Here is a 270,311-nt window from a genome sequence, read left to right on the forward strand (position 1 = left end):
CTCACTGGAAGATACCCCGCCCCCCGATGGACCAACGAGAAGAACCCCATATTTGTGTCCATTCCAAAGAAAGGTGACAGCTAGAATAACAAACGCATCTCTCTTTGAGGAAGTGTAACCAGAATGCTCCTTAGAAGCTGAGGTGGGGAGACTGGTCGTGGTGTCCCTTGAACACCAGAAGACAGTGGGCTCCTGCATAGCAAGAGCCGCCGGAGGCCACAGTGGTTCATCTTGTCGGACACGGGGTCACTAGGAGTCAGAACCAATGGAGTGGCCGCTAACAACCATGTCCGGGCTGAGGGTCGGAAGTTATGAGAAGTTGTTACTGAAGAGGGGCCGAGTGAAAAAATGTTGGAAATGGACTATGCTGACGGTCACACAACATGCGTGATGTCATTACTATCACTGAACGGAACACTTAAAACTAGTTAAAGGGCACATTTTTGTTATGCGGCCACACTATGTTTCACATTCACATAGTAAAAATCAGAACAAAACTGAAGTTCTCAAAATCTAACAGAACAACAGAAAAATCTCCCACGTATTTGAGATTAGAGGAACCTATACAAATTTGAAGCTGATTGTAATAAATCATACTTATACCTCACAGAGTAAGACAGACATTTATATGTAGTCTAGAGCAGCATAAATACTTAATCAGAAACAATCTCTAAGATATTTCTACCTGGTTTTTGTTTAAGTTCAAAACAAAAGAAAACACCAAGGATTATGCTAGAAATACAGAAACTGGAAGGAAAAAAAAGCAACTACATTGTATACATAGTTCCAGCCAGTCTGTGTGGACTAGTCTGGACTTCCTTTATCGGGAGTAGAAACATGGTCATCTTTTTCTTCTTTTTTTTTAAAACAATTTATTAAGGGCTCATACAACTCTTATCACAGTCCATACATATACATACATCAATTGTATAAAGCACATCTGTACATTCTTTGCCGTAATCATTTTCTTTTTTTCCTCTCCTCTTTTTTTATATTTTATTAGGGGCTCATACAACTCTTATCACAATCCATACATATACATACATCAATTGTATAAAGCACATCCATACATTCCCTGCCCCAATCATTCTCAAAGCATTTGCTCTCCACTTAAGCCCTTTGCATCAGGTCCTCTTTTTTTTTTCCCTCCCTCCCCTCTCTCCCCTCCCTCATGTGCCCTTGGTAATTTATACATCGTTATTTTGTCATATCTTGCCCTATCCGGAGTCTCCCTTCCCCCCTTTTCTGCTGTCCCTCTCCCAGGGAAGAGGTCACATGTGGATCCTTGTAATCAGTTCCCCCTTTCCAACCCACTCACCCTCCACTCTCCCAGCATCGCCCCTCACACCCTTGGTCCTGAAGGTATCATCCACCCTGGAGTCCCTGTGTCTCCAGCCCTCGTATGTACCAGTGTACAACCTCTGCCCTATCCAGCCCTGCAAGGTAGAATTCGGATCATGGTAGTTAGGGGGAGGAAGCATCCAGGATCTAGGGGAAAGCTGTGTTCTTCATCGGTACTACCTCGCACCCTGACTGACCCATCTCCTCTCCTAAACCCCTCTATGAGGGGATCTCCAGTGGCCGACACTTGGGCCTTGGGTCTCCACTCTGCACTTCCCCCTTCATTTAATATGGTATATATATATATATATATATACATACATACATACATACATATATATACACACATATATATACACATACATACACACACATATATACATATACACACATATATCTTTTTTTCTTTTTGCATGATGCCTTACACCTGGTCCCTTTGGCACCTCGTGATCGCACTGGCCGGTGTGCTTCTTCCATGTGGGCTTTTTTGCTTCTGAGCTAGATGGCTGCTTGTTCACCTTCAAGCCTTTAAGACCCCAGACACTATCACTTTTGATAGCCGGGCACCATCAGCTTTCTTCACATGGTCATCTTTTTCATACTGGGATAATTCAGGACATTTCAGTGACCAATTGGTGTTTGATTACTAAACCTCTTCTCTTTACTCTTCCAAGGTAAACAAGCAAACACCACCACCACCCCACAAAAAAACACCTACAAAAACTATTTTAGGTAGGTAGGAAGAAAGAAAGGTAGATAGACAGATAAAGATGTAATCTTTCTCAACATAAACATATATCCTTACTTTTAGTAACAAAGGAAAATCATTAAGGAGATGGATTGAGAGCAAAGTCTCCTTCTGTTTCTCATGAAGTAGGTATGAGTCAGAATAGACTGGAGGGCTTCTAACAATGTCCACAAATAGGAGTCAATTAACTCCCTTTAGAGCAACATACCTCTGCATGTATTTCTGTACTCCCATAGGTTTTCTCCTTTGTCTTTTAAGAGAAAGCAGCTCCTCTTTTGTTTATTATTTCTTCGTAATGTTTTCAAAGATGCCAAACGCAGGCTCTTGCAGCACTGGGTCATGGGTGGGATCCAGGCAGGTGTGACACAGACAACAGGACTCTGGACACAGGTCCTTGTGGTTTGTCCAACAGGCAGGTTGGTGGAACAGAAAGCTCGCCCTGGGAGCTCTCTTCTTCTCCCTCCCCTCCTGCAGCTGCCTTCTCAGCTACCACCATCCTCACACCTCCTCAGCCAGCAACTGGCCTGAAGCAGATCCCCCAAAGGTTTTAATATGATGTTCATGCACTCCCCAAATGATACCATATTCTCATTTTAAAGAACATACCATACACGTTAAAGCATTACATAGTTACACATGCTTAAAATGCATCAACTATTGGCCTAAAAACCTCAACTCAAAAGTTGTCATCTTCATAAAATTTCCTCGGTTCCCATCCCTACTGCCACCTGGATGTTATTGTTCGATGCTCTTAAGTCAGTTCTGACTCACAGCATCCCGATGCAGAGCAGTGCCAGACACCACCCGCTCCTGCGCTAGTCTCAAAACTCTGCTTATGTTGAGCCCATTGCTGCAGCCGCTGTGCTAATCCATCTTGTTGAAGATCTTCCTCTTTTTCGCTGCCCCTTCACTTTATCAAATATGAATCCCTTCTCCAGGGACTGGTCTCTCCTGACAACATGTCCAAAGTAAATGAGATGAAGTCTTGCCATCCTTGCTTCGGAGGAGCACTCCGGCTGTACTTCTTCTAAGGAAGATTTGCTTGTTCTTTTGTCAGTCCATGGTATTTTCGGTATTTACCAACACCATAATTCAAACACATCCATTCTTCTTTAGTCCACCTTATTCAAAGTCCAATTTTCACGTGCACTTGAGGCAATTGAAAATGCCACAGCTTGAGTTAGATGCACCTTAATCCTCAAAGTAACATCCCTGTTCTTCAACATTTTAAAGAGTTTTCCTGCAGCAGATTGGCCCAATGTAATAAGTCATTTGATATCTTGACTGCTGCTTCAGTGAGTATTGATTGTGGAGCCAAGCAAGATGACAACTCCGTTTCTTCTTCTTTTATCATGTTACCTGTTAGTCCAGCTGTGAGGATTTGGATGTTCTTTACATTGAGTATAAGGAGCCCTGGCAGCGTTGGGATTGTGAGTGAAGCTGCTCACAGAAAAGGCACCATTTGAAACCACTGGCAGCTCTGAGGGTGGAAGACGGGGCTTTCTACTTCTGTAAAGAGTTGAAGTGTTGAGAATTCACAGGAGCAGTTTGATCCTGTCCTATAGGGTGGCTATGAGATGGCATTGACTCGATGGCAGTGACTTTGAGTATATATTAACCTGCAATTCATACTGAAGCCTGCAATTCTTGATCTCCATAAGCAAGTGCGTCCAGTCCTCCTCATTGACAGCAAGCAAGGTTGTGTCATCTGCATATTGCTGTTTGTTAACTAGCTTCCCTCTAATCCTAATGCTGCATTCTTCTTCATAGAATCCTGCTTCTCTTTTTTTTAAAAAAGTGTCTTTGTTTTCCCCCTGAATGCCACCACTGACTTCAGTTCTCCAGTTTGTGGGTCATTTATTCTATCTAGTATAGATTCTATTAACATATCTCTGCTCCCTCGGAATTTTAAGTCTTGACTGCTAAGCCTAATCTGAAAATAAATACCATAGTTCTTATCACAAATAAGAAGTAGAAAAAAGTGCTTGTTAGTTTAACCTTAGAAAACTTATATGTAATAGACATCCCCGCTAAAATTTTAGGCCAAAGTTTTGTAAAATTCTCAATTAATAAAATTAGGAAAGAAAGATGAAGCTTTTATATCTAAGCTGCAAGTAGGCTAACTACTTAATTAGGTGATTTAGTAACAAAACTGTAAAACAGTTGTCTCTCATGTTCTTATGGAAACTGTGAATTGACAAACAAAAAAAAACACCCTTAATTTGAATGTAGAGATCCGTACATGGTAAGAATTTAGCATTGAGATACTAAGTGTTTTGTTTCGGTTTCTGGTTATCTACCTTCTAGTCAGCTCTAAACTCATGCAAACCCCATCCACAATGTAACCATTAGGGTTTTCATTAGAGATGTTGGGAAAGAGATCGCCAGGTCTTTCATCCTAGTCTTAGTCTGAAAACTCTACTAAAACCCATCCAACATTATAGGAAGCCTCGACTGACATCCAGAGGGTGTTTGTGCTTGGGGTGCCCTGGCTAGAAAACAAACACAAATTTCCCATAAGAAAGGTCAGAATTCTACCACTTAGCCACTGTTCCTCCTAGGCACACAGTTCGCCCTAATACATATTAGTTACTGCTCTATTTCATTGTACATTTTTTTCCCCTTCACCTTTTAACCTCTGGAATAAAAGTGTATTTTACTATTTTCTGTCAGTCAGAGGCAGTCGTGAAGCTGTCTTTACAAATATCCCCATGACACCATTTAGTCAGATCAAAGAAAGCAACAATACTAAAGTGTCTGTGTTGCCCTGGAATATAGGTAATCTAATTTGTATGGCCAGGTGGTATAGTAGTTAGACATTGCTAACCACAAAGTGTCCCCTTAGCAGTCCAGAGTAGTTTCAGCATTCTTTGCCAGCACCATAATTCAGATACATTAATGCTTCCTTAGTCTTCCTTATTTAATATCCAACCTCCATCTGCTGTGGTAGTTACATAATCTGGTGTCAATTTGAGAGGATTACAGGTGAAGGGGTGGAGCCTGACCTGTCAATCAAGATATAACCAATGAGGCCTCTGTGTGGGCATGGCCCTCTCCTGAGAATTCTGGGAACTCCTGTATTTCCTCCTAGAAAGCAGGAGACACTTCTCTCTCTGCTCATTCCCTGAGAGACGCTCTACTGAAAAGACACATGGCACTATGCTGATAGACCCCATACTCTGAGAACTTGAGGAGCCCATGGAGACCCCTGCCAGTGCTGATAGTTTCCACCACCACTGGATCCATAAGATTTTACACCCACTGGCCTGTAATCTTCCTGCATTCGGTATCATTGCATATGCTTTGTGAGTCTGAAGAGAACTTTATCAATTGGTATCGGACATATGGGTTAATATCGGACTTATGGATCTGATCTGGACTGAGCTGGAATGTTTTTTCAATATTCAACTACTCTAATATATAAAGCTCTTTCTTATTATTTCTAGTCTCCATGAGTTTGTTTCTCTAGTCTACCCAGATTAACACACATGCATAAAAGGCAATTGAAAATATCATGGCTTCAGTCAGATATACCTTAGACATTACATAACAACCTGGCTCTTGAAAACTTTAAAGAACTATATATTTTTTCTGATGTCATTTTGTTTTTAATTGGGAGTTAATACATATCATCATATCATTTCACAGTTCAATCACATTAAGCTGCATTGTACAATTGCTACCATAACCAGCTTCTAAACATTCTTTCCTTCCTGAACTCCTTAACATTGTCTCCCTTTTACCACCCCTCATGCCCCCCCACACCACCACAACTATACACCCCCTCCCCAAACCCTTATTCTATTTTCTGCCCCTATAGGTTCATCAATCCTGAGTTTCATATACCGAAAAACAGAAAAACATATAACACAACTTTAAGAGGGTGTCCCACAATGATACAACCTATCTGAGATAAACCCTAAAATGGACAAACTAAAATATACAGAAAATGTTGAAAACCAGACCAGGTCCAGCAGGCATTAGAGGGGCATCTTATGGAACAGATTGGCCCAGTGCAATATGACACTTGATCTCTTGACTGCTGCTTCCATGAAAATTGATTATGGATCCAAGCAAGATGAAACCCTTGGCATTTCCTGCTTTTCTCTCCATTTATCGTGATGTTACCTGTTGGTTCAGTTGTAAGGATTTTGGTCTTCTTTGCATTGAGTATAAGGAGTCCTAGTCTTATGGTTACAAGTTTGGCTGTTAACCATAAGGTCAGCAGTTTGAAACCACCAACTACTCCAAGGGAGAAAGATGAGTTTTCTACTTCCGTAAAGAGCTAGAGTCTTGGAGCCCCACAAGGGGAGTTCTACCCGGTGCTATAGGGTTACTGAGACAGTTAAGGTTTATTGTGCCAACCTGGCCAGTAAACACACACATGGGATTAATTGAAGAGCAGAGAGGTAAATGGCTCGGTGAGTCTCGACTTTCTAGTTCTCGGGTCTCTTGCTCTCTGATGGTCAGACCAGGGTGCAGCTGCCTTAGCCAGTTCCCTGCTTCAGCCGGCAAGGCTCACTTCCTGCAAGACATCCCTGAGGAGATGCCACAGGGACCTACCCTGATGCAGCCCTGGGTGCTAGAGAAGCTGTGTTGAGACCCCTGCCAGTGCTGAGATGCTTACACTGCCACTGGATTCAAAGACTTTCTACCCATTGACCTGCGATCCTCCTGAAGTGTGTGCGTGTGTGGGGGGGGGGGGTGAGTTTGAGGAGGACTTTGTAGATTGGTGTCAAACATATGGGCTAAATAGGACTTATGGGCTTTGACCAGACTAGATTGGGATGCTTTTTGGATTTACACTTACTATATATATATATTCACCTCTTTCTTATACACATACGAGTTTCTGTGGATTTGTGTCTCTGGTTTACCCAGACTAACACAGTTACTATGAGCCAGAATTGAATGGATGGCATTGAGTCTGAAATACTCTGCCATAGTGTTCATCACATTAGAGTTGTGAAGACATGTTGAATAATAATCCCTATGATTGCATTAGCTTATCATTTAAATTTTAAAATGTGCCTATAGGACAAAGACCTCCCTTCAACAAGATGGACTGACACAGTGGCTGCAACAGTGGGCTCCAACATGTCAATGATGACGTTGGAGCAAGGTCAGGCAGTGTTTCCTTCTGTTGTAAGTGGTTGAGGTCTCTGAGGGAAGCAGGACCAACTCTATCACCAACACCCAAATAAATGTCAGTGGAATGTCATGCTTGTTCGGCCCATTTTCAGAGACCGGCACTACCAACTACTGTGGGAGAATGAAGAGCTATAAAAGCAGATGGAATTTTGCAAACATGTGCATTGAAGTGAAAATACTGGCAGGTGCTTGTTGTCGTTGCTGCTCAACAGAGTTGACCATCAGCCACTCCCTGCGTTTTTGGTGGAAACTGCCTGGGAAATGTGATTCATTACTGAAAATTGCCTAGGAGGTTGACTCATCTTGATATGTAATATAGATTTCTTGATTGACTTAATAAAATAAACGTAATGTGTCATACTCTGCACTCTCTAGAAGAGCAAAACTAGTGAAACGTGCATCGATATACGTAGAGACAAACTTACTTCAAGAGAGTGCTAGTAATTCCCACGTCTGTTGGTCAGATGACAAGGTGAAAACCTCTGCTGTTCCATGTGTTTGCAGAAGCTGCAATTCCAAACTTTTAATTCAGGTACCAGGCTGGAAACCTCTGCTGGCTTAGATCAGAAGAAGCAGAAGTCAGATGGCAATCAGTCAAGGAGACTGCCTTTTTCCAGAACATCTGTTAATGTACAGGAGACAGACTATACCCCCACGGACTCTCCTTTCTAACTTGGCTGCTCACATCAGATCACAAACTGGAGGATGATTACATAGTGTCTGCTAAACTACTAAGAGACATAGCCTAACCAAGTTGACAAATAATAATGATCTTACAACTCGGGTGAGATTTGAAAAGAATCACAGTGACATGGAGGGGAAAAAAGAATGAGGCATCTTCTTCCCTTAAGCCAAGTAGGGTATGTTTCCAAGCTCCTCTGCCTCCACCTCCTGCTTAGCCTTCAGACTTCATGCAAACCATACAAACAGAACCTTCTATTATATTCCAGAGTCAAAGGAATTGAGACTAAAACTGTATTCAGAGTGGGAAAATATCCTTCGCACCATTCCTCACTTCTTTTTTATGCATGTCACTAATTATCACCCTAGTGATACTTTGACCTTTCTTACCATACAAGTCAGGAGGTCTGGTGGCAAAATGGATATGTGTGGGTCTGCTAGCCAAAAGCTAAGCAGTCCAAAACCACCAGCTGCTCCATGGAAGAAAATGAGGCTTTCCATTCTCATAAAACATTACAGTCTTGGAAACCCAGAGAGACAGTTCTACCCTGTCCTATAGGGTAGACTGTACAAGTCTAACCAACCACTCGTTCCTGGACCTTCTGCCTTGGAACATTGCTGTGTTCTGCTCCCTATTTCCAATCTATAGCCAGTGTAAATTTGGGTTCTCCTTAGCTGGTTTAAATTCTAATATAGCCTTCTAAACCATTCTTTTTTCTACTTAGTCTCTCTAATTCTGAGGGACTGCATGCTGTTACAAACAGATTGCTTTTTTTCTACTTTAAAAAGTCTTCAGAAGTTTCTTCTTGACCCTTTGATGTGTAATACAACACCAGAATTCAGAAAATTCAGCATCTCAAAAATGGTGACACCTATCTTCTCTAAACCAAAATTTTTCATAATCTTTTCAACTCAGTGATGATAGAAATCTGAAACTCAACATGGCCAACTTTGAACTCTTGGTAGAATCTACTTCTCAATGCCTTCATTGTGAACATCTAAGTCAGAGCCACTATAAGTTCCATCACTAGTGATCACTACATTAGTCCATGTCTCTACCCTTAGCACCCTGGAGTCTACTGCCCTCATCACAGATAGAATGATCCTGAGAAAGTATAACTCCTATTTTGTATTCTTTTGCCAAATTGTGACAATGACATTCTGTTTCTTATAATGGTTGGCCAAGTACTTTCCAAGTACCTCATTGATTACCTCCCTGCTCACTCTACTGAAGTCACTCCCACCACAAAGAGCTATCGAGTTCTTTGAACAAGGCAGACATGCTCCCTCCTCAGCACCTTAAGGTACTAGATATCTCTGCATGGATTAGTCTTTCCCAAGATAATTACCTGACTAATTCCCTTACCTCTTAAGTATTTTTGTTCCAAAGTCCTCTTTTAAATGAGTAGATGCTTGCTATTGTTGTTGTTAGCTACTCTTGAATTGACCCCCAACCCCACCCCAGCCCATGATGCTCCTGTGGACAACAGAATGAAACATTGGTCCTGCAGCATCTTCATGGCTGCTTACAGAATGGACTGTTATGATGGACAGGGTTCTGATGGCTGGTTTTCATAAGTAGATCACTAAGTCTTTCTGACTAGTCCATGTTAGTCTGGGAGCACCACTGAAACTTGTTCATCACCAAAGTGGCACCAAGTCCCTAGTGAAAGACAGATGGTGCCTACGCACAACATACATTAGTGTTGGACCTGCGCTTCTGACATGGAAGGCAAGAACTTTACCACTAAGCCACCACCACTGTCCCCCTAATGAATAAGTACTCTACTTAAAATTATACCCCTCTACTCCTGCCCACCAGATGCCCATTACTATGCTCTCCTTTTATTTCTTTTATGATGGTAATTACTAACCTGTCACATAATACATCATTTTTTATTTGTCTTTCTCCCTCAGCTACACCAGAAATTCCATAAGGACCAAGATCGTTTGCCTTATTTAGTTCATGAACGCATTCTCTTGCTCTCTCTAACTGCCTTCAAGCTCCTTCCCATGCATAGAAACCTTCTAGCCAGGGCACAGCTACTCTCCAGGCTTCCTTACACTGTCAGTCTTTAAGGGAGTAGACAGTTTATCTTTTTCCCAGGAAGTAGCTGGTGGGTTTGAACCACCAACCTTGTGGCTAACATCCAAATGCTTAGTTCAGTGCACTACCAGGGCTTCACTTAATGCATATACAGCACTTACAGTTGTGCTTGAAACACTATGCTTTCCTCTGGCAGGCTCAGACACAACTCAGGGATGCATAACACAGCCAACTAAAACAAAGAGAAAAAGAGAGAGGGGAGTGGGGAGAGGATGTGGGTAGTGGGTGAACAGGGCACTAACCCACCCATGGGTAGGGTATCGTTTACGTCTCCACAGGAAAGGAACAGGGGAACCAGACCTCAACATGGAACAGCAAAACCATGAAGGCAGCATACAGGCATGAAGCAACAAACCAACGGAGAGGTCTATGGGGCTGGCCCCAATCCCAGCTATATAGACCCCCTTCCCCAGAAATTGCACTACAGAGGACAGCACTGAAGATACAACCCCAGGGAGAGTGGTGGGTCCTCCCAGAACTAAGAGGAAAGAGAGAGAGAGAGAGAGAGAGAGAGAGAGAGAGAGAGAGAGAGAGAGAGAGAGAGAGAGAGAAACTCTTCATGGCCCACCAAGCCCCCAGGACAACAATCCTTCTGCTTGGAGCACTCAAGTCACCAAGAGCACTGTAAGGCCAGCCCTACCATGAAGCACAACAGTTCCCTCGCTGACCACAGTGCTGTAAGAGATAGCACTGGATCCACAGAGCAGGAATTGTGCCTAGCTCGCCCCACCCCACCATGGTGAAACATAAAGGGAATGTCACAGAGCAGCAAGGGCAGCAAAGCCACAAAGTCTCCAAGGAATCCCAAAAATAGACTTCTGACTTGGGGGACAATGGTTGGCACCTCATCAGACTTGATAGAAAACATACATAAGGGTCAGCAGACAGATCTGAAACTATTTATAGGGAAACCCTCTCCCTACCTTTTTTTTCTTTCTTCTTCCTTTTTTTCATGTCTACCTATATAAGATAGGCAAGATACACAATCCAGAGGAGAAAACAATGGGACTGATGGTTCCAGGGGGACCGGGGAGACGGAGAAGTAGGGGAAAGGAAGGGGGAGCCAACAAACCCAGGGACAAAGGTAAAACAAGAGATCTAAAATCGATGGCGAGCAGGGTGAAAACACCTGGTGGGGTTTGGTCAAGTGCAATGTAGTCAAGAAGAGTTACTGAGAGCTGAATAATGGTTTAACATCATAGTGAGACTGGAGGAAAGTAAAAGGAAATAGAAGAAAGAACTAGGAGACAAATGACACTTATAGAGTTATAAATATCGACATTTATATGTAAATGTATTCATATATAACGATAGGTCTAAGTACACATATTTATATGCTAAGTATCAAGGTATCAGACAGACAATGGGCCTCTACTCAAGTCCTCCCTCAACTCAAGAACACTTTGATCTCATAACCTGGCATTCTATGATGCTCACCTCGCTGACATAATTGCTGAAGTCAAAATGGGTGCATAAGCAAATGTGGTGGAGAAAGCTGATGGTGCTCAGCTATCAGAAGCTATAGCATCTGGAGTCTTAAAGGCTTGAAGTTAAACAAGCAGCTGTCTAGCTGAGAAGCAGCAAAGTCCACGTGGAAGAAACACACCAGCCTGTGTGACCACGAGATGTCAACGGGATCAGATATCAGGCATCAGAAGACCCCAATAAACAACCAAATTGATGTGAATGAGGTGGGGCTGGAGTGGAGACCCAAATCCCATCTGTAGACTATTGGACATCCCCTCACAGAAGGGTCACAAGGTAGGAATGAGCCAGCCAGGGTGCAGTACAGCACCAACGAGATACACAACATTCCTCTGGTTTTTAATGCTTTCTCCCCCCTATGATCATGACCCCAGTTCTACCTTACAAATCCAGCTAGACAGGAGCATGTACCCTGGTACAGATAAGAGCTCTCAACACACAAAATCCAGGACAGATAAACCCTTCAGGAATAATAATAGGAATAGTGATACCATAAGGGTAGGCTCATGGAGAGAGCAGGGGAGGAAGGGGGAACCTATCGCAATTATCGACACATAATACCTCCCCCGCTCTGAGGGGGACGAACAACAGAAATGTGGGTGAAGGGAGACTGCAGACGGTGCACAATATGAAAATAATTAAAATTTATCAAGGGTTCATGAGAGTGGGAGGGGAGAAAGAAGAGCTGATACCAAGGGCTCAAGTACAAAGAATATGTTTCAAAACTGATGATGGCAACATATGTACAAATGTGCTTGACACAATGGATAGATGTATGGATTGTGATAAGAGCTGTAAGAGCCCCCGATAAAATTATTTTTTTAAAGACAAGAAAAGAAACATTGTACTTTCTTAAAGAACTGAGTTAAGTAAATGCCAGAATTGGCAGCCTAGTGAGAAAACACCTACAAAAGAAGTTGCAACCTATTTCCCACCTTTCCCTCTAACTTCACTACTGAATTTTTCTACACTTCAGTCAAACAGAAATACCATAATGTGTTAAATTAGGGGTCAGGGTTTGGTAAAAGAAAGCCATGCTTCCAGAAAATAATATTTAACTGTAGGTCACTGTCCAAGTTACAAATTTTTTTTTTTTCCCCCACAAGCATATCCAAAGTGGTTGCTTTCAGCATTCCTAAGAAGTGAAGATAGGGAAGCGGGGAGGGATGGGGGAAAGGAGGAGTTGATGCCAGGGGCTTAAGTGGAGAGCAAATGTTTTGAGAATGACGAGGGCAATGAATGTACAAATGTGTTTTACACAATTGCTATATGTATGGATTGTGATAAAAGTGGTATGAGCCCCGAATAAAATGATTTTTATAAAAGAAGAAGTGAAGTAGAATATCTCTGTGAGGTTTCTGATCTTTACAAAATGACTAATTTAGGCTTTTCTGTAAAGTGTTTTTCACATAGTTGGCAGTTCAAAACCACCAGCAACTCCAAGGGAGAAAGACTGAGCTTTCTACTCCTATAAAAAATTGTGGTCTCTTAAACCTATAGGGGATTGCTATGAGTCACATTGACTTGGTGGCTGCAACTCTGGAAGATTTGTTTTGGGGGGGATTTAAGGAGCCTTGGTGGTTCAATGGTTATGCCTTGGGCTGCTAACCACAAGGTTGTTGGTTCAAACCCACCATTCAATCCTTGAGAGAAAGACAAGGCTTCCTGTCCCCTTAAAGATTTATAGCATTGGAAACCCACAGGGCTGTTCTATTCTTTCCAATTAGTCTCTATGAGTCAGAATTTACTGAAGGCAGTGAATTTATATTGGTTTCATAAATTTATTCTCTACTACTGAAATACACTTTTTAACCTTTGTTATACCTCCGGCATTTACTGTGCAGGTGATTCTGACTTGCAGCATCCCCATGTAGGCACTTAGAGCTGCTCCACAGACTGTCCTAGTCTATGAATATGCCCTTTCAGAAGCAAATCACCAGGACTGTATTCAGAGGAGCCCCTGGGTAGGTTTGAACTGACAACCTCTGGATAGCAGTCAAGTGCTTAAATGTGTGCACTATCCAAGGATTCCAGAAATCTCCCATAGCCAAGGTAAAAAATGTAAGGGGTCCCTTGGAGGTATAAATGATTAACAATCCCCTCACAAAAAAAAATTGATTAACATCCTCAGCTGCTACTCAGAAAGCTGGTGTTTCATTTACAATTAGAGGAGCCTTATTTTAAAAAATCACTTGATTATCTAGCTCTGAAACTCAAGATACTGAAATACTATGGAGAACTAGTCTTCTTTGACCCAAATGGAGGTTTCCAGGAATTGGTTTACCTGGCAAAGAGAATCAGGCACTAGAAGCATGCCATCACTTGCATTGAATCTGAAGTCCAGTCCTCTACAAGTGTCCTCTATTAACAACCTCCTTCCCGCAGGGAGCTACAAAGAGTGGCAGCAGATCAATGAGCCATGTGATTATTGACATAATAATTTGAAAAAGTCAACAAATAATAAGTATTACTTCCCTTCATTAAATGTTTCCAATGTCAATCTCTGGACTGACAAGATCTCATTTAGTCCTCACAAAAACCTGATGGGTATTTTTATTGTTTTATCGTCATCAATTCCATTTTTTACATGAGGAAACCAAATCTTTTAGGGTGACTGATATTTTACTTTTCCAACATTTCACAAATATTAAGTGACAAAGCCAGGGCACATAAACGTGGTATGAAATGGTACCAAACTATTTGGTCTTAAAAAAAACACGAGTCCAGGAAGATGGCCGACGGGGACACCCGCATACTCTGAGAGCTCCTCTAAACAAAGTGGGTTTGGTGACCAGGTAGCTGAATAGTAGGAGTCTGGTGAGTGAAATATCCCCCAGGGACAGCACCCCAGTCCCACCCCACGCATTTGTCCTGAGCAGGGGTCTAGGTGAAAGAGGACTGGACTCCTGGGACATCTCTGGTCACTAAGCTGCCGCGAGCTCACTGGCGACTGGCCTAGGCTCCAACCCCAAACCGGACCCCAGCCCAGAGCCGCTTGCCTGCCCTGCCTAGACAGGCACAGCAGGTCACACGCTCCCCTACACCAGCAGCCCACTCGCAGATCCCCACTGGGAGAGAAGCTTTCCTCTCCCCGCGGTTCCCCTCTCCCCGCAGGGCAGCGATCTGCCCTCGGGCCCGCGTCCCTCCCTCCATTCATCCAAGCTCCAGGAAGCGGACCCGCGGGTTGTCTGGCGACCCCCACGGGGGACCATCCACCCGCACCGCTGCCACGGACCTCTCCACCTGCCCTCCGTGCGCCCGCCATCCACCCCCGCCCGCCCCTGGCAGCCTAGCGCCAGCTCCACTCCTGACCGGGACCCTGCGCTGAGCACTTCCCGCCGGCGGGAGCCATAGCCCAACCTGCGCCTGTCCCAGACCCTGCGCTTCCGCGGAGCGCCGCGGCCTGCGCTGCTGAGTCTGCCCGCCGAGGGCCCCTCCCGGCACCAGGCACAAGAGTAGGTGCCCTCCCCAGGGTGCTGCAGAGACCCCGGCGGCCGCGGCTCTGAGCCTGAGCGGAGGACGGGCACCATTTCCCCCTGCGGTTTCGCGCCAAGCCGCTACTGTCCTCGTGGTTCTGAGCTCAGAGCGGGGCTGAGGGCGAGCACCATTGTCCCCTGCAGTGTCGCGCCACTGTCTGCACAGCTGTACGAGGGGCCTCCCCGCGCCCGCTCACAGCCCAAGCAGATCAAACACTCCACCTGCAGCGGAGCCTGGGACTCGGCTTTGCAGTCCCTGAGGAGCCGTCGGTGAGCTCCAGCCAGCTCTCACCACCTGGGGGCCCTGTGGGGTCCCCAGTGCCAGCCCTAAGCCTGCTGCAGCCCGCCCAAGCCACCCCAGGAGAAAGCACGGTGGCCTGAGCCTCCACACAGTACCCTTAGCTGCCCTAGCACTTCCCAGCTAGAACACGAGGACCGCCAGTGGGGAGCGGCCGGACCTGGGAGGGCTTGGTGAGCTGAAGAGCATTCCCAACAACACATAGATCAGCACCACATCGTGGGACAATACAAACTCAGCCACCTCTGCGCTCTATTAGGCATCACCAGCGGTTAGAGGGAAAGGGGGAAATTTTCAGACATTCACATCTACACATCCTCCATCTAGCATAGGTTTTTTTCTGTTTTTTTGTGTGTTTTTTCTTTCTTTTTTTTTTGCTTTTTTGCTTTTTTTGTTTGTTTTGTTTTTTATTCCTTCTTCCCTTTCTTTTACTTTCTGTGCTGTATTCTCTCTCCCCTTCCTTCCTAATTTTCATTAATGCTTGTACTTCTCTTCTGCCCCTTTCCTATAGATTCTCCTTCTCTCTCTTTTCTTTCTTCTCCTTCCACCTCTACTAGTATCACAGCTTGTCCCTCTTCTATTATAGATTCTCTTCCCTCTCCCTCCAATTTTTTTCTTCCTCTGCCCAATATTATGTTAAAAACTATTTTTATATCATTAACTTTTAAATCCTTTTTATTACTAACACCCCTCCTCATAAAGGGGGCTGCTAAGGGTACCTTGTCACACCTGGTCAAAGCAGCCTGAGGGCACTCACTGAGGCCCCAGCCCCCACTCCAGCTGCTGAAACATCTCGGCACTGCGGGTCACCAACCCGACAGGGAACTCGGTCTACACAGCAGTCTGTCCCACCCTTACAGTAGGTCATAGGCAATCGCCTGAAAGAATCCTTAACAACAACATAGATTTTTACTCCTGTCTCCCAGAAGCATGGGTCCTATGAAAGGATCAAGGAAAAAATCAACAGACCACATCACTCACAACAAAAAAATCAGAGAAACGAGGCACTTTAGCAGACCTAACGTCACTCATAGAAGAAACAGATATAGATCAGCCACAAAAGGAAATCTTCAGAACTCTGCTTGCAGTAATACAGGAGCTAAGAGAAGCAAACCAAAATAAGGATGCAACGATAGAGGGGATGAAATGCACAACAGAGGGGATGAAATCCACAATAGAGGGGATGAATTCCACCCACCAAAAGGAACTGCAGAAACTAACAGAGAAGGTAGCAGAGGCCACACAAAAGGTCACAGAAGCTACATCTAGGCTTGAGGAGGCTGAGAACCGTATCAGTGAACTCGAGGACGCTCAAACCAAACGAAGCAAGCGAGAAAAACAATCAGATAGGTAAATTAAAGAAACAGAAGACAGCCTGAGATCAATGACAGATGCTATGAAGAGGAATAATATTCGAATAATCGGTCTACCGGAACACAACATAACACAAATCGACAGCCAAGATAGCAAAGGAATTTCTGGAAGAAAATTTTCCCAACCTAACAAAGGAGAATCCGACTCTCATACAGGAAGCAGAGAGGACGCCGGCTAAGCTAAACACCAAGAAGAACATGCCAAGACATATAATTGTAAAACTATCCAACTTAGAGGAAAAAGAGAAAATTTTACGAGCAGCAAGAGAAAGGAAGACAGTCACATACAAAGGAACGCAGGTAAGAATATGCTCAGACTTATCAGCAGAAACCATGAAGAGTAGGAAAGAATGGAGCAACATCTTCCAAAAACTGAATCCTATACCCTGCCAAGTTATCCATTAAGATAGAGGGTAAGATAAGGGTCTTCCAGGACAAGGAAGAACTCAAAAAATATACTGCAAGTCACCCGACCCTGCAGAACATACTGGCTGACTCACTATGGCCAGAAGATCAAGCTCCAACTACAACCATCAGGAGACCACCATATAGGCCATCTCCATCTAGAAGCCAACATGCCAGCAACAAGTACCAGGACAACAGGGTCTCAGATGGAAAAGAGGACAGGATAGAAACCCTCCACTCAAACACAGCACACTGACATGAAGGGGGATAGGTAAAGACCCAAAACACAAAACAGAATATGGCAACTATGAAGCCAGAGATAGTAATAATGACTCTGAATACAAATGGGCTCAATTCGTACATTAAAAGAAAGAGGCTGGAGGACTGGATTAGAAAACATAACCCATCAATCTGCTGCCTGCAAGAGACACACCTTAAGCGAGCAGACAAGCATATGCTGAGAATAAAGGGCTGACAGAAAGTGTACCAAGCAAATGGTAACTCCAAGAAGGCAGGAGTGGCTATCTTAATCTCCGACAAAATGGATTTCAAGATCCAAAACATAAAAAGAGACAAAGAGGGACACTACATAATGCTCAAAGGCTCAGTAAACCAGGAAGCACTTAGCATACTGAATATTTACGCACCTAATAATGGCGCGGCAAATTTCGTCAAACAAACTATTAAAAAAATGACAGAAGAAATCACAGAAACAACAATAATAGTGGGGGACTTCAACACTCCACTATCAGAGAAAGACAGGTCACAGGGAAAGAAGCTCAGCAAAGAGGCCAGAGAGCTAAACAATGTAATTAGGCAACAGGGCCTGATAGACATATATAGAGCCTTTCATCCAAAAGCAAAAGGTTTCACATTCTTCTCCAATCCACATGGATCTTTCTCAAGAATAGATCACATGCTGGGACACAAGGCCAGCCTGAGTAAATTCAAACACATAGATATTATCCAGACGTCTTTCTCAGACCACCATGCCATAAAGCTGGAGATTAATAGGAGGGCACCCAGAAAAGCAAGGGCCACCAATTGGAGAATAAACAACGACCTCCTGCGACATGAATGGGTTAAGGTCCAGATCAGGGAGGATATCAGGAAGTTTCTAGAAACTAATGAGAACAAGCATACAACATATCAAAACTTATGGGACACTGCAAAGGCAGTTATCAGAGGTAGCTTGATATCACTGAAGGCATATATGAAAAAAGAAGAAAGGCGTATGACAGATATGTTAACACAAAACCTCCAACAACTAGAACAGAGTCAACAAAACTACCCCTCCAATAGCAAGAGAAAAGAAATAATAAAAATCAGGGCGGAGTTAAACCAGTGGGAAGACAAAAGAACAATGCAAAGGATTAACGCAACCAGAAGCTGGTTTTATGAACGAATTAATAAAATTGACACTCCTCTGGCAAAGCTTACCAAAGATAGAAAGGAGCAAACATCAATAGCCAGGATGAGGGATGAATCGGGGGCAATAACAATAGACCACAATGAGATAAAAAGGATAATCACAAACTACTATGAAGGTTTGTATTCTAATGAATTCAGAAACCTGGAAGACATGGATAAATATTTAGAAAAACAATCTATCCCTAGATTATCTGAGAAAGAGATTAGAACCTCAACAAACCCATAGCGAAGGAAGAAATAGCGAGTGTCATCAAAAACCTACCAAGGAAAAAGGCCCCAGGGCCAGATGGCTACACAGCAGAATTTTACCAAACATTCAGGGAAGAGCTGACACGGATCTTCCACAAAGTATTCCATAACAGAAAAGAACGGCAAGCTCCCAAACTCATTTTATGAAGCCAGCATTACTTTGATACCCAAACAGGGAAAAGACCCCACAGGTGTAGAAAATTATAGACCAATATCTCTAATGAACATAGATGCAAAAATCCTTAACAAAATATTGGCCAATAGAATATAAAGGAACATCAAACATATCATTCACCACGACCAAGTAGGATTCATCCCAGCGATGCAGGGATGGTTTAACATCCAAAAATCCATCAATATCATACACCACATCGAGAAGAAAAAAAGGATAAAAACCATATGATAATATCCATAGATGCAGAAAAAGCATTTGACAACATCCAGCACCCATTCCTAATCAAAACACTCATGAAGATAGGATTGGAAGGTAAGTTCCTCAAGCTCATACAAGCTATCTATGAAAGACCAACAGCCAACATCATAGTCAATGGAGAAAAGACAAGAACAATACCACTGAAAAAGGGTACAAGACAAGGATGCCCCCTGTCCCCTCTTCTATTCAATATCGTTTTGGAGGTTCTGGCTAACAACATAAGACAGCGGAAGGACATCAAAGGGATCCAGTTGGGAGAGGAGGAGGTGAAACTATCGTTATTTGCAGATGACATGATCCTATACATTGAAGACCCCCAAAACCCCACAGTTGGAATACTTACAGCAATAGAGGAATACGGAAGAGTAGCAGGATACAAGATCAATAAACAGAAGTCGGTAGGATTTCTATACACATCGGACAGGGCCATGGAAGAGGCGATTAAGAGGGAAGTACCCTTCACAGTAGCCAAGAACAAACTGAAATACCTAGGAATATACTTAACAAAAAATACTAAAGACCTATATAAGCATAATTATAAAACCCTATTACAGGAAACCAAAAGTGACCTTCACAAATGGATGACCCTCCCCTGCTCATGGTTAGGTAGGCTGAACATAGTAAAGATGACAGTTCTTCCTAAAGCACTCTACAAGTTCAATGCTATACCAATCCAATTACCATCAACCTTCTTCAAAGAATTGGAAAAACTGACCACCAACTTCATATGGAGAGGGAAGAAACCCAGAATTAGCAGAGAGCTCCTCAAGAAGAGGGACACAATTGGAGGACTCGCCCTACCTGGTTTTAATACCTCACCCCATGCACAAGAATACACTCAAGGTGGATCACAGATCTAGAAGTCAAACCCCAAACCATCAGGACCATTAAGGAGGGAATCGGGACTAATCTCAGAGCACTGGCCCAGGGAGCACATAGGCTCACTGCAACAGGGAAGGGGACACACACAGGTCAACTGGAAATCGACAAATGGGATCTAATAAGAATAAAACACCTGTGCACCTCAAAAGACTTCGCCAAGAGGGTGACAAGGCAACCCACAGACTGGGAGAAGATTTTTAGTAATGACACATCAGACAAAGGGCTCATTACTAAAATCTACAACACCATCTTGACCTGCAAAAAGAGGAAAACAGTTAACCCCCTAAGGAAGTGGGCAAAAGAAATGAGAAGAACTTTCACTAGAGAGGAGATCAATATGGCCAATAAACATATGAGAAAGTGCTCGAAGTCCCTTGCCATAAGAGAAATGCAAATCAAAACAACCATGAGATACCACCTAACACCCCTGAGGCTAGCCCAGATCAGTAAATCAGAGAGCAACAAGTGTTGGAGGGGCTGTGGTGAAGTAGGAACCCTCCTCCACTGCTGGTGGTCGTGCAGATTTGTACAGCCACTGTGGAAAGCAATCTGGCGATACCTAAAGAAAATGGAAATTGATCTACCTTATGACCCAGCCATCCCTCTACTGGGCATATACCCGGTTGAAGCAGCAAATAAAATACGACCAGTCATATGCGCTCCAATGTTTATTGCGGCACAATTCACAATAGCAAAGACTTGGAAACAGCCTAAGTTTCCATCGATAGACGAGTGGATTAGCAAACTTTGGCACATACACACAATGGAGTATTATGCAGCACTGAAAAGCACCGATGAGCACATGAAACACGTTATTTCATGGGAAGAGCTGGAAGGAATTATGTTAAGCGAGGTAAGCCAGACCCAAAGGGACAAGTACAACATGAGTCCCCTGAGGTAAGTACAATCAGCATGACAGAAATAGAAGAATAAACATCCATCCCACAATAAACGGGAGGAAGCATAGATAGTTGGAGGGAGGGCAGGCCACACCTAGGGCGGTACATGAGAGCCCAGCATAAAGAAGGAGTAGTGGGGTAGGGAGAGGGAGAACCGGGAGGGGGAGAATCCGAATGGATGGTATGGGGGGGGCCGGGAACTAACCCACCCGGGGGAGAGTATCGGTTGTGTCCCCACAGATCTGGAACACGCATACGGACCCCAACACGACACACCAAACAAGGAGGGCAACGCAAAGTACAGAGGTCTACACAAAGAGGCTGGACGACAAGCCAGCCCAAACCAGAATTAGGCCGACCCCCACACTTGAAGGGAATACCACAGAAAACAAAAATAGATCGTCTGGAGTGGGAAAGGAACTGACCCACCACACCACATCCAGAAGGAAGCTGAAACAAAAGAAGGAGAAAGGACGTAGTGGAGTACACCTGGGTCCAACAAGCCCAAGGTCGATAGACCAGCTAGAAGGGCCCATCATACAGAGAGGACCATTCAGCTGACCACACTACGAGATGCGACATCCTGCACCAACACATGGCCCTAAACGGGACAATACCTGAGACACAATGGGGGATGGGCGACTGAGCTGACCCCGCCACACTGAGGCAAACACTGGGGGCGTGCAATGGAGCAGTGGAGGAAGCAGAGCAAAGGGATCCCGAGGGAGTATAAAGGATGGTCTTCCGGGCCAGGACGTGGCGCCTCACAAGCTACACCTAGAAAACACTCCTAAAGGCCAACAAACTTGAACTACTAGCAATTTTTCTTTTAATATTTGCTATCTTTTTGTTTAGTCTTTTTTTAATTTGTTTTGTTTTTTACCTTGTAAATTTTGTATGTTAGTGGCTTTTCTGCTTATCAGCGTGTTGATGTTGCTTCTGTCAAAGCCATGTTCTTATGGGCCACTTGGGTGCAGTCAAAGTCATATCCATTTGTATGCACATATTACTTTGTCAGCAGGTCCACCTAGACAAGATAGGCTGGACAAATAATGAGAGAAGAAAACAACAGGACCAACGGTCCTGGAGGGACATGAGAGCGTGAGAGGTAGGGGAAGGGAGGAGGTGTCGCCCAACACAGGGACAAGGGAACAGCGAGTGGTTCAAAACCAGAGGAGGGAAGGGAGGGGAGGACTGGAAGGGAGTGACCAAGAGCAAGGTAACTGAGAGGAATTACTGAATCCAGAATGAAGGCCAAACATGGTAATGGGTGGGGAGGAAAGCGAAAGGAAATAGAGGAAAGGAGTAGGAGGCAAAGTGCATACAGAGAAGCCCAAATACAGACATGTACATATGTAAATATATTTATGATTATGGGGGCAATAGATTTATATGCATATATTTATAGGTTCAGTTGTAGGGTAGCAGATGGACATTGGGCCTCCTCATGCATAATCCCCCAATACAATAGCACCTCGCCCTGCTAAACAGCCATTGCAGGATACCCATCTTCCCGACATGATCACTGAAGACAAACGTGTGTGTAAGCAAATGTGGTGAAGAAAGCTGATGGTGCCCGGCTATCAAAAAGATATAGCATCTGGGGTCTTAAAGGCTTGAAGGCAAATAAGCGGCCATCTAGCTCAGAAGCAACAAAGCCCACAGAGAAGAAGCACACGGCCTAAGCAAATACAAGGTGTTGAATGGACCATGTAGCAGATACAAAGGAACAAAAACAATCATTGTGTGATCACCTTCCTCACATAATTGCTGAAGACGAAAGTGTGCATAAGCAAGTGTGGTGAAGAAGGCTGATGGTGCCCCGCTACTGAGAGATAGAGCGTCTGCGGACTTAAAGGCTTGAAAGCAAACAAGCGGCCATCTAGCCCAGAACCAACCGAGCCCCACACGGAAGCAGCACACCAACATAGGTGACCATGAAGGACAGAGGAGACCAGGTCTCCAACAACAAAGGTGGGGTGGTGGTGAGAATCACATCACCGTGAAAGAGGGGGAGTGCATGATGGGGACCCAATGCCCACCTGTAGACAGCTGGACACCCCTTCCAGAGGGGTAGTGAGGAGGAGATGGGCCACTCAGGGTTCAGTGTAGCAACAATGAAACTCAAAACCTTCCTCTAGTTCCTGAACGCTTCCTCCCCTCCCAATCATCATGACCCCAATTCTACCTTGCCTTGCGGACCTGGTTATACCAGAGCATGTACAGCGGTGCAGTGGGGATCTGGAGGCACAGGGAATCTAGGACAGACGAACCCCTCAACACCAGCGGTGGGAGTGGTGACACCAGGAGGGAAGGGCGTGTAGAAAGGGAGAACCGATCTCAGAGATCTATGTGTAACCTCCTCTCTGGGAGATGGGCAATGGGGAGGCGGGTGAGGGGAGACGCCGGGGAGTGTAAGATAAGACAAAATAATTATTTATAAACTATCAAGGGACCAGGGGTGGGATCGGGGAGGGAGGGGGATGGTGGGGGGAAAAGGGAAACCGAGCTGATTCCAGGAACCCAAGTGGAAGGTGAATTATGAGAGTGACGAGTGCAACGAATGTATAAGGGTGCTTTGCTCAATTGATGTATGTACAGATTGTGATAAGAGCCTTATGAGCCCCAATAAAAAGATTAAAAAAAACAACAACACAACAGCTACTGATGAGTTAATCCCTATTTATGGCAACGGTGTTGGTATCAGAGTAGAACTGTGCTCCATGGAGTTTTCAATGGCTGATTTTTTTTTGTTTTAATTTTTTTTTTTTGGAAGTAGGTGCCCAGGCAGCTTTGTGAACAGCTATACCTTAATCCTATTAACAGTTTCCCCCTCTTACCAAAGCTTGCAAGCCATCCACTTAATGCCTTCCTCTGCCCCCATTTTTGGCACTCAATTTCTAAACTATACATTCCTAACAACACAGTGCTCTGAAGAGATAAGCATATTCTTTGATGTGAAGAATCTTTATTCGGGTTAAGCTTTATTCCATTGTCTGTGTAAGGTAGTCGAGAGGCACCAGAGATCAAATCAGTCGAATTTGAGCAACAAGCTTTATTGAGGAGAAAAATCCAGCCTGGACGAAGTCCCACAGTCCACAGTGTCTCTCCAGACTACAGGAGTAGTGTTTATATAGCTGGGGAACATGTGAGTGGGCTGCCTTGAGTCCATATAAGGTAAAGTAGTCAGGGATTGGGAGACACAGGTATGTCCGGGTTTCTGGAATGTAAGGTGTCTTCCTGGTTCCGGGTATATTCGTGCCGGGTGCAGAGTGGTGGGCCGAGAACAACGTGGGCACTAAGCCAAATGGGCCATGAACAAAACAGGCCATGAGCAAAAGAAAGAAAAAAAAAAACTTGCAAAGCTGCTTTACATAGCCAGCTCTGGTCAGCTCCGCCTGGGTGGGGGAGATTCAAGGTCACTTGCTGCTAGAAGCTGGCCTGGTATTGATCCGGCCATACAGTCTGTATTCATAAGCAACGTGAAATCAGGGTAGATCATCAGAGTCAACAAGCAAAGGCACCAGCTCACTGGGTCAAATATCTTTATCTAGTTGAGTTCTAGTCAACACAGCCCTAGCTATTCCAAGTTAGGTCAATGGGTGCATAGCAAGGTAAGGTGTTCCCCACACAACTCCCTCTGCTTTACACGACTGGCCCCCTCACACTTTCTCAACAACCCTTGCTCCTATCAGGGTAGGTCATGCCACAGGCTCAGGTTTTGCACAACTCTTCAAATTTTAGAACAACCAGCTAGTTCTTGTCTCTCCCCTAGTCCCTTTGACCCAGGTCCAAGGGTGTAAGTGGCAAATTCAACCCCTCTCTCCACTACTGTATGTCCCACATCTGCCCAACAAATGGATACAGATGGTCACCTAGCAAGCCTTTCAGACTGCCAGCAAAATCCCTTTAACATTCCATCCTAGAGGGAAGAGCTCCTTCATAGGCTTGGATTCTTCTGGCCAAGACTCAAACTGCTTACTCAAATTCAAAAGGTCCAAGCTGCCTTTTTTCAGTCTAGTGGCAAGTCTTTTCGAATGCATATGGCCTGGCACTCAAAGAAAAATGGGTAGGGCCAATCTTTACCAAACCTTCTGTCTTGACTTCAAATAAAAAGCCATTTCCTCTAGGAAACTCCTAATGTCCATTTAACAGATCCAATTGAAGGCAGTGGGCTTACAAGCTCTCTTTAAACATTAATCTACAAGATTCATTTCTAGCATTATTATGTCAATAACAGTAGACAGGAGAAATCAATATAATCCTAATACAGTCAGATCCTACACATAATTCTTAAAACATTCCAATTAAACCCTTTCTTATCTAGACTATCCCATTCATTTGCAATATGGTCTTAGGGCCCAGGAAGGACAAAACCAGGTCCCAGTCTCTTGTTAGCCATTTTGTCTAAGCATCATGCCTTTTGCCTGAGAAAATTTTGAGGCATGAACACCCTTGGAACTGCAATTTAATGTCTATTACATTCATTTTCTCCAAAGACAGTGAGATAGCTAAAGTTTATTGTGCCAAGCTGGCTGATAAACACATGTGGGGTTAAGTGAAGGGTGGAGAGGTAAATGGCTCAGTGAGCCTCACCTTTCGAGTTCTCAGGTCTCTTGCTTTCTGATGGTCAGATCAGGGTGCAGCTGCCTGAGCCAGTTCCCTGCTTCAGCTGGCAAGGCCCACTTCCTGCAAGACATTCCTGAGGAGAAGCCACATGGACCTACCCTGATGTAGTCCTCCAACCGTGTGGAGACCCCTGCCAGCACTGAGATGCTTGCTGATCGACTTTCCTCCTGAAGTTGGCATCATAGTGTGTGTTTTGTGAGATGGGGGAGAACTTTGTGGATTGGTGTCAGACATATATGTTAATGTTGGATTTGTGGGTTGGGGCAGCACTGGGTTAGGATGTTTTCTTGATGTGCACTTAACCTTTACATAAAACTCTCTCTTATACATGAGTTTCTGTGTATTTGTTTCTCTAAAGTACCCAGACTAACACAGACAGCTTCTAAGAAACAAAAGTTACACTTATAATGCCCTTTCCCAATAACAACCCAGGAAACCAGCTGGCCATTTCTGAATTCCAGCTATCCAAAGAAGAAAAATCCAATTCCACCCAACTTCCATAATGTGGAAGTCAAACAAGTCTCTCCTCTCCATCTTCATGATTTATTTAAGACCCCACTTCTGGCACCATAATGTGTTAGCCAAAGTGGTGTAAGGAAACACATCTTATGACAGTCATATGTACAAAAAATAGCTTTACATCAGGAAGTACTTATATATCAAGAAGGCATCCTGGTCCAGTGCAACTCAAGTTCATCAGTCCAAGTTTGTCCATAAATCTCCTCTCAAACTTGAGTAGCCACATTCCGTTAATGCAGAATCGTGAAGTGGGAAGCAGAAAATCACAGGCTTGTGTGCAGGGTCCTGTGGATCCAAAGTCAGAGGAAGCATGGCAGGTCACTGACAGCTCTCAGGGTCAGGATGCCCACATGGGGTTCTTCCTGGAGGCAGACATAGAGTCCCACTGAAGCCGCAGTGAGGAGGAAGGTGACGTGACGGAGAGAGAGAGAGATCATCCGTTCACTTTGCTGTGATAAAAAAGGCTATGGCATCCAGGAGCTGTCATCAGTCTGCCACACGATTGACAGGCTTATCCCCACACCTAGCCTGGAGAGTCTAGTTGACAAGGGGTGGTCTGTGTTAGTTGAATAGTTTTATGTCAAATAAAGGTTTAATCCATCTCAATACTTATGTTTTATGTGAAAAACTCTGCAGTGAACTTACTGCAAAGTCTCAATGATTTGGGAATAAGTCCACTTGAATTTTGTTCAAAATTTGATATTGGTCCTGACTTTATAATAATTCTTCCATGACATAAAATGTATCCTTTCTTTTAAAGGCACAACTGCAGGAGTCCTGGCAGTATGGTGGGTTATGCATTGGACTGCTAACAGCAAGGTCAGCTCTTTGAAACCACCAGCTGCTCCACTAGAAAAAGATGAGGCTTTCTCAGAAACCCACTGGGACAATTCTACTCATGCCTATAGGCCTGTCATGAGACAACAAGGACTTGATGGCAATGATTTTGGCTTTTTAAAAAACAACACAAGACTTAAACCAATGTTTTACTGAAAGAACTTGTCTATAGCAATCCACTGATTACAGAGGCATGTTTAATTATAAATACTTGCATGTGTAAACTGGAACTCTACTATCAATACTCTTGGATTTAAGACAATTGTATACGTAAAAAGGGACAGTTCCTCCTCTACAATCCCTCTCTCCTTTTTTCCTAAGTCCCTAGTCACCACCCAGGCATTTTATCTGTCTCTTCAAGAATCTGTAACCATTCGTTTGGAGGCATTCTTCCTGTGTAACATCACTATTGTCCATCTGGGGAACAATACCTGAATCAAAATTATAACACCCTACTGCCCAAGAAAATTGCAAGTACCATGGACTGCCAAAAGGACAAACAAATCTGTCTTGGAAGAAGTATGGACAGAGTGCTCCTTAGAAACAAACATGGAGAGGCATTGGCTTATATACTGTAGACCTGTCCAGCAAGACCAGTTCCTGGAGAAGGCCATCATGTTTGGTAAAGCGGAGGGGCAAAGAAAAAGAGAAAGACTCTCAATGAGATGGATTGACACAGTGGCTGCAACAATGGGCTCAGACACAGGAACAATTGTGAGGATGGCGCAGGACCAGGCACTGCTTTGTTCTGTTGTTCATGGGATCCCTATGGGCTGGAACCAACTCAATGGCACCAAACAACAACTGTCTAGCACTTCTGACCTCCCTTGCTATGCTCTACGTTTTTAATGATGGCATTGCAGTGCGGTGAATTATTTAACGCATGTAGTCTCTGTAACCATAGTCTAGAACTCCAAATAAATGACCATTTCATGATGGGTCTTCCTGATGGGAAGAAACTGATAGAATTCAGTCTTGAGTGCTTGTTGACATGGTTCATTGTGATTGTCATCTGTATTAGTCTGAAAGACTAGAGAAACAAATCCATAGACATGCATGTGTATAAGAAAAAAGTTTACATACAAGAGCAATTGAATATTGAGAAAGCATCCCAGTCCAGTCCATATCAAGTTCATAAATCTGATAATAGCCTATATATCCCATATCAATCTATAAAATCCTCTTCAGATTTACGAAACAAATACAGTGACGCCAAATGCAGGAAGATCACAGGTCAGTGGGTGCTAAGTCTTTTGGATCCAGTGACAGTAGAAGCATGTCAGCATTAGCAGGGCTCTCCATGTGGCTCCTCCAGGTCCCAGGGCACAGGGTCTATCAGCATAGTGCCATGTGTCTTGTCAGTAGAGCGTCTCTCAGGGAAAGAGTCTTGTCAATAGAGTCTCCAAAGGAGTGAGCAGGAAGAGAGACTGTTTCCCACCTCCAAGGAGAAAATTCTGGAGTTCCCAGAATTTTCAGGAGAAGGCCATGTCCACACACAGAGCTCATTGGCTATCACCCGATTGACAGACTAGACTCCACCCCTTCCCTCTTAATCCTCTCAAGTCCCAAATTGACACCAGATTATGTAACTACCACACTATCCTAGATGATATGAAATTAACCACCTCAACAGCAGGAGGTAGTGAGCTTAGTACTAGCAAGAAGCAGGATTGGCACACATCCTTAGTACCACCAGATCCCTGCACAGTGAAACTCCTTGATCCAAGAGACAGTGTTGACACCAGAGTGACAGAGGAGGGGCAGCATCAAGACCATCAGCCAGAGCATGATACAGAGTTGTGGACATCCCAGCCCCAGAACAAGTAAAACTGGTTGCTTTGGGGCAAGGGGGTAGCTGGTAGCCTCTGGGCACTTAATTTGGGGAGCTGAAACCCAGAACTGGAGCTGGGTACCTTCAAGTTGGAACTTTGAGTTACCTATGTTTTGAATATTTATTAGCAACCTGAGAGAATTTTATAACATATCCTGACTAAACAACTGTATCCTGAGTGTTTCTCAATTGAGTTGTAGTCTGTTAACAGCTAATCCCATGCTCTTCAGCATTGTCTGTGAGTTCTATGTGGTCACTGCAATGACCCATAAGCCTAGTTGAAGTAGACAGAGACGAGAAAGTAAAGAATGCTGTGTGAGACAGAGCGGGCACTGGCCACCTTCTAGCACACCATGCCATGGCCTTATTTAATGCTTTACTAAGTAGAAGTTCCCAAAGGACAGAAATCTTTTGTTTAATTTGGTTCATGGGTACATACTCAAAAACCAAACCAAGCTCACTGTCATCGAGTCAATGCTGCCTCACAGTGACACACTGTGTTTCTGAGAAGACTGTTCACAGGAGTAGAAAACCCAGACTTTCTCCCTTGGAGCTGCTGGTGGTTTTGAACCACTGACCATGCCAATATGTACTAAGCACCCATGATTGTGCTTGAAACATTGTGGGTGCTTCATATTTGTTAAAAAACTGAATTCCTTAGATATCAGACTTTGCAACCTGATGAGAAAACAAAAAACAGGTTCCAACCTACTTCTCAATCTCTCTCTTACTTCATTACTTACATATTTCTGTATTTCAGTCAATAAATAGGATACCCATGGTTGGTGAGCTGTTATCGAAGTCAACATGGTTCTGGGAAAGTATTTTAACTGTAGGCCTCCTGTCTAAATTCAAACTGTCCAAACTCACTACCATCAAGTCAATTCCGACTGATAGCAACCCAATGAACAGGGCAGAACTTCCCCTGCTAGTTTCTGAGACTGTAATTCTTTATGGGAGCCAGAAGCCTGTCTTTTATCTCTAGAATAGCTGGTGATTTCAAACGACTGGCATTGTGCTTAGCAGCACAACCCACAACCATGATGCCACCACAGCTAATTTTGTTTTTTCCCTGGCTTTTCAAATGTGGTTGCTTTCAAGTTTCCTGGGAAGTAAAGACAGACCAACACTATCTACTGTCGTGCTGATGATCTTGACAAAATGACTAATTCAGGCTTTTCTATAGGAAGTTTGTTCTCCAATCCAGAGGAGAAAACAATGGGACCTATGGTTCAGGGGAACACAGAAGAGGGGGAGGTGAGGGAAAGGAAGGGGGGGTGCTAACAAACCCAGGGACAGGAGAACAACAAGTGATCTAAAATCAATGGCAAGGAAGGCATAGGAAATCTGGTGGGGTTTGATCAAGTGCAAAGTAGCCCAGAGGAATTACCGAGAATTAATGAAGGTTGAACATGATAGTGGGTCAAGAAGAAATAAAAGGAAATAGGAGGCGAAGTACATTTACAGAGGTCTAAACACAGGCATGTACACATATAAATATATTTATATATAACAATAGGGAAATATATCTATGTACATATATTTATATGTTAAATATTAAGGTAGCAGACATTGGGCCTCTACTCAAGTACTCCCTTAACGCAAGAACACTTTGTTCCAATAACCCGGCATTCTGTGATGTTCAAGATTGCTGAAGATAAAATGGGTTCAAAAGCAAATGTGGTGAATAAAGCTGATGGTTCCTGGGTATCAAAATATATAGGACCTGAGGTCTTAAAGACTTGAAGATAAACAAGGGACCATCTAACTGAGAAATAACACCCATATGGAAGAAGCACACCAGACTGTGTGATCATGAGGTGTTGATGGGATCAGGTATCAGGCATCAAAGACCCAGAACAAAAAATTATATTGATGTGAATGGGGGGGTGGGTGGAGTGGAGACCCAAAATCCATCTGTAGAATTGGACATCCCCTCACGGAAGGGTCACAAGGAAGAGACAACTCCTCTAGTTCTCTCAATCAGAGAAGGCTTGCAAGAAAGGTTTAGTGTTCTGTATCCCAAATATCAGATGCTCAAAACCCTATGCAGGATGTTCTGTTCTACTCTGACACAAATGATTTTTCCATGAAGTGGAGTAGCCCTGGCATAACTGGTTTGACTAGCTTGGAGAGGAAAGCACTAGAAGCAGGTGGTTACTGGTGTTGGATCTAAGGTCAGGGTCTCCACAAGTATTCTCCTCTACTGATCACTTCTTACCCTCAGGGAATTTGAAAGATCCCCAGAGAGAGTGCCAGAGGATCAATATCTAAGGTGAATTTTTTTATATCATATAATAATAATAATGTCTATCAGAAGAAGATCCAAGAAAGGTGGATGAGGCAGATAAGCTAAAGATCTAAGAAGCCACTACCGGTAACAATCCTGGAACCCAGAATGGCGAAGGAAAATACAAAGACATAAGATCAAATACGAACGAGAGGAAGAGACCGAAAGACTAAAGAGGCCTGGAGAGAGCTAAGGAGCAGCGGGAAGGTGTTGGGCTGCAATCAGCAAGGTCAGTTGTTCAAAAACACCCTCCGTTCCTCAGGAGAAGGACGGGAATTTCAACTTCCATAAACATTAACTATCTCTGAAGCTCACAGGGCTCTTCTACCTGCCCTAACAAGTTGGCATCGACTTGACAGTAGTGAGAGGGAGAGGTAAGCTATCAATCACTTTGAGTTATTACAAGCACCATTGATTAGAGCAGGAACCAGTTAACTAGCTCTGCTCATCCCAGACAGCAAGGCACCCACATTACTGGTTGGTGATTAGAGAGCTGTGATCGACACCACCCCCACCTCCTTCTTTGCACAGCATGCTAACGAGCAGCCCCACCATCCACTGCCTCCTGTGCTGCCTCGCTGCCCCGCCCCTTTTCATCTTTATTTTCATCCTTCTTCTTGGCATTGTCCTCTTGCCCTCCCCTCTTTTTGTTTTTTTTTTAAATCATTTTATTGGGGGCTCATACAATTCTTATCACAATCCATACATACATCCCTTGTGTCAAGAACATATGTACATTTGTTGCCATCATCATTCTCAAGACATTTGCCTTCTACTTGAGCCCTTAATAGCTGCTGTTCATTTTCCCCTCCCTCCCCGCTCCCCCCTACCTCATGAACCCTTCATCATTCATATATTATTATTATTTTGTCATATATTACACTCTCTGATGTCTCCCCCTGCCTTCTTCTCTGCTGTCCCTCCCCCAGGGAAGAGGCTATACGTAGATTCCTGTAATCAGTTCCCCCTTTCTACCACTCACGACTGGTCCTGGAGGAGTCATCTGCCCTGGATTCCCTGTGTTTCCAGTTGCTATCTGGATCCAAGAAAGATGAAATCTTTAACAACTTAAATCTTTTCTGCTTTTAGTATGATTATTATCTATTGGTCCAGTGATGAGAATTTTTGTTTTGCTGACAGTTGTGCTTATTCCACACTGAAGGCTACAATCTTTAATCTTCGTCAACAAGTGCGTCAAGTCCTCATCTTCAACAAGGAAGATTACGTCAGCTGCATATTGACGGTTCTTCATAAGCTTTTCTTAATCCTCATACCACATTCTACTTTATATAATCCATATTCTCTGATGATTTGTTCAGCATACAAATTGAACAAGTAGGGTAATAGGTTATAAACATGATTTATATCTTTTCTGATTATGAGCCATGCAGTTTTACCTTGTTTTAGCCCCACAACAGGCCTCTTGATCCATGTGTAGGTTCTGCACAAGCACAGTGAAAATGTTCTAGAATTTCCATTCTTCTCAAGGCTATCCATAGTTTAGTATGATTCACACAGTCTAATGCCTTTGGACAGTCGACAAAGCAGGTATTCTCTACTTTCAACCATGACTCATCTTTGACATCAGTAATGACTTCTGCAACTTTTCTTGGATGATCTGCAGCACAATTTTGCTTGTATATGAAATCAATGATATTGTTCTATAGCTTGAGCCTTCTGTTTAGGTCATCTTTCTTGGGAATGGGTACAAATATGGATGTCTTCCAATCAGTTGGCCAGTTAGCTATCTTCCAAACTTCCTATTTTATACAAGTAAGTGCTTCCAGAGCTTCATCAGCTTGTTGAAACATTTCAATTAGTAGTTCATCAATCCCTGGAGCCTTGTTTTTGGCTAATGCCTTCAGTGAAGTTTGGACTTCTTTCTTTACTAAATTCATTTCTTAATCATATGCTACCTTTTGAAGGGCTTGGCCATCAATTAGGTCTTTTGGGTACAAGAACTCTGAATTTGACAAAGAATATATCTACCTATATATTTATATCCAGAACACAGTATAGCTTACAGAAATTAGCATTATAAAAATTTCTTAACCATAACCAAACACCATGAGGAAATAAGTCACTGGGTCTGGGACTCAGGACCATAGACTCAGGGGACACCAAAGTCAACTGATACAACATAATGAACAAAGATGACAGCATCATGATAAGCAAGGAAAATACGGGAGTTTCTACGGATTTCATTTTACTGGGCTACATGATCAACCCTTAAAGTAATGGCAGTATTACTGTATTAGAGTATTACTGTATTACATTGTGAAAATCTTTTGCACACAACCTATTCAGCTTGCTCAAGAGCAAAGATGTCATTTTGAGGATTAAGGTGCACCTGACTCTACGCATTTTTAACAGTTTTATATAAACGACTGCTGGACAAAAAATAAAGAAGTTCAAAGACAAAATTGATGCTCACTTTGGGTCACCCTTCTGGCATTTGAAATACTGTTGACATAGTTTCCAGCATCACGGCAATATATGAGGGTTATTCAAAAAAAGAACGGAAATTTTTTTTCAAAGTTATGTATTTAATTTTTTTTTTACAAAACAACCTTCAACATACTCTCCATTACACTTAATACATTTGTCAAATATATGATTCCAATCTTGGAAGCATTTTTCAAACTCATCTATTTGGATGGCTGACAGCACCTCTCCCTCGTTTTTTTTCTTCACCTTTTCTACATCAGACAGACATGAAACTATTTATAGGCTTCCCCTTTCCTTCTTCTTCTTTTTAATGTCTATCTATATAAGATAGGCAAGATAAACTAACCCGAGGAAAACAGGACCAACAGTGCCAGGGAACAGGGAGAGGGGGAGTGGGAGAAATGGAAGGGGAGAAAATAATTCAAGGGCAAGGGAACAACAAGAGATGTAAAATTGAGAGTAAGGAGGGTGTAGAACACCTGGTGGAGTTTGATCAAGCGCAATCTAGCCGAGAGGAATTACCAAGAGATGAATGAAGGTCAAACATGATAGTGGGACAGGAGTAAAGTAAAAGGAAATAGAGGAAAGAAGTAGGAGACAAAAGTCACTTATAGAAGCATAAATATAGGTACGTAATATATAAATCTATTTATATATAATGATAGAGATATAGGTCTATGTACATATATGTATACATTAAGTATCAAGGTAGCAGATGGATATTGGGTCTCTACTCAAGTCCTTTCTCAATGCAAGAACACTTTGTTCTAATAACCTGGTATTCTATGATACTCACCCCACCCCCAAAACGATCACTGAAGTCACAATGGGTGGAGAAGAAAACTGATGGTGCCCGGCTATCAGAAGATATAGTGTCTATGGTTTTAAAGGCTTGAAGTTAAACATGCAGCCATCCAGCTTGGAATAAACAAAACCCACATGGAAAAAGCAAAACAGTCTGTGTGATCATGAGGTGTCAATGGGATCAGGTATCTGGCATCAGAAGACACAAAATAATCATACCAACATGAACTAGGGGGACTGGAGTGGAGACTCAAAGTCCATCTGTAGACAATTAGACATAACCTCACAGAAGGGACCAAGGAAGGGGCAGGCCAAGCAGGTTGCAGTGCAGCACTGATGAAACATACAACATTCTTCTAGTTCTTTAATGCTTCCTTCACTCTGAACAGCCCCCTCCCCTACTACCATGACCCTAGTTCTAACTTACAAATCCGGCTAGACCAGAACATGTATACTGGTACAGATAAGAGCTCTCAGCACACACAATCCAGGACAGACAATGCCCTAAGGAACAGTAATGGGAGTAGCGATACCATGAAAGTAGCTGGAATGTGAGGAGCAAGCAGGGAGAAAGGGGGGAATTTATCACAATGATGTATAACCCCTATGCCCCCCGGGGGGGATGAACAGCAGAAATGTGGGTGAAGGAAAAATCAGATGGTGTAAGATGCTAAAATATAATAAAAACAAATAATTTATCAAGGGGTCATGAGGATGAGAGTTTGGGGGGGGGGGCGAGCTGATACCAAGGGCTCAAGTAGAAAGAAAATGTTTTGAAAATGATGATGGTAACATATGTACAAATGTGCTTGATACAATTGATGTATGGATTGTGATAAGAGCTGTAAGAACCCCTCGGAAATGATTTATATAAAAAAGTAGAAGTTCCACAAATACAAAAAATATTTGTTTAATTTTGCTCATGGGTATATACTAAACTCCTATAATTGTGCTTATTTCATCATATATAATTAATAATACTTAAAGAGTATTAAATTAAATACCAGAATTAAGTAAATTGAATTAATTAAATACCAGACTTTGTAACCTCTTGGAAAACACCTAGATATTAAATTCAATCTATTCCCCACCTTTCTATCCTTTTTCACTATGTACTTTTTCTGTATTCCATTAATAAGTAAAATATCCATGGTAAATTATGAGGGGAAATCTTTAAAAGCAGGATTCCAGAAAATTGATTTTTAACTCTAGGTCAATTGTCCAAATTCCAAAGCTGAAAAGGAGGTACATTTCATTAGTTTTCCCAAGTGTTTCTAAAATGATTGCTTGCAGTTTTCCTCAGAGTAAAGATGGAACAGCACCATCTGCTGTCGGGCTGCTGTTTGTGACAACATAATTAATTTAAGCCTTCCATAAGGAATTTGTTCTCTAATACATTTTACTAGTGACCTCTTCCCCTTTATGATATTTCCTATGACGTTGTTTGCTGTTGAATTGATTCTGACTCCTGACAGCCCCCTGTGGGTAACGTGGGACTGCTCCATAGGCTTTTCTGGTTGGTAACTTTGGGAAGCATATTGGAATCCCCTATGGAGCACTACTCTTCCCTGACACAGTTTCCAGAAGTGAAAATGAACTCCACACAACTGGGCTAGCTGGTTTACCAAAGAAAGCAGAAGTAGGTCTTCTATTACGTAAGCCAGGCTCTCCACAATTCTCTATAGACCATCTCCTAGGTTTCCTTTCATTTACATCAGTAAGATTTCATAATTGTCAGTGTGAAAGTATTTCACACTGCAAGAGTAACAGCTGACATATAGCTGCCCATTTCCAATTGTGAATATAGCTTTCCCATCCCATCAGTCTAACATGTGCCAGTCGTGTGGGGCTTCCTCTCTGATTTGAGCTAGCCAGAGTTGGACAGCCACACAAGTTGGGACCCTATCTTTAGAGCTCCTGCCCAGCAGGCAAGCACCAGCCTCTACAATGATTCTCAGTATTCCTAAGGAATCAATAATGAGATAGACAGCATGACTCAGAATGTATGGAAACCATTATCTCTACTTACAATTGACCATTTAGTATAAGCAAAAGGAACACAACCTCAGAAGTTCATCAGGCAAGGTCTGGGAGAATTCTCAGCATTAAAAAGCTTCTCTTGTCTCCAGGGACACACGCCACCCTCTCCCATGCATAGATGTTCTCAACAACTAATGAAGCCTCAAAAAGATAGTATTCCAAGGTCTCCATGCCCCTTATCAATGGGATCCCAGTGTATATACAGACCTAATACCCATGCAGAGTTATGTTCCATCCAATCAATGATTATGCACTATTGTATTACCTCCTTCGATTCTTGAAGATACTTCTCCAGGTGTGGGGCTTCGGTAACATCTACTTGCCTGACTATTTTTGAAAGGCAGAGTACCTAAACTTCTGAGGTTGTTTCCAAAACCAGAGTTGCAGGACCAAATTAAAGTCTTTTCCTACACACTTGTGGGGGTAGCCAGCCCCTCTCACTAATCACGGGTTCAGTAGGTACAATTGAATGGTTAAGCTATGTATATAGATTATAGTAGAGCCATAGAGAATAAGAGAGATAGGAGAGAGAATACAATGAAAGAGTCAGACATATTTCATAGTAGCATGCTCACTTCCTGGACAGCCATGATCTCAACAGCCAGGTCCCCATGCACAGCATGAGGAGAGAGGGCAGGAGAGACTCTCTTTTTTTTCTGGCCAAGGCCCATATATATCTAGGGGATGTGATTATAGGTAACCACACACGTCACAGGAAGGGGCTGTACAACAAGCATACACATCACAGGAAGGAGATGAGCTAGGGGTATCCACGCTATAGGAAGAGGAGGGACGGAGGGTATACATATGACAAGAAGGGCGGACCCTAGACTCAATATGGCAGCCTAACCTTGGTCATCCTTGAGTGGGCTTGACCTACCTGGGATCTCCTTCAGGGAAACAATCTACTACTATCCTTATTAGAAGGGAGTGGGCCCTACTTGTACAGTCTGATTGCTCTAGATAACCTATAACTCTTAGGGAGAATAACCTCTGACCTACTTTCATTGACCTTCAAGTGTATAGTCATTTACCATGTGTAGCAAGGAACTAGGCTTGGCATATATTTTGGGGGAGACAATTTGGGATAAATCTTTCTGTATCCCACACACACTTCTTTTTTTTTTTTAATTAGGGGCTCAGACAACTCTTGTCACAATCCATACATATACATACATCAATTGTATAAAGCACATTCGTACATTCTTTGCCCTAATCATTCTCAAAGCATTTGCTCTCCAGTTAAGCCCTTTGCATCAGGTCCTCTTTTTTTTCCCCTTCCTCCCGACACGCTTCTTTGAATAAATTCATTCCTAGGTATTTTATTCTTTTAGATGCTATAGTAAATGGAAATGTTTTCTTAATTGTCCTTCAGAATATTCATAAATAATGTATAGAAGCAGCACAGCTGGTTTTTGTAAGTTGTTCTGTAAGATTTGTAATAACAAATGTACAAATGCGCTTTATACAATTGATGTATGTATGGATTGTAATAATTTGTATGAGCCTCTAATAAAATGACTTAAAAAACAGAAAAAAAGATTTGTGAGTAAGACTGCAGATACTTTTATTTGAGTCAGTCATTCTTCAATAGAATCGATTTTATTATATGAGGGGGTGCCCAAAAAACCTGGAAAATTTTTTCCAAAGCTATGTATTTAAATTCTTTTACAAATCAGCCATATCACCTTCAAAGTACTCTCCATTACACTGAATATATTTGTCAATACTGCTATTCCATTCTTGGAAACATTATTCAAACTTATCTGTTTGCATGGCTGACAGTGTCTCCCTTGTTTTTTTCTTCACCTCTTCTCTGACATCAAGTCATTGTCTTTTCATGTCCCTCTTTATTCTCAGAAATAAAAAGATGTCTGACCTCACAGTGAGGTAGTGAGGTCAGACAAGTAAGGTACATGGGGCAAGAGAGGCATGCTGTTTTTGCCACCAAAAAAATGGGTGCACTGAGATGGCCATGTGAGCAAGTGCATTGTCATGGTGGCAAAACTAGTTCCCCATCTGCCATAAATCAGGCTTTTTTGGGTCACACACTGTTACACAATCTTTTCAGAACCTCTAAATAGAAAGCTTGATTAATAGCCTGACCTGGTGGAATGAACTCCAAATGCACTATCCCCTTCACATAAAAAAAAAAAAAAAACTTCGGGGGTTTTTTTGTTTGTTTGCAGGTACCCCCTCATATGTTTACTGTTGGATGCTCTGACAAATTCCAAGAATTTGAAATGTTAATTACTATTTGATCCCTGCTTAGAATAGACTTGACCCAATCCAGCTTTCTTGGTCATCATTTAAGATTGATAGGGAACAGTCAGTAGGTATCAAGAAAATTAATTATAGAATTTTTCTTTTATATGCTCATTATGTTTTATGCACATGCTGTGTTTCTTAGCTTTGTGCAACATGTATGTATCTAAAAAATTATATAACAAAAATATAGAATAAAAATAATTGCCCACCTGCAAGTAGTAAATAATTAATATTATTAGAATAAATTAAAATAAACATTACTTGGGAGTTTAGATAAGTTGAATACCCACTAAACAGGCTTTGTTGCTATTGATGCTCCTTTACCTAGTCCTCTAAGACAACAGTGTTTCTTTCTCTTATCCCCTTGGTGTGGTTACTCATTAGGTTCGTTGACCCAGAGGATGGAAACAATATTTTGAGAAACAAAGTTGGCATCCAACTCAGAGCCCCACTCTGGTTCCATTCCCCATATGACCTGTCCTGGAAGACCAGAGACACATCCTGAATATCTCCTGAGACTCAGGCCTTTCACTAGAGCGGCAATGGAGGAGGATTCCAATGTCCATCTTAAAGAAGAACAGAGAGTGAGATGTATAGTGGGTAAGTGCGTGAATCACCTCCCAGTGCTTAAGTCTCCTGAGAGGAAGTTTAGTTAAGAAGGGTAGGTTGGACTCGCTAGAAAGCCTGACTGGTGCCCATGAACCAGGCACCATCCTCTCTATGTGGGTATCTTGGGAGCCACTTTGGTGGAGGGGTCCTCACATCAGCTAGGGTCAGATTTTTGAGAGGGGGAGAGGGCAATGACCGCCCAGTAGCTGCCATGCACAAGTATGAGGAGATCCCCTCAGACTGGCAGACATTCCTACCACAGCGGTGAGGGATACTGATGGAAAAGTCAAGTGAGGTGGTAGGAAAGGGAGCAGACACAACTGGGAGAAGACAAGCGCATGACTGTTGGTAGAAAAGGGAGAGGACCATCGTCCTATTTGGGAAGCAAAATAGACTAACAATGCTTTAAGGATCCTAAGGCGGGAGTATGTTTGGTAAAACACTCCTAATAAGCCACCTGGGTCAGTGTTTCTCTTACACACACACACACACACACACACACACACACACACATTATTTTTTGCTCCTGATGTAAACTCTGGACTTCTGACAGTTTCTCTAAGAAACTTTGACAAAAAACTACATTGGAAAAAAATGATTTGTAATTTTTAATTGATTTGACAAAATCTTAAAAAGGGAAATGCAACACATGGCTAAAGAAGAAGTGAAACTTTCACTATTGGCAGACAATGTGATTTTATATATGGAGAACCCTAAGGTGTCTACAATAGGATTGCTGGAAACAATAGAGGAGTTAAGTAGAGGCGCAAGATATAAGATTAATAAGCAGAAATCAATTCGATTCTTAGGGATGAACTGTAGGGAGGAGTGGGACCCAGAGCGTGAAGACGCTTTTAAGATCCACTCTGATTGGGCAATGGTTTCCTTGATCTGGTGATCCTGTGATTTTCTCCCAATAATTTCCTTTATGAGGTTATAATAAGAGTATGCTGTAACAGGGACCTTATCAGGACCAAAGACCCTGTAATAATCTTCCAGACAGCTTCCTACCCTATTCCAGGTGCGAGTATCAACCGTGCCCTCCTGAGGAAACCAGGGGTACGTATATTTTATGAAATAAAAAAATTTGAACAAATCTTTGGCTTTAACCTTAACTCCCCGCGTCTTTAACGCATCACGTAGCTGTCCTACAAATAATTGATGCTGATTTAATTCCTGACCCATCGTCAGACAAAAACTCACCCGGTTATTCGTCGTTGCAGGTTACAACGACAGTGTAGTGGGCTTGATAAGTCGATCGGCCGATCCTTGATGACTTGTCTGCTTCCTCAGTGGGTTCCCTCATTTTCAGGGTTCTTTGAATGAGGAGCGTTTCAAAGCTTCCAAGCGACAAAGGCACGGCAGCTGGATGTTGCAGAGTATCACTGCAAATCGGCACTTTGGAGCCCCACTGTTGGAGCCAAGCGGGTGGCAGCGGGCACAGGCGCAGGCCCGGTGGGCGCGGCTGTGGGGGGGACCCTGCAGTGGCTGCGTGCTTTACGGCAGCGTAGGCACGCTTTACGGCAGCGTAAGGTGGCAGCAGGCAGTGGCCGGTGGCAGGCTCGGGCCTACTGCTCAGCGACCGCAAGCCTTGCGCTCTGCGACCATGCTAGCAGCTCTGCAGGTGTTAACAGCTCAGCGCGGCTTTAGCAGCTCAGCGATAGTGCAAGCTCAATGTCAGTGTCAGCTCAGTTGCGGCGCTGCGTTAGCAGTGGGGCGCCAGTGGCACCGTTTTGTTTCAGCGTTTCAGCTCAGTGATACAGCTCAGAAATACAGCCAGGTGCCAGCGTCGCAAGAGCTGAGGCTTCTCTCGTTCTCGCGGCACATTGGGGCGCCAAAATGTCCCATCCTGCGGGACATCAACAACGTGGGTACCTGAAAGAGGGACTGGGAATGAAGATGGGCAAGGGCGCAGAGAGATGGAGGCAAGACAGGAATCTGATCAAGCCTCGTTTATTCAGCTGAGAGCAGAGGTTTAAATAGCCAGCAAAGGGTGGGCACCACTATGTCACATGTAAAATAAGGTACAGCTGAGGTAGCCAATAGTCGTGCATCTCCAAATAAGGCAAACAGGTAAGTATGCTAATGAAGCATACCTGGCGCCTGGGGGTAGATGCCACCAGTCATGTATTGACCAATGAACATAGCAGCTGCTAGTGAAAGAGCACCAATCCTAGCCAGGGTCAAGGCAGCCACCCTTTGGCGGGAATGAAACAAAGGGCAGTAAAATCACAGGGCAGTTTGTATGGCAGGAAACTGAGAATAAATTCATAAAGGTCATACATGGCTTAAATCCAGGGTAGGGGGACACGCAGTTCCCTACAGGCATGTCTGTTGGTAGGCAAAGAGAAAGGACCAACCTCCGGATGGGGAAAAGAATGACTGAAAATGCTTTGGGGGCCATTAGGTGGTAGTATGCAACAATTCATCCACATTGAACTTGGGAGTCTAAGGGAATCTTGGGGAACCAGGCTGAGTCCCATGGAATACTGTGTCACTAAATCCTGCATCTTTGGGGTACACAGCATGCTCCAGAGGCTATGTCAGTGAGATCCCATCGGGAACTCCACTGGATGAACTGGACTCTCCCTCAGACACACTTGTAACCTGAGGACTTCAGGAAAATGCATGGTGTCTGAGGAATCAGAGGACAAGCATGCCACCAGCAGTGACTGTTGATAGGAGGACAATTAAGGCCCTGTTTATCAACACCCTATAGGCTTTCTTAAGATAGGTATCATTCCAGAAAATGGGTGATGGGCATTGTTTCATTTTGTTTATGCTTGTTTACAGCAGGGTGCATATCAGAGGTACTATGTCATTAGAGGTCACCCTTTGGAAATAGGATTAATTGTTTTGACTGTCTTTTGGCAAATGACTCCTAACTACAATTGAGGGTAGAGAGGAAAGTGGTTACTAAACAGAGTGCATTGGAGAGATGTGCATATAAGATCAAAGGCATAAATCTGAGTTGCACAGTTAAAACCTTGTCAGTTGATCTCCTCTCGCATGCATGCTGAACCTGATCTGGTTTCCAAATATGTCTGTGTTTTTTTAAATTTTGTATTGTTTTATTTGGTTTTTGTTTGTTCATATTGGGGTGTATCTCAGAGGTGTCATGTCACTGGAGGGCACCCTCTTGGAGTTGTCTTATATGTTTTTCCATTATTCGCTTTATGAAACCCAGGATTGAGGAATCAATAGAGGCAGCACATATGATCAGAGTTTGGGGGGAGAGGGGTGCAGTGGTGGAGGTGGGGTGAGGGAGTTCATATAGCAAAAGAATATCTTGAAACTGATGGTGGTAGCATTTGCACAAGTCTCCATGATGTGATTGAGCTATGGAATGAAATGATACATACATTAACTTTTTTTAAAAAGGAAAATTATTCTGATATAAATTAAATATAAGTAAGGGATCTGAGTTAAATGGTTTTCATATTATAAAGAGTGGAAGAAACGAATTTATTTAATGAGAGGTTTTTGTGTTTATAACAACCTTGAAAATAACATATTTTCAGGAAAATCAAGTTAGTTATTACAGAATGTGTTCCATCTAAGGAAAGAGGTGATTTTTAAAGTGTGAAACTAATAACTCAATAATAAAAAATAAAATGATTTTTAAAAAACAATGACAAAGTACAGAAAAATCTAAAGAGAAGGTTAAAATTTTAGAGGAAATTTGGATGACTAAAGGCTGAACTTATGACATTACAAAATAGAAGAATGTATACACATATTTTGGTCAAAGAGTGAATGTGTTCATTAAAAATAAATTGTATAAAAAATATATAAATAGATTTGAAATGCTTATACAATATTTTGTTTAATAGGATCTAATTTATAGCAACCTCATCAGGTTTCTGAAGTTATAAATCATTCTTTTTAAATTATAACAGTTTTATTGATATACAATTCATATATCATACAATTTAATGGTTTAAATATTTTTTAAAGTTGGTCAAAATAACAAGTGATCTAAAATCAATGGCAAGGAGGGTGTGGGAGGCCTGGTAGGGCTTGATCAAGGGCAATATAACAAAGAGGAATTACTGAAACTCAAATGAAGACTGAATATGTTAGTGCAAGAGGAAAGTAAAAGGAAACAGAGGAGAGAACTAGAAGGCATAGGACATTTATAGAGGTCTAAATACAGGCATACACATATGCAAATATATTTATATATGATGATGGGGACATAGATCTATGTACATATATTTATAGGTTTTGTATTGAGGTAAAGTATTTAGTAAAGGTTTAGTATTGAGGTTTATTTATTTATTTATTTTAAGTATTGAGGTTTAGTATTGGACGTTGGACCTCTACTCAAGTACTCCCTCAACACAAGAACCTGGCATTGCATGATGCTCAGCCTCCTGACACAAAGTGGGCGCATAAGCAAATGTGGTGAAGAAAAAGTGGGTGCATAAGCAAATATGGTGAAGAAAGTGGATGGTGCCCTACTACCAAAAGATATAGCATCTGGGGTCTTAAGACATGAAGATAAACAAGTGGCCATCTAACTGAGAAGCAACCAAGACCACATGGAAGAAGCACATCAACCTGTGTGATCACAAGGTGTTGATCGGATCAGGTATCAAAGACCCAGAACAAAAAAATATATATATTATTAATGAGAGGGAGTGCAGATTGGGTATCCAAAGCCCATCTGAAGACAACTAGACATCCCCTTACAGAAGGGTCCTGGGGAGAAGACAAGCCAGTCAGGGTGCAGTGTAGCAATGATCAAACATACAACTTTCCTCTAGTTCTTTAATGCTTTCACCCCTCACTATCATGACCCCAATTCTACCTTAAAAATCTGGCTAGACCAGAGTATGTATATGGGTACAGATAAGAGCTGGAAACACAAGGAATCCAGGACAGATGAATTCCTCAGGACCAATATTGACAGTAGTCATACCAGGAGGGGAAGAAGAAGGTGGGGAGAGATTGGGGGAACTCATCACAATGATCTACCTATAACCTCCTCCAAGGAGGACAGACAGCAGAAAAGTGGGTGAAGGGAGACATCAGTCAGTGTAAAACATGAAACAATAATAATTTATAAATTATCAAGGGTTCATGAGGGAGGAAGAGCTGGGGGAAGGGGGAAAATGAGGAGCTTATGCCAAGGGCTCAAGTAGAAAGCAAATGTTTTGAGAATGATGATGGCAACAAATGTGCTTGACACAATGGATGTGTGTATGGATTGTAATAAGAATTGTGTGAGCCCCCAGTAAAGTGATTTAAACAAAAAAAAGAATCACATGACAGCATCAATCAATGCACAAAAGCATTTGACAACATCTAACACCCATTCCTATTTAAGAGACTCAAGAAGATAAGAATGAGAGGAAAATTCTTCAAGTTAATGCAAGCTTTTTATGAGAAGCCAATAGCTAACATCATAGTCGATGGGGAAAAGAAGAAAACAATCCTACTGAAAAAGGGGACCAGATAAGTATGCCCCTTGTCCCCACTTCTTTTCAACATTGTGCTGTAGGTCTTAGCTAACAACACAAGGTAGCAGAAGGACATTAAAGATATTTATCTGGTCCAAAACAAAAAATCATATCAATGGGAATGAGAGGAGGGCAGAATGGAGACCCAAAGCCCATCTGTAGATAATTGGACATCCCCTTACAAAAGGGTCACAAGGAAGAGATGAGCCAGTCAGGGTGCAGTATAGCACCAATGAAACACATAATGTTTCTCTAATTCTTTAATGCTTCCTTGCCCCCTGCCCCCAGCACTGTCACAACCCCAATTCTACCTTACAAATCTGGCTAGTCCAGAACATGTATACTGGTATAGACAAGAGCTTGAAACACAGGGAATCCAGGACAGATAAACCCCTCAGGACCAATAATGAGAGTAGTGGTAACAGGAGGGTGAGGGGAAAGTTGAGGAGAGAAGGAGGAAACCTATCCCAGTTATCGACATATAACACAAGTCACGTGTTAAAAAGAAGCAGGTGAAACTATTTTTATCATATTTTAATTATATATATCCAAATTGTAATTTCAACATGTGATAAATGTTGAAATATTAACTAAATATGTATTAAAAATGAGGAAAAACAGATTTTCCCAAAGTTCTTCCAGGGAGATAAAATCAGTCACTGCAGCTGTTTGAAAGGCAGCTACTAGTCAGGAGGTTTGGTTGACACCAGAAGTGAGTCACAATGATCCCTAAGATGTTTTTGTACATAGTTTTCTATTCGCAGCCACAGACCTATCTGATGCTCCATTTGTTTCTGCACTCAAAGCTTTTTATAACTACAGTACTTTATTTTTAAGGTAATTAGAAATATGTATTCTATCCTAGTGTCTCAAGTTATGCATTCTTCCAGTTGTGTTTACTTTTCAGATTGCCAGAGTTCCTAACTTGATTTAAGGAGAAATAAAAATTTAGTATGCAAAACTACTCAAGTAGCAGTTTCTCCCCGCTGCCCATGTTCAGCATCCCTGAGGCTGATGTCCCTGAAACTCTTTAGGAGAGCCATGCTCAACTGCAAGATAGACAATGAATTTGCTCCATTCACAACACTTTACCAATTCAACACTCACTTATGCAGCCAGAGAATTAATTTATGATGCTGATGCTCATGATCTCCACTTATTAAGTGAAGTGGAATATATGACTCTATTTTTGTCCCATCAGAAGGAACAATTGGGGCCTATTGAAATTATTAAGCTGGTCTGCACCACCGTTAAGACCCTATATGCAACCTCGCAAGCAACAATCACTGCTAGTCAAGAACCGGGACAGTTCACAGAACTGTTTTAGAAATTTGACTGAAGATAGGCTTGACATTCTATTTAGACATAGTCACAGATGTTCAGAAGTTAAATGAACATATTGCTTCAATCTTACTGATGACTCTAAACTAATTTAACAACAAGTGAATCAAGTAAAAAAGGAAATATGAAAACTTAAAATTAGAGAGGGGTTTTATGGAATGGAAACCTCGTGGCTCACTTCTTAGTGTTCCAGTTGATCTTGGTTAAGAGTTTTCTGGGTTATTTTTCAATAAACTAATCATTTTTAAAGCATTTTTGGGTGTTGTATCCGTTATGTTCCTTTAATGTGATTGTGCTTTACTACTTCTAATTACCTAGGTCAGAAGGGTGTCCTTGCCAGCAATAGAGAATGCCAAGATTTTCTGGAAGGAGCATAGCAACCAGCAGTGAACTAGGTGAGTCTCAAGGTCTGATAGTAGAGGCCTACAGTTTCAAAACGTGGGGCAGTTTGTGAGTTATGAGCCATATTTGAGTCATCCGTGTTTATGTAGAATCAATTTTGTTATACATTTATTATTGTATGTTTGACTATTTCCAACAGTTCAAGGAGAATTTGAATGTAAATCACTATACAAACCCTGCTTAGAGTTTTATTGATCCCTCCAGCATGCTTGGTCAGTGTTAAAATTGATGAGGAGCTGAGGTGAGCAATAAATGTCAAGGTAATGAATTACAGAATTCTTCTTTTATGGACTCATTAAGTTTTATGGCTTTATGTAGCCTTTTATGTATTTTAAGAATTAAAACTTACATGTATGTAATACATAATCAATATCTCTAGATTAAATTAGTATAAATATCACTTGGAAATTGAGATAAATAGAGCACTTGCTGTGGTAGTTACATAATATGGTGTCAATTTGTGGAGGGGTGGAGTCTAGTCTGTCAGTCAGGTCTCAGCCTGATGACCTCATTTGGAGGCGCTAAGGAGATAAATAGCTCACTGGAGACAGAACACTTACACATTTCCTGAGAGACATTCCTGTTGACAAGCTACATGGCGATAGACTGATGGCAGCCAGAGCCTTGGAGCTGGAGGAGCCACGTGGATACCCATGCCAGCACTGAGATGCCTCTACCACCACTGGATCCACAAGACTTTCCACCCACTGGACTGTGATCTGCCTGCATTTGGCATCATTGCATGAGTTCCATGAGTCTAAAGAGGGATTTATGGACTAGTATCAACATATGGACTAATATCAGACTTATGGACTTGATCTGCAATGGGCTGGGATGTTTTCTGAATGCACAATTGCTCTTTGATATAAAACTCTCTCCTATAAGCATATGAATGTCTAAGAATTTGTTTCTCTAGTCTATCCAGACTAACACACTCGCTGAACAGGTTTTGTTTCTGCCAATGCTCCTTTGCTTATCCTCCATATAAGGTAGTTTTTCTCTTTTTCTGTTCCACTTTATAGTGATTATTAATTGTGTTCATCATTCCAGGGCATAGACCCAAAATTTCAGATGGATTTTGGGTTCCCACTGCCCTCCATAGCCTTCTACAAATTGGGAGTTCACAATTTAAACTCTGATACTTTTCCCTTCATCATGTTTGGATTTTATTATCATTGTCTTTGGATCATATAGGTTGGTGCGCTTCCTCCACGTGGACTTAATTGACAGCTCACTTAGATGACTGCTTTTTTGAATACAAGACTCTAAGACATCAGGCACTGTTGCAATTGATAACCAAACACCATCTGCTTTCTTCCCCACACTTCATTGTAGCACCCGCATCTTCAGTGATCTCTTCATGAAGGCGAGTTTTGAACAAGACTCTGCTATAAGAATTAACTGTTCTTGGATTTAGGGCTAGAATTAAGTGGGAGCCCAGAATCCATCTACTTGTCCACCGATTATGAAAAACTCTGGTTTACTTTAATGGTCATATCATGACAAAACCCAAAACCAACAAGAATAACAACGACAAAAACAAACAGAAAAAAACAAAATGCAGAAAGCAAAAAAGAAAAACACTGTCAATCATCCCCCTGGTGTATAAGGTATTTGTATTGATAACATCAATAATTTATCCAGTGACACAGAATTTGAGATACTACTGATATGAGGAGTTTGTGCGGGTACAGGGAAACGGTGAGCTGTAATCATGAGTTGTTGCTTTGTGCAGTGGCTTCGTAAGTGAGCTCTGTTTACACTGAGCATGGGGGTTGGTGCTAAGGGAAACTTTCCTGTATCTTGCAAGGGCATATCCTTGCCTATCTGATTCAAACCTGTCATATTAATGCAAGGGGAGCATTGAGGTACTAAATATATGGTGGTTCTGGGTCCCCTCTGATTGGACCCCCAGTGCCAATGACCGCCATTTCTACAGTTTTGGAGTGGCCCTCCTTTGCTTACTTTCCCATCAGAGTAGTTCAGTCCAAGGGTACAGGTAGTTTTGAGGTGGAGCCCAGTTTGTTCAGTCGGACTTCTATGTTGCATCCTTCTGGTGTAGCCCTTGAGGGAGGCTATGTTCCCTGTAAGGCCAGAGTCTAAGGTCATAACAGTGCTTAGTCCATGACGTGGTTCACTGTGGGTTGGGTAGAAACATATTCGTGGTGTCTGCCCAGAATCATAGAGCCAAGCTTATTCTTCCCTACAATGATTGTTTAGCATCCTTTCTGATGTGTAAAACTCTCACATGAGTGTTGCTCGATTTGTTTCTCTAGAAAACTCAGTCTAACACAGAAATCCAATGACTTCAGAGTCCTTGACTTTGGAATATAATTTTTATGCCTACAGTAAATGTTTCAGCTTTAAATTTTAAGAAGTATTTTAGTTCCTTTAATCTTCAAGGAGAGGGTTTAATGCTAAGCAGGAAAAGTTCTTTTGAACTTGTTTCCTGTAGGCAGATGGATTTTTTTTTCCCTGAAATTTATTAAAGAGACCTACAGATTTGCTAACCCCATCTCTAACTTTTGTAATTTATGTCTGATGCTTGGGGCAGAATTGATTTGTACAATTGTCTTTCAATACTCTCCTTCCCACAGAATTCCCAAGGTAGAGGTCAGTATGTCTAAATACTCTTTTTTTTAAAAATCATTTTATTAGGGGCTCATACAACTCTTATCACCATCCATGCATACATCAATTGTGTAAAGCGCATTTGTACATTCATTACCCTCATCATTCTCAAAACATCTGCTCTCCACCTAAACCCTTGGCATCAGTTCCTCATTTTCCCTTCCCTCCCCACTATCCCCTCCATCATGAACGCTTGATATTTTATAAATTATTATTTTGTCATATTTTACCCTGTCCGATGTCTCCCTTCACCCACTTTTCTGTTATCCATCCCTCAGGGCAGGGGGTCACATGTAGATCCTTGTAATTGGTTCCCCCTTTCCAACCCACCCTACCTCTACCCTCCCAGTATCACCACTCACACCACTGACCCTGAAGGGATCATCCGCCCTGGATTCCCTGTTTCCAGTTCCTATCTGTAACAGTGTCCATTCTCTGGTCTAGCCAGGCTTTCAAGGTAGAATTGGGATCATAATAGTGGGGTGGGGAGGAGGAAGCATTTGGGAACTAGAGGAAAGTTGTATTTTTCATCATTGTTACATCACACCCTGACTGGCTCATCTCCTCTCTGAAACCCTTCTGTAAGGGGATGTCCAGTGGCAGAGAAATGGGCTTTGGGTCTCCACTCCGCATTCCTCCCCTCATTCGCTATGATGTGATTTTTTTGTTCTGATGATGCCTGATACTTGATTCCTTTGGCCCCTTGTGATCACACAGGCTGGTGTGCTTCTTCCATGTGGGTTTTGTTGCTTCTGAGCTAGATTGCCGCTTGTTTACCTTCAAACCTTTAAGACCCCAGATGCTATCTCTTTTGAAAGCCGGGCACCATCAGCTTTCTTCACCACATTTGGTTGTTCACCCACTTTGTCTTCAGTGGTTGTGTCAGGAAGGTGAGCATCATAGAATGCCAATTTAATAGAAGAAAGTATTCTTGCCATGAGGGAGTCCTTGAGTCTCCACCCAACGTCCTTCTGCTACTTAATTCTAAACCTATAAATATATGCACATAGATCTGTTTCCCCATCCTCACATATAAATATATTTGCATATGTACAGGCCTTTATTTAACCCTCTATAAATGCCCTTTGCCTCCTAGCTCTTTCCTAATAGAGACTCATATAACCTTTCTAAAATGGCTATTAGATTCCCCTGAAGTCCTTGTGGTTGCTGATTGGTTGTAGCCTGCTCCTGTTCTGGGTCATTTTTTCTCAAGGACAGCAAGAAGGCAGGGTTGAATTTACAATGCTTGCACAATTTGGGAGCACCCTACAGTACAGTACCACCCATTTATAGGGAACCTCTGTCCACTTTCCATCTAGTTGTAAGATGATAAAACAATTTAGATGATCATTTTCTGAACAAATTTCCCAACTGCCTAACTTATTCTTTTGCCAGGGTGTATTACAGAATTGATCATGACAATTACCAATCCTTTTCTTTTTAAGGTCTGTGAATCAAATGTGTCCTGATATGAATCCCAAAGGTGTGTGTGGAGTTATTAAATTTTGGTTTCCTATCTGAAGGATTGTGAGGAGTATGCAGGACCAGGCAGTTATACAAAACTGTTCTGTTCTGCATCAGGTCACTAAGAGTTGAAACCAATTAAGCAGCATCTAACAATAACACTAACATCTGAAGTTGAGTAGAAGAGATCCTGGCAGAGGCCGGGCATCCACCGTCCCTCCCCTCAGGTTACAACCTATTCAGAGAAGATAGCCCTTCTCTAATGTGGGTTTCTAGAATCATTTACCCATAGTCCTCACTGAGGAACCCAGGCCTCCTCATTCCGCTTCTAGAGAAACTCTTTTCTGTGTTCCTCTAGGTCTTTGTATATCACTGGGGTGACTCCCTCCTCCTCCCACTCACAGGCAATAAAAGCAGTTAGTTCTGGATGTCTGCTAGAGTCCATGAAGGTAAAGGAGTAGGAAGGAGGCGATGACAAAGAGAAGGTTCTCCTTTCACTTCTAGAGTGACTTCTAGAATTTAGAGAAATTGCCAACCTGATAAAGATGATCATTTGAAGGTAAGAAGAGTCTCATGAAATCCACAAAGTAAATCGCTTTGGCCCCATCTGTGTTAGTCACATAATCTGGTTTCAATTTAAGGATTAAGAATGTAGGGGTGGAGTCTAGGCTGTCAATCTGGAAATAGCCAAGGAGACTTCTGTGTGTCCACGGCCTTCTTCTGGGAAATCTGGCACTTCCTCCTTGGAGGCAGAAGACAAGCCACATGGACCTACCCTCATGCAACCAGACCTCGGAAACCGGAGAAGCCATGTAGAGACCCCTGCCAATGCTGAGATGCTTACAACACCATCAGATCTAAAGACTTTCTACCCACTGACCTGTGATCGTCCTGCATTTGGCATCATTGCATGTGTTTCGTGAATCTGAAGATTACTTTATGGATTGCTGTCGGATATATGGGCTAATGTCAGACCTATGGACTTGATCTGGACCGGACTGTGATGTTCTCTCCATGTTCAACTGCCCTTGTATATAAACCTCTCCCTTATACACATATGTGTGCCCGTGGATTTGTTTCTCTAGTCGACCCAGACTAACACACCTGTCTGTCTCACAGCTGGTAGGGGAACGTAGTCTGAGATATGGTCCCAAATATTTTTCTTAATGGCTTCTGGCCAGTGTCTTACAATAATTGAAGAGACAGACATCCTGAAGGATAGATCTCTGAACTCTTGCTAGGTAGACTGAGTCAGCTAAAGGGAGAGAGGAGGAGAATGGAAGGGACCTGCATCACAAAAGAAAGGTGAAGGCACCCAAGTCTGCTCCACTTAAGCCTTCCAGCAAAAAGGAATGTGGAATGCAGAGAATCTACACTTCCATTTCAATAGTGTTTTGTTTTTTATGAAAAGGAGCCCATTGAAGGGTTCGGGTCAAGGAAAGCAGGATATTCAAACCACCCCCACAATATTTGAATCAACCCCTGGTCTTGGACCTGGCAACAAAGAAATAACCCCCATTCTGGGGTGCACACCCTCTATCCACAAAGGAGGGGCATGCCATGGAAAGTCAGCCAACAATAGAATATTTTACATTAGTGGCATAAAAATCTGAATGTTCATCCCACAGAGCCCTCAGATCAGCGAGGGAACCCCCAAACAGTGTTGTCAAAACATCCCTTTAGCAAACCCCTTCTCTGAACCTGATCCAAATGCTGTTCCCCATCTGAACCCTCCTGAGAGCAGGACAAAAGCCAAGAGAGGAGGGGCCTGAAAATTTGAGACCTTTCCTGGTAATAATATTCTGGGGATAATGGCTTTCATCAGACCTGACTATAAATAAAAGTATAACAAACACTTTCTAACTGAATTTATTATCAGCAAAATTACTTAGTTATGTCGTAAAGATAACTAAAGATAGCATGTGCATGTGTGTGTGAATGTGTGTGTGTGTGTGTGTATACATACATGGTGAGTCCTGAGGGCATAGAGGTTACACATTGAGCTGCAAGCCACAAAGTCAGCAGTTCAAAACCACTAGCCACTCTGTATGAGACAGCCTGGCCTTTCTGCTCCCCTAAACAGTTATAGTCTTGGAAACTCAAAGGGTGCATTTCTATGCTATCCTGTGAAGGCAATGAGTTTGGTTTTGGTAGATCTATATCTATATCTATCTATACATATCATTTGTTCCTTATAATACTAAAACAGTTTGATTCATTATCACATTCATGTTATACACCAAAGTTGAGCTCCTAAGGAAAATATATCCATATGCATTTCATCTAATTAATATCATCCAAAGTTGAAAATTATGCTTTTATCAATGTTCTTGTTTTAGAAGGCCTTGCTATACTAGTTATTGCACTCTCTAGAAGAGCTTTCCTACAAAAAATCATTAAAAACATGTTGACAGAGGAATGAAAAAGCAAAACCTGAAAAGAATGCTTCTAAAATCAGGAGAGATCTGAAAAATAGAGGTCCATTTACCTCATGGTGGACCGCAGGAGCTCTAGGTGGGTGCTATTTTGGTTGAAGAGCAAACCCCCAAGTTTCAGAAATTAAACAAACCACACTTGCTGCCTACCTTTCCCTATGTCTAAAGATACACTCAGCTATATTCTTTTGTAAAGCATCCAAGTTCAACTTCTCTTCTTCACTTCAAACTCACAATTTTCTCAGTACAGTACAAAAGAACAAGAAGACAAGTATAATTCAGAACAGGTTCAAAGAAACAAAATCTGGTTTTCAAGGGCAAGACATAAAGACACTGAAGAAACCCCGCCTCACAGACAAAAAATACCAAAAACAAAAAAAACCCACCACCAACAACCAATAATGATATTGGAACAGGACCTTGCAGAGGTCTGCGAGGGGAAGATCCCGGATCTCAGAAACACTGAAAGCTGACAGAATCCTCCCATCATCTTCTAGATGAGAGAAGTGCCCCTTGCCTCTCAGTAGGCCTTCTAGAGGCTTTAGTATCACATGAGACAATAGAGAGAAACCAGAACAAAAGGGAGAGAATGAAGTACAGTTCTCCAGGGAGGTTTCTCTCACCTCTGGGATCTGGCTAGGGGCTTGCACACCAGAGGCAGTTAGGGCACAGATTTAAAAGAATCTGATGGCCACTTTCCTTTGTGCCTGGGGAAGACTCCCATGTGATCTAATCATGGTGGAGAAAGACGCTTCTTTTTCCAGCATCTCCTTTTTCTCCTTGCTGGGCTAGTCAAATTTATGCTACTGGAATTAGGTTCTTATCTATTACCACAAGAAAGATTTACTCTGGTCAGACGTACAAGCAATGCTGGAGAATTTCATCCGAAGCAACTAGGCAAGAGCTTCATAACAATGCACTTGCTGCCACAGTCAGCTTCCAAACACTCTTTTCCTTCTTGAACGCCTTGATGTCAGATCCCTTTCTCACACTCACACACACACACACACACACACACACACACACTACAACCACCACCACCACCACCCCGACATCCTTATTCTACTTACTGTCTGTATAGGTTCATCAATCCTGAATTTCATATACAGAAGAACATAACGAAAATTCAAGAAGTCACCACCAATGACAGATGTATATCTGCACTAAACCCCCCATATGAACAAACAGAAAAATACAGAAAATGTTAAAAACCAGATCAGGCTTAACGTGCATCAGGAGGAGGATCAACTGACATGGTTTTAGCCACTCACGTCAGGTTGGTCATTTGGATCTTCTAGAGTCATCTCTCCAATGCACTCTGTTTGGTAACCGCTTTCCTCCCAGCCCTCTATTATGGGTAGAGGGATGTCGCTAGAGGCTTATTTTCTATGTAGATACCACCATTAATGTACTTTCTTGGGAAACATTACTCCATCCACCCTACAACCCTGACCTTGCTCTACTTAGACTTCTTTTTGTTCTGTAAACTCAGAGAACATTGAAGAGCTACAATCTGAGTTTCTCGAAGATGCCCAAACTGTCATTGTTATGTGGTCTGAGACAAAGTCTCAGCATCCTTACTTCCAACAAGCATTCTAGCTTTACTTTTTCCCAAAACAGAGTTGTTTGCTCTTCTGTCAATCTCTGGTACTTTGACTATTTCTTGCCAAAACCATAATTCAAATGCATCAATTAGCACATTCAGTAGATAATTATTGAAGATAATATGGGGTTCCCATGACTCAGAATTTACTTGACTGCAATTAAAACTATTTGTTCAGCACTGTTTTAATACAGTGCTAATGATATGCAGTGAACAAAACAAAGTTTATCTTTTCATCGAGCTTACAATTCCAGTGGTGGAGCATGGCAGTTACCTCATCTACTATCAACTTGAGGAAGGGGTGGAGTCTAGCCTGTCAATCAAGCCGCAGTGAATGAAGTCTCTGTGGGGCATGGCCTTCTCCTGAGGATTCTGGGAATTCTTGCCTTCCTCCCTAAAGGTGGGACACACACTCTCCCTATGAGACATTTCTGTTAACCAGCCACATGAAGCTATGCTGATGGAGCCAGAGCCCTGAAGATGGAGGAGCCACGTGGAGACCCACACCTGTGCTGAAATGCTTCCACTGCCACTAGGTCCATAAGATTTTCCACCCACTGACCTGTGATCTTCCTGAATTCGGTGCCATTGCATGTGTTGTGTGAGTCTGAAGTATAATTTATTGACTGGTATTGGACATTTGGGGTAATATCAGACATACAGATTTGATCTGGACTTGCCTGAGATGTTTTCTTAATACACAATTACTCTTTATATAAAGCTCTTTCTTATACACATATGAGTATCTATGAATTTGATTCTCTAGGCAACCCAGACTAACACAGGGAGATATACAATAGATAAATCCAAAAGGTAATGTCCAATGCTGAAAGGTGCTATGGAGAAAAATAAAGCAGGAGGGCGGAGGGAAATCAATGTAGGAAGTATTAAAAGTAGGGTAGTCGGGGAAGGTCTTGGGGGAGGTAGAGGTTAACAGATATAAGAAGGAGACAACGCAGGGAAACTTGTAGAAATCTGAGTCTAAAGTGTTCCGGCAGAAAAGAATTATGCAAACATTCTAAGATGGCATGTGATAGGCACGCACCAAAAACAGCAGAAAGGTCAGCTGGAATGGACTGTGCAAGAATATTGGAAAAAGATGAAATCAGAAAGTTAGTCTGCAGCCAGATTACATAGGCCCTTCTATCACTGCATAAATTAAAGAAAAGATGCTGGGGAGCTGCATGTGGAGAAGCGGCATGATCAGACTGCCATGTAAAAGGACCGCTCTAAGTGTTCTGACACAGGTGGGGACATTAGACTGAAAGCAAGGACACTCCATGGGAAATTATTTAAGCAGCCCGGGAGTAAATACGGGTGCTTGGAGCAAATTGGTAGAAATAGAGGGAGAAAGAAAATCAGATTTGTAATATACTCATATTTTGTCAACATCGATGACTGAGTTTGCTAATGAATTGAGTACTGACTTGCACTCAGTAGGAAGACCAGGCATTCAACAGGATTTCTTGGGAGTCACTGGACTGTTAGGCATGAATTGGAACTGTGCCTTGCCTAAGAGCCTATTGTCTAGTCTTTTCCTCTTTCCACTCATTACTTTCCATAATCATGTTCAAAGGCAAGTAAAAGTTTAACGATAACTTGGCTATTGTTGTTGTTAGTTGTCAATGTTGGTGCCAAACTAAGAAGACCTTATTTATAACAAGAAGTAAATGTTACCCGGTCCTATACCACCTTCACAAACACCAGTAGGTATGAGTCCACTGGTGTGGATATCATCAGTCTGCATATCTCATTGAGGGATTCTCTGGTTTGGCCCTTTAATGAGTATGACTTAAGTCATTTTGATTCTGAGTCAGCTATGTATAATCAGTTTTGCTCAGCTCTTCAAATACCTTGCCAATGGGTTTCAAATGAGTGCTTAACCATTTCCCTGAGCTTGAATCAGGTGTTTGGAACTCCAGTTTGCTGTTGACTTGACCTTTCGGTTTTTCTGATTACTGTATAAGGTTTACAAAATAGTCTTCTCAAACAAAAATAGCCCTCTCGAGAGTAAATGTCAAGATGATTCAGGTGAGGAAATCCAGTTGTAGTCCAAGGATGGGAGGCGAGTCCCATGCAAAAACTGGTATGAATCTTGTAAGGGAGCAGACATGGGTCTGTGGAACAACTTGGAGATTTGGTTGGTACCAAGGTAGAGGAAGTTTCTTTTCTTTTTTCTTCTTTTACATTTTATTAGGGGTTCATACAACTCTTATCACAATCCATACATATACATACATCAATTGTTTTTTTTTTTTTATTTAGAGAATACTTTATTAGTTTCTGTAATCAAACCCATGTAGATAAGACCTTACATATTTAATACAGTGCGTTTCCCCTGTACAAATGGAAAAAAAAATTAAGTTTAACGTTTCTAGACCAATATGGCTGTTAATTTCTGTACAATGCCAACTCAACACGGTACAACTGGGATACTTTTCCAAAGTTGACAGCACAGCTAAAGTTTCCAAAAGTTCAAATTATATATATATGTATATATATATATATATTTATATTTATATAAAAAGACCCATCGCAGTGTTATGCATCAATAGCAGCAACAGCTTTTCCAGGTTCTGCAGTCATTTGAACAAAATTATAGAGACATCCAGCACACTCCATTAAAAAAAAAAAATACAAAACAAAACCTCAGAAAACAGCAAAGTTCTTAACTGTTGTGGTACCTGGCACCATTTTTTTTAATTAGCCTCTCAATCATCATTGGAAAGAAAACAGTCTAGAATAACATCATTAAAAACCAGCTCTGATACATACATCAATTGTATAAAGCACATCCGCACATTCCCTGCCCCAATCATTCTCAAAGCATTTGCTCTCCACTGAAGCCCTTTGCATCAGGTCCTCTTTTTTTCCCCCTCCCTCCCTACTCCTCCCACCCTCATGTGCCCTTGGTAATTTTTACATCGTTATTTTGTCATATCTTGCCCTATCCGGAGTCTCTCCCCACCCCCCTTCTCTGCCGTCCATCTCCCAGGGAGGAGGTCACATGTGGATCCTTGTAATCAGTTCCCCATTTCCAACCCACTCACCCTCTACTCTCCCAGCATCACCCCTCACACCCTTGGTCCTGAAGGTATCATCCACCCTGGATTCCCTGTGCCTCCAGCCCCCATATGCACCAGTGTACAACCTCTGCCCTATCCAGTCCTGCAAGGTAGAATTCGGATCATGGTTTTTGGGGGGAGGAAGCATCAAGGATCTGGGGGAAAGCTGTGTTCTTCATCGGTACTACCTCGCACCCTGACTGACCCATCTCCTCTCCTAAACCCCTCTAGGAGGGGATCTCCAGTGGCCGACACTTGAGCCTTGGGTCTCCACTCTGCACTTCCCCCTTCATTCAATATGATATATATATATATATATATATATATATATATATATATATATATATATATATATATATATATATATATATATATATATATATATATATATATACACACACACACACATATATATATCTTTTTTTTTCATGATGCCTTATACCTGATCCCTTCGGGACCACTCGATCACACAGGCTGGTGTGTTCTTCCATGTGGACTTTGTTGCTTCTGAGCTAGATGGCCGCTTGTTTATCTTCAAGCCTTTAAGACCCCAGTCACTATCTCTTTTGATAGCCGGGCACCATCAGCTTTCTTCGCCACATTTACTTGTTCACCCGCTTTGGCTTCAGCAGTTGTGTTAGGAGAGTGAGCATCACAGAGTGCCAATTTAATAAAAGAAAGTATTCATGCATTGAGGGAGTGCTTGAGTAGAGGCCCAAGGTCCTTCCGCCACCTTAATACTAAACCTATAAATGTAGACACTTGGATCTATTTCCCCATCCTCATATATATGTTTGCATGTACATGTCTTTGTCTAGACCTCCATAAATGCCCCTTGACTCACAGCTCCTTTCTCCATCTCCCTTGACTTTCCTTCTGCCCCACTACCATGCTCCGTCCCCACCTGGGCTACAGCTATACCTCTTCTCTATGCAACCTTGCCCTTGATCATTCCCCACCAGGCCTGCCGCTCCCCCCTCACTACCATTTTGGGTCCCATTTGTTCCCTTGTCCCTGTGTTTGTTAACACCACTTCCTTACCCCTCTCCTACTCCCCACCCCAAGTCCCCCTGGAACTGTCTGTCCCATTGTTTTTCCTCCAGATAGTTCATCCAGCCTGTCCTTTTCAGACATTGATTCTGCAGCTCTGGGAGATAGACATAACTGATCAGAGCACACGGGAGCAGATGAAGGAGCAGGAGGAGAGAGTGGAACACAGCCTGGCCCACCAGGCCGTGAGGATGATGTTCCTGAATAGAGCAGCCAGTCCACAGAGAGAACAACATGGCTAGCCCTACTATGAGACATGATGCCCCTCAGTGACTAAGGGCGATACAGGGGACAGCACCAGAGACACAGTGTGGGAATTTCACCTGACCTGATCCCACCACACCGAGGCAAAGCACTGGGGGAGTGCAGTGGAACAGCAAGGGAAAGGTGTGGCAAGGTCACTTTCGGCAAGCATTGAACAGGCTTGTCTAAAGCAAGAGAAATGGTGAAAGAACAGAGCTGTGTGGGCCGAATCATTGATGGGTGTCCCCAGTGGAAGCAGTTCCCTAAGCCTAGCCCTACTGGCACTGCATAAGCACTAGCAGTAGAGATAGACTTCATAGCTACCACAGCTAGTTCTCTGCCTCAACCTGTGTGCTACATTACCTGTGGACCAGGCCAATCTATGGATCATGTCACTAGAGCTTAAGGCTCCTTTGAGACCTGCTTCCCCAAGCTGCTGATGCCTGTATCACGTGAGTTTGAGGCTGGTGGATCCTGTCACCTTGCATTGTTGGCACTTGGTGTCTTAGATGAGCCTGCTTCACTAAGCTCCTGTGCTACTGACTTTTGCTGACTCAACCTGATGTCTGCTTCTTGCAGGCAGATGTGGCCTGTTTTGCCTGAGGGAAGACTCCACTGTCTGCTTCCTTGACCTTGGACTTTCAGTATATCAACTGTCCCACATAAGTGAGTTGAACTGAAACTTCTGTACTGCTGTGTGGACTAATTAGCTGTTATAGTCCTTCTTGCTGTATAAGCCTCTCCATATATATATATATATATAATGTAATCATAAGTGTCCTGGATTTGTTTCTCTAGAGAACCCTGCCTAACACAAAAACCCTTTGGCTTTCTTGGAAAGACTTAATGACAGTGTACAGGAAATATACTGACACAGTTCCTGAGGGGACCCAAATGCTCCTCTAATAAAGATGAATTTCATTGGCTAGAGTGCTATAGCTATTAGAAGGAAGTTGCAAAAAATTGGAGGGACACGGCACCCAAGTAGCTTACAAGGTATTTACTAATACAGATTAGGTTAAGGAAGCAGCTAGCTGAAAGAAAAATACCAGGATACAGAAAATCAGAAAAATCTCAGAGCCATCACTTTGTCTAGGCAAGCAGGAGAAGATGAAGGTGCCTACCCTGAAGTAAGGGAAGCTAGACTGTGTGGTTCCTAATGCACCTACTGCAAGGAGAATGGGTACTGCATGAGTGAGTGTCCTAAGAAAAATAAGAATACAAAGCTGTGGAAGTAGAAAGAGAGAGGAAAATGATGTGTTCTAGGAAATAGCGAAAGGGAAGATTCAGATTGATGGGAGAGGGAAAAGGAAAGTCCTTTTATCCCTTCACAACCCACTGATGAAGGTGAAAGTGGAAACTCTCTGAGCTTTCCCTCCAGGTGCAGTGCACCCCGTCCTCACCATCTGGCTACAGAAAGCTTCAGGTAAGAAAATCCAAGTTGTGGGTCCAATGAGCAGAGACGTTACCCAGTTCTTAAATTGCCAAGTATGAGAAAGAAAGGTAACTCACCAGCTGCTGTATATAGCCTCTCCCCACACCCGAAAATAACGATGGGGAAACTGGAGGCATGACTTGTTTCTATAGACTCTAGATGCCAAATTTTGATGTTGTCCCGACTTCATACCACTCCATCCAGGCAGGGCTGAAACAGATCCCTTTGAAGGGATTACTGAATGCCCCGGAATGCAATTGCCCACCTAAAGTCTGGATTGATGGAAGTATCAGCTACCAGAATCTAGGCTCAGACTTTGGGATTGTAGCATAGACCACCAATAGTTCATTAATCAAAGAACCTTAATTCAATATCAAGAGGGTGGCCAGCCTGTCTACAGACAGTCATGTACTGTGGCGCTCATAGGAGAGAAATTGCCACACAGTCTAGGGAAACACTGCAGCCCATCTAGTGGCAAAGCGGTAATTGCCACCCTCCATTCCTGACCTCTTGCTCAAGGTAAACACTCCCATTGACATTCCTGAGGACTTGCAAAAGACTCATGACTGGGGCACCATTTCTGAAACTCATGACTGGATGTATACCCACAGGCCAGGCTTTTGTGCCAGCAGTCCAAGAACACCCAAACTTCAATCATCAGCATCATACTTCTTGCTTTAGAAAGGTGGCTGATTTTCTCATCAAAGAAAAGGTAAGCATCGCAATATACCAAGCAGTTGACACTTCTGTCTGTGCAAAATGCAATGCAAAGATGGAAGGGCCAAAAATAGTTGGCTGTCAATAGACCCCCTTCTGGAGAGAAATGGAATTTTACTGACATTACCAGGATGAAGCATGAATTGAATTTTTACTGATGTTAGTAAATACATTACAGATGGGGGAGCTTTTCCACGTCAAATGGAAATAGTAAAGGAGATTATCAAGATAGTATTAAAATAAATAATTCAAGAATTGTTTCCAATTTGGGGAATAAAGAAGAAGCCCTGGTGAATCAGTAAGGTTGAAAGAATGAACCAAAGCATCAAAAGGCATTTAAGTCATTTATGCCAGACCAATCTTCCATTGACAGGTGTGTCCCTGTTAGCCTTGGCTGAAGGTATATATTACTCTAAGGAATAAGTGTAAATTAAACTGTCTTGAAATTCCTTACGGAAGGCCATACTTCTAATAACTCTTTGCCCAATGGTCATACTATTAATAAGGATATTTCTGTAAAGACATTGTTGTTGTCTCATTATGTATATTCTCTAACCCAGATTCACTATAGTCTCCACAAGGTAGTCTGAGTCCAGCAAAAATTTCTTTGAGAGGGGATTTCCTGTCCTTTCCACATGGAGATCAGGTCATGTGTGAACTAAGTCATTCTACAGACATCACCTGTCCCACCTTCTGGCTCTCGGATTTATCCTGCTTAAAAGCTGTGCTTGTCATTATTTTATCATTCTCCTGAGCATTTTTACATGTTGTTGTATTCGATATCATTATTTTATTGGCTCATATTTTACTGCTTCCATTAAAATAACTCATGGGCTTGCTTTTGCTAGGTGACAGAAAAGCAAGAAAATACCAGAACAGTGTTTGGTTGAATGTGCAAAAGCTTTCAATTATATGGAACTTAACCAATTATAAGTAAAATTGGGAAGAAGGGGAATTATGTTTTTGTTCGGACACACACTGTTTCCCATTCTAAATCTGCACATACCCCCTTGTTCAATTTGAATGATTATCTCTTGGTCTATACACAGGATCTGCATGAACACAATGAAATGTTCTGGAATTCTTGTTCTTCCAAATGTTATTAATAATTTGTTACCACTTGAACAATTTCGTGTAGTCAATAAAACATAAGTAAACACCATTCTGGTATTCTCTGCTTCAACCAAGACCCATCTGATATTCACAATGAAATGCCTCCATCCTCTCCCATACCCAGCTAGAATTTCTGGCAGTTCCCTGTCAATGCACAGCTCCAGTCAGTTTCAGATTACCTTTTAACATTTTTCTCTCATATTCTAATACTGATATTGTTTAGTAATTTCTGCATTCTCTTGGATGACCTTTCTTTGAAATGGATATGAATATGGGCCTTTCCCAGTCAGTTGGTCGAGCAGTTCTCTTCCAAATTTCTAGGCATAGACTAGTGAACATACGCAATGCCGCATTTCCTTGTTGAAACATTTCCATAGGTATTCCACCATTTCCTGGAGACTCGTTTTTGTCACTGTCTTTAGTGCAGCTTCATTTCTTTCTTCAATGCCATTATTTCTTGACCACATGCTACATAAAATGATTGAACTTTGACCACTAAATCTTTTTTACACAATGATTCTGTATTCCTTGCATCTTTCCTTTTTGCTTCATTCAATATGTTGCCCGTAGAAACCTACACTCTTTCAACTAGAGGCTAGACGTTTTCTTCAGTTCATTCAGCATGAGGAATTCAGAGCATGTTCTTCCTTTTCTAGCTCCACGTCTTTGCACATGATTTTACTATAGTTCCCTTGGTCTTCTTGAGCTTTCATTTGAAATCTTCTGGTCAACTAGGCAGTACACTTTTCCCCAATCACTTTAGTTTCTCTACATTCAAGACTAAGTCTCAAAGATGCTCCTAACATCCATGTTGGTGTTTCTTTTATTTCTTGTCTTTTAAGTGGCCTTCTACTCATGTTTTAGATGTCATCCCACAATTACTCTATTCTTCATTCATTATTGTTCAGTTCCTCAAAACTATTTTCTGAGACGGTCTCTAATTTCCAGTGGACTATCTTGTTGGGTGCCATCGAGCCAATTCCCATAGCGACCGTACATACAACACAACAAAACACTGCACAGTCCTGTGTCATCCTCACTATTGGTCTACTATTTGTGTCCAACGATGCAGCCACTTGCCAAGGGCCTTCCATCTTGTCAATCCAAGTGTCCAAGTGTCAATCAATCCTGTCAAGGGCCTTCCTCTCTTTTACTAACCTGCTGTTTTACTAAGCGTCATGTCCTTCTCCAGGACCAGTGTCTCCTGAAAACATGTCCAAAGTAAATAAGACAGTCTCCCTACCTTTGCCTCTAAGGAGCATTCTTGCAGTACCTCTTCCAAGACAGATCTTTTTATTGTTAGTTCTTGTGGCAGTCCATGGACTTTCAATATTTTCCACCAGCACCATAATTCCAATGCACTGATTCTTCTTCAGTTTTTCTTATTCAATTTCCAACTTTTACATACATATGAAGTGATTGAAAAAACCATGGCTTAGGTCAGGCTCAGCAAAGTAACATCCTTGCTTTTTTAAATATGTTGAAGAGGTCTTGTGCAGCAGATTTACCCAACTTGGTATGCCTTTTGATCTCTTGACTGCTGTTTCCACGAGCATTGATTGTGGGTCCAAGCAAGTAAAAATCCTTGACAATTTTACTCTTTTCTCCATTTATCATGATGCTACCTGTTGATCCCCTTGTCAAGAATTTAGATCTTTTACATTGAGTTTTAACACGTACTGAAGGCTTGATCTTTTTCAGTAAGTGCTTCGAGTCTTCCTCACTTTCATCAAGCAAGGTTGTATCATCTGTAGATTCCAAGTTGTTCATGAGCCTTCCATCAATCCTGATGCCTTATTCTTCCTAACATAATCCAACTTCTCTAACTACAGATGGAATAAGTATGATGAGAGGATTCCTGATACACACATTTCTTGATTTTATATGATGCAGCAGTGCACCAACAGGAAACTGCCAGAAATTCACACCAGATTTCAGAAGAGGATTTGGAATTAGGGGCATCATTGCGAATATTAGATGAATCTTTGCTGAAAGATGAGAATGCATGACTATACAGAGGCTTTTGACTATGTGGATCATAATGAGAATTCTGGAAAATTCACTGTACCTATGGGCAATTGTACACAGAACAAGAGACAACCATTCAACTAGAACTAAGAGATACTGTATGGTTTAAAGTCGGGAAGGTGTATGTCAGGGTCATATCCTATCACCATATTTTCAATCTGTTCATGGAATAAATGAGCTGATAAATGGGATTTTATGAGGATGACCATCAAACAAAACATCAAAGTCATTTCTTTAGTATGAAAAGTTTTACTGTGATTTTTTCTTTTATAGCAGTGATCTCATATATTTGTCCCTCTGTGATCGACTAACTTCACATATGTCTTCCAAATCCATCCATGCATGAGGTGTTTCAGTTTCATTAACATTATTTAGCATAATATTCCAGCATGTGTACGTACCCAAGTTTATTTATCCATTCTTTCACTTTTGTGCATTTGAGTTGTTCCATCTTCCATCTAGCCATTGTAAATAGCGTGTAATGAACATTGGTGTGGATCTACTGGCTCATGCATTTTCCTTATTTCTTTTGGGTATATATCAATTAGAGGGGTTGATGAATACAGATTCCGAATTGTTTGCAGAGCTCAGTGACACTTTACACAGTGGTTGTGCCGATCAGATGTAAAGTCTGGAACTTTAAAGAACATCAGTGGAAAAATAGGGACAAACTTAAGGGCCCTAGGACATGGCATCACCACCTTATCAACTATAATGAAACATGCACACACAGAAGAAGACAAAATAGATGTTTGAGACTTCCTAAAACTAAGACACTGATGGACATCAAAATACTTCGCCAAAAGTGTTAAAAAAAAAAAAGCAAACCCACAGACTGGGAGAAAAATTGATAATGAAATATGGGGCAAGGGACTAATCTCTAAAATCTATAAAATGATCTGAGTGTGTAGACTTCCTGTTGTAATCAGAAATTAAAGCAGGATAATTACTAAAGTCTATAAATGATTGTCATGAAATTCATGGCCCAGATATATCTTCCACAAAAGCACTCAACAGTAGGTATAATATAATCTCCAATTTACAGAAGAGGAAACCAAGTTGGGAAAAGTGAAATTAAAATAACTATCAAAAGCTATCAAAAGATATAGTGTCTGGGATCTTATAGGCTTGAAGGTAAACAAGCGGCCATCTAGCTCAGAAGCAGCAAAAGCCACATGGAAGAAGCACAACAGCCTGTGTGATCAAGAGGTGTGGAAGGGATCAGGTATCAGGCATCATCAGAACAAAAAAATCATATCATTGAGAATGAGGGGGGAGTGCGGAGTGGAGACCCAAAGCCCATTTGTAGGCCACTGGACATCCCCTTATAGAAGGGTCTCAGGGAAGGGTTGAGCCAGTCAGGGTGTGATGTAGCAACAATGAAACATACAACTTTCCTCTCTCCCCCCAACCCCCCGCACTATCATGATCCCAATTCTACCTTACAAATCTGGCTGGACCAGAGGATGTACACTGGTACAGGAAACACAGGGAATCCAGGGCAGATGATCCTTTCAGGACCAGTGGTGTGAGTGGCGATACTGGGAGGGCATAGGGAGGGTGGGTTGTACAGGGGGAACCGATTACAAGGATCTACATATAACCTCCTCCCTGGGGGACGGACAACAGAAAAGTGGGCAAAGGGAGACGTCAGACAGTGCAAGATATGACAAAATAATAATTTTCTAGTTATCAAGGGTTCATGAGGGATGGGGGTGTGGGGAAGGGAGGGAAAAATGAGGAGCTGATGCCAGGGGCTTAGGTGGAGAACAAATACTTTGAGAATGATGAGGGCAATGAATGTACCAATGTGCTTTACACAATTAATGTATGTATAGATTGTGATAAGAGTTGTATGAGCCCCTAATAAAATGATTAAAAAGAAAGTGATGATGTCAACAGATGTACAAATGTGCTCAACACAATGGATGGATGGATTATGATAAGAGTTGTACGAGCCCCCAATAAAATGATTTTTAAAATAAGGAAAAAACTGGGCAAGTTCAGAAATGAACAAGGGCCTGTATTGTCTTTCCTTTTATTTTTAAAATGTACATGATACTTTTTGTTTGCTCCAATTTGAAACACTAGCAGCTAAATATATACTGCCTTTCCCTGGCTAAAAAGATCTGTTCAAGTTTCACTTGGATAATAAAAAATTTAAGTTAACTCTGAAAGGCTTAAATATGCAAGAGCACTCCAAAAAGTATATGAAAAAAGAACATAAAAAAATCATGGAATTTCTTCATAAAAATTTTTGAAGTCCCCTCCTGGGTAGTATAGCTTTTCTTGCCATAGAACTCAGTTTTATGACGTATCACAAATTCTACCTTCTACACCTGTCATTATAATCCCATTTTTGAATGAGTTATCACTCATGCTAACAAAGCAGGAGTAAAACAGAATTCCCACTTTAGTAGAGGGTGGGATGCAGGTTATCACCCTTAGTTTCCCTGAAGACATGGTCTGCAGATGAGCCATCATCTTTGAGATCTGTGTGAAAAACAAGAACAAACTTCCTGTTTTACGCTGTGTTTTACTGTTTGAAAAAAAAAAAGAGGCTGGGTTCAGACAATTGGCTGAGATAAGACTGGCCTGCCAAACATGTCTTGATGTTGTCAGCCTCCCTTCTAACTAAACTTTTGATGTCAGAAAGCACAAACCGCCTCCATCAATGTCCCAAAGGTAAGCAGGACAACAGCATTGTGACACCTCAACTCCAATCCCAACTGAGCATGCACAGAAGACTAATGTTAAGTCACCCTGTGACCAGTACAAATCAGACACCAGTGAAGAGCTAAAAAGCTGCTGGAAAAAGGATTCAAAGAGCTATATTGGTGACATAAGCCCTGGTGTGGACCTTTGCTTGGCTAACCAGGTAAAACTTTTTTTTTAACTTTCATGTGCTTTGCATCTCTATAGCTATGCTGAGCCACTCGGGCAAAATTCACTCTATTGCTCTGTATTCTGAGTCTGGCTTGCCTCCACTGGAGTTCTAGTTCCCGAGAGTTGAGCTGAGGATTTATTACTTTACTGATTCACCATCTTCCACAGCCTTGTGAATTCAACAGCACAATTTGGTGTGAATGTGTAGAATCCTCATTCTAAACTACGGTTTGGGACTCGCCAGCCTTAACAATCATATGAGCCATTTTCTTGATGGTTCATGGATTCTGTGAGCCATTGCAATGAATTGCGATGATGAGACAGTATTAAGGGGGGAGTAGTTGTCAACATCAAGAATAATGGAGTTGTACAGCATTTTGAAAATGTTAAACATTTGGGAAATCTAGGCTCTGCATTCTCGGGGTGAGCCTTATGATGACCTTTCTGAAATAAATTTGGATTTTGCACACATACGCCCCATATAATCTTACATAAACCAATGGGTCACGACAGAACACTGAACGAAACTGAAAGACTAGCCTCTCAGGTCAGCAGGAACTCAAAGCATGCCTCAACCATGGGCTCAAACATACCAACAATCATGAGTGTGACACCAGCAGTTAGAATCCATTCAATACAACTAACAAAAATAAAATTGTTCCATGTGTAAACTACCTTCCTTGTCTATCATCTCCATGGCTTTAGTCAAAGAGATTGATATATTGCACTAATTCTACTTTGCATAAATGGTTTCAAACATAACAATAACTGTAAGGACGAGGGAAGGCTGGGCAATATTTCATTCTGTTGCACACTAAGAGTCAGAATCAACTAAATTGCACCTAACAACAACAACAACATATTGTTTTTGTTTTTCACGTGTTCAATGAGTTTTTATTAGTAGGGAAGTCAGGAGTCAGGATCCCAAGAGAGAAGTGAGGCCAGTTCAGATCTTCCCAGGAAATGTGCCTTCTGCCCGGCGGTCATCCCAAGCGGTCACCCAGGAAATGGGGCAGAGGGACTTGTAAACGCGCTGATACCACTGACACACGGAGACGTCGCCCCCTTTGGCATTCATCGCCTTCTCACAGCGGTGGAAGTCCAAGTAGTTCTGCCAGCAGTTCCTGGTTTGGTTCTGGTTGGGGAAGCGGTAGTTCTTGATTTTGGTCTTGATGTCTTCTGCCATGGTGGTGACTCCTAAAGCGCGCCCTCAAATCGCAGGCAGCTCAATGTGACCCTCAGACGAGATGCCCGCCACGGACCCAACATATTGTTTTTGAATGAAGGTTTTTTTAAATTTTTATGAATCATTTTACTGAGGAAGGGGCCTCTTACACATGTTATAACAATCCATCATTCAAATGTGTTAAGCGCATTTGTACATATGTTGCTATCAACATTTTTTTGACAAATTAGTTTATTAACTTCCTTTCTACTTGAACATTTGGTATCAGCTTCTCTTTTTTCCCCTTGATCAATCCTTGATCAATTATGTATTATTGTTGTTATTTCGTGTCTTATATTGTCCGTTGTCTCCCTTCACCCATATTTCTGTTATTTGTCCCCCCTAAGGGGTGGCCTAAATATCTAATCTTGTGATGGGCTCCCCATTTCCCTCTCTTCCCATCACCACCCTGCCCCCACCATCACCCTATCCTCATGATATTGCTACTCTCACTACGTTTCCTGAGGGTTTTATCTGTCCCGAATTCCATGTTTTGAAAGCTTTTGTCTGTACCAATGTGTGTATTCCAGGCTAGCCCAATTTGTAAGGTAGAACTGGGTCATGTTAGTAGGGTGTGGGAGACGCGAGCATTCAGGAACTAGAGGAATGATGTGTGTTTCGTCAGTGCTATACTGCACCCTGGAATCGTCCCTTCCTTGTAACCCTTCTTTGGGGGGGATGTCCAGTTGTCTAGAGATGGGCTTTGGGTCTCCACTACAACCCCCTTCTTTCACATCGATATAATTGTTTGGTATCTTTTGATACCTGATCCCGTTGACACCTCTTGATCACACAGGCTGGTATGCTTCTTCCATGTGGGCTTATTTGCTTCCCTGCTAGGTGGCTGCTAGCTTAACTTCAAACCTTTAATAACCCAGATGTTATATCTTTTGATAACTGGGCACTATCTCTTTCTTCACCACATTTTCTTATGCACCCGCTTTGTCTTCAGCAATTGTGTCAGGAAGGTAAGTATCAAAGAGTGCCAGGTTCTTAGAACAAAGTGTTCTTGTATTTAGGGAGGCCTTGAGTAGAGGCCCAAATTCCTTCTGCTATCTTAATACTTAACATATAAATATATGTACATTGGCCTCTATCCCTTTCATTATAAATTCATATATTTACATATATACATGCCTACAGCTTTATCTCTAAAAATAGCTTTTGCTTCCTACTTATTTCCTTTATTTCCTTTCACTTTCTTCCTGGACCACTATTATGCTCACCCTCCATTTGGCTGTGAGTAATTCCTCTCAGATACATTGCACTTGGTCAAACTTCACCAGACATTCTACCCCTTCTCATCATCAATGTTAGATCTCTTGTTATTCCCTTCTCCCTGAGTTTGTTGGCTTCTTGCTCCCCCTCTCTGCCCCATCCTCTCCCATGTCCACCCCAGGACTACTGGTCTGATGAGAGTGTGTTAAATCTACCTTTTAAAATGTGGAAGAATGTGGATCTACCTTGCAAGACACGGAACTTCATTGCAAGATGTTGAATTGCATATCACCTATGAACACTTTGAGAGAGACTAAAAGCCTAGTAAGAAATGCTGAATCACTGTAGACTCACTGGAAATAAGTAAACCACCTAGCAGGGTAGCACCTAAAAGCTCCCCAGACCTTCTGGGGAGCATGATAAGACCTTGAGTGACGTCAAAGAGTCAGCAAGATCACCTATAAAAGGCCCAGGTAGAAACACTGAACTCAGACAGCTAGGAACCAAGGAGGAGACATCAGCTCCTGCTCTCTCCAACGTTGCCCAGGTGAGCACACCGATGAAAGAATTGTCTAATTTAAGGGCCAACAACTGATATGATGCTAAATTAATTTGTGGTACCTTTATAGGTAATGACTTGAGTTAATTTTAAGATTGTTAGAATATATGATGTGTATTTGAAGCAAATAAACTGAGCATTCCAAAATATTAAGCAATGTGAAGTAATTATTGATGGCACCAGTCCCATTGTTTTCTCCGCAGGCTTGTTTGTCCTGCCTATCTTACATAGTAGACATAGTGCATTAGATAGTTCCAGGTCTCTCTGTTGACCTTTCTGAGTGTTTTCCAATCGGGTCTGACGAGGTGCCAAGCCTTGTCACCCAAGTCAGAAGTCTATTTTCAGGATTCCTCAGGGACTTGGTTACTTTGCTCCCCTTGCTGCCCTGTTGCACTCCCTCCGTGTTTCACCCCACTGTGCATGGGGCAGATAGGGCACATTTTATGCACAGTGCATCCAGTGCTGTCCCCCAGAGTGCTATGGATCAGTGAGAGAATGTCGTTTCTCGTCGTGGGGCCAACCCTACGGCCCTCTCTGGGCATTGGCTGCTCTGAGCAGGGATGTGGTCCCTGGGGCTTGGAGGGCCCTGATGAGGTCCACTCTCTATCTTTTCCCCTCTATTTCACACCTGCGTGGTCTTGACAGACCTGCCACTCTCCCTGGGCTGTATCTTCAGTGCTATCCTCTGTATTACATTCTTCTGGGGAGGGGGTCCACATAACTCATCTGAACGAACCTTTTTAACAGAAAGATAGTTGAGTATGAATGTCAATTTGGACCATAAGAAAAATGAAGCCTTCCTATTATTTTCGTTAATATTACTGAATGTGAAGTAAATGAAGCTCTTAAAGAAAAATTACCAGGCTTCAAATGAACATTTTGTAGTTTCCCTAGAAAAATCACTATTTTTGTGTGCCTACCCCTTAAGTTACAAATGACCAATTTCTAGTCCCTGTATCCCTAATTATTTTTAGTCCTTGGACTAAACCTTCTCTTGAGGACTTATGCAGCCTTCTTTTGCAGCCTTCTCTTATTTTATATCCATGAGATTATTCTGTTTCTTCTTCTGCCTTTTAAATATCTTCTTATCGCCTATTTACCACATTTCCTTCTCCATAAGTTTAGGAATTACCTGAGCTCTAAATCTAAAAACTCTTCTTCACTATTTTAAATTTTCCCTATGACTTTAGGCATCAATTCCAGTCAAGATTTTTTATAAATGTAAAACTCAGGATCTGGAACCAATTTCTAGAATTTCAATTGCACATCTCCAAAACTGATGAGTAGACACGATGGCCTCAAACCCACCAGTATTCTTAAAAACATAATTAATGCTATAGTCAATATTTCCTGCCAAACTCAACTCCTGTTTTTAACATCCTGCTTTCTGTTAAAGCACCAATATTTTTCTAATCAGTCTTTTAGTCTTGATATTACAGAATGGATTAATTTACAGGTTCACATCAATTAAGGAAGGACTAAAAACATTAGAATGTATTTGTATTGATGCTGTAGCTATTGAAGTATTGTTCTAGATTTTATACATCTGCCTAATATAGCATCCTAATTTTAATGAATGATATTAAAATGTAATAAATACATACATATACACATATCTCTTTTTATTATTTGCTTCAGATAACACATTTTCAGCTTTGGGAACTAGTATACCATCATTTTAAATAAGAAAAATAATAATCCCCTCTAATTACATCCAAATGAGACCAAAAATATCTCTAATTATCACAAAAATACTCTGAGATATCTATTTAGCAATCCACCAAAGATTTTGGAATAAGTGAACACTGCCTAATTATTCAACTCTAAATGACTAACCTATGATTATATTTGTACTCAGTAGTAAAATATTTTATAGTAGCTGATATAAATTACTTTTCCATCTGCAGTATAACTATTATACAGTCATTATAAACAATTTAATTAATACTAAGGGTCTTCTAAGTTTTTTGGCAAATTTTTATTTTTCCTTTTTTAAAGTTTTTAAAATTGTGAATTAGGTGAAGGTTTACAAATTAGATCATTGTTGTATATTCAACAATTCATACAGATTTTTCTTCTCCTCATGGAGCACTTTCCCTTCAATGTATCCTCACTTATCCCACCTCTTCCTTATGTTTCCTATTTCTAGACCTCCTATTTTTCTAGTCGGCTGAGCTTTGCCCTTGGGTAAATGCTGCTCGCCTGATTTAAGTGGTTAATTATTGTAATGCAGACATGAGCTCAGTGACAGACCTGCTGAGCATAGTCTTCCTTTTTGGTTTCATAACTCCCGGTTTGTATATATTTCATTATTTTTTTGAAAATGTAATAAAATTTAATCATTCATAAAAGCTGTAATTTAATCTGACAGTAAAATACAAGAAGCAATATTAGAGTTGGCTTAGTATATTATATATTTTAGCTTTGAAAGCCATAGAAATCGGTATCCCAGTTTTTTCCCATAAAAGACCCATTTTTCCAAAGCATTATGCACCAACAATTTTAATTAGAATATAATGACAGAATGATATTTTATACTTCATTATTAAATTGTATCTTTTCTTCCTGTGCTAACCTTTTATATCGTGAATCCAGCTCATTTACTTCTTCATTTCTTCCATTCATTTTTTAAAAATCATTTTATTGAGAGCTCTTACAGGTATGACAGCAATCCATAAATCAATTATACCAAGCAAACTTGTACATATGTTGCCATTATCATTTTCAAAACATTATCTTTCTACTTGAGCTTTTATTATCAGCTCCTCATTTTCTCTCCCTTCCCCTCTCATGAACACTTGATAAATTATGTATTATTATTTGTTCATATTTTATGCCATCCGGTGTCTCCCTTCACCCATGTTTCGGTTATTATCCCCTCCCCCAATTGGGGGTGGTTATACATCATTCATCATTGCTTTGGGTTCCTCCTTTCTCCCCCTGACCCCATCTCCACTCCCACTCCCATCCCCTTCCTGACATCACTACTCCCATTACTGTTCCTGAGGGGTTTATCTGCCCTAGATTTCATGTGTTAAAACTCTTATCTGTACCGATGTACATGTGGGAGTCTAGCAGGATTTTTAAGGTAAAACTGGGGCCATGACAGTGGGAGCAGGATGCATGAAAGAACTAGAAGAATATTGTGTGTTTTATAGGTGCTGTACTGCACCCTAGCTGAATCATCTCTTCAGTGTGACCCTTCTGTGAGGGGATGTCCAATTGTCTACAGAGGGGCTTGGGGTCTCCACTATGACCCCTCTCCATCATATTTTTTAAACATTTTATTAGGGGGTCATACAACTCTTATCACAATCCATACATATACATACATCAATTGTATAAAGCACATCTGCACATTCCCTGTCCCAATCATTCTCAAAGCATTTGCTCTCCACTTAAGCCCTTTGCATCAGGTCCTCTTTTTTTCCCCCTCCCTCCCCGCTCCCCCTTCCCTCATGTGCCCTTGGTTATTTATACATCATTATTTTGTCATATCTTGCCCTATCCGGAGTCTCCCTTCCCCCCCTTCTCTGCCGTCCCTCTCCCAGGGAGGAGGTCACATGCGGATCCTTGTAATCAGTTACCCCTTTCCAACTCACTCACCCTCCACTCTCCCAGCATCGCCCCTCACACCCTTGGTCCTGAAGGTATCATCTACCCTGGATTCCCTGTGCCTCTAGCCCCCATATGTACGAGTGTACAACCTCTGCCCTATCCAGCCCTGCAAGGTAGAATTCGGATCATGGTAGTTGAGGGGAGGAAGCATCCAGGATCTGGGGGAAAGCTGTGTTCTTCATCGGTACTACCTCGCAACCTGACTGACCCATATCCTCTCCTAAACCCCTCTGTGAGGGAATCTCCAGTGGCTGACACTTGGGCCTTGGGTCTCCACTCTGCACTTCCCTCTTCATTCAATATGGTATGTATATATATACACACACACACATACATATACATACACACACATATATACATATACATACATATATCTTTTTTTTTTTGCATGATGCCTTATACCTGGTCCCTTTGGCACCTCGTGATCACACTGGCTGGTGTGCTTCTTCCGTGTGGACATTTTTGCTTCTGAGCTAGATGGCCGCTTGTTCACCTTCAAGCCTTTAAGACCCCAGACACTATCTCTTTTGAGAGTCGAGCACCATCAGCTTTCTTCACCACATTTGCTTATGCACCAATTTGTCTTCAGCGATCCTATCATGGAGGTGTGCAGCCAATGATATGAGTTTTTGTTCTTTGATGCCTGATAACTGATCCCTTCGGGACCACTCGATCACACAGTCTGGTGTGTTCTTCCATGTGGACTTTGTTGCTTCTGAGCTAGATGGCCGCTTGTTTATCTTCAAGCCTTTAAGACCCCAGTCACTATCTCTTTTGATAGCCAGGCAGCATCAGCTTTCTTCACCATATTTACTTGTTCACCCACTTTGGCTTCAGCAGTTGTGTCAGGAGAGTGAGCATCATAGAGTTCCAATTTAATAAAAGAAAGTATTCATGCATTGAGGGAGTGTTTGAGTAGAGGCCCAAGGTCCCTCCGCCACTTTAATACTTAACCTATAAATATAGACACATAGATCTATTTCCCCATCCTCCTATATATATTTGCATGTACATGTCTTTGTCTAGACCTCCATAAATGCCCTTTGACTCCTAGCTCTTTCCTCTATCTCCCTTGACTTTCCTCCTGCCCTACTACCATGCTCCGTCACCACCTGGGCTACAGCTACACCTCTTCTCTACGCCACTCCCCCCTCTCTACCATTTTGGGTCCCATGTTGTTCCCTTGTCCCTGTGTTTGTTAACACCACTTCCTTACCCTCCCTACCCCCTCCCCACCCCAAGTTCCCCCGGAACTGTCCGTCCCGTTGTTTTTCCTCCAGATAGTTCATCCAGCCTGTCCTATTCAGACAGACCTGTGGAGACACTAACATGCACGAAAACAAGACAGAGGAAAGCAAAGCAACAGTATACAGCCAGACAACAAAACAATAACAACAAACCACTGACAAAGAACAAAACAAAACACTTCACAAAAGAAAAGCTTGTAGTTAGTTCAGGGACCGTTTGCTGGCCCTTAGGAGCGTTTTCCAGTCCAGTCTGTTGGGGCACCACGCCCTGGCCCCAAAGTCCACTTTCAGCATTCCCTGGGGACCTTGCCACTCCATTCCCTTGCTGTTCCACTGCACTCCCCCAGTGCTTTGCCTCGGTGTGGTGGGATCAGGTCAGGTGCAATTCCCACACTGTGTCTCCGGTGCTGTCCCTTGTATCGCCCTTAGTCACTGAGGGGCATCATTTCTCATAGTGGGGCCAGCCATGTTGTTCTCTCTGTGGACTGGCTGCTCTATTCAGGAACATCATCCTCATGGCCTGGTGGGCCAGGCTGTGCTCCACTCTCTCCTCCTGCCCTTTATCTGCTCCCGTGTTCTCTGATCAGATATGTCCATCTCCCGGAGCTGCAGAGTCCATGTTGTCCTTTGGAACAAATTCTTTTTGGGGGAGAGGTAGGAATCCACTTAATTTATGGTGCTGGGGCCAGCCTCCCAGACCTCTCAACTGGTTCCCTACTCCATGCCGGGATATTGCATTCAAACCTTGCGGCACTGGGTTGAAGTCTGGTCCCACTTTCCCTGTGGAAGCCTCTCCATCATATTGATACAATTGTTTGGTTTGATCTTCTGATAGCTGATCCCGTTGACACCTGGTGATCACACAGGCTGATGTGGGCTTTGTTGCTTCCCTGCTAGGTGGCCACTTGTTTAACTTCAAGCCTTTAAGATCCCAAACACTATATCTTATAATAGTAGGGCACCATCAGTTTTCTTCACCATTAGCAAATAGGCTTATGCACCTGTTTTGCCTTCAGTGATTGTGTCAGGAAGGTATCGCTGAGTGCCAGGTTATAAGAAAAGAGTTTTCTTGTGTTGAGGGTTCTTCCATTCCCTTTAGCTAGTAGAAGGTCTGGCAGGGCTGGATCAAGGACAATGTAACCAAGAGGAATTCCTGAAACCCAAATGAAGGCTGAACATGATAGTGGGACAAGAGGAAAGTACAAAGAAACAGAGGAAATAACTAGGAGGCAAAGGACATTTATAGGGATCTAAGTATAGGCATATACAGATGTAAATATATTTATGTATGACAAGGGAGAAATAGATCTATGTACATATATTTATAGGTTTAGTATTAAGGAAACAAATGGACAGTGGGCCCCTACTCAAGTACTCCCTCAACACAAGAACACTTTGCTCTAGCAATTTGGCAGTCTGAGATGCTCACCTTCCTGGCAAGATCGCTATAGACAATGGTTGCACAACCAAATGTGGTGAAGAAAGCTGATGGTGCCTGGCTATCAAAAGATACAGCTTCTGAGATCTTAAAGGCTTGAAGATAAACAGGCAACCATCTAGCTGAAAAACTAAACCCACATGGAAGAAGCACACCAGCCTGTCCTGACTCGATCGCTGAAGACAAAGCAGGTGCATAAGCAAATGTGGAGAAGAAAGCTGATGGTGTCCACTTATCAAAAGGTATAGAGTCTGGGGTCCTATAAACTGGAAGACAAACAAGTGGTCATCTAACTGAGAAGCAACAAAGCCCACATGGAAGAAGCACACCACCCTGTGAGATCACAGGGTTTTGAAGGTATCAGGCATCAAAAACCAAAAATAAATAAATAAATAAATAAATGAAATCATAGCATCATGAGTGAGGGAGAGTACAGAGTGGGGACCCAGGGCCCATCTGTGGGAAATTAGACATCCCCTTTCAGAAGGGCTGTGGGGAGGAGACAAACCAGTCAGGGTGCAGTGTAGTGAAAAATACAATTTTCCTCTAGTTCTTGAATGCTTCCTCCCCCAACTATCATAATCCCAATTCTACCTTACAAATCCAGCTGAACCAGAGGATATACACTGGTACAAATAGGAACTGGAAACACAGGGAATTCAGGGCAGATGAACCCCTCAGGACCAGTGGTGAGAATGGTGATACCAGGAGGGTGGAGGGAAGGTGGGTAGAAAGGGGGAACAGATTACAAGAATCTACATATAACCTCCTCCGTGGGGGGAATGGACAGTGGAGAAGTGGGTGAGGGGCAATGTCAGACAGTGTAAGATAAGACAAAATAATAATAATTTATAAATTATCAAGGGTTCATAAGGGGGGGGGGAGTGGAGGGCAAAATGAGGAGCCGATATCAAAGGCTCAAGTAGAAAGCAAATGTTTTGAGAATGATGAGGGTAATGAATGTACAAATGTGCTTGACACAATGGATGGATGTATGGATTGTGATGAGTTGTATGAGCCCCCAATGAAATGATTAAAAAATTAATGAGTTAGTTTAGAGTTTCTCCTGACAGTCATTTTATTTTTCTCTTTCTTTCTTGTCCTTTTAATGACCTTTGACTTTCTTCATGTATGGTGGCCTTGATGTCATCCAAGAACTCATGTGTCATTTAGTGTTCAAGGCATCAAATCTACTCTTAAGGTGGTCTCTTAATTCAGGTAGAAAATATTCAAGGTTATACTTTGGCTTTTGTGAACAGGCTTTAATTTCCCAAGGTATAATGTTCCATAGTTGATTCCTGACCCTGTCTGACTTACGATGATAATAAATAAATCTATATGGGTGTCAGATTTCTACATTTTACACAAACCGGTATAGTAGTAACTGTAGATAGATTGTGTGGTGCAGTACATTATTTAAAATGGCCTCTCTAATCATGGTCTGTGTGCCCCCTATCAATGTAATCAATGCAACTGTGAAGTGCACTCTAGAAGAGTGGAAGAGAGAGAACTATCTATCACAGACACTATGTGAAGGCACGAATATATTTATACATCTATAAATTACACAATGCCAGAAAAACATGATGGAAATTATCCACCTTTGGGAAATAAACTATTTTAAGCAAATCTTTTCTATTGGGAAAAGTGGAAATGCAAATAGAGTTGTTACCTGGCAACTTTGAATATCAATGAAATGATTAAGCATAGAGTTTCCATTTATTCATGAGCTATGGCTACATATTATCAACTCTCCAGCTGCTTCATAATACAGGAAAGAAAAAGTATTTGACATATGCAGGACCCATTTGGTAGCAAAGAAACCTATTTCAGACCTTTCTCACTCCAAAAATATAAATAAACCAAGAATACATATCTCTGGCTTATAATTTTGCATAAAATTTGAAAACTACAAATACTAGGTAAAGTATTATAGTAGGCTGCATAATGGCTACTCAAAAATATCAGGTCCCAATCTCTGAAACCTATGAATGTAATCTTATATGGAAATAGCATTCTTTCACATGCAATTAAATTAAAATTCTTGAGATAATCCTGTATCATCTGGGTGAAACCTAAATATAATAATGCATTGTGATAAGCATTGGAAAATTAGAGACAAAAGCCTGCTAAATTTTTATAAAACAAAGATATCCAGAGTAAGATATGACAAAATAATAATTTATAAATTATCAAGGGTTTATGAGGGAGGGGGGAGGCAGGGGGGAAAATGAGGAGCTGATGCCAGGGACTTACATAAAGAGCAAATGTTTTGAGAATGATGAGGGTAACAAATGTACAAATGTGCTTTATACAATTGATGTATTTATGGATTGTGATGAGTTGTATGAGCTCCCAATAAAATGATTAAAAATATGTATAAAACAAAACAAAGAGATCACTTTGTTGACTAAACAGGACCTGACCTAAGTCATAGTAATTTCCATCATATCATATGTATGTATGCAACCATTGGACAATGAAACTGGAAGACCAATACTGAGTATGGATAACTTGGAAATAAGTCATCAAAGGGGATCACATGCTTGAGAAGACCATTTTGGTTGGCAAGGTAGAGAGTCAGGGGAAAAGATAGAGACATTTTTGAGATAGAATAACACAGGGTGTACAAGAGTGGACTAAGCACAAGACTGACTGGTCAATGCTTTATCATTCTGTCTTACATAGCATGGCAATGAGCCAGAGCCAACTCTACGGCACCTAGCAATCATAAGGGAGACAGAGGTGGATTTGACCTAGAGATTTGAACATAGTAACTTGGAAGTTTGAAAGGAGGGAAGCAAAAGTCAAGAAACACTGCAGCCAAGGGAAGTCGGAAGGGGTCATGGATTTTCTTCTAAAGCCTCCAGGGGCAGCAAGCCCTTGCCAACACTGGTAATGCTGATTTCGGCTCACTGCTAGTGATGGCTTGCAGAACTATGTGAGAACTCATTGAAGCCACCAGGCTGTGGTTGCCTGTTCTAGTGGTGACAAGACACTAATGCAGTATGGAAATACCAATGCTTACTAACTTAGTCACTTCAAGCAGGTTTTAAAAAAATCTTTGACAATGACATATTGGATAAAAGAATAATCTTTAAAATCTACAGAAAACTACACTGCCTCATAAGAAAAATATGAATTATCTCATTGAATCGGCAGAAGATATGAATAGAAAATTCACCCCAAATGACATTCAGGCCATCAACAGTCATATGAAGACGTGCAAATGATAACAACAATGTGATACCACCTCACACCAACACCGACAGCACAAATTTAAAGAACAAAAATAAAACAAACAAAGCAAAGAAATCAGAAAAGAACAAATGCCGGAGAGTGGGTGGAGCGATTGGAACCCTCATACCATGCCGACGGGTTGCCAGATTATGCAACCCCCGAGGAAAACAGTATGGAACTTCTTTAAATAAATTTGAACAGAAATACCATCTGGAAAGGGTGCTACAGCAAGGTGTGGTGAAGAAAACCGAGAGTTCCCGGCTAGCCATTGGACTAGTGTCTGGGATCTCAACGAATGTATCCAAGCAAGCAGCTATCTAAGTGAGACATCAACTAAGCCCACATGGAGGAAGCACACCAGCCTGCGTGATCCAAAGATGACAATAGCAAAACCCAAATATGATGGAAGGGAAAGTATCAGAGCTTAAATCGTGACACCCAATTTGTAGAATGCTGTGTAGGACAGTGGGAACCCAAAATCCATCTGCAGAATAGCGAGTCTGATTAAGGTTCTGGCAGATCCCCTTCCGGCCACAGTCAAGGGACGAAAACAGCTTTGCTACCAGACAGGGATTATTGTAAACTTGATCATGGTGGATGGAGCCACGGTATAATACCTCGTCAGATGACCTCTCTCTTGACCCAACCTGAAATTGCTCTGGGTTTAAATTGCCCCTGGTAATCACAGCTCTGTCCACAGTAGCAAAGATGGTAACAACCCTAATGCCCATCAGTGGAGGAATGGATAAATTTTGGTACATACATACAATGGAATATCATGTATCCATGAAGAACAATGCTAAAACTGTCAAATACCTCATTATGTGAACACATTTGGAAGACATTATCCTTTGCAAATTTATTCAATCTCGTAAAGACAAATAATTTATGAGACCGCTATATTTTTTTAATCAAGAAAAATGTTATACACACCAAAAACAAAAAAAAAACAGACTTTGAAAGTTAGGAGGAGTCCAGGGGGAGCAGAGGCAGGGGGGAAGAATTAAAATCTAAATTAATGACACATGGAGACATGTGGATAGAGTCACAAAGATAGACACATAAGTACACTTAAGGGGGGAAATACATAGTAACACATACAGATAGGGAAAAATATGTGTCTAGCAGAGGAAACCTGATGGGCAGTTCTACCCTATCACATAGCATCCCTTTGAGACAAAATCTACATGACAGCTCCCAATCACAGTGTGTTAGCTTGGATTCTCTAAAGAAGCAAAGCCAGTGTTTGTGTTTGTATAGAGAAAGCAGAGATGTTTTTGTTTTGTTTTTTAAAGAAAAAAAAATTCCGCCGGCAGCGGTACACCGTTCCTGGAAATACTGCAATACCAGGTGGATGCATGGAGTGAGCGGAGCAAGCTCTTGTTCCATCTCCCTGCTCCAAAAATCCATTTAATATACTGTCCTCAGATAAAGGACGCATCAGATATTAAACGATAAGAACAGATATTACACTTGATCTTAGCCAAGAAGCGATAAGAAAGATGTATATCAAGAAATGACTTGCACAGTTGTAGAAATAGGTAAGTTCGGCACAGTTCATGACAGACTTCTCATCAATTGTGTAGCTGTGGAAACTGATGAACAGGAAGGAGGAGGATGAAATGAGGTGGGCATGGGAATGGGGGGAGTGGGGGGTGGACAGGACCCAGGCATAGGCTGGTGGATGCAGAAGCAAATGAATCAGAGTGTAAGTAGTCCGCTGACAACTCCTGAGATAGGTAGGCAACACAACAGGAGATCAAGGAACCGGCTTCAGGATCCAGGTGACCCAAAAGGGCCAAAAAGAAGTCAGCTCTGCTTAGTCTCTCTCTTATGAAAAAGACCACACTTCCAAAGAGGTGTCATTAGGCTGTAATCTGATTGATAGGTTGGACTTTACCCCTAAGTTGTGTGTGGATCCAAGCAAGAAAAAAATCCTTGACAATTTCGATTGTTTCTCTCATGAGGTTGCTTATTGGTGCAGCTGTAAGGGTTTTGCTTTCTTTACATTGGGTTGCACTCCATACTGAAGGCTATAATCCCTGATCATCAGCAAATCCTCCTCACTATCAGCAAGCAAGGTGGTGTCACCTTCCTATCAAAGGTTGTTAATAAGCCTTCCTTATTGTAATGCTGCATTCTTCTTCATATCACCTAGCTTCTCTGATTATTTGCTCCGCATAAAGACTGAATAAGTATGGTGACTGAATACAGCCCTGATGCACACCTTTCCTGGGTACAGACCACGCAGTATCCCTTTGTCCTGCTCACATAACTGCCTCTTCATCCACATACAAGTTCCACTTGTGGACAATTAAATGCTTTACAAGTCCCATTCTTCACAAAACTATTCAGAGTTTGTTATGGCCCACACAGTTGAATGCCCTGGCATTGTCAATAAAACACAAGCAAACACCTTTCTGGTATTCTCTGCCTTCAGCCAAGAGCCATCTGACACCAGCAATGATTTCCCTTGTTCCATGTCTTCTTCTGAATCCGGCTTGAATTTCCAGCAGCTCCCTGTCAATGTACTGCTTCAACCATTGTGGGATGATCTTCAGCAAACTCATACTTACATGTGATATTAATGATATTGTTCTATAATTTAAGCGTTCTGTTGGGTCGCCTTTCTTTAGAATGGGCACAGTTATGGATCTCTTCCAGTCAGTTGGCCAAGTAGTCGTCTTCCACATGTCCTGGAATGACAAGTGAATGCTTTCAGTTCTTGCTTCATCAGCTTGCTGGAACATTCCAATTGGCATTCCATCAATTCCTGTTGTTTTTGGTGAATGCTTTCTCTGCAGCTTGAACTTCTTCCTTCAATACCATTGGTTCTTGCTCACATGCTACTTCTTAAAATAGTTCAATGTCAACTACTTCTTTTTGGTGCAGTGACTGTGTATTCTTTCTATCTTTTTTGGGTGCTTCCTGCATCAGTCAATATTTTGTTCTTACAATCTTTCAATATTGTAACTTGAGGCTTAAATTTCTTTCCTCAGTTTTACTTTCAGTTTCAGATGTGCTGTGCATATTCTTCCTTACTGATCTTCTTTGCACATTTCATTATATATATTTACTTTGTCTCCTCAAAATGCCCTTTGAAATTTTCTGTTCAGCTCTTGGACCTCATAATTTCTTCCATTTGCTTTAGCAACTCTATGATTAGAGAAAATTTCAGAGTCTCTTCTGATATTCACTTTGTTTTTAAATACTTTTATTGGGGGCTATTACTTCTCTTATCACAATCCATATATTCATTCAGTGTATCAAGCACCTTTACACATATGCCGCCATCACCATTTTCAAAGCATTCTCTTCCCACTTGAGCCCATGATATCAGCTCCCCATTTCTTCTCCCTCCCTCCCTCACCTGCCCTCCCTCATGAATACTTGATAAGCTATAGATTATTATTTCCAAATCTTACATCATCCACCGTCACCCCTCACCCACTTTTCCTTTATCCGTCCTCCTGGAATGGGATTCTAGGTTGATCCTTATGATTGATACTCCCTTTCTACCCCACCCTCCACTGATCCTCCAGGTATCTCTACTCTCTTTGTTGGTCCTGAAGGTCTATCTCTCAAATTCCCTGTGTTTCAGGTTCTTATCTGTAGCAGTGTGCATGCTCTGGTCTAATCCAATTTGTAAGGTAGAATTGAGGTCATGATAGTGGGGGGAAGAGGGAGCATTAAAGAACTAGAGGAAAGTTGTGTGTTTCATCGGTGCTATACTGCACCCTGACTGGCTCGTCTCCTCCCTGTGACCCTTCTGTGAGGGGATGTCCAATTGTCTACAGATGGGCATTGGGTCTCTACGCCATGCCTCCTCTACCTATTCACCATAAGTATGGTTTTATTATGGGTCTTAGATTCCTGATACCTGATCCCATCGACACTTCATGATCACATAGGCTGGTGTGCTTCCGTGTGGGCTTTGTTGCTTCTCAGCTAGATGGTTGCTTGTTTATCATCAAGCCTTTAAGACCCAAACGCTACTGATAATCACTTTGATCTTTTCTTCCTTTCATGTCTTTTTAATGGCATTTTGCTTTCTGCATGTATGATTTTTTAAATGTTCTCTCACAGCTGCTCAGATCACCTGTCATTAGTGTCCAGTGTGTCAAATCTGCCCTTGAGACATTCTTAAAATTCAAGTGGGATATACTCAAGACCATGTTTTGGCTCTTGTGGGATTTTTTTAATTTGCTTCGGTTTCAACCTGAAATTCCATCTGAACAATTGATGGTCTCTTCCACAGTCAGCCTCTGGCCTCATTTTAGCTACTGAGATTGAGCTTCTCTCTTGTCTATTTGATTTCCGTTTATTCCATCTGGAGAAGTATATATGTTTATATTGCTGAAAAGAGATATTTGCTATGAAGAAGTCATTGGTCTTACAAAATTCTACCACACGCACTTCATTTTTCTTGCGAAGGCCATGTTTTCCAACTTTTGCTTTCCAATCTCCAATAATTATCAATGCATCATGATTGCATATTTGATCAACTTCAGATGGAAAACAGAATTCTTTAATCCTTTCATTTCTGCATCATTAGGGTCACGAATTCAAATTTGAATAGTTGTCTTGAGCGGATAAAACAGTTGTCTTATATACGGACATATATAATTCTACCACCGACAGTATAGTACTTCAAGATAGATCTTAAAATGTCCTTTTTGACGGTGAAGGTGAAGCCATTCCTCTTAAACTGGTCATTCCCAGTGTATGATTTTTTTATTGGAAATGACCAACACCAGCCCATTACCGTTCACTAATGCCTAGAATATCAATTTTTATGCATTCCATTTCATTTTTGACAACTGCACCAGTAGGTGGAGAACAGGTTGATGTTGTCAAGGATTTCATCTTGCTTGAATCCACAATCAATGCTCATGGAAGCAGCAATCAAGAGATCAAAGAATGCATCGTACTAGGCAAATCTGCTGCACAGGACCTCTTTAAAGTGTTGAACAGCAAGGATGTTACTTTGAGAACTTAAGTGTGCCTGCCCCAAGTATTGTATTTTCCATTGCCTTATATGCATGTGAAAGTTGAACAATCAATAAAGAAGACTGAAGAAAAGCAGATGCATTTGAACAATGGCATTGGCAAAAAAAAAAACCCCAAAAAACCAATCTGTCTCGGAAGAAGTATGACCAGAGTGCTCCTTAGAGGTAAGGATGGTGAGACTTGGTCTCACACACTTTGGACATGTTGTCTGGAGAGACCAGTCCCTGGGGAAGTACAGCATTAACATTAACAAAAGAAGGACATCATTTGCAAAAGTTGAGGGGTGGCAAAAAAAGAGGAGGGCCCTCAATGAGATGGATTGACACAGTCATTGCCACAAGGGGCTGAAACATAAGAACAATTGTGAAATTGTGAGAATAGTATAGGATTGGGAAGTGCTTGATTTTGTTGTAGCTAGGGCTGCCATGAATTGGAAGACACTTGCCAGCATCTAACAACAACAACAATGTATCAGACAAGGAAATAATCTCTAAAATCTACAGAAAACTGCAATAATTCAATAAGACATCATCTAATTTTAAAGTAGACAAAGGGTATTATTAGACAAATCACCAAAGAAAATATCCAGGCAGCCAACAGACATATGAAGAGATGCTTGTGATCAAGAGACATGGGTCAAAACAATGAGATAACTTCTCACACCAGCGATGATAGCTGTGTTGGCCATATAATCTGGTGCCAATTTGACACTATTAAGATGGAAGGGGTGGAGTTTTGCCTGTCAATCAGGTTGCTGTTTGATTACCTCATCTGGAGACACAAAGAAAATAAATAGCTCACTGGAGGTGGGGCACACACACAACACACTCTCTCTCTCTCTCTCTCTCTCTCTCTCTCTCTCTCTCTCTCTCTCTCTCTCTCTCTGCTTGGTATTCCTGATGGCATGGAGATATACTAGGACCCTGGAGCTGCAGGAGTCACATGGAGACCCCTGCCAGCACTGAAATGCTTACACCTTCGCTGGATCCACAAGACTTTCCACCCACTGACTGGTGATCTTCCTATATTCAGCTGTCATTGCATGTGTGTCATGAGTCTAAAGAGAAATTTAAAGATTGTTATTGGGCATATGGGCTAATAGAGAACTTATGGACTTGATCTGGACTAGGCTAGGATGTTTCCTCAATATTCAATTGCTCTTGTATATAAAGTTCTTTCTTATACACATATGCGTGTTTATAAATTTGTTCCTCTAGTCAACCCTGACTAGCACAATAGAATTTTTTTAACCTTAAATTCACAAATGATTTATTAACAGAATATACAAAGCTCTGAGACTGTCCTTCCTTATCAATAGAATTTTTTTAATCAAAGAAAAGAAATGCTGGAGCAGGTGCAGAGAGGTTGGAACCCACACACGTGGTTGGTGGAAGGTAAAAGTGTGCAGCCACTGTGGAAGGCAGTATAGCACTTTCTCAAGCAACTGGAAATAGGAAGACCTTATGTCCCTGCAATCCCTTATATACCTTAAAGAAATAGGGAACAAAGAATGACCAAATATAAGCACATCTGTGTTCATCATAGAACTATTCACAACATCAAGAAGATAGAAATGACCTCAATGCCCAACAATGAAGAATGGATAAATAAACTTTGGTACATACACACGAGGAAATGTTGTGCATCCTAAGAATAATGATGAAGGTAGAATCTCAGGACCATTTAGCAAAGCGAGTCATAGACCTCTGTCTGAAGTGGCAGAGACCCTCAAGAGCAGATACACCACAGACTCTGGCACGTAGACTCCGTGGGGCAGCACCAAGATGATGAGGTACCTTCCCCTCATCTGACCCATGCCACTGAGAGACTGAGAAGCAGAGAGCCTAGGCTGCTGCCTGAAGAGTGGTGTTACTATGGAATAATGACTATATTTGAACTGCCTGCTGTTCCTGACTTGGGGTGATCTAGTAACTTCCCAAATAAGCCCCCTTAATTGGGAGTACTGTCTGTGTGTTCTGTGTGGCCACTGAAACAGATTACTGGACCCAGCATAGGAATAGAGTGACATGAGTGGAGCAGTTGATGTTGGAATAGCTAACGAAGGATGGCATGCAGAGGCATGTCTGGCTCCTGCCTTGTGGCATTAGGGAAGCCAGAAGATATTAGATATGTCCACCTCCATTGCTGTTTCTTGCAATTGGCCTAAGAAGTGGGATTCCTTGGATTGACTCCAGACCCACGGGAATTTGAAAGAGAAACGATAGAAGGGACATGGGGAATGAATTGTTTTTATTATTGCATGGGTTTCTTAGATTATCCTTATCTGAAATGGCTGAAAATAATGTAAAAGACTTTAAACTGCAGTTGGTTGCCCCTGGGCAAAATCTAGGTTCTTTAGACAAGATGGCTGAGATAAGGCCAGGACTTGTTAGAGACACTGTGTCATAGGCCTAAACCATATGAGTGCCTATGAAGGAGACAGTCTAGTGTGGAGAAGAGTATTAAACTTGGATGTTTTTAAAAGAGTGTGTTTAGAATTATAAGTTTAACTGGCTGTACTAGGATTATATTGATTTCTCATACATACTGTTTAAGAGTAATGTGTGGTATTTTTTGTTGTTGTTGTTTTTAGGTGCCATTGAGTTGGCTTTGACCCATATCTGACAATGACTCAAAGCCACGTGTAAGGTTTTCAGTGGCTTCTTCCATAGCAACACACAAGCCACCACAGTACGACAAACTGACAGACAAGTGGCGGTGAAGTATGATAGAAATGAATATTGGGAGTTATGATAGAGAGAGAGCTTGTAAGTTCACCTTCAATCTCTACAATTTGGTTTGTTAAAAGGGGAGTTGGAATTTGCCCCAAGGAACAGGCTTTGCTTTAATCCAAAGTAAAGTAAGAGGGCTTAAAAACAAAGAGACCCCCCAAGAATTACTCAAGGAAAAATCGACAGGAAAAAAAATGTCAGTTTGGAATTTTGCATTTTGAGAAAAAAATTTGCCTTTGGACATAGGTTGGAAAAGTTGTGCCATCAGAGAAGATCTCTTTCTAGGACTGAAGGTGAAAGGGAGCCAGCCAGTAGATTGGTATGATCCTTGTGCGACCACCTGGATCCATATGTGGAGTGAAAGTGGGTCCAAGGGAGCAATGAAGAAATGGGCTGAGCTTGGACATATCCCATCGATACCTGCTGACCTGGTCTACAGAGGCTAGGGGCGAAGAGCAAGGGCTGTCTGAGCCTAAGTTTAAAAGTTGTGCAGATACTGAGTCTGAGGACTTCACCAAGTCACAGGGGGCTAGTGCTAATGAGAATATGTGAAAGGGTCAGGTTGTCCAACTGATGTTCATTTGGCCTAGTGAAGGCGAGGGCTGAGATGACTAGAACCCAACCAGATAAAGGGGGAAAGTTGACCTTCTGAGCTGGTGTAAATTGTGGCATTCTGACAGATTCCATGGATTTTATTTTGTGTATGGTTTCAGATGCTCACAGTTTCGATGGGAATGACAATTGTTCTGATTAAAGAAAAGACATACCATCCCAGCGTACTGGGTTGTTGAATTGGAAATTTCAAAATTGGATATCCAAAATGAGGATAGATAAGGTCATGAAACTGCTGGCTTCCAAGCTTTCGTGGATGTGTTTTGTCTCAAGTGAGACAAGGGAGCATCCCACTGAAATGTTTCTCTTTTCTTGATGGATCTGGGGAAGAAAGGATGGAGGAAGATGTTCAAATTATATGATTCAAGTGTTGACCATAAACAGGGTAGATGGTGATGGTAAAAAGTATAATTACAAAATGTGTAATTCAAACACTGCAGAAGTTAATTCCTCATATATGAATGGGTTAATGGCCAGAAGAGCCTTGGGGGAGGAATGGAGCAGGAGGACTGAGATATAGTCAATTAATAAGATCCTTCTACCATAATTCTGTATGTGATGTATTGTAATTCTGGATTATATACCGGTGTTAGACATGGTTTTAACACAGGACACTTGTGAAAATATATATGATCATACAGTGAGAAGGATGCTGTGATCACACATACTGTGATCACACAGTAGTACAGAGGGTTCAGTTTAACTCACTTCTATGGAACAGTTAATATACTGAAGGTCCTTCAACTCACGTGGGCTGTCAGGTCCAAGGTCAAGGAAGCAGGCAGCAGGGTCCTCCCTCTGGCAAGGCAAGCAGCAATCAGCAGAGTGGGTCACCAACAGTCAGTAGCTCAAGAGCTTAGAGAAGTAGGCCCGAATGGGATATCGAACACAAGCAATGCAAGGTGACAGGATACACCACACTCAATGATACAGAGAAAGCATATGATAATATCCAACAACCATTCCTAATAAAACTCTCAAGAAGATGGGATTGGAAGGGAACATTCTCTATACAATATACAAAAAGTCAATAGCCAACATTACACTCAATGGAGAAATACTGAAAACATTTCCACTGAATAAGGAAACCCAACAAGGATGTTCCTTATTCCCAATTTTATTTAACATTGTACTGGAAGTTCAAGTCAGTACCATAAGACAATGGCATGGTATTCAGGTAGTACAATTGGGGAAAGAAGTGAAGTCTGCTGTTTGCAGATGACATGATTTTATTCGCTGAGAATCCGACGGTGTCCATGATAGGATTACTTGAAACAATAGGGGAGTCTGGTAGTGTAGCAGGATACAAGATTAATAAGCAGAAATCAATTGGTTTCCTATATACCAGTGATGGGAATACCAAAAAAGATACCAAGGAAACAATACCATTCACAATAGATACCCAGAAGTGGAAATACTTAGGAATAAATCTAACCAAAGAAACTAAAATCTTATATGACGAAAATTACAGAACATTATTATAAGAAACCAGAAGGGATCTACACAAATGGAGGAACATCCCATGTTCATGGATTGGGAGACTCAATATTGTGAACAAGTCAATATTACCTAAAGCAACATACAGATTCAAGGCAATCCCAATCCAAATTCCAGCATCATTCTTCAAAGAAATGGAAAAGATGATTACCAGCTTCATATGGAAAGGGAGATACGCAGGATAAGCAAAGAACTCTTCAAAAAGAAGAAAAAATAGGTGCTGCTGCACTACCTGACCTCAAAGCCTATACCCAGTTACAGGCGTCAAAACAGCCCAGTATTAGTATAAAGATAGATACTCAGACCAATGGATCAGGACAGAAAATCCAGAACTAAAAACATCCACATCCAGACAATTGATTTTTGACAAAGGCCCCCAAAAACTTTAAATGGGAACCAGGTGTCTTCTTCAATAAATGGTGCTGGTAAAGCTGGCTATCTACTTGCAGAAAAATGAAACAAGGCCCATGTCTCACTCCACACACAAAAACAAGTTCAAGTTCAATAAAAGACCTAAATATAACACCCAAAACTATCAGGATCATTGATGAGAAAATTGGGACAAAGCAAGAAGCCCTAGTGCAGGGAATACACAGGCTATCAGAATTAACCAATGAAACACACTCGGTGGAAGATAAAATAGATGAATAGGACCTATTAAAAATAAAACACTTGCCTTTTTATTTCAAGAGACCCACAAACTGCAAAAAGATATTTAGTAACGACATAGCAAAGAACTAATTACAAAAATCTACAGCATTTTACAAGCTTACAACAAGAAAAAAACCTAATAGTTCTCCAAAAAGGTGGGGAAAAGACCTGAATAGATGAAATGCTCCCAGCATTAGCCGTCCAGGAAATGCAAATCAAAACAATCCCGAGATACCGCCTAACGTCCATTACTGTACCGCAAGTTTTAAAAATCCAAGAATGACAAATGTTGCAGAGAAAGTGGAGAGACAGGAAATCATATCCACTCTTGGAGGACTTGTAAATACGTACAGCCACTGTAGACGGCGATATGGCAATACCTGAAACAGATGCCCACTGAACTATCATTTGACCCAAGAATACCATTACTGAGCATATACCTCAAAGGAATAAGATACGGATCACGAGCAGGCGTCTGCTCCCCCATGCTGATCGCAGCGCAGTTCACAGCCACAAGAAGCTGGAAATAGCACAAATTCCCATCAATAGAAGAGTGGCAAAAAAAAGCTCTGGTGCGTTAGTCACAGTGGAATACTGCACTTCCTGAAAAACGCCGATGAAACCATGGAACACCTGAACTCATGGTGGGATCTGGAAGACATTATGCTGGGCGAAGTTAGTCAAGCACAGAAAGACAAATGCTGTATGCGGCCACTGTGGCAGGAACCAGCAGCTGAATGAGCCCTAGCTCACAGGCCATCCAGTCTTCTGACCAGGGGCCAGCCAGCCTGGTTAAGAGGCAGACCAGTGCCAGTGTACCACACACCATCCACTCCAGGTAAGTAGAGTCTAGGTCACTTGGCTAGAGGGCACCTCGTTACAGTTGGGTTCAAGTGGACGGGGGAGAGGGGAAGGATGCTGTCTGCTGAGTGGTAGCCACGTGGATCTGGAGTGAGGTCTCCCGGAGAGGGAGGTGGCCCTGTCAGAGGGAGGTTTATTGCTGGGAGGTGCGCACAAGAGAGGACAGAGGGTATGGTCAAGTATGGAGGAACATAGGTGCATGGTATAGAGGGCATGGGAGGGAGGGCTAACCTCCAGGTGAGGAGAGGAGAGTCTGAGGATTAGGTGTATATGTGTGGGGGTAGGGGAGGTGCTGGGGGGCTGTATTTAGTGGCATGCAGTGGGTGGACAGTATTGATGTAGATCATCTGGGGATACCCCAGGAACCCAGACTGGGTGTCATAGAGCACAAGGACACTGAACTCTGTATCTCTGGAACACATGGCATGCTTCAGAAGCTGCATTGGTGAGATCTCCATAAGGGAGCCCCACTGGGTGAGTGGATGCCACCTCAGATACAATTGTAACTCAAGCACTTAAACCGGAAAGTACATGGTGATGTATGCTGGTTGGGGGACAAGCATGATCTTGCTACATCAACGCCATGTAGGCTTTATCAAGAGAAGTATTATCCCAGCAATCGTGTGACAGCCATTCTGTGATATTTTGCTTATGTTTGTGTATATTAGGGTATATCTTAGAGATGTGCCACTATTGGGGGTCATCCTGTCAAAGCTGCATCATTGGTTTCTCTGTTTTTTAGTAAATGAAACCCAGGGACATTGAACCTATAGGGAAAGAAAACATAACAAAGGTTTAGGGGAGGGGCAATATAGGGGCAGGGGAGAGATAAGGAGACGGCATCCAGAAGCCCAGGAGAAAAAAGCATGTTTGTAGACTGATTACAGAAGCAATTATACAATTATGCTTGACATGATTGTACTATGGAATGATATGACATGTATTAATTCCCAAGTTCCAGCAAACTAAAAAAATAGCATAGATTCAGATTCAGGAATGAGTTCTAGGCTTACACTGAATCCTAGCTCCAACTTAAGAACAATTTGTTCTTAAATCAAGACCCAGCTCAAAACTCACCTTCACCAAATGATCACTGAGATAAGGGTGCCACAGCAAAGTGTTTCAAAGAAAGCAGATGGTGCCCGGCTATCAATCAGAATAGTGTCTGGGTCTTAAAAGCTTGTATCCAAACAAGCAGCCATCTAAGTGAGGAGTCACCTAAGTCCACACAGAAGTACACCAGCTTGTGTGATTCAAAGATGTCAATTACAAAATTTGAACATGGTGAAGAGAAAAGTACCAGAGCTAAAATTATAAACACAATTTGTAGAAGGCTATAGAGGACAGTGGGAGTCCTAACCTCATCCGGGGAGCACCTAGTCAGACAGAGCTGCTACCAGATCCACTCTAGCCAAAGGCAAAAGTACCAAACAGCCTCACTATTGCAGAGACCATAGTAATCTTGCTGGATTATGCTGGACTGAACTCGCTACTTGGCCAGTCGACCTCTCTATAGACATGACCTGAATTTGTTCTGGTTGCAACTATCTCTTAGCTGTTCCATGACATAAATTTCTTCCCTGGTTTCTTGAATGTTGATGGGGGTCTTCTCTCTCTCATGCACTATTTGTATTTTTGGTTTTATACTAATATGGTAACATCTTCATGGGATTTGTGTTTCATTATCTTCTGCTGGGGTTTCCCAGATGTGAAGCACAGGAGGAGCGGGGAGGGAGGGGGAAAATGAGGAGCTGATACTAGGGGCTTAAGTGGAGAGCAAATGTTTTGAGAATGATGAGGGAAATGAGTGTACAAATGTGCTTTACACTATTGGTGTATGTATGGATTGTGATAAGAGTTGTATGAACCCCCAATAAAATGATTTATGCTAAAAAATGGGAACACCTTGCACTTGGGAAATCATTCCAAATCACTATGTCATCCAAAGGTTACACAGGACTATTTCACAGAATCCAGAGATTCTAAAATGATGCAACAAACCCTAAGTATGTGAACCTCTGGTTCATTCTGTTTGTTTGCCACACAAAAGTGTTATGATACAAGTCATAATTTCTTTGCTTATTTTATTTTGTATTGAAGGAAGGTGTCTGCGCGTGATGAAAAACAAGAATCTGCAAATTGATATATAATCCAAACTAACATGGAAAATGTGTTAGGCTGGGATGACCAGAGAAACAAATCCAGTGAGACTCATATATGTGTAAGGGAGAGTTTTATGTCAAGAAGGAATTATATATCAAGCAAACACCCCAGCCCAGGCCAGATCAGGTGCACATGTCTGATACTAGTCCAAAAGTCCCTCTTCAGACTCACACAGCCACATGCAATGAAGCAGAATGTTGGAAGATTACAGGCTGCTGGATGCAGTCGTGTGGATCCAATGGCAGAGGAAACATCACAGGGATCTGGCTGCCATCAGGGTCCACCAGCAGGAAGGTGAAGGCAGAGAGAGAGAGAGAGAGAGAGAGAGAGAGAGAGAGAGAGAGAGAGAGAGAGAGAGAGAGAGAAATGGAGTTTTCCAAGGCCCTCCTAATGAGGTGGCCACAGCCAGAAGGAGGCACCATCAAGCTGTGACTTGATTGACAGGTTAAACTCCGCCCCTACACTATTATATCTTCAAGTTGACCTACATAATGCTGGAAGTATTCACTTGTCTATACCAAGAAAGTTGGAAGACAATTAATTGTCCAACTGTCTATTGGGAGGAGAACCGTATCTGGGAAATATTTCCATTTCAAAGAAAGGTGATCCAACAGAATGTGCAAATAAGTGGACATTATTGTTAATACCAGGAGCCCTGGTGGCATATTGGGCTGTTAACTGCTAGGTCAACAGCTCAAAGCCACCAGCCACTCTACAGGAGAAAGACAAGGCATCCCACTCCTGTCAAGAGTTACAGTCTTGGAAACCCACAGGGGCAGTTCATCCCTGTCCTGTAGGGTTACAATAGTCAGAATTGACTTGATGGCAGTAAGTTGCTGTTGTATCATTAATATCACATGTAAATAAAAATCTTCTGAAGAGAATTAAAAATGGTAGCAGAAATTCAAGGCAGATTCAGAGGATATGGAATAGAGATACCATCATAGATGTCAAATGGATCTTGGCTTAAAGCAGAGAATATCAGAAAGATGTTTACTTGTGCTTTACTGACTGCATAGGCATTCAATTATGTAAATCCTTAAAAAATATGGATAACACCGCAAAGAATTAGCATTCCATACCATTTGTGCTTTTGCAGAATTTGCCTATAAACCATGAGGCAGTCATTTGAAAAGAACAAGAGGCTATTGCACAGTTTAAAATCAGCGAAGATGTGCATCAGGGGTCCATCCCTTCACCATATTTGTTCAACCTGTGTGCTCAGCAAAAACTTAGAGATTATATTAAGAAGAATGCAGCAACAGGGTTGGGTACCCTGTAATACACACTGGCTCGCTAAGCGTGAATAAGGCTTAAAGAACTTATTGATGACGATCAAAGACTACAATCTTCAGTACGATTAAACCTCAACATAAGGAAAACAAAAATCCTTACAACCAGACCAATAGGCACCCTCGTGAGAAACAAAGAAGAGACTGACTTTGTTAAGGATTTGATTTTGCTTGGACCAACAAAAATCAATTCACAAAAGCAAAAGATAGATTGCAATGGGAAAGTCTGCTGCAAACGCCCTCGTTAATGGGTTGCAATTAGAGATGCCACTAAAAAGACTCAAACCTGGGGCAGGGAATGTATGGATGTGCTTTATACAATTGATGTATGTATATGTATGGATGGTGATAAGAGTTGTATGAGTCCCTAATAAAATGTAAAAAAAGAAAAGAGGAGAAAAAAATGATGAGGGCAAAGACTGTACAGATGTGCTTTATACAATTGATGTATGTATTAGTATGAACTGTGATAAGAATTGTATGAGCCCCAATAAATTGTTAAAAAAAAAAGACTCAAACCATTGCGTTTTCACTTGTCTCCTATGCCTTTGAAAGCTGAACTATGAATAAGGGAGAATGAAGGATTGATGTCTTTGAATTACAGTGCTTCGGATGAAGAATAGTGAACATACTATGGACAGCCAGAAGTACACGTAAACTTCTCTTGGAAGAAGTACTGCCAGAATGTTCCTGATAAGGATGATGGCAGCTTAATCTTGTATGCTTTGCAGATTGTGGAAAAGGGTGCAAACCCAAACTCACTCACTGCTATCAACTCCTACTCACAGCGACTTGATAGGACAGAGTAGAATTGCTCTGTGGTTTCTGAGACTAAATCTTTACAGGAGTAGAAATCTTCATCTTTCTCCCATAGCGTGGCTGGTGGTTTTGAACTGCTGACCTTGTAACCTATTCAAATCCATTGCACCACCAGGGCTACTGAATATGGTGCAGAAGGAGCCTGCAGAGGGAGCCATATCTGATCTTCTCTAATTTCTCTGTTGCCATGAGGCAGAAGTCAGACATGTTTCGATCCTCCATCTTTCTTTACCTATTCTGACACCAATGGCTCTTTGCTCTCACAATGGGTTCAATCATTTCATTCAGTGGCCACACAGAACTCACAGACAATATTTACAATTAAGTGGGTTTATTAGGGAAGTTAATAGACTACCACAGCCAGGATTAGAAAACATTAAGGATAGAATCATTGGTCTACTCTAAAGCGACACTTCTTCACAGCCAGCAGTCAAATCTCTAGTCCTCATCCTCTCAACCTTTTGCTCCTTTGGCTTTTGCCGCTGCGGGCCAGGAAGCCAGCCTTCTGCTCTGCCTCAGTCTCAGAAACTCTGCACTACTCCGCTGCCCTTTCCAAAGGTCTCCTTGCCTTAGACCTTTGGTCTCTGCCGGGTGCCTTTGCTCTGTCTCAATGTCTCCATGTTGTGGGTGCTGGTGCTCCTGGTCTTGGCCTCAGCCACTTGGGACCAAGATCTTGAACATGCTCCACTTCTGAAGATGCTGGGCTTTCTCTGTGTTGGACCAGAGATGGTCCATATACACAGAGGAATGGCTTTGATGGAGGTGTGGTTTTGTCCTGCAGCAGACTGTACTCTCAAGGAAACAAAGGGTGATGGCTCACTTCCCATCCTCTACTGCAGTGCTTCTCCACCTTCCTAACACCGTGACCCTTTCAGACAGGTCCACATGTGGTGGTGACCCCCAACCACAAAAATGATTTTCATTGCTACTTCAGCACTGTGATTTTGCTACTGTAATGAATCAGGCGACCCCTATGAAAAGGTCCATGTGGCTTGTCTTCTGCAATGTCTCCCAGGAAGTAGCAGAGGGGGGGGGGGAATGGGAGGGGGAGGTGTCTTCCGCCTCCAAGGAGAAAGTCCCAGATTTCCCAGAATTCTCAGAAAGCCATGCCCACACAGACGTCTCACTGGCTATCTCCAGATTGACAGCCTTGACTCCACCCCTACACTCTTAATCCTTAAATTGACACCAGATTAGGTGACTACCACAGGAGAGGTTTGGAATGGAGACCCAAAGCCCATCTCTAGACAATTGGACATCCCCCCACAGAAGGGTGACAAAGAAGGGACAATTCAGAGTGCAGTATAGCACCAACAAAACACACATTATTGCTATAGTTCCTGAATGCTCTCCCTCCACCCTACACACACACACCCCACTAACATTGACCCAGTTCTACCTTCCAAATCTGGCTAGACTGGAGTACACACATTGGTACCGACAAGAGCTTTGACACATGGAATCCAGGCAGATAAACCCCTCAGGAACAGTAGTGGGAGCAGTGATATCATGAGGATAGGAGATGGTGGGTGGGTAGGGGGGTGGGTGGAAGGGGGATACAGGGGGACCCATCACAAGGTTGGATATATAGTTCACCAACCAGGAGGACGGATGAGGAAATGTGGGTGAAGGGAGACAACGGACAGTGTAAAACACGAAATAACAACAATAATATATGAAGGCTTCACAAGGGTGTGAAGGTGGGAGAGGGTAGAGAAAAATGGAGATGATACCAAGGGCTCCGAGTAGAAAGAAAATGTTTGGAAATGTTGATGGCAACAAATGTACAAGTGTGCTTAATATAATTGAATGATGGATTGTTATAAGATTTTTAAAAGCCCCCCAATGAAATGATTAATGAAAATAAAACTAATTTAAAAAGTCTGAACCAATATGAAAGTACCTAACAATTTGTTCTGCCAAATTGCTTTTTCTGTTACCCATAGTACTTTCTTTGACCATAGTACTTATTGTATTTAGTACTATCAAGCATTTATCTTTTTGTCTTGAATTGTTTTGTGGTCAAGGGACAGATTATTTCCTTTTTCTGGAAGCTCCTAAGAACAAGAGGACCCTTGAGATTGGTGACTCAAAGCCACCCAGGACTCTGTGGGACAAAAGTGAGACTGCTCTGGTGACGTAGTGGTTATGGGATCTGCAAGGTCAGCACTCTGTAACAATTAGCAGCTCTTTCGGGAGAAAGACTTTCTTCTCCCATAAACAGTTACACTTTGGGAAACTCACAGGCCCAATTTCATCCTGTCCCTTTAGAGACTCACTGAGAGTAGCATTGACTCTGCACGGAGATTTCTGTTGTTCGGTTTGTTTGTTTTTTTAAGTGACTCTGGTCCTGTAAAAATCAGATGTTTGCTTTTAACACAATCCCAAATCCATCCTCGGAAAACAAACAGGCAATAACAGGTATTATTTTTAAAAAAGAAACATAGTAACTAAATAAGCATTTCTAGTTTGAAACTGATATAAAGACCAGTAAGAAGCCATTTTAGTCAAAAGTAGGCCTCACTCTTCCAGCATGCGCTCAACTTTGGGCTTGGTTTCTTGTTCTTGATTCCTTTGTCACTTCTCTTCCTTTCTTTCATTTATTGAATCATTCAATTCACTGAACAAATATGGATTGATTGCTCAGAGACTCAGGCTGTGCTAACGCTCTCTGGGACCACACCCCACTTTCCAGGCCAATACTGCTGAAGGACCTTATCTTTCAATTTCCTCAGACTTGTAGTACAGTCTTCTCTAGAATGGATGACAGGCCTCCTATACAGAGAAATGAGTAAAGTCCACACATGGGATTGTCAATTTATCAATTAACCAGTTCAGCGCTTTGGTTTATAGATTATAGAATTTTGCACATAGTATAGAATATTATGATTTGTTATCGTCTTTTCCCCTCTTATAACTCTCTTTTTCTTTATTTTGCTCTCTGATGTATATTTTCTTCTAGAGCACTGGTTCTCAACCTTCCTAATCCCGCGACCCTTTCATACAGTTCCTCATGTGGTGGTGACCCCCCAACCACAAAATTATTTTCGTTGTTCCTTCACCACTGTCATTTAGCTACTGTTATGAATCAGGTGACCCATGTGAAAGCCGCTGTTCTAGCTCCCTCTCTTCACTGGGTTTGATGCACTAAGACTTTCCATGAAAATACCCCCTCTTGGGTATCCAAGAGGTGCGGAGATAAGAAAATTTGTTTCACAGTCCTGGTCAACACTCCGTTTTCGACGCATTCATTCTTTTTATTTTTAAATTTACAAATAAACCCGCAGATTAAATTCTGAGGCACCTCCATGTCTCACAATTCATCTTTCTTTGGGCAGAAACGGGTGGAAGGACAGAATAGGGTCTGCGTTTCCCTTCTGGGAGAAACCGGGCGTTGCTATAGGGCCAAGGGCTCAGTAGGGGTCGACATTACATCTAATCTTCTCTTCCGACATTTTTCTAGTTTACCACCAGGTACCACAAATAAAGCGAAATGACTCATGCATACAAAGAAAGTTTGTACCCAGGACCAGTTGGTCCAGTTCTACTATCTGCTAACTTCCCTGCCCCCGTTGTCTCCGTTCATTAACTCTCCCCCTCCCCGGACAGAAACCTTCCCAAACCCCTCTCCCGCTTCCGGCCACTCTCAGGTCTTGGCTCCCACCCTGCTCATCCTTCAGCTTCCCGGCCCCGGGAGATCAGGAGCCCTGCCCGCCGCCCAGCCGCGGGTAGGCAGGCGGGAGTCTGGGCCCGAGCGCGGGCTGAGGGTGGGGGTGGGGGCCGAGCCCAGTGGGGTGGGGTGCACGTTCCCTTCGAGTGTGATCTCTCTCTGCCCAGAGCGCTCTTGCGAGAGAACTGGCAGCCTGCACAGTTTCTCAATCGCCGACTAGCCTAGCTGGCCGGTCTGCGCGCCTCTGGGCTGCGCCCCGCGTGCTGAAACTCCATTCAAAGGCTGGGCGAGGCGGCCCACGAAGGTGGCACCGGGACAGACCTGGGTGACCCAGAGGCACCGTCCTCCTTCTCAGTGGCCCTCCTTTCCCCCACTCTCCCCACCTCTGCCAGTCAACAAAACTGGCCCCGGGGCAAGCGAGGTCTGACTGGCTCCCTCCCGCCTCACAAAGGGTTACTTTTTCCGGTCGCACGAGGGGGAGGAGATTTCCCTGTAGACTACTAAAGGGGGCGATGGACAAACGTGCGGGCACTAAGACCGCAAGGCATCCCTTTCCTCCGCCGGTGGATGCGGACGCCGACGGCAGCGGAGCCCCAGACCGCGGCGGAGCGAGCCGAGGCACGGGCAATGCTCCACCCTGGCTAGAACTGGGAAAGGCTGGGCGAGCGAGGAGCGAGCGAGCGGCCGCCTCTGACCGCGCGGCGAGGGGAAGACGCAGGGGGGTGGGTGGGGGGAGCGAGGCGCCCGGCGAGCCCTCGAAACCCAGCGCTTTACAGATTATTTTATTTTGTATAGAGAACACGTAGCGACCCCGAAGACCAGCCCCAATGAACATGTCAGTGTTGACTTTACAAGAATATGAATTTGAAAAGCAGTTCAACGAGAATGAAGCCATCCAATGGATGCAAGAAAACTGGTAGGTGATGCTTGCCGCGTGATGATGCTGCTCCCGGGAGCCCTGAGCGTCTCGCCGGGGTCCTTCCCGGTCTGTAGTCCCGGCTGTCTGGGCGTGAACGGGGCGTTGAGTCGCGAGCTGGGCTGGACGAGCCCTAAGTTCCCGGGGCCCTGGGCTGCGGGAAGCATGGTAGTGTGTGGGTGCCCCCTCGGTGAACCGCGGCCATCCGTGCGCCTTTAATACAGATTATATAACATAGACCCTATGTGTGTGCACAGAGTAGCTGTGCCTGCGCGCCGGGGCGGGCGGGAGAAATGTCACAGTCCGGATCGCCTACCTGGGTGACCTCGTGTTGCTCTAGATCGGGCTTTTCTCGCGGGGCCTCCCGGCAGCCGCGAGCCAAAGGCGGTGGAGGGAGGACCGGTCGCGGGCTCCCTTAACCCTCTCCCGCCCGCCGCGCCCTCGGCCTCTTCCCCATCCCTCGTGCCCTTCCTTTCTCCTTGCAGCTCTCCGACTTCCCTGCGCTCCTGGGTCCGCCACCCCCAGCCCCGTGCCTCCATTCTCTGACCCGACCCCTTTCCGGTTTTAGGAAGAGGCCGCGGTGGGGGTGGGGACGAGGGGGCAGGGAGAGGAGGGGACAATGAAAACTGTAATAAAAATGAATGAAACTGAGCGAGCGGAGCCACGCCATTAGCCATTATAAGTTTCTCTTTCACGGTTAACGCCTTTGGACATACTAGCGTCTATGGGAAGGTGCCGATTGGAATCGAAAGAACAGATTAAAAGACAAGCCAACCCAAAGCCCCTCTTGGCTCTTGAGAGCCCTCTTCGCCGGGGAAAAAAAAGTTCTCATCGGAGATAGCATCTTTCTTGTTTACTGCCTTCCCTCCACCAGTGCTTTGAAAAATCCTTGTGTGGGAGGCGAGCCCGTGTCACCTTGTAATACTGAGCAGGAGGGTGTGCTCTCATCTCGCTCCTTCCTTGTAGACAGCACCCTCACCCCCCCCACCCCCCGCCGGTTCAATAAAAGGGAAAGCCTACGCACCCACCGACCGAGCAGCGGCCGGCAGTCCCGGGGGCGCGGGACTCCATAGGGGGGTCCGGCCGGGCTGGGCCCAGGGGGCTCCGGGCGCCGGAGGATTACGTGCGCCGCGAGCGCGAGTGCGCGCGCCCTGGCGCCTGCAGAACCCGCCTTGCCTCCCCCTTCTCATCAATGGGAAGCCGGAGCCGCGGGCGCTGGGGGCGAGTGGGTGCAGGGGTAGTGGTGGGGGGCTGCCGCGGGCCGGAGCCCCGAGGCTCCACTTCCTTCCCTCCCGCCCTTACAGGGGGAAAACCTCAGGCTCCGCCGCCGCTCCCGCCTCCTGGGCTGGCGCGTGCTCACCATCGGCCTCCGGCGGGCCCACCCCCGGCCTCGCTGCCACTGGCCGCCGCCCCGGAGCGGAGCCCGCCCCGTGCGCCTCGCTCGCCGCCCGGGGCCGGGCCTGCTGAGCGGCGGGTGCGGCGAGCACCGCGTGTTCGCGCTCGCCGCGGCGTGGGTGGGGGCGCGGGGCGCCGCGTCCGGCCCCGGCCATTGACTGTGGAGGTGTACCCGAGCCCCTAGAGAGGACCCCGGGGTACCGCGGACTCCCTTCCCGGTGGGGGCCGCCGCGGTCCGTCCTGGGTCGGAAGGTGGTTGGGCTCAGGGCGGCTCGATCTAGGAGATGGAACCTGGAGGACCGCAGGCGCCCTGGGGAACCTCCGTGGGTCTTCCTCCCGCCGCACTTCCTGCTGCCGCGGCGGACTGGGTGGCGCGGAAGGCGGGGAGGCGTCTGGGGCCCGAGCCGGCGGGACGGGCCAGCCGCGGTCTGGGTCTTCCCTGCTGGTGCATGCCACGTCCTCGCGCAGGGCGCTTTCTTCCCTTCCCAGTCCCATGCGCCGCCCAGAACCTCCGAGGTGCGCTGCCTCTCCTGACTCGGCTCTGTTTCCAACTTGCTGCATCCGGGTGAAACCCGCCTTTCTCCTGCCAGGCGAACTGAACCCCCATCCACTGCTGCCCGTCCCTCGCACCGCTGAGGTCGATAGTGCCTCGTCTTTATTTACCTGTTGCCTTTCTGTGTCCATCCTGTGCCTTTATGGAACCATTTCCCGCCTTGCCATCACTCATTCAACAAGTAGGCCCTTAGCCCGAGGGCCTAACTCTTGGGACTGAAATGGACAAACATGTGCATCCCAATGTATGTATCCTGCTTGCTGCGCTCCCAGCTCGCTGTTTTCCTCTTGGCTAGGCATCGATGTCTTTCTCCTGTCAGTTTATTTTTCTAGCCAGAAAACTTGCACACATGCCAGGATCTCCTACCAGACCATTAGTGCTTAAGGGACAAGGCCTTAGACACGTTAGACTTTTGGCTCCTCACAACTCAGCTCCTGGCTGAGTGCCTTGTACATGACAGGTGCTTACGTGCTTGCCCGCTGAGGCAGACTGGTGACTGACCCCCCACTTTACCTCCGGTGCTCTCCCACGTGTTTGAACACCCTTTTCATTGTCACTGGCTAGGACGTTCCCCTTCCCCACTTGTGTTGCTTTCGTTGACATTATTATTTGGTGTGGATCTTTCAGCCAAAGAACCCTGCTGGCCCAAACCCCTTCCTTATAACTCTTGTTCAATCTAATTGCCTTGCTTTCTTCTTATTCCCCAGTATGTTGGGGCCCCAATTTTCCAAACTCCCCCAAACAAACCAACCAAAAAACTCCAACACAGTAGGTCAGTCTCCAGCCAGATGTATAAGAAAACGGACATTTTCTTTTATCTTTGTTAACAGGGAGCTCCCTAATCTAGACTTAAACCTTAACTATCGGGAGGGAACCTTTAGGAAATCAGAAAGTCTTATCCGTTCTGTAGACACATTAACTTAAAAAAGCATTGACATTGTGTCTAGAGGGAAAAACATGTATATATGTATATATTTATGTGAAAGGTCTATCCTGTCTTTTGACATTATTTGAAATTTTGTGGTTGCCCTTAAAAGTCTTCCCCATAGCCTCAAACCAAACTTGTTATTTTTAGAGAATTTAACTCATCTCTTAAAAAGGAGCTGTATTGACTCGTATTTGGAAGAACTGTGCAGGAGGCAGGTCAGGAGTAATATTTTGTCAGTGTACTGTCAGGGGCAACTCATCCTTAAGAGCACCTGAAATTAAGTGTGTTCTGTGAAGCACACTGTAATCCATGTTTATTACCTTGGCAATTAATGTTTAATGGAATGGTGCTCCCTTTTTTAGGGTGGGACCGACTGAGGCAAGTTTACCAAACCCTTTGCTAGTCTAATGAATGATTACATTCATAGGGGCTTAGACATGAAGTAAATAAATACTAAGTACCTTTTTACTTTTATAGCAATTTCTTTCCAATAAAGAAATGCAGTAGAAATATAGAGAAGTCATAAATATATCCTCTTGGAGAATTAACAGCTTTCATTTGAAACTACATGTCAAAGTAAAAATGTCCCTGGTAATATTATCTGGTAAATGGATAGTTTATTTCCTGAGGTAGAGGAAAATGTCTGCTTTTGGCTCCCAAGAGCAAGTTTGAGTTCCAGTTTTACCCTGAAAAGCTCTGGTTATTTTACAACATTGAGAACGGAGACAGTTGTTCTTTTGTGGCATGCCTGGCTTTTACCTGTTACTCTCACTAATAGTTGGCTCAATGTACAAGTGGTGCCAGCAAGGGAGGAAAATCTTTTAGTGATTGTAAGGCGACATGGAATTCATTGAGTGAGAAGGGAAGCTGGGCTCTCAGCAGCTTGCCAGGTTTGTGTTAACAGCGGAGGGTGCTAGTTGCTCCAGTTGTAATTGTCTGGCCAATGATGATTATCTTCTGATGTCGGCTGACACGGTGCTCACCAATAGGAGAGCAGGAGGCCTGTGCTGACGGCTGTAACATTATGTATGCAAGGTGATGTCATCAAAGGGCTTGCCTAGAACCTCCTGCAGCCCTCCCTCCCCCTCTGGCATCTTCCACACACAGCCTTTCAAGTGCTCTGCTTTTTTCTTTTTGCTGGCTTCTGCCCCCACCTTCCTTTCTGTGGTGATGGCGACAAGGCCTTTATTGTGTTAGGAATTTGCCTTTTGTATTCTATTATTTTGTAAGATAGCATAGGAATTTCAGAACTAAATACTGTCTTCTGGAGGAAGCCTTTCTGTTCACAACTCTAATTTTCACCAAGTAAACAAAGTTGAAGAATCATTAGCTAAGAAGACTTGTACATCTGTATTTTCTTTTTATATGTGAGGCTCAGCAAGCAATATGAACCTTAGAAAGGAATTGCTTTCAATCTTAGAAACCGTAAAAAACCAATAGGAACGTGTCTTAGTATTTTGCTTAAAATTCTTAATGTTTGTTCATTCTTTTAAATGTGGGTAAAGTGTCAGGGTGCTGTTTTTCCTGTAGGGACACTTATTGTGAATTGATCCCTGACATTCTGGTGACCCGTTGCATGCATTTGTTAGAAAGATGGCGTGCATATAGCATAACCTAGCGATGGAGCAGAAGATGTCACAGCGTTCCATTCAGTGACATTCCAACAACTACAGATTTGGTCGCCTGCCTAGGAAAATACTATGTCCTCATTGGACATTATGCTGCTTTTCACTAATTTAGGAGACTTGCTGCTCAGATTAACCTTAGGATCAAAAAGTCTTAAGTCTTAAGTCCTGTGCTCCTAAGCGTGAGGATCATAATAAGTCCTTATTAAATCGACTTTGGAAAGCACTAGATTGTAGATATAATATGCCCAGGGCTAAGACTGAAAAGACCAAGAACATGTATAGAGAAAAAAGTATGCCATCGATGCTATCTAGCTTCTGGCTTTGCCTGGTAAGCATTGGAAGGCTAATCAGATGGTTACTTGTTCAAACCCCCACCCCACCCCACCCCAGCTATTCCTCAGGAGACAGGTGAGACTGTCTGCTCCCATAAAGATTTACAGCCTCAGAAACCTTTTATAGGGTTGATAGGTATTGGGATTAATGGCAGTGGGTTTGGTTTGGGCTTCGGTTATGTTTACAATTCTAGAATATAATGAAATAGGTGGGAACTTTGATTCAAAACTCCATGTATCTTTAAAACATGATGATTAGTCATATAACTCAAAAACCAAACTCCCTGTCATGGGGTCAGTGCCGACTCACTACCCTACATGTGGGTTTCTGAGACTAATTATTTACAGGAGCCCAGGTCTTTCTGAAGAGCTGGTGGTTTCACACTGCTGGCCATGCCGATCGCAGCCCAAAGCTCACCCACTACGCCAGCAGGGCTCCTTGGTGGAAACTTAGACATCCTTAAAACCAAAGGAAAACAAAACAAAACACAAACCCATAGTTACTGAGTCAATTTTGAACACAGTGGAACTGCCACATAGGGTTCCCAAGCCTCTACTCTTCCAGAGAGCAGACTGCAGACTTCCACACCTTTCTCCCAAAAGAGGCTGGTGAGTTCGAACTGCCAACCTTTTGGTTGTAGCTGAATGAGTAACCACCAAAGTGTCTTAGAAATTAAGAAGGTACAAATTAACCATTGAATCGATCTTTTAGTCAACAAAGTAACCTGAACGTGACATTCCTGAGGCAGTTCAGGAATTCAACTTTGCCTTGGTCCTCTGGATCTTTCAGCTGAGTATTTTCTGTGATCCAATTTTTTCATGTATGGACACAGGTGTTCACAGGTGTTCATTCCTGGAAACCAAACATTAGTACAGAAACTGCCTTGGCCCTTTACTGCTATATAATTTGTACTGCATGCTGGTCAGCAGTTCAAAACAAACTGCCACTCTGTGGGAGAAAGATGAGACTTTCTACTCCTGTAAAGAGTTACAGTCCCAGAAACTCAAACAGTCAATTCTACCCAGTCCTGCAGGGTCCCTCTGAGTTGGCATTGACCCGATGACAATGAATGTGATTTGTTTTTGAGAGGAATTTACAGAAGGAACCCTGGAGGCGAAATGGTTAGATACCTTTTGGTTGCTAACCCCAAAGATGCAGTGACTTAATTCCATCAAGATCACAGCCTAGGAAACCCCAGCCTCTACTTCTACTCTCTCACTATCGGAGTGAGAAATCTGCATGGCACAAGAACAAGGAGTCCCTGGGGAGCACCAGCAGTTTGGTGCTTCATTCCTAAGCAAAAGGTTGGCTGTTGGAACCCACTCAGATGACTTTGGAAGAAAGGCCTGGGGATGTACTTCTGCCAGGTCCCAGCTTTGCAAACCCTGTGCAGGGAAGTTCTGCTCTGCACACATGAGATCACCATTAATTCCAGTCTACGCCAAGGAAGCTGGTTGGCTTGCTTCTTACCAGTTCCTAGCTTTAAACTAGCCTGCTGCAGGATGCTTGCTGTACATCTCTTTGCCAGGAGAACACAGATACTTATTTACCTAGAGCCGTTACCTGCACCATCGATCTTAATTCTTTTGCTGACCCTAGGAATCTGAATGGAAATGTAACATGGTCTTATTGAAACTTTAAGGCTCAACTCTTTGTTCCTTTATCTGTGTTCAGATTTTTTTTTAATGGGTGTATATTGGCCATTGAGTTGATTCCAACTCATAGCAACCCTGTAGGGCAGGATAGAATTGCCTCTGTGGGTTTCTGGGACTAACTCTTTACAGGAATAGAAAGCCTCGTCCTTCCGCAGAGCGGTGGTTTTGAACTGCTAACTTTGTGGGTAGCAGCCCAATGCATAACTCACTGTGCCACCAGGGCTTCTTTGCATATTGATGGGCAGGTGCCAATGTATAATGTACAATGTAAAAAGATTTTGAAATTTGAAACAAATTTAAAATTTTTTATAAGAGAACCACCCTGAAGCACCAAACTAAATCCTTTAGCGAAGCATGGATTCCCTCGCATGGCAACCCTGTCAGAGTAGAACTGTCCCAGAGGGTTTCCAAGACTGTCAGTCTTTACGGAAGCAGCATGCCCCATCTTTCTCCAGCAGAGCGGCTCATTTCAAGTACTGACCTTAACCCCAGGCAGGTATTCTAACCACTGGGCTTCCAGCCCTCCTTCCTAAGGTACAAACCCATTGTCATTGTGTCCATTCCAACCCATCTCAACCCTGTATAAGGCAGAGTAAATCTCTACGTGACATAACCTCATTTTTCTCATATAGAGCAATTGGTGAATTTGAACCGCTGGCCTTACTGTAGCAGTCTAGTGCTTCACTCACAGCATCACCTGGGTTCATTTTCTAAAGCATACAACCCCAAACCAAACCCTCTGCCGTCAAGTCCCTTCCAACCCATAGCGACCCTGTAGGACAGAGTAGAGCTGTCCCTTTGGATTTCTGAGTCACTAAATCTTAACGAGAGCAGAAAACCTCATCTCTTTCTCATGGGAGTAAGCGGCTGCTAGGTTTGAATAGTTGACCCAATGCTCATTCCCTGGTACCTTCTGTCCTGTTCGCAAGAGTAATGCTAAAGACTGATAGGCCAACCCCAGCTGATACCACTGTTATCAAGGGAAGTGAGTTCTAGCCAGTTCTTTGGGGGGTCACTCATGGTGACCGAAGTAGAACTATGCTCTAAGCTCCATGAGGCTTTCAATAATGGATTCTTAGGAAACACGACTGGGTCTTTCTTCCAAGGTGACTCTGGGTTGCCGCAACGCACCAACCTTTTAGCTGACATTGTGGTCTATAAAGCGGGGTTGGGGGGGGGTTGTAAAAGGAGGGCCCTGCACAAGGTGGCTTGACACAGTTGTGATACCAATGGGCTCAAACATGTCAACCATTGTGAGGACGGCACAGGACCCGGCAGGGTTTTGCTCTGTGCCTCATAAGGTCGCTGAGTTGGAAGCCACTCGGCAGCATCTAACAACCAAACGATGCCTTCATTATTTACACTGCTCGGGAACTCCGAAGGGAGGTCAGTGGAATTAAAATCTTTGAAGATGAGAGTGTATGATTCTGTTTTAGGAAGCTCAATGGGGCCGGGGGGGGTGGGGCGTGAGGAGGACTGAAGAAAAGGTTTGGTCCTCTTCAGGAGCATCTGTTGGTCTTACGGGAGCATTAGCAATGAAGAGCTGGGTTGGCAGTGTTCATCCTAACAATAAGAAGATTTGAGACTGCTTGCAGTATAAAGTTATTTGTTTAATAAAAGGCATCCTAAACATCAAGATCTACAATCTTCTCTCATTCTCTGACTTTCAGATTTTCTTAATTCTGAAGTGCTGGGAGTAGCAGTTGATACTTGCCATGTTTACTTGCTGAGAGCATTCTGAAATTCTGAAAGAATGTTAGCGGTTAACTCCTCACCTCCACCCCATCCACATATACAGCAACAAACTCAGGCACAGCATGGGCACGATACAAGTAGTGGGGACTTTCATACCGGAAGTAGAAGAAGACTGGTGAACTGAATGGGACTGGTCGCCAGGCCCTGGGAATCCCTGTATTTGAATATGAAGTGTAAACAATCAGTAAAACAACGTACTTGAAAAGGTGGCAGGACTAGAAACATGTAAAGTGTCTTGTGGTTTCAGTCAATGATATCCTAAGTGGCCTTGTCTTCTGATAATTTTTCACTAAGTGGATTCTAAGCACGTACAGGGAGGTTTCCAAGAGAGTCATGGTAACATTTCAATATTTTTTCATTCCATTTGTCCAAGAACTTTTTTTTAGCTCCCTCTATTTTGCAGAATAACTCCAAGAAGCACCTTTTAGTAATCGCAGGTATAATGAACAGTAATCCGTGTAGAAGAATCCTTTATTGCTGACGTTCGGCACCATCCGTCCGTTCTAACTCACAGCTCCCCATGTGCAGCCGAATTACGCACTGCCGGGTTGCCCATCCTCTCAGTTATTATGTCTGAGCCCGTGGTGCCAGGCAGCCACTGCGTCAGTCCATCCCACTGAGGCTCTTCCTATTTTCTGCTGCCCCTCCACGTTACCAAGTATGATCTCCTCCAGGGACGGCCTCTCCTGCCGTGCCCAATGCATGTGCGATGAAGTGCTGCCCTCCTCGCTGCGAAGGGGCATCCTGGCTAGGCTTCTTTAAAGACAGACTTGTTCTTTCCAAGACAGAAAAATTACTTTATTTGTGAAGAATTGTTATTTTCAAACACCACTTGGGATGAGGCCTGGTGGCGCAGCAGCTTAAGTATGATTGACTGGTGTCCCAAAGGTACATGGGTCAAACCCACCAGTGTCTGCAGGTGAAAGAGGTGGCAGTTTGTTTCCATAAAGATCTATTGCCTTGACGACCCTGCAGAGCAGTTCCTATCAATACTTTCGTAATTGCAGAAAGTCATGTCACTGTTAACAATGCTTCGGTCACAGACGACTTATAATTTTCATCTAAGGCAAACCATGACCCAACAGATCTGCAGAGTTTCTGGTGACGCTTTGGCCACTAGTGTCAGACTCAGTTCGGCTCACTATTCTGAGACTGTGTTGCTCTCATTCTTGAAAGCACCCACCCAGTACTGCTTTGTTTAAACCAGGCTGTCCTTAGGGACAAGGTCTTTGGAACAGCTAGTAAACAGCATCCCCTTGTTGACTGTTGCAAAAAAAAGTGTGGGTTGGGGATATCCCTGTTCTTGGAGATCAGCTCCTACCATATGAGGGAGAAATAAAGAAGTTTTTTGTTTTGCTTTGTTTTAAGCTTTGTTTTACAGGTTTAAAATTTTTTCCTAATGGCCTGAAGAAATATTTATTGTAGGAAAATGACACGAAAAACACTTAACAATTTGAAGAAGCAACAAAGAAAGCCACTTTGAATTTGCTATGGTGAATTTATCTGTACTTGGTCCTATACTATTTAGCTGTTTCCCTACACTTCGATTATATTATGGATGTTAGCCTTTTGTTGAGGAGGTGGTGAAGGTGCAAATAATTTCCTCTCTACCTTCTATTGACTCAAATATATCAGCTTTCCAAGTTAGGGAGCAGTTCCAGCCACTCATTTAGTATATGAAATAGAAATGTGTCTTTATCACCATCGAAACTACTGAAAACAATGTTGGGATTGATCTGTTTGCGTTTGTCGATTTTTTATAGTTTCAGCCATAGCCATAAACTCCGTGGCATCAAGAGGGGAAGAGTGATGCTATGGAATCATAATTAAATTCTTGAGGTAGCCCCCAGTGACCATGCAATTAGTCCCCAGACAGATAGTGGCCCCACTTTGTAGGTAGCGCCTCAGAGGTGTGAATAGCTAAGCTAAGCTCAACTTCTTGTTGAAAGGGGTGGTGCTCACCCAAAGGCACCGTCATCCTGCTTCTGAGAGGGCACAACCTTGAGAACCTTATGAAGCAGGTTTATTCTAGACCAGCGGTTCTCAACCTGGGGCTCGTGACCCCTTTAGGGGGATCGAACCACCCATTCATAGGGGTTGCCTAAGACCATAATTCCGATGGTTTTAGGAACCAAGACACCGCTCCTTTATCCATTTCCTGGTGGGTCCGTCTGTATGCAGATACACCCACACACAGGGTCACCACAACATGAGGAACTGTATTAAAGGGTCACGGCATTAGGAAGGTTGAGAACCACAGCTCTAGATGCATGGGATCATGAGTTGACATAGGTTCGGTGACAACTAATAACAATGGGTTATTAACAAGACAAACATGATGAACTTGGCTAGAAAAAGAACACATGGCATCAAATCTAGCTTAAAATAGCCTAGGACCTACTTTGAAATTTGGTTAATATAAATACACTTTATTTCACTGTGGAAGCCAGCTCCCCTGCATATTCAGAAACATTTTCCGAAGCTTGCTTTAGCTTCATTGATACCTAACATGGGTAACACACTTTGTTTCCTAAAAAATAACTCAGATAATCTATAGTAATTTAGTCAGCATAAATGTGATAGCCCATATGTGAACACTCAAGATGAAATTGCCCTGCTTCGATCAGGAAATCATAGCGGCTCAACATTTTGGTGTTATGAGCTTGTGCAAGTGTGTGCTCTGAGTCACTCTTTGAACATGTTCAAAGCAGAGTGTGTGTGTGTGTGTGTGTGTGTTGAAAGGCATGATGGTTTCTTTTTCAGTGAAGTTGAAATAAGAGCCTTTCACCCATCAGTTTTCTTGTGTACTTGTGAAACTATGGTGGAAATAGTCTTTTTTTTTGGGGGGGGGGTTTAAGGGATTAGTCTTTTGAGTACAGCGCATTTCTTAGGTCTTTCATTCACGAGATGGGAGAAGTCCGTTAGGATTCCTCCCACCTGCTTATTCCTTCTCCTGACTCCTCATCCGAGCCGGGGCTTGTATTGCAGTGGACAAGTGCAGTCCATTTTGCCACGGGAGAAGAGATAAAGCATGCTTTACTCTTACCTTTTTTGGAACTGGCCACCAAGCTAATATTATTGACAGAAGTGAACTGGTCCATGGGGTCCCTGACAAGTCCCTTTTCTGAATTGGGATTTTAGATAGTGGGAATGTGTCACTTTAAGTGCAATGTTGACTAATTGTGGGAAATGAAGCAGTTTTCAGCTTGAGACAAAATTGGAGAAGCATCCTTTTGTCCGACAGTTGTGCTCTTTTCCTTTTGTTGTCCAGTAGGCATTCTCGGGAAGCGGTGGAAATGGGATCCCGCAGAGGAGTGCTGTTGACAATAACACGGAGGGAAGATTTAAGAGGTCCAACAGCTCTTAATTGGAGCTTCATCAGAAAAAGTACATACGTAAATGACTTACAGAGTTCTGTAGAACAAAGCGGAGTTACCATCAGTCTTTCCCCCTAACGTTCCTTTCAAAGAATTTCAAAACACTGTGCACTACTACACGTATTTGTAATCTTTCATCATCAGTGGAAATATATTTTTCAAATATTCTAAGATGAGGATTGTTTAATGACAGTAATATCGTAAGGTTGATTTATCTACCATGTTGAAGACACACAATGAATCTGAAATAAATCACTTACTTTTTATCTATGGTTTTTCCCAACTGGGAGTTTTCCAAAAGCATTCTGCCTATATGTCCATGAACTAGCTGCAAAACCTATTCTGGTACAGAAGCCAAGTTCACTCTTGACAGAACATGTATCAAGCAGAGAAGGGAAAATTCTATAGACTTAGGTTAGCTTAATTTATCACTAAAGACAATTTTTCTTAAACCAGTACTTCTGAACCACGTTTCTGAGAGGTTTAATCAAACTCTGAGAGATTTTCTCGAGCAGGGCAATCAAAGCACCATAATCAGGTCTTAGTTGCGTCTGATTAGAAGCATAACCCTGCTTTCAAAAAAAGAGTACACACTGCACGGCGAGGATCTGAAAGTTGATTTATTGAAAGCTATCCATGTGTAAATGCTCTTTGGGAATTCTTAACCTATGTAGAGTGTGTGTTTAAAGATCTTCAAAATAAAGTGAGTATGATGGTGGACTCAGTGTACACACAGGTGAATCTAGACTCCAGATTCTAGGGGTCAGTCAGAAAGGCAAAAACAACAACAACAACAACAACACATCCCCATTTAGCCTGCCTCACATGATTGCTCATTTCCACATCGCTTGAGTCTAGAAGGAGACAGATGGATAGGCTAGCCAACTGTTGTAAAAACAAGTTTTCTTGACCGCAGAGAAGGTTCTATCTAGGTGGGAAGTGGAAGAGTGGCTAGTCTCCTACTCAGAACAAAAACACACAAAAACCAAACTGCCATCAGGTCAGTTTCGACTCTAGCAACCCCAGAGGGCAGGGTAGAATGGGCCGTTGGTTTCTAAGCCAAGCATTTAGAGGAGTTCCTTCTTTCTCTCTCTGGGCAGGTAGCAGCCCAGCACATCACCCACGGCACTCGCTCGCTACTGGGGACCCTTCCCTACCCAGCACAGCAATTCTTCATTCTAGACTTGCTTCTCCATTCGGAACCTGAAGGCCTTCCCTGAGAAGCTCCTGTTAGCCATTCACTCAGGACAGGTCCGATTGTTGCAGGTTCTTCTAGATATTGATTGGGGTTAGGTCCCTCTGTTACTCTATTTAATTCCTATTCTGACTCCAGCTGTGTTTTATCCCCCTTCTATGTGATCATTTGAATGCATTTGAAAATAGGCCATTATGTTCCCTGAACCTTCTTATCAGCTACTTCCTAAACAGAACTTGCCCTCCATTTGCATGGCTTTTTGGTGGTTGGGTGGTGGCTGGTGGGGAGAGGAGTAAATCTCTTTGGATTTGAATAAATAAATTCTACCTGCTGTAAAACTACCAAGACTTTACTAAGGCTACAATTTGGCACAGATATAATACATTAAAACGAGCATGTCCATACTAGAGCCAAAACCACGGATGACTGATTCAATAGTATCCTTTTAAGATGGCAGCCCCCACTCAGTGTTTTGGAACGTTCTGGAAATGCTAAGGACACTGTTTTCAGAGATGTTGGCCTGCATTGTGATTGGCTTTAATATCATTTTTGCATTCATAAGGCAACACCACTGCCTTTCGGATCACCCCTTGGAGTTTTGTTTTCTCTTAAAATCCAGATGCATAGGTTTCATCTCAGATGTTCAGATGTAGCAGGTTTATGGAGGGGCCTAGGAGCCCTTCATGTAAAAGCCCTCTGTTGCTGAGCAGTTCCAGCCTACCAGCGGTCACGCCAAGGGAGCAAGCCGGGCCGCTCTGCTTCTGCAACATACATAGCCTTGGAGCCCCTGGGGGGCAGTTCGTCCTCCTCCGCTTTACAGGATTGGGGTCGTTGGGCCTTGGAGTTCACTTATGGCAGTAGGTTTTGGGGTTTATAGAAAGCCCCAAATCAAAGGAAAGAAGCATGCCTACCCATTGCTATTGAGACAGTTCTGACTCATAGCTTCTCTACAGAACAAGGGAACACTGCCCCTTTGAGTTTTCAAGGCTGTGAAGCTTTTAAAAAAATGTATTATTAATTGGGAGTTAATACAGGTATCATTCCATAGTTCAATCACATCAAGCAGAATTGTACAATTGTGACCACAGTCCATTTCCAAACATTCTTTTTCTTCCTGAACTCCTTGACATCGTCTCCCTTTCACACGCCACCTCCCCTCTGTACCCACCCCCCTTCCCTTTTCCAAACTAGTATACCCACTGTGAATCTTTACAGGAGCAGAAGACGACATCTTTTTCCCTGGTGGGTTTGAACTGCTGATTTTGTGGCTAGCGGCCACTAAAAACCCATCATACCCCCAGAACATATGGAGGAGGTCCAGACAAGTATTACTGTGAAAAGTCTAGAGGACTGGAAGATTTGCCTTTAGCAAGAATACTGCACTGAATGACCCTAACGAACTCCGTCTCCTTTCTTTGAATCTGCCTTCTCAAATGACCTCTGATTTTGCAAACCAAACCTCTCTTCCTTTTTCGGGACATGTTTTAACCCTTCTTGTGATCTGTCTTGAAACAAAGTCACAACTCTGCCCAGCACCTAAGCCATCTATCCTCACTTAACTCCTTTGTGATTTGGCTGCCCATTCCATTCCATGCATTTCCATTGACCTGCCCCCACCAGCACCACCTCTGCTTTATCATTCCTTCCTCTTCTTTTGACTTAAGTCTTTCTACCTCTCTTTCTACTGTTGCCGTTGGCTGCCGTCAGGGGCTTCTCTACATTGATAAGATAATTCCAACTTCTTGAGAATCATTTCAAAGGTCCTTCAAAATAACCTGGCTCCAAATTACCTTCCTTTAGGGTTGCAATGGGGCGTGCTGGTGTTTTCATTGTTACGCTATGCATTGGGTAGTGATCCTCACGGCCAGCAGTTTGAAACCACTTCCTCCCCGGGAGAAAGACTGGGCTTTCCACTCTCGGGACCAGTTAGAGCCTTGGAAGCTCACAGTGAAATCACTATGAGTCAGCGTTGACTTCATGACAGTGAGGTAGGGTTTTGACAATTGCAGTGAGTTGGGACAGACTGGATGGCCATGCGTTTGGTTTTGAATTTAGAATCACTCTTTGAAATTTTGCCCTTCCCATACCTATAGATTTAAAATGCAAGCCCCAGAGACTTTCCCTTCATCCTTAAACCCATTGTAGCTTTCTTATTTCCTGATAGATTTCCCAGAAACAGATTCACATAGTCTTTCCCTAGGTTTGAAATCAGTGTCCTGTTCGTCAGAGAAGTTGTCATAAAGTTGAACTCCATGCCTGTTGAAGTTGTTGTAGCCTACTGTCCGTTCCCAGAAAGAAAACAACCCAGACCGATGGCAAGTTCAAAAGAAAAAGTTTTACTTCCTGCGCAGGGACCGCCAGCCCTCTTGAAAGGAGTCTGAGCGGCCCCCAGTGTAATGTTCCAGAGGTTTATAGACTTTTGCAATGTGCCGGCGTGCAAGCAAGCAGAGTATAGAAGCAGGAGACTGCGGTGAGCCATTCTGAGTTGAACAATAACTGCTCCAGTCGTTCTCTCAAGCCTTCTGAACAAACATTTCCTTTGGGACATTCCGTTGCGGTACGTCTGCGCAGCCTGCCTCCCCAATATCAGCTAGTTCATTTACCGTTCATCATGGCTTCTGTCAGCTCAAAATGGCTCCACTCTTGTCAAGGCTGTTTAGTCTTTTCCTAGAGCTACTACAAAGTGGATGCATATACTCATATGCATGGGTATGCAAGGCTGCTGCTCACTTTTAAATGCATCTGATTTTATCCGGCTTTTACCTTTCACTTAAGGGACTCAAGGAGCCCTGGTGGTGGAGTGGGTACTCATTTGGCTGCTAACCAGAAGGTCGGCAGTTTGAAACCACCAGCCACTACTACTCGGGAGAAAGATGGGGCTTTCTACTCCTGGAAAGAGTTTCAGTCTTGAAAACTCACAGGGGCGGTTCTGCCCTGTTCTATAGGGTCACTCTGAGTTGGTCTTGACTTGATGTCAGTGCGTTTTGGTTTGGTTAATGGACTTAAAGAGTCCCAGTTGTGTAACTGTTAAGTGCTTCGTTGCTCCCTAAGAGAAACATGGGAGTCAGTGTCAGTGTCAATGATAGCCGTGGAAACCCTGTGGGACAGTCTTGCTCTGCCCTGTAGGGTGGCTGTGCGTTAGTCTTCGTGGCAGACGTGAGGTCAGTAAATCAAGAGATACTGTCCATTACCTTACTGAAACAATATAAAAATTATTTTTCATTTAACTTGATGTTTATGAGGAAAAGGTACATTGATTTAGGTTGGCTCGTTCTTTTTAAAGGACCCCTGGTGGTGCTATCTATCAGGAAAGTCCTGGACTACTAACCGCCAGGTTGGCTGGCGGTTCAAATCCACCAGCTGCTCCATGGGAGAAAGAGAGGCTAGCTGCTCCTGTAATGACTTACTATCTCAGAAACCCTAAATGGGGCTCCTTCTGAGTCAGAATTTACTTACTGACAGTTTCTCTCTCTTTTTCTTCTTCAATTCTTAGTGAATCCATGTTAAATATTGGGGATCATTGTTTCTTTTCTAGGTGCTCAGTTTACCCCAATCAGTTGCTTGCTTATTTATTTGTTTGTTTGTAATAAAATAGAGGAGGGAGAGAGGGATTGTATGCAAGGAAAACAAGTGCATGAGCAAAATGTCATAAAAATACTAACCATACTTGTGAAAAGATGGAGAGATGATTGTTGTTGTTTCTCCTGTCTTTCCGGTTTCGTATTTTCTGGGTTTGGGTAGATGATGTGATTATGCACGTGAGCTTACTTTTTCCATGATGCCTTAACTTTACTGTACTACTGTAGGATCGCTATGAGTTGGAACCGACTCAGTGGCAATGAGTGAGACTCTGTAATAAAAGATCAGTGTTATGTTTTGGAAAAGTACTTGTGCGATACCTGGTGTCAGGTAACAAACTTATAAAAAAGTATTTTTAGTAAACATTAAAGTAAACATGGCTATGAAATATAAAGGGAGTTTGTAAGGAAATAGAAGAGCACCTTCTTACTCCAGATGAATAGCTGCCTTAGATTACAGTGGAGATCAGCATTACTGTTGGTGTCATAATAAATCTCCTCTTTCTCCGATAACAAATGAACCATTTGACTACTTTTTTTAAAGTAGGAATGATCCGTGCATCTTGGGTGATCAAATACACTAATCTGACTTTAGCATGACAAGTTCTAGGTATCTGTTTGCAGGAATGGGGCAAAAGTTCCCTTGGGATGGTAGTCATCTAATCTAATAGAGATAAATGCTTAAACATAAACTGGTCCCTAGAGAGAAAAAAATGAACAGAATAATTGGCTCCGGGACCTTGTGGCACCTGGAAACAGATGCTGTGCACATCCCTGGAAGGTGTCATTAACAAATAGATGCATAGCTCTGCAGCATGTCCACAGATTGTATCCGGATTAGGGTCCCTAGAAGGAGGTTGTTACTCTGAAATGAAGGTTATAAGGGGCCAGTTTGGTCTCAGAAAAAAGGTTGTCCTCCAGTCAGGTTTGACTTATGGGGGCTCTGTGTGTAAGAGTAAAACTGTTCTCCAGAGGGTTTCCAGTGGCTGATTTGGTTTTGTTTTGTGGTTGGTTTTTTTTGGAAGTAGAAAGCCAGGTCTTTCTTTTTGGGTGGACCCAATCTCTCACCCTTTCAGTTAGCAGCGTGGTGTGTGAACCATTTGCCCCATCCAAGGATTCCCAGTGTAGTCAGGTTTATGGATCCGGAGAACCTGATATAGCTGACCTGCTAAGAAATCCAGTGAATCTGGTTGGGGATCGTGTGACAGGACTGCTGTGGGCAGCAACAAGAGCCAGCCCTGATGGTGCCTTCAGGGTAAGTGTGGGATTGCCAACCACAAGGTCGGTGGTTCAAACCCATCAGCCTCCTCCATGGGAGGAAGATGAGTTTGTCGGCTTCCAGAAAGATGTACAGTTCCAGGAGCCCTCCATTGGGAGCTCTTCAGGTTGATGAGCCGTGCTTGATGCTTATCCAGCCTTTTCTCTAAGGGAAAACTGAAAACAGTCCAGATGATTCCACTGGGATTGCATTTCATCGAGCACTTTTTTGTTTTCCTCTTTTCTGTCTCTAGTTATCCTACCTAGATGTGTCATAGGAGATTTAAGCTGTTTTCCTCAAGTAGTTACAATCTAATAGCTCCAAATACCGTGTTAAGGAAGGTGGATGCAAAAGCTAAGGCATTTAGAATGTAGCCATTTCCAGACGTAATCATCTGACATTCTACTTTCACTGACCATGGGCCAGAACATCAACAGCTTGCCAGTTGTCTTCAATAGTTAGTTTAAGTTATTTTTTCATTTGAAAATTTAAAAAACCTCACACACAATAGTTTTGCTTTCTCATGAGTTCAGATTTAATAGTTCTATCCAGTTTTCTAATATGTGCTTCATCAAGTCAATTGTATATAATTGTAACTGGGGTCCTTGGATTCAGAGAGATATACATGTGACCTTGGATTTTTTTTCCCTTACAATTTTGCTTAATGTAGCATTCCTTTGATAAAGCAAAGTTCTGTAGCATCACAGAAACTTTCTCAGAAAGACTACATTTCTATCAGTTGTAATTTCTGCTTCCTATAGATAGACCCGGAGCAAGTAACCTTAAATACTACACTATAGAAAGAAAATCTAAGAAACATGAGTAAGTGAAAGGGAGAACATTAACATCACCTCGAGGTACACACCAGCGTCTTGGTAGAGATCCTTTTAAACTTGTTTGTTTGTCTTAATTACTTTATTGTGAATTGGGTAAAGTTTTACAAAGCAAATTGGTTTATACTCTTATTGCTTCGTGCCTTCACAATAAGCCTAACATTCCCACAGCATTTTCACCCTTTGTTTCTTGGTTCTGTTCTTCCTTTTTCCTAAACGGTCCTGCCTTTTGGACTTTGCCCATAAGCAAGTGCTGCCCATTTGATCTTAAGGGGCTGACTGTTCTAGGAAGTACATACCCAGACATGCGTGCTGCTTGGCTGAAACGTCAGTCTAGGGCGAGTTCAGTTCAAGGTCAGAAGATGTCTAAGTGGCATCAGCTTAGGTGTCCCACCAGACTCTCATCTGGCCAGTAAGTCTATTTTTTTTTCTTCCCTCTTCATGATTTTGAGTTTTGTTCACCCTTACTCTAGCCAGGATTTTATAACCTGGATCCCTTCAAAGCAGTGGAAGCTGGGCTCATGTGGTTCTTCTGGTCTCAGGGTCATGTAACGTAGGCTGACGTTTTGTGGCCTCTGAGTCCTTTGAACTAATTGCTTCCATTTGTCTTTGATTTTCCCTTCTCTCTGCATCCCGTGGAGGAAGGCGTGGGAGACCAATGGCTGTACTGTAGATGATTTGTGATTACACGCTTTTTAAGACTCACTCAAGTTGGGTGCAGGACATTTTCTTAGTGAACTCTGTTGTGCTGCTTGACGAAGACTGTGGTCCTGGGGCCCCAGGCCCCGTGATTTACTTCTTCAAGATGTTTAGTTTTGGCTAATAATTTTTCATAACTCGACCTGTGTGTTTTTCAATACTTATGGATATAGTTATTATGTTTACATATTTATAGCATACAAAATATATCCATAGAAACAGCCTGTCAAACTTATATAGATATACATGTATATAGTCTCATTCTCCTTCCTACACCTTTTCATTGTTGATGTTCATCTATGTAGATCGATGTTACTATTACTGTCGTTCTAATCTACGTGGATAGGTGATTGCTATTACGGTCACTGTAGAATTGTGTAGATAGCAGTATTTACCACTGTTTTCTTTCATTCTTGCACTCCCCTCAGTCTCTGCCACATCACCTTTCACTGACTCCTCTCTCCTTGATTGTGGGTGGCTCCCCCTTACCCACTAAACTTACTTTCCCTTCAAATCATCCGTGTCTACAATATGCCTTACAAAGACTGTTGTCAGCTTTTGCACTGTTGGGTTTTGTTGTTTTGTTTTTTTTTTTGTAACCTTAATGTTTTCTAAATATAGAATGCACATTTTGGCATGGTGTTAAATACTTCCTGTACCAGATTGTAAACAGGAGGCTGGTTTCTGAAATGTTCTGGTTGGCATGTGGATAACTTCAGAGGCATATCGCTTTTCAATCTGCATCTTATTTCCTCTTCTTCTTGGACAAGAGAAGCAAAAGTACTCGTTTTAAGAGAGCACAAAAATTCACAAAATAATGGTATTAAAAATGCAAGAGACCAGGCTAACTGGTCTTACAGAGATCATAGACTATGGCTCTGCGTCTCTCTGCTGGTCTGCAATGGAACTCCTCCCCTTGGCTCAGCATCCAGTCAAACAGTTGACAGGTGTGCAAGGGGAGCAGTAACGCTAACGAATGTATGCACGCATTATGTGAATTAACCAATCCTTGGTGTCAAGGGAGCAGTCCCTGTCCAAGGACAAAGTTCATAAAGGATTGGAGAGAAGAGAAACTGGAGCCGGGAAACCCAGGGAGGAGGAGGGAGGATGGACGGTGATGCACTGGGGATGGCAGTAACTGAGATGAAGTGGAATGTGTGTCAATTAGTGAGTTTAAAACTGATGACCTTCTCATGAAATCTTCACCCAATTCATAATAAGCTACCCCAAAAGAGATGATTTTAAGTTTAACCAGTGAAAAATGCGGTAAATTTCAAATGAGATATTTCATAAAGTAAGCTCTTTGGGGGTAGAAAAACTCATCAGTTTGCTCTACAGATCAATCTTGGAAAGGAGTGAAGATCTTTTAAGTTGCAAGTATCAGAGCTCAGTTAACTGGCTTGAAACAAATAGACAAGCAAACAAACAAGACTTTATTACTTTACATAATAGTATGACTGGTTAGAAGCCCCCAGCCCAAATTGTTCAGGGTTTCATTATGTCATCAATGGTCCAGGTTCTTTCTGAGTTCCTGTCTTGTCATCCTTACTGTGTTAGCCATTTTTCCTTTGTGGCCATAGGTGATTAACGTGTCATCAAGCATCACCATTTCTGCCTTTTTACTCTGTAAAGAAGAAGCCCTGAACCATAAATTTCTAATGACCGTGGAAGAGTACCACTGAAACTAAGTATCAACAAATGAAAGAGCCGTTTTATATATGAGCTGACCTGAGATTCCCTCCAACTTGACCCATTAGGTGTTGGAAACACTGATGGCGGAAGGTATCATTTATCTTTAGTTACTTAGTAACGTTCTCTCGCTGAGACTGAGTCGATTCCACCTCATAAAAACCGTTTACAACAGAGTAGAACTGCCCCTGTGGACTTCCGAGACTTAACTCTTTAAGGGGGTAGAGAGCCTCATCTTCCATCCATGGAGCTGGCTGGTGGTTTTTAACTGCTGACCTTGTGGTTAGCCCAATGTGTAAATGAGATCGATCTTACTTAGATTTGATACTAAAGGAATTTCAAGCTTGGTGCCTGACTGGATCTGAGGTCAAGTCCACAAGCCAAAAGAGATACCACCCTGAACTTTATTCTGAAAAATAATTTTGCATTAATGTTCAAAAATAGTCGCATCCATTACTTTCTAGCTAGATGTTTTAAATGCTCAGTGGCCTTATAGTTTCCTTTAATTTATTTTTAGAAATTTGGATCAATGGTTATTTCATTTTAGTTTCTATAAGGGTTTTGGGGTGTCGAGATTATGCATAGAAAACATACACCAGTTAACCATTGCATCTACAATTCAGTGATACTGATTATATTGTTCAAGTTGTGAAGCATTCTCACCTTTTGTGAATTGTTCCACACAATTAACATAACTCATGGCCCCCTGAGTTTTCTGTGTGGCTTTGACTTTGCTATTGTCTATTTTATCCCATCTAGATACCCCTTAAAAAGTTCATTGCTCATTTGCCTGACTTTTTGATGAGGAATCAGCTAGGAGAATTTTTTTAAGTGTTCAGGAGATGGTTGTTGGCACATGGGCTGTTTAACCACCAGGTATATGATGTAACAATAGGTTCCTGCAGATCTAGAAAGTCCAGCAAGAATTGTTCTCTTCAATTTAGACAAGGATCTCCTGGCCATCTTCTGCAATGGAACGTCTTAGATGCTCTAGGAGGAGGAGATGGCAGCATGCACACATATTTGGGGGCATCAACAGAACGTGGATCTGTTATTGTCATCCTGGAACCCATGCTCAGGCGGGCACATTGGTCTTGGTGGGGATTGTGTTCTGCAGGCTGAGTTTTACTCTTGTACCTTGACAGACAGTTCAGATATCCCTGTTGGTGTTCATTCTCACGCTTGACTAAGCCACACCCAGCAATTTGGGCTATCTAGGTGGAGAAGCAGGTCAAAGACGTACTTGAATACATAGATAAGCAGATTAAGTAAATGGATAAAATAATATACTATTATGCTGATATATGAATGCTTCTTGTTCCTTCTTACACACTTCTACTTTGCTCAGCCCAGAGCCTTAAGACTTGAGGTAAGCTTTCTTTTCTTACTATACAAAATGAGAGAATCCTACGTGTCTCAAAATACACAAATATTCATATAATCTCACTCACTGTCATCGAGTCGATTCTGACTCATAGGGACCCTATGGGTCAGGGCAGAACTGCTCCTGTGAATTTATGAGACTGTAACTCACTTCTTCTTATTATTATTTAAGGAGGACACTTATTAAGTCTTTAAAAGGAACAAGACAACACAAAGACAGACACTGGTGCTCCAAGACTGAGACTGATCATGGGAGTAGAAAGCCCCGTCTGTCTCTCATGGACCTTATGTGGGCCCTGAACTGTGGCCTTGAGGGTCACAGCCATTGGACTGGAATGGCCCCGAGGGTTGCTTGTATATCTTGATACAGAACAACTCTATTTCGAAATGTTTGGGTGGAAAGTCTTCCACTCCTCCCAAAAGTCCTTTAGTGGAACCGTCCTAACCATTCCAATCGTACTACAGAAGGCTATTTCTTGACAAAATGATACACTACACATTGCTAAGGAGGAAAAGTCTGCCTACATACCAATATGGAAAACCAAAGTCAATTTGTTTAAACAAACAAAACAGAAATGCGGCTCTGTGTGGGTACATGTGTGTACATGCATATGTATTGGCAGCTAGTATTATTCACACAGACCAAAGTTCTAGTCATAAATTTGCTTTAAAGGTAGAATTAAGCTTTTCTGGCAGGAGACCTCATGTGACCCAGTGCACTTACTTTATTTTTTTGCCAGTCTAGAGACTAGGTTCTTTGTTCCTCAGCTGTGTGTGTGTGCCGCCTGTCCATGGGCAAGCAGAGCCAGCCCATGATTAATAAATGACTGACGTGCATCTGATGTTATGCAGGAAGCAGGTGAGAAGGCAAAAGAGAAGGCAATGCATGGGTCTACCAACCCTCTGTAAATATTTCAGGTTATTTGAATCACAACCCATTCGGGAAGGCAAAAACATGCACATGCAAAGTGCAGGGAGGGTGTCATGTGGCAAGAGCAATACTTGAGTGCAGGCCTGTAACAATTACAATAACCTAGACAGGAAAACCACTTTGTAGAGGGCTGCTTTGGCAAGATTCCATTAGGAGCTAGAGACAGTGGGCACTTACCGTTGGACCGATGTAAAAGAGAATGGGGGGTTTACTTCCCAGTGGTAGTAGCAGAACCATGCCCCGTCATCTGCTGAGACTCAGCAGTGTCTTTTTTCCATGCTTGGTGTGGCACCCAGGGCAGGAGCAGGAACACAGAAGTTAGAGGGTGCTTCCTCCCTGAAAACAAGCTGTTCCAGAGAACCAGGTGCTTATTACCACCTAAAACACCCACCTCTGAGAGAAAATCAGGAATGTAAGGTCAATGAACCCTGTAGTGTATGAAGCAATTCCCTGGTGATCTAGCATTTATTTGTAGCTCATGCAGGCAGCATCTCCCCTCACGATGCTTCTGATGTGGCCTTACTGACGAGCTGCCCCAGATGTAGTGACGCTCCAAGTAGCCCGAGAACAGAAAGCCATTCTCTGTCAAGATGGGGGCACAGGTGGATAATTTATCAGCCATACACATTTGACCCAGTGAGCTTCATCGGGCAAGCATTGCTCTCCTACCCCCACTCCAATAATGCATGGGCAGGGGATGTAGCCTTGTCCGTAGGAACTGGTCTTGTTTCATCTTCAACACGTGGTTAAGTATTTTGAAATTCTCAAAGCTTGTGTCACCTCGAAACTCCCACAAACCTTATTTCATAATTCTTCTTGATTCTCCTGATAGCAGCACATAATAATTGGGACTTGATAGTTGATGAAACTTAGTCTCTAAAGGATGATTACGTTTCCCCCCCATCTCATAGCAAGTGTGTGACTGACTGATCACTCACTGCCACCCAGCCGATGCTGACTCATAGTGACCCTATCGTCAGGCTAGAACCAAGTTTCTGAGATGGTAACCTGTTCATGGGAGAAGAAAGCCTGTCTTTTTCCTCGGAGTGGCTGGTGGATTTGAAAGGGGTTCAGATCGAGTCTGTCCTACTTCCAAGAGCTGAGTCCGCGCTTCTCCTGGACCACACGTGCCATGCGTGTCCCAGGGAAGGGAGCTAAAAGTACAGCCGCAGGAGCCCCAAGAGCGGGTTCTTGTTCACCCTTGGTGCTTTCACTGGTCATTCTGGCTGCAGTGAAGCTGCCATGGACTGCCGTGCGGGCCGATTGGTGGCGTGGAAGCCCTCTGGAGGGAGTGGAGTAGCGCCAAGAGTCAGAAACAAAAGCAAAGCAAACACATTGCCAACAAGTCGATGCTGACTCACAGCGACCCTATAGGACAGGGTAGAACTGAGTTTCCAAGACTGTCACTCTTATATGTGAGTAGAAAGCCTCTTGTTTCCCCAGGAGGGGTAGTTTCAAACTGCTGACCTTGTGGTTAGTAGCCCAACGCATAGCCACGATGTCACGGAATTACGTAAATGGGTTAGTAACATAAGGACAGACGTGCCGTCTTTCTTTACACCCAAAGAACATTTAGGGTAGGATCACGTGAAATTGCCAGTAGTCAACTGACCTAGGAAGTGATCCAAGCAAAGCCCGTTCCCTCTGTTTGTTCGCTCACCCTCTACTTTCCTTTTCACCTGAGTGGAGATTGGAGAGCATGGCCGTTAGTTGACTGTTGGCAGATGCCCAGCCACCTGTGTGCTTAGCTTGCGCAGCTCCTTCAGTAGCCAGTTCTCCTTTTACAGAGAGGTCGAACTACCCCCACACTGCTGTGCTCCTCACACTGTGGATGGACGTTGTGAAGCGAAGGGCCGCATCTCGCCTTCTGTCTTCTATTCACAAAGAAAAGTCTTTCATTCATCAGCAACGAGCCGGTGCCGCCGTCAGCTTTTCTTGTGACAGCCTCCGTGGCAGCTCCACGCAGACTGTCAACGACTGAGTGTGCCAGTGTGTTTCCCGGTGTCTGCTGCCTGGTCCCCACACTGCAAATGCAACGCTTCTCTTCTAGACAGCCACAGCCCTTCTGGTGCCTCCGGGGGAGACAGGGTATGAAAGGCGGCCGCCTGTGGACTCCGACACGCCAAGCTTCCAGTCCGACCATTGCCACTTATTAGCTTGGGAACTGAGCACACTCATTAGCCCCCTAGGCTTCCATTTCTAAGTGTGAAATTGGAATAATGTCATCGGGCTCTGGTAAGAATAAATCAGGTAAGGTGTGTAAATTGCTTAGAAGCTATCGAACACGTTATCAGCTCTCCCTAAGTGGTAACTCGTACGTGTTTCCCTGGCAACTGCCATTGCATGTGTTTGCCGAACAGTTTTCCAACTTCTCAGTAAGGGTTTGGAGACATCACATCACAGCCTTGCCCCCAGACGATGGCATTGCCTCAAGCTGACCTCATATTTCCCAGCCTGGAATGGCAGATTTTTGCAATAGACTCTCATCCTTGTGCTTCCCTTACCTAGAACCGAATGTGTATGGTTGCTAACTGTTGTCGGGTCGATGCTAGCTCATTGCAGCCTTGTGTTCCACGGAATGAAATGCTGCTCCTCCCCACAACGTCACGCCCGTGATCCCCCAGCGTGTTCCGATCCAGCCTTGTCGTATTGTGGTGTTGCCTCACCAAGGGTCTTCCGGGCCCTCGCTGACTGTCTACTTTACCAACCATGTCCCCCCGACAGTGGATCTCCTGATGACATCATGTCCAAAGCAAGTGAATCAGATCAGTATCTTGTCATTGATCCACAGGGATTTCACTGGCTAATCATGAGACGTAGATATTCAGACCTTTCTTCTTGGTCTGCAAGCTCCATTAAAACGTGCCCATTCGGCTTTACCCTACACCTAAGAAGAAGAACAACTACTGGTAATTGAATGCTGGCAACATAACTTCTACAATTAGCGCAACAGCCAAGCCACCACCGCACAGCAAACTGACAGAGAGCCGGTGGATCTTGCTTACATCTGTTTCTTGATATTATGTGCCATGGAGTCAGTTTCAGTACAGCATGGGCCTGCATACCACAGAGTAAAACACTGCCTGGCCCTCCATCATCCTCCAGTGTTGTTTGCGCGCGTTGTTCTAGCCATTGTGTCAGTTCATCTCATTGAGGGCCTTCCTATTGGCTGACCACGCATGTGCTGCCCTTTTCTAGAGTCTGGTTCTTGCTTATAACATGTCCAAAGTGCACGAGGCTAAGTTTCTCCATCCTTGCTTCTAAGGAACAGCCAACTGACTTTTTATAAGATAGATTTGTTTCTTATATATAACCCTGGCAAATGGTATCCCTTGCTATTTCTATGTGCTTCTTTTTGTCTCCTAGATGATCTGTCTCTCCGTTTGGAAACATATCCTGCAAGCACAACTCGGTGCTCCCCCCTTCATACAACTGTCCAGGTTTCTTTCTAGATAGTTTTGAACTTGGTTTTGTTGTTCGTCTGTTGAAACACAGAGCTCCTCAGTTTCTTTGGAACGTGGGGCTTTTCTCATAACGAAGGAAGCTGTTATTTACATCACCACTTTGACAGAATTTTATACTGTTGAGACCCTTTGTCTGCTTTAATATATGTACATTTTCTCAATTCAGTAACTCATTCATGGCCTACTATATGCCAGTGTTTGAGACAAAGGCCCCTGTTCTTACAGAACATACAAAAGGGGCCTCCAAAAAGTTTGTGGGGAAATCCCATTATTTTGAAGCCCATTTCTTCACACACTTTTTGAACCCTTCTCGTATGTACCAATGAGATGGTGTAAACACAATTAAACGTGTAAACAATTAAGTGATTTGAGATGTTGAAAACTGCTAAAATGAACATAAACAGCTTTGGCAGACAAAGAGATCCCTGGCTGGCCCAAATAGTTTGTGTTTGACGAGTAACCTAAACATTGGTAGCTAGACCTTACACACTCAGTAGTGCCTTAGAAGTAAGGTCTGCGAATCTGCTACAAAAAAGTTACAGTCAAGACAACCTGTGGGTGGAAGAGGTACCCTTTGACGTATGGGGTTAGAGAAACTGGGGTGCCAATTTGCTTGATTTTTTGGGGGGTGGTGGAGTGATACAAGGTAGATTGGGGAAAGGCATGTGTTTTCATTTCTCCTGGGTATCTACCTGCCTAGGAGTGGGATTACTGGATCATATGTGACTAGCTCCACAGGTAGCCATTTCGGGGAACTTCTAGACTGTTTTTCAAAGTGGCTACAAAGACCCCAGCTATTGATTACATATTTGAGCTTTATCTGATGGTTTGGAGTTCATTGGTTCTATCAGTTTACCTGTGGTCATTTTTTTCCCCATGTGCAGTCCTGGTCAGAGAACATTTTGTTTCAAGTTCTAAAGGCAATATTTGATGGGTGACCAAAAGTGAATGATTCACCCCCTGAAGACTCAGTTTCTTCTCCAAGGAAATGGCACGAGGTTCGTGTCTGACCTCTAGTTTCTGGAGGGAGAAAGAATAACTTCTCACCAGCCAAGGCCAATACTATAAGGCAGAGCAGATACGGTTCCATCCTTCAACCTTCCAGTTTGACAGTAACCATCTCTCCCATGACACTCGTTCTCCATTGGTCACACAGAACTCCCTGACGATATTCAGGATTATAAGGGTTTATTAGGGAAGTTTTCAAGTTGCCACAAGCCAGGATCAGAATACCAGCAGCCATGCCTTTTTAGCCTCTGCTCTGCATGATACATATGCTGCATGTTAACAAAGCTATCCTAGTATTGATAAATGCCTGGATCTCTACAAGCCTGCTTCCAGTCGGACAGCCTCAGAAATTCACAGGGGGGAATTCTATATATGGTTCTTTGTTCTATAGGGTAACTATGAGTCAGAAATAATTTGATGACCTTGAATCTGATGGTTTTCTGTTTCCACCTTATTTGCATATTCTAACTCAGTCATTCGGTGGAAGTTACAAAGGCTGTGGCTAGAAGAGCTAACCTAAGTTAGTGAACTTCACCCTACTCGAGGGATTAACACAGTGACTATTTTGCAGACCTGAGGTTTAGTTAGATAATGTGTGTCAAGTGCTTGATGCATCGCACTCATTTGCCAATGAGTCATTAATTCTGACTCATGGCAACCACGTGTGTTCCAGAGTAGAACTGCCCCTATGGGTAATCTGAAGGTAATCTTAGCTCTTTCTCCCTTGGCATCATTGAATGGGCTTGAAGCAGGGTTTTGAACTTTTGCAGTTCAGCCCCCTGTTGAGGATTTGATGTTCCACCCCAGATATACTTAAATGAAAATCTACTTATGATAATGGTGTTATTGGGAAGAAGTTTAGAGAATATTGAAAACTGTGGGGTTAGAAAAATTCAAAGATCAAGAACATTGTACCTAGGAATGTTTCCCCCATCAGTATGATGCACCTGCTCATTCATCCAGGATAGCAAGGCATACCCTATGAGAAATTCATTGGGAAATTTCATCCTATCTACCTTACACCCCTGATCTTGCCCCATCAAACTTTTAGGCCCCCAAATTTGAAGACTCACTGATTAGATTAGGTTACATTAAATTATATTACAATCATAGGCATAGGTGTTAACATGCCAACATATTTGGGGGCACACAATTCAATTTATAATACAAATTATGCCTTAGGAGTTGAACTTTGTAAATGTTTGTTGAGTTACTGTTGCCTTTCTTCTTTAAGAGATATCAGGTATCTTTAAGATATAGTCTATAGATGAATCACGTACTCTCTTTCCTCAAACATGTTGTTATTGTTAGCTGCCATCCAGTCGATTGCAACTCATAGTGACCCTCTCTATGCAACAGAACAGAATTCCACCCAGTCCTGCACCAGCTCTCAATTATGCTGATGTTGGAGCCCATGGTCTGAGCCTCTGTGCCAATTGATCCTGTTGAGGCCTTCCTTTTTCTTGGTGCCTGCTCCAAACATTACTGTGCAATCCTTGGTGTCTGACCTACTGAAAATAGAATTACTAGATCGATTTTCCTCTGATGCTTCACTTTTTCCTGCTAGTAATTACTTGTGGTGGGAGCAAGTGAAGGTTCCATTAATTAGCACTGTCGATGAAAAATATGTGTGAGCCTTTCCCTCTCGGCTAGGACCTTCTTTGGAACCTTAGCTTTTCTGCAAGGAAACCAAAGCTGTTGTCTGGACACCCATTTGTTTGGGGCCCCCTTCCTCTCTAAATCCATCCCCCTGCCCACCCATTGGATCAGAATGGTGATTAGCCAATGTGCACCGGTTGTTACAAACTAATTAAAGGAATAAGGGTAAAATCGCTTTTGCTGGTTCTGAGATATGCATAAGGCAATTTAGCCTTTGGCCTTAGTTCCTGCGAAATAATCTCTTACAAAAAAGCACACAAACCACAAAACAAACAAATTAAAAAAAAAGATTAAAAAAAACCCCAACCTTTGGAATTTAAGTCTTAGATAAGAACTCCAGAGCAGAGCACACCTAACAGGTTAGTTGAGGTGATTAAGTGACTCTGAGACAGGGACTGGCAAGACCAGAAAAGTCTGTCTTGTAAATACCTCTTGGTCACCTCATGACCCCTACCAAACTCAGGGAAGAGGGCCCACTCAGGCCCGAAGGACCGTCATGAGAGACTCCATGAGCTCTGAACACAGCAGTTCCATGTGCTTCCTGATTGGTAAAAGACATTCATGTATGTGGTTTGGTAGAGTGTGCCTTTGGGGGGCTGGGGTGTTGGGGGACCACTTTGCATTGAGAACCCTCCAGAGTTCATATGAGCTTCTTCACGTTATCCTTTTATTTGTGCAATGCAAGCTGCAGTCATAAGATAGCACTTTTCAGGAGTCTTCTTTGAGTTTTCCAGTGAATGACTTAAATTTCAAAAGAGAGGCATGCTGAGGTTGAAACTGGTCCCCTGAAAGAGTGGAGGGAAACCTCTGAATCTGTAACTAATAGATCAAAAAGTAGACAGTGTGAGAGGGACTCCCAAACTTTGGGTTGATCTATTTGAAAGTCTGAAGTACAGTGTTCTTCCAGCTTGTGAGATCTCACTTAGCTCTGGATGGCTGTTCGTTGTGAGATGCTGTGTACTCTGTTCCTAATCAGCAACCTTATAGGCGACAGAACAAAACACTGCATGGTCCTGTGCCATGCCCACAAGCATCGCTATGTTTTGTGCCCATTATTGAAGCCATTATGTATCTTATCTCATGGAGAATCTTCACCATCTCATTGAGGGTCTTCCTCTTTTCACCAACCCTCTACTAAGCGTGATCTCCTTCTCCAGGCAATCGTCCCTCTTGATAATATGTTCATGGTCTGAGATGAAGTCTTGTATCGAAGGAGCATTCTGGCTGTACTTCTGCTAACACAGATTGATTCATTCTAGGAGCAGTCCATGATAGATCCCCTAGGGCTCACCTACTCCATAATTCAAATACATCGATTCTTCTCCAATCCTTTGTATGCATTGTCTAGCGTTCCCATGCATGAATGGCTATTCAAAATATCATGACTTTGGTCAGGCACAACGTATCCTCAATGTGACAGCTTTGTTTTTGTTTTGTTTTTTTAACATTGAAAGAGATCTTTTGCAGCAGATTTGCCCCATGCAATGTCTTTTGATTTTTTTTTTAAGTTCATCTTTTGGGGGGCTCTTATAACAATGCATACATCAGTTGTATCAAGTATATTTATACATATGTTGCCATCTTCATTTTCTAAACATTTGCTTTCTATATGAGCCCTTGGTATCAGCTCCTCTTTTTTTCTCTATGCACCAACCCTCGAGACCCCTTGATAAATTATTCTTATTTTCATATTTCACACTGACCACTGGCTCCTTTCAACTACGGTTTTTGCTGTTCACCCCCCTGGGGGTGGTGGACATGTTATGAGTCATTCATTTCAGTATGGTTCCCCCTTTCCCCCCTCCCTCCACCTTCACCCTAACCTCCTGGTATCACTACTCCCATTTCTGTTCATGAGTGGTTTATCTGACCTGGATTCCCTGTGTGGTGAGCGCTTATCTGTTCCTGTGCACATGCTCTGGTCTAGCCAAAGCTGAAATGCAGGACTGGGTTGTGATAGGGGGGAGTGAGGAAGCCTCAACGAACTAGAGTGATATTGTGTATTTCATTGGTGCTGTACTGGTCCCTGGCTGGCTCATACCTTCCTTGTGTCTCTTCTGTGAAGGGATGTTCTATTGTCTATAGATGCGTCTTGGGTCTCTGATCCGACCCCCCTCAGTCTCAACAACTTTTTGGTAAAGTACATCATTGCCCTCATCATTTTCTTTTTTTCCCCCTATTTCTTCTTTTTTTATTAAAACATTTTATTAGGGGCCCATACAACTCTTATCACAATCCATACATACATCAGCTGTGTAAAGCACATCTGTACATTCATTGCCCTCATCATTTTCAAAGCATTTGCTCTCTACTTTGCCCTTGACATCAGGTCCTCTTTTTTTCCCTTCCCTCCCCGCTCCCCCCTTTCTTAATTGGGGGGATTTTTGTTTTCTTTATGTTTTAGTGTAATCCATACGGCAGACTGTAGTCTTTGAGAAGTGCTTCAAGTTCTTCAGAGCCCGGGTGATGTAGTTGGTTACTTCTTGGGCTGCCAACTGCAAGGTCAGCAGTTTGAACCTACCAACCATCCTTGTGTAAAAGATGAGGGTCTCACCTTCTGTAAAGATTGACAGCCCCTAGAAACCTGCAGGGGCATTCCGGCTCTATCACAGAGGATTACTGTGAGTTGTAATTGACTTCATGGAAATGATTTTGAGTTTCATGTTCTTCATCAATAAGTACCTGTGTCAAGCTCTCTATATTTGCCAGCAAGCATAGTTGAGAATGGGTGGCTAGGATCAGAGAATGATGTGCTTGCCACATGGACGACTGGTTTCTGAGCTGAACAGAAAAGTTAAAAGTGGGAATTTGATTCAGTATGGCTGATGATCCTTGCTCTAGTCTTGCTGTCACTCTTCGTCACACATAGTTAAGGACTACCATATGAAAGATGGTTTTTAGGAGTCCTTTTACACTGTCAATGTGGGTAGAGTTTTCAGTTTCATGACACATTTTGCCATAAGGTAGATATTTATTAATCAAATAAATATTTGATTAATAAAGTAACTGCTTAGAAAAACGAATTCAATCCTCCCTTCTTGCCTAGAAAGGAAACGACGTGCTTCATTGCACATGGGGTTCTTCATCTGCTGCTGGTGTGATTCAGTTACCCATTAAATGGCAGCCAGTGTGCAGTCAGGCTCAGGATCATGTTGGCAAAGCCCTTCCCATTAGTTATTCCCTCTGCCACAGTCTTTCGGGAGAATACATACTCTAGCTGTAGGTTACTTGTTACCTACCGTATATACTCGAATATAAACCGATCTGAATATAAGCCAAGGTACCTAATTATTACTTGGGAAACCAAAAAAACTGATTGACTTGCGTATAAGCCTAGGGTGGAAAATGCAGAAGCTATTGGTGAGTTTCAATAATCAAAAGAAATGAAAATAAAATGACTAAAAATTGAGACATCAGTGGGGTAATGTATTTAAATATTTATTTTAAATAAAAAACATGAATAAAAGGATAACAAATCGTTTAACTTTAGTAATCCAGCACAGTAAGTGGAAAGTAGGGTTACCAAAACAATAAGGTATCAACAATGAGACCTTAAGAGTACTATTCCCTGAGCTCAATCAGCAACCAAGCTAAAATGTAAAGAGTTAAAATCCTTTAAAACTGGATTCCTCATCATCATCCATATCCCAATGCAGAGCTTCAGCTGTTGTGAGGTCATCATAGACGCTTTCCTCACTGAGATCGCCGTCATCACCATCACTGCTGTCATTTTCATAAAAAGCACAGTCTTCACTGCCATCCATAGCATTACTAATACTACATTTCTGAAAGGCACGTCGCACCATGTCTTCTGGAATGTCTTCCCATGCATCTCGAACCCACTTTGCTATTAACTCTATGTCAGGCTTCATGAGGTTTCCTCCTTTTGTTAGTCGGGCTTGACCAGATGACATCCATTCATGCCACATCCTTCGCACACGGTCTTTAAAAGGCTTATTCAAAGATACATCCAGAGGCTGCAGTAGAGATGTAAGCCCACCTTGAATAATGGCTAAAGTAACTTGCGAGATTTTGCCAATTTTTTTATGTCTCCGGACAACATGTCCAAAGGATGTGACACAAAGTCTCGCCATCCTTGCTTCCAGGGAGCCTTCTGGCTGTCTTTTTTCTCAGCTCTGTGTGTTCCTTCAGCAGTACTTTCTATTTTCCTTAGTAACCTTTTCAATTTTCCGTACTTTCAGTTTTCCTCCCTGCCATCACAATCCAGTGGCATAGATTCTTCTTTGGAGTTCCTCATTCATTGTCCAATTTTCACACGTATAAGAGGCCATCGAAAATACTATGGAAGGAATATGTCATACTTAAAAGTTTTTTGTAAATTAAAAGTGGAAAGGAATTGCTTGACACAATTGATGTATGTATGGATTGTGATAAGAGTTGTATGAGCCCCCAATAAAGTGATTTAAAGGGGAAAAAAAAAAGAAAATACTATGGAAGGAAGGGGGCGGGATTGGTAATAAAGGATGCAAGAAGGAAGTGAATGTTCTAAAGTTGATTGTACAGCTTTTATTAATATGATCGAGCTATTGAATTGTATGATATATGAAATATAAGCCAACAAAATTGTTTAATTTAAAAAGTATGCAATAAAAAACTCTGCTTAAAAAAAGAAATAAAACAAAATGCGAGGAGGGGGAAATGTGGTTAGAGGGAGAAAAAACAACTTTTTGTTTCTTTCCAAATGAGGGAAAGAATGCTGTTAGGTCAGTGGAGATGGCTAAGCTTTCCAAAGCTGCTTACCTTGCTTTAAGAAATGGTAAAGTAAGAAGAAACCCATTACTCCTTTTTGAGAGTTATTTTAGGAATGACAACGGAACTTTAAAATAGCACAACTATGTTTTGTTTATTTAGTGGTGCTGATGGTGGTGGTTGAATTTTTAATCTGTAGAACAATATTGAAATATTACAATCATTGGCACATTTATATGGGAAGGAGCCCCTGTGAACCAGAGGTTAAAGCTCTGGGCTGCTGAACAAAAAGTTAAGCTATGGAACCTACCAGCCACTGGGCTCAAGAAAGACACAGTGGCCGGAGTCAGTGAAGATGACAGCCTTGGAAACTCTGTCCTTCTCTGTCCTGTAGGATTGCTGGAGTTGGAATCGAGCCAATAGCCATGGGGTCTTTTTGTTGTTGGTTTTGCTAAGTAATAGCAAATTTAATTTGGCAATTTTAATGTCCACGACATTAGGCAGAAAACTGTCCATTCTAAGAAACCGATTGACCCCTGTGGCCCACGGAGCAGGGCTATCAGTAGCCTTGCTACCATGCAGGATGCACGTGGGCTCTTGCAGATGCGGTTAGGTTGAAGGTTAGCGCCCTCTCATGTGATCTGACTTATGATCCATTTATCTTTGTTCTAGTTTTCCACTCTTCCTACCTTCTTTTTGATGGCGCTTTTTATGTGTCTTACTTTGTTGTTATTGGTAGGGTTTCCCTTTTGTTGTTGGTGGTTTGTTTTTTAATGTGCTTCCGTATATGAAATCCAGGATAAATAAATATGTAGAGATAGCAACTGGATTAATGTTTCCTGGGGAGTGTGGCAGCGAAGGTTGAGGGGAAATGGGGAGCTAATAACTGAGTATAAGAGTGAAGAAAAAATTTTTTCTATGATAATATAAGCTAAACAAAAAAACTTTTTATCATTTTATTGGAGCTCGTACAACTCTTATCACAATCCATCCATCCACCGTGTCAAGCACACTTGTACATATGTTGCCATCATCATTCTCAAAACATTTGCTTTCTACTTGAGCCCTTGGTATCAGCTCCTTTTTTTTTTTACCCCTCCTTCCCCCACCCTCCATCCCAAGAAATTGTTCTAAAATTGATTGGTGATGTCTGTACAAGTCTTCTGCATGCAATTGGACTACTGAATTGTATAATATGTGACTTATATGCCTATAAAACTGATTTTGTGTTTGTGAAATGCCTATTTTTAAATCATTTTATTGGGGGCTCATACAACTCTTATCACAATCCATACACACATCAATTGTGTAAAGCACATTTGTACATTCGATGCCCTCATCATTCTCAAAACATTTGCTCTCCACATAAGCCCCTGGCATCAGCTCCTCCTGATTTTATTTTTTCTAAGGGATTTGCATGGAGGATATGATGCAGTGATTCTCCACCTTACTAATGCCACAACCCTTTAGTACAGTTCCTTATGTTGTGGTGACCCCTAACCATAAAATTATTTTCATTGCTACTTCATCACTGTAATTTTGTTACCATTATGAATCAGGCGACCCCTGTGAAAGGGTCATTTGATCCCCAAAAGGGTCACGACCCACAGGTTGAGAATGGCTGATATATTTGAATCAACAGTTTATGAATCCTACTTGGAAATGCACTCACTTTCGGGCTCAACTTTCAGCCTGTGAGGCGAACAGTCGATGGTGAGTGCCGTGCCCTCCCCAGGGCAACCAGCCAGAGAGAGGAAAAGGGCAAGGGCAGCGAAGGCTGGAAGTGGGAGCGGTAAACACAGGGATGGATGGGCAGAGTGGGAACGGCACCGTTACCCCGGGGCGATTGCTACAAGATGTGTATGATTGAGCAAGAAAACTCATTGGCTCAAATGGTTAAAAATAAGCAAGTAAAGCTAAAATCACTGAAAATATCATGATCCTGAGCTCGAATGGAAAACAACAACAAAAATAATTTAAGAATCGTGAAGGAACAATTATTAATCATTGGTTCTTTTTCCCAGTAGTTATGTCGGACAAAAATCACTGCAAACACATACTGAGCCGGCGGGTGTGAGTGATTTGCTGGCCTGATGCTTAGCAGCCCAACTTGTAACCACCACACCGCTGAGGACAGATAGTAAATGCTGGTGTTCGGTGTTGAAGGTAGTTATTTTACGTCAGAAAAGAAGTAACACATCGAGCCTCAGAAGTGACTATTTGGGTTCTAAAATGATAGGCTTCCCACTTTTCCACTGTCAGGATCGTTATATCTGTTATCAGCTCTGAAAGGCCTCGCACCACTGCACCCAGGACATCTGTCTAATACACGCGTGTTTATGCTTGTCTCTCCATATCTGCCAGTGTGCTGGTTTCGTTTAGAAGCCAACGACTGTTGTGCTTCCTGACTGTGACATTAAAACGCCAAATTCTGTGTTTAACACCAGATGCAAGGGTACAGTGAAGAGAAGGCTAATCGACTCTGCTGTCCTGGCTGTGTCAGCAAACGCTGTGCTATCTGGAGGGCCGTTTAGGTATCCCAGTGTTGAAAGAACAAAAAAGTGCCTGCCAAATGGGAAAACGCACATTTTAAAACAATCAAACGTTCGTTTTGAAATAAGGTTTCTAGGACAGTGAAGTAAGGTGCTTTCCCCTTCATCTAAAAAAAATTTGTGTTTTTCCCGAAGATATTTTTAGCCTTCTAATATATGCTACGGTGACCTATTTGTCACAATCTCACTCTTTAACAGTGTGATCTGTTTGTGGACCATCAGCATCGCCAGAGAGCTGGTTAACCCCACTTTTGAGCCCCACTCCAGACCCACTGAATCAGAATCTGCATTTCTAAGAGATTCCCCAGGTGTATCACGTGCGAAAAAGCATTGGAAGTTGGAGATGCTCAGGTATGAGCAATCACTCCTTCGACAGAGGGCAGGCCGGGCCTGGTGGCACCTGTACCGCCCCTGAATACATCCCCCTCCTCGCTTCTGCTGCAGACAAACCGGGGAGATCCTCAACTGGATGGGGCAGAGTGGGGTTTGCAGAGGCAAAGAAAGGGTTAACTCCATAGCTGGCAGCTGGACGTACGGTGCCAGGGAAACAGTTCGCAAGAATCCATCAGATGGGTGAGCCTTCTGCAGCACGTTCCTCTGGTGCTGCACATGGCTGATGTTCTGGGAAGAAAAGGCTCAATAGGAAGGAATTCACATGACTTAAGGCATGAACTTTCAATAGTCTCTAAAGGAAACTATTTCTTACTACAGTGTGATTCCACCTGCAGTCTTTTAACAGTATTTTGCGGGTGGATAGGAGTGGGGCAGTATTGAGAGCGCCAAGAGCCGTGAAGAAATCGGAGTCGATTCTTTAGGATTGACTAGTTCTCATGTTCACATTACAGTTACCCTGTGAGAGCTGAACCCCTTACCCCCAGGATTTGCACACAGTTTAGAAGTTAAAGGATTTACTCGATGGCAGTGAGTTGGTTTTGTGAGAATATTTTCAGAGACATAGTCTTCTTGGTGACTGGAACACGGTGAGTGTGCACTGAGGGATTACTAAATGTGTCCTGCACATGTAAGTGAACATTTCCAGGACCCTTTAGAAAGGAGTCCCTGAGAGGCTAAGGGCTGTAGAGGGAGGTGTTTTCTTAGAAAATAGGCTCGCTAATCTGTTTCTGAAAGATAAAATCGCTTGAAAATGCTGTGGAGTGGCAGCACAACTGATGAGGAAGCTGAAAAACCAAGAGATTCCGTAACTTGCCAGAAATTGTGCCCCTAGCAAGTGGCAGAGGCCGGTGTCTGCTAGTTCTTAGCATCAGCATTTAAGTGTCTTTTTTTTAAATCATTTTATTTGGGGCTCATACAACTCTTATCACAATCCATACATACATCCATTGTGTAAGGCACAACTGTACATTCATTGCCCTCAGCATTCTCAAAACATTTGCTCTCCACTTAAGACCCTGGCATCAGCTCCTCATTTTCCCCCCCTCCCTCCCTGCTCTCCGTTCCCTCATGAACCCTTGATAATTTATAACTTATTATTTTGTCATATCTTGCCCTGTCCGACGTCTCCCTAAAGTGTCTTTTAAAGGAACATGCTTCTAGACTTTTGGGGTCCAGGAAGATCACCTCTTTTTAATGAGCATCTGTCATCCAGTTGATTTCAACTCATACAAACCCTTTGGGACAAAGTAGACCCGCCCCTCTTGGTTTCCTAGACTGTAAAGCATTACAGGAATGAAAAGCTTCATCTTCCTCCTGCGGAGAGCAGCTGGTGGCCTGCAGCTGCTGACTAGGTGGTTAGCAGGCCAACCTGAACCCGCTCTGCCACCAGGGCTCCTTTGGAATGAATGAGCATGTCAGACTCCAACACCATGCCAGGTAGTTTCACCTGTAGCTATGAACCAACCCCTGTGAAGCCAATTCTATGAAAAATCCAGGGCGCAGGAAATCGATTGCGATGGCAAGCAGGCACTCCTTTTCTGCCAGTACCACCACATTGTTGGGAGTAGTCCTACGGTGTTGTTATGTGGTGTTTTACAACATCTCAAATTTAGTATATCAGAAAGTGTTTCTTTTAATGGTTGTTGATGCATGGAGAGGTACGCGATATACTGAGACAAACTAACTGCTGCTTGAAACCAACCGTACCTACCTGTTCCAATTTAGCTACAAGGTCAATAGGACTTAATGGCTGAGTGAGGAACACAACTGCTGTCTGGGCATTGCCTTGACTGTTCTACTGAGTTAGAAGCCAGTTCTTATAAAGGCATCCAAAGCGTCTGGCCCACCTCACCAGTCTCATCAGTGACTCATTAATGGAATTAAAATAATGCAATTATTGTTCCTGCTCGTTGACTCCTGGCCAAGGGAACTAAACTGCCCAGTTCCCCCCCCCCCCCCTCCGTGATACTATCGAGGACCAATTATTCTGATTCCTAGGGTTTTCACTGGCTGATTCATCAGAAGGAGATCACCAGCATCACGGTGACATACATGCCTCTCTTGACACAAGAGAGTGGCTGTGCATGAGATGCATTGGCCAGGAATCAAACTTGGGTCTTCTGCAGGAAAGGTGAGGATTCTACCACTTAACCAACCACCAACATAACCCAACATTAGTATTAGAAGACCTCAAAATGTCCCTTGCTGGGTGGCACTGATTCAGTTCTCACTGGACACGAGAGGACAGGGCAGAACTGTCTTCAGGGTTTCAGAGACTGTACCTCTTTACAGGAGTAGAAAGAAAGCTCTGTCTGTCTCCGGATGAGTGGCTGGTGGTTTTGAACTTCTGACTTTGCTGGTAGCAGCCCAGTTCCTAACTACTATGCGACCAGGGCTCCTGATAAAGTTGTTAGATGCTCCTCAAGTCATTTCCAACCTTTAGCAACCCTATGTGCAACAGAACAAAACTGCTTGGTCCTGCGCCATCCTCACAACTGTACCTGTGTCTGAGCCCATTGTTGCAGCCAGTACTGTGTCCATCCATCTCCTTGATGGCCTTCCTCTCTTTACTGCCCCTCCACTTTGCCAAGTGTGAAGTCCTTCTCCAGGGACTGGGCTCTCCTGACAACACATCCGAAGTATGTAAGACAAAGTCTTGCCATCTGTATTAGGCTAGATTGACTAGAGAGACAAATTGAGTGACACTCATGTGTACGGAAGAGTTTTATATCAAGAGGTAATTGTATATCAGGACAATATCCCATCCCAGTTTTGAAAGTATGTGACTACCACACCATTCTCGCCTCTAAAGAGCACTCTGGCTTTACTTCTTCCAAGAAAGATTTAGTTGGGATGCAGTTAGGAGGTATAAAAATGCAATTAAGTGCTTATCTCATCTACAGCATTCTTGACAGAATGAAGATTATGATTTTATTATGCCTTTCTACATCTTGGATTACCACAAACCAGAAGCATTGTCCTTGAAAATAGTCAAAGAAAAAGAATATTAAAAAATTAAGTCATTTAAGAGAAAATTATACAATAATACATAAACTTATGTGGATGGGCGAATGAGTTGTGTCATGAGGAATTTGTTGAGTGATTTAATCATTTTTTATTTTGAGTAAACAAGTGTTAGTGCTAGAGTACAATATAGTAATATTTAGTTTTGACAAAAGAAGAAAACTAGCATCCATTGCTGTTAGCAAACTGGTTTCCTCTTGGCATCCATCAAAAGAGCTATCTATTCTGCATTGTAGATTTTTTTTTCTAAGAATTTTTATCTTACCACTAAAAGAAAGCCTTAGGACTTCTTTGCCTTGTTAAACAAGCTTCTATTTAAAATAGAAATTATATTTTTATTTCTTAACCTTTGGTATGTATTATCATTAAATAATAAGATTAAAGAGTGGAACTAAAAAAGGAACTGAAATCATTTCAATGTCAAAATTAATCATTTAAGCATTCTACTTAAAAAATTTTTTAACAGTTTTAGATCTCAGAATACCAATCAGGGTACTTAAAAAATAGTCTCTTCCTAAAGTTGAAGTATGTGGTATATGAATCATCTCTTTTAGCAACTGGTGTTTATTGGCAGAATTTTAGCCCTCTTTTCTCGGTGAAGTTGTAGTAATGCATAGTAATATGGAAATTACCAAGTGCTTACAGATACTCATTGTATCAATAGCAATCAAAAACTTTTTTAAAGTTTCATTCATGCTACCATTTTGGTGATGACTGGTTCAGCCAGTGAGGATGCTGTAGGAGCTGCAGGCCGTGGCCTTTGCAAAAGGATGCATCGATCCCTGTAGTGATTTCTTATGGCATCTCTAATGTACATATTTCTACATCAGGATTTTCTAAATAGTGACTTCCAAGTTGTCAATTGCTCTCGAGTGGCTCTAGAAATGGACCAGAACACTGCCTGTCCGGCACCAGGCTCACAGTGTCGACTGACTATGTAGTCTTGGGAAGATCCTTTTAACAAGGAAATAGTAGATATTTCAAAAATTTTTCATAAACATTAACCCAAACAAATTCATTTCTGTTGCATTAATTCCACCTCACAGAGACTCTGTAGGACAGGGTAGAATTGCCCCTGTGGGGTTCCCAGACTGTAGTAACTCTATTGGGCATGGAAACCCTCATCCTTCTCCCTTGGAGTGCCTAGTGGGTTCGAACCACTGATCTTGAGGTTAGCAGCACAACATTTAACCCATTACACCACCAGGACTCTCTCTCTTTCATAAACCATAGAAGAAGATGAATTTTACATATTTGCTGAGCATCTTGTTCAGTACCTTTTCCTTCATTATTCTTCTTTGAGAAAAAAAAAAAAACCCCACAACATACCTAGGAGGAAATGGACAAAGAAATTGAGACAGATCCTGTTAAGTCATAGAAAGGGGTCTGGTTAGTGTTCAAACTCAAATCCATTTGATTCTAAAAACTGTCATCTGGCTCGAATGCTTGTCTTTGTCTGCCCCCTCCAGCTTGCTTTATGGCCACACAGATGTGGATAGACTAGTTCACCTCTTCTGGTTCTCCTCTTCAGCACCAAATCAGATGTCCTAAGTTGCTGATTTTGGCAATGGCTTTCTTTATTTTATTTTATTTTACATATCAAATGAATGTTTACTCCATTTCTGGCACTTTCAGAAATATTCTCACTTAATACTAAGAAAAGAATCCATAAGATACATTTGATGTACAGCATGCTACTGATGAGAAAAGAGGCGCAGATACCAAAATCATCTAATATCCCATAGATGGTAGACATTGAAGCCGAATCTCAATTCACATATCATGATTCTAAGATTTATATGACTTAAATTATGCTAATATGATTTACTTCCCATCAGTAGTAGCCTGAGTAGGTTGCTGGGTTAGATCCCTTCTGCCTGGATATCTCAGGTTTCTCACTTTGTATAGTAAAGGTTGGGAAAAAGAGGTGTTGGAGAAAGAAGGCTTGCTTGGCCCCAAGAGATTGACTAAAAGTGGCTTTCTCTCTGTACTTGTGCCACCTTGTTGGCTAGGGAAGGAGCCCTGGGGATGGCTTACGTGTGGGACTGCTAACCACATGTCTACAGTTTAAAACAACTAGCTGTTCCTCAGAAGAATGTGGGGTTTTCTCATCCTGGAACTCAGTGATTCTCAACCTTCCTAATGCTGAGACCCTTTCATACTGTGTCAGTCTGGGTACTCTAGAGAAACCAATCCACAGAAACTCATGTAGAAGAGAGAGTTTTATATAAAGGGTAAGTGTCATCAAGAAAACATCCCAACCCAGTGCTGCCCAAGCCCACAAGTCCAAAATTAACCCATATGTCCGACACCAATCCACAAAGTCCTCCTCCATCTCACAAAACAGACTCAACAATGCCGACTGCAAGAGGACAACCGAGTCTGTGAATGTGTAAACATCTCAGCGCTGGCAGGGGTCTCCACACGGCTGCTCCAGCACCCAGGGCTGCATCGGGGTTGGTCCATGTGGCTATTCCTCTGGGATGTCCTGCAGGAAGTGAGCCCTGTCAGCTGAAGCAGGGAACTGGCTAAGGCAAGTGAACTCTCGTCTGACCATCACAAAGCAAGAGACCTGAAAACTCGAAAGGTGAGGCTCACTGAGCCATTTATCTCTCTGCCATTCAATTAACACCACGTGTTTATCAGCCAGGTTGGCACAATAAACTAACTCAATCCACCCATTGCCAAATTGGCACCTGTACATCATTCTTTAGCTTCACAATTGCAATTAAGTTACACCTTAATCCTATAATCCTGTGAATATGGCCCCCAACCTATGAAAATTTGTAAGCCAACCACTTCATGCCTTTATCCCCCCAATTGTGGGTATATAATTTATATGCTGCCCACATCCATCAACCCAATGCTCTGAGGAGACGATCATATTTTCGACATGAAGAGTCTTCATTCCAGTTGGAACCTTGTGAAGTTTGTATCCATAAGCAAAGTCAAATCCGGACAGGCCATCCACGAAGTCAGCAACAATATATACCAGTTCACAGGCTCAAAAATCTCCATCTGGTCGGTCTCTGGTCAACTCAATGTGGGCCTCCTCACTCAGCCTCCACAGGGTGTCCATTGGTCGCCTTGCCTTTAGACCCTGGGCTCTCACCAATACTCAACAAGCCTGGTCCCCTCGTGTTAGGTCATGAACTTTAGACCAGTCAACCTGCTCTCGTCTTCTCCTCTTTCTCCTGTAAACCAAGTCCACAGGTGTCAGTGGCCAAACTCAACCCATCTCTTTATTGCTGCATTTCTCCCACTTTCACTCAACAAGTAGATCCAGGTGGTCACCTAGCAAGCATTCCAGCCTGCTCTTAGGCTCCCTTTAACATTCAGTCCCAGAGAGGAATGTTCTTCTTGGCTCCAGAGGAACTCACATACAGTTCATCATGTGGTGGTGACCCCCAACCATACAATTATTTTCGTTGCTACTTCATCACTGTCATTTTGCTACTGTTATGACTATCTGACAGGCAGGATGCATTTTCATTGTCACAAATTGAAAATAATGAAAGTCTAGTGATGAATCACAAAAACAGAATGTAATTATATATTGTGAAATTTTTATTTCTAATGACAAATAAATGAAACTATGTCTTGAAGCATGATGTAGCATGGGTAACAATTTTCATGCTGGGTACCCATAGGTGGGCATATCTGCATGTGGTGGACCCGTCTAGAGATGGATAGAGGAGCGGTGTCTCCTTTCCTAAGACCATCGGAAATATGTGTATATGTGTTTTCCTATGGTCTTAGGCGACCCATGTGAAAGGGTCGTTCGCTGCTGTAAAGATTTACAATCTCGGAAAGCCATTAGGGGCAGTCCTACTCTGTTCTATGAAGTCACTGTGAGCTGGGTGAGTTAACTAGGTAGGAATGAACCCTGGTGACTTACTGAGGTGTGTGTTGGCTTACTAAGCACTTACTAACCCATAAAGACTCACACTCTTGAAAACCATTGGGGATTCGCTGTGAATCAGGATCAACTTTGATGGCAGTGAGTTTGTATTTTTTTGAGGGGGCTGTTTTTTGTTGTTTCATTGTCTATTTCTTTCCTCTACTCTTTGTTCTTCAAGAGGCCATTTTTCTCCACGTGAAGCACACTTAATCCCTCTAGCAGCTGGCCTGGCACCCCTTGCATTATAGCGTGTTGAGGGGCAAACCTTAACAGATTCTCAAGTTGGTTCTAACACACTGCTTCTGAGAGCTTATGCAATGAAGGAGAGTGCAAAGCAGAGCAGAAGCACAGAGCTGACTGACAAGAGAGGAAAGTTTCAATCGTCAATGGGCCCTCTTATCTAAAATTAGACTACTTGAAATACTGGCAATGCCATCTGTAACAAAGTATTTCTTGGAAGACATCTTCATATTGACGACAGTTGTTCCATTTAGAATTGGTTCAAGTCTTCAATGTTAGAAGAGTCAGTTTGAAGGTTTAACGATGATTTGTATTTTTGTTGGTGCTGGTGACTCCCAAACAAAGAAACCCTAACTACATCCATCTCGGCATAAGCCATTTTAGAATCAGAATCCTGTCTGCAGACTCACTGAGAGAAGGTGCCATAGGAGGAAGTTTAAGTAGTCATTGGGACACTGATGCGGTCGGTCATCAGCACACCAAGGATTATTCAGTATCTGCTAGGAGACTGAAATACAAAATGTTCGTGTTCATTGTCAGAAATTGGGGATGGAGATAGCAAATATCTCCAGCTTTAGCACCAGCATACTATTACGTTGTATGAATATATTGTAAGCACTGTACCAGGTTGATTGATTTACAATGGCGGATAGCCTTTCCAGTATCTAAAATATTTCATAAATACTCCCTATGGCTCTCCATTTCTTGTAATGGTAACTTCGTAAAGATTACTGATTGGGATGAAGCCAGAATGCAGGGTGCTACATAGATTTGTCGGTTGCTTCAGCTGTAGTGGAAACTGATGGATTGTGCATCTCTTGTGTCCAGAGAAAGCGCATGTAGGATGAATTCAGTGCTTTTGCTGTACCTCGACTTTCATTTTTCTTAAGAACACTTCTCTTATGTTATGAAGCCTACTCATTGACCACACACCAACTTATTTTATGTTTGTTTTTGCTGCTGATGTTTTTGTCAAAGGAAGACTGAGTCTCTAAAAAATTTAAGCACAGAGATTTCTTGATGTCAGGCAACAACCTCTGAAAAATTACTAAACTGCTCCCAAGTATAGCAAATGAGAAGGGCTTTAATACAGGAGCAATTTGGGAAACAGTCATTATAAGTCATATTTCAATTAATCTATAGACTCCTGTCCTGAAGCAAGCTTGCTCAGACATTTTATGAGAAGCGTTTCAGACTTGCCTTCCCAGGTGAGAGACAGCCTGTGTGCAGATATTCTTTCTGAAAGAAGTACCAGTTCTTGCTCTGCCTTCATTCTCCTTCACTACAGATTTACCTCGACCGTGAGCTCAGCTCCAGCGTCTCTTATTGTTGTTCAGGTGGGTCAGTACCCCATAAAAGGAAACTATCTAGAAGATTTGGGGGTCTCTTTCACATTTACTTGATGGGAAACTCAACTTAGTAATCCAGTGTTGTTCACATTTTAGGGTGCATCAAAGTGGTCTAGGGGATTTTTTTTCCTGCTTCCAGTATCTAAAATAATCTTCTTATCTCATGCTGATGATACTGGTTGTCACATCCTTTTGAACTGCAAAGCTCTTGTCCTGTCACCAGATTGCGGATGAACTAAAAGCCAAACCCTCTGCATGGAGTCAATGCTGACTCATAGCGACCCCCTGTGGGTTTCCAAGGCAGCAACTGTTTACAGGAGTAGAAAGCTCAGTCTTTCTCCCTGGGAGATGCTGGTGGTTTTGATTGAACTGCCCAACATGTAACCCCCGCACCACCCTGTAAGTCATTTTTTAATATGGGCTATTTCTATGTAAACTAATGCATTTTACCGTTTCTCCTTTAAATACAAACCATGAAATGACAGCATACATTCTTATCCTAAGATCCAGGAGTGTCATTAGAAAATAATTGAACTAATGAAATCATAGTAAGACTTGTTACAAATGATTAAACTTTTGTAAAGACTGAGTTGAAAACAAAACAAAAGACCAGCATTAGAGTCTAGATTGGGTGACCACCTTCACTGATGAGATATGCCACGTCCAGTGATGTTGAATGAGGTGTTTATTTTTGTTATTCGAAGAGTAATCCTTATTAAATCTTTGGGGCAAGATTGTGATGCCTGTTTGGCTTTGTATTAAACTCTAAATCCAGAACATGATGACATGTGCGATTTCCTACTGACTTGATAGTGGTTGTAAGGTGCTCTTGAATCTACTCTGACTCACAGCGACTTGATGTACAACATCACATACAGTGCTCAGTCCTCTGCCATTCACCTTCACAATTGTTACACTTAAGCTCATTGTTGTAGCCAGTGTGTCAGCCAATCCACTGGAGGCTCATCCCTTAACTTTTTCTCTGTTCACCTGTGTTACCAAGCTTGGTATCATTTCCTGATTAACATGTCCAAAATTTGTGAGACAAAGCCTCATCATCCTTGTTTGTAAGGAACATTCTGGCTGTACTTGATAAGCACACCTAGACTATTAATTTTTAAAAGGTAGACACGAAGAAGGGGGGAATGGGTATAAGAGCATGGTCAGTAAGTCCTAGCAGTGGTTTTAGAAGTTCTAGCAATATAGGTAATAACATCTACAAAAAGGAAAACATCATTTAAAGATGAGTGATTTTTGAGGAGTCAGTATGTTGTAAGATTGAATATAGCAACTCAGCTCTCAGCCAAGGGACACTGAATGCTGTGACATACAATTAACTAGCAGTCAGTGATTATATCATCTACCTGTCCATCGGAGTGAGGAAATGCCATGATCTTCCTGGGGGAAGAAGGATTGATTTGATTATCTAGAGCAGTGGGTCGCAACCCCTTTGGGGGTTGAATGACCCTTTCACAGGGGTCACCCGATTCATAACAGTAGCAAAATTACACTTATGAAGTAGCAATGAAAATAATTTTGAGGTTGGGGGTCCCCACAACATGAAGAACTGTATGAAAGGGCTGTAGCTTTGGGAAGGTTGAGAACCACTGATCAAGAGAATGAGAATCCATTCACATGACTGGAGATGTGAACTTGGTTATTAATTGATTCATGCAGGCATATGTCCAAAAATTTCTTAAATATGTGGATTGATGATATATATCAGGCATCTCTAACTCAGGAATGTAAGCCATGTTTGTAAATTCTTGTTAGAATAGGATCAAAATGATCCCTGTTAAATCTTGCTAAACAGGTCAGGCAGATTTCTATCGCCCCAGAATGTTAGTAAAAGAGAATGAAGGGCAGAATGTAATGAATGAAGTCCTTTCAGTACAGTGATCACGCAAGTAGGTGACAGGTGGCAGAGCTGCCTCTGCAAGGTGGCCTTGGCAGTCACACTTCAGACCACCTAGAACATGGTGGTATGCCCGTGAAGACTGTGTGTCTGAGTTTCTGAACGGCATGGAAATGTAGGTCCTGTGTGGCCTGATATCAGCCCAGTAGAATTTTTGAAATCGTCATTATGACAAAGTGCGAGGGGAATCCAGCCGCTAGCACATCATCATGGGTCTGGCAGGCGCAATTGTACAGCAATAAGAAGTAAAGATTATAGTAAAGTCATAAAGAGCATGAGAGATAGAAATAATGGAGTCAGACACATTTCATGGTAGCAATGCTCACCTCAGCCTCGCTTGGTGGTCCATGTGGACAGAGCGATTTTTTTAATGCTAACCAAGGCTTTTATATTCCCTGGGGACATGCAAGCCAAGCCCCCTAATTACAGGTGAAAACATACGTCACAGGAAGGGGCTGTGCTATAGGTAATACAGTAATGGGAGGGGGTGGTCTAGGGGTATTCACGCAATAGGAAGAGGAGGGATTGGGGGTATACATGTGGCAAGATGGGCGGATCCTAGCTTCTGAATGGCAGCCTAACTTTGGATGTCATGGAGCCTGAGCTGGTTTGACCTGTTCCCTGGCACCATTATTGGGAGGGTGTAAACTCCACCTACAGGAACCAAATCCATGACTGCAAGCCTTATGGAGAAGTAAGCCCATTGTCCTTAACATCAGGGAGCTGGGCCTACCTTAGTCTTGTGACTGACTGCCTTCCAGGAGGATGTCTCTAAGCTTCTGACCTCCCCCCATATGTGAGCAAAAAGCCCCTGGTGTTTGGCATGTCTTGGGGGAACAAAGCTGGGAAAAGCTTCTTTATAATCCCACAACAAAGAACTTTCCACCTCTCCACTCCTCTCCCCGCCCCTCTTTTTTTTTAACCTAGAATTGAAATGGGAAATTCCAGTAATGTTCTTCAAACATAGACAAGGGGTTTCCAAGAGTTTGTGAGCAACCATGGTGGTGAAGAGGTTATGTTCTGGACTGTTAACCTTTGAGGTCACTTGTTCAAAACCACCAGCCAACAGTCCTCGGGAGAAAGAATGGGCTTTCAACTCCCGTAAAGCATGATAGTCTCGGAATTGTACAGGGGCAGTTCTCCTCCTCCCTGAAGGGCCACTGCGAGGCAGAATGGACTTGATGGCAATGAGCTTGGTTTTTGTTTGCCAAGAGTTTGTGGAATTAAAAGATGATGGGATTTGTCCAGGAATCTTTTTGAGCCCTTGCCCTCGGTGGGAAGGAAAACTTCTCTTGGGAGCTGAAATCTAGTTCATGCTGCTGACCGCAGGCTTCGGAAACAGCGGGAAGTGTGTCCCCCCCGCCCCCCCGGCCCCCCTCACCCCGCTGTAAGGGCGCTGTGACCATGGGTCCCTGTGCTTTTTAAAACCGTGAGTCACTGAACCCGCAAGCCTGTTTCCTCACCTATAAAACCAGCATGAGCAAAGCTGCGTTGTTGGGGTTTTAAAAATAATTGGGTTTGATTAGCTGAAAGCTCCTGGGACATTGATGACAAGTGCCTTTTAAAATATTATATTTTCAGGGATATCACCTCACAGTTCAAACCATGTGCAAAACGATGCATTGTATTGCTGGGCATGAAGGTCTCCAGGTTTGTGGTTCCCAAAGTAAAGGGGGGAAGCTCCTTTCCAGGTCAGTGAGTGTAGCTACTTCTGTAGCACCAAATCTCAACCCATTCAGAGTCCAATCTTAGCAGAGCAGAAAGACCATGTGACAATGTAATAGCAACGCCGTGTGTGAATTAAAAGGGAAAAACAGACCAACCCGACAACTTAGCGACCTTCCCGGACAGGGTAGAACTGCCCCTTCTGAGTTTCCGAGCCTTTAAATCTAGTCTAGATTAAAATCTAGTCTCCCACAGAGCACCTGGTAGGCGGTCACTGCTGACATTGCTGGGAGCAGCCCAACATGCAACCCACAGAGGTCACTAAGGCGCCCTTGGGATTGGAACAGGAATGCCAAGTTGAAGAACAGGGACTCTCCTTTCTGAATGTCAAAATTCCTTCTGTTAGTGGGAATAAGGGTTGATTTCAGAAGTGATGATTTGAGGAGCCGTCTCCCCAGTGCGCAGGAACTTGATCAGTAGCCGAGTGGCACACTCACGCTGTCGCCTTCCCTGATAGGAAGTTGTCTGACTGCCAGCGTTGCAGTCTCAGTCTGTTCAGCTTTGAAATGCAAAGGGTGTTTGAGACCAACATCATGTCTGGAATCACAACCCCTGCCCCACCCACCCCACGCCCTATGGACAACCCATAATAAATGATGGGTTGTGAGGACTATCTCAGGCTTGTAACCGTACCATTGCCCGGCTCCCCGCTCCCCGCTCCCCGCTCTTTGAGTGTGGGGCTAGGCTATGCAAAAACATTTTGGTTTGTTGCTGGTTCGGATGTATGGAAAAGCAGGATCAGCAAGTAGATATTTGGGAGCGGGGAAATAGAGACACAAAATTGGGGCTAAACTACCGTTGTGTTAGTCATCTGGTGTGAATGAGAGCACCCAGTCTCCTAAATGAGCCTTTCTTTTTCCTCTATAAAATGTCATAGGACTACAGGTTATTTTATACTAATAGAATACTAATATCATGCTAATAACTTGCAAATATTTCTTTCTGTAATGACCACAGTGATCTTTAAGAGAGTAAAATAAAAACAAAACAAAACAACACCCGAAAAGCAAACTCACGGCCATCAAGTCAATTCTGATCCGTTGCGACCCTGGAGGGCAGGCTCAAACTGCCGCTGAGGGTTCTGAGGCTGGACCTCTGCATGGCAGTGTAAAGCCCACTCCCCCAAACTCAAAACCAACCGATTCGCCACAAAAGAGTTCCCACCACATGTGTGCAGAGTAGAACAGCTCCATAATCACACTGTTATCAAATTGATTTGGGCTCATAGAGACCCTATGGGACTGGAAAGAACTGCCTCTGTGGGTTTCCTGAGACTACTTCTTTATAGGAGAAGCAAACCTAGTCTTTCTCTCATGGGGTGGCTGGTCGTATCAAACTGCTGACCTTGTGGTTAGCAACCCAACTCTTATAGTCCACCAGCAGGGCTCCTAGAACCTTTCAGGTAATGGTGCCTGATACAGATTTGTGCAATGAATGAGGTGTGTCAAACAAGTAGCACAACCCACGAGCATTGTGTTAGTTTGCCTCACAGCCAGGAGGCCGCGAGGAAAGAGAAGTTTGCCATTTAAGTGTTTTTTATTAGGTGTGAGTGACCAAATTAAAAGTTACTGGTGAATCACTAGTGAAGCACTCAGTGGAAATTATAGAGGATGTTGCATTAGCAAAGTGGGTCACTGCTCTTTAGGGACAGTAGGTATTAATAGGAATAATTGCTCTATGCATTTCTATAATGACCTGAGCAGAAGCTGTGGATTAGAGCAAAGAACTAGACTTACATTTATGTCGATCTTCTAAGTAGTGCTGTCAGATCCTGTTGAGCTGGTTCCGACTCCCAGTGATCCCATGCACAACAGAAAAAGCACTGTGTTATCCTCCCAGTGGTAAGTGTGTTTCAGCCCACGCTGGCAGCCACTGTGCCGATCCAGCTCACTGAGGGTCTTCCTCTGCCTTTGAAGACTCTCTACCAAACACAGGAGGTCCTCCTCCAGGGACTGGGTGCTTCTGAGAAGCCTGACCTTCCTCCCTTCTAAGGAGATTTCTGACTGGGCTTCCCCCAACACAGCTTTGCGTTTCTGGCGATCCATCCCGCAGTCAATATTCCGAGCAGCGTGCAAGCAACCACAGCACTGCAAACGGACACACTAGGGCAGGGCACTGAGTTGTTTAATGGTGTCACTTTCTGAGCCTCGGTTTTCTAATTTGTAGTCTTGGTACTACTTTTATCTCATAAGAATGACATGCACATGTTATGTGGAAAAACATCTGGTATATGAGATATAATCTCATAATAATGCAGTGATTGTGCACAGTCATATTATTTTGAAATGAATGAAGTAAAAGCGATGACTCCGTGAAGCTCACTAGCAGAAAGTTCTCAGCATTGGCGACCCCATTGCCAATTATGTCACTTCGAAAAATTTGTTATTGTTTCAGAATGGGTTTTCTAGAAATGTTTGTAATGTTGGTGAAAACTTTTTGTGAATTACTAAAAAAAAAAAACAACCCATAAACCTTACCCACCCAACCAACCAAATCAATCTCATTGTCATCAAGTTAATCCCCACTCACAGCAATCCTATTAGAACAGAGTACAGTTACCACATAGGGCTTTCAGGGTGCATCTCTCCCATTATTTTCTCCTGTTCAAATGTGTCGAGCATAACTCAACAATATGTTTCCATATCCCTTGTATGCATTTTCCCATAATCTCCTCCCAGTAAAATGCAGTGTTTCATTTTCGCTGAAGAATATTATAATTCTTCCAGAAAGTGTTTAATTTTCCCATGCTACCATCTGTTGAAGCAATTGCCTGAGCTAATGCATCCCATAGATCTCACCTTGATCCATCAGCTCAGTCCTGGCTGTGTACTGGAAAGTAGATGCACCACTTGCACTTCTTGATTTAGATTATCAACCTGAGGAAGTTGTCCTGGGCCATTATCAAATAATAGCTGTTGGTGTTATGCTGTTCAGTTGTTGTATGTGGTTAGGGCTGAACATTGCCCGAGTCTCAAGCCATTAACATGTCAACACCGACTTCAATGTAGACCAGATCATAGCCTACTCTGTGGCAGTGCTTTGGAAATTAAATCATAACATCAAATGTCTTTGAGTAAACAGAAGAACTTTATATCAAAGAGCAATTATATACTGAGAAAACATCCCAGTCCTGTCCAGATCAAGTCCTTAAGTCCGATATGAGCCCATATGTCCGATATTAGTCCATAAATTCCTCTTTAGACTCACGCAGCACATGCAATGATGCCAAATGCAGGAAGGTCACAGGAGGGTAGGTGGCAAGTCCTGTGGATCCAATGGTGGTGCACAAATCTCCAGGGCTCTGGCTACCATCTGTGTGGTTCCATGTGGCTTGTGAACAGGAAGGTGGGGCAGAAAGAGAGTATGTGGTCCACATTCAGGGAGAAAGAGAGGAAGTTCCCGAGATCCTCATGAGAAGGTCATACCCACCAGGAGGCATCATCAGGCTGGTACCTGATGGACAGGCTAAACTCCACCCCTTCATTGTATTTATCAAGTTGACCCAAAATTATGTAACTACCACATTACCTATTGGTCTATTGTGAGGAGTTTGGTTTTCTTTACATTGAGTTGCAATCCATACCGAAGGCTATAATTCTTGATCTTCATTAGCAAGTGCCTCAATAACTCCTCACTTTCAGCAGGTGAGGCTGTATCACCTACATACTGCAGGTTGTTAATACACTTTTCTCCAATCCCGATGCCCCATTCTTCTCCATATAATCCAGATTCTATGATGATTTGCTCAGCATACAGATGGAATAAGTTTCCCACCTAAGAACCCAAAGGTTGTTGATTTAAACCCACTAAGAAAAAAATACAGCACTGTTTTTCTGTAAGATGGACAGCCTTGGAAACCTTATGAGCAAATCAATTCTGCCCTGTAGACTTGGCTGTGAGCCAGAATCGACTTCATGGTGATGGGTTGGTGTTTGTGCTTTCTCCTGGATTTTGGTAGATCCTATAGAATTAGTTATTCTGGGTGAATAAGCAAAATACTCAGTGATATGCCACGACTTTGTCTCCAGTTCTAAATGCCCTTCATGAAGAAGGTGCTGATACCTACCAATTTAGGTGATTGTATTTGTCTGTCAACTGAATACATAATGAGTTCTACCTTTGGCCCGAAGACAGACGCCTTACATATTTCCAATGTTTAAAAATGAGAGATTTTAATCAACTTGAGAGAATAATTTATTGAAGAAGACAAATCTCTCATTGTAGAAATTCTCCATAGATGAACTGTCAGCATGGCCTTTTAAAAACTCAGATGATTTGGGCTTAAACATAAATTTTTAAAGCAGACAGATTCATATGCCTCTTCTTAACTTAATGCAAGCTAGAGGAAGCATCTGAAGGCATTCATGATAAGCTAAAGAGTGAAGTGGAAATGCTACTTATCTAGAAAATGGAGCACAAAGTGCTAGAATTTCAAGTATCTAGACTCGTGTGGCCCGCACCATTGGTAGAAAAATAAGAACCTGGTGAACTATGCTTTTTGGAACCGGTGACTTTCACCTCCCTTTGTAACCAGGAAGACTCCTTACTCAGGCCTCTCAGAAGTTCCTCACACTTGTGTAGCCATTCACTGGACTTTATGCCGTATAGTGGAATAAGGAATCACTACTGCTTATCTTTTCCAATAACCTACATTTAATCAGTTATAGTATTTTGATTGAATTAACATCGCGCTCACCAGCTTAAGTTCATGTTCCAGCTAGACTTGAAGATTTAACATTTAATTGAAAGTTCGTCATGTTTTGTTAGTAAAAATTGGAGCCAATTCTTTTAGAAAATCTCATACTACATCATGCTCAGCCTCTTCATGGTTCCCTTTGGCAAATCTCCATAGACCTTATTTTTTAAAATATTCTCTCAATCTGAGTTGTCTGTGGCACCTGGCACTGAATCAGACCAGTGCTGAGAAGAGGAAACGTCCTTCATTATCTCTCCAGGCTGCCTTGATTGACCTTGATTTTAAGAAAAGAAGAGAGGGGGAGAGTGATGGGTTGCAGTTCTTCTATTGGCCTAGTATTAGTATCCCAGAAAGACCTACCTTTCTTTCTTTCTCTCTTTCTTTCTTTCTTTCTTTCTTTCTTTCTTTCTTTCTTTCTTTCCTTCCTTCCTTTCTTTAAAAAATATCCTTTTACTAGGGGCTCGTACAGCTCTTATTAATATCCGTGCATTCATCCATTGTGTCAAGCACATTTGTATATTTGTTGCCATTATCATTTTCAAAACATTTTCTTTCTACTTGAGCCCTTGGTATGAGCTCATTTCCCCCCGCTCCCTCCCACATGAACCCTTGATAACTTATAAATTATTATTTTTTTCATGTCTTACACTGACAGCTGTCTCCACCCACTTTTCTGTTGTCTGCTCCCCTGGGAGGGGGTTATATGTAGGTCATTGTGATTGGTTCCCCCTTTCTCCTCCCACCTTCCTCTTACCCTCCTGGTCTCTCTACTCTTATTATTGGTCCTCGGGGGTTTATCTGTCCTGGATTCCCTGTGTTGTGAACTCTTATCTGTACCAGTGTATATACACTGGTCTAGCCAGATTTGTAAGGTAGAATTGGGGTCATGACAGTGAGCAGGGCCGAGGGTCGGGGCGCAAGCATTTCAAAAAACAAAGGAAAAAATTGTATGTTTCATCAGTGCTATACTGCACCCTGACTGGCTTGTCCCTTCCTTGTTACCCTTCTGTAAGAGGGTGTCCAATTGACTACAGATGGGCTTTGGGTCTCCACTCCACACTCCCCCTCATTCCCATTGATATGATTTTTTTTGTTCTGGGTCTTTGATGTCTGATACCTGATCTCATTGACAGCTTGTGGTTACACAGGCTGGTGTGCTTCTTCCATGTGGGCTTTGTTGCTTCTGAGCTAGATGGCCGCTTGTTTATCTTCAAGCCTTTAAGACTCCAGATGCTATATCTTTGATAGCCAGGCACCATCAGCTTTCTTCACCACATTTACTTATGTACCCATTTTTTCTTCAACTGATTGTGTTGGGAAGGTGAGCCTCACAGAATGCGGGGTTATTAGAACAAAGTATTCTTGCCTTGAGGGAATATCGAGTGGAGGCCCAATGTCCATCTGCTACTTTACTACTTAGCATATGAATATATGTACATAGAACTATTTCCCCATCGTGTATAAATATATGTACACATGTGATGCCTGTATTTAGACCTCTATAAATGTGCTTTGATAAGACCTTTTCTATCTTTTTCCTCTTTCATTTTTTTAAAATAGTTTTATTAGGGGCTCTTACAGATATTATAAGAATACATAAATCAATTATATCAAGCAAACTTATACGTATATTGCCATCGTAATTTTTAAAACATCTTTTTACTGGTGCCCTTATTATCAGTTCCTCTTTATTTCCTCCCTCCCCCACCCTCTTGGCCCTTGTGAGCCCTTGATAAGTTATATATATCTTACACTATCTGCTATATCTCCTCACCCATGTTTCTGTTGTTTGCCCCCCTTCAGGTGGTGGTGGTGGTTATAAATCCATCATTGCTATTGATTCCTCCTTTCTCCAGCTCCCCCTCCTACTCTCATGCTGTTGTGATTCCCATTACTGTTTCTGAAGGGTTTATCCATCCTGTGGCTTCCACATGTCAAAGGCTCTTATATGTACCAATGCATGTACCCTGATCTACCAGGATTTGTGAGGTAGAACTGGGGTCGTGATAGTGGTGGTGGTGGGGGGAGGATGCATTAAAGAACCTGAGGAATGTTGTGTGTTTTATTAGTGCTAAATTGCACCTTGGCTGTATCATCCCTTCCGTGTGACCCTTCTGTGAGGGGATGTACAGTTGTCTACAGATGGGCTTTGGGTCTCCACTCCACCTATTCCACCTACCCTTGTTCTCATCAGTGTTTACTTTAGGTCTTCTTATGCCTGATACCTGATCCTGTCAATACTTCGTGATCACTCAGGCTGGTGTGCTTCTTAACTTCAAACCTTTAAGATCCCAGGTGCTATATCTTATAATAGCTGGGCACCATCAGCTTTCTTCACCACATTTGCTTGCACACCCATTTTGTCTTTAGCGATTATGTCAGGAAAGTGAGCATCACAGAATGCCAGGTTATTAGAGCAAAGTGTTCTCATGTTGAAGGAAGACTTAAGTAAAGGCCCAAAGTCTGTCTGTTACTTTAATACTTTAACATATAAAAATATATGTACATAAACCAATACCCCTATCCTTATATATTAATATATCTACATATGTATATGTCTATATTTATACCTCTCTATATAGCTTCTGCCTCCTAGTCATTTCCTCTATTTTCTTTTACTTTCCTCCTGTCCTAATATCATGTTCACCCTTCATTTAGTTCTCAGTAATTTCTCTGTTACATTACAATTGATCAAAATCCCCCAAGCATTCTACATCTTCCTCAGTGTGGATTTTGAATCCCTTGTTTTTCCCTTGTCCCTGAGTTTGTTGGCCTCCTGCTCCCTTTCTCCCGTCTCCTCCGTTCCCATGCCTTCTCAGAACCATTAGTCCCATTGTTTTCTCCTTGGGATTGTTTTTCCTGCCCATAAGGCTTTTTCTTAATGCTTGAGCTCACCCATTTTGTTTTTTGGTTGAGTAACTTTCCCTGCTTAACCTATCACCTTACTACATTATAACTATTGATTAAACTTTGTTTTGTGTGTTTCTGACACTTTTTCAGATGTTCAACTACATTATGGTTTTTGTCACCTGAGTATTGACCTTTGGCTCTGGAGTCATGTAGAGCCAGAGTTGAATCTAGAACTCCACCACATATTAGTTGTGCAAACTGGGCATGTTATTTCAATTGCTGGAAGCACTCAGTAGAGATCATGCAGTTGCTTAGTGGAGTTGGTGCAATATTAAAGAGATCAGCTTCAAGATTCTGGTACCAAACCAAAACCAACCGGTTGCCACAGACGCATGGCATCCTCATGCATATCAGAGAATTGCAACCTACAGGGTTTTCATGGCTGACTTTTTCTGAAATAAATCATCCAAATCACAAGTATTATTGGGCCTTGGTATGAGCCTAAAGCAGCCTCATTGTTAAGATGTCTGCAGATCAATTTTTAATAACCTTTTTATCCTCAAGGTAATTCTCTCATCTTCACTCTGTTGCATTTCTAGATTATAAAGGAGTTTCAAGGTTCTATTGCCTAGGTATATTGGCGAATGTTAATTCAAGGACAGATGTGATATTTTTAGACTAGAATTCAAAACCAGTAATTTCCCTGTGCAGATTTTCTCCCCAGTGCTATCTCCCACATTGTCATGTTCAAACTCCGCACACACCTGGCAGACTGGAATCCTCTTCCTGCTTTGGACCAAAACTAAACTCACTGCCATCCAGACAGCGCTGACTCATAGGGATCCTTCTGAGGGTCTCTGAGACTGTAACTGTTTACAGGACTAGAAAGCCCAGCCTTTTTCCTGCACAGGTGCTGGTGGCTTCACATTGCCACGCATGAAGATGGCAGTCCAACTGCAACCCTGATTAAGTTTATTGTGCCAACCTGGCCAATAAATGCATGTGGGGTTAATTGAAGGGTGGAGAGATAAATGGCTCCATGAGCCTCGCCTTTCTAGTTCTCAGGTCTCTTGCTTTCTGATGGTCGGACCAGGGTGCAGCTGCCTTAACCAGTTCCTTGCTTCAAGTGGCAAGGCTCACTTCCTGCAAGACATCCCTGAGGAGAAGCCACATGGACCTACCCCGATGCAGCCCTGGGTGCTAGAGCTCCCGTGTGGAGGCCCCTGCTAGAGCTGAGATGCTTACACATTCACTGACTCAGCTTTCCTCCTGCAGTCGGCATCATTGCATCTGTTTTTGTGAGATGGAGGAGGACTTTGTGGATTGGTGTTGGGCATATGGGTTAATGGGTTAATGTTGGACCTGTGAGCTTGGGCAGCACTGGGTTGGGATGTTTTCTTGATGTGCACTTAACCTTTATATAAAACTCTCTCCTATACATGAGTTTCTGTGGATTTGTTTCTCTAAAGTATCCAGACTAACACAAACCCTTAACCACGTAGCTTAGCCACTATATCACAAGGGCTCCGTTCCTGCTTTGGCCAGTTTCTATACACACACACACACACACACACACACACATACACACACACACACACACACAGCAGTTGTCATCGAGTTGACTCAGTCTCACGGTTATTCAACCAGGTTACAGCATTCCTCTAGTTCCTGAATGATTCCCCAACCCCCCATCCCCACCCCGATCCAGTTCAATCTCACAAATCTGGCTAGACCAGAGTATCACAAAAAACAAAGGAAAATGAGTAAAATGGGGCTGGATATCCAACACCCGGCAGATGTCAATGATAGAATATTGAAGGACGGAATAGGCTGGTGGCATTAGAGCCACAGAGCAGTTATGCGATGAGCCATATTCTTTGCACCTCTCAAGCATTTTAATTTTCCTGCCATGCCCCTCATGGCCCATTTGCTGTGGGGCTTTTTGTACCTAACTTTTACCCACATTGGCATTGTTATGGTTCCTTGGGGTTACTTTTTAATTTCTCTCTCCCGTAAAAACAAAGGCTTCATGAGCTCAAGGACTGAAGCTTTTTTATACACTTGTAGTCTTCAGCCAGAATGTAATACATTAAAAAAAATTCATCTTTCCCCCTTTGTGCTTGAGGACTGCTCCGCTGAGGAAGAAAGACTCGTTGGATGCGGTCGCACAGCCCGTCTCCCCAGAGGAGGGGCGGGGTCCCCGCCACCTGTGTCCGGTGCTTTCTTCTTTCTTATCCACCCTCCTCCCTTACCTCTCAGCCTCCCCCTCTCCTCGTCATAGTTTCCAAAATCCTTTCCTTTGTGGGGAAAACCGTTAATAAAATTCTTCCTTAAAAACAAAACCATTCTTCCTTATCAATAATAGTATAATGAAATATGTATTATTATTCTAATTTCATATTTATCTTTATGAGATGGATGAACTTTGCTGAGCATAATGCTCACCAACTTTGCCCATGGCATGAGGTGTTCTTTTTATGTATACACACTAGTCCATTGTGCATATGCACCAGACTTTGTTTATCCAACCATCCCTGCATAACCTTCCCTGGGTTTTGTGTTTGCTTCCATCTTTTTGTTGCAGTAACATGGTGTGCTATGTTTGCTCATGGTTTATTCTTTCTTTCTTTAGGCTAAATAGCCAGTAGAGAGATTGCAGGATAATAAGGGGTTTGTCTTTGTTTCTATTTAAGGATGTGCTTTCCATGGGGGCTGTGCAGTTCCGCAGTCCCACCAGCAGAGCATGAGCATCCAGTCTCTCCATGTCCTCCAAAGCTTTTATCACGTTCTGGTTTTTGTGTTTTCAATTTTGCAAAGAGTTTTGGTGTGAGGTGGAATCTCCTTGGGTTTTTTGGGCTAATGAACAAGAACATATCTTCATATGATTATTGACCACTTGGATGTCTTTAGTCAATCTTCCAGAGCTCAATGCATCTGCGTTGAGCTACGAAACAGGAAAATGAAACCATCAAGGATTTTACCCTATGTCGATGTTAGGGATGCTGTTGGGCAGTCAGCTTTTCTGGAAACTATGTAAGGGCTTTTTAATCCCTGAACCCACCCAATTTAAAGTTTACGTTTCCAAGTAATTAATTTTAAAAGTGGACATATCGCTGTTACTCAGCTAAATCGCTGAGACATGAGGTCTTTCTGTAAGCTGTGCTCATAGCTGCAGTCACGTTGAATTTCACTCAGCCAGTTTAGCGTCTTCGTGTCTTCTGACAATAAAAGGATATATCAGGAAAGACCTTTTCCTGCTGCTTGAGTGTATCCATTCTTCTCCTTAGCCTAGGACTTTGCTACCCCAACAGAATCAGCAGTTCAGTAAAGGTTTAAGCAGAAAATTAAGAACAACGCAGGACAGGACAGCCCTGCGACCAGCACCTTTTCTTGCCTTTGCCACTATCCTCTCCAGTTGCTGTAATTCTCCAAGCCCATGCTCCCCAAAGCATCTGCTCACCTTGCTTTCCCCTTTTGTCTAAGGGCGTTGCTTGCAAACTCAGCCCCCGAGTGTGTGTCTGTCTGATTCAACATACAATGTTAGATAAGCCGGGGGGGGGGGGGGGGGGGCGAGGTGTGGTGGGAGTGTGCTTCTTATGCCGTGTAGCACACCCCGCCCAAAGGGACCAGGAAAGTGTTTTTGTTAGGATAACTCAGGGGAGGCTGTCCTTGGAGTCTAAGGTTTATCTGCACAGCACCTGGCGCCCAGAGGCCTTCAGTAAATATTTGTTGAAGAAATGGATCGCTATTTGCAGAGGTGCTGATTCGGCTGCTGTGGGCCACAATGGAGCAGTCCTTATCAGCCCTTCTCTGACTTCCTTGCTCTTTGACCCTGGACCCTTTCTTCAAGTGAAGGATCCTCCTCGTTTTTCCACTTACCTTTTGGCTGCTCCTTCTCCTTCTTCTCTGCACATTACAAGCTCCACTTTGGCCTACAGACTATTCTGGGTGACCTTGACATCCAAAAGATACTTTCAGCTAGATATTTCCAAGTCTCCTGCCTGCATAGATTTTTCTCCCCATCTCTACCTCTGAGCCCTACATTCCTATTAGCCCTTCTCAATCGGCGGTACTTACTACCACTCCTGTTCCTTGTCCTCCAAGCTAATAGCAGATGAGCCAGAAGCCCCCAAACCGTCATCTAACCCTCTCCCCACATTAACTCCACGACTAAGTTCAATTTTGTGTTGAATCCATTTCACTAAGCACAGGGAATGCATGCTCTGACAGCTTATTGTGGCCGTACTGTTGTTGACTGGCAGCTAGTCACTTCCAACCCAGAGCGACCCCGTGAACAACAGAATGAGGTCCTGCGCGCTCCTCACACTAGTTCCTATGCTTGAATCCATCGTTGCAGCCACGGAATCAGTCCATCTTGTTGAAGGCCTTCCTCTTTTTCACTGCCCCTCTATGTGACCAAACATACTGTCCTTTTCCTGGGACTGGTTTCTCCTGGCAACAGGACTGGCTGTTCCCAACTCCGAGCTCAACTGCCACAGAGCCCATGCTGACTGAAAACAACCTCCTGTGGGTTTCTGAGCTGAGGCTGTCACTGTTCACAGAGGTAGAAAGCCCTGTCTTTCTACCCTGGGCGCTAGTGGTTTCCAACTGCCAACTTGTGATCCATTGCAGATCACAGCCCAACGCAGAACCTCTATATGACCACGGCTCCTAGCTCAAAACTATTCACCTCTTTGACTGCCCCATAGGCGTCTTCCCTTGGTGAGAATCCCAGTCAAGTGGCTTCTCTGTTTATCCTCCAGCCCCTCCTCCACCAGCTCAAGTGAGTTTTTGAACCCTTCAGGATACAGTTCCAAATTGACAGTTGTTCCCATCCTTGAATACCTATTGCTGTTGACTAGATTCCAGTTCTCAGCAACACTGTGTGTTACAGACTAGATCTGTTCTTTAGGGTTTGGGGCTGTTGACTTTACGCAAGTAGATCACTAGGCCTTTCCTTGTTCTGTGGTGCTCATTGCGTGTGTTAGATGAGCTAACCTTGAGGCTAGTTGCCATCACAAACTGCTTGCCCCACCCAGGGCTCTAAAGCAAACAGGTGGTTATTGTAGTTGCCAGGCATTGATTCTGACTCTTGTGGAGTCCATTTGCTCAGTGGGTTTTCAAGCCTGTGACCTTTTGGGGACCAGATGACTAGGCCTCTGGGTTGGTTTGAACAGCAAATCTATTCTGGCTAATAGTGAAATGCTTAACTCTCTGTGCCATCCAAGAACCCCAGGCAGGCATAAAATCCTATTTAGGATTCAGTCTTTTATTTATAATTCTCCTCCCTCATTAACTAATTGGATGCCCTAATTGGCCTCATGACAGCCCTCAAGGACAGAGGAAACCTGCTTCACAGTGTGTCCCAGGTTGTAAATCTGTACAGAAGCTGACTGTCCCATTGTTCTCCTCAGGGGAGTGGCCTAGTGGGTTTCAACTGCTGGCCATTGGGTTAATGGTCAAACGCTTAACCCACTGCACCACCAGGACACCTTACCCTACCCATTCCAAGCTTCTCCTTCAGATCTCCACTGCCACCTCCCCGAGGGGTTTGCACCCACCATCTCTCCTGCCGGAAACCTCACACACACGCCCTCCCCTTTCTTCTCTAGCTGTTCTATGTTCTACTGCTCTTTAAAATGGATTCTTTCTGCAGGAGAATTTCCTCCTGCCCCCAAAGAGCGAAGGGGAAGGGTCTCTTTCACATTGTTGTGTTTTGATTATTTATTTCCCTAGGAGATGAGCCGATCGTGCTGCATCTCAACATACAGAACAGTTCAGCCCAATATGTCCTACCTTTCTACCTGTCGTCCTAGGCTGGGACTTAGAGAACCAACCAGAACTTTTAAAAAATATGACCCCCAAGGGGGGTCAATGAGTACCAGTCTTTCATAACTATTTTTGAATATAAATAAACTATCCCCAGTCCTTGGTTATTATTATTCACACATCCTCTTGTAACTTAGATTTATGGCTGACAGTTCTAAAAATGCATGTGCTTGCAAGAGACAGTATAGATTTCTAGAGGCAAGAGTAAGTGAACTCCCATGAAATGGACTGCAAACTTGGGAATCTTGGCACCCATAGAAAGAAACAAGTTGAGTAATTCTGGTGGCATGTAGTGGGGATGCTTTGGGCTGCTAACTGCAGGGTCACCATTTAGACCACTGATCGCTCCTAGGGAGGAAGTGGGGGCTCTCTACTCCCATAGAGAGTTAACAGCTTGGAAACCCATGGAGACCGTTCTACATCATCCTTTCGGGTGGCTATGACTTGGCATCTATTTGATAGCAGTGAAGAGAGTTCACACAAATCTATTGCCAGACAGTCAATACTGACTCAATAGCGAGCCTATGGGACAGATTAGAAGTAACACCATCTCCCTCCCCCCCCCCCCCCCAGGATTCCCAAAGCCGTACATCTTTACCGAAGTAGGCTGCCCTGTCTTCTCTGAACCTTTGGGCCAACAGCTGAGTACTCAACCGCTGCACCACCAGGGTTTCTCAATCTGTACACAACTCTAGATGCAGGCATCCAAAACGCTTTACTAAAATTTCCCATGACTATTGGAGCCCTGGTCAGTGTGGCGGTTGCGCCTTGTGCTGCAATCAGCATGGTCAGCAGTTCAAAACCACCAACAGCTCCATGGGAGAAAGATAGGGCTTTCTACCCTCATAAACAGTTACTGTCTCAGAAACCCACAGAGGGTCGCTATGAGTCTGCATTGACTCAGGGCACCCAGTTTGGTTTTCATCTGCCATTGGCTCCATCTCTCTGTAAGATTATTTCCATATGCAAATTAGAATCATAGTGCATAGTAGCCAATGGTGGGCAGGAATTTGAAACACACCGTGGCAGATAGTTCATACATGCTTCGTGCCCAGGGTGTAGACCATATACATAACACAAGAATTACAGTTTGGGGGACTTCCTTAACTAAAGAAAAAGTTCTATTACCCACAAACAAGGACACAAAAGAGCCCAGAGTACAGCCAGAGCTTCTAAAGAGCAGTGGGGTATGTCTCTCTCGCTCTTTGTTAAAGCTTATTAAATACTATCTCCATGGACAGAAATGTAGAGGCACCACTGTATGCCTTAGGAGGCACACACACACCTGCGCAAACATAAACTTTCTGCCTTTGATATCCTAATATGGTGTATGAAAAGGTGGGTGCTCCTCTCACCCCCAACCCCCGTCAGGTGTTGCCGCTGACTGAGCAAAACTGTCGCAGTGTTCAAGCCACGTGAACACCCCCTCCCCCACCCACACCCCCCGTCAGTGGTGCTGCCTCCTTTGATCGATCTGTGTGCGTCCCCTTCTTTCGTTTGCCTACGGTTGTTCCTAAACCGTATATCCTTCTATTTTTCTGGAAAGTTACGATCCTTTGAGCTTCTGTGTTTTGTTTTTTTCTGCTCTAGCATCACAGACGCAGTTGTGTTTAATACTTGGCCAAGGGAGCTGAGCTATTCGGAAAAACCCTTAGGGCCCAAAGCAGCGCAGCAAAGGAGCGGGGAGTTTTGTGGTTGTCAGACTGTTCTTTTCTTTTGTCCCCTTTTGTCTTATGACAGTGATGCGACTCCCATAGATCAAGCAGCTCGGAGTGTTCATAGAATGAGGCTACACAAGTGTGGCCACACAACTACTTATGTTTGGGAGGCAACGGCTGGCTCGCCCATGTTATTAGATTGCCACCGGATTCCACATATCTGTCGGTAGCGACAGCCCTCTGCCTGCTGTCCTCAGAGAAGCGTGAGAGAAGCGCAGTGTATGCATGAAGAACTCAAGGGCCAGAGGTACCAGGAGAATCGGCAGAGAGAGCCTGAAATAGGAGTGGGTTTGGTCTTTTGTTTTTATCTCAGCAGAAGTCTGGGGCGCAGATTCCAGCATTGGTAAGGCAGCTCAAGGCGCTATTGAGAATCCAAGTTCCCTTCAACTTTGCCTGAGTGTTACATCTGGCTCAAGAGATGCCCGGGGCCAGGCATCCCATCTGGGAGTGGGCTGGAACATGTACAGCTACCAAGGGACTTGCCAGCTAAGTCATTCTGTTTTGAAATGCTGCTGCTCACAACTCCATCTCATGGCCACCCCTAACTAGACTCAACCGCTGTGGAGGGAACTAGGGAAAAGGGTGTCAGGGAGGTGTTCTTCAGCAGATGACACTGGGCGATAGCATTTCAGGTGGCGAGGAGAGAGAGCTACGAGTGCAGACATGCTTTGCTTGAGAACCAAGATAACAAGCAAGACTCGATCTTTACAAATCATCTACTTTTCTAGGTAGGAAAGAGCCTCAAGTACCTTTAAAATATGATTTAGGGTATTTGTGTGTGTTTGTTTTCTTCACAGCAGTGGTTAAAGAGTGTGTGTGAGTTTAATGGCATTTTTCATTTCATGCTCTTCACGGTACAACTCAGTAACATTCATTGTGTTTGTCAGACATTCAACTAACACTGTTCGCGGTTTTCCAGTTTAGTGTCTCTTAAGCATTTCCTATCACGAGCGTATGCATGAGTTTTCTTCAGTAAATCTTTGGCATAAAGCAAGACTCGCATTGCCTTTGAGTCCTGATTATAAAATCTTGGGAACTCAAGTGCACACTAGGCTGTCCTTGTCACTCCCATCTCTCTTACAACTTCAGAAGTGGCTTCCAAATGAATTCGGCGCTTTCCTTGACAAGTTCTGTCTTGTTTGTGGCAAACACGCATGGTTGTTTGCTTAGAACTGGCACTATTGCATCCTCGTGCTGGCCCCATGAAGGGAGGAGCATGATAGGCACCCAAAACAAAGGAGGAAATATGACACTTTGCATAATGCCCATGCTCACAGGTAAGAGTGAATGCAGTTTTCTCAAGGCACCCGACTTGCCTCACACTCTCCTATGTGGAACATTTGACCATCGTGTGGAATAGGCTGGCATGTGTCAGGGCCTGCCAACTGTTCTTCAGACAGATAACAACTCAACAGTCTCTTAGCGTGGTCCGTAAGAGCCTTTCTGATTTTGCTTCCCTGTATAGGGTCAGTTCTCCCCAGTTCTATAGGGTAGAGCTGTCAGGTCTCTATAAGTCGGCATCAGCTTGTGTTATTTTATTACTTATTTTGGCCTTTATCTCCATAATATCCAACCCGGCTCTTTAGACTTAAATGCCAGTCATCTTCAGCTCTGGTTGTTGAGTGAATGTATGTTCACTGTTTGTGTATGCTATTCTCTCCCACCTTCTGCCCTTCCTTGGCCAGGTTCAGATTCATTCTGCCTGGGTAGTCCTCAAGAAGGCCTTCTCTGACACATAAAACGGGACTGGACCACCTCCTTTCGATTTCCTTATGTTCCCTTCATTTTCCATTTACTTCAACATGATCCCTGAAGATGCCAAAGTTTTGGGGGGGTGTTACTAGGGGAGGGGAGTTTCTTTGTGAACTCTTTTCAATGCAGGGCCGTAGCATTCAATTCCATTGTTGAACAGCCGGTAAAAGAAGGAAGGAATCAGCATCTCCTTACTCTCAAGTCAGATGAAACCTTTTCGTAATTAAAATTCATCAAAATTGGGTACCGTACATCAAAAGGGCTTTGCACAATTTTATTAATTAGAAGATAAAGAGCTTTGGTCTGAGTTATTAGATAAATTATCTTGAACAAAATTCCCAGGCGACAAACCACTTCTAATTCAACTCAAATAGCCCTTTACTTGGGACGACCGTTAACTATACTATATTCATGAGGGTAGGATTATTTAGTTTATCAAAGATTCTCCAGACCTTAGAATATTGCTTGAGACACTAATCAGGGCTCAATTAATACTTGATGAATGACTCACTCAACAAGACTCTAAACACTAGAGAAACAACCGTAATACAAAATAAATGCATGTTTTCTGTCATTACTCTCATTCTTTGGCTTATGAAAATAAAAGCTCCACATATGGGGTGTGTGCATGATGAAAATGGAATGCCTAACATCCTCAGCTGTTATCTTTCCAGAGAGAGAGAAAGGTACACTGTCAACAAGCCTATTCTGATTCAATGACTGCAAAGGACAAACACACTGCCCCTTAGGTCTCCCAGGTTTTAAATCAGTACAGAAGCAGCCTGCCTCCTCTCTCTCCTCCAGAACAGCTGTGGGCTCAAATTGGGGGTACCTGTGGGTTAGGAGCTGAGCACCGAGCCATTGCACCACCAACACCCCTTTTTAGTTAAAGAGTTGGTGACTCATGGTCGTGAATGTCCAGTATCAGTTTGTGGAACTGAGGTCAGATTCTTGGCCAATTGTCAGGGGAGCCAGCCCCTGACAAACCGTCATGGGTCCGGTAGGTGCAGTCGTACAGTGATGATAAATAAAGATTATAACAGAGTCATATGGAGTCAGACCATGTTAGTATGCTCACCTCCTAGATGGCCATGGTCTCAACAGTCAGGCCCACACACAGCGGGCAGAGAGGGCAGGACAGAGTGATTTGTTACCAACCAAGACTTACATATCTTTGGGGACATGCATGCCTCCTAATTACATGTAGACATACGTCACAGGAAGGGGCTGTATAATAGGCAATACAAGCAACAGGGGGATAAACAGTGGGCATAAGTGTAACAGGAAGGGGATGAGCTAGGGGTGTACACATGTAGGAAGGGGAGGGACTAGGAGTATGCATGGGACAAGAGGGCAGACACTAGACTCCGTGTGGCAGCTTCACCTTGTTCATCCTTGAGTGGGTTCCACCTCCCTGGGTTCTTCAGGGGAAACTGTCTGCTACTATCCTTATCAGAAGGGAGTGGGCCCTACTTAGGGTGGGACAGACTATACAGTCTGATTGCTCTAGATGGCTGATAGTCCTTAGGGAGAGTAACTGTTAAGTCTCTCTCTCCTGGACTAGATTTCAGCCTCGGTCCTTGGCTCCGAGCGAGAAAGATTTCACGCCAAAGCCGGGCTTGTGATCCAAGTGAATTTAATGAGAGTTTTAAAAAGTTTCAGGTTTTACGCGGCACCCATAGGATTCCTTTGACCATGTGGCCTGGCAGAGACTGCCCCGGGTCACGCAAAGATCTCTCTCCTCCCAGGAAGACGACTAGACTGCCCAAGCAAGACAAGCCCCTCTCCCTTCTGGTCCCTGCCTTTTCAAGGGTTCCCAGGGGAGGCGTGGTGAACGACCCCAGGTTGATCCCATTGGCTGAATTGCAGTCACCTGGCCCAGGTGGGCTGCTCCAGGTGTAACACCCATCTCCGCGCCCACCGGCAGGAAAATCCAGCTTTGTCCTTTTCTGGCTCTCCTGGGCACGCGTAAATGGACCTCCCAATTCCCTAGGCTAAGCTGCCTAACATTCCCCCCTGAAGAGATAGGGATCCAAATATTTGGGGGTACTGGACGATGACATCTCTAGCTGCTTCCTGCTGACAAAGGGGCGTAGTGGGGTTTTGGGTCCATACCCTTCCTACTCTGTTAGAAGGGGTTGTCCATTAAAAGCCCAGGACAGATAAGGTCGAGGTGGGTTTTTCGGAGGCGGTGGTCCTGGAGCTGGCACACTGGGTTTAGAGGCCTTTGTAACCTGAGAACTAGAAAACAAACAACAGGTAAACAGCTTAAGTGAGACATGGGTAAGATTGTAAGGTGGCAGTGCCCTTGAAGTTAGGTCAGTGTCACAGACTTTGGTCATTGTAAACACAGGAACAGAGGGGAGGTATTCACTGGCCTAAAGGCTGTGAGGGGTTTGAGGTAGACTCATCTGTTCTGGGGTGGTTGATGAAATATCATCCTCAGACCATCCAGTGGCTCACAGGAGTATTGTCTGCTCCCACAGTTCCTGTGGGGGAATCTGAGGCTCCTCCACTGTGAGGAACACCTGGAAGCTATAGAGAGACCTGGATCAGGCCCGATAACTGCAGGTGTGCAGTTTGGACAGCAGGTCTCGGCCTATGAGAGGAGCTGGACATTCAGGTATCACTAGGAAGCTATGAGGAAAAATAGAAGTTATCCCAAAGACATCTGAGAGGCTTAGTAAAATGTTTAACTGCAGGTCTTCCTGACACTCCCCGGATAGAGCAGGTGCAGGGTGTCAGGGGTCCAGGGAAGGAAATAAGGACAGAGAAGGTGGCCCCGTATCCATAAGAAAGTCCACTAACCTTCCCGCTACGCCAATGCTCACCCTAGGTTCCAGACCAGTGTCAGCTATCTTATGCTGCTGGGCCATCTGGACCGGGTGCCTTCAATCCTCCTCCTTCGTTGTCCTCCCCTCCAGGTTTTGGGCCTTAGGACAGAGACCAGCCCAGTGGCCAGTCTGCTTACAATGGACGCATGGCGTCTGAGGAGGTTTTGTAAATTGCTTGGGGACCATGTTCCCTCGCTGCCTCTACTACAGGTAGAATACTCTGGGCTGCTTCAGGGTTGAAGCAACAGTTTCCCTCTGGTCCAGGGTCCCTCAGGGGGTTCTGGGTGCACTGGGCACAGAGATCCCTGTTCTTCCTTAAAAGGAAGAATGCTCTAATATACGGCATCTCCCACCACTTTTCCAATTGACCAGGATGTATCCTAGGGGGCAATCCCTGGGTATCGGTATCGAGCTGGTCTGTCCCATCTGGAAAGCAAATACACGAAGATTACCAAGAGCTCGATGCCTCGAGGTTGGGTAATCGCAGATTCAGCGCCCACGTCCGTAGTGTCGTGAATCTGAGGCCTCAGGCAGGTGCCCCAGCCCAAGGGAGGAGTCAGAGACCAGTCACGACATTCTGGTCTGACCGCTTTCCAGATTCCAAACTCTGAGGGCCACTGCATGGTGTGGCACCCCGGCCTTCAGAGACGCCTGCTGGCAGAAGCAGACTTCCAAATCTCTGAAGGGAAAGGGGACGTCTCTCTGGCAGCTCGGGAACCTCTAAAGATTCGGGATCTCTGGCTGGAGCATCCTGGGGGTGGAGCCGTATTAAGAGCTTTTCCAGAAAGTGCCAGAGGCAGCATCACTGGAAGGTGAACGTTAACAGCAGTTACTCGGGCCTGGCTTCCAAATGCCTTGGGCCGAGGCCTGGGCAACGGAAGACCAGCCGGTATTAAGGAGCAAACCCACACAGGCAGAACACCAACGCAGCACGTTTGGAAGACCAGGGGAAGCTAGAAGGGAAAAGGGGGGAAAGGGGAACATTGGGATCCGGGACTAGAGCAGGGGCTAGCTCCCGGAACCGGAGGAGCTAGCTAACCAGGCACCGCCCCCCCCCCCCCAATGGGGTTGGAGCGGTGGACACCATCTGGCAGGGTCACGTGCTCCGCTGACCCGTAGCAAATATGGCGGACACCAGGCGGCACCATGTTGCCATGGCCCCGCTACTCACGTGGTCCGGAAAATGGCGGCTGCCACTTGCGGCCTAGAGGGAGATCAGCATGGGGCAATTGAGATGCAAAGAGGCTTGGGGAACGGCCTTCTGCACACAGAGTCCCAGCCCCCTCCCAGCAATGCAGCCTGGGGAAGACATGCAAACTCCCAAGAAGGCTAGCACAGAGAGACAGACGTAAAATCCCCAACACCAAAAGGAGGAGAGGGGTTCGGGATTCCGTTACTGATGTCTTCATGGGTCGCCTCGAGGAGCCATCCATCTCCCAGACATTGCCGGAGCACTTCAGCCTGAACTCCTCAGTTACACACGGTGTTGTACATCCGAGTCATGGTACCATATGTTAGGTCTCTCTCTCCGGGACTAGATTTCAGCCTCGGTCCTTGGCTCCGCACGAGAAAGATTTCACACCGAAGCCAGGCTCGTGATCCAAGTGAATTTAATGAGAGTTAAAGAAGCATCAGGTTTTACGCGGCACCCATAGGATTCCTTTGACCATGCGGCCTGGCAGAGACTGCTCCGGGACACGCAAGGATCTCTCCCCTCCCACGAAGACGACCAGACTGCCCAAGCAAGACAAGCCCCTCTCCCTTCTGGTCCCTGCCTTTTCAAGGGTTCCCAGGGGAGGCATGGTGAACGACCCCAGGTTGATCCCATTGGCTGAATTGCAGTCACCTGGCCCAGGTGGGCTGCTCCAGGTGTAATACCCATCTCCGCGCCCACTGGCGGGGAAATCCAGCTTTGTCCTTTGCTGGCTCTCTGGGCATGCGTAAATGGACTTCCCAATTCCCTAGGCTAAGCTGCCTAACAGAACCTCTGACCTACTTTTGTTGACCTCCAAATGTAGTCATTTACCATGTGTAGCAAGCAGCTAAGTTTGGCATATATTTGGGAGAGACAAATTGGGAGAAATCTCTCCATTTCCCAGAGCCAGTGGCTGACTGGGAATAATCAAATGATAGTGCCATTGTTGGTATTACAGCCTAACAGCTTTAAAATGTTTTTTTTTTAATTATTATTATTGTCTGCTGACAGCAGTGGAAAAATGATGCCCGTTTTGGAACTGTGACTGACATTAGACGTGGCCAGGCTGGCACGTGGCCTCTGTGGCCAGGCTGGCATTTTACCAGAGGGCAGACCCTCAATGTACAGTACAGTCACCTCTAGTCTGATGCACCCTCTGGTTTTTGTTCAGGTATTCTTAACTCTGCCTCTTCCTTGCAATCAATGGTTGTGTTTGTAAAACAATGCTGTAGGGTCTGGAAAAGAGTGATCCCGTAAAGGGTTAATGCCAGGATAGCAAATAGCATTGGATATGACCAGCATTCCAGGGGCCTTTAAATTGCAGCATAAATCAGCCAAAGGGGTGAATGCAGTTGCTTTCTTTACAACATGTTACCTCAGTAATTCGGTGCCTGTGGACTTGGACCCTACCTTTTCGCTCTTATCTTAAATAGGTCAGGAAGAAAGTGCCTTCTACTTGTAACTTTTTTTGTTTCGTGGTTGGTTTGCAATTTTTTTCAAACCATTTAGCTTAGAGAGGTGTGTGTGTGTGTGTGTGTGTGTGTGTGTGTGTGTGTGTGTGTGTGTGCGCGTGAGCGAGCTGTACTGCTTTTAGGTAGGCGGGTGCTCTTCAGCTCAGCTCAGTTCAAGAGTGACCCACTTAACCAGGAGACCTCAGCAATGTGTGGTGGAGGGCCCACGATGGGAATCGCTAAGAATGGAGTGTTCAGGTTCTTGCTCTGTGTTGCTTGTCTTCATATGGAAGCTGACAGACACGTCACTGGTTTGGAGGAAAGCTCTTGTTTACAGACAAACTTAAATTCTTTTTGTTGATTGCTTTTTAAGTTCATGCACTCACAAAAGGTCAGTGTTAAATACTTGAGGGTTTTTACTTTTAAAATGGTTAAGACTTGAAGTGACTCAGGCCTTACAGACTCAATGAACTTAATTTTGCATCTGTTGCTTCCTTTTCTTTCTTTTAAAGGTCTTTCCCACCCCCACCCCTTCTCTTTTGCTCCTGTGTATTGAATGCATTTCAGTTTGATAGAATGTCTTTCAGTATTTTGTTGATTATATATCTGAGATTCCAGGACCCTCCCCTCCTCTTTTTTTTTTTTTTAATTCAACAAGGAAACTGAAGCTGGGAAATGTAAAATCACTCACTGGGGATCAGAGATCTATTATGCAACATATACAATTTAAAGCCTGTTCTTTGTGACCTCCAGTAAGATCTTCCACATAAGAATATGGGGAAAAAATTTTTTTGTAGTTGTATATAACCACCACCCAAAGCATTTGGTGTGTTGTCATTTTGTACTTTTAGTTAAAAAACATAATTTTAATTAAAGTAATACAATTCTAACTCAAACAAATATGTTTTGTGTAGAACTATGAGGAGACTTCAGAAAGTCTATGGGAAATTCTATTATCTTTTAATCCCATATTTCCACGAACTCTTTGAAATCCTCTTATTAGTTTGCTGTTCTCTTAGGCATGTCGGTGTTTTCAGATTTCAGTGGCCATTTGTCAGGATCTGTTAGCCATATCTGATACCTTACTGATTGCAAATGAGGATGCTATTGTCTGGAAGAAGGTTACATCATCACAGGATCAGTCTGGCTTCATACCTGTCTATTCTGCTTTTAAGGAAACTCAGTGGCACTGTGGGTCAGCCATTGGACCACTAAGCCCAGTGTTGGCAGTTCAAACCCACCAGCTGCTCCTTAGGAGAAAGATGAGGCTTAAAGATTCATAGCTTCAGAATCCCACAGTGGCAGTTCTCTCCTGTACTTTAGGATCATTATGAGTCAGAATCTACTTGCTGACAGTGAGCTTTGGTTTGGTTCATCAGTTGAAATTGACTGGCTTTGGAGTCTACCTCTGGCTTAATGTATGTAAACAATTACATTGAGAAGTAGTACTTTGGTTGGTGGCCAGCAAGAACTTAAAAAATGCATGGCATTCTCCCAGCGTCCCCAAATCCTATCTGATAAAGGACACTATTCTATAAGCAGGAATGCCTTGGTAAAACACAATTTTATTTTCAAGAGGAGATTTTTCTTTTTTAAGCCAATAGAATTGAATTCAAATTAGTTTGTAATAGTATTTTGGCTCCTTTGGGAAAATAAAGGCATACTATAGTTTTACCGTTTAATTTTTTTAATCACTTTATTGGGGGCTCATACAGCTCTTATCACAATCCATACATCCATCGTGTCAAGCCTATCCTACATTTGTTGTCATCTTCATTCTCGAAACATTTTCTTTCTACTTGAGCCCTCATTTTTCCCCTCCCTCTCCGTCCCCCTCCCTCCCAAACCCTTGATAATTTTTTTCAAGTCCTTTCTTTTTTTTTTCAAGTCCTTTCAAACCCTTGATAATTTATAAATTATTATTATTATTTTGTCATATCTTGTACTCTCCAATGTCTCCCTTCACCCACTTTTCTGTTGTCTATCCCCAGGGAGGGGGTTATATGTAGATCCTTGTGATTGGTTCCCCCTTTCTACTAAATCTTCCCCTTACCCTCCTGGTATTGATACTCTTGTTATTGGTCCTGAGGAGTATATCTGTCCTGGATTCCCTGTTCTTCCAGTTCTTATCTGTACCAGCGTGCATCCTCTGTACTGTTTAAATTGGAAATCAAGTAGGTTTAAAGTTTATATTCATGAGTTACACAGTGGTTATTCTAGTTAGTTTGCCAGAAATTTATTTATTTTCCCATAAGCCATTTCCAAAAGGCAAAATGTCTTTAAAATCCTACATGAATTTATTCATTCATGTGTTAGGGGCCCATTAAAGCCAACACTGGGCATAGGAAGTAAAACAGCATTTCACCCTTTTCAAGATTTCAAAGGTGAGACTTATTTTTAAACATGAAAGAGATAGTTAGTGTTCAAATAGCACTTAAATGTAGAAAGCAGAGTGGTGATGAAAGAAGGGGTAATCAATTTCACACAGGAGTGGTCGGGAAAAAAACTTCACAGAAATGATAGGGCTGCGTGGAAGGGTGTCTAACATCATGAGCGTGACTTGCACAAAGGCAAGGAGCATGTTGATGTCGTTTGAGAACCCAAATATGGATGTAGCATGAGATTGTTTAAAGGGAAGTATGGAGTGTGATTTCAGACAAGTAGTCAGGGGCCCACATAATTTGCACCCTATATAGAACATATTTTAGAAGAATGTGTTAAATATTGATGCAGCAAAACATTTGCATTTCAATGCTCTGCACATGTGCAATGGCATTGATTATATTCATTGTGTGGCACAACTGCCAACTACTGTTCAATTGCAGCTACAGAAAGCACTTTGGATGTAGTCTCCTAGTGTTGTTGAATCTGCTTAAACTCGTAGCGAGCCACGCACAGCAGAATGGAGCGGCGTCCTGACCTCTGCAGTCCTCAACATTACTGTTGTACGTGAGTCCATTGTTGCAGCCAATCCATCTCTTTGAAGATCTTGCTCTCTTTTGCTGACCCTCGATTTTACCAAGCATGATGTTCTTTTCCAGGGACCAGTCTCCCTTGATAACATGTTTGTGATATTAAAAAAAAAACAAAAACCAGTGTCTTGCTGCCCTTGTTTCTAAGGAGCATTACAAGGTAGATTTGGTCATTTTTCTGGTCGTACTTGGCATTGTCAGGGGAAGCCAGCCCCTAACACATCATTACGGGTCCGGTAGGTGCAATTGTACAGCGATAATAAGTAAAGATCATAGTAAAGTTATAGAGAGCATGAGAGATAGAAGTGAAGTATTGAAATAAATGGAGTCAGTCACGATTCATAGTAGCATGCTCACCTCAATCCCACTCGATGGTCCACGTGGAGGGAGAGAGATTTAATGCCAGCCCAGGCCTTTTATATTCTATGGGGACGTGCAAGCCCCCTAATTACAGGTGAGGATGTACATCACTGGAAGGGGCTGTCCTATGGGAAATACAGTGATGAGAGGGGGGTGGTCTAGGAATATACATGCAATAGGAAGGGGAGGGACTGGGGTTATACATGTGACAAGATGGGCAGATCCTAGGTTGTGTCATTTGTCTATCACAGGCTGTTAATGAATTTCCTCCAATCCTAATGACTAAGTATGGTAAAAGGATAAAACCCCGATGCGCACCTTTCCTCTTTCAACCATGCATGATTCCCTTGTTCTGTCCTCATACCTACCACTGATCCAAGTCTAGGCTCCCAAGGTGCACAATGTACTGTTCTGAGATTGCTATTCTTTGCAATGCAATCCATAATTTGTTTGCAAGTGGGCATAATGGTGAGTTTGGGGAAATGGACATGAGATGTTATATCTGAAGGGCCTGGCACACTTACAGTCGTGCCTGAGATAGTTAGTGCTCAATAATAAGGACAACCAGAAAGGGAGTTGCTGTGGAATTGATTCCAGCCATACGCTCCTATGTGGCACAGTTGAATTGTGCTCCATAGGGTTTTCAATGGCTGAATTTTCCGAATTGATTGCTAGACCTTTCTTCTAAGATGTCTGTGGGTGGGCTCCACTCTCCCAATTCTAGAACAGTTGAGCATGTTAATGGTTTGCTCCAGCCAGGGACTCCAAGAGCCACAAGAAGCGTTCTTGCGCTTAGCCAAATTGAAACACTCTAATTTAGTGTCCGGCAACAATGCAATATTGGGATGTTTCTAGGCAGGTCTCAATTTTGGGTGGATAACAGAGCAAGATTCTATGTAGCTAGCATCACTCAATGTAGATTTTCTTGCTGCAGTGATGCTAACAGGTCTCAAGTGAGCCTCCAGATTGGGATGGACTAGGGAGAAAGGTTTGATGATCTACTTCTGAAAAATCAGCAAGGGATAGCCCTGGCTTTCAATGCTCCTAAATTGTTCATGTGTGCATGGAGTCACTATATGCAAAGAACTATAACCTGTTAGTGTCCAATGATGTACATGTAACAAGAATCGAAAAGAATTCATTAAATATTAACAGGCTGCAGCCTTGGGGCATTAGCATTTCTCTGGGTGGGGGCTCCACTCTCCCAATTCTGTAACAGTTGAGGATGTTAATGGTTTGCTCCAACCAGGGACTCCAAGAGCCACAGGAAGAGTCTTTTTTTTTTTAACGAAATCTGTTATCAGAGGTTAAGAATGAACAGTGTTCCCCTCCAGTCCTGGTGCTTAGTGTTTTGACCAGTGAGAAAATTGGGAGGGAAATAAGCAAAAACCAAAGACTCAGGCTTAGCATACATGTGGTTGCTGTGTGTTTACATAGCATGAACGTGTGGTAAAGATCTGGCCTGAGGACCGAAAGGACTAAAGCCCCTTGTAATTCACTTTCCCAAAGGGGATGTTCTTCTTGGGAAATTTGGGAAGACATTAACTTGACTTCCCAAAAATGCTCTGTCAGACACCCATTCTGGTTTCTCTCAGCATTTCCCCCTGTCTGAAACTGCCAGAATCCAAGGATGGTGTGTCATTGTTATGTTGAGAATCCTCCTTAGTCAAAAGGCTTGCTTAGTAAATCCAGCTGAGCCTTAGTCATATCCCAGGACTCCGCGGATTTGCCAATGAAGAACTCTTCTGTGTGAAAGTCTCCTTGTATTTTCTATGTGCTTGCTTTCCTTGTCTTCTCAGAGCCTTGAGTTTTCCTATTCCGGATTTTTCTCTACCAGGTATTTTTTTTTAATACCAGTTTCCCACCCACCCCCACACCCACCCCCTTGACTTTACACCTGAATTTGAAAGTGTAAAGCCATAAAGCAAAGTGAAATCTCTGTGTGAACTCATGGGAAACAGCTATAAAGATAAAAGACTCCTACCCTGCCTTTGTACTACCTCAGACTCTCTCTTGTCTGGAGATTATTGTAAATGCAGCTACAGGAGCTCTTCTTGGCAGCAGAGGATCAATTTCTTAAGAATTGATCACACCAGTCTTCATGGTTCCATGGTAGTCAGCAGTGAATCTAAATCTACAACAGTGTAGCAAGACATTGACGCAAATCAGCTGCTTTGCCTTTTGTAGCAGCTTTATGGAGATACAATTCATATGCTGTACAGTTTGCCCGTTCATGCTTTTTAGTATATTCACGACTGTGTAGCCATTCCCGTATGATATGACTACCTACACCTTTTGTTTATCCACTCTACTATTGATGACCATTTGGTCATATTTTGATTGTTTGGGGAAGTGCTGCTGTAATGTCAACTTTTGTATACAAATTTCTGCATGGACACAACATTTTTAATTTCTCTTGGATAATTGCTGAGTCATAGGGAACTTTGTTTAATCATTTGTGGCACCACCGGCAGTGTATCCCGTCATATTTACTGCCTTATTTTTGTGGCGTCGTAGTTACATGTTGGGCTTCCAACCGGAAGGCCCACCTGCCAGGGAAAGCTCAGGCTCTCTCCTCCGGTAAAGAGTGCCAGGCAGCCTCGGGAATGCCCAGGGCAGCCCCCCGAGTCCTGTAGGGAACCAGGACTCAGAATGGACTCCATGGCAGTGGGTTTGCTTTTTCAGTTTGAGAGGCGCCCACCACGTGGAGCATGTGTGAGGGGACTTCAAAAAGCTCATGGAGAAATTGCTGTCTTTTCATCCTGTTTTCCATGTGCTTTTGGAAGCCCTCATCAAGTGTCATTCTCCAGACCCATGTGAGAATGTTGTACCGCAGCTGCCGGGTTGAGAGACCCATGTCCGAGGGTCATCGGGTCAGATTTCTAGGTGTATTGGAACAAGGGGCATGTAGTTCATATGTAACCTTACTTTAGGGCCAGCGGTTCTCAACTTGTGGGTTGCGACCTCTTGGGGGGTCGAAAGACCCTTTCACAGGGATCGCCTAAGGCCATCGGAAGACACATATTTCCCATGGTCGTAGGAACCCAGACACCGCTCCTCTGTCGTCTCCAGGAGAGTCTGCCCACATGCAGATACGCCCACCTACGAGTACCCAGCGCAAAGACTGTTCCCCAGGCTACACCATGCTTCAAGACAAAATTTCATTCGTCACTAGAAATAAATATTTCACAATCTATAATTACATACTGTTTTTGTGATTCATCACTATGCTTTTAATGACGTTCAATTGGTATCAATGAAAATGCAGCCTGCATATCAGCTGTTTTCATGCTGATTCATAACAGTAGCAAAATTGCAGTTATGAAGTAGCAACGAAAATAATGTTATGGTCGGGGTCACCACAGCACGAGGAGCTGTCTGAAAGGGTCGCGGCGCGGGGAAGGCTGAGAAGCACTGGTCTAGGGCAAGACAAAGCAGACCTGTTGGCCCCGTGGGTTAAGTGTTAGTCTGATCCCCAGGAAAGCCAGCTGCTTTAAACCGTGCTTCTGGGGCATGATGAGGCCGTCTGCTCCTGGAAAGGGCGGCAGGAGAATCAGAGATGTGGTGAGTTGTCAGGAGAGAGTCAATGACTGGACTGATGTGCTTTAAAGCTGGAAGAAGGAACCGCGAGGCATAAAAGGCAGATGATCTCTGGGGCCTGGAAAAGGAAGGAAACAGTCCCTTAGAGCATCCGGAAGCAATACAACCCTGTCAAAGTCTCAGTGTGTTAGCCTGTGAGACCCAGTGTAGACTTCTCACCTCCAGGACCAAAAGAGAATGAATAAATAAATGTGTGATGCTTTCAGCCACTGACTCACTGCCACCAAGTCTATTATGATTCATAATGACTGTATAGAGTCAGGGGAGAACTGCCCTTATGGTTTCCAAGTGGAATAGAAAGTCTCATCTTCCTCCCATAAGCAACGAAGTTGCTATTGTAGCAGCAACAGGAAACCAAAATAATCAAGTTCAAAAAACAGTTTGTCCTCATTACCAGAGTTCTCAAAGTTTAGTGTCTTCCGAACACATCTTTTTTATGTCCTGCAATCAGCATTTCGATGTTAAAGGAGCAATGAGAATACATTAAACGCATCTCATGGGTGGAAAAAATAAGTTTAAATCATGTTTACTGCTTTCCTCGTGTATTTGTTATTGTTGGTCATTCTGTGGTTCTGAACCATCTCGATGGAAATTAGCACAACAACGGCAATTTTAATTCAGGCTCAATTTTCTAAAAATGTAAATGGAATTTTGCCGATTTAAAAAGGAAGTGTCTTTGTGCGCTGCCAAGTGCTAGTCGCCACCGCTGTGAGCTAGAGTCTCGTTAGTGCACAGATTTGGGGAACGCATGCTCTCATTGCACAATCCCTTGAGAAATGTGTATCAAGAAGCAAATTAGCACTAACAGAATATTAATCCTGTAAGATTTAAGTTGAAAACCATTTTTTACCTTTACATCTTACAGTTGTCTGTGATGCAGTAAGTATAAATTACAAGCTAGCGAGCGAGTGTGTACATGTGGGGCTCTGGTGTGTGTGTGTGTGTGTGTGTGTACATATGGGGCCCTGGTGTGTGTGTGTGTGTGTGTACATGTGGGGCCCTGGTGTGTGTGTGTACATGTGGGGCCTTGGTGTGTGTGTAGGGGGGGGAGGAGGTGCTGGTGGCATAGTCAGGAGAAAGATGACGCTCTCTATTCCCATAAAAAGTTATTGTCTTGGAAACCCCACAAGAGCAGTTCTGTCCTCTCCTAGAAGGCCACCATGGTTTGGAATTGACTTGATGACAGTGAGTTTGAGTGAGGTGGCAGAGTCGTTCTGCTTTGGGCTGCGATCCCCAACGGCCGCAGTTTTCTGCTCCCGTGGAGAGTTCCATTCTTCGACCACTCACAGAGGCAGTTCTGCTCTGTCCTATCGCGTCTCTCTGAGCTGGGATGCACTCTATGGCGGTGAGTGACAGGGCGATATACACATGTGCAGACATCCAGGCATGGTAAGCCTCAGAAACAGGCCATCTCTCCATTTTCATGTTCAGTTCTAGAGCGTAGAGAAAGTGCTTGCAAGTTGAAGAGCTGTCTTGGCAGTGGTCGTTTTTCCTGACACCGGTTTGCTTCTGTGAAAATGCTGTGTCCAATTTGAGCTCTTCTTGTAAGCCTGAAATCCTGCTTACATTCCTTTTGAAGAACCATGTCTTTTGCACTTCTGATTTTAGTATTTAACTCTTGGGGGAGGGGTGGGGTGGGGCGGGATCTAGTCTCTGTAAACTATTTGGGTCTCCCTCACCAAAAAGACAAGCATGAGATCGATTTTTACATTTGCCTCCAAAGTCTGTTGGTCTAAAGTTATTTTTGATCCATGTTCTAGCTGTTTCACTCCATAAACTTAGCCCTACTGCCCCCAAATATTTTCATGTATGCTTTAGAGCAATTGCTGCCCATTTGGTTCATTTACATATTTTTTTTAAAAAGAGCAAATTATGGAAGTGATATTCTCGCTCCCTCTCCCTCTTTTTTAGAAAACTTTTTGTTGTGAATTTGGGAAGATTTACAGAGCAAATGAGTTGTCCATTCATCATTTCAAATACTATGTTTCATGGCTGCCAATTCCAATTTTAATCCTTGCAATGTAACATCACCTCTGATTTCTATTGGTTCTTATTTTTGTCTTCTTACCTTCTGAACTGTGACCTTGATTGCTTGACTGTTGAGAGGAGCGCATGCCTCCCTGGTGTTATTGTTCAGCTTACAGATCTGTCCCTCATTGGGCTGCACAATTGAGCCAGGGAGGAGGGTGTGGGGGTTCAGTTCCAGGTCTGACAGGATGACTTTAAGGCCATGGGTTGCAGGGGTTCCGTATGGAATCAGTAAGCCAGGTCTTACTATTTTGGTGTGTGTGTGTGTAAGTTTCTTTGTGTTTTGTTCCACCTTTTTTTCCCTCCTCTATTCAGAACTTCCTTACATGATCCTTCCCATTTCAGATTGCTGGTAGTAGTTGGGCATCAGCTTGTTCTTCTAGTGTCAGGGTTGTGGAGGTTGAGGCTTATGTAGACCTTTAGTCTCTGGACTACATCTTCGGTTTTCTGCAACCTTATTTGCTCCCGTTGGTAGAGACCAAGAGTTGTGAATTGGATGGTCATTCATGAGTGTTTACATCTCCAGTCACTATTCACCAAAATAGAATGTGTACATTTTCTTTGTGGACTATGTTGTACCCACTGACCATGATGTCTTTTAATACTATGGCCCTAAGCCCCCAGGCCTAGCAGCCCATTCCCTCAGATTGTTTGGTTATGGCTAAGAAGTTTTCGGCATTTTTTTCAAAGGTGACATTCTTTACTTTCTTGCTAACGTGCTATTTGGGTAAAAGGTGACTTCAGGGGTTGCTTAGTGGTTTTGCATTAGCTGTGATCTACAGTCAGCAATTCAAAATCACCAGCCGCACCCCAGGAAGAAGAAGTCTACTCCAGTAAAGAATTACAGAAACACCCAGCGATAGGTCTCCCCTGCCCTGCAGGGTTGCTGTGTGTGAGTCAGCATTAACTTGATAGCTGTGAAGTCCGGTTTGGTTTGGTTCACTTCTCTCAGAGCAATAATAGTCTTGGGAGGCTCCTTGAATCACACTAAATCCACTAAGTTTGGATTCTGTTAGAATTTGAAGTTTGTACTGTAATTATTAATAGGAGTATTATAGGCTCTAATTGACGACAATGGGTTTGGTCTTTTTTCTAGGTGTTTGTTTCAGTAGCTAATTACTGGTCATTTACTTCACAGCTTCAGTTCACCTCGAGAATGAGGTACAGCCCAGATTTCTGATCTCTACACAATCCAGATCTTCCCAAACTTCCTTGCCGGCACCCCAACCTAAAGCATCAGTTTGATACGCCCCCCCCACCCCCCAGCTTAGGCTGTGTCTAGCTGTGTTGCTTTACCCACTGCTTCTTCCCACTGAAGTTGTCCCTCCTTTCTTGTCCATTTCTGCAGAGTGTATCTTGTACCCCAGAATATATAGAGTGTTTTCTTGTTCACTCACTCATATATACCCATGTGTTCCCATGATTTTGTTTGTTTGTTGTCTTTCCCGCTCGATTCGCTGGGGCTGAATTTACTCTTAGCATAGGGATTTTTTTTTTTAAGTTCAATGGCCTACTAGCTACACCGCCAATGGGTAAAGTTCATTAAATCTTGGATGGATGGATGGATGGATGGATGTCCATCCATAGCAATTTTCATCAACAACTAATAAATAGTATTTAGGTAAGCTATAGAAAATAATTGATATTCACGTGACAAGATGAAAATTTATACTTTGGAGATACAAATAGACAACTTTCCATAACGGGTCTGTTCTAAGTGAGAGAGTGTTTTCTGGCAAGGACTGTGTGGCTATTTTATTGAAACTACTGTGCTAAATATAGTTCTCCTTTGATCATGACTTAGGATACATGGATTATACAAGAGGTTTTCTCACCTTTTCTGAATATAAATAAAGAGAACCTGTGATGCTAAATTAACATCTGAGGGGGAAGCAGAACGAGAAAGTGGCGTTTGCAAATTAAAGAAGCTAAGTGTTCACACATTTTGATTCCTTGGTCAAATGTACCAGACTAGAATAACAGTCTTAAAAAATGATCTGTAGGGACAATAAATATCCTTGCAGGGCCACTCTCCATATTTTAAATGTATAAACTAAGGTTGTGTTCAGTCATACATTTTTTTCAATGTCAGAATTTCTGGACACATGGACTTCCAGGTATGTATAAAAACTGCTAGGAAATTCCTTTTATTTTTAATGTAGAAAAAATATCTTTATGAATATTTGGCAGCTCCTCGATTCTGTGACACATTTCAGCCCTGGCAAGAACTCTATGAGTAAAGTTTCAGGACCCTTCCCATCTAAAAACACCACTACCACCAACAAGTGCCTTCCTCTATATTCTTGTGTATACGGGCTCAGCATCAGTTGGCACCAACTCTACTGTCAGTGGTTTGATTTGAGTTACAAAATAACAGCCCTCCAGGTTGTGGTGGATTGCCATCAACCCTTGGCAACTCCCTGTGATTGGAGAAGAGCTGTGCTCTGGAGCATTTTCAGTGGCCGATTCTTTTGGAAATAGATCTCCAGGCCTTTCTTCTGAGGTGCCTCAGAGTGGACTTTTTCACTTAGCACCCGAGTGCACTGACTGTTGCACAACCTTTGGCACAAGGTGGTACGCTCCATTCTCCCGTCTCTGGGACTAAGAGCTTTGTAGCTTTATGATGAATTTCCGCACGTTGAATCGCTTCCTATCATTATTCAGCAGCAATGGAGGAGCTAACTTAAAATCAAGGCAGCCTTACCAGTCAGCCCTCTGCCTGACCTTTGACGTGCCCCACAGGACAAGAGAGCACACGCATTTGGCAGATGTCCGCAGAAGCTGTGGTGCATTCCGGTCACGCCTCTCTTTCTCTCACAAATCTCTAACTGCCAAGTTCCCGCTTTCCCAGCTCTTCCTGGTACACGAAGAGGGACACAAGACAAAGTCATTTAGACATAGCAGGAAAGAGTTGAGGCATCTTCCCACAGGGCTGCCCCTATGAAAGATGTTTCCCCCCATCTTCAATAGACTGCTTTGGCTCTTTAAGGATTGCAATATACCAGTTGAAAACTTGTGGTGTGTTCTCCAGATGTGTGCTAAATATGGGTTTCAATGGGCTCCCTGGACTTTGAAAATGCAGTTCTAAAAGCACTTGTGTTTGTACGCATTCTATCGGAAATATTACCGTGAAGAGTGCAAAAGTATAAATGTAATACAGGCACGACGAGGTCAAAATGCATCCGTATTTCATTTGGGTGATCTTTATATAATCGCTGCTTTCAATCATGCTTATCTGAGCATGCTTATTGCACGTCTGTAGAGAAGGGAGTGGTATGCGGTGCACATTTAACATTTGGGGAACTGGAAGCGTCCTTGCTGGCTCTTGATGTCAGGTGCCATAGAGTAGGCTCCGGCTCACAGGGACCGACCTTTGGTGCAGTAGAACAAAACTCTGCCTGGTCCCGTGCCGCCCGCACTATTGTTGGTATGAGGACTCTTCCTCTTTTTCAATGACTTTCTACTTCTCCAAGATAAACATGTTCAAAGTTACAGGAGTTAGAGCCTGGCCATCTTTGAGTCCAAGGAGCATTCTGACTGGTCATCCTTCAAGATGGATTCATTTGTTCTTCTGACAGTTCATAGTACTTTCAATACCTGGTCAACTGGAAATGACTAATTATCTGCTAAGATCACAGAACAGTGTCATCGTTATTACCCAACCATGAAGGATTGACAGAATATGAGCTATTAATGGGTTACCATTGAAACTTTAGAAGCTAGATACGGTGGTAGCATGGTTACATGGTGGGCTGCTAACCACAAGCTCAGCAGCTTGACTGGAGAACGTGGAGGCAGCCTGGGAAGTCACAGGGCGCAGTTCTCCACTGTCCTACAAGATTGTTATAGGTTGTAATGGACTTGGTGGCAGTGGTTTTGTTTTGGTCTGGGTTGTTTTTTTCAATTGAGTCATTCTAGAAGTCATCTATCAATATAATACATACTAACTTCGCTAGCAGCGAGCCATCATTCATCATGACTGAGGTTCAAGATTATACCAAAGAGATGCTAGAAAGCGGAGGCAATTATAATCCTCTTAATTTCTCAGTCAGCTAAAAATATTTTAATAATCAAAGTGGAAAGGTTATAATATGTACAGTGAATCATAAATGATACATTTTCGATTACTTGAGTTAGTGCTTCCTTAGACAACTCTTCACAGAAGAAGCCTAAATTTATTACATTCTAAACAAATTCAAAGCATCACATGATCTCTACCACAAAAGATTTATCATATATACAATAAGCCACTTATTTTTACAAAAGTATTTACGCTTAATCAAACAAATCGCAAACCCCTTTATGCACTGTGATCGAAATAGATAGGAGTGGGTTGCACTTTGGGTTGCTGATCTTGAGGTCAGCAGTTGGAAACCATCAGCCACTTCTTGGGAGAAGAATAGGTCTTCTTGTTTTAGGGTTTTGGGTTGTTGTTTTTTTTTAAGTTTTATTAGCAGATAAAGCTTAATGATAAGATTAATCTATGTATCATGCAATTCAAAAGTTTAATCATATCAAGAAGAGTTGTACAATCATTACCACAGTCAGTTTTAGAACATTATCTTCCTTCTTGCATTCATTATTAGCTCCCTTCCCCACAACCTTCTCTGCCATACACCCAAGAAATTATTAATCCAGTAACTTTCTCAATAGATTTTCCTGTCCTGGATTTCATGTACAGAAAAACAACAACAAAATCTATCAAAAGTAACAAAGTCAGACAGGAAAAACATCAATATGCTATTCCCATAAAGAGTCCGTCTCAGAAACCAGCAGGGGAAGCTCTCCCCTGTCCATACAGGGTCGCTAATGAGTCAGAATTGACCCAATGGCAGTGAGTTTGGCCCGGAAATTGTTGACTAAGTATAGCCTAGACATTTAGTGAGTGGTTAGTTATTTAATCACTGTCTGCTTGATTGTAGTCATGAGAATTGGGGGCTAGAATTTGGATTGCTCTGACCATAGCCGTACAGGTGACAACACCGGAGACACACTGTGGGAATTGCACCCGATCTGATCCTGCCACACCGAGGCAAAACACTAAGGGGGTACAACAGAAAAGCAAGGGAATGGAGCGGCGAGGACCCCTGGGAATGCTGAAGGTGGACTTTGGGGCCAGGGCTTGGTGCCCCAACACACTGGACTGGAAAACACTCCTATAGGCCAACAAACAGTCCTTGAACTAACTACAGACTTTTCTTTCTTGTTGTGTTTTGTTTTTTTGTCTTTGGTTTGTTGTTGAGAATGATGGGGGCAATGAATGTACAAATGTGCTTTACACAATTGATATATGTATGGATGTGATAAGAGTTGTATGAGCCCCTAATAAAATGATTAAAAATAAAATTTTAATAAAAATAATTTGGATTGTTCACCTTAAGGTCGATCGCAAGGGAGGAGATTATGCATTCCCCTAGAGCAGCGGTTCTCAACCTGTGGGTCAGGATCCGTTTGCGGGTTGAAAGACCCTTTCACAACGGTCTCTCAATTCATAACAGCAGCAAAATGACAGTGATGCAGTAGCAACGAAAATAATGTTATGGTTGGGGGTCACCACCACATGCGGAACTGTATTACAGGGTCGCGGCATTAGGATGGTTGAGAACCACTGGGCTACATCTTATGGAGGAACAAAATGTATCCTGTGTTTTTCTGAAGCTTATTCTTTACTCTTCTTGTTGAAAAATAAAGGCACTCACTGAGGACTGACTGAACACTATGCACAGGTGCATAATCATGCCCCCCGACTCCCGGTAGATTTGATATGATAAGATACATTTTATTTGACAACTTTTTTTAATCACCCACTTTTCTTTTGTCTGTCCCTCAGGGAGGAGGTTATATGTAGATTCTTATCATCGGTTTCCCCTTTGGTTCTTTTTATTAATACATCATTTTTATTGGGGCCTTTTAAAGCTCTTAAAACAATCCATACATCAATTGTGTAAATCACATTTGTACATATGTCGCCATCATTGTTTTCAAAATATTTTCTTTTTTTTTAAAATCATTTGATTAAGGACTCGTACAACTCATCACATCCATACGTACATCAATTGTGTAAAGCATATTTGCAGTTCCCCCTTTCTCACCCACCTGCCCTCTACCCTCTGTTATCGCCACTCTCACTACTGGTCCTAAAGGGATCATCTGTCCTGGATTCCGTGTTTCCAGCTACTATCTGTACCAATGTACATCCTCTGGTCTAGCTGGATTTATAAGGTAGAATTGGGATCATGATAGTTGAGGGGGGCGCGGGGAGGGAGGAAGCATTTAAGAATTAGAGGAAAGTTGTGTGTTTCATTGTTGCTACCCTGCACCCTGACTGGCTTGTCTCCTCCCTGCGACCCTTCTGAAAGGGGATGTCCTGTTACCTGCAGATGGGCTTTTGGTCCTCAATCTGCACCCCCCCTCATTCACATTGATGTGCTTTTTTTGTTTTTGGTCTTTGATGCCTGATACTTGATCCCATCGGCACCTCATGATCACACAGGCTGGTTTGCTTCTTCCATGTGGGCTGTTTTGCCAGATGCTATATCTTTTGATAGCTGGGCACCATCAGCTTTCTTCACCACATTTGCTTATGCACCCATTTGTCTTCAGTGATTGTGTTGGGAAGGTGTGCATGATGGAATGCCAGTTTACTAGAACAAAGTGTTCTTGCATTGAGGAAGTACCTGAGTGGAGGCCCAATTCGACAAATCTTTATGAAGCCTCCCACTAGCTGGTGAATGTTAATTCCTAGGGGCCAGAGAGTGGGGTTTGCCAACTTCTGTGAGTGAGTTAGTCGGCACACATTTATGAGTCAATTATTTGGCAGTGTTCTCCAGCGAGGTCACTTGCAGTCACTGCAGTAGGAGTGTGGCTTGTGTAAATAGTGTGTCGGCAGATCCCTTATGAGTCAGCAATAAATAGCAGCATCTGGTGAAACAGGAAGCATTTTACAAATAATGTTCTTGAGGTTAATATATATATATATTTTTTTTTTTTTGCGGGGAGTATGTCTTACAACTGTTCTACCTCTTCCTTATTCATCTAATTGATTGGGGAATACCCATTTGAAGAAAATCACTGCTTTCTTTTCTTTTTTTTTTCAGAAAACGTACTCAGGTGCTTATATGATTAATAAGGCCTTTGCTGCTTTCTGTTGACTCAAAATCCTCTTGAAGTTCATTCTGATGCTGTTGTTGCATCTTCTTAGCATTGTTATGCTTGCTAACTTGTACTTCGTATGGCAGTGAGCCAGCAGGCTAATTGGGGACATGGAACTTCTGTAATTTATATTGATTTTGGAGTTCCTTCTGGAAGCCCTACCAAAACCAGGGTAGCAAAGCTCAGAGCTCAGAATGTAGTGAACCTATTGAGATACTGCCCTTTCAGATGTTTCATAGAAACAATGGCTGGCACGTGTATTTCCTTCCATAATGAATTATCTTTAAACATCTTGATTATGAACATTTATACCTGATACCATTGACACCTTGATCACACAGGTTAGTGTGCTTCTTCCATGTGGACTTTTTCGCTTCCCTGCTAGATGGCCACTTGTTTAAATTCAAGCCTTTAAGACCCCAGGCACCATATCTTTTGACAGCCAGGCACCATCTCCACCACATTTGCTCATGTACCCATTTTGTCTTCAGCAATCATGTCGGGAAGATGAGTATCACGTAGTGCCAGGTTATTAGAACAAACTTTCTTGTGTTGCGCGAAAACTTGAGTAGAGGCCCAAAGTCCCTCTGCTACCTTAATTCTTTAACATATATATACATAGACCAATGCCCCTATCATATATATTAGTATATGCATGCTGTATTTATACTTCTTTATATAGATTTTGCCTCCTAATTCTTTCTTCTATTTCCCTTTACATTCATCCTTCCCCACGATCGTGTTCTCCCTTCATTCGATTTCAGTAATTCATCTTGATTACATTATAATTGATCAAACCCCGCCAGGCATTCTACACCTTCTTCACAGTTGATTTTTGGTTGTTGTTGTTCCCTTGTCCCTGAGTTTGTTGGCGCCCCACTCCCTTTCCCCTACCTCCTCTCCCACATCTCTCCGGAATCATCAGTCCCATTGTTTTCTCCTTGGGACCTAACACTCCATAGAAGTGGAAAGCCTTCTCCCTTGGAGCAGCTCGTGGTTCTGAACTGCTGACCTTAAGGTTAGTGGCCCAAAGTGTAACTCACAGCACTACTAACGATGGAACCTCCCCAGTGCGGGGCCTGAACTGAAGACACTGACATTACGGGTCCTGTCCTCCAACTGAGTCCTGGTGATGTGGGTTACGAATTGGGCTGGTAAGGATTTCTGACAGAAATGATTTCTGACCCGTGTATTACTTTCCATAACTAATTATCTTTCAACATCTTGATTAGGAAAATTTATACCTAATGCCGCCGACACCTTGATCATCACCTAGGTTGGTGTGCTTCCTCCATGTGCACTATCGTATAGTTAGCAATTCAAAACCACCAGCTGTGTCTCAGGAGAAAGATAAGACTTTCTGCTCCCACAAAGGTTAAACAAACAGGAACCCACAGGGGACAGTGCTACTTTGGTGGCAAGGTTTTTACACCCATAAAGGGAGCCCTGCATAAATGTTACTTACTGCCAACCAAAAGGTCATTGGATCAAACCCATCATTCACCCTGCGGGAGAAAACTGTGCCAGCCTGTTTCCATAAAGATTCACAGCCTTGGAAACCCATAGGGGGTTCTACTATGTCCCTTGGGGTCGCTTTGAGTTGGGTTTGGGTTATACCTGTAATCCTGACTTAAAATGTTCTATCAGAGAAATGTGTTCTATAATTGGTCCAAGAAGGATCCCTAAATGTTGTACACATTATATTTGGTTGTTATCTCCCTAAATCGGGAACCACTCCATTTTTTATTCCATGCTACCAACTGGGTTACAGTTCAGTTGTTCTGCTGAGTATTTATAATTCCCATTTGTTCAATAGCTTTCATCTGCTGTGTCTTTTTTAATCTCATGTATGTCCTATAAATAGATGAAGAGCTTTAATTGGATTCATATTCAAGAATGTTCTTCATACGTGGTTCTCAGTGCTTCCTATTGTTGTGTGATGTCCGGCAACTGCGACTGCTATTACTCGTAATGCTGATGTCTAGCACATGCTTCTTTGGTGGAGAGAATTTCAAGAATCTACATTGGAAAGCCATACACCATGTTATAGCTTGCCTTGGAATGTTTCACATAATCAAAGGTGACTCGAAGGCCAGCCTATTTTAATCACATTCACACGTGGTCTTTGTTTTCCCCAGACACAACTCTGTTACCAATCACTTATTTCCAATTAAGTTGATTCTCTTTGAAAATTTAGCAATTAATGGGCTTATCAAACTATCAGTATTGGCTCAGAAAACTTGACTTTGCTCTGTTGTTAACATTTTCAAAGCCGTGGAAAACAAAAAAACCCAAAAACCCCTGGTACGATACTTAATGTATTGCTGGTCCGTTTTCTTGATGACCTAGTTTGTCCAGGGAGGTTTTGACAGACAGACATGTCAGAAATAGACCAAGCACGCTACCTCCCTGCAACGAAGAGGGCACATCCCGAGAATCGTGCCTTGAAAATCCTTACAAGGAGAATTGGTAGAAAGAGTTGATGTGTTGTTAATAAATGGAATTGCTGAAAGATACAGAATGCATAAGCCTTTTGGGTGTTCGGTTTTCTATTCACGGGAAGAAAACTTGTTGATACAAAGAATTGCTGGAGGATTCTTATTTCCTAAGCTTTTGTTTACTGTTCTGTTCGCAGGAAGAAGTCGTTCCTGTTTTCCGCTCTGTACGCTGCCTTCATATTTGGTGGCCGGCACCTAATGAACAAGCGGGCCAAGTTTGAACTGAGGAAACCCTTAGTGCTCTGGTCTCTCACCCTTGCAGTCTTCAGGTAAGTTAGCCTCATTCTCCTATCGGATGAAGTGGTGCGTCCGACTGCAGGACAGAAAGCAGCCCTTCGGTGTGTCGTTTGATGAGTGAATACCTTGAGGACTCACCTACAAGCCCAGCTGAGAGAAAGCCTTCGCTGCAGACAAAGCGACCCTGCTGGGCCTTCACAGGCGCTTTATTCTGAGCGCTCTCGGGCCAGCTTCCATCTTGTCCAAATTGATGGTGCACGGATCCAACCCATCTGTTTGGGACTGAAGCGCTGCCTCATCCCTTTATTTCTGCTACATAAATACAGAAGAAGGGCTACCTGGAAAGCCACAGTGGGACAATGCTGGCATCTAGTGTAAGGTGTCGGGCTCAGGCATGAAGGACATGTTCTTGAGTAATCCAAAGATGGCACTCCAACATTCCAGGCATGTGTTGGTGTCGGCATCACTGGGCCAGAGGATGCTTTTGTTGTACATGCTCAGGAGCCTCGCTCTCAGCCGGACGCCTACAGCCCCCCTCAAACACAGATGCTCATGCACCCACTTCTGACCGCATCTGGCAGGACTCACCGCACAGGCTCTGGTGACACGGCTCGGTCTGTCCGTCAGCCACCACACCAAACGCATTTCTCCAGGAGCTGGAAGGAGTCTTTCCAGTTGTGTGATAGATAATCTGATTGTCTCAGCAGTCGCAAGATTAATTAGTACACAGCTGGCCTCCAAGCAGGTGCCCCAATTTATGTGCAGCAATAACAGAGGCACCTGCTCTATATGGGTTTTGCTTGTCAAAAGCAGCAAGTTCATTACAAGGCTTTGGGGGCAGGTGGGAAGGGAGCCCGGCTAGACTGCAAGTTATGAAATGCTCCCTTTTAACACTTAGGAATGTTTCATTGTATTTTTCCTTCCGTGTCTGAACTGTTTTACCATGAAACACACATAGTTGATGTCACAGGAAGCCTAACTGTAACTGACATTTTTCTGTGGGTGATGGAGCACCTCCAAGTTTGGAGAGGAAACCATTGTGGGAACCACATTGGCCACCCTCTGCTTGGTTTCTTTATTTTGAGAACTTTCTGGCCACCTTTCCGTCTTGTCCAAATCCATGATGCAGTCGTCCAAACTTTCAGTTAGGACTGAGGTGAGTCAGGGCTTCAATTTCCTTATTTCTGCTACATTTTTAAAAAGTCGGGGAAGGGACAGTACAGAAAGACCAATTTGCTTACCTAGCTTATTGAAAATGATCAGATGAGAAGAATTTCCCATACATCCCTCTGATGTTATGCCTTCATTACGTTAGGTCTTTGCTCCTGAAATGCCCATTTCCTACAGCTTCAATGCATGCCTTTGATTTGGTATGTTTTATAAAGCAATTAAAAATAGTTTTTTTAAAAGCACAGAACCCCATGGCCATGGAGGCAATTCTAAGCCACGGCGACCCGACAGGACTGTGCCGATCTCATCTTCAGGGAAGCACAATGCTAGCGTTCTTTCCCAGGGAGTGGCTGGTGGGTTTGAACAATCAACCTTTCAGTTAGCAGCTGAACATTTCATCACAGTGCTACCAGAGCTTCTTTTTCGAAGGCTTTCTAAGGCTTGAGGTACTCATGATTTGGGATTTGTCATTAAGAGACTCCTGTAGTCTGTGCCAAGTCATATAAAGTAGCATCTTCATTTTTCATTGACGTTGACGCTCCACAGGTATGCCCACCATGCCCTTCTGATGTTTGCGGGCAGGGGGGGGGTGGTGGTAGGAAGGTGGGTGTATCTTTATTCGAAGGAGACTTTTCGGGATTTTACATATTTTTCAGTATGCCCTCCGTCTTTTGTTTTTTAGACTTTTCACACAGCTAAGCAGAGCAAAGTCTACAACACGCTTGGTTCCCCTGGTCGTTTGCTTGTTTGTTGTTTGAGGGCTCTGACTCATGGTGACTCGGCTGGATAGCGTAGAAGGGTGGAGGATTCCCACGGCTGCTTCCATAGAGAAGCAGGCTGCCACACCTTCCTCCTGCAGAGGCCCTGGTGCCTTCAGACTGCCTGCCTGCTCATTCATAGCTGGGCACAGAACTCCTACTTGTCATCCACTCCTCCCAGATTATTTTGAGGCCAGAATGTGTCCGGTGGAGTGTGTGTCAGGTTAGGTTTGACCGAAAAACAAAACCGGTGACACTTGCATGTGTTTATAGAGAGAGATTTATACCAAGAAACGGGTTGCTGAGAAAGGTAAGTCCAGTCTGGTTCAAGTCAGGCTTCTGGACGCTGACAAACAGGAAGCAGGATTGTGAAGCAGGGCCCCTGGGGAAGGGGAGTAGGGAGGCACAGGCTGGTGGATACCGAGGTCAAAGTCCACCTGGAGTTGTCAGGTGAGACAAGAGAATCTCAAGGACCAGACATAAGACTGAGCTTGGCAGGAGGGGAAGGACCAGAGAGGTTTCCACCACCCCACCTCTCTCTCTTATAGTGAAAGGCTTATACTACCAAGGAAATGTCACCAGGCTGCACTTCAGTTGGTAGCTTGGGATCCATCCCTAACCCAACCCAGAGTGTCTCAGGTGGCATAATCCCTAACCATCACTGGTGCCCTGTAAGGGCACTTTGAGTTGGGTTTGGGCACTTTGAGTTGGGTTTGGGTTATGCCTACAATCCTGATGTAAAATTTTCTGACGACAATAGAAATGTGTTTTTTATAATTGGTCAAATAAGGATCTCAGAACATTTGCTATGAGCCAGAATGGATTTCATGACACATTCAGGGATGATTAGATTTTTGTGGTTGTCTCCTAAGTGTTTTTTTTTAAACAATTATTTGCAAGGATTAGATCCAAACGAGACGCATACATTTCTATTGGTTGATCTCTTTTCATTTACAGATTCTTTCTTCACTACCCTTTGAATCTCACCTTTGAAGACACCAGATTATTTTTCTCTCACAGTTTTCCACAGAGCAGATTGTGTCGACTATTTTCCAATTTAGTATTTGACAAGTGGTCCTACCAGAAGATAGTTGCCTTTCTCAACTTGGTCCACCAAGTCACGGTTAGTCTAGTGTGACTCTCTGTGACCCCACAGTGCCGCATAGAACTGCTCCTTTCCATCTGTGAGAGTATAAGACAGCCTCATCATTCTTGAACTCACTGGAGGGTTTGACCTTGCAGTTCAGGTCCCACCGTTTGACATGCTTTATCACCAGGGCATCCTGATAATTATGAAGTTATCCTGAAATATCTGTGTGTGTCAGAGATATGTTACCGAAAAGTCAGGATAAAAGCTTGATACTTTGTTCATATTCAACATGTTCCTCAACACTGTCCGCTCAAATGATTTCATTACCTAACATGTGAACGATAGTTACTCTTCTACAGGATCACTCTATATTGAATGTTATCTTCCGTGATCTTTTTGATGTGTTTACAGCTATTGCTGATACTTTTCTTTTCAGTGATAGGTTATCTCATCTTGGACAATGGGAGTTTCTTCAAGTTAAATCCCTTTCGTATGCCAGGAGAGTGCTAAACATTTGCCTTTTGGCATGATGCCCTATTTTAGGCTTCTTTTGTATTTTTGGTCCACAGTTGGAACCAGCGATTTTCCCCATGAGCTGTCGTTCCTTAGAGCCATGAGGATCGAAGTAAGAGACAGGGTCGCTGTGCAGAGTTGACTTGAGGGCATTGGGCAGGCGAAGTGCATTACCCAGTAAGCAAGCTTTATATTGTTTATGTTTTCCACCACATCAAAGATGTGAAACCGTGTGGAATTGTTCTCCACAGGGTAGGGAGTAAGCACAAGTCAGTTCATGCTTAGTTTGTTTACTGGATGTTCCATCCCTGTGAGGGGCTGTGCATTTGAAAAGAGGCGTTGTTTCTGTGTGCCTGGGAGAGAATCGGATGGCAGCCATACCCTAGAAGCAGACAGACTCTTGGATGTGGTCCAAAACGTGCAGCAGCTCACTCCAGATTCATCAATGAGCAGGAGTAAACTCACGCTTGCTCATGCCGTCGTCCGACAATGGCAGCAGGTTTGTCTGGGCAGTTGAGTTCCCTGCATGGGACAAAGACTTGAACATGCTCAGCTGTTTACTGGAAGACCGACGCTGCCTTGAAAGAAAGGCTTGGCCGTGTACTTCCTTAAAAAGCATCGCCTTTGGAAGCGGGTATGGAAGGAACCCAGTTCTACTCTGGAACACATGGGGTCAGCGGTAACTGGCGCTGGGTCTGGGCGTTCTTTCTACACCTTTTCAGAAGTCAAACATGGAATCTGCTCCTAAGTTGGTGCCAATACGTATCATTCACATGTAAGACTAGCGAGTGTTCATTTCAAGTTGATCTCATTATTTTTCCAGTGTCAGCAAATCGCTCTCCTCATTTCATAGCTGGCGTCCCAGGCCACCAAGTACACTGCTACTCACTCCAGATTATAAGTGGCCTTGCTGCCTCTTTGATTTTTCATGCTTTCTTTTTTTAATAAATCTCTTTATTGAAGGCTTTTACAGCTCTTGTAATAATCCATACATCAATTACATCAAGCACATTTGTACATGTTACCACCATCATTTTGAAAACATTTTCTTTCTACTTGATCCCTTGGTATTAGCTCCTCTTTTTTCTCTCCCTCCCCCATGCTTCCATCCCCATGAGCTTTTGCTAAATTATAAATTATTACTACTGTCACATCTTACACTGTCCACTGTCTTCCTTCTCCCATATTTCTGTTGTTCTTATTAGTTGCTTTACCTACTTCCTCTGCATTTTGAATAAAATAGAAAGTGAGCCAGAACTATATGGAAGAGCACAAACATGGACAACCTAGACTTTGTAATATTCTAAGCTGGAAATTTGAAAACATGGGTAAAATGGAATTCGATATGTTACTAACTTAACATGGTATTTTACAGTTAAAAGAATGTTGGCCAACAATTCATTACACAAGGCAGGCAACCTAGAGAAGACAATGTTTATGCCTTTTATATGATAACATTTATGAAAATCATAATCCTAGACATAAAACATCTATCTGTTCATTAACACATTTAACTATTTGTAGAGGTATGACCGGTAGTTGAATGTGTTAAACAACAGATAGAGGAAAATTCTTACCAGTATTCATTTACCTGGGTGCCTCATCTAATCAAACACACAGCAGAATCACGGTGCATTTGGAGCTTGGTTCTTAAAAACCAGGGACATAGAAATAAAAAGGACTTCAATTTTTTTCCCGTGCTGTGTTATTTAAAATAAATGAAGTAGATATGATAATGTTTACAATACTTGCTGTTTGTTTTGTGCTTTGGTTGTCCTGCATTCAAAGTGTTTTCTAAAACGAATCATATATGTAGGTAGTTATTCTCTATCCTCACCTTCCTATCCCCACATAAGGGAGTGTTGGCTACTCTGCTTTGACACCCAGAATCTTGCTGCACGAAGTTCATTTAAAACATTCATCAAAAATGTGCTCTTCTCCCTAGTAGATATTTGGATGAATTGTGTGTAGTAAGAAACTTCTTAGTTGAAGGATAGCTAATTATTACAAGGCTAGGGGTTTTTTTTAATTAGTAATATTCTTCCCTTAAAAGAATTCATACGTTTTCCAATCCAGCCAGCCATCTGTAGTGTCTAATATAAAAGTAGAGAGCACTCATGAGACTTCCCTGTATTAGCTGATCTGCAGTTAGGGAAAACTTGAGGCTCTAGTATGCACTCCTGTTTGCCCACTGCACCAGAAGAGAGTGGGATTGCTCGACTGATACCAGAACAAATGCCCTCCCCTGATGACCGATGTCCTTCAGAGTGTGGCGGGGTCTCTCGGTTCATTTGTTTGGTTTTTCCATTATACTGTTTGGGCAGGAACAGGCAAAATGTTCTTATTCTCCTTTTTTCTTGACCTCTGAGTTTAGATGGAAAACAATAGCAGACTTCATAGAAGCCATCCTCGGTGTAATTTATTGAAAACTGCACGGGCTTCGATGACTAGATATGACCGTTTACGTTCCCTGAGGCCCGTAATGGATTTCATTTGAGAATGGTTTCTCTGTGATTCACTTTTTAAAATCAGAGTCAAACCATCAACTTGTGGTGAGTTGTGATTCGTCTTTTTAGACACACCTGCACTGTCCAGCAGCCTACCCTGCCCAACCTGAGGATAAGCATCTTTTTTAATTTGATGGCCCTAGATATTTGACCTTTTCCTTAAGGTAATTATTTGGGGTGGGGGGGAATTCTGGTGATTTGAATTAGTAAATCCTTCAGATCAGGTAGTTCTTGATTGAAAAGGAGGCACAGTTATGTCTGCCTTATAAGACAGTGAGTCCCAGATACACATCAAGGCACCTGGGACCCACTCTCACCTCCGCAGAATCATTGAGTCCAGTTCCTCTGACAGCTCAGTGGGGCTGCTACAGTTCATTTGTAAAGGACACTTACACGTGTACTTAATACTTTCAAATGCCTCCAGGTTGGAGGAAGATGTGTGTGCACCTGATTCGAGCAGACTTGCCAGTTACCTGTCCATCGGTGTTCGCTTCACCACAGCAGTACAAGGAGCTACCAGGTGCCATCTTGAGGTCCCTGACCCAGAACAGATCAAAGACGGTGTCGAGTCAGTGTGCATTCTCATGAGAGGGTGACTTGGCACTGCGTATTTATAGCTGCCAGCATCGCACTTGTTTAAAATTTGCTTACTCCAGTTTCCTGGTAATTCACTCTGGCCTCAATTGCTTTATGTGCACAAAGCCAGGTGTTTCACGCTTTGTAATTTGACTTCTTGCCTGGTTATTAAGCAGCAGTTTTCAATTGAATCTCATTTTTGTTTTCTGGCCTGTTCCATTGTTATTAAAACGTATCTCAAAGTTAAGTATAAACTGTAGTTAGACGAGTAGGAAATTATTCCACTTCTTTCCCCTAGAAGGACTTTGATGAACAAAGTACTTCAAATACAGCACAGAACACTTTCTCCAGCAAAAGCGTGTTTAGCTTTTCAGAGCAGGTGAATGGTTTAATCAAGTCATTGAATGTCTGTTATCTACTGACAATAAAATTTACATATCAGTATTTAGTACCTGAAGAAGTTACTGCCAGTTGCCTCATTTGAAAGGCCAATAAATATATAATAAAGCAAACTGAAACTACTCAGATGAGAAAAAGTGGCATTTTAGAACCTCTGTTGAAGCAGTGAGGACATCTTTAGTCTGTAAAAAATGGTATCATGAAAATGACAAATTTCAGAACACCTCAGTTAATTTAGATACAAGTCTCTCTTATCTTGTTTTATGGATGCCGAAAGTGGTCCCTCTTAATTCACAAAGATCAATGATCTAAGCAGTGATGGCTGCATAAATAAACTATATGCGTATTATATATAACACACGAATGAATTCCTGTTTTATGAATAACACATGGTAACTTTCACATGTTTAAGGAAATCACCCAAAAGGTCAAGGGAACAAAGAAAGAAAAACAAACAAAAAAACACCCAAGTTCACTGGTTTCCAAGACTGTAACTTTTTAAAAAAAATCATTTTATCGGGGGCTTATACAGCTCTTATCACAATCTATACATACATCCATTGTGTCAAGCACATTTGTATATTTGTTGCCATCATCATTCTCAAAACATTTTCTTTCTAATTGAGCCCTTGGTATCAGCTCCTCACTTTTTCCCCTCCCTCCCCTCCCTCTCTTCCTCCCTCATGAACCCTTGATAATTTATAAATTGTTATTTTGTTATGTCTTACACTGACTGATGTCTCCCTTCATGCACTTTTGTTGTCCACTCCCCAGGGAAGGGGTTCTATGTAGATCATTGTGATTGGTTCCCCCTTTTCCCCCCCAACTTCCCCTTCCCCTCCTGATATTGCTACTCCCATTATTGGTCCTGAGGGCTTGTCTGTCCTGGGTTCCCTGTGTGTCCAGCTCAACTGTAACTCTTCATGGGAGTAGAAAGTCCCATCTTCTCCCCCAGAAGGTTTAGGACGGCCAACCTTGTAGGTGGCAACTCAATATGTAACCGCTACAACTCCAAAAGCAAAATGGTGAGTGTTTTAAAAAGCAAGCCGCTGAACAATACTGGGCTTAGGAGAAGTTCATTAATTTTCATAAGAATGTTTATCACCCACAGTTGATCTGGTTTCTTGATGGCTATGTATGTATTCACGTGCAGTAGCGGTACAGAACTGTCTGTCAGGACGTCTGCATGGTGAGTGTCTGTGATGCTCGGTTAGGAGATGCAAATGTGATCAGGGAGCCTGGGAAGAAGGGGCTCCAAGTCCTTCATTTAATACCTATATTATTGTAAACCAGTCAAGCAAGACAAGTTAAAAACATAATTTTTTAAGTCTCTCTTTCAGTAGAGATAGTAACAATTATAGCCATTTTATAAGATTATGTTAAAATGTAATCTAATGTGCATTTATAATAAAACATAATCTATGTGCATTAAGTAAATCAACTTGTACCACAATGGAAACACTGCATCCTCTTGGTCCCTCCCCACTCGTAGTAGACATGTAACTAGAATGGAGAGTGTCTTTTGCTGTCAGTGGTCAGGCTGTTAGCCAAAGGTCAACAGTTCCACATCACCAGCCGCTCTGAGGGAGGAAGATGAGGCTTTCTACTCCTGTAAAGAGTTACACTCTCAGACACCCACGGGGGGAGCAGTCTAGTCTATCCTTAAAAGGTCAGGAGAACCTGGAGTTAACTCGATGGCAATGAATTTGGATTGTTACCCTGAGTTAAGTACAATAATTAATTTGAGGTTTTCTTTTCTGTCCATTTGTCGTTTATCCTGCTGACTCTGTAATTATTCGTGTTTGGAGACTTTGGGTCACATAGTAGGAGCCCTGGAGGTGCTGTTGGGTAAGCGCTGGTCTGTTAGCTTCATGGTTGGCTGTTCAAGCCCACAGAAAGATGAGGCTGTCTGCTCACTGCCTTAAAGATTGATAGTCTAGGGAACTCTAAGAAGCAGTTCAACGCATCTTCTGTTGTGTTGCGATGAGCCAGTATCGACGCCATGATGGCGGGTTTGGTTTGGGCCAGATGGTACTCTTTTGGTTAGCTTATTTTTAATCAAGATCTGGTATATCTTTATGCTGACACCTGCTTTAAAATCCGACCTCGTCTATGTTCGTGCTTTGTGTCTTTCCCTCGTGCGCGTGTGCTGGTTTATGAAAGAAACAGTAGGAAGCACTCAATGCTCAAATGCCTTCGTTCCAATGCTGGAATCACAATCACAGTTTCTTCTCCATCATTTTTAAACTTACAGCTCATGGGCATCTACTCATCTCCGAAGACAGAGTGCATCGCAGTTTGCCTTTCTTTAGAGATTCAAATGGATTTTTTTCCCCTCCTCTTAATTTGCCTGTTTGTTTATGGAGAAATTCAATCATTGAGACTAGGAATGACACTACATCCTGAAGGGCCCAGGCTGTGTCAGAGGGCAGAGAGATAACGGGACAGGTTTCCCCCTCCGGCACCCTAGAGAACAGGAGCCCTGGTGGTGTGGTGGTTACAGGGTGAGCTGCTAACCACAACGTCAGCAGTTGGAAACCACTAGCAGCTCCATGGAAGAAAGATGAGGCTTTCTACTCCTGTGAACAGTTACAGCCTTAGAAACCTCCCCTGTCTTAGACGGTCACTATAAGAAGGCTGTGTCCACTTCGTGGAAGTCAGTTTGCACAATGAAGAGGGAAGGGGGAGGAGGCTAACAAACCAGCAAAGCGAAAAAGCTTAATATAGTAGAAGCAAAACAGCCCACTGCCATCAGAGAAATAGTCCCTGCCTTGTTGTGACCCCAAGCCTCCTACTCATAGACTCCGTGTCAAACGTAGTGCAGTGGGCCCAGTCCTGTCACGTCTGGGCAATCCCTCCTGTGTCTGAGCCCATTGTCACAGCCCAGTTCTTCCGAAATTGCCTGGCTTCCTTGACGAGGATACCAGGGCAATATGCTCATCAATAAAGAAAGCAACCTCTACTATCAAAGTTTAGGGGCTGGCTTTGCATTTCCAGTTGTATTTGGATCTGTCCACCTGAGCACTGCCATTACACTCAGCTTCCACATCAGCTTTGTTGTTGTGCATCGCTAAATGAGGCAAACGGCTTGAAGCTACCAAGCAAAGCAAACCCTTCTCCCTGCTGTCCCCACACGGCTGGACGGGTGTGAGCATCACCCGGTAGGCACAGGTGCTGTGCGCTCTCTCAGGCCCCCAGAGTCTCCTCTCCGCCTCAGGCCTCTGCAGGTTCACGGGTAATAGGTAATAGAGAGGAGTTACATGGCACAAGCTGTCTCCTTATCACTCTTTATCTTTCAGATGACTGAAACTCGATTCTTTGTCAGAAGAGGCTCTGGCCTCAAATCTCGATGAAATGACACGAATGGAATCGCTTTTTGCCTTTTGAAAAACAAAGAAATACTGAAACTAAGAAATGGCAGCTCTCCGTCAGGCTTTTACACGAGGGCCCGTCCATCCCAGTTGGCCCTCGACAGTCTGTGCGTTAGGCCATTGTCTCGGTGTAATTATGAATAGCTCCTCTTTCACACTCACAACTGCCCCGGTTTGGTGGTAAATGCAATGGCTCTTCTGTTTTGGACCCTGTGGAGAATTTGTGTGGGCTCAATAAAGCAGAAAAGAGAAGATACTAGAGATGATTTGCTGTACCCTGACAAATCGGGTTTCAGACGAGGTCACCAGGAAACCACACTTCCAAGGATTTGACTTCCCATCACTTGGGAAATATTGAGACAGAATCTTTTTATGTATATATTCTGTTTACTCCAAAATCTAGCCATGGTTTTCCAAGTGAACACTATCAGGTAATTCAAAATATACAAATAACTCCTTCAGTCCATCACCAGGTGGTATCAATTCTATTTATTTTTCATTTTATTGCCATATAATTCACATATCATGTAATTCAATAGTTCCATCATAATAAAAAAGAATTGTACAATCATCTCCACAGTTTTAGAACATTTTCTTCTGTCTTCTAGTCACGGTTGTCAGCTCCCTATTTCCCCTCAACCTCTCCTGACAACACTCCAAGAAACCATCAGTGCAGTCCAGATACCAACACCAGCACCACCAGCACTTAACCCTCTCCCCAAAACCCACTGCAGTTCGCATGAAAGCTAGGCTATTTACATGCCTGGTTGATGGTCAGAGGGAATTCACTGGAGACAATCCATGTGTGGACCCTGCAACTGGATTGTTGATCTCCACTGTCTTCCATAGCCTTCTGCACATGGGTCTTAACAATTTAAGCTCTGATGCCACTCCCTCCTTTGGATTTGGATTTTATTATATATAATCCTTGAATCACACAGGCTGGTGTGTTTCTTAATTAGCACCTCACTTAGATGGAAGCTTGTTTGAAGACAAGTGTTTAAGACCCCAGATGGTATTCGTTCTCATAGTCAGCACCCATATCATTGACAAGTCTTGTTTTTCAATATCTTGAATAGACTGCCTGTACCTCTTCATTTCCATGCTGGATCCTCCAGTCATGTGGTTTCTTCACATCTGAATAAATGCAGCCATTAAGTGGTCTTACTTCTGGGGTTTCTATGTTCAAGTCCCTTTACATTCTGCATCATTTCTTTTTTTTTTTTTTTTTGACTTTACTTATTTGTTTATTTGTTTCGTGCACTTCAATCTCCCAAACCCAATTAAGCCTTAAAGAACAGGAGAAAGTTTTTTCAAGGTGGTGGTGATGTTTGATGGAGGTGAGCAGATGAGTAATTTGTGAATAAATGATCCAATTTTATTATCTGGGAGGTATGTTGATTTTCCATGAAAATTCCACCTGGGCGTATTACAGCACCTATGAACCTCACAGCCTTCCTCCAATTCCGGAATGCTTCCCCACCCCACCCCACCCCAATACCATGACCCACTTCCACCCTATAAATCCGGCTAGAGCAGAGTACACACATTGGTACAGATAAGAACTTTCGACACATGGAATTCAGGACAGATAAAACTCTCAGGAACAGTAGTGGGAGTAGCGATATCATGAGGGTAGGGGATGGGAGAAAAGGGGGAAAGGGGGGAACCCATCATACGGTTGGATATATAGCCCACCCCCAGGGGGTATGAATAACAGAACTATGGGTGAAAGGAGACAACAGATAGTGCAAGACACGAAATAACAACAAAAATACATAATTGATCAAGGATTCACGAGGCTGAGCGGGTGGGGGAGGGAGGGAAAGAAAGAGGAGCTGATACCAAAGTCTCAAGTAGAAAGAAAAGGCGTTGGAAATGTTGATGGCAACCTATGTACAAGTGTGCTTGAATTGCATCGTTTCTTTGGTTAAACTTCATTTGAACTGTGTTGCCAATTGGTTATGAACCTTAAGAAACCGGCCTTAAGAAATGACCACCTTGCTTTGACCTACTTTCACCAGTGACCAAGACTAATTTTCCACCCAAGCCAACATGGAGTGTCTCTATTATTGCTCACTAAGCAAACATATTTGCACATTTCTAACTTTTCTTAGTCTTTGAACTTGGTCTTTTCGATATCATGTAAGTAGGATATATAAGGGGACTTCAAAAGTTTGTGGAAAAGCTCCATTATTTTTAATTCCATTGTCCCACGACTTTGTTGAAGGCCCTGATATGCACTGTCTTACTGAGGAACGTCCAGATAGGCTGGTTTTCTCATCGATAATTGTGTCTTGCTGTCTCTAGACTTAGCAGGCACAGTTCCTGAATTAGTGAGCAACTCACCCTTGGCCAGTTCTCTTTCAGGCAGTTCATTAAGCAATTAACTGCCTATCCTCACATGCCTTCCTTATCTAGCCCTGCTACCACAGATAGACCACAAATAAGGCCCCTTAAGAAATCTAAATAGGGCAAGGCTCTCTGTTTGTCAGCTCGGGGGTGGGGTGGGGGGTCTCCTCGTCTCTCCCAGGTTCCGCTCCTCCATATTCTTCATGCAGCTTGATATCTCCTTCCCCTGTCACTGCTTGCTTGTTTAATCTCTTTTCTATCTCAAGCGATTGATGCCAAACAGGCTGGTCACTAACCAACCTGCTTCATTAACATGACAAAGGAACCCCAGTTCCCAATGGCACCATAACCGCCAGCAGCCCTGCTGTCATTCACATTCTAGTCATGCGAGGGACAGACCTTAACTCTTCATTTGAGTGGCTGGGGCTTTCAGCCTGATAGTTCACAGTCCAGCTCTGCCCAGCACATTCTAACTACACGTTAGGATTTACAGCGTGTAACTACATGTTAGGATTTACAGCGTGTCTTTTGAGGGGGAACACAATTCAGTCCATCAGTGAGAGCAGGCTCACTGTCATGGAGTTGATTCTGTCTCATAGTGACCCTAAAGAATAGAGAAGAACTGCCTATTTGGGTTTCGGCAGCTCTTCAATCTTTATAGGAGCAGACAGCCTCCCTCCTCTTTCTCCTTTGGAGCCACTGGTGGGTTTGAACTGCTGACCTTGTGGCTAGCAACTCAACATGTAGTCAACTGCACCACCGTATTCAATCCATAACACCATGTGATTTATGTTTTCAGTCGTTATACTTTTTATACTTTATAGGTCTTGCTTGTATCACCCGGTGGCAGAGTGAGCTATAAGTGGACTTGCTAGCCAGGATTTAGGGTACCAAAGAGACCTCAATCTGAAATATAATTTAAGGAGAATATTTATGAAGCCCTAATAAATAGAGACAAGCCAAAGACAGATTATCTGAATGAAGGAGACCATTGGCATGAGCCAAAAATGGCATCCAAGGATTCATAGCCACACCACTGCTGAAAGAAGGCATGGAATGCCAAGAAAGCTGTCGTAGACTCATGACTGGTGGCAAACAATGCATTCCAGCTACATGTGGGATACAGAAGTGGGGCCAGGGCCATGATCAGGACTCGTACATGATGTTAAGTGGAAGACCTTGCAAGATTGGTCCAAGGCATTCTGACCAATGCAGTTGGCATGACTCGTGACTGTGTGACCCCCGGTGCTGGGACACCATCAAGGACACACCCAGGCAAGCCCCAGAGGGAAACCGCCCCTCTTGGGCTGGCTGGAGAAGGAGTGATGGACTCCGCTTTCCAATACTCTCTTCCTTAGGGCAGGATGGTTCTCATCCCTAGTTAATGGTCAGAAGAGATTTAACGGAACCTAAATCCAGGTGAGGGTCCTGCAAATGGATTTGGGATTTCACAGTCATGCACAGTGAAATGCAAATGGGGCGCTCAGAGTTTAAGCTCTGATACAACCCAGAGTTCAAACCCACTGGTCGCTCCCAGGTGGGGAAGATGAACTGCCCCCATACAAATTGGTAGTCTCATCAAAAACCCTTAAAGAGCAGTTTTGCTTTGCCTCGTAGGTTGCTGTGAGTCAGAATCAACCGCGTGACTGTGGGTTTGTTGGTTGATTATCTGCTGTCTCAGGCCTGCCCTGATCCAGTCTTTATTTGACTCCTATAAAAAAAGAGGCTTCAAGAAATCAAGACTGGACATGTCATCTCGGGAACCTTCCAAGTGCTTGCAGGGCTCTCCGGGATCCAGCCTTTGTTTACTCTGATCACCCCACTCTCCCCTCTCATCAGCCAAGCGGAACCTCCCTGCTGTTCCTTTAACATTGTTTCAAGACCCTCAACCTCATGGTTCTTTCTGCTGGGAATCTTCTTTACCCAGAGAGCTTCTAATGGCTGTCCTTCACCTCACCTCCGCTAGCTCTGTGCCCCAGTTTCACCTTCTCACCAAGGTACTCTCTTACTGACAGGCCTTCCAACGACATAAAGCCACAGTATTTCCCAACACACACCCACATGGTCCTCTCCTGACTTATTTTTTTCTTCAGCACTTGAGACCTTTTTCTTTCTTTCTTTTTTTTTTTTGGTGGTGTCTCTAGTGACCAAATGGTGCTCAATACATATGAGACTTGGAAAGAGAAAGAGAGCAAGCTTAGTACAACTGCCTGCATTTCTTCCCAAGGGGAGAAATAAGGAAGCTTTTTCACTTGGGTTTAAAGAACCAAGTCTAAGACTTTGAAGTATTCCCCAGAAGTTAATTAGATCCATTTAGTGAGCACTTGGTATTTTGCTTGTTTTTGTTGTTGTTTTTAAATGAATACACAGGAAACATTCCATGCTCCGAAGGGGGCTGACTGAGCAGAAGCCAGGAGAAAGTCACCCTGCTTTGCAGGTAGCACTGCAGCCTCTGGCCCCTCCTTAGCTGGGTGTCCTTACTAAAGGTCACCCACCTTCAGTGCTCTGGGATCCTCTAGACCTCCCTGATATACGTGTTTCCCGCCCTGGTCCCCCATAGTGTAGTGACTTCAAATGCATCCCACTTTGTTATAGATGTAATTTTCATGTAGAGCGCTCAGTGTGTAAAAGTCTACAGACTTGGAAAAGAGTTGCAGGTCACTCTCATGAGAGGCAACAAATGACCTTCTTAGTCACCCAGAACCACAGCCACTTGGCTCCCAGTTTATTCTCTATTTGAAAGGCCGCTCTGTAGCTACTATTACTTTCTTCTACTAAGTATTCGCTCTTTCTAGCTATCAAAATGATTCTCTGCATAAAAATGGGGGAAACGGTAGGGTGAGTGGGTTGGAAAGGGGGAACTGATTACCAGGATCCACATGTGACCTCTTCCCTGGGAGAGGGACGGCAGAGAAGGGGGGGAGGGAGACTCCGGATAGGGCAAGATATGACAAAATAACGATGTATAAATTACCAAGGGCACATGAGGGAGGGGGGAGCAGGGAGAGAGGGGGGAAAAAAAGAGGACCTGATGCAAAGGGCTTAAGTGGAGAGCAAATGCTTTGAGAATGATTGGGGCAGGGAATGTATGGATGTGCTTTATACAATTGATGTATGTATATGTATGGATTGTGATAAGAGTTGGATGAGTCCCTAATAAAATGTAAAAAAAGAAAAGAAAATGATTAGGGCAAAGAATGTACATATGTGCTTTATACAATTGATGTATGTGTATGTATGGATTGTGATAAGAGTTGTATGAGCCCCTAATAAAACATTTTTTAAAAATGGGGGAAACACAGGAAAAACAAAAGAAAACACACACCCTGAGCCTTGGCTCGCTCCCCATGAATATTTATTGGTGATCGTTTGGTGCAAGCCCACCCAATAATTTAGTTAAGTTAGTTGCAGTTTCTTTTTCCATAATTTTTGATCATCTCTAGCACAGTGAATAAAATTTGCCTTTGGACAGAAGTATGACTTCAATAATGTTTGTATTCCAGGTGCTAGAACAACTTGAAACAGCACACATGTGAGATATTTTAAATCCTTTTACCTAAGCGTCCTCTGAATTCACTTTTTATTAGTTGGAGTCCAAAACTGTTCTGAAATTTGGTTGAAAAACCATATGGGCTTTCTGGAAAAGGTTGCATGATCATTTCGCATGGGCGCATATGACCCCGAGAGTGTGGAAGTTAAAGCTTGTCTCGAGGTAAGACTGGGGGAAGGGTTACGGACTTTGTAAACTGCGCCGATCACTTTAAACACCTTCACGTAATTGGGGAGAATTGAGATGGCTCCAAGCGGGGCGGGGTTTCAGTCTCTTGTGTATGAGGCCTCTGTGAGTTGGAAGGGGCCAACAGCACCCACAAGAACAGCTTGCTCAGAAGTGGCCCGTGTGCTTTGACTAATGATATACAGTCATCACACCAAAGCCACTTCAAGGAGAAAGAAAGGCAGACGCATCTACCCTTTGGCTCCTTTGACCAGCTCTTTGGGTTCCCAGGGACTTTACGTAATTTGTGGAGAGACTTTGGGAAGGTGGGAGCTGGAGTCATACGGATGGTTTTGATAATGAATGGACCTTTATTTTTTTTCGTTTTCAAGTCGACTCCAATTCAGGGTTCATGATGACGCCATGTGTGCGCTATAGTGTTGTCATGTTTTCGGTTTTTTTTTTTAAGATGTTATTTTTTTTGTTTTGTTTTTATTTTTTAATCTCATTACTGTTGAGTTCCGGGCGACTCAGGCCTGCCCCGGGTGCTGCAGAGTAAATGTACTTCACAGGGCTTTCTGCTGCTAGGAGGGATTAAGCAATCACAACTGCCTGTGCCACCCAGGGACCTAGAGGACACACAGAATATCAGGCAGACACTTTGTCTGCACGATCTGGCTTATCTTCATGGCGCTTCTGCAAAGGAGCTGTGCTTATAGGATGGGCCCATTTTCTTTTTTTAAAAAATAATTCCCTACAGATGTATTGCCACATGTATTTTATAAATACCTTCATAAAATTTTACTTGTGTGTGATATTAACATTGTTTGAAATTTTCTACATATATCAGGTCCCCATTCTTTTGAAGTGGCACAAATAGTGGTCACGTCCAGTTGACTGGCCAGGTAGCTCTCTTTCAGGTTTCTTGGCATGGAGGAGAGTGTGTGTCTAATTCTTTCTTTATCAGCTTGTTGAAATATTTCAGTTGATCTTCTGTCAATCTTTGGAGTCTTGTTTTTTGCACATGCCTTCAGTGAAGCTTGGGCTTTGTGTTAGTCTGGGTTAATTAGAGAAACAAATTCATAGATATTTACATGTGTATTAGAAAGTGATTTATATGCAAGAGCAATTGACTATTGAGAAAACATCCTAGCTCAGTACAGATCAAGTCCATAATTCTGTTATTAGCTCATAATTCTGATACCAGTCTACTAATCCTCTTCAGACACACACAACACAAGCAATGACTTCCAAATGCAGAAAGATAACCGGCCAGTGGGTGGGAAGTCTTGTGGATCCAGTGGTGGTGTAAGTATCTCAGTGCTGGCAGGAGTCTCCACGTGGTTCTTCCACTCTGAAATTCTGACTGCTTCGGGGTAACTTCACGTGATTTCCCCTCAGAAATGTCTCCCAGGAAGTGCCCATTTTCTAAGAGTATTTCAGAATACTTAAACATTGCAAAATTCAAGGTCAGTTTTCTCATAGAATCACTATCAAATAGGAGAATATATTTTCTGGGTTTCTGAGTCTACATCTAGGTAATTTTGATCTTAAAATAGAGTGTTAGACATAATAACTATATACATACCTAATAATAACTTTTCACTAGCTCTAACTCTTGTTACTTCGTCTCACAGTTCTTAGATTCTGAGGTACATGTTTCTGCCCCACCCCTATCCTTAAATAAATATTTGGATGATATATAAGTAAACCAACAAATAAATATGGGGGTAAATTAATTGTTGGTTGATAAAATTTATTAATAAATGCATATTTGGAGGATAATGTTCTAATTGTGTAAAAGTAATTATTGAACTAGCAGCACAGTCATCATCAAAAATCACACGTAGGGTTGCTGAGGGACCAAATCAACAGCAAACATTGTGCATTTTTCCATCTCCCACTGTGTGGCACCATTATGAATGCAGGGTAAACTACCTGGACCAACTAGCTTTGAAAGTGTGTGTCTCTTGAATGAGACACACTTCTATATTACTACAGGAGTCATGGTCTTTCAATATTTACATATTAAGAAGCATAAGGCCTCGATTGCATGTCACAATGCATCATAATGTCCTCATCCAGATTCTTATAAAATGCAACCATGTCCCTATCTTGAGGATGAGGAAACTGATGCTTAGAAAGTTTCAGGTTACCTGAGGATGCACAGTGTATGGGTGACAGGACCAGAATGCATTGATCTGATTCAGGGCCCTGCTGTTTACATAATGGGGACAGCCAAAATTAAAGGGTCCTGGAGCAAGGTCAATAAGAGAGAGCTGAGCTTTTAAGGCCTGGAGGGAAGGGGAACCCTTGTTGGTATCCAATTCAGCATGTGATCGATATGCATCAACCCCAGGGGTGTCCATCAAAATCTCCCATTACTGGTTCTTCCCCCAAAACTATTCATTTGAACCTGCTGGTGGCCAGCCCAGAAAATCTACATTTTTATGTACCTCCCTGGGTGGTCCTTATTTGCCTTAAAATTCAAGAAACAGTTTCTTAGACGTAGCATGAGGGGCTGCACTAGAAATGTTAGGTGGGGAAGTGGTGGATGGATTGCAAGATGACAACCCAGAAGAGCAGTTTTATCAGAAGATGAAGATCATGACATCTTTCCCTCTAAGAAACTCAGAATAAGTTATGAACTCCAGAAGCTAAAAACCCATGCATATTTCAACCTTGTTCTTGAATTATGCCTTTTGTGTTGTATTTAGATAGTCCTTTAGAACTTCCACATGAAACAAAAGAATCTCTCCAGGTGGGGGGTGGGGGGATCTCAACAGGAATGAACCACCTCATCTGATTTAAAAAAAGAAAAATACAAACGAGACGGCATGCTTTCAAGGGAAAGTTTGAAGACTCAAACTTCTGTTGAGAAAAAGATTAAATTAAGTAAATCAAGGAATAAGTATAATTACCCAGAAAAATGGTAGGCATCTTACACGCCTCCTATCCCTACATGTTCTAAACAGCTAACCTAAGAATTGGAGGTCTCAATCCATTCAGAAGCAACTGGGAATGAAGTCTGGTGATCTACTTTTGGGGGGCGGGGGAATCAGTCACTGAAATCCCTACAGAGCCGTGTTCTACCTTGACATACATTTGGCTCACCATGGGTTAGGATCAACTCCACAGCAACTGTTTTGCTATGGTACATGCCCTTCAGACACCAGGCTCACTCTCTACACCAGAAGGCTGGGCCCCGACTGAACAGCTGAAGGACCTTGGGAGGTGTTCAGAAGGCAAGAGGCACAATGCATGAAGTGCTTCTGCAGAGGTCTCAGACTGTGGCATACTTGGTCCTTAGTCATGCAGTTTTAAATGTGCATCTGACCATTCTACAGCCATTTTTCCCAACACCATGGACTATTAATGGATGCTTGCACTTACAATGACTTTGGTATTCTGGTAACTTTCATTGGAGGGCTTTGCTGTTTCCTGGTGTGCATATTGCCATCTCTGCAGAGCTGGAGAGGCAAAGCAGACCCATACCCTACCAAATGATTCACTTCACCTTCTATTTCCCAGGAGAGTGTTTCTGCAGGATTCCGATTTCTCCCATCGCACATCTCTCTCTGAGCACACATGATTAGATATGCCTATTTGCCAAGTCTCTGGAGTCCCTATTTCATATCAGTTGGCATTTTCTTGCTTAGATCTTACCTCAACCTCAAACATTCCTAGGCAATCCTTTAATTAAGTAATTTCACTCCTGGGAGTTTGTCCCAAGGAAGCACTCCGAAACGAGGAAAGATCTTCAGCTCAGATGCTGCTGATTGCAACATTACCAACACTTAAAAGACGTTCAAAGCAACCTTGAGAAATTTGTAGGAAAGTGGGAGTGGCTATGAAAATTGTAGTGCTCGCATGCGTTGGACTATCCTACAGATATTCAATAGGGGATTCATGAAGACTGAGAGACCTTGTGGTCCAGTGCTGAGGTTCATCTGATTCTATATAGATAGCCATACAAGAGCATAATGCTTAAGGCACAGCTTCTTTCTTTTTTTTTCTAGTCAGGCTAAAATATTGTTCAGTTAAAAGAAGGTTTAGGGAATATATTTGGTTTAAGGTTTAAAGATTATCTCAGATAAAGACCGTTTCAGGGATTCATCTTCCATCCAGAAAATCTAGCTTCCATGAAAATAAGAAATTCTATTCTGTATTTTCCCCCCTTTTGATCAGGATTCTTCTATCGCTTCGGTTACCTATAGGATTTTGGCTAATGTTTTAGAAGTCACCGGGCCTTTCTTGGAGCCAGTGTGCTTTACTCCAGAAGTCCCACTGAAACATGTCCACCGTGAGTGGCCATGATGATATTTTAAATAGTGTTACCTTAGCTTCCAACACCATAGCAACACATAAACCCTTCAGTATGACAGCTATCCTCCATAACTAGTCAGTCATTCCATCCTCTCGCTAGGCCCTTTGTTAATGTCTCTTGAATACCCCTTATGAGCACTCACAATTCTGACTCATCGCGACCCTCGAGTGTCAGGGGAAGCCAGCCCCTAACACATCATTATGGGTCTGGTAGGCGCAATTGTATAGCAATAATAAGTAAAACTCATAGTAAAGTTATAGAGAGCATGAGACATGGAAGAGAAGTATTGAAATAAATGGAGTCAGACACAATTCATGGTAGCATGCTCACCTCAGCCCCAGTTGGTGGTCCACGTGGAGGGAGAGAACGATTTTAATGCTAGCCCAGGCTATTATCTTCTCTGGGGACACACAAGCCCCCTAATTACAGGTGAGGACATACATCACAGGAAGGGGTTGTGCTATAGCTAATACAGTAATGAGGGGGTGGTCTAGGGACATACATGCAATAGGAAGAGAAGGGATTGGGGGTATACATGTGACAAGATGGGCGGATCCTAGATTCAAGATGGCAGCCTAGCCTTAGTCATCCTTGGGGGGGGTTGACCTCTCTGGAGTCTCCTACAAGGAAACAGACAACTACTATCCTTATCAGAATGGAGTGGGCCCTACTTGTGGGATAAACAGTACTGACTGCTTGCTCTAGATGGCTGATTATGCTCAGGGATAATAACCCCTGACCTACTTCTGATGACCTCCAAGTGTACAGTCATTTGCAAGCAGCTAGGTTTGGCATATATTTGGGGGAGACAGATTGGGAGAAATCCTTCTGTATCCCACCTTTCCCCCTGTTGTTTTAGAAATGCACCTGTAAGTTTCTGAAACTGTAACTGTGGGAGTGAAAAATCTCATCTTTCTCCCTCGGAGTGGCAGGTGGTTTCAAACTGCTGACTTCAAGGTTAGCAGCCCGTCAAGTAAACACTAGGCCACCAGGACGCCTGCGTGGTGCGATTACCCCTCTTCTCTGACTTCAAAGGTGGAAATGCCCTAGGAGGACTGAGCCCTAAGCCATGTCCCTTTATTTATACCCTCCCTAGATAAGCTCATCTGCCTTGATGATATTTAAATATCAAATGACTCCTGACTTTTCCTTTCTGGCTCTGAGTTCTTCCCTAAATTCACAACTGGTTTATCCAAAGGCTGTGTTATCATATGGGAGCTTTGATGGTCATCTAGGATGGAAATTGCCTAAACATTACTCTTGATTTCTTTATTCAACCCACACACACTCCCACTACTGCTTAATTAACCACTTAACCCACAAATAAATAAAAATAACTTAATTTCCCTCCATCTCAATTACTCCCTGGCATCACTGCCCTTATGAAGGTGCCCAAAGACTTTATCTCCTGTTCTTCATTGTGATATCACCGAAAATCTAGTTTTTCAGGGAGTCAGATGCGTTGTTGTGGGCTGCCATCAAGTTGTCCCCAGTCCTGTGCACTGCGTCTCTGAACGAAACACTCCGCAGCCCTGCGGCATGGTTTGCGCCCATCCGTGCAGCCACTGTGTCAGTCTCTTGCCAGGGAGCTTCCTCTTTCTTGCTGCCCCTCCACTTTCCCAAGCTTGAGGATCCTTCTCCAGGGACTGAGCTTTTCTCATATGTTTAAAGCACTTGGGACAGGTATCCCCATCTTTAACTCCAACGACGCTTTCTGGCTGTACAGAGACAGAGCTGTCAGCTCCTCTGATAGTCCGTGGTACCTTCATGCTTGCCAGCACCATAAATCAAATGCACCGATCCTTATTCCTTGTCAGTGTCCAACTTAAACACACACGTAGAAACTGGAAATACCATGGCCTGGGGCGGGTGCTTCATAGTCCTGAAAGTCACATCCTGGCTTTTCACTACACTAAAGAGGTCTTATGCAGCAGATGTACCCAATGCAACTTGCCTTTATCTCTTGATGCCAGGTCCTGTGAGCATTGATTATGCGTCCCAGGAAGATGAAATCGGCTTAGCTTCTGACCAAAATAATTTCAAATCTGTCTACCTTCTAGTCACGAGGAAGGAGGCCCTATGGCGTGGTTGGTCTGCTAACGATACGGTTAGCAGTTCTAAACCACCAGCTACCCTACAGGGAACATGTGAGGCTTTCTGCTCTCCTAAAGAGTTACAGTTTGGGGAATTCACATGTGGGGGTGAGGGGCATCCCCAACACTCGAATGCATCCTCAGGAGCAGCTTTGTGATTGTGGAAAATGTTAAAGATAGATAGGCAGACAGTGGGTCACGGGGGCTCCTGAGAGAGTAAATGTATTTTCCAATGGTTCTATATAATGGGGCTTTCATAAGGCATGCATGTCATACAGCCAACATATTGCATAGTCAATGGGTAATACAAACAAGTAGCAAAATAAACCAATAATAAGGTGAGTCAGCATCTTGATTTACTGCTAGTTGATGCCCCAGGGGTTGCTGTAGAACCTGATTGCTCTTATCTACAGATAATCATCAGACATAGTGAAGTAGCCAGATTACAAGGATGGTCCATCATTTATGGAAGCCCCTTTAGGACTGCCCCTTAATGGAGGGCTATGGCAGGGGGCACATTTTCAGCCTGAAGAATGAGCATTTGAAAACATTTCTATCACAGAACCATAGAGAGCTTTCTCAAAATAGACCTAGTTTTCCATGCCAAGTACACGCTACCACCCCCACTAGGGCAGCTCTACCCATCCTGTACGGCCATTCTGAGTTGGAGTTGACTGACTAATGGTGAGTTCAAGTTTGAGTTTCTAGTCATGCCGGCTCTTACTCTGTCCCAGCACCACTCTGTCTCAATGGAATACTTGACCTGATGCCTTTGATTTATTACAGTCTCTTCTTCAGAGCACCCAGTTCTTAAAAACTGAAGTCATATCATGTCACTCCCCCAAACCTGATGTGTATGCAACTTTTTAGAATTAAAATACCATTAATTTTACTATCTCTGTTCCGTATAAATTTGACTTGAGCAGAACCCCCCTGTCACTTTTCACTCCACGATCCTTAGCATTGATTGATCCGAAACCTTTCAAATATTTTCTTCACTAGAATAAGGTGTCATTGAAGATAAATACTTCATTGTGTTCACTTTCTTTAATTCCTTTTACCTAAAGTGAATCTGCTGTGTATTAAGTGTAGTTTTTGTGGGTTTTTTTAATGAATGAACTCTGATAGAAATGATCTTAATTAAATCAAAATTTTCGAAGTGTTATGCGTGCCCTCTGTTGTTCATGACGGACACCAGAATGCTCTCTCAGTTTATTACAGGCTACATTTATTAGCTTGGTAATTGGGTGTAACCGCAATGTTTGTTTGTTTGGTCTTTTCACTTGAGATTTTGAGGAGCTCCTCAAGTCCATGCCCAATAAGACAAATTGGCTGTAGCTTCTAGTGTACAGGTGGTCCCTGCCATGGGATGCACAGAAGCATTTGAGCTACGATGAACTCCACGTCTGCCTACCATTCCTGACTAGGAAAATGTATCACACACCGTGCTGCACTCTGTAATTTGAAGTTATCACTAAACCATCAGCTTTATAAAGATAGTGATTGTTTTTAAGGCAATCGTAATGAAGCCTAAAACAAACAAGCGAGGTGTTTGGCCGACTTCCCATGGAGTCTGTTTGAATTGGCTTAGAGTGGATCCCTGTTGTCAATGTACTTTGAGGGCTACCTTATAGTTATGAAAAATTGTAAGGAGCAGTTGGGTGTCATACAACCTTGTGCTTCCTACACACACACGCACGTCTTTTCCATCAGGCATCATCAATAATACCTTATTTTCTCTTAGGATCAGATTCATTTTGTAGCTTCGGGAGCTGAGTCGGGTGATTCCTTTTATTTCTCTGGTTGGATGCTGGCTGTGGCATTGAAATGCAGATTCTTTTTTTCTCTTCTCTCTCTGGTACCCTCTGGGTGCCCCGTACAAGCACTGTCAACCACTAGGTTCCTTCCCTAGTATGGACTGGATTACGTTATGATAGGTTCCATCACATATTCATTGTTGGAGGTTTTAAACCTGACTTCAGGGTATGATCCAGCGGTTTGGACCTTTTTATTTGATTTTGGTGTTAATGTACTGACAGTCACTGGGGACCCACTAAATTGGTATCCTAAAAGTCGTTCCTTAGGTGTAGAAGACATGTAAAGCAACTTCCACTCCTCGTGTGATTTCATTTGCTCCTAGAATAGTAACACCCCATCCGCACCCAGCACTCCCTACCACCCCTGTCACTATCGCTCGACCCTTTAACATGTGAGACCAGTCTGTTTACTTTGAGTGCTGTGTCTTATCCACAGTCCTTCCAGGCTTCTTGAGCCCCAGATTTCCAGACCTCTCATTCACCTGAAATAATGCCTGGCGCACACAAAACTGCCATCCAGTGGATTGTGACTCAGTTCTTGGAAAGATTTCATTATCTTGTGGTTCCATTTGTCTATGAATTCTAAGCTCCCTCATATAGGCCACTCCAGCAGTACTGGTTGGTTGGTTGAATGAATGATCGGAAACTCTTGCACCTCTCTGATCTGCAATTCTCAACCTAGATCTGAACTAACTCCAAGTGAGACTTGTACGGTGCAGGCGCTATGGCACCACCCACCATGCACACAGAAATCTGCATATGACCGTTGACTCCCCTAAGCAGCACCATGATAGCCTGCTCTGAGCAGGGTCGTCTTAGTGGCAATGCACAGAGTTAGCTAATACATGTTTTATGTATTACCATATATACTCGAGTATAAGTTGAATTTTTCCAGCACACTTTTATTGCAGTTTTTGTGGTAAAATTAGGTGCCTTGGCTGATATTCAGGTTGGCTTATTCTCGAGTATATGTGGTATATACATTATATTTCCACTTCGACCCAAATAAACTGTATTTTCAATACAAGGTATAAAAAGTATTTAGCAAAAAAATACTTGGTTTTTGCACCTGTTGGCTTAAAAGGGCTTCACGCATCTTTTTTTTTTTCTATAATGACCCTTACACTGGAAACATTTATTTCAAAATGGTGCCCGACTGCAGTCACGGGCATTTCAATCAATGATGTGTATCAAGCAGTTCGGCTTTTCTTTTCATGTCTTGGCTTTTCTGTTTCTCAGGAGCATTTCCAACATCACTGGTGACACTTCATGTGGCGCTGTGGGGTGCTCATGTGGCCCTATGGTGTTGGTCATTGACCCTATGGTGTTTCTCATTGTCACTATGGTGTTGGTCATTGACCCTATGGTGTTGCTCATGTGGCCCTATGGTGTTGGTCATTGACCCTATGGTGTTACTCATTGGCACTATGGTGTTGGTCATTGACCCTATGGTGTTGCTCATGTGGCCCTATGGTGTTGTTCCAGGTCTGTGGGGCTGCTGTGAACCCAATGAGCACTAACAGCCGAACGATGACAGATCACTTAACTGGTACACAATTTACTGGAGACATAAGCTATGGGGGTGATTGGTGTCACGTGGCGATTTTGTTTTTTTTAAGTAGCATATAAGTGAACCCTGTACCCTTCAAACCCATCTTGACCTTCAAGGAAGGATCAACTGCATTCACAGCCCCATCGCTTGAACGTGTACGAGACACTCCAGGAATCGTAAGGGAGTCAGTCATCCAGTCACAATTGCCTTCTCTTGACGACTAACAGAAATCACAGCAGTTGTTCACAGGGATGTTTCAAGCAGAACAATCTGCTTTGAAACCTGAAATTTTGAAAGGACTGTGGGTTATGGGAAAGGAAAGGACCAAGGATTAAAAACTGGTCTCCACTTGCGTCCGGCCTGTGGCTTTTCATTCCCGTCCTTAAACGTTAGGGACAGATTGGCTTCTCCTTAAGAAGAGAGCAGTTTGTAAGAGCGCCAGGGCCCGCTTGCCGGGGAAGTCTGGGGCAGAGGAGAATGGAGTTCCTCTTGATTTTCCATGGTGGCATTTAATAATGAAGTGAGGAAAAAGAACTGCTCCCTGAATGTCCGGGCCCTGTGACCGGTACCCTAACCTCCTGGAGGAAATGTGCAGGAGCTTTGGGTTTCGCTGTGTGTGATGGGGCTATTTGGAAAATGCAATTGCTTAGGGATAGGGGCTGCAGCACTCGCCAGGGTTTTTGCAGCCTCTGTTATAGCTCCTTCCCTCCCCAAAAATCTCAGTGCCATTGAGTCGATGCCAACTCATAGCAACCCTGAAGGAGAGTGTAGAGCTGCCTTTGTGGGTTCCAGACTGCGACCATGGGAGTAGAATGCCCCATCATTCGCCCTCTGAGCTGCCGGTGGTGTCAAACTGCTGACCTTGCAGTTAGCAGCCCTGCGAGTAACCACTGGGCCACCAGCGTTCCTAGTTTCTGTTCCCCATCCTTACTCCTAAACATCATACCCTACAAATTGAGTTATAATCTGTGCAGTCATTTGATAGACACAACCCGTTTCCCAGCCTGTCCATCTCTTCCCCCCAATGTGATTTTAAATAATTATGAGACTACATCTAACAACACTTCAAGCTTTTTCTACTGTGAAGATTAAATTTTAAAAAAAATCCTCTGCCAAGGGAAAAGAGAACACTCCTGGGACTTGAGTGGCAGAATGCCAGGGCAGGTCTACAGTCCAGTTGTTCTGCCATCCACCCCGGTGAGCTTCCACACGTAGTGTGGACACAACAGAGGCAGAATGATTTCTGCTAACTGGTGAGGTGGTCTCTGCCAGCTGACTGGATAGGCTGGAACATTTCCCCAGGCTTAAAACAAGGGAGCAAAACATTTGTGGTTGAGTTATTTTCCATCATTAATTCATTAGTCAAAGAGGGCTTCTTACCAAGAGTCAAGTGTAAGTAGTTCCCTACAGTTACCAGGAGTGTGTCATTAATTCCACAATTGAGATACATTGTGTGACGTGCTAGTGATTACACTCTTCACAGTGTATTAGGTGTCTCGCCCACTTACTTCTCGTGTTTAGTCTCCACTCATCTCTCTTTCCTACCCCCTTGTGCCCTCTTCAACCTTACCCCTGGCAGACGCTTCCCCGGCGTTCTCCGTGGGTGGATTTTTCTAGGGAAGGCTGACTACACCGGTATTATGGTTCACCTGATAGGTCTGGTTTTTGTTTGGCCAGAGGTTGACCACAGCGTGGGAGAGCAGATCCGAGCTCGAGCAGTGGGTGTCAGTGGGCCCCATGGTCTCAGGGTTTCCAACAGGCTTTATTCAGAGAGTAGACCCTTGAGTCTTGTTCCGCATTTCTCCTCCCAGGTTTTGCAGGTCGTCCCTTTCCGAGCACTTGGCAGCGGTAGCCTGGTACCACCTAGTTCCTTCGGATCTCAGCATTCTGAAGGCTGGCTTGCCTGTGGTCTGTGAGCTCACCTTTGGTTTGTTTCACTCTTTGTTCTAGGTAGATGGAGACCAGTAGTTGCATGATAGATGGATGCTCTCAAGTTTATGAGACCCCAGTCACTACTCACAAGTACTGTGTAGAGCATTGACCTTGACGTCACTGAGTCTGTGCTCCCAAGAGAAAGACAGATGTAACTATCCACTGCAGCCAGAAAGACGTTCCCCAGGGTGTGTGTAACTCTTAGCAGCTGACCACGGTGGCCTCTCAGATACATTGAGCTTGTGGCCAAAACAAAGGTGACGTTAAAAAGCCACTGTACTTCAGATTAATGGGAACTTATCTTCCAGGTGAAACTTGACATTAAGCTCTTCCTTTGCACAGCATTTATAGGTGATTCTCAGCTGGACCACCCTTCACATCTGACGCTCCGGCAGCGCCAGGTGGGCAGCACTTGCATCACTCCGTCCAGGGCCAATTCACAACCTCTCCCCACCTCAAAGTCTCCAAGCGGCCGGCAGCTACTATCGACCTATATGAATACTGAGTGTGCCAAGGAGGCCGCTTAGAATGTGCTCCACGTGGCCTGCTGGGGCCATGGGGGTGCGAGACCGTTCACCTGCCATTTCTGTAGTCCCAGGGGAGTCTGAAAACATTCACTCCCCGATACTTAAAAGCCCATAACAAGGCCTCCCATAATCTCCATGGGGATGTTTTAGGAGCACATGGCCCTAATTTTTAATACAACATGATTTTAAACACAAGCATGTTTTCATTTTCTTCGATGGGAGTAAAATCTGACACCTCCCTTATCACTCAGTAGGTGTTCCTGCTGGACAGATAGCTGTGAAATGGGTATTGGTTATGTTTACCTTCTATAGTAATTTTATTCCCAAGAACATCTTTTGAAAATCTAATAACAATCAGCCTAAAAAACTTTTATACACACACACACACACACACACACACACACTTCATGAGCGATTGCACAAATAAGAGGGTGGAAACGTGGCTGGGAAGCATGGCTGGTTTTCCCCTCCCTTTCTTATTGGTACATTATCATGTGGAAGAGGTCTCGAGCTGGCATCATGGTAAAGGCCAATTCCAGTCTCCTCATTTCAAGGGTGTAGAAAACTACAGGTTAGCATGGCCTTCTCTTCTCCCTTCCTTCCTTCCCTCCTTCCCTCCTCAGATTGTGGCTCATTTTCCTCAGTATTGTTGTTATTGCTGCTGGGCTAGGTTTCCCTAGTCGTCCCTTAGGGAAGAAGAGAAGTTCTGTTTCCTTCTGAGGAGGCTATAAAAGCTAGTTAAGACGTGAGATGGAGTTAATGGGGCAATGCTGTTAGTCTTGGCACTGGGATTGTCACTCTCTTCATAATTTGAGAATAGTCCAAAAACAAGAGTTTTCTCTAAGGACCAAAGTTTTCTGGAAACAAGATGACTAGCCACTTTTGTGACCCCAGCGAGTTGTTTAATCATCACATTTACTCCAGGTTCTTTTCTGTTCTTCTTTTTTAAATCACTATTGGGGCTCGTACAACTGTTATCACAATCCACACATCCATCCTTTGTGTCAAGCGCATTTGTACATTTGTTGCCATCATCATTCTCAAAATGTTTTCTTTCTACTTGAGCCCTTGAAATCAGCTCCTCAGTTCCCCCCTCCTTCCCAGGTTCCCCCCTCCCTCATGAACCCTTCATCATTTATAAATTATGATTATTTTGTCATGTCTTACACGGTCCGACGTCTCCCTTCACCCTCTTTTCTGTTGTCCATCCCCCAGGGAGGAGTTATATGTAGATCCTTGTAATCAGTTCCCCCTTTCTTCCCCTCCTCCCTCCCAGTATCGCCACTCTAACCACTGGTCCTGAAGGGATCATCTCTCTTGGATTCCCTTTCTTACATTTCTGTTTTGTTGGGGTTTTTTGTTTTGTTTTTGTTTTTTGCTATACTGCATTAAGTTTCCTTTGTTTTACTTTATTTCTTCATACAGGTCCAGAAACCAGCATTTTGTTCTTTCTTTTTATAAAAAAATCATTTTACTGGGGGCTCTTATAACTCTTGTCACAATTCATACATCCATCCGCCATGTGAAGCACATTTGTACATATGTTGTGCATTTTCAATACATTTTCCTTCTACTTGAGCCCTTGATATCAGCTCACTCCCCCTATACCCATGAATCCTTGATAATTTATAAATTATTTTATTTTTAATGTCTTACACTGACTGCTGTCTCCTTTTGTCCACATTTCTGTTGTGCATCCCCCTGGGAGAGGGGTATATGTTGATCATTGTGATTGGCTTCCCCTTTCTCCCCTCACATTCCACTACCCTCTGGTATTGCTACTCTTAATATTGGTCCTGAGAGGTTTATCTGTCCTGATTCCCTGTGTTTCCAGATCTTAACTGTACCAGTGTACATGCTCTGGCCTAGCCAGATTTGTAAGGTAGAACTGGGCTCATGATGGGGAGGAGGGGGGAGCATTAAAGAACTAGAAGAAAGTTGTATGTTTTGTGGGTGCTATACTACACCCCAATTGGCTCATCTCACATTGTTCGTTCTATACTGTGTTAGACAGGGTTCTCTAGAGAAACAAAACAGAATGCTAATAATTTTATAGATAAATAACATAAGAAATAAACAGTTATTTACATTATAAAGCAGTACAAATGGCTCAGTGCAACTCACTCCCATGAGACAGTTGTGAGACACTGGCAGTCCTTCAAGTCTTGAGGGCTGCCAGGTAGTCCTCTGTAGAGAGATCCAGGCTATCCTGGCACAGGCAGCAAACAGCAAGGCAGGTCACCAACAGTCAGCCCGGTCACCACCTGTCAGTCCCCAGCTCAAGAGATGTAAATTCCAATCATGTGGTCTTAAAGGAACCTCAAATTACAGCGACACAGTCCACAGGCTAGGTGTCTCACAGGTAGTGTAGTTTGCAAATTGAGGCACAGAACAAGCAAGGCAGCCGCACTCTGGTCCGATGATCAAAGAGCGAGAGACAAGAAAGGCGAGGTTCACCAAGCCATTTATCTCTCCGCCCTTCAGTTAATCCCACATGTGTTTATCGGCCAGGCTGGCACAATAAAGTAACTACCTCATATACGTAGTTGTAGCCAACATACCTTAGTCCTGAGCATGTCTTCACAGGAACACAGACAGCATCGCAACCGTCCTCGAATCATGAAAATAAGGCAAAGGGAGACCGTGCATCATATAAAAGAGCGGATTTTGTGAAATTTTAGCAGACCCTCAAGCCATGAAGTCAGAAAGGAGGGCCAGCACAGATTCAGTAGTGCTACATACATGAGCGGTGTTCTTTACCGGTTACCTAAGCAGCTTCATGCTGTTTCCTGGTGAGAGGAGGGAGGGTGGCAGGAAGGCAGGTGTCTTTCAGATTGAAGCCTTGGGTGTGTCCCTGACCTAGAGTGAGGACCCATTTCAGAAGCAGAACCCTGTTGTCTTTGAGTGGGTTCCCGCTCAGGGCCACGCTGGGTGCGACAGAGCAGGATTTCTTTGTGGGCTCTGTGTTGGTGAGCAAACACCATTATCTTGTCCCTCTATTTTCCCATAACTTTCTGAAGCCATAACTTTCACATTGCTTTGGGGAGAATTCTAATAGGACCCCATGATGGTACCACCCTATCATTAGTATTGTTCCTCCCTTCTTGTTTTGCCACACTCGGTTTCCAGACTTGTCCCCAGGCTTCCTTTACCCTGCCAGGTACCGGGAGCCAGGTGTGAAGTCCATGCTCTACATTCTTGGTACCAGGACAATTCTCAGCAGTGTGCAGCATGTCCGATCTCTGTGAAGCAAAGGTGGGGTTCACTAAGTTGCATTCAGACTCTTATGACTTCTGGGTTCCCCCCCCCCTTTAGTTTTAAAAAAGTGCTTCAATTTACAAGTTAAGGGAATGCCTCATCCATCAGACAGGGAGTCGAAGCCAACCCATCCTGTCACACATTTAATTAGAACATCTGTCTCTGACTATAGCCTACCTCCTGTCAAGGGGATTCTCGGTGACATCGGTCATAGATTGCAAGCTGCCTTCTGTTTGTCCATGGGGAACCACCTTACCCACTAAGATAGTTTTCTCTGGGCTGCTGCTCTACTTTCCCCAGCGCTTCTTTCATGAAGCCTTCCACACGGACGGCGTCTGCACTACATGTAGCACGCCACTGTCCCAGGAAGCTCATCCAGATCACGGGAAGTTAAAGGTTTTTTAACAGTTATTTTTAGATGCCAGTGCAAACACACATTGGCAACAATTTCATGCTCCAGGGATGAGCTTGAATGACATGCCTTTCTTTTTTTTCTGTGTTCTTTCTTTCTTTTTTAAATCATTTTATTGGGGGCTCATATAATTCTTATCACTAGCCATACATACATCCATTGTGTCAAGCACATGTGTATATTTGTTGCCGTCATCATTCTCAAAACATTTGCCTTCTACTTGAGCCCTTAATATCAGCTGCTCATTTTCCCCCTCCCTCCCCACTCTCCTCCACTCCCCCCTACCTCACGAACCCTTCATAATTCATAGATTATTATTAGTTTGTCATATGTTACACTGCCCAACATACCCCCCACCTCCCAAAATGACATGTCTTTCAAGGGGCCTTTCGTCCTCCTGTTCTAAACAAGGCTTAGCTTTTTAGACCGAGTCTTTTTCGTTATCACGTATTATAGTTTTTAATGGTCTGTTTCTTTCAGGACAGTTGCAAGGGTGTTTTGTGGACGCTGATTAGTCCCAGTGGTGTGGTAAGCTGCTCAGTGCAAGGTTAGCAGGTCAAAGCCACCAGCTGCTGAGAGGCAGAAAGGCGGGGCTCTCTACTGCCACAAAGAGTGTCAGCCTCGTGAACCTGCAGGGTTACTGTCCGTCAACTGCCAGTACTTCAACCCCAGAGATTATTTGATAGAAGCGAATCCATCTAATATATGAGAAAGGCCTGATCAGTAGCAGAAAATGAAGGTTTAACATTTGTTTCCTAAAAACACCTGACACAAGGATATGATCAAATAATCCTAAATCATGGTTAGCAGCTTCAAGAATTGGCTAATAGGTGTGTCATGTTTCCAGCAGTGGGATTCCCTGGTCAAGTGAGGTGTGTTTTCAGTTTCAGTAAATGCAATTTACAGTTTTATACTGGTTTGACTCAGTACCTGCTGGTGTGTTTTTAAGCGTTTCAATGTTTTACAGTATTGTCAGTGAAAGTTTACATAAATTGATACTACTTGACAATGATGGCAAGTTTCAAACTGACATTAGTTACATTTTGCACAATGTATCAACTTTCTCTTTCATTGTGTTTTCATGGTTCCTGGCCAGTGCTCTCATTTCCCTGCCCCCTTATGTAGTGTTTGCTTTAGAATAACTGTCGGCCGTTTGGTCCTCGTATGGTTTTCTTGTTTGCTTTTGTTTTTTAATGTAGCACTCCTCCGATACTACCTTCTTTTGTGTGCCTGTCATCTCCACTAATGACGGCCCCAAGAGATATAGGTTTCAGGTCACAGTTTAAACTGTATCTCAGAGCATTAGTCTCAGGGAGCCTTTACATTTCAACTGGTCCAGTCAATCTGGTCTTTAAAAAGGTTTAGCCCTATTGTTAAGCCATGTTCTTCTTCCATTCTATCAGGGCTGTTTGGAGAGATTTTTAACTTTCTAGCAGAGATATCTAATTGAGGGTTCCCAGCAAGTTACGTGAGTCAAATTAGGAATGACTATTCAGTAATAAAAGGCAAAATGTAATGTTATACTTTGAATTGTTAGTGGGGGCAGTACAGGAAATGAATTGCCAGGAGAGCTGCAATTGTACATTGTATTATTGTTTGGCTACTGAATTATCGTTAGGTGCCATTGAGTCAGCGCCGACTCATGGGGACCTGATGTACAACCCAAGAGAACACTGCCTGGTCCTGCTCCACCCCACAACTGTCCTTACGTTTGAGCCACCGATGGAGCCCCCGTGTCAGTCCAGGTCGTTGCAGGTCTTCCTCCTTCTCACTGCCCACTGCTTTAGCAAGCATGATGTCCTTCTCCAGAGACTGGTCTCTCCTGACACCCTGTCCAAAGTTCTTGAGACACAAACCACCCTAAGGTGCACGGTCTTCTTCCAAGACCGATCTGCTCATCCTTTTGCCGGCCCCACTGTTCAGCTGCATTGATTCTTCTTTGGTTCCCTTATTCCAGATCCAACTTTCCCATGCAGATGAGACCATTGACAATACCATGGCTTGGCTCAGTCAGGCTTACCTTAACCCTCAAAGAAACATCCTTGCTTTTGAACATGACTATCAGTGGACCAAAACCACAATCCACATTTTGGTCCCTGTTACATTATTATCAAAAAAATACTTTTCGTTTTAAAAAGCAAAAGCTAAACACTAGACCAAATTAGACCTTCTGTGCTGTGGAGGCCTCCACCAGGTGTGAACAGTCTCAGAGTTTGGGTTGCACCTTGTACACAGAGGCTTTTGAGGCTGATGTGGAGATGCCATGGTTCTAGATGGAAAACACCAGGACCCTATCCTGCTTCCCAAGCCCAGAGAGATTTCAGTAGGTGCTTCATGGTTGATTTCTTTTAGCCTGCTCTGGGATCATTGTACATTCTTCCTTCTCTGGCAGTTAAAGGTCGAAGACCAACAGCAATTCAGGTTTCGTGATCAGGAAAGTCCCCGACCTCCCCAGGTGGATGGAGACAGTTGTGACTGGGGATCCATTGGTGGTTGCCCTGTTTTGACAACTGACAAGATCGCATGCTGCTTCTTTTTTCTTCAGCTCCGATTACAGACCAGAAAAGTAATAAAACATTTTCCATTACCCACCATGGCAGTAATTGTACCTTTGATCATTGAGTTTATGGGACAGAGAGGTAGGCAACGCTTCAGCCCAAATGATCCATAAGGGCAACATCCTTATTTAATTTCAGAATATTTTGTGTTTATTTGTGTTTAGTAAGTGAACGGTTGGGGTGGTTTTTCTCATTTATTGGTATTCATGTTCAAATAATCCAAAGCGTGATTAGTGATTTATACCCAAGGTTCTTTCGATCCAAGGTAGACCTATTAGTGATTTATACCCAAGGTTCTTTCGATCCAAGGTAGACCTATTAGTGATTTATACCCAAGGTTCTTTCGATCCAAGGTAGACTTCTGAGTCATCACTGAAGTATTCCACTTTGGCCTCCAGATAGCTAGCAATAAAATTGGAGTGATAAAATTCAGGTTGATCCAACTTTTTTTTTTAAAGATCATTTTATTGGGGACTTTTACAGCTCATAACCCATACATCAATTGTATCAATCCAGCCTTTTCTTAAGAAGTTAAATAGTCAGATCAGGAAACAGAGACATGTCTAAGAGATTAGCCATGCCTCCCACACTTCCTTAGAAAGAACCTCTGCTTAGACCTGTCAAAGGAAGCAAGACAAACGTTCCATCAAGTTGATTCTGACTCTCAGGCATCCTTTAACTCTTTACTGGAGAGGAACAGCTGGTGGTTTGAACTGCTGAACTTTTGGTTAGCAGCCTAACTTGTAGCTCACCTATGCCACCGGGGCTTTTCACTGTCCCCAAAAGAGAGGACCCCCTGCCCACCCCCAGGGGTTCCAATGAAGAGTGCTGTGGCTTTCTCGCTGCTTCCTGAGAGCCATCCTCGCCCCCTTGTAGTGCTCAAGGAGGAAGGCTTCTGCTGGCCGGGCCATGCAGAACGATTGCTTGAGAAGAAGCGCTTCGATTAATCAGGCTGCAGTTTCCTCTGGTCTTCTTATTGCGGTGTGCTAGCTAAGGTGACTAAGGGCAGTGAAAGCATCCACTACCCGCCCCACTGAGCTCTCTGCTTTCCACAAGAGAGAGAGAGAGAGAGAGAGAGAGAGAGAGAGAGAGAGAGAGAGAGAGAGAGAGAGAGAGAGAGAGAGAGAGAGAGAGAGAGAAAGAGAGAATTCACAGTGACACTTGTGAGAGGAAGAACTCTATGGGACGGACTACCTTGTTTCTCCAGGTCTTGAAAGTTCTTGACCTTTGGCAGGGTGCCAGCCTACCACTTTTTCTATTGCTCCTTTTAGTGAAAAATACTTGCATTTTCCTCTTGACAGATTTTCTAGTGGGAATCAACTCGATGGCAGTGAGTTTGGTTTGGGTTGGACGAGTTCCACGTTTTGCAATTCTGAGTGTATGTTGCTTCCTAAAGGGCAGGGGAAGAGGGGGGATGGCAACCTGACCTTGCAGCTAGGACATACACTTCCTGTGACAGCCACCAGCCCGCATGAAACACCATCACCCAGGCTTTCCAGCTTGTTTGGGGCACTTGACTTTAAAATCATCTGTATCATTTGATTTAAAGATAGATAGCGTGAGCACTCCATGCGTTTCTATGTCAACATTGTCTCCTCTTCATGAAGTTCCTTAGGAAAATGTTCATGTCCCCTCCTATTGTTACCTCTTAGCTGTGACCCATGCAAAAGTTGGCTTCTGAAATAAAGTGCTTCACAAGGATTCCCCCCAAAATTCCACAAACTCACTGCCATTAAGTCAATGCCAACTCATAGCCACCCTTTAGGACAAGGTAGAAACTGTATGCTTCCAAGATTCTAACTTTTTAAAAAATTTAACTTATTTTATGGGATGCTTTTATAGATATAACAATCCATAAATCAATTATATCAAGCAAGCTTGTAAATATGTTGCCAGGAGCATTTTCAAAACATTATCTTTTTTATTTGAGCCCTTATCGGCTCCACTTTTCCCTCCCTTCCTCACCCTCATGAACCCTTAATAAATTATATATATATTCATATCTTACACCGTCCACTGTATCCCTTTACTTCTGTTGTTTGTCCCTTTCGGGGGTGGAGGGTGGAATTATACATCTATCATTGCTATCGGCTGCCCCACCCCACACCCTGCCCTCCATGGTGACCCTATTCCTATTACTGTTTCTGACCAGGATTTTTGAGGTAGAATTGGGGTCATGATGCAGGGTGGGGAGCATTAAAGAACCAGCAGAATGTTGTGTGGCTGCAAGGTTCTCTCTCAGAGTGATGACAGTAGTTTCGAACTGCTAACCCTGCAGATTGTGCAGCACAGGGTGTAACCCCCTCACCATCAGAGCAATCAAACAACATGAACACTCGTCAGTGTGGATCAGATTCTGGGTCTGTTACTTTCCCTGGCTGTCAATTAGAGAGCAGTGAGATTGAAACTAAAGGTGATTTTCAAAGATGAAGGACGAAGTGAAACAACCACAATAACAGAAATAAATCAAAATGATTTTTAAAATTTATAGGGAGCACATATATCAAGCTCACTGTTCAATTTCTTAACATCATTTAAAAATTTTATAGAACTAATTTGCAAATTACCAAAGAGGGCTGTCTTCATCTCAGATGAAGAAAGACGTGGGTTAAGTAACTGGTGAAAATTACTGAGTGGAGGATGGATGTGGTCAGAGCTGGTCTACACAATTCACTTTATGACTCATCAATTGGTAGTGACTTACGAGAGTGGCTGAGAAGAATCTTGATGCCAGGGACAGTTTCGCTATTGATTAGTGATGTCTGCTTGAACACAGAAAGGACTTGGCAGTAGCAGAACAGGTGTGGGGGGAGCACAAAAAGGTGTTCCCTTAAAATGTGTTTCTGTTCAACTGCCATAGTCTAAGGGCACTTTGTGCCCAGTTATAATAAAAGCCACATGGCTCCAAAGTGTGCAGTGGCTGAGATGTGCCAGGGGCAAAGCTAATGGCTTCCAACAAATAACAATCATCCCATTGGCCAAGTAACCGCCCCACTGTACATTGTCACATCCGAACAATGCTCCATTGCCTGCAGGCACATAGGCCCAATGGCTGGCACAGAGGCTTTCCATGAAAAGTGCTTCTGTCTTTTGTTCTCAATCTTGTGTTCCAAGCTTAGGGGAGGGAGCCTTGTGTCCAGATATGGGACAATGATATGTGCTCTACACTGTTGACAGCAAAGTTGTGGGTCCCTGTGATAGTGGACATTTCAGTTCTACAAGTCTCTGAAATGCTTTCCTCACCCCCAAACTCCAGTACCATTTCCTTTAAGTTTGGGGAAACTTACCACCGGCTGGAGTTAGCCTGTGGATGCTGTGTAATTGTTGCGATCACTCCAGCTGCCTAGTGTTGTGTCTTTCCTGAGTTTCTTGAGCTGACGTCAGCAGGGGAAAGGATGCTTTGAAAAGCGTCCACACATTTCACAAATCTGGGCCTAATACGGAGAGACCAAGAGTGCGTCATCTGTGTTTTCTCATTTTGAACTTGTACAGAAACCATCAGTAGCTCCTCCATTCGTGTAGTAAAAGTAGATACCTGGTGTAGTAAGTGCCCCAAACCAAACCGACTGCCGTCGTGTGGATACTGACTTATAACAACCTTACATGGGTTTGCAAGGCTGTAAATCTTTATTTATTTACCGGCTGTAATCTTTAAGGGAGCAAGTAGACTCACCGCTCTGGAACAGCTCATGAGTCTGAACTGCCAACGCTGAGTTTAGCAGCCCCACCCTTACCCCACACTTAGCAGCCACCAGGGTCCTTTGGTGTCATGAGTAGTTCGCCGGCAATATCTATGACTAGGAGCCGTTCGTAGCCACAGAAGGGACTCCTGTACAAAACGGTAACTAGTGTTCTGAAGTCGACGGACAATTGTGCTTCTCTTCCGTCCACGGGAAAGCATTGGGCTGCAATGAATGGGAACATTTAGAATGTCTTATACAATAAGGGAGCTATATGGTCCCCCAAACAGGAAGTCTAGAAATAGGTTCCGCCAGAGGTCTGCTCATTCAGCAGCCCAGATCCATCCGAAGGGCTACTTTGCCATCCTCTGCGACTTGGCTTGGTCCTCAAGCTAGCCCCTTGGGGCATGCAAAATGTCTGCTACAGTTGCAGACCAGAATCCTTTCCCAAGAGGCCCCCAGCAGCCCTCTCTTCAAATCTCATTGACTAGAGTAGGGTCACATGCCCACCCTCCTAATCCATGAAGAAAATGGCATTACTCAAGCTGATTTAGATACTCAAGACTTACTCCTGTGTAAGGGAGGGGTGAGGTCATTTTTTCGAGGGAGAGGAAGAGACTTTGCTCTTAAACCAGCAATGTCTGCACAGGCACTCAGTGGAAAGGCCACGCCCATATGTCCATTTTACTTCCCGGAACAGCTGGTAAATTGTTCAAGATGCAATGCATCAATTTGTTGACCTAGACACCTTTTTATATTAAAGTTTAGCTGTCATCTGATTTGGTAAAAGACAAAGCAGAAAGTCCATCCTGTTAGGACAGACCAAACCTCCCATGTGTTTGACCACATCACCCTCCGCAAAGAGGGCCGTTTCTCAATTCTAATGGCTGAGGTCGTTCTCTTGAAGGAAATAGTTCTTTTGGGGGTTGGGGGTAGACAATGCTGAGGAAAACGCACGTGCAAAGGCCCTGAGACAGGAAACGGCAAGGCACTAAAAGTGCCGGCATGATTGGCCTACGTGATTAGAGAGGGCATGCCAGAAGTAAGGAGCAGAGATGGGCCATCAAGAGCCTGGGAGCCCTGGTCTGGAGCTTTAAGTACAGTGGGAAGCCACTGAAGGGGTCACCCAAGTGTAACAGGACCCCTGGTGGCATTGTGGATTAGGAGTTGAGCTGCTCACTGCAAGGTCTGCTGTCTGAAACCCCCAGCCACTCCGAGAGAGAAAGACAAGGCGTCCTACTCCTGTAAAGAGTTACAGTCTTGGAAAGCCCACAGGGGCAGTTGTGCCCTACGGAGGTAGCATCTCATTGGAATCTACTCCATGGCCGTGCGTTTGAACTTGAGTCTGGGCATCACGTAAAGGTCGCCCGAGTGATAGATACACAAATGGTTTGCAGTCAACAACGGACTGCAATGGTTGCTGGGTTGAACCTACCCTGTAGTGTCGCAGACGACAAGCCTGACTGTGTGCTTCTGTCACGGTCCCAGCCCAGAGAACCAGTGAAGCACTTCTTAGTGACACATGGGACCACCAGAAGTCAGAATCGAATCCACATCAGCAGGTCTGTTTTTTTTAATTTCCACACTTGGTCGGGCTGCCACTCAATTCAACACTTGCCACTTCGTTTGTCCCCAGCCTGGAAGGTGGGCACTGCCTCTTAGGGCAGGCAGAAAAGAGAAGAGCAACAGTATCACCATCCTGCACACCCAGCCAGCTTCCCTTTCGGTCATGCCTGCGGCCTGCATGTCTGAGGCACACCGTAGGGGAGTCACTTCCGCCCTCAAGGCTGCCCCTTTCCCCAGCCAAGACCTCTCACACCAGGAACGCATTCCAGTACTGACAGAGCTCTCCTCTTGGCAAACAGGTCTCATGGCAGTTGCTTCTTTTTTTCTTTTTTCATATTTCCAACACCTGTGCTTATGCATAGAGCTTGCATATGAGAAGGCATTGCAGAGCAGAGCTAGAGCCGAGGCACATCTATAGCCCACAGGGGCGGTCGATACCTGCTTTCAGGAGACCTAGGGATGATAGCACAAAAATGAAAGCACTTGGCTGCTAGCTGAAACGTGGGTGGTTTGAACTTACCCTGAGAGGCTGGCATAGCTATCTGCTGCCCAAACCTCACAGCCTTGGGAACCCTGTGGGACAGTTCAACTCTGCACACATGGGGTCAAATGTGTAAGCAATGATAGCAACAGAGAAGGGAACAGGGATAGGCCATGACAGTGACGTTGAAGGTGTTAGACTCTCACCTGGGTTCTCAACCTGGGGCCATGGGGGTCGAACGACCCTTTCATAGGAGTCACCCCATTCATAACAGTAGCAAAATGACAGTGATGAAGTAGCAATGAAAATAATTGTATGGTGGGGGGTCACCACCACACGAAGCACTGTATGAAAGGGTCACGGCATCAGGAAGGCTGAGAACCACTGAGCTAGAGGAATCTAAGGAGAGGCTGACTACAGGATGCCGGGTGTGTAAAGCCAGTCCAGATGAGGAAGAATTAGATTAAAGAGGCCAGCAGAGTACAGGACAGAGACGAGAACCGAGGTGAACAGGGTACAGAACCAGAGTGATGTGGACGTCGGGATGACACTGTACAGCAGTCCCATCTCATCAGCACCCGGCCTGCCAGCGATCGCTCTCAAGCGGGAAAACCAAAGGCCATCAAGTGTCATCATGAGACGCGACTCTGGATCGATCCCTGTTGCCTTCAATCCCTCTTTTCGGGACATTGATGAAGAGCCACAGGTTTCGTGTGTGGTCTTCCGAAGAAAGCATGAAAAAAGTTGGATTAGCTTCTGTTTGTGGATGAGAGGATGGTTCAGGGTAAATGCAAATGATGCTGATTCATCCATGCCTGTTCCCCACCCACGGGTCGAGTTAATGTCAGAAGTGAAATTATTTTCCTGAATGTTGTTTCTTTTCTCTTTTCATCATGAAGTATTTTCGGTGCTCTTCGAACTGGTGCTTATATGGTGTACATTTTGATGACCAAAGGCCTGAAGCAGTCAGTTTGTGACCAGAGTTTTTACAATGGACCTGTCAGCAAGTTCTGGGCTTATGCCTTTGTGCTAAGCAAAGCACCTGAATTAGGTGAGTGTCTGCCTCCTCGCCTTCCTTTTTCTCCCCTTTGCCCTTCGTGGCAACCCGTGTGCCTACAATACGACGTGTTTGCTGTTGTTTTTAATGGAGGTTCCTTCTGTGGCTGCAGAAAAATGAGCCTTGCTGCTGGGGGGGGGAGGGGTAGAGGGGGGATTCCTGACTGCCTTCCACTTCGTTTTCCTTCCTCTCTGACCCCTCCCTTCTTGTAAATAAGGGCACCCTGTGTCTATGAAAAGCCAAATCATTTTCATAAGACATGCAGATGTTTAAGCATTACTAAAAATATACATCCTCTGGCTTCTAAAATATACACAGCTCCTTCTCGAAGGCCCATTAACAGCTGGGCTGATATTATAATTGGGGGAGGGGGCGGGGGGGCAACATAGTTGTTTTAAAGTCCCATCCCTAAACATGCTCTCATCTCTTGAGCTAGGAACCAGACTAGGACATTACACTTTTCATTTGGGCCTCCTCGTGTTCTCATTTGCAGTTACTAAGGGTTGGTCCCTGGTGTTGTTTGATTCTAATCGTCAAAGAGACGGACCCTGGGGGATGACAATGTAGACATTAATAAAAAATGCCTGTAATGTGTAGATGCTTGTAGGGATTTTCCTCCCGCTTTCTGCTGCTTTGGAATGTAAGGGCAGCACATGTGCGCGGAGACGGTGAAAAGCTCGGAATGGCAGAGAGTTGACAGTGGTACAATTCTCCAGAGAAATATCATTATTACCAGGAAACAGGATTTGTCTGCCCATGATAATAAGTTTTGCATTTATCTGTGAGCAGTGCGACCCACCCTCCCACAAACTTGCCACACTGGTTTCCCTCTCCAATTGCATTTTCTTCGGTGTTACGAGTTAAGAATAGTGTGTATATACCATTCTAGATCCTTATGATACGCCTGCCATTCCCCTAAAAGAAGGCTCAGATGTCAGTTTCCTTTTTAAGTCACCTAGACTCTAAAGGAGCCCTGGTGGTATAATGGTTATACAATTGGCTGTGATCCACTAGGTCAGTAGTTCAAAACCACAGACTGCTCCTCAAGGCAAAGAAAGAAGTGGAGGGGGCTTTCTACTCTTGGAAAGAGTTACAGTCTTGGACCAGAATGCAATCAATGACACCGAAGTAAGCATATAGAAGGTGTTGAATTGGAGAATGCTTTCTTGTGTGTATTTTTGCCACAATTGAACTTTGTTTTTAAAGAGTTACAGTCTTGGAAGCTCACAGGGACGGGGTTTTTATGGTCAGCATCTACTTGATGGTGAGCTTTTTGTGTCATGTAAGGGAGGAAAGACTGGTTTTAGGCGTAGAGGGAGGGCTACACACTGAGCTACGAAGCGCAAGGTCAGCTGTCAAACCCATCAACTGGTGTCAGTCAGAATGGCTCTGGCAGTAAGACATGGAGTGGCTGCTTGGCAGGAGCTGACGTGTTGGACGGCTAAGCCAAAGGTGAGCAAGTCAAGCCACCCACCCAGTGTGAGGGAGGAAAAGATGAAGTTCTCAGTGTCTAGAAAGACTTACATCCTCCAGACCCCAAAGGTGTAGTTCTTCTCTGTCAATTACGGTCACTATGATTCAAATTCGACTCAATGACAGTGAGTTGGTTTGGGGGTTATCATCTGTTCCCATAAAGATTTACCATCTCAGAAGCACAATATGGGGTTTTGTGTCTCAATGGGAGTGGTTTTGATGATGGAAACGTTCAGCAGTCTTTTTGTAAGGTACCTCCAGTGCATGGCGGCTATGAGGTCTCTGATACGTGAATCAGCTACTTACCTGCTTTACAGTGGGTGCTGTGCATCTGCTGCCTGTGACCAGCTGGCAGTTTTGAACTATGGGTTTGCCTATTGTCTTACCATGTTAAAAACAAAGAAGGAAACTTTCTGAGAAGACAGAGTCAGCGTGAAGATGGGTCCTCTGCTTAATCCCTTGTGCCACTTGCCTTTTATTTTTTAAATTTTTTTAAAGGAAATTTTTTCCTTTAATTAAGAAAATATTTTGTTCCACATTCACATGAACTATTTGAAGCTCGCTCATACGAAATATCTAGCGAACTCAGATGTATAGAGAACAGAGTGTATCAGTGATGATGAGAAAAGAGGGAAAAGGGAGCCATTGTTTAAGAAGCATTATTTCCATTCACATCGATTTTGAGCAGGCACTGAACCTTAGATCTTCATCAGAGAACAGCTAATTCTTTTTTTTTAATCATTTTATTGGGGGCTCATACAATTCTTATCACAATCCATACATACATCCATTGTGTCCAGCGCATGTGTACATTTGTTGCCATCATCATTCTCAAAACATCTGCCTTCCACTTGAGCCCTTAAAATCAGTTGCTCACTTTCCCCCTCCCTCCCCACTCCCCCCTACCTCATGAACCCTTCATCATTCATAAATTGTTATTATTTTGTAAAGCACCACTTGCCTTTTAATAGGGCTGGAAGGATTACTTTATCTAAAAGGAAAATTTTAAAATATCAATTTTGTGAACCAGGGCCCAAAAGGCGGTTTTGTTTGTTTGTTTGTTTGTTTTTTAAAATGCCTGAATCGACACTCTAGGTACAAAATCATAAGCTAGTAATTTTCAAATTTCACTCTCCAGACAATCTTGGAAAATTGTCTAGGTATATATTTTTTAAGAATTTACATACACACACACACACACACACACTTAAAAATATTTTAACTTAGTGTTTTCACTTTATGGGTAATCTTTTGAAAATTAATCATACTGGATATATTTTTATATAGTGATTTTGTTTCTTAAATCAGATTCATAAAATTTCTGAATGAAAACATTTGCCCTCAATCTGGAGCTGATCTGAGAATGTGTAGTCTTTATTCATTGTCTTTGTGACTTATTTTTTCAGATAAATTCATGAATATTAACATGTGAGAATTATGGAGTGTGAGGAATAAATGTGTGCATACACACCATCTTTGCTTAACTTTTCATTTATGCCACCCTACTATATTTCCAGAGGAGCCCCAGGGGCGTATAATGGGTAGACATTGGACTGCTAACCACAAGATCAGTGGTTTAAACCCACCCATTTATCCTCCAGAGAAAGCTGAGGTCATGTGTTCCTATAAAGGAGAAACCCTCTCTAAAGGGTTGATTTGAGTAAGAATCCCCTTGATGACGGTGAGTTTGGGTTTTGTCTTGCAATGGGTCCCTCCAGACACCCCTTCAGACAGCACTAGTGGTGTTATGGGCGAGGGAGTGGGCTGCTTACCACAGGGATTGAGGGCTCAAACCCACTAGCCACTACCTGCTGCTGTAAAGATTTATTTACAGTTTAGGAAGTGCTATGTAGGGTTGTGCTGTGAGTCAGAATTAACCAATGGCAGCGGTTTTTTGGTTTTTGAATTGTATGTGTCCTCTCCAGTCTCCTTCTCAGAGTGTTGGTAAATGGAACTGATTACAAAGAGAGGAATGTGGACGTGCTATCCTAAGTGCTTTTAGGGAACCCACCTCTGAGTAGGCTCAACAACGCTTACAGACCCAAATAGAAATACATCATCTGAATGCTGTTTCTGTACTTCTGGCCCATAAGCCTCAAAGGAGACTTTTCTAGAAGTAACCTTTCTCTGGCAGGAGCTTCTTGTCTGTGCTCTGTGTTCTCCGTTGTATAGGGGTGGGGGGCTGGGAGGGGGCTTGAGAATGAAAATGGTCCTTTCAACCTCTTGGCTGTAGCATTCATGGAAGAGGCTATCTAAAGTGGGAATTTTGTGCTTGAATTCCAAATTTAATTCAACGCTTCAGGGTTGTTGATAAGTAGATGGGATTCCCAGAGAACTGTGAGCTCAACACTCAGAGATATGAGTGCCACCATCCCGTGTCTTATTATTTTATTGGTCTTGATGAAGTTAATGGATCAACCATGTCTTCATTTATCCTAGACACATAGTGCCCATCTGCAATACCTCATGCTGTTGTTGTTGTTGTTGTTGTTGTTAGAGGCTGTCAAATGACAAAGTAGAACTGTCCCCTAGGGTTTTCTGGGTGATGATCTTTTCAGGAGCATATCACTAGATCTTTCTCTCGGGAAATCCCCCGACTGGGCTCCAGTCACCAAGCTTCCAGTTAGCTTATCCACTGCCACCGCCTGGGCTCCATCACAAACAGTGTTACTGAACGCAGTCTTTGCTCAGGCGCTCAGGGGACTCCGCCACTCAAGTGCAGAGTCGATTGGAGAACTGTACCACTGACATTGCTTTCCTTGGAGAAGCCTCTTTCACACAGTAAACTGCAGCTTGGACGACAAACCATCCATCTCTTCCCATTTAAACCAGGGATTGAGTGTAGTGTTAACACTGATCCAACGAGATGACTGTTGGGTGCAGGGGGTGGGGGTGGGGCAGAGGGCAAACCAATATCCTACTCTTGGCATCGTTCATTAGTGAGGCTAGTTAGTGGACACGTCCATTCCTAAAGATGTTTCAGGTCCATTGTATAGAGCTGTTCATGGCCTGCGCCCTTTTTCTTGGTGCTAAAATAAGATTTCTGTCCCTGCAGACCTTCTGGGGCATATTTGGCAGTGGCCTTCCAGTGGCCAACTGCTGAGTCAAAACAGACTGGAGAGTCAGTCAGCCCGGCCGAGAGCGCAATCTCGGTTGCACTGCCCGTGCAGGGAACGTCCGTGTGGGCCTGTGGAGGCCTTTGCTTTCATTTTGCAGGTTATGTGCTTTCTCATGTTTTCGCTCTTATGAAACCTTCCTCACTAGTACTTAATTTAGGAAGATTTCCGTCCTTTGAAGCTTCTTATTTTTTAGGCCCTCAGTCCTACCTAACCTTTCATTGATGGAAGATTCTAGACTCTCTCCTGAAAACAGTAGAGAAAAGGGCTCATCCAAGAAAGGAATCGCTCCTGGTCATCAAGCCTGGAGCTGCGCTTCGTCCCAGAACAAAACTCCACATGCCTGCAGTTTTCAGTCAACTCTCGATGCAAGAAGGGCTTTGTGTTTCAGCAGAAACAGGGATCTCGTGTGAGTGGGTGGCAGAGTTGCAATCCACTCAGCTCAGTGAGGAGAAGAGAGCCACCCCACCTGCCCCCTGTGTCGCCGTCGTGGAACACCCACTACTGGGACGCTACTCAGAGTTGCTGAGATTTCGTTTTGTGGACTCTTGGATACATCTGCTCCGAGTTTAAGCCCTTGCTTGGTTGAGCTTATCATTGTTTTCGAAACTCTTGACTCAGCCAACTTCTGGTTAATTCTGCACAGAGGAGCGGCAGCCATCCGTTACAAACTACACACCCAGTGTAAGCATTCTCTTTACAGCCATGAGCAGGCTGCGGATTTTCAGAGGTTGACAGACTTCTCCGGAGCTGCATAGAAACCTGCTCTTGGCAGGCACACAGGCGGGAGATATAGTTCCAGGGCCAACTTGGGTACAAGAAAAACCATGCCTTGCCTCAAAGTTGCTGAACCGATGGTGGGGAGATCATGGTACAAAGAGAAGGAACCAATGAGGTGACTGACACATGGAACATTTTCAGGAGTCAAAAGTCCTATTGCTTATTCTTGGCCAGAATAGTTTGCACTGTGCCAGCTGGGCTTTCAGTGGGGACAAAAGCTGGTTGGCCAGCACCACATGCTGTTTGCATTTCTGAGTCATGCCGTAGTTACTGACAAGCCTTTCAGCAACCACGGTTGGCATGACTCTTGGCTCGTGACCAATCCTATATGATGACCAATCCTATATAATGTTGTACAGTTTCCCCAGAGTGAGGAAAGAAGAAAACATGGCATCTCCGTTGAAATGCCCAAACAACCCCACGGAGTTATGAGTTCCTCCGGAGCCATGTCTATTTTTTCTCACCCGAGGGAGGTGACCATTCTCTGGGTTCGCTGCCTTCTGGGGATGGTGACCTCGGTATGACATTTCAGTGGCTCTTCTGAGAGTCTCCTGGACCACGAGTGGGAGGCCTCTGTTTTCATTAAAGAGTTCCTGACACTTCTCCCAACCATGTCATTAGAAGCTCTGAATTTCACATAGGCTTCCAGGCGACCGAACTCAGGGCCTCCGAGCCGATGCCGACTCACAGCAACCCCATCGGACAGCGTGGAACAGTCCCTAAGAGGTTCTAAGACTATTACTGCATAAGGGAGCGGAAAGCCCGTGTCTGCTGGTCATGAAATACAGCCAACAGGAATCAAGACAACCTGGGGCTGGTATAACAGTAGGAATATAGACCACCGCAAAAGAATTAAAAGTCTGTAAATAAACCCACCCATCGATGGTAGAAAAAGGGTTGCTGATTTTTGATAAAGGAGCCAAGTTCACTAGATGGGGAATGAAGAGTCTTGTCCAACAGTACGGTGTGCGGGAAATGGAAAACTGGATTTTCATAGGCATAAACAGGCAATGGGGTGCGTATGCCTCAGGACACACACACATACACCTGGTAAAAATTTTTGATGAAGACAGTCTTGTCAGGCCTAGTTTGAATCATGGGTTGTCTAATGTGGTTGCAAAAGCAGTCAGGGCAAAAGAGAAGCATAAATAAATAGAACTTCCTGAAAATGAAACCCTTTCTGTCATCAGAAGCCTTCACCAAAAAAGCGAAAAGGCAAGCTATAAACGGGAAGAGAAGCCAACCAGGCTCAATACACATATGTGGCTTCGATAACGTAACATAAAGGCAGATGACCGAGTCATAAAACAGAGAAGGGACGTGAATAGATATTTCACCACAGAGGAGAGTCTAATGGCCATCAGGCCCATGAAAAGATACGGAGCCTCATTAGCTACGAGAACTGCCATTGCGTGCCCACCAGAAGGGCTTGGCACAGTGGGTACAGCAGTGAGCCCAAACGCAGGGATGATTGTGATGATGACTCAGGACCGCGCGGCGTTTCCTTTTGTGGTGCACAGGGTCACCTTGTACTAGCAGAACTGACGTGACGGGACCCCTCCTACCTCTAAACTCACTGCTACTGCATCGTGCCGGGCCTACAGTGACCCTCTAGGACAGGGTAGAGGTGTTCCTTGGGTTTACAGGAGTAGAAAGCCCTGTCTTTCCCCTGAAAAGCGTCTGGTGGTTTCAAACTGCTAACCTTTCGGATTGCAGCCCAATGCATAGCCCCTACGCCACCAGGGTGCCTTCCACACAGAACAATAACAGAAGTAAGTAAATTAATAGCTCCTGCTGAAGGCTGGTCATTCTCAGTCTTTCCTCGGGGTCCAGAGTTATGGGCATGTCTCTGCGGACGTGTCATTCCACTGAGCATTTCCACTGGACCCCATTGTGCCTACGTGAATCTCAGACCAAGAAGAGGGGGACCTGTCCTTGTTACTGTGTGATGAGAAGTCACATTGCGGTTCTTCTGAAGCCACGAAGGCTGATACATTTCTCCATGCCTCATGATCACAGAGACAGGAAAGAATATCATGGATTTACCTGCATTCGTTTTGTTTTTGCCCCACATCCAAACTTTTTTTTTTCTGTTTGTCAATGGCCTTGGATTTATTTTTTGCAGCATTTGCCCTTGTTAGGGCATTTGCCCTTGTTTATTTTTCTCTTCATCCAACTTTACAAGACTGCTCTACAATATAGCTTCCAAAATCATGACTCGTTTCAAGGAAGCACTGCAGAAGACTGTGCACGTGAATCGAGCTTCCCTTAATAGAAACGTCCTACCTCATAACCGAGGGGCTCCTGCTTCCAAGGGATATTGTCAGCTGTTACCTTTCATGAAAATTTTACTTTGCTGGTAGCCATGAGGGAAGGCTTCGCGTTTTATAGGGGGCTCACAAACTTAAGTGTCCAAGGGCTGTTTGTCACATGGCGCCCTGGTGGCATACTGGTTAGGAGGTGAGCTGCCTACCTCAAGGTCAGCTGTTCCAAACCGCCACCCACTCCTCGGGAGAAAGATGAAGCTTTCTACTTCCACAAAGAGTTACAGTCACGCCAACCCACCGTGGCATTCTACCCTGTCCTACAGTGTGCTTATGAGTCGCATGCACTCATGGAAAGGGAGGGTTTTTTGTTGGGGGGGTGGCATGTCATGGACCAGGACCCTGGTGGAGCTGTCAGATAACTACTGAACTGCTCCCCCAAAGACAAGAGTTCAGACCCACCAGCCACTCCTCGGGAGAAAGATGAAGCAGTCAACTCCTCATTCAGTGGCCTGGGTCTGGTTAGGATGGATTCATTTGTCCGGTCATGTGGTCCAATGCTGGTTACCATGACTTCCTCCCAGGGAGCCAAACCACATGTGCTGGACATCTGGCTTCAGGTGATACCTGACCCGAGACGAGTCCCAGGACCCCTCCAGGTGTCGTTTCCCTAAAGTCTGTGAGTGAACATGGTGGCTGACTTCCCTTCAGGCAAACTACAATTAATTGGATTTTGTATAAAATACCTGCTTAAAGGTAGCATTGATTGGGTGCTTACTATGTGTCAGGTGGCCATATTAAGGATCTGATTTAATCTGCAAACAACTCTGAGCTATGTTTCCTTTTAAAACTGTTTCCTTTGCACCCGTGTGCTTCAGCGGCATTCATTCCATCACTCGCATCGTCCGTCCATCCATCACCACCACTCACCGTCGCTGAAGTAACACTGAGCTAATTTTCTTATCCTCCTCTTGCAGTATAGGAAACGCGGGGTTAATGAGATCAGGAACTTGCCCAAGGTGGCAGAGTTAGTAAATGCCAGTCTAGGATTCAAATGGAGTTCACGTGGCTTTCGAGGGAACCCAAGTGACACGGTGAACCCACTAGGAGAACACCTGCAGTCTGCACCGAGGAAGCTTTCAGCCTGGCAAACCCTGCGGGGAAGTTCTTTTGGGTCCTGTCAGGCCACTGGGTGTCACAACCGACGTGGATGACACCTACCACGATGTCCCTTGGCAGAAATCGGAACGATCATTACGTGGTGGCCAAGGACTCACGTGTGTTTTCTCTCTTCCCTTGTCTTTCAGGAGATACGATATTTATTGTTCTGAGGAAGCAGAAGCTGATCTTCCTGCACTGGTACCACCACATCACTGTGCTCCTGTACTCTTGGTACTCCTACAAAGACATGGTTGCCGGGGGTGGTTGGTTCATGACCATGAACTATGTCGTGCACGCCGTGATGTACTCTTACTACGCCCTGCGGGCGGCGGGCTTCCGCGTCTCCCGGAAGTTTGCCATGTTCATCACCTTGTCCCAGATCACTCAGATGGTGATGGGCTGTGTCATTAACTACCTGGTCTTCTCCTGGATGCAGCAAGATCAGTGCCATTCCCACTTCCACAACATCTTCTGGTCCTCACTCATGTACCTCAGCTACTTTGTGCTCTTCTGCCATTTCTTCTTTGAGGCCTACATCGGCCAGAGGAGGAAAACAAGGAAGGCGGAATAGTGTTGGAACTGAGGAGGAAGCCGTAGCTCAGGGTCATCAAGAAAAACAAAAAAAGACAAAAGAAAATGGCACAAGGAATCACATATGGTGCAGCTAAAACAAAACACAACATACAAGCAAACACACAGCCCAAGGCAGCTGAGGGATAACTAGGTTGACTTAACCCAGTAAGTTCATGATCCTGATTTGGTGAGAACGCACTGAGTTCACCTCCATTTCCAAGGACTGCTGCTGGAAGACCCTTTAGCTGTCAACTCTAGGACAGATGGAAGCAAAAGGGAGCCAGAGGTGGGTGGGGGGTGGTGGGGGGAGAAACAGAAGGCAAACCCACAGGCTATTAACCCGCTGTGGTGAAAAACAAACAAAATTTATTTACTAAGTCTTACATTTCTCCGAGGCTGAGGGCGTCATACTTTAAGAATAATAAATATCGGAGTGAGCACATGTTCCACTTACAGTCCTTCCGGTTCTCTGACCTACACGAAACCGGAGCCAGCAGACAGAGGAAAGCGGAAGAGACAGCAGGTGTGTGTATGTAGAACAACACAGTGCTTTTGCTGAAATGCCAAGCTTTTCCAGAAAGGTTAGCAGGCCTTAGCCCTTGCCTCCCTCTTAACCGCTCCGGTTGGCCCAGCAGATACAGCACTGGGCTGGTAAGGAACCGATGTGTGGTAAGCACCACCGTCTGCTCTGCTGGGGAAAGACGAGCAGCGGCGGCTCTAGAGAGGAACCGGCCGGGAAGCCTAAGGGGTAGCTCCCGTCCCTTCCAGTGCAGTGCGGTGAGTCGGAATCGACTCCACAGCAGTGGGTTAATCATCTCTTCCGACCACAGGGGCATGAGCAGCATTTCCACCGAGAGAAAGACTGTTGGTTTCCCCCTCGCTGCACCTCCTCAGGCTAGTGAATTTGCACAAACCAAACGGGACACAGTACTTTTCCAAGGTTCCTCCCTGGAGGATGGAAACACTGCCACCCAGCTCTCAGAAGACGGCTGCAAAGCGGAGCATTTCCGCGCGTGGCACCGCAGTTTTTACTCGGAGGGGAGAAATGAAGGATTCACCTTTGTCTGCTCGCGCCAGGCATTTGAACCGAAGAGTAAATTACACGCTGGGGGGTGGGGGATGGGGGATAAGAACGCCATTAAGAGAACTCAACCAAATGATTTGAAATGGGCCCTGTACTGCCTTCTCTACTGGTCTGACGCACCATTCCTGAGCGGAGCACGGGGAAGGATGGGGGCCAGAGGTGAGGCGGAGACCCACTCAACAGACAGTCGCTATTTCTACTCCCACCCCACCCCACCTCCCATCTGAATTCACACATACGCATAACCTTCCCAATGGACCCTGCGGTACAGCCCCTATTTTCTATATTTTTGTGAATTTCAGAAACAAATCTGCAGGGCTCTTCCTGACATGCGTGAACACTGTGTTTCTGCATCATCTGCATTTGCTCCCCAAGCAATGCAGAGGTGTTTAAAGTGCCCTCTGCTGGTCAAGTGGAGATACTTCAACAAACACTTCATGGCAAGTTTGGCGGCAACAGTTGACAACAAAGGGCCCCCTATAGACTTACTGTAGTTTTAAATGGGAAAAAAAAAATAATTTTTTTGACCAAATTGTGAGACATCCTGCTTCAAGTCAGCTTCAGAAATTTTTAAAAAGGACTTAATGCTCTGGAACTCAAACTCAATTTATTAAGAGCCATATTCTTTAAAAACAAACAAACAAAGGAACAAAAAAGCTAGATTATATTATCTGTAATATTTCAGTCCTTTGCAAGCCAAATAAATGTGTAAAAAAACGTTCCTAGTATTTCAAAGACACAATTATGTAAAGTTGTTCAATGTGACATAATAGTATTCTAATTGGTTTACTAGCTTAATGATTAGACAAATTAGATGAGAAGATTAGGGGCTGCGACACTGCATAGATGATAAAGTCACCACCACACTTACATGCACACAGAGCTGGGTGCTCTGAGTTCCAAAGCCCACGTGAATAGAAACACATCTTCTGGCGATCAAGACAAAAGAAAAGAAACTTGTTTGTCTTCTTGCTTTATTTGAGAGTGTACAGTCAAAGGGATTTTTCAAAATTATTTTTATATTATTTGAGCTTTAATTGTACTGTCATTCATGAAACAGAGCTGCTCTGCTTTTCTGTCAGAGATGACAAGGGCTTTGTCGGCGTCTCGCTTGTGTGTGGAATTTTAAAAGAATAAAGTTTTATTCCATTCTGTGTGAATGGCTTGAACCAAGAACCCATGAGGACCAAGTCGTGGCTGGTGGACCTGGTGGGGTGTGACCTGGAGGGGGAGGGAGCTGGAGGGACGTCTGTGTGAAGACACTGTAGACCCTCTGTGATGACGTGACGTGGGTTCGTGGGTATGAATCGATTGATGGGGGAATGTACTAGGATCACGGAAAATAGAAAAGACATGAGCTAGACAAACCGGTCCGCATAAGACATCACATGTAGGTGCTTCGGGTACAAATAATGTTACTTTGAGCTTTGGGAGTACATAACTGTATGATACACTTTTCTTCTGCTTTTTAAGTTACTGGATAACGAAGAGTGAGTAGGATCTTGAAACGGAGAAATGACAACTGACTACTTCTTTGAGCCGGTCATTGGCCGTTGGCCCTTTCATGTAGGTCAGAATGAGGACATGAGCCAGAGACCTCTAGATCCCAGGTGATGGCCCCAAAGTACTGCCGTTTGGTATCGCTTTTGTCCCGAGGGGTCCCCCGAGAAATGACTCAGGATTTCTGTTTGCAGGTTGGCTGTGTCCTAAAATCGTTTGTGAATTAGGTGACTTGCATCTAAAGACATTTCTCGTGTGTATCAGGGGAAGGAGGAAAGAGGGAAACACATGTTGAAGATCCAGCTTCTTGGTATTACTGTCTCAGTGCAGTTCTGTTTTTGTTTTTAAATTAACATCTCCACTGCTTCATCACATCAACAGTAGGGGGCTAGAACGCTCTAGCCCGTGGCCACTCTGCCACCTGCCAGAGAATCAACTGCCACCTAGGTAATCCTGCTGTCACCAAACATTCCAGAAACAGTTGGGCAGGCAGGTTTGCATAGCTGCCCCACTACACTGCAATAAATCATCTTCCTACTGAAGGTGTTCCACTGCACTCCTGTCCCAGTGTGGGAAAACCACATTCCTGAATAAAAATGAAGCCGAACTCCATCTCTATGGACATGCACTTTTATACCCTGGGTCTGAGCCGCTGCCATGAGATTTCAATGGAAAGCGGTCTAGTGACTGTCGAGAGCCGAGGCATTTACTACCTGGCTCTTTGGCGAAAGGACCAATTACTACATTGTTCCGATCCAAAGCCAGCTCCTGAGTGCCAAATTGAAGGCATGGCCTCAAGTTGTTATTCCAAAAACTTGTTACCATCCTCCTTCGAAACAACCTCCACATCAGAATGTATCTTGGGAGAGTGAGGAGGAATATATAACTTTGAGAGGAAAAAAGGGCTGCTCACTTGCCCGCCCCTTTTGGTTCATGTAGCCCTGGCCCTGAGCCAGGAGCCTGGATGTAGTAGTGGCTACATGGTGGGCTTCAGTCCGAAAGTTAAACAGTTCAAAGCCACCAGCTGCTCCTCAGGAGGAAGACGGGGCTTCTTACTTCTGTAAAGAGTCACAGTGGGGAAACCCATAAGGACAGTCGACCCTGCCCTGTCAGGTCACCGTGAGTCAGGATTGTAGATGGCACTGAGTTGAGGGATGAGCCAGAAACTCCCTGGGAGGGGATCCTGGTGGTGGAATAAGGTCAGAGATCACCCATCGGGCTGCCATCTCCGTGGTTGGCAGTTTGAGGCCTCCAGCAGCTACTGGGGAGAATAAACCGTTACCGTTTCAGAAACCCACTGGAGGTCGCTGCGAGTCAGCATTGACTCGATGGCAGAGAATTTTCTTTGGTTTGTATAACTTAATTGAAAGACTCGTTGCCACGGGGTCAGTGCAGACTCTGGCAACCCTACAGGACTGGCTAGAAGGGCCCCGGTGAGCTTTTGAGACTCACTTTTAATGAGCGTAGAAAGCCCTATGGGGTGGAAGACAGGAGGAACCCCACAGAATTGCTTTAAATGGTATCTTCGTGATCAAACTACCGATGATCGCGTAAGAGAACAAAGAAAGCAACTGGAGTTGGTGACACGGGGCACATTCCGGACGCCTCTCATGGCTAGTCGGCTGAATTACTTGGGAATTACAACTTGGTCTCCGCCTCGACTAACCTGGTTCCGGTTCAGGAGAGCTGTTTGTTGGATGACCCGAGAAGACTTAGCTCCCCAGAGCTCAGTGCTTTGTTTTCAGATGCTTCTTTGAAAAGTTTCCATCCCAAGTGCAATTTGGTGAGAATCTGATGACGCTAGCCCAGAACTTGCCCACCTTTGCAGGGGAAGTAGCGTCCTTATGTTTCGGATTCAACCATCAACTATAGCTATCCACTTGTGATCGTTTTGTTAACTCTGGGTCAGGGTCTTCTGGGGTCTTCAGCTTTTTAAGTTGCCCTGTCCTTTTTGTATTCCAAATATGCAAGACCTGTCTCTTCGTGCTTCAGTATAGACGATGTTCTACAGGACTTGGCCTGTATGCGCACACAGTACCTTGAGATGTATCCCCTATGTGACATGGACAATCAGGGTGCAGTGTTAACTCCCAGTCTGCTGGTCCACCGAGAGAGCAGAGCAAGCATGGTGTGGGCAGAGCATTCCCGTGGTGAGTACCAACTGGTACAGAGTCCAGTTCTCCGTGGGCCAGGCGGCAGACTCCGTAGCTAGAGAGGTTTCTAAGACACTTGTGCAGAGCATCAGAGAATGTTGCGGGGCAGTTAGACCACGTTGGTTTCCTCATCCTCCTCTGAGGAAAGCAAGGGTGCCCAGAAGGCAGGGAAAGAAAGAAAGAAAATCCCAGGTTCCCCTCTGCTTTTTTAAAAAGCGAAATAGAAGTTGCCCTAGCCTTAACGGGAAGGACAACGCAAGCACATCAGTGTGTGAATTCAGGGAGGTACTGCCACGGTGGCTGCAGGCCAATTCTCGCCATCAGCTCAATGGAAATCAATATGCGTACTGTAGTCAACTCCCCGAAGCACTGGTTCCATTGACAGATCAATGTCGACACATGTGCAGAACACTTAGGCCCAGGCTGGAGAACCTGACGGGCATTGTGTTTCCCAATGCTTGACTGCACTGGTGTCTTTTCTCCCGGTCCATACACATCAAGAAGCCTCCCAGTGCTCCCTGGTCCTGTCAGGTCGGAGTGGACTTCAGGAAAGAAGCGGTTTGCTGCTACCTTGAAAAATCCCCCAGGGGGGATTTTTTTACAGACTAGAGCCTAGGTTCAGACAGAAGCCCACCCATAACAGAGTAAATCACAGCAATGTTTGAATTGTTATTTTCAAGTACTTAACATTTTTTAAAAAGTTATTTTTTTCTGGTGTATTAAAAATAAAATCATAACTTTTGATTTAAAATTCTGTCTCATCTTTTCTTGCAACTCTATCCCAGGCCATCCAAAATGGAGCATTCTCAGAATTATTCAAAAATTTCAGTTAGGACCTTGCCCACACCCAACACCGATGTGCTCATGGGACACTGAGAAGTCTTTGTAAATCTCTGGTCTCTAGGGGCACCCAGCGATGATGGTTTCCAAATCTAAGTCGCACCCTGTTGTCGTGGGGTCGATTCCAACTCCCAGAGCTCTTGGGTACAGAGTGGGGTGTGTAAGGCTGAGGATTTGAAAACGGCTCTCCTGGCCTGCCTTTCAAAGTCCCTCCGGGTCTGGTTTAACCATTTCCTGGCACTGGGGAAGCCTGTAGTTCAAACCGGCCAGCCTTCCCACAGGAGAAAGAGGTGGCCGTCAGCTTCCCCAGAGATTGGAATCCCTACGGAGCAGTTCTGCTCTGTCCCTGAAAAGTTCGCAGGGTTTCTACATCGGTTGAGGAGCTCCTGGGGCGGGAGTCGGAGTCGGATGCCTGTTTTACAGATGAGGCCATTTGCACATACGATGAGGAGACAGGATGAGATCTCAGCCTCATGTCCACGGTTTCACAGCCAACATGCAAGTCTGGGAAACACCCAGGGGCAGACCTACCCTGTCCTACAGGGCTGCTATGAGTTGGCATTGACTCCATGGCAGTAAGTTTGTTTTGTTTTGTTATACATACACACACAATGTGTGGTATCCTAGTGTAAGTAGTTTGCCCTCAACCACAACCAGAAGGTTGGCAGTTCGACCTCAGTGGCACCAAGAAGAGCCTTGCAATTTGCTGCCATGAAGGTTACAGTGAAGAAACCCCTTGGACCCATTACACAGAGTGCCGCCGCGAGGAGGAGGCCCGGCGTGGGTTCATCCCTGTGCTCACTACCAGTGGTGAACACCAGCAATGGCCCGACAACATTTGTATTTAAAATCCAAGAACCGTGCTCACTTCAGCAGCACAGATACTAAAATTGGAATGATACAGAGATTAGCATGGCCCCTGCACAAGGATGACACGTAAATGCGTGAAGCGTTCCATATTTAAAAAAACAAAAACCCAAGAATCTATTTGTGGAGAGGCCCTCGGCCAAATTATCCTAAAAATTAGGCTTCTTGTCACATCACCTCAGAATAGATTGTGTACAATAGAAAATGTTTTCCATTTACCATTGAATGTATTTTCTTAAATTGAGATGGGGTGGGGGGGGGGACGGTGCAGCGGAAGGCAGAGAAAGTCTTTTCCTTAACTTTGAAAAAAGGAAGAAAATGAAATCCTAAGGTTATTTCTGCTTTTGATGAGTCCCAGAACTCATAGTACTGGGACCATGATAGTCATAGTACTGGGACTCGTGACACCTGAGACTCATAGTACCAGCCTCATGGGACCGAAGCAAACATCTCATGAAATGCCAGTATGGGAAGTGAATGAAGCCAACATTAAAACATACGTGCTGCTTATATCCCCATCAAATGACTGAGTCCCACCCAGTGATGCCCAATGTCGGTGATGCTGCTCTCTGGGCTGCACTGGACGTGCTGCCACAGGGAGACCTTCGTTTTATTCTGGTTGATGGGCTGTAGTACAGATACATTTCATTGCCAGGGGCTAGTGCTGCTCGGTGATGTTTATTTATTTTCTGACAAGGGGGCGGTAAGCTAAATGAGTTTGGGAACCTACCTTCTAACCCATTGCCACGAACCCTGTCATATAGGGCAGAGGAAACCGCCCCGGCGGCTCTCTGGGAGGGACCCTCCCAGAAGCAGACTGCCTTTCTGATGGAGGGGAAGGTGGGTTTGCAGAGCGCTCACCCACCCCGCCCCAGGGCTAACTGTCTAGCCGAACCAACCCCACTGCCACAGAGCCGACCCCGCGCACGCACAGCGACCCTTGCAGTGAGCAGCCCAGCACGTGCCCCAAAGCACCACTGGAGTCCAAGACAAAACAACAGAGCAATAAAATGAGCAGCGTGCCAGTCTGTCTTTTTCAGTTACGTGACTGAAATACTGTTTTCAGTGTGGATGGAATTAGAGCCACCGTGGCTGTCCGAAGTCAGTGATCAAACAGAAACAGAAAATACCTGCATTCCAGTCACTTCTGATGCGTGAGGACCCCATAGGGCAGGACAGAACTGCCCCTGGGAGTTTCTGAGGCTGGGACTCAGACTGCCAATCAAACCACTGACCTTGAGGTTCACAGCCCAGCTCCTCGTCACTAGGCCACCAAGGCTCTCTGGTAAAATGAAGGGAATGGCCCTTAGAGTTTACTGATGCACTGAAGCAGCGGCCCAAGGGTTAAGTGCAACAGCCTCCTGCTGGCACGCCCCCCTCCTAGGATCTCACTGTGGGAATTCTGTAATCTGTATTTTCAAACCCCTTGGGGTGAGAACCTGGTGCTAGACTCTGGGGTTTCAGACTCTGCTTCCTTTTCTATTGACTACGCTAATTCCTTTCATACTGGAGGGAAAATCTGTCCCCGGGGTGTTTCTCTGCCATGGTTTATTCTTGACAGCTCCAGGAGTGTTTTTTCAGGCAGCCAGCATCTTTTTATGCAGAGAAGGCAAACAGTGTTTGCTCTTCCTGCTTCCTCCTCCCTCCTCACAGCTCCATGGCATGACTAGAAAATACCAGCCTGGTTTCTGCAAAAGGAACACCTGGTCTAGTTAGATGCTGCCCTAATTTCGACTTCGTTTTCGGATAATAAAATCGATACACAACAAACAAACCTAATTGAGCTTCCAAATGGACTCAGGCAGGCCTGCCAACTCATTTGTCCATTGACAAATAAACCCAGGCATCTCTAGGTCCTGTCAGCCCATATTAAGGCAACCTTGTTCTGGTTTATTCTCACTGATGTAGGGCCTCTGAGCTACTTGCCAAGATCCTTGAATCTAATTCTGGCAATTGCCAAGGGGTGTCTTCCCGGCCCAACTCTATCACGCATTTCTGTGATGCACAATCTGCTTCTCCAGATACTGTGGCCAACCCAACTTCACTTCTTTCCTCCCATCCCGCTAGTCCCAGCTGCGTTGCATCTCTCCAGTAAGTCTTAACATCTCTTTTGGTGCTCTCAAAGGCAAGACCGGCACTGCTCTGTGGTGGGGCAAGATGCCACTTTCTCCCTCATTCAATGCTCCATGTGACAAAGCTGGTCTCTTCTCTACTCAGGAGTCAGACAGGCACACAGGGGTCCAGGGGATGGATTTGGGGTATCGGAAATTGCTCTGGTCCACATTCCCCAAAGCTTTACTCAAGAATGAGGTTAGGAAGCCTGTGCTCTTGTTGTCAGGTGTTGAGTCTCTTCCAATTCACAGCGACCCGATGTGCAACAGAATGAAGCACTGCCCATTCTCCACCCCCTCGTGATTATTACCGTGTGTGAGCCCTTTGTTGCAGACATCGTGTCAGTCTGCCTCCGTGAGGGCCTTCCTCCTTTGCACTGGCCCTCTACCAAGCCTGATGTCCTTTCCCGGGGCCTGGTCTCTCCTGATAGCCTGTTCAAAGGAGGGAAGATGAAGTTCGGCCATGCCTGATGCTGTACTTCCTTCAAGGCACCTTCCTCTGTCTACTGAGAGTCCACAGGCCATGCCATATGCTTCGCCAATACCACCATCAAAGGCAGCACATCCTCTTCAGTCTTCTTCGTGAGTCAGCGGCACTCATGAGCAGCTTAGGTCAAGCACACCTCAGGCTTCAAAGTGCCATTCTTGCTCCTAAGCACTTTAAAGAAGGCTCATGCAGCAGATGTGTCCGAGTGTAATGTGTTCTTTAGTTTCACAACTACTGTTTCCATGATCACTGATTGGGGATCCAAGTAAATTGAAATATTTGGCAACATTGACCTTTTCTCTGTTAATCATGATTTTGTCTGTTGGTCCAGTTGTGAGGATTTTTGTTTTCTTTACATTGAGTTGTAACCCATACTGAAGGCTGTGGTCTTTGATCTTCATCAGAAAGTGCTTCAGGTCCTCTAGCTTTCAGTAGTTAAGGTTGAGTCTGCAAGTGTTTAGTGTGTATTTTGTCATAAATATAGTTTAGTTGCTCAAATTATTTGCTCAGTGCACACATTGACTAGATTGGGTGAAAAGATGCAGCCCCAGCATGTACAGTTCCTGAATTTAAGCCAGGCACTATCTCAGTGGCGCTCACACTCTTTCAGCATGGGAGCTACTTATAAAATGATCAAGTCAACATGATCTACCAACTACCAAAATGCAAAACATATATTTATTTTATGTATTTATAGCATTTATTTAAAAATGAATTGAGATTCTTCATGTGTACAATGTATATTTACGTACCTTGCATAACCGCATGAGTCCATATTGCACAACACAACACAATTAATTAGGTACATTTTTTGTCATGGCCTGAGTTTACTCTGATGACTTGCACTTAATGGAATGAGCCAGGGATGCATAGTCCGGACAGTAGCTGCTGACAACCAGCCTCAAGCACACTTCCAAATGCTCATCAGTCATGAAGGAACGGTACTTGGACTTAATGACCTTTATGTGGGAGAAGGCTGACACATCAATAAGTAGAGCTGAACCATGCAGTCAAGGAGGTAGCACAGTTTCTCATGTTTGGGTATTTTCCCTCTGCGAGTAAGTTCCCGAACTGTTCCTGCGCTCTGGACTTCAGTAGAATGTCAGCTTGTAGTGTCAAAATCTCCCATTCTATATGAAGGTGATACGTTTTTGTCTTCTTACTTGGCCCATATCCCCCACTCATTTTAATACCTTTTTCTTAAGTTTAAGAGAAAAAAAACAAGGTCTGAAAATTGGCGATAACCCATTAGTGCAGTTGTTTGCGTGTGCATTTGACACCTAAGATTGCCTCTGATTGGCTGCACTGTATATCAATTAAGTGATGGGATTAACGATAGACCTACGTCTATTTTTTTAATGCCATGCGATCTACCCACACTACACATGCGATCGACTAGTAGATTCCGAGTGACGTATTGAGCACCCCTGCACTGTCTTCTTGTCCTGTCCCAACCGTTACCTCTGGGTCTCTGAACGAGGTCCGCACGAGCAGTTTGTTGTGAAATTCTCATTCTTCACAATGTTGTCTGTAGTTTGTTGTGATCCACACAGTTGAATGCCTTTAGATGAATGGTTTTCAACCTATGGGTCGTGACCCCTTTGGGGGTCGAATGACCCTTTCTCAGGGGTCGCCCGACTCATAACAGTAGCAAAATGATACTTATGAATTTAGCAATGAAAATAATTTTATGGTGCGGGGGGGTCACCACACATGAAGAACTGTATGAAAGGGTCATGGCATTCGGAGGTTGTGAACCACTGCTTTAGATAGTAAAACACGAGTAAATGCCTTTCTGCTTTCAGCCAAGATCAATTTAGTATTAGCAATGAGATGCTTTATTCCAAATCTTCTTCTGTGTCTGGCTTGAGTTTCTGGAAGCTCCCCGTCCATGTGCTGTTGCAGCCATTTTGGCATGACTTACCAAAATGTTACGTATGTGTGACATTAATGGTTTTGTTTGATTTCCTCATTCTGTTGGAGCACCTTGCTTTGGAATGGGCCCACATGTGGACCTCTTCCATTTAGTTGGTCAGCTGGCTCTCTTCCAGGCACTTCATCAAAGTGTTGGAACCTTTCACTGATAGTCCATCAATTCCTAGAGTCTTCTTTGGGGCTAGTGCTTTCGTTGTAGCTTGCCTTTATTCTGTCAGTACCATTGGTTCTTGATCACATGCTGACTCTGGAAATGGATGAGTATCAACCAGTTCTTTTGGGAACAGTGACTCTGTGTATTCCTCCTATGAGCCTTCTGATGATGCTGGGGTAGGATGGGTGGGCTGGAGAAACAAATCCAAGGACACTCATGTATGTGTAAGAGACAGCTTTTATATCAAGAAGTAACTGCATATCAGGAAAACATCCCAGCCCCGTCCAGAACTAGTCCATAGGTCTGATACTCATCCATAAATCCCTCTCCAGCCTCACATGCAATGATACAGAATGCAGGGAGATCACAGGCCAGTGGGCGCAGAGTTGTGTGGATCCAGTGACGGTCTCTCTGGCAGCTCTCCAAGTGGCTCGGTTGCAGGAAGGTGAAGCAGAGAGGCGGGGGTGGGGGGAGTGTCCCAGGACTCTCCTTAAGATGCGGTCACACTCACAAGGAGACACCATCAGGCGGTGTCCTAATTGACAGATTAGACTTTACCCCTAAGCCTCGAGTTGACACAAAGTTATGTAACTACCACAGATGCTTTCTGCATCATTCAGAATCCTTCAATAAGTCAACAGCAGGCTTGCATTTTCCCTTCAGTTCTTTCATCCTGAGATGTGTTGAGTGGTTTCTTCCCTTTCGGTTTTCTAAGTCCAAGTGTCTCAACCGTTCATTCTCGTGCTTTATTTTGTCTTCTCCAACTGGCCTTTAAAATGTTCGCATCGGCTCTTTTACTTCATTATGCCTTTGATTCCCCTTAACTGCTCTTTGTCCAAGAGTATTCACTTTGGTCTTTTCTTTCATGTCTTTTTAGTGAGCATTTGCTTTCTTCACAAATGATATATCTTTTTTATGTCATCCTGCAATGCATCTGGTCTCCCATGATTTGTATTGAGTGTGTGAAATCTATTCTTGAGGTGTTCTCTACATTCTAGTGGAAGATGTTTATGGTCATAATTTGGTTGCATGGACTTATTTTGGTGTTCTTCAGCTTCAGCCTGTACTGGCACATGAGCAATTGATCGTCTGTTCCACAGTCAGCCCCTGGTCTTGTTGCCATTGATGAAATTGAGCTTCTCCGTCATCTCTTTACACCTATAGAGTCCATTTGATTCCTTCATTTGCTCAGGGCCAAGTGTACACCAAACAAAAAAAAACTCTCACTGCCACCCACTCGATTCTGAATCACAGCGACCCTACAGGACAGGGTTCTGTGGGTTTTTGAGACTGTAAATTTTTACTGAGGTATCAAACCTCTTCTTGTGCCTGTGGAGCAGCTGGTGATTTTGAACTACTGACCTTGCAATGAGTAGCTCAGCTCAACCAACACATACCCTGCAACACCACCAGCACACTTGGTTATCATACATGGCTGCTAAGGGAAGAGTTAGAGATTTAAGTTCACCCGGAACAGCATGGAGATCTTTTAAAAAACCAGTCATTGAAAAGCTTATGGAACATGAATTGTCGTCTAACACACAGAGGCTCGCCATGAGGCTGAATCGGTTTGATGGCAGCTAGTTTAGGACTGCCCAGGTGGTTCAGGTGGCGATCGTCTCCATCACAATGCTGACTTCCCAGTCACCTGTAGCTTCATACTCTGACAGCATTCAAATGCCCAGCTCCCTGCACAGTTTCCCTTACTCCTTTCGGTACCCATTTCAAGGACAGTTGCCTCACTCTTTAATTCACCCCGTGGGGGATGGGTGATGGGAAGGGGGAATTTGTGATTTTATAATACTATCCTCTCTTCCACACTTAAGAATTAAAATTATTTTGCTTGAAAAAAAGAAGCATTCTTTATCTACTGAGGGGTGGTGAGCATTCTGAAACCCAGTGAATAGAGAAAACATATCAGAAAGGCAGGGTAAGTGCTCAGTTCTTTTCTTAAAATGACCAGTTTTCAGAGTATCAATTTAGCACACTAACAACGTCCAGTGAGTTTTGAGAGACTGGCTTTTGCTTCCTTGTTTTTCGTTCTTTAAGAAAGTATCTTTATTAACACATGGATTTTAATATACTCAATACTTTTCAACCAATGGCAGTTATCCTGTTTTCCTGCTCAAATTAGCCCATCCTTAGTCACTGGGAGTCTCTCTGTGTTCTTTTGGCAAGCCCACAGCAAGCTTTCATTGCATCCTGGCCCAAATGAGCCAATTGAAAGTCCTGCTTAAGACACAATGCAACCATTTCTCTAAGGACTCATGATTTCTTTCGATGGGGCTATTACCAATTGACTTTTTTTTTTCAATTCTTAAAACGTACCTTTCTCTTTTTTATCATTTTAATTGGGGCTCGTACAACTCTTGTCACAATCCATACCTACATCCATTGATTCAGGCGTATTTGTGCAGATGCTGCCCTCATCCTCCTCCTCCTTGCCCTAAGGACCAGCCCTTTTTTTCCCTCCCACCTCCCCTCCCACCCTCTTCCCCCTCCTCCCCCACCCTCACAATCCCCAATAGCTTGTACATTGTTATTATTTTCATCTCTCACGCCGACCGCTGTCTCCCCTCCCCCATGTCTTCTGTTGTTCTTCCCCCTGGAGAGCGGTGTGTGGTTATGTGTCGATCATTGCGATCGGTTCACCCTTTCTCCTCTCCTCTCTCCCTCTTCCCCATGCCCTTCCAGCATTGCCATCCCCACTCCTGGATTCTGTGTGTCGTGAGCTCCCATTCCTTTCTACACCTGTGTACATGTTCTGGTCTATTCAGAACTGGGAAGCAGCACTGGAGTCACGGTAGTGGGGGGTGAGGAAGTCTCAAGGAACCAGAGGAATATAGTGTGGTTCATCGATGCTTTACTGCACCCTGGTGACCCATCCCTTCCCTTCGGCATCTCTGTGGGGAGATTGTTCCACTGTCGACAGATGGGCTTTGGATCTCTGCTCCAGGTCCCCTCATTCTCAACCATGTTTTTGTTGTTATGTGTCTGCTGATGCCTATTACCCAGTCCCTATGACTCCACATGATTGCACCGGCGGTGTGCTTATTCCATGTGGACTTGTTGCTTCACTGCTGAATGTCGGCTTGTATAACTTTAAGCTTTCAGACCCCAGATGCTCTATCTTTTAATAGCCAGGCACCATCCGCCCTCTTTACCACATTTGCTTATGCACCTGTTTTATTTTCAGTGATTGTGTCAGGATTGTGTCTTACCTTTCAAAATGACTCTAATGTAACTACACTTTCAGATTAAAAAGAAATTTGCTTCAAAGGCTAAAAACACACTTAGCTTCCTGCTCACAAAAGACAGTTCAATGGGCCCCATCACCAGGCACACACAAGGAAGATTGCAAAGCCCATTTGGCCTTCCTTACTGATTCTGTGATATGCCGGTTAAGTTGGTGCAAATAGTTTTAGCACCACTTTGCCAGCTGAACTAAATAAAAATGCACACATAGAACTGTACAGAACAGTAGACATGTGCAAACCATGAGGCATCATTCACGGTCTCTCACTGGGAACAGCGCTCACGGGGCTCTGAGGCAGGGTCCACTCAGTGGCGGTCTGTGAGTCAACAGCGAGATGCATGAAGCAGAGCAGGTGGGGACCCATAATGCCAATCACACAAATGGACCGTTGTCTAATTAAATCTCAGGTAGACCAGAAAAGCAAGAGTGCTGAGTTGTAAATTTTTAATTTATTCCACATAAAAAGAGGTAAGGATGGACTAGGGACATCAGGTCACAGCTGTAGCAAACATTCATTTATTCCTTCAGTCGAAATCCTTTTACAAATCCACAATGGCATCTCCATGCCTGGACATCTGGAAGCCCTACATTTAGTCCTTCGAGCCGCGATGGTTTACATTCACGGCCGGAGATAGAACACTTTCCACCCCATTTTTGGTGAATGTAAATCAATCACAGCTAAAATGTTTGCACACCGTCAAAGGTAGGATCACAGTATCATGATATATTCAGTAACTGAGCCAAACGAAGATGAAATTGGACTACCTCCTTGGTCTATCAAATCCCCTGAGACCCTCGGCACATTGCAATTGATAGCCCTTATTTCTTTTCACTGTGGTTTGGGTTAGGTTTTCAAGCCATAAATCTGCGTTGTTCTCTTTTGGGTTGCCACTTTGTCATTAACACCCTCCCCACCAGCCACAGCCACCTCACTGTCAGGCATCTTTTGTCTCAAACAGTAAACTTGTGCCAAATGTTTTTTTCCCCAAGAAGACTCTCTATAGCTGGATGGGCCCAGTGGATTTTGGTAGGAGAATTTGTCCATTTGACTTCCCCTCTTTGTCAGCAAACACCTTGTCACCCAACCTGTTACTTTACACTGCGACTGTTTCCCTTGTTGCCTGATGGCTTGGTTTTCAATGTCTAGGGTGCCATTGTGGAAAGGGCTCTGTCCTAGACAGCCAGCACGCTCGATTCACTGTAAGCTGTGCTCTGAGCTGTTGCGTGCGTTCTTGGACAGGTCTTTGTCCTTTGCACGCCCTCAGTATTCTCATCTCCAGTGATGCCCAGCTGTTACTGCCACTTAAAGCTGCATCCGTCTCGCCCCAGTCCTTCCACAGATTGGCAGAGGGAAGCAGGCTGTGCTTTTGCCACTGCGTCACCTTTGGCTCTTTTTAGCTGTTGCAAGCTCAAATAAAATTAGGTGGAGACGCCAGGAAAACAGGATGGAAAGAAACCAACAGTGGGGACTTTAACATCACCTCCAATTACTTGACTGTTCCAAAATAGATGGATTGCTAAACAGAATTGACCAAATCCACCAGAAAAGTATCCAATCTCTCACTTGATTTGTTTTTCCAGATACACTGTCTTGCTTCAAGCTCCTGTAAGTGATAGAAGGCCAAAGGCTTCTCCTAGGAAACTTTGTAGCAAGTCATTAAGAGCCTGTGCTCACACAATCAAATGGCCTAGATATAAATCTTACTGTTTCACTAACTAGTTTTGTAACTCTGGGATAGTTACTGACTCTCCTTTAGCCTTCATTTCATGTATCTCCCTGATAATTGTCTCCCTGATAACAAGTGGGTTCCAGAATGCTCAACAGAATGAAACATGGCCTGGTCCTGAACCCACTGTTGCAGCCCATCTCATTGAGGGCCGTCTGCTTTATCCCTGTCCCTCTGCTTTACCAAGTGTGATATCCTTCTCCAGGTCTCTCCAGACAACACGTTCAAAGTGTGTAAGCCTTGCCAACCTGGCCTCTGAGCAGCACTCTGGTCGTGCTTCGTCCACAGCAGATTTGTTCGACCTTTTAGCAGTCCATAGTACTTTCAATGGATACAATAAAATTCTGACTAAGTGCCCGGTATATCCTTAGTCCTCAATGAATTTGTCTTGAGGGGCTCTGATGGTGTTAACAACTTGCTTGCTTACCAAAAGGTCAAAGACTATCAAAGTTGACTGTCAACATTTCAGCCTTGGAAATTATGGGGCAGTCCAGTTTTCCTTTAGGGTTGCTATGAGTTGTAATAAACTGCACAGTGTAGGGCAGTAAGAGCATGTACGTCACACGTAACCACCACTCCTGACCAGAAAAGAAGTTTGGTTTCCTTCATTGTATCCCCATCACCCTTGGTTACCCACCTCCAAAAACTCAAGAGTCGCTACATTTCCCCCGATCACATAGCACCTGCAGTGGCCGCTACTTCTTCAAGCCAGCCCAGTGGAGAAGTCATAACATCAAATAGTTCTAGAACACTTGATTCAGGAGTAGCTGTCCACTCACAAATCAATCAAACCCATACTGGGGCATTACTGCTCTCCTGAGAGTTGCTAGAATATGTGGTCTCCTCCCCCTAAGATCTTCCAGTGGCCCAATTGCTTTCTCCTTGAGCTTGCTTCCCATGTCTGTCTTACATAAGTGGGAAAACCAGTAATGTCCTAGGTGGTGGGGGCAGGGCGAAGTGAGCAAACAATGTAATAGATAGGGGAACAACTAGGGAATTAAAACTAACCTCCAGGAGGTTGTAGAGATCCTGTGGGTAATAGAGCAACACCAATCTAGCTGAGAGGAAGTACTAAGAGGTGGAGAAGGGTGAATGTGATGGTGGAGAAGGTGAAAGCAAAAGGAAATAGAGAAAAGCTCTAAGAAGCAAAGCTATAGATAGAGGTATTAACAGAGGCGTGTACTTATGTGAATACACTAATCCATAAAAATAGAGGTATTGGCCTATGGACATGTATTTATAAGGCAATACACTGAAGCTTTGGACTGGCCTTGGGCCTCAGCTCATACCATCCCTCAATACATGAACACTTTGCTCTAACCAAATGGAATTCTGTGATGCTCATCCCCCTACCCCAACATGTTCGCTGAAGGCAAAATGGGTGCATAAGCAGATGTGGTGAAGATAGTGGATGGTGCCCAGATATTAAAAGATATAGCATCTGGGATCCTAAAGGCTTGAGGTTAAACAAGCAGCCCTCCAACAGTTAAGCAACAAGCCCACATAGAAGAAGCGCACCAGCAGGTGTGATTATGAGTTGTCATCAGGATCAGGTGTGATTATGAGGTGTCATCAGGCATCAGAAGACTCATAGCAAACAAAAAAACAAACAAGAAAAACCGTGTTGGTGAGAATGAGGGGGTCAGAGCGGAGAACCAAAACCCTTCTGTAGACAATGGAACATCCTCCTACAGTGGAGTCACAGGAAAGGGATGAGTCAATCAAGGTGCAGTAGAGCTCTGATGAATCTCGCAAAATACCTCTGGTTCCTAGAGGCTTCCTCAACCCCCACTATCACGATTCCAGTGCTGCTTCCCACTCTGGACTGGACCGAAACATGTACATAGGCATAGTTGAGAGATAAAGCTCAGGACACACGGAACCCAGGGAAGAGGGATACTGAGTTAGTTAGTTTATTGTGCCAACCGGCTGATAAACACATGTGGGGTAAATTGAAGGGCGAAGGGATTCTATTTCTCAGGTCTCTTGCTTTCTGATGGCCAGACCAGGGTGCAGCTGCCTTAGCCAGTTCCCTGCTTTAGTTGGCAAGGCTCACTTCCTGCAAGACATCCCTGAGGAGAAGCCACATGGACCTATCCTGATGCAGCCCTGGGTGTTGGAGCAGTCATGTGGAGACCCCTGCCAGTGCTGAGAAGCTTACACACTCACTGATTCAGCTTTCCTTCTGCAGTCAGTGTCTTAGTGTGTGTTTTGTGAGATGGAGGAGGACTTTGTGGATTGGTGTTGGACATATGGGTTGATGAGTTAATGTTGGACTTGTGGGTTTGGGCGGCACTGGGTTGGGATATTTTATTGATGCACACTTAATCTTTAAATAAAACTATCTCTTATACATGAGTTTCTGTGGATCTGTTTCTCTAAAGTACCCAGACTGACACAGACATCAAAAGGGAGGAGGGAATGGGGCAGAGGTGGGAGAGAAGGGAAGACCAATCACCATGCACGGCACATACCCGCGCATCCCCATCCAGGGGAAAGAACAGAAGCCCGAGGCGAAGGGAGACAGCTGTCGGCAGGAGGTGTGAAAATAATAACAATCTATTATCTATCTAGGGGCCACGAGGGGGGGGGAGGGAGGGAACAAATAGAAGAGCTGATCCCAAGGGCTCAATAGAAAGTAAATGTCTAGAAAAGAACGATGGAATATATGTATTCATACATCTGATGCAATTGATGTATGGGTTGTAACAAGAGTTGTAAGAACCCCCAATAAAATGATCTTTTAAAAAAAATCTTTCTAGATGGAGTCATATTGTCAAGGACAACAACAAAGAAGGTGAGGTGGGAAGCTCAGGGGGTGCACAGTGTCCGTTAATGGCAGAGAGTCATTCAAAACAAAAGGGTGGGTCAGTGCAATTCCAAGCCTGTCATCTGTGTCACTTGAATTGGTGTCCATTTTGACCGTGTAGATTCTCAATAAAATAGATTTTTAAAGAAACTTTCACACACACACACACACACACACACAAACACACACACGGTTACATTCACCAGTCTAACCCCTGAATGCAACTGTGCTGAAGGCTGTAGCCCCAGCTAATAAAGCAGTATATTAAAGACTAAAACAAACAAACAACAATCCAATCTCCTAGTAAGGAAAGCGTCCACCTCTTCTGCATTTCCAGCCCTTAAAAGGCCGTGTGTTCTAACCAGTGTGTACCAACAATGACATGCCTACGTCTTTCCCCTTCAGCAAGACACTTCAGCCCACCACCTCCACATCACAGACCTCAGCAGCATTCACTTCCAACACTCCAACCAATGACGTGAATAAAAGGCTCCTAACTAATGACTTGAATAAAAGTGAAGCACTTCCCTTCTTCGTGATAGCTGCCATACTTAGAACAGTTTCATAGGAAACATTGATGAATGGGTTTCCTAAATGCATGATTCCTCCCGATTGCTTCACGTGTGCTGCATGTGGGGCGAAAATGGAAGCCACCTTCAGAGAAAGTATATTCTTCTCTGCTGTTGGTACAGCCAGAGTAGCCTGGAACTATGAAAACATGCCTGGGGCTTATTTGCCTGTAAATTATACATAGATCCACATTCGTAGTTTAATGGGTGATTCTGGAAGTTTCCCAGCAGCTTTCAGAAAAGCAATTTCTCAGGAGCTTACATGAGGCAAAATGGATTTTTAAAAATAATATATTTCTTGGCATAAACTGCTAATTAATTCTGATTCTCGCGTATTTTTGTGACTACATAATGTGATAACAATATCCTTGTTAGTGCTCAAGATTCTGAAATATGAGGTGCTTGCTACATGTGTAAATAAATCACACACACCAAGAAAAAGGTAGTCTGAAAGTCGAAGCAAGACCATCTTAAAGTCTTGGCATGAGTCTAGAATCCATGTTGAATGCTCTTTTATATTTTAAAAGAGAAATGAAGCCTTTGTTTATTATTTTGGTGAAATATATACACCGCAAAGCGCAGGCTACTTCAGCTATTTTAACATGGACAATTCAGTGACATTGGTTCCATTCTTCACAGGGCACCACTTTTCTTAACAAAGGACCCCGGAGAGCCTCCTGGGTTATGCATTGGGCCACCGACTGTAAGGTCGGCAGTTTGGAACCACCATCTGTCCCACAGGAGAAAGATGAGGCTTTCTGCTTCTGTGAAGACTTGGAAACCCTCAGGGCAGTTCTACTCTGTCCTAGAAGGATGCTCTAAGTTGAAATTGACTCCATGGAAGTGAGTTTTTTAACGTTGGTTTTCTCAACAAGTTTTTCTCAGGGTGAATTTGAAGCTGCCTTTTCTAACAGTAGCAGCATCTGTAACCTTTGTAGGGACCTAGCCACAAACCTTCAAGGACATGACTTCTCTGCTGTGAGGCAGATGCAGCCGGTTCCCAGGAGGTCTTTCATCTATGGTTAACAGATGCAAAAGAGGGTCTTGACTCCTAGCATCATCTATAAATTGTCTGTACCTTGGACCCCCAGGAGAGGACATGCATAAGAAATGTCTGTTCAGCTATTGTCTTGTGACCCTAAAAATCACCCCAAAGTGGCAAATGCTTGTAATAATATACGCCTTAGCCATCATGGAGTCCCACATATATGTTATATGCAAGTCCTGGGAACATCCTGTCTTGTAGATAGCCCACCTTCAACTTCCAGATTATCTTTCAGCCCTCGTGACTTCATAGCTTTCGTTGCTACTTTGCCTGTGTCAGAATGCGCTCTTCTTCGCTCTCTCTTCTCTTTCTGCAGGTGGGTGGCTGCCTTTTCTGGACCATGTCTGACCTTCCCATCAACCTCTCTATTTTTGTTTTAGTGTCTTCTTGACCAAGCAGGGACTCTGTGCTGGAGCAGGAAAGAATGAAGGAGATCATATAGACCACAATAAAAAATAAGTCGCAGAATCTCATGTGAGCAATATGACAAATGACAGCATTAAAGCCATCCTTATCTATAATTATACTGAATATAAATGGATTAAACTCACCAGATAAGAGCCAGAGTCAAACAGAACGACTGAGAAAATATGAACCATTAATATGCTCCTGACAAGAACATGCCTCAGATACAAAGTCAAAACCCGACTAAAAGTCAAAAGATGGAAAAAACATATTAAAGAAATTGCAGTAAAAATGCAGGAGTAGCAGTATTAATTTTTGACAAAACAGATGTTTTGTCAAAATAAAAGCTGTCATGAGACACAAAGAAGGCCATTATATAATGTTGAAAGTTACGATAAGACAAAATCATAATAAACACCTAGGCAAATCATGAAAGACCCTCAAAATACATTAATCAAATTTTTATTGCTTTGAAGAGACAAAGAGACAATACAACAAAAGAATATTTTATTTTTAAATTGTATTGGCATATAATTCACATATCTTACAACTCAGTAGTTCAATCATATTAAGAAGAATTATCACCACACTGAATTTAAGGCATTTTCTTCTTTCTATTATTCGCACCTCCTCTCCCCCGAAACTATTAACCCAGTCACTGTCTCTATTGATTTATCTATCCTGGATTTCATATACAGAAAAACATGCAAACTATCAACAACAACAAGTAAAACAGAAAAATTTCATCAAAATATAGCAGGAGGTTTTAATGCATCACTTTCAAGAAAAATCAAATCAACTGGAAAGTAGATTAGCAAAGATACAGAAGAACTGAGCACATTTAATCAACTTGGTCTCTTAAGCATATGCAGAACACTTCACCCAACAACAGCACAATAGATGTTATTTTCCAGGGCTCATGAAATATACTCCAAAATAGATAATATGTTAGTCCACAAAACAAGCATCAATAATTTTTAAAATTGTGACACTATGAATTATCTTTTCAGATCACCAGTTTATAAAATTAGAAATCAACAACAGAAAGATCAACAACAGCAAAAAATTCATTGCATGGAAATTGAATAACACCTTATATTAAAACCACTGGGTAATTGAGTAAATAAAGAGTGCAATTAAAAAATTACTTGAAACAAATGAGAAGAAAAATAAATATGTCAAAGCCTTTGGGATGCAGTAAAAGCATTCTGAGAAGGCAATTTATAGCGAGGAGGAGGAGGAGGAGGAGGAGGAGGAGGAGAGGAGAAGAGCTACAATAAACACCTTACCATAACACCAATAACAGTTAGAACAAGGCCAGCATAACCAATCTTAAGTCACCAGATGTAATGAAATAATAGAGATTAAAGCACAATGAATGAATCAGAAAACAAAAAAGAAAAAAATCAACAAGGTAAGAAGCTGTTTCTTTGAGAGTTTTTTTTTAAATTGAGAAACCACTGACAAATCTAACAAAGGGAAAGGAGGAAAAACAAACATTATGAATAAGAAATCAAATAGACAGCATTACAAAAGAACCAACCAAAATAAAAAATAATTAAACAATATTATGAAAAAGTGTATTCCAACACATCTGAAAGTTTAAAATAAATGGACAAATTTCTAGAAGCATACTACCTAGCTAAATCAACATAGATTTATGTAGAAATTCTCAACAGACTTATAATACAAGTCTAGGACAGATGATTTTACCAAGGAATTCTACCAAGTATTTAGAAAATTGTTAAGGCCAATTCCACACAAACTATTCCAAAACATAGGAAGCACAACATACTTCTAAACTAATTTTATGAGGAAGAATAACATTGATACCAGAGCCAGAAAGATGTCAGAAGAGTGGAAAACTGTGGACCAATATCCATTATGAACATAGATACTGAACATAGAACATAGGATGTAGATTTTTCAACAAAATTCTAGCTAACAGAATTTTAAAAATAATGGGAATCACAAATATATCATGATTAAGTGTGATTCATACCTGGTATGTAAGGATGCTCCAATAATAGAAACACAATCAAGGTAATCCACTCTATAAATAATACAAAAGTAAATAATTGCATGATTATACCAATTGATAAGGAACAGGCTTTCAACAAAATTCAACATCCATTCTTGATTATGTTAGACAGGGTTCTCTAGAGAAATAAACCCAGGACACTAATGATTATATATATTTATTTATTTAGATATACATAAATATAATATAAGAAATTTAAAAAATCAATAAAGTAGTACGAATGGCTCAGTGCAACTCACTTCCATGAGACAGGTAACACACTGGCAGTCCTTCACGTCTTGAGGGCCGCTGGGTAGTCCTCTGTAGAGCAATTCAGGCTATCCCAGCACAGGCAGCAGACAGCAAGGCAGGTCACCAACTGTCAGCCAGATGACAGGATCCGACAGTCCCCAGGTCAAGCGATGTATACTCCAGTAGTGTGACGAAGCAGGTCTTGAAGGAACCTCAAACTACAGTGACACAGTCAATGGGTTAGGTGTCCCCCAGGTAGTGTAACTTTTAAATTGAGGCTGAGAACAAGCTAAGGCAGATGCACAGTGGTGCAATCATCTAAGAACAAGAGATAAGAAAGGCAAGGCTTGCCAAGACATTTATCTCTCCACCCTTCAATTAATCCCACATGTGTTCATAGGCCATGTTGGCACAATAAACCTACCTATCACGATCCAACCCTTGCCAACTTGGCACCTGTAAACAATTCTTTCACCATATATAATTTCCAGACATTAATGAAATCACACTTATAGTTAACATCAAACATCTATCATACATGGAAACACACTGTCCAATTGTATCTGATACATCATACATGAACAAAGGAAAGATATTCAATCAGTACATGTAAAGAAAATACATAGACAATCACAAACCTCGCTTTTGCAATTGATCACGTAGTGATAACTGATAGGTAGAACTACCTGCTCGTACTACCTATCCTGTATGACCTTTGTCCTCGACAAGCACCTCATCTGGCTGTGATTTTTACCCTGGCAGGGTGACCCAGACCTTCATTCCTGATAGGTCGGTGACACTATAAGTCCTGCCAGGATTGGGTTGCTGTAATGCACCATTTACTTTAATCACAGGGCATGGTAGCACTAAGAGCCGGCCTATGGGATCTCCTGGATTCCAGACATATTCCTCTTTACCTCCATTATGTAATACCAGTCCAATTTCTCCTTGGTTATCAGGATCAATCACACCACTTAGTACAATGACACCCTTTCTGACCTGTTGATCCAAAGGCATGAGAAGGCCAAAGTGGCCAGGGGGCATTCTCAGCTGCCAGTTCAGTGGAATCCGTGCTGTGTTTCCAGGTGGGAGAGTTCTTTCCTTCGGGACCAGGACCTTCAGGCCTGAGGAACACAGGGTTGCTGGGACAGGAAGCAAAAATGCTGCAAGGGGATCATTAGGAGTAAACGTGAGTGGTGCCACTCCAGCTTTTACCCCTTGGTTCCTGGACCCATGAATTCTGGCTATTGGAGACACAGCACCATATACTGACCTTTGGTTTAGAGCGTATACAGCTTCCTGGAGAACATTGACCCAGCCCCACAGTTGTTGTGTCCATAATTGTCTTTAGGAGGCCGTTCCATTGTTCTATCAAGCCAGCAGCTTCAGGACTATGAGGAACATGATAAGACCAGTGGATTCCATAGGCATTGGCCCATTGCTGCACTGCATTTGCTGTGAAGTGAGTTCCTTGATCTGAAGCAATGCTATGTGGGATGCCATGCTCATGGATGAGGCATTCGGTAAGTCCACAAATGGTAGTTTTGGCAGAAGCATTGTGTGCAAGGGAGACAACTCCATATCCAGAGTAGGTATCTATTCTAGTAAGAACAAAACGCTGTCCCCTCCATGATGGAAGTGGTCCTATATAATCAACCTTCCACCAAGTTGCCAGTTGATCTCCCCAGGGAATGATCCCATATCTTGGACTTAATGTTGGTTTCTTCTGCTGGCAAGTGGGACACTCAGAAGTGCCAGTAGCCAAGTCAGCCTTGGTGAGTGGAAGTCCGTATTGCTGCACGCATGCATAACCTCCATCCCAGCCACCATGTCCACTTTGTTCATGTGTCCATTGGGCGATAACAGGGTTGGCACAGGAAAGAGGAGGACCAGTCTCCACAGTGTGTGTCATCTTATCCACTTGATTGTTAAAGTCCTTCTCTTCAGAGGTAACACTTTGGTGAGGATTCACATGAGACACGATTATCTTTACTTTCTTGGCCAATTCACAGAGGTTTGTTCACCTACCTCTTCCCTACACCTCCTTGTTACCAATTTCCCAATCATGTTCCTTCCAATTCCCTGACTATCCAGCCAAGTGTTTAGCCACAGCCCATGAATCAGTATAGAGTCTCATATCTGGCAACTTTTCCTTGCAGGCACACTGAATGACCAGGTGCACTGTTTGAAGTTCTGCCCATTTGGAGAATTTCCCTTCACCCCTGTCTTTTAGGAAGATCCCAAAAAGGGGCTATAGTGCTGCTGCTGTCCACTTACAAGTGACACCTACATATCGTGCAGAGTCATCCATAAACCAAGCATGACTTTTTTCCTTCTGTTATTATGCTAAGGAATTCCCCAGGAAGCCATTGGTGCAGACTGGGAGAAAGAAGGTAATGTGACAGGAGTAGAGACTATGGGCACTTGGGCCACTTCTTCATGAAGCTTACTTGTACTTTCAGGTCCTGCTTTGATTACTATGGAAGTCTTGCTATTTACCTAATCTAGCATTTTTCTGCCTGTATAGACCACGTAACTATTTAGCAGATTTCCCATGTATTTCACTTCTAGGGACACCGTGGCTAAGTAGCCAATGCCATAAGTCCGCATGAGACTAGAGAGAAAAAAACCAGGACACTAATGATTATGTGTGTGTGTGTAGATATAACATAAGAAATAAACGGTTAGTTGATCTATAAAGCAGTACAAATGACTCAGTGCAACTCACTTCCACGAGACAGCTAATACACTAAAAGTCCTTCACATCTTGAGGGCCACTGGATAGTCCTCTGTAGAGCAATTCAGGCTATCCTGGCACAGGCAGCAAACAGCAAGGCAGGTCACCAACAGTCAGCCAGATGACCGGGTCCAACAGTCCCCAGCTCAAGCGATGTATACTCCAGTAGTGTGGCGAAGCCGGTCTTGAAGGAACCTCAAGCTACAGCGACACAGTCCAAGGGTTAGGTATACCACAGGTAGTGTAGCTTGCAAATTGAGGCACAGAACAAGCGAAGGCAGCTGCACACCGGTGCAATCATCAAAGAGTAAGAGACAAGAAAGGCAAGGCTTACCGAGCCATTTATCTCTCCGCCCTTCAATTAATCCTACGTGTTCATTGGCCATGTTGACACAATAAACCTACCTATCACATCAATAAAAATACTCAAGAAAATAGGAATAGAAGAGAAATGATTCAATATAATAAAGGCTATCTATGTAAAACTCTGTTTATGGGAGTAGAAAGCCCGTCTTTTTCCCGAGATGCTGCTATTGGTTTCAAACAGCGGACAATGCAGATCACAGCCCAATTCACAACCAACTCATAACCACCAGGGCTCCTGGAGTCAGCATTCACTTGATGACAGTTTTGATTTTTTGGGGGGGGGTCTATGTAAAACAATTGTCAACATTTCATTAAGTGGGGGGAAGAAACTGAAAGCATTCCCCTTCTGAACAGGAACCAGGTAAGGTTGCCCTTTATCACCATACTTATTTAATATAATTGTAGAAGTCTTAGCCAGAACTATTAGATATCAAAAAGATATTAAAGGCATCCAAGATGGAAAAGACAAAGCAAAACTTACAGATGGCATGATCTTATAGAAAACACTGAAGTCTCAATAAGAAACAAAATTGCTAAAACTAATTGAAAATTTTAGCTATAAGATCAACATAAAATTAATTTGATTTTTTGTATATTAAGGAAGAGGACTCTGAAAATGAAATTAAAATAACAATACCATGTACAGTAGCCTCCCGAAAGTTCAAATACTTATGAATAAATTTAATCAGAGAAACAAAAGACTTATACAAAGTAAACTATAAATCATTTCTATAGGAAACCAAAAGAGACTTAACATAAATGGAAGACTATCCCATGTTCATGGATAGGAAGATTTAATATAGTGAAAATGTCAGTATTCCCAAAAGCATGCTATAAATTCAATGTAATTCTGATACATATTCCAGTACAATTCTTCAAAGAAATGGAAAAACTAATCAGCAACATCATGTAGAAAGGAAAGAAACCCAAGATAAATAAAACACTACTAAATAACAAAAATAAAGCAGGAATCTTTTATTCCCTGATGTGAAAACCCACTACAGAGCCATAGTAATAAAAAATAGCCTGATACTGGTATAACAGTAGATATGTAGACCAATATATCAGAACAGAGAACCCAGAAATACAATCCGACACCTTTAGACACCTGGTTTTTGATAAAGGACTACAACACATCAAATGGGTAAAGGTAATCTTTTCAACAGATGGTACTGGAAAAATTGGATCTCCACCTGCAAAAAGAATGAAATAGGATCCATGCTGTATGTCATATAAAAAAGCAAATTCAAGAAGGACCAAAGACCTAATTTGAGTCATGTGTCAGCATCAAAGTCTTTACTTCATCCATGTATATATGGTGGACTCTACTTTGAGAAGGCCGCTCTTCCTTAATCATATTTTGAGTGCCTTCTGACCTGAGTGGTTCTTCTTTAAGCATGTCTCACCATGTTCCCCTGGTATTCATAAGATTTTTAGTGGCTAATTCTTCAGAAGTGGACAGCCTATTTCTTCTTGGTAGTTATTCTTAGTCTGGAAGCTCTGTTGAAACCTGCTCACTTTTCACGATCCTTCAGGTATTTTAAATACCAGTGACATCGCTTCCAGCATCACAGCAATAAGCAAGCCACCATAGTATGACAAACTGACAGAGAGGTGGGAGGTGATACTGATAAAAAGAGAAAGAAAAGTCAGAAAATAACAAATGTAGGCAAGGATATGGAGAGATTTGAGCATTCATCCACTGCTGGTGGGATTGCAGAACTCTACAGCCACTGTGGGAAACAGTGTGACCCCTTCTTCAACAAAGGCGAATACAAGTGTCATAGGACCCAGCAATCTCTCTATTGAGTATGTACCCCAAAGAAATAAAGACTAAACTACAAACAGATACTTGTACATCCATGTTTATTGCAGTGGCATATATAATAGCAAATAGATGGAAACAACCAAAAATTCTGTCCGTGGAGAATTGCATAAATAAACTCTGTTATATAAACACTGTGGAATAGTACTTATCTCTAATAATGAGATTGTAAAGCACCTCAGGACATGGATGAATTTGTAAATCATTATGCTCAGCAAAAGTAGGCAATTTTGTAAAGACAAATACTTCATGACACTATCATTATAAAGAAAAACAAAAGCTAAGAAAAATGGTGTTCACATGTGGCAGTTACATAATCTCCTGTCAACTTGTGAAGGGGTGAAGTAAGTCTAACCTGTCAATCAGGTCATAGCCAATGGAGCCTCTGTGTGGGCATGGCTTTCTCCTGAGGATTCTGGGGACTCCTGACCTCCTCCTTGGAGGCGGGACACACACTCTCCCTGTGAGACATTCCTGTTGACAAGTCACATGGAACTATGCTGCTGGAATCAGAGCCCTGAAGCTGGAGGAGCCACGTGGAGACCCATGCCAGTGCTAAGATGCTTCCACTGCCACTGGATCCACATGACTTTCCACCCACTGATTATGATCTTCCTGCATTTGGCCTCATTGCATATGTGTGTGAGTCTGCAGAGTAATTTTTAGATAGGTAACGGATATATGGGCTAATATCAGACTTACGGATTTGATCTGGACTGGGCTGGGATGTTTTCTTAATATATAATTACCCTTTGATATAAAATTCTCTATTATACACATGAGTCTGTGTGGATTTGTTTAGACTAACACACATGTCAAAAGAAGCAGACTTCTAAGGCTATGGTGAGGCCAGGGAGGAAAGGGGGCTGGGTAGGGGGAGAGAAGAGGGTCTTACAGATGTGGGGATTT

The 270,311-nt window shown here is 43.5% G+C and overlaps 2 protein-coding genes and 2 non-coding genes across 6 annotated transcripts; 2 read left to right on the forward strand and 2 right to left on the reverse strand.

Annotated features, from left to right (window-relative positions):
* Positions 1-67,974: 67,974 nt before the first annotated feature.
* On the reverse strand, positions 67,975-68,369 carry LOC142443503 (cytochrome c oxidase subunit 6B1-like). The gene has a single exon (XM_075544846.1). It carries the CDS (start codon positions 68,296-68,298, stop codon positions 68,059-68,061), a length of 240 nt encoding a protein of 79 aa, XP_075400961.1. The 5' UTR covers positions 68,299-68,369; the 3' UTR covers positions 67,975-68,058.
* A 12,601-nt stretch (positions 68,370-80,970) lies between these two features.
* LOC142443914 (U2 spliceosomal RNA) lies at positions 80,971-81,163 on the reverse strand. Its single transcript, XR_012783639.1, has one exon. It is a non-coding gene; the product is annotated as a U2 spliceosomal RNA (small nuclear RNA).
* A 17,746-nt stretch (positions 81,164-98,909) lies between these two features.
* On the forward strand, positions 98,910-243,520 carry ELOVL6 (ELOVL fatty acid elongase 6). Of its 3 annotated transcripts, none has more exons than XM_075543925.1 (5): positions 98,910-99,022; positions 99,760-99,880; positions 190,083-190,214; positions 231,736-231,887; positions 240,834-243,520. In XM_075543925.1, exons 2-5 carry the CDS (start codon positions 99,792-99,794, stop codon positions 241,256-241,258), a joined length of 798 nt encoding a protein of 265 aa, XP_075400040.1. In that variant the 5' UTR covers positions 98,910-99,022; positions 99,760-99,791; the 3' UTR covers positions 241,259-243,520. The 3 variants fall into 3 exon arrangements, with proteins under 3 accessions (XP_075400040.1, XP_075400038.1, XP_075400039.1); XM_075543923.1 differs by lacking the exon at positions 98,910-99,022 and adding an exon at positions 99,431-99,582; XM_075543924.1 differs by lacking the exon at positions 98,910-99,022 and having other exon boundaries at positions 99,676-99,880.
* Positions 243,521-247,697: 4,177 nt separating this feature from the next.
* LOC142444004 (U6 spliceosomal RNA) lies at positions 247,698-247,801 on the forward strand. The gene has a single exon (XR_012783699.1). It is a non-coding gene; the product is annotated as a U6 spliceosomal RNA (small nuclear RNA).
* The last annotated feature ends 22,510 nt before the right edge of the window (positions 247,802-270,311 follow it).

The sequence above is a fragment of the Tenrec ecaudatus genome, chromosome 3 (assembly GCF_050624435.1).
Source record: "Tenrec ecaudatus isolate mTenEca1 chromosome 3, mTenEca1.hap1, whole genome shotgun sequence".
Classification (NCBI taxonomy): Eukaryota; Metazoa; Chordata; class Mammalia; order Afrosoricida; family Tenrecidae; genus Tenrec; species Tenrec ecaudatus.

Excerpts from the sequence above, each read along its gene's own strand:
- ELOVL6 (XM_075543925.1), top strand. The coding sequence starts at position 99,792 with ATGAACATGTCAGTGTTGACTTTACAAGAATATGAATTTGAAAAGCAG. Across the intron at positions 99,881-190,082 it reads CAATGGATGCAAGAAAACTG|GAAGAAGTCGTTCCTGTTTT; the intron begins GTAGGTGATGCT and ends TTCTGTTCGCAG. Across the intron at positions 190,215-231,735 it reads CTCACCCTTGCAGTCTTCAG|TATTTTCGGTGCTCTTCGAA; the intron begins GTAAGTTAGCCT and ends TTCATCATGAAG.
- LOC142443503 (XM_075544846.1), bottom strand. The coding sequence starts at position 68,298 with ATGGCAGAAGACATCAAGACCAAAATCAAGAACTACCGCTTCCCCAAC.